The sequence below is a fragment of the Bubalus kerabau genome, chromosome 1, assembly GCF_029407905.1.
Source record: "Bubalus kerabau isolate K-KA32 ecotype Philippines breed swamp buffalo chromosome 1, PCC_UOA_SB_1v2, whole genome shotgun sequence".
NCBI lineage: Eukaryota > Metazoa > Chordata > Mammalia > Artiodactyla > Bovidae > Bubalus > Bubalus kerabau.
The window spans coordinates 84,775,028-85,017,572 of record NC_073624.1 but is presented as its reverse complement, the minus strand read 5'-3'; the positions used below and the strand labels follow the sequence as shown (position 1 = coordinate 85,017,572).

The following is a 242,545-nucleotide window of genomic DNA, read 5'->3' as shown; positions in this document are numbered from 1 at the left end:
GTGAAGAAGGCTGAGTGCCAAAGAACTGATGCTTTTGAACTGTGGTGTTGGAGAAGACTCTTGAGAGTCCCTTGGTCTGCAAGGAGATCCAACCAGTCCATTCTGAAGGAGATCAGCCCTGGGATTTCTTTGGAAGGAATGATGCTAAAGCTGAAACTCCAGTACTTTGGCCACCTCATGTGAAGAGTTGACTCATTGGAAAAGACTCTGATGCTGGGAGGGATTGGGGGCAGGAGGAAGAGGGGACAACAGAGAATGAGATGGCTGGATGGCATCACTGACTCGATGGACATGAGTCTGGGTGAACTCCGGGAGTTGGTGATGGACAGGGAGGCCTGGCATGTTGCGATTCATGGGGTCACAAAGAGTCAGACATGACTGAGCGACTGAACTGAACTGACTGATATATAATTAAATGTATGAATTATAAAATAAACATAAAGTCTTTAGAATGATCATCATTTAACTTAACAGTGCCTCGTCTGAGGAATTTATTAAGCAAATAATCTGCTACATGCTGAAAAAATATGTACATAGATATTCATCAAAGAATTATTCTCAACAACAAAAAACGCAAATAATCTAATTTTCCAGTTATATGAAATAGATTAAATTGCTTATGATATACCCAAATGATAGAATAATACTGGGATATTAAAAGTCATGGTATTAAATGATATAGAATGTAATACATAAAACAGTATATAGCCTTTAAATTAAATTTGTAAACATAATTCCACTCATAAATAAGTGATATTTTCAAAATAAAAAGTGGTTATCTATGGATTGTAAGATCATGAGACTTTTGTATTTCTTCATATTTTATGTTGTTCACAGTCTCCAAAATTTATATAATAATTAATATGTTACTTTTGTAGTCAGAAATATATTATCATTATTATCAAAGACTGATAATTTGTGTTTTTCAAAATATTTACCTAAAGTTTAGTATGCATTAATATTGCCTAAGATGCTGTGTATCTTAAAACTGATTTTCTTGATCATTATTCAACACAGAAGTGGTTTAATATCCTTATTCAGCTTTTCTTGATGTTTAAAGATATTCAAACCAATACAATATTGTCAAGTTAAACAAAATAAAAAAAAAAAAATAAAAGATCTAATTGGTCACTTTTGTAGACTTAGAAATGCTGACTGTTGAAAAAGAAAATTAAAAAAAAAGATATTCAATGAAGTTTCCTAACACTTATACATTATTAGTGCATTTTTGGGACTAGATTAGCAACTTAGTGAATATCTTTGGTGACTTAGCATTTGGCAGACTGCTATTGCCAAAAAAATGTCTATCACTATGACTTCTCTGAAACGCTAAAGTAACAAAAATATACATTTATGGATGGAGTTGATTTATATTAAATTCTATTCCCTACACACTGTATTAATATTTGCATTTTTAGGGTATTGTTTGCTGTTGTTTATTTGCTAACTCATGTCTGACTCTTTGCAGCCCCATGGACTGTCACCTGTCAGGCTCCTCTGTTCAAGAATACTGGAATGGGTTGCCATTTCCATAAAATTTTGTAGCAAGACCTTTAAGTATTCTGTTGCTAACATCATTAAATAGTACCTGATTAGATTATGTTGAATGTAATTTATTAAACTGATTATCTGAAATTACTTATTTCTTTAATTCAATAGATGAATGTTAAAATTTATTCCAACCCTGAGACTCTGTGATTGCATGAATTATGATATTTGGCACATGATAAATCTCCTTTTAACCAGAATATTCATACAATAGAAATCTTTCTGTATAAATCTATTTTTATTGAATATATATATGAGCACAGTTCCAGAAATCACAGTAATCACAATAATTTACAGAGGCAAATTGTGAAGATTTGATTTTAAAAAGTTCAAAAATACCTCAAACAGATCTATTCATTATCAAATCATTCGTCCAATGTAGTTTAAAATGTTTGTCATTGAGGCTTTCCCCACACATTTTTTTAAAGTCTAAAACTTAACAGAATTAGCATAATTCTTAGGAATTTTAGAATTGATGTTTTGTGAAATACTAAATCTCCCATTCAAGAGATGGGAATACCAGACCACCTGACCTGCCTCTTGAGAAATCTGTAATTCTTGAGAAATGCTAAAGTAGGTCAGAAAGCAACAGTTAGAACTGGACATGGAACAACAGACTTGTTCCAAATAGGAAAAGGAGTCCGTCAAGGCTGTATATTGTCACTGTGCTTATTTAACTAATATACAGAGTACATCATGAGAAATGCTGGACTGGATGAAGCACAAGCTGGAATCAAGATAGCCAGGAGAAGTATCAATAACCTCAGATATGCAGATGACACCACCCTTATAGCAGAAAGTGAAGAACTGAAGAGCCTCTTGATGAAAGTGAAAGAGGAGAGTGAAAAAGTTGGCTTAAAGCTCAATATTCAGAAAACAAAGACCATGGCATCTGGTCCCATTGCTGCTGCTGCTGCTGCTAAGTCAGACGGCAGCCCACCAGGCCCCGCCGTCCCATTACTTCACGGCAAATAAATGGAGAAACAGTGGAAACAGTGTCAGACTTTATTTTTGGGGGCTCCAAAATCACTGCAGATGATGACTGCAGCCATGAAATTAAGCCACTTGCTCCTTGGAAGAAAAACTATGACCAACCTAGACAGCATATTAAAAAGCAGAGACATTACTTAGCCATCAAAGGTCCGTCTAGTCAAGGCTATGGTTTTTCCAGTAGTCATGTATGGATGTGAGAGTTGGACTGTGAAGAAAGCTGAGGGCAGAAGAATTGATGCTTTTGAACTGTGATGTTGGAGAAGACTCTTGAGAGTCCCTCGGACTGCAAGGAGATCCAACAAAGGACTGATGTTGAAGCTGAAACTCCAATACTTTGGCCACCTGATGCCAAGAGCTGACTCATTTGGAAAGACCCTGATGCTGCGAAAGATTGAAGGCAAAAGGAGAAGGGGACGACAGAGGATAAGATGGTTGGGTGGCATCATCGACTCAAAGAATATGAGTTTGAGTAAACTCCGGGAGTTGGTGATGGACAGGGAGGCCTGGCGTGCTGCAGTCCATGGGTCACAAAGAGTCAGACACGATTGAGCGACCTAACTAAACTGAACTGAAATACTAAATATCTTCATTGTTAAGCCAGGGTTCAGTTAGATATGCAGTCACTTAAATCTAAAATTATCTTAACTGACACACTAGACATATTTAGCAAATTCAGTGTTTTCTTGGTTGATTTAGAAGAGTTTGTGTTTGAGAACATGTTTGTTTATGTTTTATTACCAACTCACACCTAAATAACCTACAAAACTGCAATGGGAAATTGTTCATGTTTAATTACATTTTAACCAGTCATTCTCTTGCCACTGAAATTCATGAAACTGGCACTAAACCAAGTGATTTGATGTGAGTCCAGAAACATTAAGAGCATTGGATGAAATTGCCTGAATTACAGAGCTAGTGCTTAAATCAGTGGCTCAGCATTTAGACAATTTAATTAGATTCCTCTTGCATTAATGTGGAAATCAGAACAATTAGCACTTATAGGTTTTTCCCATTCTACTCTAAAAGCACTATGACAAACACCTGCATAAAACTTAAGTTTAATGAATCACTGTTTTTAATTTTATCTACAAAATATCAAAACTCTAAAATATTGAAAGTTTCAAAATGTTAAATGCTATGTACTCAACTATCAGGTGATGATTGATTTCATCAGTATTTATCTAGATGTTTTGGTGACATCATGAGCAGGATTATCTCCTACTGAATATCATCTTACCTAGAAACAAACTGTGACTATAAAATATTGCTATATGTCCCATTATCATTTTTTGTAGCTCATTCAGAGTGATAAAGAGTTAAATGTCAATATCATTTTAACCAGTTTGATTCAAAATATTTCCAGGTTAATATGCTAACAACCTAAAAATGTATTCATCTAATTATTTACAAATATGGCATTAATACATTATAAGAATAATGATTACAGTAAAATATTATGTCCCAAGATTTATGGCAATTAAAGTTGAAGGAATTAAATTAAGGAAATAATAATGAGTTATATAATCCAATTATCACTTGATCACATATCAGCTTTGTCTGGGTCAGTTAAGGAAACTGAAACACCACATGTGTTCAAAATAAAGTGACAAATAATGTAAGAATTAGGTCTTGTGAATGTGGGAAGAACTGGGCAGCAAACACCTGAAAGTCTGCAACTAGAACATCAGGGCGGAGAAGGCGATGGCACCCCACTCCAGTACTCTTGCCTGGAAAACCCCAGGGACGGGGAAGCCTGGTGGGCTGCTGTCTATGGGGTCACACAGAGTCGGACATGACTTAAGTGACTTAGCAGCAGCAGCAGAACATCAGGGAAGCAATTACTCATGATTTCAGCCCACAGTACTGGAGAAGGTGGCCAAGCCAGAGTCACCAAGAAGGTCAAGAAGCCACCACATCTGACTGCCATGACTGTGGAGGAAGGGCTCATGGAAAGATCTGTGATGCTACCATGTCTGGCTGTGAAATGAGACTCCCAGAGAGCTACCACATCTGCCTCAACATGCTCCCACTACATCCTCCCAAGACTAGTGACTTTGTTTTTATTTCCAAATTCCAAATCTCCCAGTAGTTCTTCTAACTGGCAAACTCTAAGGCCACAACCATACAGGGAAGCAAATTCTTAGAAATATATTTATCATTGTTAAAAGTTTTGATGAATGGGTCAACTCAGCATCCATAAACACCTCTTTCAGTTCAGTTCAGTTCAGTTGCTCAGTTGTGTCCAACTCTTTGTGACCCCATGAATCGCAACACACCAGGACTCCCTGTCTATCACCAACTCCCGGAGTTCACTCAAACTCACGTCCATTGAGTCAGTGATGCCATCCAGCCATCTCATCCTCTGTCATCCCCTTCTCCTCCTGCCCCCAATCCCTCCCAGCATCAGAGTCCCTCCCAATGAGTCAACTCTTCACATGAGGTAGCCAAAGTACTGGAGTTTCAGCTTTAGCATCATTCCTTCCAAAGAAATCCCAGGGCTGATCTCCTTCAGAATGGACTGGTTGGATCTCCTTGCAGTCCAAGGGACTCTCAAGAGTCTTCTCCAACACCACAGTTCAAAAGCATCAATTCTTAGGTGCTCTGCTTTCTTTACAGTCCAACTCTCACATCCATACATGACCACTGGAAAAACCATAGCCTTGACTAGATGAACCTTTGTTGGCAAAGTAATGTCTCTGCTTTTCAATGCTACCTAGGTTGGTCATAACTTTCCTTCCAAGGAGTAAGCATATTTTAACTTCATGGCTGCAGTCACCATCTGCAGTGATTTTGGAGCCCCAAAAAATAGTCTGACACTGTTTCCACTATTTCCCCATCTATTTCCCATGAAGTGATGGGACCAGATGCCATGATCTTCGTTTTCTGAATGTTGAGCTTTAAGCCAACTTTTTCACTCTCCTCATTCACTTTCATCGAGGCCTTTTAGTTCCTCTTCACTTTCTGCCATAAGGGTGGTGTCATCTGCATATCTGAGGTTATTGATATTTCTCCCAGCAATCTTGATTCCAGCTTGTGCTTCTTCCAGTCCAGTGTTTCTCATGATGTACTCTGCATAGAAGTTAAATAAGCAGGGTGACATTATACAGCCTTGACGTACTCCTTTTCCTATATGGAACCAGTCTGTTGTTCCATGTCCAGTTCTAACTGTTGCTTCCTGACCTGCATATTGGTTTCTCAAGAGGCAGGTTTGTGAAAGTGCTGCACTCAATATGCCAGCAAATTTGGAAAGCTCAGGAGTGGCCACAGGATGGGAAAAGGTCAGTTTTCATTCCAATCCCAAAGAAAGGCAATGCCAAAGAATGCTCAAACTACCACACAATTGCACTCATCTCACACACTAGTAAAGTAATGCTCAAAATTCTCCAAGCCAGGATTCAGCAATACATGAACCGTGAACTTCCAGATGTTCAAGCTGGATTTAGAAAAGGCAGATGAACCAGAGATAAAATTGCCAACATCCACTGGATCATTGAAAAAGCAATAGAGTTCCAGAAAAACATCTATTTCTGCTTTATTGACTATGCCAAAGCCTCTGACTGTGTGGATCACAATAAACTGTGGAAACATCTCTTTACCCACATTTAATTTCTAAATAAAGACAAAAACGTATTTCCACCTGATATATTGCAACTATTCTTCATTCAATTGAAGACAAGCTTACCTCCAGAAAAGATGAAACATAAAGTCCCATATCATTTTATGCTTCTCTGGGTGATTTTTATTTCTTTCCTTATAATTCACAATCCCTTTTTGATACTATGTAGTTTCATATTGAGATTAATCATTGCAACATACCTTAGATTATAAGAGAATTGAGCAGAGGAAAAGACTCATGTAAAGAAATATATTAATAGCAAAGCAAGGAAAAAATACACATGACTTCTGCAGCTCTTGTTTGTGAAAACACTCATGGGGGTGCAGTTGGTATTTGTAATGTCCTTCTTCCATTACTGCTCTAAATTTTCTCCAGCCTCATCAAGCACCTGATTTGTCTTGGTTCTTTTCCTGATGTGGTAATTCATATCTTTGTTCCTGGAGTGTTTGTGTCGTTAGCAGTTATGCCTATATCATTTTACCACTGAACATGGAAAAACTGAGTGGCACATTGAGAGAATCATCAAGTTCCAAGCAGATTCATCTTCAGTGCCACTGTGTCAGATCAGCTCCATTTCCCCATAATAATCAGGATTAATTTTCTGTCAAAAGATATCCATTTCTTCTTGTGGTTTCAGGGTCATGAGGTACCTTAAGTGGCCTGGTGGCAGTCTCAAATTCTAGTTCAATGGAACTATTGCAGTGTCCCCTGGTGGGACTATCCCTCTCTTGTGAGCTAAAATCTGGAAACAGGTGGAGATAAAGAACAGGAAAAGTGCTTTGATAATAGATCAGTAAGATACACATTAAGGGGAGTCACTCTCATTTTCCCTACATTTTGTTCTTTTGGGTTATTAACACATTCACCTTGGCAATGCCTCCAACCCCATGGTGAGAGTATATTTCTCTGGATGGGCTCCTCCCAACTGAGGGACTTCATGCAGGACTTGGACTGCTTCCGTTTAGTTCCACCACTGCCAGCTGCACACCGCTCTGACTCCATGTAAAGTGCTGGTGAACCAATGGCATCTTTCCCATTGACCCTTCTGCTCCACTATGCTTTATTTTACTTTTGATTTCAAATTTTAAAATGGAAAACTAACCAAGTCAGCAGCAGCAAAATAACAAACCATTGATTCAGTTCAGTTGCTCAGTCGTGTCTGACTCTTTGTGACCCCATGGACTGCAGCACGCCAGGCTTCCCTGTCCATCACCAACTCCCGGGGCCTACTCAAACTCATGTTCATTGAGTCGGTGATGCCAACCAGCCATCTCATCCTCTGTCATCCCCTTCTTCTCTCATCTTCAATCTTTCCCAGCATCAGGGTCTTTTCAGATGAGTCGATTCTTCCCATCAAGTGGCCAAAGTATTGGAGTTTCAGCTTCAGCATCAGTCCTTCCAATGAACATTCAGGACTGATTTCCTTTAGGATGGACTGGTTGGATCTCCTTGTAGTTCAAGGGACTATCAAGAGTCTTCTCCAACACCACGGTTCAAAAGCATGAATTCTTTGGTGCTCAGCTTTCTTTATAGTCCAGCTCTCACATTCATACATGACTACTGGTAAAACCAAACTTTGACTAGACAGACCTTTGTTGGTAAAGTAATGTTTCTGCTTTTAATATGCTGTCTAGGTTGGTATTAGCTTTCCTTCCAAGGACCAAGTGTCTTTTAATTTCATGACTGCAGTCACCATCTGCAGTGATTTTGGAGCCCAAAAAAATAAAGTCTGACACTGTTTCCATTGTTTCCGCATCTATTTGTGATGAAGTGATGGGACAAGATGGCATGATCTTAGTTTTCTGAATGTTGAGGTTTAAGCCAACTTTTTCATTCTCCTCTTCCACTTTCATCAAGAGGCTCTTTAGTTCTTCACTTTCTGCCATAAACGGCTTGTCAGTGCGTATCTGAGGTTATTGATATTTCTCCCGGCAATCTTGATTCCAGCTTGTGCTTCATCCAGCCTGGCATTTCACATGATGTACTCTGCATATAAGCTAAATAAGCAGGGTGACAATAAACAGCTTTGACGTACTCCTTTTCCTATTTGGAACCATTCTGTTGTTCCATGTCCAGTTCTAACTGTTGCTTCTTGACCTGCATACAGATTTCTCAGGAGGCTGCTCAGGTGGTCTGGTTTTCCCATCTCTTTCAGAATTTTCCACAGTTTGTTGTGATCCACACAGTCAAAGGCTTTGGCATAGTCAATAAAGCAAAAGTAGATGTTTTTCTGGAACTCTCTTGCTTTTTTGGTGATCCAACAGATATTGGCAATTTGATCTCTGGTTCCTCTGCCTTTTCTAAAACCAGCTTGAACATCTGGAAGTTCACGGTTCACATACTGTTGAAGCCTGGCTTGGAGAATTTTGAGCATTACTTTACTAGCGTGTGAGATGAGTGCAATTGTGCAGTAGTTTGAGCATTCTTTGGCATTGCCTTTCTCTGGGATTGGAATGAAAGCTGACCTTTTCCCATCCTGTGGCCACTGCTGAGTTTTCCAGATTTGCTGACACATTGAGTGCAGCACTTTAACAGCATCATCTTTTAGGATTTGAAAAAGCTCAATTGGAATTGCATGACCTTCACTGGTTTTGTTCACAGTGATGTTTCCTAAGGCAGACTTGACTTCACATTCCAGGATATCTAGCTCTAGGCGAGTGATCACACCATCATGATTAACTGGATCATGAAGATCTTTTTTGTATAGTTCTTCTGTGTATTCTTGCCACCTCTTCTTAATATCTTCTGCTTCTGTTAGGTCCATACCACTTCTGTCATTCTCTTGGAGTCTAGTCTAAGCAAGAAAATACCTACTAACTTTAGAGGAGGTTTTTCTAAAATAATAGCAACATCACTCTATCTTTAATCAGAACTGTTGTATACTTAAAGAATAATGTATTGGATGAAAATTCATGTGAATGAATTTCAGGAGATAGCAGTGAATAAGAAGAGAAGAGTTAAAGAGAAGTTGAAGGCCTATAACATTACTTAGTCTAAGGAAGAAAAAGTTATTGGGTGACAATAATCTTCCAGTATCTAAAGTAATTAATGAGGAAAATTTAGCTTGGCAAACGGGAAAAAAGACTCCATGAGTAAAAAGATCAAAGGGCTGGACTGGATTATGAAAGGAGACTTCATGAATCTTGCCTGTGGTTCTAGAAAAGCAGTCCAATGTTAGGAGAGGGATGAAATAAAGTGACCATAAGGTCCTCATAAATTCTAGGTTTTTCATATTGTATCTTATTTACAAAGAGGAAATGTGGCCCAGAAAGTCTGGCAATACAGTGTAAATGTAGCAGAACCAGGGATAACAACAATTATGTCACGTCCATTTCAGGGATAGGAGGAGGGTTTGGGAAGGTTGTCTGGCAAGTTTGTATTTTACAAAGTACTATCTCCCAAACAAACTTCTCTTAGCCCCTTAGCAGCACTAGGAGATTTGTATCATTAAATACATGCTCTGAAGTGGCTTTTTAAGGTTATACAACTGGAAGAGAAAGTAGAGGGTATATGGAATATTTATTGACCTCTTATGAGTAAGCTCCTATGAATAAATATTGTCCTATATACTTTAATCAATATTAAAACAATTTGACAAATAGACACTTGCACAAGTATAAGTCTTAAATAAAGACAGTTGTGATTACTAAAAGAAGTATCTCCAAAATCAATATTTGCTGTTTGATTTTCTCAAAAGTTCTCACTAGAGGAAAAGTATTATAATGAGGACAAAGAGTTTGTGCTTTGGTGCTTGTTTTGAATCTTGATAGGCAAGAACTGGAATAGTTTTGGAAAAGTTACCTAACTTCTCTGAGCTACTGATTCTTCTTCTATGAAAACAGAGAAAATAACATACATCCACATAGGTGTTTTGAGTAAAAATTCCCCAATACAGTGTTTATTTTCCTTTCTTTTATTCCCATCTGTCTTTATTTGTTCATCTTCTATCTAATTTGGTCCCTTCAGCTTTTATAAAGACCAAGAAGAAGTCAGCTGGCACGAGCATAAATTATAAATATAAATAAAGATAAAATTATATAACAATCAGTTCCCATGAACAGTCAATTTATATATAACAACCAAAGGGTGTTCAACAAAGTAATCCAGAATTACCAAAGGCTTTGAACCTAGGAGAATCTGTGAGAAGAGCGGCAACCTTGTGGAGCAGCACATTCTGATACAACTACAATAGGAGCCACATAAGTAATCTACATTATCTGTAGCCACATTAGAATAAGTCAAAAAGAAGCCAGTGAAATCAATTTTATATTATCATTTCAAAATATAATAAATATAGAAATATTGAGATGCTTTCATTGTTTTTTATACTAAGCCTCTGAAATCTGGTGTGTGTTTTACTTTCACAGCACATGTCAATTGTAGCCACGTTTCAAGTGCTTAGCAGCCACATGTGGCTTGTGGCTCCCACATTGAACAGAGCAGCCCTAGCCCTCAGTCTTCTGGGAAATACTGAACATACAAAACAGAAGCCACTGGAAGGAAGCCAACTCGCTACTCTTGTAGGTAATGACAGGTTGCTAAGAGTCACTCCAGCCCTGATCTCAGGTCTGCACTGAGTTTCTGGGCCAGAAACCAAATGCTTTTTGGGCAGCCTCTGACCTCTTCATGAGCTTTTTTGTAACCTTTTAGAGGTATGGGTCATTGGCTGTGAAACAAACAAATAAAAAAAATGTTAGTCTTGGGACAAACAGGATATGGTCCCAAATACCCAAAGCTCTGATGGGAACAAAGGGACTTGCTGAATATCCTTAGGGCTGCTAAAGTATTTTATGGTCCAGCTGTGAGGTCTTAAGCTTTGAGTTGGCTGGGAACACCAAAATCAGTCCTATAACCTAGCTTTGATAAAAGGGCATTTGGGGCAATTTATTGTCTTTTATTTGTTTGCAAAAATCCGTGGAGCCTCATTAAGGAAAGGAAGGGGTTGTTCTTTCCGTTAGCTCATTTGATCTTTGTTGTTGTTTGAACAGGTGTGAAGCCTAGAATTATCTGATGTATTTATATAATTTTTTTACTTGTACAAACCATTGTAAATTTGGTCATCAAACTTTAAAACCTAACCACTCAACAGGGAGAAGCTTAAATTTGGGGACTATTAAAAATCACACATTTCACATTTTATTTCTCACCTACTGAAGGTTTTAAAATGCTTGAACCCTGACTTTTCCAGAGTTGATACCCCAAGTCAAGACCTCACTGTACCTCACTCCAACCTCTTGCCTAATAAGCTCCAGTTTGTTTTTTGAGTTTCAACTTGACTCCTTTCCCTAAGTATTCTACCCCTTTTGCCCCCACCCTGGCCTGTTGTCAGACTGCACAAGAGTCTTCCTGAGGTGCAGCTCTAATCACATCCTAGCTGAGACTAATAATTACTTTCAATTGCTACGTTTCAGGCATATGCACTTTGCCATTTAAAGCCTCACAGCAACTCTTAAAAGTAATGACTCCTACACAGATTTTGCTATTAAGGACATTAAGGTTTAGATAAAGCCCAATATCAAACAATTTATAAGTGTTTCGAACTGAGATTTAAATCACAGTAGACTTGAGTCTCATTGCATAAACAAGAAACTATCTCAAAAATATTTGGTGGCTCCCTATCCTCATGAATCTAAAGTAAGGCTTTTCACCATCCCACATCCTAATTTTCATAAATCCATGCTTTTATTTAACATCATTTCTACTGTCAGAAACTTCAAACCCTTGTACTTTAAACCATTTTCAAGGCTCATGTTATTTTCCCCAGATAAAACTGGTACCTTCATTTCATAAATTAGAACTGGTCTTTTTTTTTTTAAGGATCCCCATCCCTGTAAAAACCCTTTACAGCATTATTAATTTATTTGAGACATTGCGCTTGGTGCCTCCAACTTGAACTAAGAAATCAAGGACTTTCTTAAACAAAAAACTTGGCTTTACCAGAGAGGGATTTGTGGGCCAGTAAGAGTGCCCCAGGATGTATTCTCTTAGCTTCACACATAACATACATGCTCCTGATCATTTTCTTATTCCTTTCAATATAATTATACGAAACAAATATAATTTTGAAAACAAATACAATTAATACTTATTGCTAGTCTTCCCTTGTGGCTCAGAGAGTAAAGAATCTGCCTGCCAATGCAGGACACCGGGATTTGATCCTTGGATCAGAAAGATCCCCTGGAGAAGGGAATGGCTACCCACTCTAGTATTCCTGGCTGGAGAATCCCATGAACAGAAGAGCTGGGCAGGCTACAGGTCATGGGGTCACAAAGAATTGGACACAACTAAACGACTAAGCACACAACTACCTATTGCTGGTATAGTCTTCTGTTTCTTATATATTCTTCTTTTGCTCATAAGATTTTATAAGGTTGAGAAAAAAGCAAGATGCAAATGAAATGCCCACCTACTGAAGAAGCTCAATTGATCCCCTGACCCAGACTTTACAGAAAGAATCAAAAAGGAAATTTGGGCTTAATATACAGCATCAAAATCTCATTTCTGATTCCCTAAATAAATAAAACAAAAACAGGATGATTGGAAGCAGTTAATGCCTTCAATTTATATAATGCATTTTTTTCCTAAAGTGCTTAATTTTTGGTACAGATTTCAAATGTTTCTCTATAAATGAAAAGTGAGACTAATAAATAAAATCTGCATTTGACCAGCTTTAATATTTTCTAGAGGTTTGCACAATTGATCTGTCACTGATCTGTGAGGTAGCTACTTCCTCTACAGATATAAAATTGGCAATAGAGTGTATAAATGGTTCCTTTTAAGGGATAGTGCAAATTTGCAAGTGAAATATAGATTCCACATATCTTGTCTTTCAGATTCTTTTGATTTAACTGTTCTGCTTTCCTTGACATTTTAATCTATTCATTGGGGTTTCATGACAAGTTCAATAACACTAAAAGAAAAGATACTGTAGTCACTAAGATTGACTCTTTGAAAAAAAACCTCAAAGATAAAAGGAGCCCAAGTCACAGTCTACACAATTTGTGCTTATTACATGCTTCCGATAAAAGAACTGAACTGATCAGTGAAAGAGAAAAAAAACTACTCTATATTATCTGGATTTAACCTGTTCATTTTATGGGACTATTTTGCTTGGTTGTCATAAAAATGGATGCATGCATTCAGTTCAGTTCAGTCGCTCAGTCATGTTCGACTCTTTGCAACCCCATGAATCACAGCATGCCAGGCCTCCCTGTCCATCACCAACTCCCAGGCAGAGATAATTTTTAAAAGAAAAGTAGAAAAAATATTAAACCAGAATATAAATTTTATAATTGAATGGTATTGACCTAAAACAAACAAACACCAACTATTTCTCCAGCAAAAATGAGTTTATTCAGCATCAGCAGCAAATTGCAATTTGGGGTCTATTATGCAATCATGATGAGCCAAATGCAAGTCCCCACATAGAAGAGAAGAATTCATTTATTGAAAGGAAAAGAAAGTTGAGAGGGTAATAGTAAACAAAGAGTCTGTGGCTGAACATTGCCTGAGTTGTTGCCAAAAAAGAAGAGAGTTCTTCTTTGTTCCCTTAGAGACCAGATAGATAGGAAGGGCATGAAAGCTTCCCTTTCTGGTCACCTGACTCTAATATTTAATTGATATTTCTGTTTATTAATCTTTTTGACAGTTTCCCCTTCAGATCAAGACCTTTCTCTGAAATCATTGATCAAGAGTCACATTAACCACTTTTGAGGGACTGTTTCCCCTCAGTTCCAAGAAGGATCAGTGTCCCACATTGGAAAGAAAATGTACAGATTGGAAACCTATTGATATTATTGCCTCCCTGGTGGCTCAGACAGTGAAAATATTGGCCTACAATGTGGGAGACCAAGGTTCAATCCCTGGGTTGGGAAGATCCCCTGGAGAAGGAAATGATAACCCACTCCAGTACTCTTGCCTTAAATATCCCATGGATGGAGGAGCCTGGTAGGCTACAGGCCATGGGGAGGCAAACAGTCGGACACAACTGAGCAACTTCACTTTAACTTTCAAGTAACAAGGAGGAGCAGAAGGGAGAACTCTGAGACACATTATAAAGTCAATATGTTATCAAGGTCGTAGACAATGGAGTTCATTTGAAGTGTTGTTCAGCAGTACGTGTACCGTGAACTTCCAGATGTTGAAGCTGGTTTTAGAAAAGGCAGAGGAACCAGAGATCAAATTGCCAACATCTGCTGGATCATGGAAAAAGCAAGAGAGTCCCAGAAAAACATCTATTTCTGCTTTATTGACTATGCCAAAGCCTTTGACTGTGTGGATCACAACAAACTGGAAAATTCTGAAAGAGATGGGAATACCAGACCACCTGACCTGCCTCTTGAGAAATCTGTATGCAGGTCAGGAAGCAACAGTTAGAACTGGACATGGAACAACAGACTGGTTCCAAATAGGAAAAGGTAGTACATCAAGGCTGTATATTGTCATCCTGCTTATTTAACATCTATCCAGAGTACATCATGAGAAACGCTGGACTGGAAGAAGCACAAGCTGGAATCAAGATTTCTGGGAGAAATATCAATAACCTCAGATATGCAGATGAGACGACCCTTATGGCAGAAAGTGAAGAGGAACTCAAAAGCCTCTTGATGAAAGTGAAAGAGGAGAGTGAAAAAGTTGGCTTAAAGCTCAACATTCAGAAAACAAATATCATGGCATCTGGTCCCATCACTTCATGGGAAATAGATGGGGAAACAGTGGAAACAGTGTCAGACTTTATTTTTTATTTTTTTGGACTCCAAAGTCACTGCAGATGGTGATTGCAGCTGTGAAATTAAAAGACACTTACTCCTTGGAAGGAAAGTTATGACCAACCTAGATAGCATATTGAAAAACAGAGACATTACTTTGCCAACAAAGGTCCATCTAGTCAAGGCTATGGTTTTTCCTGTGGTCATGTATGGATGTGAGAGTTGGACTGTGAAGAAAGCTGAGTGCTGTAGAATTGATGCTTTTGAACTGTGGTGTTGGAGAAGACTCTTGAGAGTCCCTTGGACTTCAAGGAGATCCAACCAGTCCATTCTAAAGGAGATCAGTCCTGGGTGTTCATTGGAAGGACTGATGCTGAATCTGAAACTCCAGTACTTTGGCCACCTCATGCGAAAAGTTGACTCATTGGAAAAGACCCTGATGCTGGGAGGGATTGGGGGCAGGAGGAGAAGGGGACGACAGAGGATGAGATGGCTAGATAGCATTACCGGCTAGATAGCATTACCGACTCAATGGACATGAGTTTAGGTAAACTCCGGGAGTTGGTGATGGACAAGGAGGCCTGGCATGCTGATTCATGGGGTTGCAAAGAGTCGGACATGACTGAGTGACTGAACTGAACTGAACTGAACTGACCATCATCAAAGATTTGAAGAGAAGCTTCCAACAGGTCTAACTGGGCTATCTTGGGAAATATGCTTCATCAGCTGTTTTCTGCTTCAATTTTGGGAAATTTTTACCTTTAGATCACCAGATGATATGCAGGTCCAGTCAGGTTTAGGTGTGTCATGTGGATCCAAGAATCAGTTCCCTGAAGTTTGGCAGCACAAGTGTTTATTAGCAGTACTTAATAGGGGCTTTTCCAGTGAGGTTGACAAGAGTTATTCTGGAGATGAATTTTCCAATAGATGAAATCTCAAGTTTTCAAGTTTTGATGCTTAAAATTTTTGTCTCCTAAGGGTGCTCTGTGAAAAGATTGTTCTACCAAAACATGGTTATTTTTAATTGAGGCCATTAGAGTTTTTCAATATTGCAGTATCTTTTCCTTTGTCTGCTCTGGTCAAACGAAACAGAAGCCAAGTACATTGGGTATCCTGTGACTATGTAAAAAGATGAGAGTTTATGAGTTCCTAACACAGTGGATCTATAATTTAGGACAAACAGCAATGCTTTTGCCCAAGGTATTTGGAGGGCCTTTGCAAATTTTAATTGAATTTTAATATTACTGTTAGTGCATTCAACTGAACAGAAAGACTGAGGGTGGCAAGCACGGTGAAATTTCTGTTGCTATTTTTCAGTCACTCAGTCAAGTCTGACTCTTTGCAACCCCATGGACTGCAGCACACCAGGTTTCTCTGTCAATCAACATCTCCTGGTATAATTTCTGTAAAACTGGCCAAACAAAGTATCTGACCAATAAAATGAGTTTATTAATTGCTGTGAAGTTTAAAAGGAGTTCTTCAAGTGTGGATACTCTTCTCTAAAAGGATTTTAGCCATATAAGAGACAGTAGTCTGTCAGTAATGAAAGGCTTCAGTCCAGTGTCAAAACATACATACCATGGCTAAAGCATATTTATACCATGATATGGAGGAAGTTGTAAGAAATCTAATTTCTAGATCTTACATGACCCATTAGGTAGTTTAAAATGCCCAGTAGCAGTACAAACAGGCTTCCCTGGGTTGTATTTCAAACAAGTGGGACAGTGAAGTAGGTACTTTTTACAGCTTTGCTACTGTTTCCCCCAATATTGATTCATTAATGGTATAATTTTTAAGAATGTTGCTGCTGCTGCTAAGTCGCTTCAGTCGCGTCTGACTCTGTGGGACTCCATAGATGGCAGCCCACTAGGCTCCCCAGTCCCTGGGATTCTCCAGGCAAGAACACTGGAGTGGGTTGCCATTTCCTTCTCCAATGCATGAAAGTGAAAAGTGAAAGTGAAGTCACTCAGTCATGTCTGACTCTTTGTGACCCCATGGACTGCAGCCTACCAGGCTCTTCTGTCCATGGGATTTTCCAGGCAAGAGTACTGCCAATAGTTTAATGCCTGTACTGTGGTGAGGAATGATGATTTTAGAACCTCCAGTAAGACTGGTTTGTGACTTGGTGCAAACTACAGTTCTCTCTTTATCAGGCCAATAATTATTGAATTTCCTGTCTCATTTTTCTTGTTTGAGGCTAATTGTTGGGCATCTCTGGCCAGCTTTTAAAAGTTGTCATCTGGGGAAATATCCTTTTGGACCTGACAGAGGTTTATCTGCTCTTAGCTTCTTTAAGGGCATCATTCTCTGTGGAAATGTCAGCAGGGTGATTTTCCTTAGATTTAGACAGTCAAGTTTAGAACACAGAGAAACCTTAATAACTAAAGTAACAGATAATAATTGCATCCAATAATTCTTAAACATAAAGCCATTTTTTAATTTTATTTCCATCAGAAGTAAGAAAGCCACATTGCTTCCAAGACGTTCCAAAAGCAAAACGGTATAAATATTGCCAGTTTTGCCCATGGCCAAAGTACAAACCTGTGTAGTAGTAGTAGTGTTAGTTGCTCAGTCACGTCTGACATTTTGCAACCCCGTGGACTATAGCCCACCAGGCCCCTCTGTCCATGGAATTGTCCAGGCAAGAATACTGGAGTGGGTAGCCCTTCCCTTCTCCAGGGGATCTTCCCAACCCAGGGATCAAACCCATGTTTCCCACACTGCATGCAGATTCTTTACCATCTGAGCCTGTGTAAGAGCATATACGGAGAAGGCAATGGCAACCCACTCCAGTACTCTTGCCTGGAAAATCCCATGGATGGAGGAGCCTGGAAGGCTGCAGTCCATGGGGTCACAAAGAGTCAGACATGACTGAGTGACTTCACTTTTCACTTTCATGCATTGGAGAAGGAAATGGCAACCCACTCCAGTGTGCTTGCCTGGATAATCTCAGGGACGGCAGAGCTTGATGGGCTGCCATCTATGGGGTCGCACAGAGTCGGACACGACTGAAGCGACTTAGCAGCAGCAGCAGCAAGAGCATATAATTCAGCCTGTTGAGCTGAAGTAGCCATAGGTAAACACCAACAACATCAAAAGGAGTTGCAATAAATTCAATATCAGAAAAAACAAAAAGTCCAATAAAAATGGGCAAAAAACCTAAACAGACATTTCTCTAAAGAATACATGCAGATGGCTAATAATAATGAAAAAATGCTCAACACTGCTTATTATCAGAGAAATGCAAATCAAAGCTACAATAAGATATCACCTACACTGATCAGAATGGTTGTGATCAGAAAAAATCTACAAATAATAAATGCTGGAGAGGATGTGGAAAAAAGGGAACCATCTTGCACTGTTGGGAATGTAAATTGATGCACCACTATGGAGATTAGTGTGGAGATTTCTTTAAAAACTAAGATTCCTTAAAAAACTGGAAATAGAACTGCCTTATGATCCAGCAATCCCACTGCTGGGCATACACACTGAGGAAACCAGAAGGGAAAGAGACACATGTACCCCAATGTTCATCGCAGCACTGTTTATAACAGCCAGGACATGGAAGCAACCTAGATGTCCATCAGCAGATGAATGGATAAGAAAGCTATGGTACATATACACAATGGAGTATTACTCAGTCATTAAAAAGAATACATTTGAATCAGTTCTAATGAGGTGGATGAAACTGGAGCCTATTATACAGAGTGAAGTAAGCCAGAAAGAAAAACACCAATACAGTATACTAACACATATATATGGAATTTAGAAAGATGGTAACAATAACACTGTATACGAGACAGCAAAAGAGACACTGATGTATAGAACAGTCTTTTGGACTCTGTGAGAGAGGGAGAGGGTGGGATTATTTGGGAGAATGGCATTGAAATATGTATAATAGCATATATGGGACAAGTCGCCAGTCCAGGTTCGATGCACGATACTGGATGCTTGGGGCTGGTGCACTGGGACGACCCAGAGGGATGGTATGGGGAGGGAGGAGGGAGGAGGGTTCACGATGGGGAACACATGTATACCTGTGGCGGATTCATTTCTATATTTGGCAAAACCAATGCAATATTGTAAAGTTTAAAAATAAAATAAAATAAAAAAAAATGTCAAGGGGTATAAAAAAATTAATTAATTAAAAAAATAAATAAAAACTAAGAATAAAACTACCATATGACAACAGTCCAACTAGTGGGCTATACCCTGAAGAAACCACAATTCTAAAAGACACATGTACTTCAATATTCATTACAGCACTATTTACAATAATCAGGACATGGAAGCAACGTAGATATCCATCAACATAGGGTACATATATACAATGGAATATTGTTGTTGTTCAGTCACCCAGTTGTGTCCGACTCTTTGAGACCCCATGGACTGTAGCGCTCAGCTATAAAAAGGAATGAATTTGAGTCGGTTATAGTGAGGTGGATGAGCCTGTTGTACAGAGTGAAGTAAGTCACAAAGAGAAAAGCAGATATCGTTAATGCATATACATGGAATTTAGAAAAATGATACTGATGAACCTATTTGTTGGGCAGCAATAGAGAGGCAGACATAGAGAAGAGACATGTGGACACAGTGGGGCAAGGAGAGGGTGGGACTGACTGAGAGTAGCACTGAAACATGTACATTACCATGTATAAAACAGATAACCACTGGGAACTTGCTGTATGTTGCAGGGAGCTCAACCCTGTACTTTGTGACAACCTAAAGGGATTGAATGGGGTGGAAAGTGGGAGGGAGGTTAAAGAAGGAGGGGACATACATATACCTATGACTAATTCAGGTTGATGTTTGACAAAAACCAACACAACACTGGAAAACAATTTTCTTCCAATTAATATTAAATAAATTTTAAAAAAGAAAAAAAGGGCTTGCAATAGCATTGTTGTTCTGTCACTCAGTCATGCCCATCTCTTGTTACCCCATGAACTGCATCACGCCAGGCTTCCCTGTCCTTCACTATTTCCCAGAGTTTGCTCAAACTCATGTCTATTGAGTCAGTGACAGCATCCAACCATCTTGCCCTCTGTCATCCCCATCTCCTCCTGCCTTCAATCTTTTCCAGCATCAGTGACTTTTCCAATGAGTCAGTTCTTCACATCAGGTGGCCAAAGTATTGGCGTTTCAGCTTCAGCATCAGTCCTTACAATAAATCTTCAGGGTTGATTTCCTTTAGGACTGACCGGTTTGATCTCCTTGCTGTCCAAGCGACTCTCAAGAGTCTTCTAAAGACTTCTCAAGAGTCTTCAACAGCACCACAGTTTGGCGACCTCCTCCAAAAGGACGTATGCCAGCACACTGCACCTCCCAGGACTGTTGTAATAGGTGCCCCTGACCCCATGGCAAGCCATGATCAACCCATGCCTCTGCCAGAGACTCCCAGACACACACAGGCAAGTCTGGCTCAGTCTCTTGTGGGGTCACTGCTCCTTTCTCCTGGGTCCTGGTGCACACACAGTTTTGTTTGTTCTCTCCCAGGGTCTGTTTCCCCAGTCCTGTGGAAGTTCTCTAATCAAATCCCACTGATCTATGAAGTCAGATTCCCTGGGGATACTTAGTCCTTTTGCTGGATGCCCAGGTTGGGAAGTCTTCTGTGGAGCCTAGAACTTTCACAGCTGTGTGAGAACTTCTTTGGTATAATTGTTTTCCAGTTTGTGATTCGCCTGCCTAGCAGCTCTATAGTGGGGCTAATGGTCACCTCCTTCAAGAGGACTTGTGCCACATGCTGCGCCTCCCAGGACTGCTACTGCCAGAGCTCCTAGCCTCCACAGCAGACTGTCAAACACTCAAAGGTAGGTCTGGCTCAGTCTCTTGTGGGGGCCGCTGCTCCTTTCCCTTGGTCTGGTGCCCACAAGGACCCTTTCTTTGTGCCCTCCAAGTGTCTCTGGTGGGTATGAGGTTTGATTTCTAAATGCAATAGCATGTCCAGCACAATATTTGCCATTGTCAGTTTTTAAATAAGAACCATCAGTGAGCCATGAGAAGTCAACATTACCTAAAAAAAATTTCCTGTAAATCATCATGAGGACTGAGTAAATGATCTGTCAGCACTAAGAAGTCATGAGGGAATCTATAAGGATGAGAAGAGTAGCAGGGCTCAGGTTATTATAATGTAAAAGAGTCATGTGAAGAGTAGTTAACAAAAAGATTTCATAGTATGTAAGGAGGCTGACTGAGAAATGTTGAGTGTGAGAATTCAGGACTGATTTTATTGCACAAGGTACAAAATGGTAAGGGGAGCCCACAGTTATTTTCTCAGTGGCTTTAACCAAAAAGTTACCATGTGTTTATGTGCCATGGAAACATTGTCACCCTACTTGCAGACTAATAGAAATTGGACAATTTAATCTACCTCTAAATTTGCATTCATTGTCTCTAATGGGCTAGGAAATTTACAGGGTTATTGTGAATACTAAATATCTCCCAAGTAACTAAGGTCATGCCAGGCACAGGACAGTCACTTGATCCATGGAGCTGCCTCCCCCAGGACCCAACTCAATGTCAGGCCCATGACAGGTATTCCTGGGTAGAATGGATTGTTCAGTTGATAGACTGGAGATGGTGGCAGTATAACCATAATTATTTTTTCAGTGTTTCCATATTAGAGAATAATATGATTGATGGAGGTTGACAAAGGGAAAGGAAATGAGCAGTAATTTGAGGGAAGTAGTAAGACAGATAGGACAATGTCACGCACAGAAATGCATGCATACAGTGACTGCCTTCTTAAAGAAACAGGATAATATAGACATTGCTTCCTGGTCACAATTATAGGCTCTGAAGGCTGAAAAGGAGTGCTGGAGACCCTAGACCTACTCTCTCATTGCAGAGGTAAGGCAATCAAGACCTAGGGAGAGGACTGTAGAGATAGGAATAAAATTGGGTTCTGGGAAGAGGCTATACAATCCCAGGAGCAGCAGGGGCCCCAAGTCTCACCTTAGTCCTGACTGCCCCTTTCCTTCCCAATGCCACTCTAGCCCAATTCCTGTCCTTGTAGATGGGAAAGATTACTTCACAGATTTTGAAGATTCAGTATGCAGATCAGCAATTTGCATATAATGCATTTCTTCTTTTTTTCTTTTTTATTCTCTCTTTCTTGTTCATAAGATTTTCTTTCTCTTTTTCTCTTTTTTATGATTCTCTTGCTGAAGGACTTGGTCTCATCCAAGCGGATGAGGCCATTGGATCTTAAATGTCCATAAATCCCTCTCCAGCCCTGCTCACCTATTTTCTTAGCATTGACCCAGTTTCTGACCCACTAGTTACAATGAAAGACTGAATATGCAAATGGACCATAGCTGACTGTGTGTAAAAATAAGATTCAGTATGTACCTGAAATATGTAGCAACCAACCCAGGAATCAACACATTATCTACAGTTTTCAGCCCAGAAAGCAGGCCTACCAAGTGTAAGTCAGACCTATTGGAAGTTTGACCATTGTATCTAGCAACCAGCTCAGGAATCTAAACAATAACCTGACAATAATTGGCCTAAAATAGCCATATTTATAACTAAGAGTTTTCCTAATTATTGTACTCTCTTCCAACTTAAGACCAACCAGAGAAAGCCAAATATGTACCCCTGACAATGACACAGGATATCCCACTTCTAGATAGATTCTTAGGGCTTCCTCATGCCTACACACTCTAACTGGGCCATACCTGAAGCCTTCCCTTCTCCCAGTGTAAAGATTCCCCACCCCTCTGCCTGATTTTGAGTCTCTGTCAGAATGCAAGTGATAGCGGCTCTAGACACCCCTGAATAATAGTCTTTGTTTGTTCTCATTTGGTTGGCCTTTGTTGGACAGTTAATTGTGGAGAATCCTCTGAGGCCCAGTATGATGAGCATCCTGTTGCTCCAGACCCCATCTGAAGCAGGCATGGTACCCAGAGAGGCCACTGCTTGGCTGCTTGCAGCTTGTAGAGTCCATGATGATGTGGTAAGTCCTCTGGGTCTGAACTTCACTCTTTTTGTGTGAGTTCCTGCTTATTCTCAGTTTGGTGCCCCTTTGTTTAGCTCCTTGGTGGAATCAAGCCATTCCTTTCCATCCCTTTGTGTTGTATTCTGTGGTACTGTTTTGTTTGGTGCTATATGAAAATATTGTGTCATAAGAAGGATACTCAAAGGATAAAACCAAGAATAGGTCTTATGAGTCTTCTTTGAGCCAGCCTTACAGAGTGAGTTTGACATTCCCACGGGACAAGGTATCATTCTGGAAGAATTTTCTGAAAGTCACCAATCATGCCAGATGAGGCTCTCTTTCTATCTGGATTTTGCTTCCTAAGAGAATCTTTTCTTTGGTTCTCCGCTGGCTGGCAGTACAAAATGTTCAGTGTGTGATCAGAGCACAAGCAGCGTATTTGTAGCAGCTGTCACCTTGGGATATTTAAGTCTACACCCGCTCTTCTACCAGGAAAAAAAAAGCTTGATTCTTGTATACACGCTCATTAAATCCTGATTCTGTTTCCCTTTCTAAATGGTACAACTTTAGCAAGAAAGATTTGGGTCTTCAGTCCTTACTCTGGAGAAGACTTAATTAGAACAAAATTGTTCATTCAAGATGAGCCTTAGAAAATGAAGGAAGTAAGGTGTCACAACTCAATGGGCTGCACTTTTTGATAGATATGATGAGGCCTCCAAAGAAAATTCTGAATTGAAAATTGCTTCCTAAATCTACTCAGTGTTCTGTGGTGACTAAATGGGAAGGAATCCAAAAAAGAGGGAATATATGTATACATATAGCTGACTCACTTTGCTGCACAGTAGAAATCAACACAACATTGTAAACCAACTCTATGCCAATAAAATTAACTTAAAAACACAAATTCCTGAATTTTGCCTAAAGAAGAGCAACAGCAGTCACCTTGTTTTTTTCTAGAATTCATTGTCTACAAAATGAAACACAAAAGCTATAGAAGTATTGTTTGTTCCTTTGCTACTAAATGCACTTTCTTTTAAAAATGTATTTATTTAATTTAATTGGAGGATAATTGTTTTACAATATTGTGATGGCTTTTGCCATATATCAACATGAATCCGCCATAGGTATACATGTGTCCCCCTTATCCTGAAACCCCATCCCACCTCCCTCCCTACCCAGTCCCTCTATGTTGTCCAAAAGCACCAGCTTTGGGTGCCCTGCTTCATGCATTGAACTCACACTGGTCATCTATTTTACATATGGCAATGTACATGATTCAGTGCTATTCTCTCAAATCATCCCACCCTTGCCTTCTCCCACTGAGTTCAAAAGTCTGTTCTTTGCGTCTGCATGTCCTTTGCTCCCCTGCGTGTTTTATCGCTGTTACCATCTTTCTGAATTCTGTATATATGCAATATATAGTATTTGTCTTTCTCTCTCTGGTTTACTTCACTCAGTATAATAGGCTCCAGGTTCATCTACCTCATTAGAACTGACTCAGATGCATTTTTTTTTTTAGAGGTAAATGTACTTTCAAGAGGGCTTCCCACATGGTGATAGTGGTAAAGAACACACCTGCCAATGCAGAAGATGTAAGAGACATCATATAGATCCCTGGGTCAGGAAGATCCCCTGGAGGAGGGTATGGCAACCCATTCCAGTATTCTTGCCTGGAGAATCCCATGGACAGAGGAGCCTGGCAGGCTATGGTCTATCAGGTTGCAAAGAGTTGGACAAGACTGAAGCAACTTCACACACATGTACTTTCAAGAATAAGTTTCTCACAAGTAAAAATAATATTAAACAAGTTATTTAACATCAAAAGAAAAGAAAATCGCTTCCTAAGAGAGGACCTCCTAAGGACTTCGTAAGAGAGGACCTGTAAAAACTGAATACAGAAACACAGTTGGAATATAGGGAGTGGCCATACCTGAAAGCCGTATCTGAAAGCCATACCTGAAACATTTCTAATAAAAAGTGATTGGATCATCATCAGTCATGGAAACAGAAAAAATTCCAGACAGACTAGAAAATACCTTCTGATAACATTTATGAATTAAAAAAAAAAAGAAAAGGACTGATTCAATAGCACCCCTTCCATCTCATTTTGTCAGTGGGGTCACATTGAAACTGAAGATCTAATTTGAAAATATAACTAAAATGGAAGATAGCCGCTTTAGCAGAAATACAAGACCTGGCAGGACATTGTGAAAGGGTTTAGAACAAAAAGGTGGCAGGATACAAAATTGGCCCCGCACATCAAACAGCTAGATGACCTATTCCCCAACCAATGTTCTACTGACAAGGACATTTGTAGGTATTGTAAATAGAAGGGACACTGGAAAAAAGATGATCTTTTCGAAAGGAAACCGTAGACCAAGCAAAATTCAGATAAATGAGGGTGCTCTGAAGGACAAAAGCAGCCAATATCTTGCCCTGCCCTTAAGGATTCAAGATGAATTAATCATAAATTTTGACATCATCTTCATCAAATCCTGGTATGTATTGATGCTACTCCTTCTACATTATATGTTACCACCTTTGCTCATCCTCTTCATTACAGTAAACATACCACACCCCATACATGTGATAGGTATGTCAAATAACCTTACGTTTTAACTGTCTCTCAGCCCCTGACCACAACTTTTGAGTCCTTGACTGAAAAGAAGTATCTTGGTTTTCTGTGGTACCATCCTGTAGATTTAATTGGAAGAAACTTATTTAGCAAATGAAATGGTAGTATTGAACGCACACTGAAGAAAGTATTTCTTGAGTATCCCAGAGGACTCTTCTATCATAACTAAGTTGTATCTTCTCTGGATAAACCTTTGCCTCTTTCATTAAATTTAATGCACACTCCACATAAGGATCTTGGTGCTGTACCTGATAGTCTATGAACTATTAATAAAAAATTCACTGACATAGGCAAAATAATTGAATCAGAACCCATAAAATTTCAGATAGAGCCTACTAAACCACTGTCTATACTTCCCCAATATCCCTTAGAAGCAAAGGAAAGAATCAAACCTGTAGATAAAAGCCTTATATCCCAAAGTCTTTACACACTCTCCACTAGCCCTGGTAACACTCCTATCTTGCCAGTGAAGACACCAGAGGGATGAGGGTTTTTTTTAAGACCTCAGCATCATCAACAAAATCATCAGCCCTTACTTCGTTGCAGTACTTAATCCAAATACCATCCTGTTAAAGCCACTTGCTTTACTGCAGTGGATCTTTGCTCTGCCTTCTCCAATGTGCCTCTAGACCAGGAAGGTCAATACAATTTTGCCTTCACTTGGATAGGAAAATAGTAAACCTGGACAATCATGCCCCTGGAAGTTCACTGAAGCCCCTCCACTTTTCCCAGGTGCTCCATCAAGACTTTAAAAAAATCTAAATTTCTCTTGCAATTCAGTTCTGACACAATATGTCAATTATCTCCTACTTTGTGCAAAGAACAAAAGCCTGTAGGAAGGATTCCATTTACTTGTTCTTAACTTTAGCTAAAAGAAAAAAGGAGCATAATGTTTCAAAAGAAATTACAATTTTGCCAGACACTGTTCATTATTTAAGTCATAACCTAGCAAAAGAGAGCAAAACACTCTCATCCTTAAAACTATCAAAACTTTCAAAAACCTCTGAGCTCTCTTGGTGTGAATACTCATGTCTTGCCTATCCTGTTCACGACGCCGATTGTCTCCCTGTGTCACACTGTCTGCACTGTTTGCTGAACCCAGAATAGGCAAGGCACAAGCTAAGAGGCTGGAAGGAGATGGGAGAAGCCATAGGAACTGCAGACACATTTATTCTCTCCTTTGATGCAGCAGCCGTAGCAGCAGCCATAGCATAACGTAACAACACAACGTCTCTCCTGGTTGGCACAGGGGCCATAATAGTATTCTCTCCTGGCTAATGCAGCAGCCATACCACAGTTCTCTCTTCTCATGGCTGACCCCATGGATGCAGCCGTGAGGCAGCAGTAATGCCCTTGCTTTCTTGGGTAGAGCTCAAATATGTGTATAGCACCAGGTAACTCGCGACCACGTGAGTATGAAGGCCATGTGCAGTGCTATACAGGATCTCAGCTGTTACACAGTCATTATTTACAAAAAGTGGGGTGAGAAAGCCTGAACACACCATCTTGGCTAATTTGCTCTCTCCTCATAACACACTAGCATTTATGACCATACAGTCAATTCCCTCAGGAACACGTAGGTTCTCTGTCTATATTAGTAGCTAGAAGACCCCCTACTGCATACAGATATCAAAATATTGCAAAGGACTCTTGTACTATATACCCAATCCTTTCACCCACAAGTTAAAACTGTCTTACTTCAACATCTCTTTAAAAGCCTCTTCATGATTTTGAACAGATTTTGACTACTGGGAGACACATCCAAGGAAAACTGCTCTTAAACCTCATTGAAAGAGGCCTTATCAGTTCAGTTCAGTTCAGTCACTCAGTCATGTCCGTCTCTTTGCAATCCCATGAACCGCAGCATGCCAGGCCTCCCTGTCCATCATCAACTCCCGGAACCTACCCAAACTCATGTCCATTGAGTTGGTGCTGCCATCCAACCATCTTATCCTCTGTTGTCCCCTACTCCTCCTGCCATCAATCTTTCCCAGCATCAGGGTCTTTTCCAATGAGTCACTTAGCATCAGGTGGCCAAAATATTGGAGTTTCAGCTTCAACATCAGTCCTTCCAAAGAACACCCAGGACTGGTCTCTTTTAGGGTGGATTGGTTGGATCTCCTTCCAGTCCAAGGGACTTTCGAGACTCTTCTCCAATACCACAATTAAAAAGCGTCAATTCTTTGGCGCTCAGCTTTCTTTATAGTCCAGCTCTCACATCCATATGACTACTGGAAAAACCATAGTCTTGACTAGACTGAACATTGTGGGCAAAGTAATGTGTTTGCTTTTTAATGTGCTCTCCTGGTTGGTCATAACTTTCCTTCCAAGGAGTAAGCGTCTTTTAATTTCATGGCTGCAGTCACCATCTACAGTGATTTTGGAGCCCAAAAAAATAAAGTCTGACACTGTTTCCACTGTTTCCCCATCTATTTGCCATGAAGTGATGGTATCAGGTGCCATGATCTTAGTTTACTGAATGTTGAGCTTTAAGCCAACTTTTTCACTCTCCTCTTTCACTTTCATCAAGAGGCTTTTGAGTTCCTTTTCACTTTCTGCCATAAGGGTGGTGTCATCTGCATATCTGAGGTTATTGATATTTCTCCAAGCAATCTTGATTCCAGCTTGTGCTTCTTCCAGCCCTGCATTTCTCATGCTGTACTCTGCCTATGAGTTAAACAAGCAGGGTGACAATATACAGCCTTGACGGACTCCTTTTCCTATTTGGAACCAGTCTGTTGTTCCATGTCCAGTTCTAACTGTTGCTTCCTGACCTGCATACAGATTTCTCAAGAGGCAGGTCAGGTGGTCTGGTATTCCCATGTCTTTCAGAATTGTTCACAGTTTATTGTGATCCACACAGCCAAAGGCTTTGGCATAGTCAATAAAGCAGAAAGTGAAGTTGCTCAGTTGTGTCTGACTCTTTGCTATCCCGTGGACTATAGCCTACCAGGTTCCACCGTCCATGGGATTTTCCAGGCAAGAATACTGGAGTGGGTTGCCATTTCCTTCTCTAGAACATCTTCCCAACCCAGGGAATGAACCTAGGTCTCCCACATTGTAGGCATTGTAGGCAGACCCTTTACCATCTGAGCCACCAGGGAAGTCTCAATAAAGCAGAAGTAGATGTTTTTCTGGAACTCTCTTGCTTTTTCCACGATCCAGCAGATGTTGGCAATTTGATCTCTGGTTCCTCTGCCTTTTCTAAAACCAGCTTGAACATCTGGAAGTTCACGGTTCACATATTGCTGAAGCCTGGCTTGGAGAATTTTGAGCATCACTTTACTAGCATGTGAGATGAGTGCAATTGTGCAGTAGCTGGAGCATTCTTTGGTATTGCCTTTCTTTGGGATTGAAATGAAAACTGACCTTTTCCAGTCCTGTGGTCACTGCTGAGATTTTCAAATTTGCTGGCATATTGAGTGCAGCACTTTCACAGCACCATCTTTCAGGATCTGAAATAACTCAACTGGAATTCCATCACCTCCACTAGCTTTGTTAGTAGTGATGCTTTCTAAGACCCATTTGAGTTCACATTCCAGGATGTCTGGCTCTAGGTGAGTGATCACACCATCGTGATTATCTGGGTCATGAAGATCCTTTTTGTACAGTTCTGTGTATTCTTGCCACCTCTTCTTAATATCTTCTGCTTCTGTCAGGTCCATACCATCTGCCCTTTATTGAGCCCATCTTTGCATGAAATGTTCCCTTGGTATCTCTAATTTTCTTGATGAGATCTCTAGTCTTTCCCATTCTATTGTTTTCCTCTATTTCTTTGCATTGATCACTGAGGAAGGCTTTCTTATCTCTCCTTGCTATTCTTTGGAACTCTGCATTCAGATGCTTATATCTTTCCTTTTTTCCTTTGCTTTTTGCTTCTTTTCACAGCTATTTGTAAGGCCTCCTCGGACAGCCATTTTGCTTTTTTGCATTTTTTTTGGGGGGGATGGTCTTGATCCCTACCTCCTGTACAATGTCATGAACCTCCATCCATAGTTCATCAGGCACTCTGTCTATCAGACCTAGTCCCTTAAATCTATTTCTCACTTCCACTGTATAGTCATAATGGATTTGATTTAGGTCATACCTGAGTGGTCTAGTGGTTTTCCACACTTTCTTCTATTTAAGTCTGAATTTGGCAATAAGGAGTTCATGATATGAGCCACAGTCAGCTCCTGATCTTGTTTTTGCTGACTGTATAGAGCTTCTCCACCATTGGCTGCAAAGAATATAATCCATCTGATTTTGGTGTTGACCATCTGGTGATGTCCATGTGTAGAGTCTTCTCTTGTATTGTTGGAAGAGGGTGTTTGCTATGACCAGTGTGTTCTCTTGGCAAAACTCTATTAGCCTTTGCCCTGCTTCATTCTGTACTCCAAGGCCAAATTTGCCTGTTACTCCAGGTGTTTCTTGATCCTACTTTTGCATTCCAGTCCCCTATAATGAAAATGACATCTTCTTTGATTGTTAGTTCTAAAAGTTCTTGTAGGTCTTCATAAAACTGTTCAACTTCAGCTTCTTCAGCATTACTGGTTGGGGCATAGACTTGAATTATCATGATATTGAATGGTTTGCCTTGGAAACAGAGATAATTCTGTCAGGTACTGTTAAAAAAAATGGTGAAACTCTTAGAAGTTAATCTTCAGGTTTGTATTTCATAACCAAAAAAAAAAAAATCAGTAAAAGTGAGAATGTTAGTCATTCAGTCAGGTTTGACACTTTGCGACCCCAATAAATTGCCTGGCTCCTCTGCCCATGGAATTCATCAGGCAAGAATACTGGCATGGGTAGTCATTCCCTTCTCCAGGAATCTTCCTGACCCAAGGATCTAAGCTGGGTCTCTCCCACATTGCAGGCAGATTCTTTACCTTCTGAGCCATCAGGGAAAAATTTCACACAGTTGGAAAGCTACTCAAATTTGGAGACTTCAAAAGGAGGGTTCTCCAAGATCATCCAGAAGCAACCAATCTTCAAAAGCAGACAGCTGACCCAACCTTCAGATCAAGAAAGTGATAATAGAGAATGGACAATTTCACTGATGAGTATTTGACTGAGACATCCAACTAATTCCTCTTTTTGTTTCATATCTGCTTACTTCTGAACATTCTTCTCATTTTCTATAGACTCCTTGTTGCCATCCACCTGTAGTGATCCTTTGGTTCGTTTCTTCCCTACTTATTATAATTGTTAGGTCAGAACATGCTCAAACAGTTGTCACTTCTCTCATTCTTACTGTCTGCTGGATAAGCCATGTATCAGTTTAGTTCAGTTCAGTTCATTTGCTCAGTCATGTATGACTCTTTGCAACTTCATGGACTGCAGCACACCAGGCTTCGCTGTCCATCACCAACTCCCAGAGCTTGCTCAAACTCATGTTCATCGAGTCAGTGATACCTTCCAACCATCTCATCCTCTGACCTCCCCTTCTCCTTCTGCCTTCAATATTTCCCAGCATCAGCATCTTTTCCAATGAGTCACTTCACATCAGGTGGCCAAAGTATTGGAGTTTCAGCTTCAGCATCAGACCTTCCAATGAATATTCAGGGTTGATTTCCTTTAGGTTTGACTGGTTTGATCTCCTTGCAGTCTGAGGGACTCTCAAGAGTCTTCTCCAACACCACAGCTCAAAAGCATCAATTTTTTGGCACTCAGCTTTCTTTATCTATCATCTATCAACAGAATCTATAATAAAAAGCCTTTGGGAAATTATGATTTCATCAAATAAGACCATAGGGAATCACAGACAACAGCATTTCCACTTTCATTTACATGTTCAGTTGACTGTAAACAAGTCAATCTATGACTTTTCTACTGTTGCCCTGTCCCAGAAAAAAACAGCCAATTATCACAACCTATTGATAAGATTTTAGGTAATTATAAATTTAAATTCAACTGTCTTTGTTGGGCAATGGGTGAAATGCTTAGCACCAAAGATAGACTAATAGAGATCCAAATATATGACCCAGCTATTATAGGTCCTTGTTTTTAGCCTTGTTTGGTAAACAGCTTCTTTCCCCTCAAGATCTCCACATGTGCCTAGTGGGTGTTACTTCTACTGTGGCCAGGGTGATTGGTCCTGCTCACCTGCAGCTAACACTCCAGCAGTTTGGGAATAGTGTTCTTCTGATTTATCCCCTAATTTTGTACTTAAGTAAAATAAATATATCTGATTTTATTCATTTTAGGAACAGTGACTTTTGTAACCTTTTAATATTGAAATACACTAAATTCATTACATTAGTGGGTAGGCTATCCCTTCTCCAGGGGATCTTCCCGACTCAGGCAGCGAACCAGGGTTTTCTGCACTGTAGGCAGATTCTTTACCAACTGAGGTATGAGAGAAGCCCCTTAATTTATTACTAGGGCATTATACATACACACACACACATATGTATACATATACATATATATATATATATATATATATTTTATTTAAAGGCATAAGCAAAAGTTGGTGTTGGTACTAGGAAAAAAGAGAGATTATTAAAGAGCAAATGAAAGTGCTCCAGGAGGCTGTCCAGTTTCAACATGAAAATCTCATGGCTTGATTTTATTGAGGGTAGGGGTCAAAGCTATGGCTTTTCCAGTAGTTATGTATGGATGTGAGATTTGGCCTACAAAGAAAGCTGAGCACAGAATTGATGCTTTTTAACTGTGGTGTTGAAGAAGACTCTTGAGAGTCCCTTGGACTGCAAGGAGATCAAACCAGTCAATCCTAAAGGAAATCAACCCTGACTATTCATTGAAAGGACTAATGCTAAAGCTGAAGCTCCAATACTTTGGCCACCTAATACAAAGAACTGACTCTTTAGAAACGCCCCTGATGCTGGGAAATATTGAAGGCAGGAGGAGAAGGGGAGGACAGGGGATGAAATGGTTGGATGGCATCACTGACTCGATGGACATGAATCTGAGCAAGCTCTGGGAGTTGGTGATGGACAAAGAAGCCTGGTGTGCCGCAGTCCATGGGGTCTCAAAGAGTCAGACATGACTGAGTGCCTGAACTGAACTGAAGGGTAGAAGAGCATGGACATCACTTCCACTTCTGTGTCATCAGACATCCTGCACCCCACAGGGCACAGGGGTCTGGGACTGCCTTTTTCATCCTGCAGTGCTAGAGCTTCTCCTCTCCTGCACATTAGTGTCACTATCTGAGGACCAGCTACCTGAAAGATGCCTTGCTAAATGCCCAAATTAAATTGCTTTGCTGGGACAGTTGTAAACACACTTAATAGGTAGCAGTCATCCTCTGCAGAGAGTAGCAAAATGTCCTCAGTGCACTGCAAACCTGACCCCCATGGCCACTTCTGCAGGGCCTGAGGGGCCTCCTGGATTCTGTGAACTCCTACCATCGGATCACCTCCTCTACCTCTCTCTCCTTCTCCCAAGTGATTCCAGCACCTGTGTTTATGTGGAAGATTCTAGCATGGAAGCCTCAAACTGAGTCTCAGAGGGGGTTGAGTTGGCAATGTCCAGAAGCTTAAATTAAGCCAAGGAACAGGATCCTCTTCATTGCTCCTCCTCTCCCAAATCAGTTTATTTAGTGCTAGTTAATTAATTTCTGAATTGTACAGATTCAGAATTAAAATTAGATCTTTGATTTACATTTATTGTTGAAGGTTTTTACATAAATCAGTTTATCTACTATGTCTCATTTTAAAAATATTTTATGTAAAATAAAACCCATAAATAGAAAAGCATCCCATAGATCTTGCTGAATTATTATAGACAATAACCCTAATGGTCACCAGCAAGGTCACTACTTCTCTTATGTAACTTTCACTGAGTCTCAAATGCAAAAATGTTTAGTACTTACATCAATATCTTTCTAAGAATTGTATTTTCTGAATTTTTTTCTTCCCTCTGGAAAAGGATCATGGGAAGTGTATTATCCGAGGTCTTGCTTGATGACTTAAAGGTCAGTGCAATTTATCCCTGCAAGTTACTTTTGCTGAGTATGAAATTCATGGCTCACACTGCTTTCTGTCAATAATGTACTCACTTGCTTTTTTTCCTAGGTGACCAAACAATTTTGCTTTCTTGAAAGCCTAGTAATTTCAGCAGTATATGCTCTGTCATTGGAGGTTCGAAGTTCAACATTCATTCTTTTAATATGCCGTTTGGAAGCATTTTTTTTAATTTCCAGAAATAATTGCGAGGCATATTGGACAGCTTCCAAATTCCCTGCATCTGAGAGATTATTCTTATTTATTTCCTCACTGAGTTCCCTGTTGAGAGACATTTAGTCTATTTCCCAACACTTCTTATTTAGGCAAAGGTGCGATTATGCAAGATCTTAGAACTCAAGGGCCAGTGAATCTACAGGAAACAGATCAGTAAGCCCAGGGGAGTTTGTAGATTCACTGTTAGTAACAGGTGAAAAGTCAGGAGGCCCAGCGAAACAAATTTGGTAATATACTGATAACTGCTGAAGCTGGGTAATATGTAGTATGGACTTATTATGCAGTTATTTCTACTTTGTGTATGCTTGAAATTTCTCATAAATAAAAAGATTTTTTAAGGGTGTGCTCTGTATGACTAAAACATTACAAGAAAAAGGCTAATTTACTCTCAAGAAAATGACAATTTAGTAGAAAGGGTGAAATATATTTAAAAGAAATAACTCCAGTACAAAATAGAGACTCCTAGAAAAAAGAACCTTGAAAATGGAAAGAAAGCAGGATAAAATCTTCCTCGTATACATGACATTTAAATTCAGTCTTGGCAAGAGGATAACATTGATGCTAGCCTGGATTGGAGATTTATGTCGAAGGACAGAAGGTGGAAATTTTGAGAGCACAGGTGAGGGCTGCAGAGTGAGTTTTAACTGTATATTATGATGCTTAGAAATAACAAGAATAAGGTCAGTTCAGTAACTCTACACGTATTTCCTAAAAATGGGTGATGTCCAGGTACGGCCTTACTGGGGAAGTAACTGTGAAAACAACAGCAACACCTTCTGCAGTTTTTATTCAACTGAAAGGATTCAATCAGATAGTAAACAAATAAATCAATAAGTATTACTGCAATTTAGGAGGAAAATAAATCAGGGAAGGAGATCAGGGTGAAGGGAAGGGTTTCCACATGAAATAGGCTTTATTTCTTGAGAAGGTGACATTTTTACAAAGAAGTGAGGACATGAGCCAGATATATCTAGGAAAGAGAATTCCAGGTAGAGGAACAGCATGTGCAAAGCCTGAGAGTGGGGACATGCCTGGAATGTCTGAGCAGAAACCAGGAGGTCATGTGCTATGCAGGAGTGAAGTGAGAGGGAGAAGAATGATAGAAGAGTCTGATGAAGTGGGGCTCAACAGTGTAGGGCCTCAGTGGACACTGTGTGAGATGCCCTCCTTTGGAGGGTCCTCAGTAGAAAAGTGTCATGATCTGATAAAAGTTATCGAGGAGTCACTGAGGTAGCTGTGCTGAGAGTAGCCTTTCTAGGGTGGGGAGGGGAAACAAGAGCTGGTGAAGGGGGCTAGTTAGAAGAATATTGCAATAATTCAAGCAAGAAATAAGGAGGCTTGAGACCAGACTGGACGTGGTGTTAAGAATTATGATGCTGGACATATTTTGATGAAAGAACTGATGAAGTTTGCCAACAGTTTGGATGTGGTGTGTGAAACAACTGGTCAACCAGCAGGATTCCAAGGTAACTGTCCTGTCAGAAAGGATGGAGTTGCTAGTAGCAGACAGAGAAAAAAATGCAGATGGAGCATATGTGAGTAGATTTGAAAAGATCAGATTTTCAGCTTTAGAAATGTTAGGACTAGGCTTTCTAGTGGACAGCCTTGTGATAATGTTAAAAATTTGGTGATCTGGATAAAGATTTGAGTTGGAGAAAGAAGTATAAGAGTTGAAATCGGGCCATACTAGACCAGAAAGATGGAAAACTATCAGCATAGAGGTTGCCTGAATTGGATAGAGGGAAAAATAGGATAGATTCAGTGACCCACTTCAAACTACCTTTCAAACCTTTGTTTCAAAGGGTGGAGGACACTGGGTTGAGTTTGAATCCTTGGCGTGCTTCCTAGGTGCACCCTCTATAGAAGTCACATGCTTCAAAGAAAAGTAGAAATGACTTCCTTGGAGAAGCAGTGTCTGGGTTCTATGGACAAAGGATTCTGGTTCTCTACTAGACACACAATTAACATACCCTAACATTACTTTTCTGCCTTGGCCCCTGAAACCCTCACAACAAATCAGTGTCCAATGCACTTTAATAAGCCTCTCTCTTTGAAATACCTTGAGTGATTTCAAATAGTCTCATCAGTCACAAATGAGTAGCACTAATGGATAAATTATGCTGAGAAAACTGATGAATTATCATGTAAATTATAGCTAGATCTCAGTGTAATAGGTCATCATAACATTGATTATAATATCACTTTCTTTTCTCCATTCTAGTTAATCCTTTTATTTTAAGGACTTCCTTCAGTCTATATATCTAAAAATGAGACATGGAACCTCATTACTGTCTCATCTTTCAACTCTCTCACCCTATCCAACCACTCAGATTTTTTCTCTTCCAACCTCTCCACATTGCTCTGTCCTTGACACCTCTTCTCAATAGTTTTATTGTATTTCACATAAACTCTGAAAACAATACTCTTGCTAGGCCCCCCTCTGACTCACTCTCCCATCTGCACCTCCAAATGTGCCCCACTGGGTCTCATCTGGCTATTCTCCTACTCAGATTTTTCAGAACTTGCTGTTGCCTGAAGTACACATGTATATTTCAGAAACTGAGCTGGAAAGACCCCGGTCTGGCCCATGTCCCCCTCTCCCAAGTTCAGTTCAGTCACTCAGTCGTGTCCTACTCTTTGCAACCCCATGGACGGCAGCACGCCAGGCTTCCCTGCCCATCACTGACTCCCAGAGCTTACTCAAACTCATGTCCATTGAGTCGGTGATGCCATCCAACCATCTTATCCTCTGTCATCCCCTTCTCTTCCTGCCTTCAATCTTTCCCAGCATCAGGGTCTTTTCCAATGAGTCAGTTCTTTGCATCAGGTGGCCCAAAGTATTGGAGTTTCGGCTTCAGCCTCAGTCCTTCCAATGAATATTCAGGACTGATTTCCTTTAAGACTGACGGGGTTTGATCTCCTTGCAGTCCAAGGGTCTCTCAAGAGTCTTCTCCAGCACCTAAAGGGAAGAGGAAATAGGGTACACATCCCCTACATCACACAATACACCCAACCAGGTTTGAGGCCAACTTTGCAATTCAAAAAAGTTGATATTCCTGTAGCAAAATGTTTAGAAATTCATGTCGAAGGAGAGTATAAAAAGTGTAAATGGATTCTGTTCAGTCGTGGTCATGTGTGCTGCCATTTCAGTTTTGGTGCCAATTTGAAGAAGAAAGCCTTTCACTGGCAAGAGCTTTATGGATTTAGTATTGCGAGGAATGTCTGTCAACTAGTGCCTGAAGAAAGTGATGTGCTATTTTCAGCATGACCCTATCAGACTTCAAGTGAGCCAAGAGCTGGTAGGAACAAACAGCCTTGACCTCCTTCATCACAGGGCTTCAAGGCTGAAAGGGGAAGTGACCATGATGCACATGGCACACAAATCCATGAATACTTACAAGTATTCTCTTTCTCATTGTTTTGAAAGACAGAAGAGCAGGGAGCGGTGGGGAATTTAAGTCACACACCTTGACTCAAAAATGGAGGAAAGGGCTCCTTGGTAGAGCAACATTTAAGGCAGATACTATGTTTTATTATCCCATAACTGTTCTATAAGAGTCCCTCAATGTTTTTGTTTATTGTCAAATAGCTCAGGTTGGTATGGTGAAGGCAGGAGTCCAGGCCACATTTACCTTGAGCTTGGCTCTATTCCAAAAGGCAATATTTCCTGCCTATGTATGTTGGAGTTATATCCCTGTGACAGAGTATTTTTAAAACTGGTCTATGCATGTGGAAATTTTAGAACCTGCAATTTTTTGGACATTCCTCCCATTGAGCAGGGGTGTCTAGCGCCCTCCGTGTGACTAAAGCTGACATGGTGCTTACTTGTCACTGACAGATGTCCTGGAAATAACACTGGGTAGTGTCCAAGGTTATGGTAGAAAAGGCCATAGTCTCTGCCTGGACACTTGGGTTGCTCCCTTGTAGCATCTTCTGGTGCTGTGGAAGAGAGCTGCATGCCCTGGGCCTGCCCTGCTTCAAGGAAGCCTGGCCACATGGGGAGGTCTTATGGAGCCAAACCCAGCTTCAACTGAAGACGTGGGAGTAAAGTCACCCAGAGGATTCCAGTCCCTGGATGTGGAGTCAGCCCCAGTCCATGAGTCTTCTCTGCTGAGGCCCTGCCACCATAGAGCAGATGTGCTCTGTCTGAGTTCCTCACCCTGTGACCATGAGCCAAGTAAAGTGGGTATCTAATGCTACTGTTATGGGGTGTTCATTTTTTAAAATAAATTTTATAGTAAGAACAACAAGAATGACACACTTGTACAAAATTCAAAAAGAGGAACAGAATGCACATTAGTATCTGGATTTTCTTCACTCTCTGTTCTGCAGTTTTCCAGGTTCTGTTTCCAGAAGGAACCATTGCTGAGTTTCTGTGTTCCTTCCAGATTTATTCCTTGAACTTTCATATGACACTGATACTGTTACAAGCATTTTTTTAAGGGCTTTACTTATATTTACTCATTCTTTCTTATTTACCATGGACATTCAGGTGACAGCAGGAAGAGAAGTCCTGTGCTTCATTCTCACTGTTCTTCATAAATGGGGCTGTAAATTGCTCTTTGTTATGGGCTTTTGAAAGCTGCTCCTCCAATCTGATGGCTATATTTTTATTATTATATCCCCTAATTCTTTTCTCCCCCAATTTCTATGTCTACACATATATACTTTTTCTATCAAGTTGGGAATCATAGCAATTCTTTACCAATGCCGCTGCTGCTGCTGCTGCTAAGTCGCTTCAGTCGTGTCCGACTCTGTGTGACCCCATAGACGGCAGCCCACCAGGCTTCCCCGTCCCTGGGATTCTCCAGGCAAGAACACTGGAGTGGGTTGCCATTTCCTTCTCCAATGCATGAAAGTGAAAAGTGAAAGTGAAGTCATTCAGTCGTGTCCAACTCGTAGCAACCCCATGGACTGCAGCCTACCAGGCTCCTCCATCCATGGATTTTCCAGGCAAGAGTACTGGAGTGGGGTGCCATTGCCTTCTCCATCTTTACCAATAGCGATGTAATATTACCGGATTTTTTCCACCCTCACTTCATCACTCCTTTCATCCTTAGAGAAAATATGTCATCATTCATATTTTTATGCCTTATCAATAATCCACTTGATATATTAGTTCTAGATATTTGGAGTGAATGAGCAGTGATAGAAATAGGTACCATAGCATTCCATACCTTGAAGGGTACCTACATGATTTTAAGTATGGCAACTCTCTCATCTTTCTCCTAAAATTTCACTATTCATGTTTTGGGGGCCTAATTACTTACCTTTCAATAGCTAGCTTTATAACATTATCATAAAAATGAGAGTAATTAGGTGTTAAATTATGAACCAGAACATGCATTTAATCCCAGAGTTTGGGGTTATCTAAACATCTTCACTTAGAAAAGTGTTGATTATATGTTTTCACCCAACCCACTGGTGATTCTCTTTTCTTAATTGCTTAGTGAATAGCCAATCTTTTACATAAACAATGATAGGGAAAATGTTCAATGAATTCACAGAGGTTGAGAAATAATTAAGTATACACATTTAGTCACATACAGAGAAAAAGGAAGTAACTTACACAGAGAATAGTGGTAGTCACTCAGTCGTGTCCAACTCTTTGTGACCTCATGGACTGTAGCCCACCAAGCTCCTCTGTCCATGGAATTCTCCAGGCAGGAATATTGGAGTGAGTTGCCATTGCCTTCTCCAAGGGATCTTTCCAACCCAAGGATCGAACCTGGGTCTCCTGCATTAGCAGGCAGATTCTTAGCAGTCTGAGCCACCAGGGAAGCCCACTTTAGGTCATGGTGGTTTAGTCGATAAGTTGTGTCCGACTCTTGTGACCCCATGGACAGTAGCCTGCCAGGCTCTTCTTTCCATGGGATTCTCTAGGCAAGAATACTGGGATGGGTTGCCATTTACTTCTCCACACAGAGAACGAGAAAAGGATTTACGTAATTTGATAAGTATATGGTTAGAGAGAGAAAGATGACTTTTCAAAACTGAATTTCTATTGATATTCCTTTCTATTTCATGTGGAACAGACACTGATGTATAGAACAGTCTTGTGGACTCTGTGAGAGAGGGAGAGGGTGGGAAGATTTGGGAGAATGGCATTGAAACATGTAAAATATCATGTATGAAACGAGTTGCCAGTCCAGGTTCGATGCACGATACTGGATGCTAGGGGCTGGTGCACTGGGACGACCCAGAGGGATGGAATGGGGAGGGAGGAGGGAGGAGGGTTCAAGATGGGGAACACATGTATACCTGTGGCGGATTCTTTTTGATATTTGGCAAAACTAATACAGTTATGTAAAGTTTAAAAATAAAATAAAATTAAAAAAAATAAAAATTAAAAAAAAAAGTAAAAAACAAACAAAAAAAACAGTTTGGTCTAGAATATCTGGTGACTCAGGAATAGTAGCAATAGGTGGAGATGGGATTTTGGTCAAGAGTGAAACCTCTTTATTGTTCAACATGTTAGTTCTGTTCCTCTCTACTCAGAAATTTTCACTATAAACTATATTTGGAGGCAGGCCATTTTTCTCCTACTATTTGTTTTCATTAAAAGAGAGTAATGTATGGGGCCAGGGTTCAATTTTTGGACCAAAACCTGTGTTCTGAAATGCTGCATTCATCCATGGAAACACACACCTGTCTAGACAGCAGCAGTCCGACCCATAGTGTGCCGAGTCCTGTTTACTCGGAAAGGTCTATGATGATTCATTGCCATGGCAATTTGATGATGCACATCTTTCCTTCTGTTCCAACTAATGCTGTGAGCTGAGAGATTTAAACTTGGTAACAAGTGAGAAGCTCACAGCTTCACACCTCAAGTATTTGAAAATGGGAAGTTGGAATTGTTATTCTGGAGGTGTGTTCATATGGATCTTCTGAATGCTGTTCCTTAAAATGGGCTGGTTGACTTTTGCTGAAAATGTCTTCCTCATTTCTTTTCATTCCCACTACTCTAATTTGTCTACAGAGTTATACATGTATTTTACAGTTTTCTGTATTACTTGTTAATCTTTTTTATTCTTCTATCAAGCTGACTCACAAATATTTTTTAAATATAGAAAATGTACTGTTTTTAATGCCAGTTTTCACATACTGTTACAGAGAGCAGACACAGGGAACATACCCACACTGCTTTCAGGGGATCAGTAGACTCTTCATGCCACCCCACCAATAGACATTACAGGTAAGGGGAATTACAGCTCAACTCTTCTGAATGTAGATGTCAAAACCTGAAACCAAATATTGGCAGTTTAAATCCAGAGACTTCTTTTCTTTCATTTTGGCCATGCTGCCCAGCTTCTGGGACCTTAGTTCCCTGACAAGGGATTGAACCCAGGCTCTCAGCTCTGAGAGCACAGAATCTTAACCACCAGACCTCCAGGGAATTCCCAGAGATTTTTTTTCAAGAGGAAAAACCTGAGATTTCCTGGTGGGATTTCCACGGTCTGATGTGGACAGGACTGGTTGTTTCCTGAGAGTGTGGTGAGAAGGATCAGTGCCATCAGGTTAGTGGAATGAACATTTTATGACAGAGGGAAGGAGGGTCCATCTAGTGGTCCTCGTGGAGGGTCCTGGGATGGAGTCTCTAGGCTGGGGGTATGGAGTGGACCCTCAAAGAAGAGACAGGATTATGTCCCCTCCTGTTACAGAGTCTAGAGAAGAATGAGAAGTAGTGACTGCTGCTGCCTATTCTCAGTCATGCTTTGCTACCAGCTCTCAAAAAGTTTTCCAGTTCAATAGTGAATAAGACACAGAGCATCACAAAGTCAATTTATTAAGCCACTGAAGCCACCAGCCCAGATGGTTATTTTCCCAGTAAACTCATACTAACTGCTCAACCAGTGTTGGTCAGTAGAAGGGAAGCGAATTCTCAGCAGGATGGTCATATGACCTGGTTTACAAGGTTGGCTTTACAAAGTTATGAGCTCTAAGTCAACCCAGGAGTCAAACACACCACTGGTCACTCAGTGGTCAATTAGTCGTCAGGAGGGCTGATGACACTGAGACAGCTGACAGTGTGAGGATGGCACAGGAAGCTGGCCGCAAATGGACTTCCCCTGGTCCTTCAGACGGGCTTTGTAGGAAACTATTGCATTTTGGGTCAGGAATCAAAACATAGAGGCAAAGGCTAGGTTAGGATTTGGACTCTTCTCTTGGCTCAGACACCTCCAGGGCATCAACGTGCTTCTTCTGAATGAGATTTGAAGCCAGGCTATCAGACATGGTCACTGTGCTTTGTTTTATTTGTTTCTGTAGTGTCTGAGCTGATTAAAAGTAATTACCTACAATACCTATCTGTTAGGTGTTTTAAGCACACACCAAACTAAGATCTTCCTAAGTCCAACTTTAATTCAGGAGTCTCTTCTAGGCCAATGGTAAATAAGGAGATCAAAAGATTAAACTTGAATTAATTATTACTGATTTCCCTAGTGTCTTCTGCCAGGAAAATGCCAGAAGTTCTCTCTATTGTCATGAATGTCCCAGGAACTTGTTTCAAAGATAAGAAAAGTTCATCTGAGATCAAGAACATCAACTGCTGGCTCCAAGCAATAGGTTAGAAGAATCCGTGTCTGGAGACCAAGACCCAGTCAGTGGGAGATCTGTGGAAATGTACTCATTAAGTTGATTCAAGAATAATGATACTAGTTTATTCAGTGTCCCATATATAAGAAAAAAATTATAAAAGTGCTAAGCCATATTCTTCTTTTATTTCATGCATGTAAATTTTTTCATTTGTTTTAATTGGAAGATAATTACTTTAAAATCTTGTGATGATTTTGCCATGCATTAACATGAATTGGCCACAGGTATACACATATTTCCCTCACCCCCATCCTGAAACCCCACCCACCTCCCTCCCCACCACATCCCTCTGGGATATCCCAGAGCACTGGCTTCAGGTGCCCCGCTTCTTGCATCAAACTTGCACTGTTCATCTATTTTACATATGGTAACATACATATTTCAATGCTATTCTCAAATTTAAATTTATTAAATCAGCAGTGCTATAATTACAGAAGTAAAGGTGCATTTACAACTCAAAACTTGTTTAATAGTGAACAATGTAGAGACGTTAGCTGTTTTTTGAACAATAGCTAAAATAGATGGCTCCCTGAAACAGTGTTTCCTATTTTTATAAAATTATTAGGTATTATTTAGAATAGCTTTAAATTAACATATATGTTGGACAGATAATAAATGAAGTTCCCATATTCCCCTTTTCAGTTTTTCCTATTAATAATATCTTACACTAGTATGGTACATTTTTCACAATTAGGAAAATAATCGATACATTTTTATTCATTAAAATCCATAGTTTACATTAAAAAAAAACTGTGTTGTGGCATTCTATGAGTTTTGGCAACTGCATAATGGCATGTACTATGTATACAGTATCATACAGAAGTTTGTGCCAATGTTCATAGTAGTATTATCTCCAGTAGCCAAGAGATGGAAACAACCCCAATATTCATCAAGTGATGAATGGATAAATAAAGTGTAATATATACACACAGTGGAATACTATTCAACCATAAATAGGAATTAATATTTGAAATATGCTACAACATGGATGGACCATAATAATAAAAATGTTATTATTAGTGACATAAATCATGCACACAAAGACAAATATTGTGTTATCTTACTTATATAGGATTCTCAGAATATCCAAATTCATAGAAGCAAAAAGCAGAAATTAACAAGGAAGGGTTGGATATGGGGGGAAAATTAAGTTATTCCTTAATGGGTAAAGAGGTTATTTGGATATGATGAAAAAGATTTGGGTCTAGACCCCACTCCAGTACTCTTGCCTGGAAAATCCCATGGATGGAGGAGCCTGGTAGGCTGCAGTCCATGGGGTCACGAAGAGTTGGACACGACTGAGCTACTTCACTTTCACTTTTCACTTTCATGCATTAGAGAAGGAAATGGCAACCCACTCCAGTGTTCTTGCCTGGAGAATCCCAGGGACGGTGGAGCCTGTTGGGCTGCCGTCTATGGGGTCGCACAGAGTCGGACAGGACTGAAGCGACTTAGCAGCAGTAGCAGCAGCAATTGTGAGCACACAGCATTGAGAATATAATTAATGCCACTGAACTGTATACATATAAATTATTAAAAGGATAATGAATATATATATATTTCATTACAATCAGTCAGTTCAGTTCAGTCGCTCAGTCATGTCTGACTTTTTGTGACCCCATGAATTGCAGCACACCAGGCCTCCCAGTTCATCACCAACTCCCAGAGTTCACCCAAACTCATGTCCATCGAGTCAGTGATGCCATCCAGCCATCTCATCATCTGTCAGTCCCTTCTCCTCTTGCCCCCAGTCCCTCCCAGCATCACGGTCTTTTCCAATGAGTCAACTCTTCACATGAGGTGGCCAGAGTATTGGAGTTTCAGCTTTAGCATCAGTCCTTCCAATGAACACCCAGGACTGATCTTTAGAATGGACTGGTTGGATCTCCTTGCAGTCCAAGGGACTCTCAAGAGTCTTCTCCAATGCCACAGTTCAAAAGCATCAATTCTTCAGCACTCAGCTTTCTTCACAGTCCAACTCTCACATCCATACATGACTACTGGAAAAACCATAGCCTTGACTAGACAGACCTTTGTTGGCAAAGTAATGTCTCTGCTTTTCAATATACTATCTAGGTTGGTCATAACTTTCCTTCCAAGGAGTAAGCGTCTTTTAATTTCATGGCTGCAGTCACCATCTGCAGTGATTTTGGAGCCCAAAAAAATAAAGTCTGACACTGTTTCCACTGTTTCCCCATCTATTTCCCATAAAGTGATGGGGCCAGATGCCATGATCTTCATTTTCTGAATGTTGAGCTTTAAGCCAACTTTTTCACTCTCCTCTTTCACTTTCATCAAGAGGCTTTTTAGTTCCTCTTCACTTTCTGCCATAAGGGTGGTGTCATCTGCATATCTGAGGTGATATTTCATCACAATAGAAAGTTTAAATCCAATAGAATAGATGACGGATACAGTAGCAACATATACACCTGCATGGAAACTGAAATGGTCTTTTAACATTTCAAAGTGGGAATTTGGCCGAGTTTGAAAACAGCATGGAGGAGTCATGGGACTCTGTCATTGAAATAGGATGCATATCACTGTTTACCCTGTTTCAGACTGACTATTTCCTACCTTTAGATTCTTCTTAACTAGAAAACTAAAGGCTCAGTTTCTTGTTTCTTTCCTGATCATCTCCTTTGCCTTCTTTCATACACCAAGGAGGATAGCCCAGCAGCATTTCAGTCCATACTTATTAACCACATGCATCCATGCACTCTTGCCTCGAATCCACCTCAGGCAAAGTTCCCTGAATAATTCCTGAGCTCACCACCATGTCCTGACAGTTACTCTGTATCACCCTAGCTCTTGCCAAGGACCTATTGGAAGACCTTCCTAGTATCAGGGCAGAGGAAGAGGCCCCATTTACCCCCAAGGTAAGCTCACCTTTCTTTATCTAAAATAAAAATGTTGCTTCATTTAGTCTTTTTCTATTGAATTCAGATATGAAAATCTGGCAATGTACATTTTGGTTTTGTTTGTTTTTATTTTTTTACTTTACAATATTGTATTGGTTTTGCCATACATCAACATGAATCTGCCATGGGTGTACACGTGTTCCCAATCCTGAACCCCTCTCCCACCTCCCTCCCCATACCATCCCTCTGGGTCATCCCAGTGCACCAGCCCCTAGCTTCCTGTATCCTGCATCGAACCTGGACTGGTGATTTGTTTCTTATATGATATTATACATGTTTTAATGGCATTCTCCCAAATCATACCCCCCCACCCCCACAGAGTCCAAAAGACTGTTCTATACATCTGTGTCTCTTTTGCTGTCTCACATACAGAGTTATCATTACCATCTTTCTAAATTCCATATATATGTGTTAGTATACTGTATTGGTGTTTTTCTTTCTGGCTTACTTCACTCTGTATAATAGGCTCCAGTTTCATCCACCTCATTAGAACTGATTCAAATGTATTCTTTTTAATGGCTGAGTAATACTGTATTGTGTATATGTACCACAGCTTTCTTATCCATTCATCTGCTGATGGACATCTAGGTTGCTTTGCCACCATCACCCTAATACCAAAACATGACAAAGATGCCAGAAAAAAAGGAAACTACAGGCCAATATCACTGATGAACATAGATATAAAAATCCTTAACAAAACTCTAGCAATCAGAATCCAACAACACATTAAAAAGATCATACACCATGACCAAGTGGGCTTTATCCCAGGGATGCAAGGATTTTTCAATATCCACAAATCAATCAATGTAATACACCACATTAACAAATTGAAAAAATAAAAGCCATATGATTATCTCAATAGATGCAGAGAAAGCCTTTGACAAAATTCAACATCCATTTATGATAAAAACTCTCCAGAAAGCAGGAATAGAAGGAACATACCTCAACATAATAAAAGCTATATATGACAAACCCACAGCAAACATTATCCTCAATGATGAAAAATTGAAAGCATTTCCCCTAAAGTCAGGAACAAGACAAGGGTGCCCACTCTCACCATTACTATTCAACATAGTTTTGGAAGTTTTGGCCACAGCAATCAGAGCAGAAAAAGAAATAAAAGGAATCCAAATTGGAAAAGAAGAAGTAAAACTCTCACTATTTGCAGATGACATGATCCTCTACATAGAAAACCCCAAAGACTCCACCAGAAAATTACTAGAACTAATCAATGATTATAGTAAAGTTGCAGGATATAAAATCAACACACAGAAATCCCTTGCATTCCTATACACTAATAATGAGAAAACAGAAAGAGAAATTAAGGAAACAATTCCATTCACCATCGCAACGGAAAGAATAAAATACTTAGGAATATATCTACCTAAAGAAAGTAAAGACCTATATATAGAAAACTATAAAACACTGGTGAAAGAAATCAAAGAGGACACTAATAGATGGAGAAATATACCATGTTCATGGATTGGAAGATTCAATATAGTGAAAATGAGTACACTACCCAAAGCAATTTATAGATTCAATGCATTCCCATCAAGCTACCAATGGTATTCTTCACAGAGCTAGAACAAATAATTTCAGAATTTGTATGGAAGTACAAAAAACCTCGAATAGCCAAAGCTATCTTGAGAAAGAAGAATGGAACTGGAGAAATCAACCTACCTGACTTCAGGCTCTACTACAAAGCCACAGTTATCAAGACAGTATGGTACTGGCACAAAGACAGAAATATTGATCAATGGAACAAAACAGAAAGCCCAGAGATAAATCCACACACATATGGACACCTTATCTTTGACAAAGGAGGCAAGAATATACAATGGATTAAAGACAATCTCTTTAACAAGTGGTGCTGGGAAATCTGGTCAACCACTTGTAAAAGAATGAAACTAGACCACTTTCTAACACCATACACAAAAATAAACTCAAAATGGATTAAAGATCTCAACATAAGACCAGAAACTATAAAACTCCTAGAGGAGAACATAGGCAAAACACTCTCCGACAGACGTCACAGCAGGATCCTGTATGACCCACCTCCCAGGATATTGGAAATAAAAGCAAAAATAAAAAAATGGGACCTAATTAACCTTAAAAGCTTCTGCACATCAAAGAAAACTATTAGCAAGGTGAAAAGGCAGCCTTCAGAATGGGAGAGAATAATAGCAAATGAAGCAACTGACAAACAACTAATCTCAAAAATATACAAGCAACTCCTACAGCTCAACTCCAGAAAAATAAATGACCTAATCAAAAAATGGGCCAAAGAACTAAATAGACATTTCTCCAAAGAAGACATACAGATGGCTAACAAACACATGAAAAGATGCTCAACATCACTCATTATCAGAGAAATGCAAATCAAAACCACTATGAGGTACCATTTCACACCAGTCAGAACCCTGTGTACAAGACAGCAAAAGAGACACTGATGTATAGAACAGTCTTATGGACTCTGTTGGAGAGGGAGAGGGTGGGAAGATTTGGGAGAATGGCATTGAAACATGTGTAATATCATGTATGAAATGAGTTGCCAGTCCAGGTTCGATGCACGATACTGGATGCTTGGGGCTGGTGCACTGGGACGACCCAGAGGGATGATATGGGGAGGGAGGAGGGAGCAGGGTTCAGGATGGGGAACACATGTATACCTGTGGCGGATTCATTTCAATATTTGGCAAAACCAATACAATATTGTAAAGTTTAAAAATAAAATAAAATTTAAAAAAAAAGAATTGGCAATGTACATTTTGGATGATAATTATGATTTCTTTAGTTGGGGGAAATATTGAATGAAAGTCTATTATCACCTGACACTTAATTGAAGGAGGCATTTTAAAATGAAAGCATCAGTTATAAACTAGGGCAGTGAGCATTTTCCTCAGCAGAAAAATTTCCTTCCTGAAAAAACAACTTTGTATTGGCCAGTCAAAATGGACCTGAGAGATCTCCTATGAACCGCTGGAGCCTTTGACATTAACGTCCTCTGTGTTTTCTTTGGGGGTCATTGACTCAATCACTCTTTCCCAACTGTTTCCTAAATTTGCCAAGAGAACAAAAAAGCTGTGCCACCCCAGTGTCTCACCACACGTGATGATTTCCTGTAGATGCTTCCTGCTGACTTGGGGGATTGGGAGACAGGACTGGGTCTTGTGGAGGGACCTGTTGAACCCTTCCAGTGATATTCTTTACAAAGCACACAGTGTGAACTGTCCCTCTTGGTGTCAAGCACATGGTGGCCCTCCAGGCTCCTCCCAGCCTCTCCTCCAAACCTAAGATCTAATGGAAGACAGCCTAGCAGCCTCAGAGGGTTGTAAGAAACGGTATCTGTCCCTAGGAAGCTGTGCTCAGGGCATCCTCCACTGGCCTGCATGTATTATTACCATACTCTTATCTCTATCTTTGTGGTCTTATGCAATAGCAGCTGCCCCACTGTTTTTGCTGCTTTTGCTTAAATGTCAACAAGTAAGTTGGTGATGTGATGGAGAAACATGAGTACTTGTCTACCTTATCTTCTCATCCTTATCCCTTCACATTAACCTTTTCTTTTCCAGGTCATATTCAGCCCAAATGGCTTCTCCTACTCTTCTCTTGGAGAGACTTTTCTATACAGTTAGAGGGAAAGGAACAATCAAATTGTGGGTGTCCAGAGCCACCCAGGGCAGGAGAACACCCATGTGGGAAGCCTTAAGGAAGAACCATGCTTTGTTAAGTAGGGAACACTATAGGATCCCAGTCTGACTAAGAGTTGCCCAAACCCTTGGGTTCCCTCAGCCACTGTGAAGCCCTGGGAAGGGCCAGGGTCACCTCATAGCTTGGCTTCTCAACTTGAAACTCGAGATTCTATAGACTCTTTTGTATGTATGTCAAATTCAAACAGAACAAACACCTGAAGGCAGTTCCATGCAATACTCACTTTGAATGAGTGCAGCAGGAGACCCGAGTTTGAGCCCTGGATCGGGAAGATCCCCTAGAGAAGGGAATGGCAACCCACTCCACTATTCTTGCTTGTTGAACTCCATGGACAGAGGAGCCTGGCGGGTTACAGTCCATGGAGTTACAAAGGGTCAGACACAAGTGAACAACTAACACTTTAACTTTTTCTTTCAGGATTCAAATTACTTATGTTCCTTTTATTTACTTTCCAATTTTGTCATGAAATAACATAAATATAACTGGTTTTAATAAATTTTATAATGAAGTGTCTTCTGCAAACTTTTCATGTTAGAATATACTGAAAAGATAAAATGTACTATTTTGTTACCACTGCATGATTTGTTTAAAGTGAAAAGTACAGGCAATTGGTTGAGATATTAGAAAGAAAAATGATTATTACAGAGAAAAGGGGGCACACCAGGTCTCTGTCCATTTCTATTGTGTGGGTCTCAGAATGGGTCACAGTGAGTGTGGCAGTGAGTGGAGTAGCAGGGTCACCATTCTCACCTGGGCCATCAGACTTCCTGCTCCTTGTAGTCCCAGGTGAGAAGGACTTGGCCATTTCATCTAGGAGTCTCAGAGCCTCCCCTGTCCACTGTCCAGGGACCAGTCACTTAAAGGCTGCCTGGCCAAATGCCCAGGTAAATAGCTCCTGTAGGACATTTATAAACACTCTCTGCTAACAGACAGCACCATCAGCAAAGAGCTTCAAACAGATCCCAGTGCCCTGGGGACCTGACCCCTGGGAATGTCAGGTCCCAAGCTTACTTCCTACAACTAACATACCTCCCCAGGGAGCCCTTCTCCCACTGTCTCTGCACCTCCCCAGTGATTACAGCACCTGTATTTGTGTTTTAAGTTCTGGTTTAAAAGCTATGAGGGTCATGACATGGATGCCTCAGTCTGAGACTCAAAGGGGATAGAGTTTAAACAGTGTCAGGAGGCTCTCTCTGGAAGAATAAGATGAGACTCACTGGTCATCTCCCAAGAAGACACCTAATTCAGTACAAATTTAGTTTCCCTGTGGCCAGACATCCTGGAATGAGAAGTCAGGTGGGCCTTAGGAAACATCACTACAAACAAAGTCAATGGAGGTGATTGAATTCCAGTTGAGCTACTTCAAATTCTAAAAGATGTTGAGCATCTTTTCATGTGTTTGTTAGCCATCTGAATGTCTTCTTTGGAGAAATGTCTGTTTAGTTCTTTGGCCCATTTTTAGATTGGGTCGTTTATTTTTCAGGAATTGAGCTGCAGGAGTTGCTTGTTTAGTTGTTGGTCAGTTGCTTCATTTGCTATTATTTTCTCCCATTCTGAAGGCTTATAGTTTATAGTTTCCTTTGCTTATAGTTTCCTTTGTGGTGCAGAAGCTTTTAAGTTTAATTAGGTCCCATTTGTTTATTTTTGCTTTTATTTCCAATATTCTGGGAGATGGGTCATAGAGGATCCTGCTGTGATGTATGTCGGAGAGTGTTTTGTCTATGTTCTCCTCTAGGAGTTTTATAGTTTCTGGTCTTACATTTAGATCTTTAATCCATTTAGAGTTTATTTTTGTGTGTGGTGTTAGAAAGTGTCCTAGTTTCATTCTTTTACAAGTGGTTGACCAGTTTTCCCAGCCCCACTTGTTAAAGAGGTTGTCTTTTCTCCATTGTATATTCTTGCCTCCTTTGTCAAAGATAAGGTGTCCATAGGTGTGTGGGTTTATCTCTGGGCTTTCTATTTTGTTCCATTGATCTATATTTCTGTCTTTGTGCCAGTACCATACTGTCTTGATGACTGTGGCTTTGTAGTAGAGCCTGAAGTCAGGCAGGTTGATTCCTCCAGTTCCATTCTTCTTTCTCAAGATCGCTTTGGCTATTCGAGGTTTTTTTGTATTTCCATACAAATTGTGAAATTGTTCTAGCTCTGTGAAAAATACTGTTGATAGGGATTGTATTGAATCTATAGATTGCTTTGGGTAGTATACTCATTTTTACTGTATTGATTCTTCCGATCCATGAACACGGTATATTTCTCCATCTGTTAGTGTCCTCTTTGATTTCTTTCACCAGTGTTTTATAGTTTTCTATATATAGGTCTTTTGTCTTTAGGTAGATATATTTTTAAGTATTTTATTCTATTAATTGTAATGGTGAATGGAATTGTTTCCTTAATTTCTCTTTTTATTTTCTCATTATTAGTGTATAGGAATGCAACTGATTTCTGTGTGTTGATTTTATATCCTACAACTTTACTATATTCATTGATTAGCTCTAGTAATTTTCTGGTGGATCACTCATTATCAGAGAAATACAAATCAAAACCACAATGAGGTACCATTTCACTCCAGTCAGAATGGCTGCTATCCAAAAGTCTACAAGCAATAAATGCTGGAAAGGATATGGAGAAAAGGGAACCCTCTTACACTGTTGGTGGGAATGCAAACTAGTATAGCCACTATGGAGAACAGTGTGGAGATGCCTTAAAAAAACTGAAAGTAGAACTGCCATATGATCCAGCAATCCCACTGCTGGGCATACACCCTGAGGAAACCAGAAGGGAAAGAGACACGTGTACCCCAATGTTCATCGCAGCACTGTTTATAATAGCCAGGACATGGAAGCAACCTAGATGTCCATCAGCAGATGAATGGATAAGAAAGCTGTGGTACATATACACAATGGAGTATTACTCAGCCATTAAAAAGAAGACATTTGAATCAGTTCTAATGAGGTAGATGAAACTGGAGCCTATTATACAGAGTGAAGTAAGCCAGAAAGAAGAACACCAATACAGTATACTAACGCATATATATGGAATTTAGAAAGACAGTAACGATAACCCTGTATGGGAGACAGCAAAAAAGACACAGATGTATAGAACAGTCTTGTGGACTCTGTGGGAGAGGGGAGGGTATGATTTGGGAGAATGGCATTGAAACATGTATAATATCATATGTGAAATGAATCGCCAGTACAGATTCGATGCATGATAGAGGATGCTTGGGGCTGGTACACTGGGATGACCCAGAGGGATGGTATGGGTAAGGAGGTGGGAGGGGGGTTCAGGATGGGGAACATGTGTACACCCGTGGCGGATTCATGTTGATGTATAGCAAAACCAACACAATATTGTTAAGTAAAAAAAATAAATAAATAAAAATAAAAGCTTTGCAGAGTGCTGAGCACAGTAAATGAAAAAAATAAATAAATAAAAGCATTATTTTTAATAGAAAAAAATTTAAAAAATAAAAACTATATCAATGAAGCCTCATAAAAATATTTGCCCAAGGAAAAAAATAATAATAAATAAATAAAAGATGATGCTGTTAAAGTGCTTCACTCAATATGCCAGCAAATTTGGAAAATTCAGCAGTGGTCACAGGGCTGGAAAAGGTCAGTTTTCATTCCAATCCCAAAGAAAGGCAATGCCAAAGAATGCTCAAACTACCTCACAATTGCACTCATCTCACACACTAGCAAAGTAATACTCAAAATTCTCCAAGACAGGCTTCAACAGTATGTGAACCGTGAACGTCCAGATGTTCAAGCTGGATTTAGAAAAGGCAGGGAACCAGAGATCAAATTGCCAACATCCACTGCATAATGAAAAAAGTGAGAGAGTTTGAGAAAAACATCTACTTCTGCTTTATTGAATATGCCGAAGCCTTTTACTGTGTGGATCACAACAAACTGAGGAAAATTCTTCAAGAGATGGGAATACCAGATCGCCTGACGTGCCTCCTCGGAAATCTGTATGCAGGTCAAGAAGCAACAGTTAGAACTGGACATGGAACAACAGACTGGTTCCAAATTGGGAAAGGAGTACGTCAAGGCTGTACATTGTCATCATGCTTATTTAACTTATATGCAGAGTACATCATGAGAAACACTGGACTGGATGAAGCACAAGCTGAAATCAAGATTACTGGGAGAAATCAATAACTTCAGATATGCAGATGACATCACCCTTATGGCAGAAAGTGAAGAGAAACTAAAAAGCCGCCTGATTACAGTGAAAGAGAAGAGTGAAAAAGTTGGCTTAAAGCTCAACATTCAGAAAACTAAGATCATGGCGTTTGGTCCCATCACTTCATGGCATATAGATAGGGAAACAATGCAAATAGTGAGAGACTATTTTGGGGAGCTCCAAAGTCACTGTAGATGGTGACTGCAGCCATGAAATTAAAAGACGCTTGCTCCTTGGAAGAAAAGCTATGACCAACCTAGACAGCACACCAAAAAGCAAAGATATTACTTTGCCAGCAAAGGTCCATCTAGTCAAAGCTATGGTTTTTCCAGTAGTCATGTATGGATGTGAGAGCTGGACCATCAAGAAAGCTGAGCGTTGAAGAATTGATGCTTTTGAACTGTGGTGTTTGGAGAAGACTCTTGAGAGTCCCTCAGACAGCAAGGAGATCCAATCAGTCCATCCTAAAGGAAATCAGCCCTGAATATTCATTGGAAGGACTAACGCTGAAGCTGAAGTACCAATACTTTGGTCACATGATGCAAAGAACTGACTCTTTGGAAAAGACCCTGATGCTGGGAAAGATTGCAGGTAGGAAGAGAACGGGACAGCAGATGATGAAATAGTTGGATGGCATCACTGACTCAATGGACATGAGTTTGAGTAAGCTCTGGGAGTTGGTGGTGGACAGGGAAGCCTGTCATGCTGCGGTCCATGGGGTCACAAAGAGTCAGACACAACTGAGTGACTGAACTGAACTGAATGCATGGATTTAATATTAATTATAAATATATGATCTATATTTAATATGGAAGGTTATATTAAACGATATTTATCCACCTCTAAAATATTTTTAATAAACTGACTTTGTAAATCAACTATACTTCAATAGAAAAGAAGAGGAAAGACATGTATAGAAAAGCATCTTAAACAGAGATAGAACGTAACGAATGACAGCCACCCTAGTCACCACCATCAAGATCACTTCCTGTCTCATATGACACTCTTTTAGTCTTAGCAAATTAGCCGCAAACAGTATTCAGCATCTGTACTTGTGTCAGTGTCTTTCTAAGGATCATTTTGTTTATAGTCTCTTCATCCCATTATTCCTGGAAAAGCATTATCCTAAACCTTTCATGATAACTTGGATGTCCAGGGCCTTTGCCATCTAAGTAAGTTGGCTACTATAAAATCCGTGACTCATCATTTCTATCATTCTCTGTCTTGACTACATTGCTCTGGCACAGAGTATTTCTCTTAAAAAAGAAAAAGTTGGTAAAATTCTAAATTTTGTTCTCCTTTATGTCTTTTTCTCTCTTATTCTAGATGCCCAAAAGATTTTTCTTTTTCTTTAAAGCCCAGTATCTTTACTACAATATCACTTACTCATAGTCATTCCAAGTGAATGCTCAATGTTCTCTTTTAAAAGCAATATCAAAGCTTTTGATTTCCAGGAAAAAATAAATCATGTTTCATATTTTCTTTGTATCTTTGCTTTGATTTTTCTCTTTCAAGCATCATTTACATATCAGATATCTCATGATTATTTTTCACTTACATCAAATATTTTACAATCTCTTCCTTAATTTCTTTCTTAAGAGTTGCTTCAAAAGTTTTCAAGAGTTTCCCCCTTCTCACCTGATTCTTAGAAGTCATTATTTGTCATCATATTTCTCTATCTCTAATTTTATTTATGAAGTGATTGCTCAGTTTTTTTTATCCTCTTTTACTGAGTTCTGTCCCTTCATTTTTGAGTTTTTCTAATTTGATTTATGATTTGCTTTCATATTTTTATTACTTTCTTAATGACTTTGACCTCGTTCTTGAAAATGCACCTTTATATAGTTGGTAAAATATTCTTCATGTTTTTCAGTGGCATCACTCTATACTTGCTCTTTTCCCCCACTGCAGTAAGTAACTTTGTTTTAATATTGGTATATCAATAGTTTTCAGTTAGTCTTTTATATGACATTTGTGATCTTGAAATTATAGTCAGCAGCATGATCCCAGAAAAGCTTTTTCAACTTAACAAAGCCTCTCTTTGATATTTCTGGAATATGCTCACAAATATGGCACCCCATTTCCTGATACTTCCTGGATCTTTTCTCTCCCAGTCTCCCCTATTGGTCCTCCTTCCCATTATCTCTATTGCACTTGACCTTCTGTATTCTGATTATTCTTCCACATTGTAAGACTTGTCTTGAAAGGGAACAACTGCCACCATGCTCCCAAATCTACAGTGAGTCATGTTTTTTAAATGATTGTGTATTTTCAGGATTATTCGAATGATAGAATCATTTTCCATTACATATTTTAAAACATTTCCTTTTGGAACTATTTAACTTATCTGTATCAGCATTTTATTCTTAAAATTATTAATTAGCTTCTTCTGGTTTATTTCAGTCATTGCATTTCTTTGTGTTTTTTTGGCATTTTATTAAAGTAATTTGATTTTAGAGGTATCATTTTTCAGTATATTTATATTTAGATGGATCCATTTTCAGAACAACGTGGTTTTGGCTATGATGCTTATTTTTCAGTTAGTAAACAGCCTTTATTTCTAGTTTTTACATCCCAGATGTGTGCATGCAGGTTCATTTCTCACTAGGCCACAGTTCTACCTGCAAATAGCTTTTGCTATTTACTGGCATGTATAGCAGGCTTGCCATGGTGACTACTGTATGTCACAGGATCCCTGAGGAGGGTCCTTAAATACCCCATGTTATATTTAAAGCACTGTTTTAAAAATAACTTCTCAAAAGAATCTTTTTTCTAATTTTTTTGCTGAATTTTAAAATGTTTCAAGTCCACACATAAAAACATGCCAGCCATTATGTGAATCTTATCAATTTGGAAACATATACATATACAAACTAAGGATTGTTTTGCCTGAAAACAAAATGTTTTTGTCCCCTACAAACAGGGTCACATTTCAGGATTCTAGAAATGCACTTTAGGCTTCCTATACCCAAGGGACAGTCTGCTGCCCACTAGCATGGACTGTCATTGACACAAGTCATTGAACTGTAATCAAGGGCACATCTGAAACATACTCTTGTAGCACCTCTCTTTAACAAAAGGCAAAAGTCTTTGAAACCTGTAGCTCTGTACAGGCTACTAATCCCTGAATGGTAAAGACTAGCTCAATGCATGGATGATGTGGTATATACCTGTGGCATCAAATGTGTAGGCACAGCAGGCAGTAAGCAGCATGCCGCTGAGGAGTTGGCCTGGCTGTCAGGTGCACATGTGCATGGTGGGGTCAGTCAGTCCAAGGTGCCCAAGCGATAATAGCAGCAGAGGCAGCAGCAGTTACAGCCTTAGGCAGAGGAGGGTGCCTCTGCTGTTGCACTAAGACTCATGGAAGCAAGCTGGGCTGGTCTGTTTGTACTTGGAGCCTGTCCCTACAACATTTGCACAAATTCAGAGGTCTAGCTTAAATGTTAGGATGTAAACTGCAGAACTCAGGCAGCAAACCTGATCAGAAAATTCCTGCAAAAATAACAGGATGTATGGACATTTCAGTAAGTCATATCTCAGGGAGAATTGAAAAGCAATAAATTCTTCAAAGAATTCAATATTTCTGGCTTGAAAGCATGATGCATGTGGGTATTATGAAATGAATACCCACAAACTTAGAATGGCAAATTAAATGTAAAGATCACTACAGTCCACAGAGGAACCAGAGATCAAATTGCCAACATCCGCTGGATCATCAAAAAAGCAAGAGAGTCCCAGAAAAACATCTATTTCTGCTTTATTGACTATGCCAAAGCCTTTGACCGTGTGGATCACAATAAACTGTGGGAAATTCTGAAAGAGATGAGAATACTAGACCACCTGACCTGCCTCTTGAGAAATCTGTAATTCTTGAGAAATGCTAAAGTAGGTCAGAAAGCAACAGTTAGAACTGGACATGGAACAACAGACTGGTTCCAAATAGGAAAAGGAGTACGTCAAGGCTGTATATTGTCACCCTACTTATTTAATTTATATGCAGAGTACGTCATGAGAAATGCTGGACTGGAAGAAACACAAGCTGGAATCAAGATTGCCAGGAGAAATATCAATAACCTCAGATATGCAGATGACACCACCCTTATGGCAGAAAGTGAAGAGGAACTCAAAAGCCTCTTGATGAAAGTGAAAGAGGAGAGTGAAAAAGTGGGCTTAAAGCTCAACATTCAGAAAACGAAGATCATGGCATCCGGTCCCATCACTTCATGGGAAATAGATGGGGAAACAGTGGAAACAGTGTCAGACTTTATTTTTTTGGGCTCCAAAATCACTGCAGACGGTGACTGCAGCCATGAAATGAAAAGATGCTTACTTCTTGGAAGGAAAGTATGTCCAACCTAGATAGCATATTCAAAAGCAGAGACATTACTTTGCCAACAAAGGTTCGTCTAGTCAAGGCTATGGTTTTTCCTGTGCTCATGTATGGATCTGAGAGTTGGACTGTGAAGAAAGCTGAGTGCCGAAGAATTGATGCTTTTGAACTGTGGTGTTGGAGAAGACTCTTGAGAGTCCCTTGGACTGCAAGGAGATCCAACCAGTCCATTCTGAAGGAGATCAGCCCTGGGATTTCTTTGGAAGGAATGATGCTAAAGCTGAAACTCAAGTACTTTGGCCACCTCATGTGAAGAGTTGACTCATTGGGAGAGACTCTGATGCTGGGAGGGAGTGGGACAGGAAGAGAAGGGGACGACAGAGGATGAGATGGCTGGATGGCATCACTGTCTCGATGGACATGAGTTTGAGTGAACTCCAAGAGTTGGTGATGGACAGGGAGGCCTGGCGTGCTGCGATTCATGGGGTCGCAAAGAGTCGGACATGACTTAGCGACTGAACTGAACTGAACTGAACAGTCCACAGAACAGAACACTGTTTTTTCAAATGAAGCCCCTGAGGAACCATGTGTTAATAAAGAAGACAATTTTAAAATTAATATTCCATTAGTTAAAGATACAGTGGTAGCAAACTCATGATCAGTGCAGGCCCCATCCAGCAGTGAGGAAGGTCCACTATCCACACAGAACTTCTCTTCTTATAGCCCTGGAGTTTGGGGTGGAGGGCAGGTGGAGAGGTGGGTAATTGTAGAAGATGCCTTTTATACCTCTTATGCAAGAGAAGTCCTAGTGTTTAAGTAGGATATTTTTCTGTCATTAGCAGAAATAAAATCTCAAAATACAAGTTACTTGAATTTTTTGGAAAATGAATGAAGACATGTTTGCATTGCTAGTTTTGTGGCACAGGTAGCACATGCCTAATATAATGTTTCTAACTGTGCTTCTTGGCTCCATGGGGTCTTGTGGGAGGCAAGGTAGCCCTGGAGAAATGAGGGAAGAAAAATTCTAAATGTTTTATTAATAAAAGGTTTATAGTCTAGAAAGATGTAAAATGAGAACTTAAGCCTCCCCTGTCCATCCCCACTGAAAGTAACTTCTAAAAGCATTTACTTGGGCATAATTCCATAAATCCTATCAATGTTAGTAATATAATAGTCAGCAAAAGTGAGTTTATCAAGGAATAGCAGAAGAAGTGCAATTCAGCAAATGCAAGCTATAGTGGGCCACAGGGAAATCCAAAGAACAAGGAAGGGGAACTTCCTTTTATAAGGAAAAGAGAAGAGCTGAAGGGGCTTTGATAACCAGAGTCCACTGGAGGAAGCTGGGAGTCCATAGCATGGAGTCTTTTTAGTGATTGGGATGCTACTATGTCTGATTGGCTTATTTGTTATGGAATGAAGAGAAGTCTTCTTTCTCCAGCTGGATAGTAGAGGTACTCTCTCACTGGACAAGTAGGGTGTAGACTGTCTCTTCCTGTTCGGAGTAATTGATGATACATGGAAAGTTCTGGGAGCTCTCACTACAGGCGTGTCCCAAATCTAACTTTGGTTGGGGTTTCTTTAGTTAATTCCACATTTTCTTCTTTTGATCAAGGTCTTTCCTGGAACTCATCAGTTCAACATTTCTATATGGAGCCGTTCATCCTTCAGTGTCAGGAAGGATCTCCTATGGCTGTCATGTTCCATGTTGGAGGGAAAGTACACAAATCAGGAACTTCATGAGACTGCATTGACCCATATGTAGAAATTATCAGGCAAAGCAGCTATTATAACCATGCCCAATGTAGCAATAGCAAATATTTTGGAAATTAATGGAAGGAAACAAGTTCTTAGCAGAGACATACAAACAATGAAAAAGAAGCCAATGAAAAATTTAAAACTTAGCATTCAATATCCAGAATTAAAATTCACTGCATGGATATAATGATAGTATGGAAAGAACAGATAATTAGAAATGGCACAATCTGAAGAACATCCAAAAAAAAAAAGATTCAACAAAATGTAATAGGGCCTCAGAGAGGTGGAGAACTTATTAAAAGTTCTAATTTTGAAGAGAGAACAAGATGGCAGAGGAGTAGGTGGACGTGGAGTACATCTCTCTCCACTGATACATCAGGAATACACTTTCAGACACAGAACTGCATGCAGAACACCAGCTGAGAGCAGACAGGAGTACCTGACTAGTGGAAAAGAATATATAGAACCAGGCAAAACTCAGTAGGACAAAGGAACTAGGGGGAGAAACAGGAATGTTAGTAAGATTGGACCTTCCCTCGACTGGTGGGGGAACTGAAGCCCGGGCCTGATCCCCACATCAGGGCAATTGTCTGAGTCAGAGAAGAAACATTTAAGGCTGAGAGTGAAACAACTGATGTGTGGCAGCCTAAATGGAATGAGAATCAGTCCTTGCTGCAGCCATACATACACCAGACAGGTACGCAGGTCCCCTGGAAGGCATAGTGGCTGGGAGCTGGAGTTTAGGGGTTGTGGAGCAATCCCAGGGTGAGGGCTGCTGTTGATTGAGGAGAGACAGATCAAGGGGATGTGAGGTAGAAGATTGTGGTGGGAAATGCCTGTGGAGGAAAGCCAGGCAGCCATGGAAGCAAGGAGATACTGCTGAGTCATGCATAGGGGGTGGGGCCATCACTGTAGCCTCTCTCTCCCCACATGCCAGCATCGGCAGCTGAACAAAAGAGAGGCTGGTTCATCAAACGCCTGTTGCACTGAACTACAGAGTAGGACCCCACCCAGGGTGCTCCTTTACGTGCCTAACGCACTGATCTACGGAGTAGGACCCCAGCCAGGGGGCCCGTCTTTGTGCTTGACTCACTGAACAACAGAGAAGGACCTCAGGCAAGGATCCCAGGCCTGAATGGGCAGAGTTACGGAGAAAGACTGGCCCAAGAGGTCTTCTGATGGCCTGCTACAAGAGGCTCAAAAAAAGACTCTGACAGGGCTGTAACTCCAGGATGCACAGGCAGTCCATGGCCCTGCACACTTGGCACTGCCAGGGTCCCCACAAGCCAAGCAGCTGAACCACCTTCACACTCAACTCTCACTGGGGCAGAGCTGCCACAGGCAAATAAGTCTTGCATCTATGCACACAGGGTCACTTCATTAGTGTCCTACAATCTTTGTGACCCTGTAGACTGTGTCCTGCCAGGCTTCTCTGTCAGGGAGGGGGGTTCTCCAGCCAAGAATACTAGAGCATACTGGTCAATAGTGGTTGCCATACCCTTCTAAAGTGCTGTATTTCCTGCTGCCCTAGCTGCCAACTCCCCTGAGTACCTGGTGCTGCCAGAACCCCTGCAACCCAAGCAGCTGCACCACCTCCACACCTGGCCCTCACTGGATGAGACCGAAGGCCTCCAAGGCAGCCTCGGGAACAAACACCAGTGGATGATCCACATGCAGAGGTGGAAATAAAACCACAGTTGAAACCCAGGGGGCAGTGTGGCTAAGGAAGAAGACCCAAAACCTTCCCACCAGCTGTACAAGCTGCAGATTAAATCCACATGATCAACTAGGCAGACATTTTGTCTATGGAATATATAAAAGGACACTGAAAGCTCCCACAAAAGAAAACACAGTAGTTCTGATAGCTGTGGACATTGGAGACAAGTACATACAGGGGTAGGACCAGATTAAAATATAGCTTTTCTTCCAAGTAACAAGTGTCTTTTATTTTCATGGCTGCAGTCACCATCTCCAGTGATTTTGGAGCCAAAAAAAATAAAGTCTGACACTGTTTCCACTGTTTCCCCATCTTTTTGCCATGAAATGATGGGACCAGATGCCATAATCTTAGTTTTCTGAATGTTGAGCTTTAAGCCAAACTTTTTCACTCTCCTCTTTCACTTTCATAAAGAGGTTCTTTAGTTCTTCTTTGCTTTCTGCCATGAGGCTGGTGTCATCTGCATATCTGAGGTTATTGATATTTTTCCCAGTAGTCTTGATTCCAGCTTGTGCCTCATCCAGCCCAGCATTTCTCATGATGTACTCTGCATATATGTTAAATAAACAGGTGACAATATACAGCCTTGACATACTCATTTCCCAATTTGGAACCAGTCTGTTGTTCCACGTCCAGTTTTAACTGTTGCTTCCTGACCTGCATACAGATTTCTCAAGAGGCAGGTCAGTTGGTCTGGTATTCTCATCTCTTGAAGAATTTTCCAGAGTTTGTTCTGGTCCACACACTTAATGCCATAACAAACCACTTGTGGATCTTCATTCCTGACCCGAGATCAAGCCCTGAGCCACTGGAGTGGGAGCACTGACTCCAAGACCCTAGACTACCAGAGAATTAACCCTAAGGAGTATTAAATAGTGAGAACTTACACAAAGGAAACTATTTGAATACAAGATCTGGCATTACCCAACCAACAGTAGCACCCTGTGCAGGATGCCTCATCTAAACAACAAACAAAACAAATACAAGCCCAATCCTCAGCAGTCAGGATTACCTCACTCAGCCTTGCCCATCAGAGGAAAAACAAACAACCAACCAAAAACTCAGCACAAATATCACCCTATATGAAGCTTACACAAACCACTGGACCAACCTTAGCAGGGCAGAAACAAAAAGGAAAAAAGAATTCAACCCTGAAGCCTGGGAAAAGGAGACCTCAAACCCAATAAGTTAAAAAAAAAAAAAATAGTGAAAAGGCGGAGAAATACTACACAAATAAAGGAACAAACTAGAAACACAGAAGTCCAAACAAATGAAGAGGAAATAGGCAAACTACCTGAAAAAAGAATTAAGAATAATGATAGTAAAGATAATAAAAAACCTTGAAAACAAAAAGAAGAAAATGAAAGAACCAATTAACAAAGACCTGGAAGAATTAAAGATAAATATAGAGAGACAAACAACACAATTAAATTAAACAACACTGAAATTAAAAATACTCCAGAAGGAATCAATAGCAGAATATCTGAAGCAGAAGAATGAATCAGTGAGCTGGAAGATAAAATGATGGAAATAACTTCTGAAGAGCAGAATAAAGTAAAAAGAATGAAAAGAACTGATGATAGTCTCAGAGACTTCTGGGACAATATCAAAGGCAGCAACATTTGAATTATAGGGGTCCCAGAAGAAGAAGAGGAAAAGAAAGGGTATGAGAAAATTTTTGAAGAGATTATAGTTGGAAATTTCCCCAACATGGAAAAGGGAATAGTCAATCAAGTCCAAGAGGCACAAAGAGTCCTATACAGGGTAAACCCAAGGAGAAACACACCAAGACACATACTAATCAAACTAATAAAGAATAAACACAAAGAAAGAATATTAAAAGCAGCAAGGGAGAAGCAACAAGTAACATACAAGGGAAACCCCATATGCTTAACAGCTGTTCTCTCAGCAGAAACTCTACTGGCCAGAAGGAAATAGCAGGATATATTTAAAGTATTGAAAGGGAAAAATCTACAATCAAGATTGCTGTAAGCAGCAAGGATTTTTTTTTAATTTAATTTTATTTTTATAACTTTACATAATTGTATTAGTTTTGACACTGATGTATAGAACAGTCTTTTGGACTCTGTGGGAGAGGGAGAGGGTGGGATGATTTGGGAGAATGGCATTAAAACATGTAAAATATCATGTATGAAACGAGTTGCCAGTCCAGGTTCGATGCACGATACTGGATGCTTGGGGCTGGTGCACTGGGACGACCCAGAGGGATGCTATGGGGAGGGAGGAGGGAGGAGGGTTCAGGATGGGGAACACATGTATACCTGTGGCGGATTCATTTTGATATTTGGCAAAACTAATACAATTATGTAAACTTAAAAAATAAAATTAAAAATAAAATAAAATTGATATAGAAATAAAAAGCTTTTCAGACAAGCAAAAGTTAAGAGAATTCAGTACAACCAAACCAGCTTTACAACAAATGTTAAAGGGACTTATAGTCCAGAAATACAAGAGAAGAAAAAGGATCTACAAAATCTACCAGAAACAATTAAGAAAACAATAGGAACATATATATCAATAATTACTCTAAATGTAAATGGATTAAATGCTCCAACCAAAAGACACAGACTGGCTAAATGGATACAAAAACAAGACCCATATATATGCAGTCTACAAGAAACCCACTTCAGACCTAAAGACACATATAGATGAATATGAGATGATGGAAAAATATATTCCATGCAAATAGGAAGCAAGAGAAAGCTGGAAAGGCAATCCTCATATCAGACAAAATAGAACTTAAAACAACAAAGATTACAAAAGATAAGGAAGGACACTACATAATGATTGAGGAATCAATCCAAGAAGACAACAATTTTAAGTATCTATTCACCCAACATAGGAGCACCTCAATACATAAGACAAACACTAGCAGATATAAAAGGAGAATTTGACCTTAACACAATAATAGTAGGAGACTTTAACACCCCACTTACACCAATGGACAGATCATCAAAATGGAAAATTAATAAAGAAACACAAGTCTTAAATGATATATTAGATGAGATGGATCTCATTGATATCTTCAGGACATTTCATGTAAATGCAGAAGAATACACCTTCTCAAGTGCATATGAAACATTCCCCAGGATAGACCACACCTTGTGTCACAAATCAAACCTCAGTAAATATAAGAAAATTGAGATCATATCAAGCATCTTCTCTGACCACAATGCTATGAGACTAGATATCAACGATAAGAAAAAAACTGTAAGAAACACAAACACATGGAGATTAAACAGCATGTTTCTAAATAACCAAAAGGTTACTGAAGAAATCAAAAGGAAAATAAAAAAAAGTTCTAGAAACAAATGACAATGAAAACATGACAACTCAAATGGGATGCAGCAAAAGCAGTTCTAAGAAGAAAGTTTATAGCAATACAATCTTACCACAGAAATACAACGGATTATGAGACTATTATGAACAACTATATGGCAATAAAATGGATAACCTGGAAGAAATGGACAGATTCTTAGAAAAGTTCAATCTTCCAAGACTGAACCAGGAAGAAATAGAAATTATGAACAATCCAATTACAAGCACTGAAATTGAAGGTTTGATAAAAAATCTCCCAAAACACAAAAGCCAGATGACTTCACAGAATTCTATCAAACATTTAGAGAAGAGCTAATGCCTATCCTTCTAAAAAATTGCAAAGGAAGGAATATTTCCTAACTCATTCTATGAGGCCACCATCACCCTGATACCAAAACCAGAAAAAGACAACACAGAAAGGAAAACTACAAGCCAATATCACTGATGAACATAGATGCAAAAATCTTCAACAAAATTTTATCAAACAGAATTCAGCAACACATCTAAAAGCTCATACACCATGATGAAGTTGAGTTTAATCCAGGAATGTGAGGATTCTTCAGTATACACAAATCAATCAATGTGATACACCATATGAACAAATTGAAATGCAAAAATCATATGATAATCTCAATAGATGCAGAAAAAGCATTTGACAAAATTCAGCACTCATTTATGATTAAAGCTCTTCAAAAAATGGCCATGGAAAGAGCCTACCTCAACATAGTATAGGCCATATATGATAAACCTACAGCAAACATTATTCTCAATGGTGAAAAACTGAAAGCATTCCCCCTAAGATAAAGAATGAGACAAGGGTGTCCACTTTCACCACTATTATTCAACATAGTTCTGGAAGTCCTAGCTACAGCAATCAAAGAAAAAAAAGAAATAAAAGGAATCCCAATCAGAACAGAAGTAAAGCTCTCATTGTTCGCAAATGACATGATACTGTACATAGAAAACGTTAAAGATAGTATCAGAAAATTATTAGAGCTAATCAGTGAACTTAGCAAAGTTGCAGGATACAAAATCAATACACAGAAATCACTTGCATTTCTATATACTAACAATGAAAAATTAGAAAGAGAAATTAAGGAATCAATCCCATTCTCCATCACAACAAAAAGAATTAAATATCTAGGGATAAACTTACCTAAGGAGACAAAAAAACTGTACACAGAAAATTATCAGACACTAGTGAAAGAAATCAAAGATGCATAAACAGATGGAGAGATATTCCATATTCCTGGGTAGGAAGAATCAATATTGTGAAAATGACTATACTGCCAAACACAATCTACAGATTAAGTGCAATCCCTATCAAATTACCAAGGGCTACATCAATAATTCTACACAGAAGTTCCTTTAAATCTTAGCACAGTAAAGTGTTTTTCAGTTTATTTTGTTTCTAATTTTGCTAATTATTCTTCTGCAGTATTATAGCATGTCTTTCTCATCTTTTTTCTTTTGTTTTTCTTGAGATGAACTTTAATATACCTCTATGTGGATTTTTCATTTATTCACACATTATGGTTTTCATCCTGTTTCCTAAAACTGGGAATTCTTATATTTTATCAAATCTATAGACATGCTCAGCTGTATTACTTCAGATGTTTTCTGTCTTCCAATCTTTTAATTTTCTCCTTGGAATAAACTGAGACAATTTTCAGACATTCTCATTTTGTGCTTCTTAATATTTAACCTCTTATTTGAGTATTACATATCTTTGAATACCTGAGTTTTGAAAATATGCCAGATTTAACTTCTATTTCTATGTTTCTTTTTTATCTATTTCTTGTATTCTAGAATAGTCCATTAAGTGAGTTTTAAATTTTACTTTTTGTGTTTTTTCTTTCCTAGTAGTTCCATGATCCTTGACCATGTTTTTAGTTCTACATTTACTTTTTTACATATTTTAAGACACATGATTCTGACAGCTATAGAGTTTCAAGCCCCCAGATATCTAAATTGGTGGAAAAATATAGGCAAATTTCTAATTATCTGAAAATTCACAGGTCTATCCTCTCCAGTTATCTGGATCTTACATTTAGTTGTTTCTAATTCTCCTCTCTTCCCTTTTATTACTTTTGTGTTGTAAACTAGCATGAAATTTTAAATGTTTGTGTGTTTGATTGCTCATATTTGGATATATTTATATAGAAAAGAAAAACAAAGAAGCTATTTGCTCTTGATATCATAAGCAGACTAAATTAACCAGAACCCTTAATCAACTTAGTCATGTGTCAGTTCTTATTTTAGATGAGCATATCATTGACCTAAAATAAATTGGGATCAGGATCTTCTAATTAGGGAAGAAGGGGGAATAGAGGAAGGGTAAGCAATCTGTATAATCTCCATCACCACATGATTGACTCCTCATTCTCTGTATGCATGAGATTTCCTAAAAAATGCAGTATGCATTTTTGCAAACAATATGCTCAATAAAAGTGGGTTAAATCATGGAAAATTAAAATCTAACAGGTGGATAAGGAGAGTTCATAAAGAAATAGAATTCACTGTGTGTGAGTGTGTGTGTGTGTGTATGTATATATATATATATATATTTTTTTTTTTTTAAGCCACAAGATTGATGTGCTCTGCATGTGTAGGAGACTCTCCCTCCTGTATCCAAAGTTCATGCACAGATGAGTGATAGACAGTGCTGCTATGGGGTGGTTCTGGCTGTGATGTTAAATGAGTGTCTATGTTCCAGGCTCCTGCTGCAATCCAGGACCTTTTGCTACTGCCAAATACTTACTCTAAATGTCCCCAGGTAATTGTTGCCATTGGGCTGAGAGGTGTGATTTGGGGTTTGTGATATTAAATTATTCAAAATACCCTGTCTGCAACTATGTATGACTGCTGAGATTTTCATAACATGTTTGAAATATTATTATTTTTTTACTTTTAATTGAAACATTACATATATACTGAAAAACCTTTCATATTGTGGTTGTATATATAACACAATGAATTTTAGCAAACTGTATATCATTCTCTAGATTAAAAAACAAAGACAAAGTATTTAAAACTTCAGTGGAACCCAGCACCCAAAAAGTCATCTAGGCTTCTTTTCCATCATGAACCTCTCTCCAAGGGTCACTACTGTCAACCACTTGCAAATAAAGGCAATCACAATTCCTCTTGTGTCTGGCTTCATTCAATCTATATTTTGTAAGATTCACTCATAGAACTGTGTATCTTTGAGGATCATTCTTTTTCATGAAGATAAAGCATACAGTTGTTGGAATATATGGGAATGTGTTGACATGTTCTACTCTTATGAGGGTTTCAGTAGAGTACAACTATGGACAATTGAGAACAATGCTGCTATGTGCATTCCTGTAAATGTCTTCTGGAGAGCACATGCAGGCATTTTTGTCAAGTATTTCTCAACCAGAAGAATCACTGGGACATGGGGGATGTCTCTATTTGCCTTTAGTGGATATGACCAAGTGTTTCACATATAGAGTGTGCACTTGATGGTCACACCCTATATGGAAGAGTTTGGTTGCTGCCTAACATCACCCACAATTGGTTCAGTTCAGTTCAGTAGCTCAGCTGTGACACTTTGCAACCCCATGGATTGCAGCATGCCATACCTCCCTGTACATCACCAACTTCCAGAGTTTACTCAAACTCATGTGCATTGAATCGGTGGTGCCATCCAACCATCTCATCCTCTGTCATCCCCTTCTCTTACCACCTTCAATCTTGCCCAGCATCAGGGTCTTTTCAAATGAGTCAGTTCTTCTCATCAGGTGGCCAAAGTATTGGAATATCACCTTCAGCATCAGTCCTTCCAATGAATATTCAGAATTGATTTACTTTAGGATGGACTGGTTGGATCACCTTGCTGTCGAAGGGACTCTCATGAGTCTTCTCCAACACCACAGCTGGAACATCAATTCTTCAGTGCTCAGCTTTCTTTATAGTCCAACTCTCACATCCATACTTGACTGCTGGAAAAACCATAGCCTTGACTAGATAGACCTTTGTTGTTAAATTAATGTCTCTGCTTTTTAATATGCTGTCTTGGTTGGTAATAACTTTTCTTCCAAGGAAGTAAGTGTCTTTTAATTTCATGGCTGCAGTCACCATCTGCAGTGATTTTGAAGCCCCCTCAAAAAAAAGTCTGCCACTGTTTCCACTGTGCCTCATCTATTTGCCATGAAGTTATGGGACTGGATGTCATGATCTTAGTTTTCTGAATGTTGAGCTTTAAGCCAGCTTTTTCACTCTCCTCTTTCAATTTCATCAAGAGGCTCTTTAGTTCTTCTTCATTATCTGCCATAAAGGTGGTGTCATCTGCATTTCTGAGGTTATTGATATTTCTCCCAGCAATCTTGGTTCTAGCTTGTGCTTCATCCAGTCCAGCATTTCTCATGATGCACTCTGCATATAAGTTAAATAAGCAGGGTGACAATATACAGCCTTTTCCTATTTGGAACCAGTCTGTTGTTCCATGTCCAGTTCTAACTGTTTCTTCCTGATCTGCATACAGAGTTTTCAAGAAGCAGGTCAGGTGGTCTGGTATTCCTATCTCTTTCAGAATTTTCCACAGTTTGTGGTGATCCACACAGTCAAAGGCTTTGGCATAGTCAATAAAGCAGAATTAGATGTATTTTGGAACTCTCTCACTTTTTTGATGATCCAACAGATGTTAGAAATTTGATCTCCGGCTTTTCTGCCTTTTCTAAAACTAGCTTGAACATCTGGAATTTCACGGTTCATGTACTGTTGAAACCTGGCTTGGAGAATTTTGAGCATTACTTTACTAGCGTGTAACATGAGTGCAATTGTGCAGTAGTTTGAGCACTCTTTGGCATTGCCTTTCTTTGGGCTTGGAATGAAAAGTGACCTTTTCCAGTCCTGTGGCCACTGCTGAGTTTTCCAAATTTGCTGGCATACTAAGAGCAGCATTTTCACAGCATTATCTTTCAGGATTTGAAAAAGCTCAACTGGAATTCCATCACCTCCACTAGCTTTGTTCATAGTGATGCTTCCTAAGGCCTGGCTCTAGGTCAGTGATCACACCATCATGATTATCTGGGTGGTGAAGATCTCCTTTGAAGTTTTTCTGTTTATTCTTGCCACCTCTTAATATCTTCTGCTTCTGTTAGGTCCATACCATTTCTGTCCTTTATTGAGCCCTTCTTTGCATGAAATGTTCCCTTGGTATCTCTAATTTTCTTGAAGAAATCTCTAGTCTTTCCCTTTCTATCGTTTTCCTATATTTCTTTGCACTGATCACTCAGGAAGGCTTTCTTATCTCCTCTTGCTATTCTTTGGAACTCTGCATTCAAACAGGCATATTTTTCCTTTTCTCTTTTGCTTTTTGCTTCTCTTCCTTTTACAGCCATTTTTAAGGCCTCCTCAGACAACCATTTTGAATTTTTGCATTTCTTTCTCCTGGTGATGGTCTTGATTTCTGTCTCTTGTACCATGTCATGAACCTCCATCTATAGTTCATCAGACACTCTGTCTATCAGATCTAGTCGCTTGAATCTATTTCTCACTTCCACTGTATAATCATAAGGGATTTGATTTAGGTCATACATGAATGGTCTAGTGGTTTTCCCTACTTTCTTCAATTTAAATCTGAATTTGACAATAAAGAGTTCATGATCTGAGCCATAGTCAGCTCCTGGTCTTGTTTTTGTTAACTGTATAGAGCTTCTCCACCTTTGGCTGCAAAGAATATAATCAATCTGATTTTGGTGTTGACCATCTGGTGATGTCCATGTATAGAGACTTCTCTTGTGTTGTCGGAAGAGGGTGTTTCCTTTGACCAGTGCTTTCTCTTGGCAAAACTCTATTAGCCTTTGCCCTGCTTCATTCTGTACTCCAAGGCCAAATTTGCTTGTTACTCCAGGTGTTTCTTGACTTCCTACTTTTGCATTCCTGTCCCCTCTAATGAAAAGGACATCTTTTTGGGGTGTTAGTTCTAGAAGGTCTTGTAGGTCTTCATAGAACTGTTCAACTTCAGCTTCTTCAGCGTTACTGGTCAGGGCATAGACTTGAACTACCGTGATATTGAATGGTTTGCCTTGGAAATGAACAGAGATCATTTTGTTGTTTTTGAGATTGCATCAAAGTACTACATTTCAGACTCTTTTGTTGACCATTATGCCTACTCCATTTCTTCTAAGGGATTCTTGCCCACAGTAGTAGATATAATGGTCATCTGAGTTAAATTCACCCATTCCAGTCCATTTTAGTTCACTAATTCCTAAAATATCAACGTTCACTCTTGCCATCTCATTTGTCCACTTCCAATTTGCCTTGATTCATGGGACCTATCGTTCCAGGTTCCTATGCAATATTGCTCTTTACAGCATCAGACCTTCCTTCTATCACTAATCACATCCACAACTGGGTGTTGTTTTTGCTTTGGCTCTGTCTGTTCATTGTTTCTGGACTTATTTCTCCACTGATCTCCAGTAGCATATTGGGCACCTACTGACCTGGGGAGTTCATCTTTCAATGTCCTATCTTTTTGCCTTTTCCCACTGTTCATGAGATTCTCAATGCAAGAAACTGAAGTGGTTTTCTATTCCCTTCTCCAGTGGACCACATCTTGTCAGTTTAGCCATTTTGAGACATGTGTAAAAGGCACATAGAATGATCAGGTGCTTCTGATCAGCTGGCAGATTCTAAGAGTTTGGAGGCAAGAAGAAGGGTAACCTAGTCAATTTCTGACATGGTTTGGATTATTCCTTAGAATTGACCTAACAAACAAGAACAGAGGAGACATTTTAGTGGTATTTGATATCACAACCCTAGAAATAGTCAAATTCTAGAAGAGTCATAACTTAGGGACAGAAACAAATAAGAGCTCATAGTACCAGTTGGTTATTAGCTTGGTGGTGTCCAATACTGTTTTTGCAATATTCATACATAACTGGATTAGAGAAATGCATAAGGAGTCCTAGCAATGTTCTTAAACATTCATCTACATCCCCTAGTCCTCCAGACAACCTGTTGGCAGGGTAGATGAGCAAGCCCATCTAACACCAAGTTAAGATGGTCTTTGAGATAGAAATATTGCTTTCTTGATATTTTTCTTAGTCTAGTTCAGGTATGAAAACTTATCATGTACATTATAGAGGTTAGTTACTGTTTCCATGGAGGGCTGGAAGGATAATCACTGATCAACTGTTGGCTGATTCAAGAGGCACTCAAGTACAGGAGCATCAGGTTATAAACTGTTGGTAGGTGACATTTCTTCAGCACAGATTTTTCCTCTTCGATTAAGAGGAAAAATTATAGTTTCGAACCAAGATAGACTTAAGAGACACATTCTTCAAGGGAAGGTCATGTCTTTGGTATATGCAGGTGTTCTCTGCTCTTGCTTATAGGTTATTTTGTCATGACCACTGTTTCCCATGCAGCTTTATAAAGTCAACAAGAGAACAAAAGATCTATGCAAACAGGACAAAGAATGACCTGATCTTTATAGTGTTTTCTTTTCTGTAACTGCAGATGGCCTCGTGAGAAAGAAAAATCTGTGTTTATTCTGTGTCAGTCACTTCCTGGGAGTGTGGGGAAAACAGATGATAAGAAAGGTGGGCCATCTGGTATGGAGATTCCTTAAAAAACTATGAATAAAATCACCATATGACCCAGCAGTCTCACTCCTAGGCATATACCCTGAGGAAACCAAAACTGAAAAAGACATGTACCCCGATGTTTATTGCAGGACTACTTAACAATAGCTAGAACATGGAAGCAACATAGATGTCCATCGACAGATGAATGGATAAAGAAGCTGTGGTACATATACGCAGTGGAATATTACTCAGCTGTAAAAAGGAATGCATTTGAGACAGTTCTAATGAGGTGGATGAACCTAGAGCCTATATGGAGAGTTAAATAAGTCAGAGAGAGAAAAATAAATATCATATACTAATGCATATATATGGAATCTAGAAAGATGGTAAGAATGAATATACTTGCAGGGCAACAGGGGAGAAACAGACATAAAGAACAGAATTATGGACACGAAGGGGTAGAGAGGAGAGAGGGTGAGATGTATGGAGAGAGTAACATGGAAACTTACATTACCATATGCAAAATATTAACCAATGAGAATTTGCTCTGTGACTCAGGGAACTCAAACAGGGGATCTATATCAATCTAGAGGGGTGATCAGTGCAAAGAAATATAGGAAAACAATAGAATGGGAAAGACTAGAGATCTCTTCAAGAAAATGAGAGATACCAAAGGAAGATTTCATGCAAAGATGGGCACAATCAAGGACAGAAATGGTATGGACCTAACAGAAGTAGAAGATATTAAGAAGAGGTGGAAAGACTACACAGAAGAACTATATAAAAAAGATCTTCATGACAGTCACTCACCTAAAGCCAGACATCCTGGAATGCAAAGTTAAGAGTGGGCCTTAGGAAGCATCACTATGAATAAGGCTATTGGAGGTGATGGAATTCCAGTTGAGCTATTTCAAATTCTAAAAGATGATGCTGTGAAAATGCTACACTCAATATGCCAGCAAATTTTGAAAACTTGGCAGTGGCCACAAGACTGGAAAAGGTCAGTTTTCATTCCAATCCCAAAGAAAGGCAATGCCAAAGAATGCTCAAACTACTGCACAGTTGCATTCATGTCACATGCTAGTAAAGTAACGCTTAAAATTCTCTAAACCAGGCTTCAACAGTATGTGAACCATGAACTTCCAGATGTTCAAGCTGGTTTTAGAAAAGGCAGAGGAACTGGAGATCAAATTGCCAACATCTGTCAGATCATCAAAAAAGCAAGAGAGTTCCAGAAAAACATCTAATTCTGCTTTATTGACTATGCCAAAGCCTTTGACTGAGTGGATCACAATAAACTGTGGAAAATTCTGAAAGAGATGGGAATACCAGACCACCTGACCTGCCTCTTAAGAAATCTGTAGGCAGGTCAAGAAGCAACAGTTAGAACTGGACATGGAACAACAGACTGGTTCCAAATAGGAAAAGGAGTATGTCACGGCTGTATATTGTCACCCTGCTTATTTAACTTATATGCAGAGTACATCATGATAAACACTGGGCTGGATGAAGCACAAGCTGGAATTGAGATGCTGGGGAGAATATCAATAACCTCAGAAATCCAGATGACACCACCTTTATGGCAGAAAGCCAAGAAGAACTAAAGAGCCTCTTGATGACAGTGAAAGAGAATGAAAAAGCTGGCTTAAAACTCAACATTCAGAAAACTATGATCACGGCATCTGGTCCCATCACCTCAAGTCAAATATATGGAAACAGTGGAAACAGTGACAAACATTTTTGGGGGGCTCCAAAATCACTGCTTCCCTGGTGGCTCAGAGGTTAAAGCATCTGCCTGAAATGCAGAAGACCCAGGTTCGATCCCTGGGTTGGGAAGATCCCCTGGAGAAGGAAATGGCAACCCACTCCAGTACTTTTGCCTGGAGAATCCCATGGAGGGAAGAGCCTTGTAGGCTACAGTCCATGGGGTCGCAAAGAGTCGGACACAACTGAGCGACTTCACACACCACCAAAATCACTGCAGATGGTGACTTCAGCTATGAAATTAAAAGAAGCTTACTCCTTGGAAAAAGCTATGGCCATCCTAGACAGCATACTAAAAAGCAGAGATGTTACTTTGCCAACAAAGTTCCGCCTAGTCAAAGCTGTGGTTTTTCCAGTAGTCATGTATGGATGTGGGAGTTGGACTACAAAGAAAGCTGAGCACTGAAGAATTGATGCCTTTGAAGTGTGGTGTTGGAGAACACTCTTGAGAGTCCCTTGGACAGCAAGAAGATCCAAGCAGTTCATCCTAAAGGAAAGCAGTCATGAATATTCATTGGAAGGTACTGATCCTGAAGCTGATAGTCCAATACTTTCACCACCTGATGTGAAGAGGTGACTCATTTGAAAAGACCCTGATGCTGGGAAAGATTGAAGGCAGGAGAAGAAGGGGACAACAGAGGATGAGATGATTGGATGGCATCACTGACTCAATGAACATGAATTTGAATAAACTCTGGGACTTGGTGATGGACAGGGAGGCCTGGCGTGCTGCAGTCCATGGGGTTGCAAAGAGTCGGACATGACTGAGCAACTGAGCTGAACTGAGAGGGGTGGGATGGAGAGCGAGTTGGAAGGGAAGTTCAAGAGGGAGGGGACATATGTATACCTATGGCTGATTCATGTTGATGTTTAACAGAAAACAACAAAATTCTGTAAAGCAATTATCCTTCAATTAAAAAAATAAATAATTTTTTTTAATGTGGGTCTTCTTTGATGGCTTTTGTTTAGAGAATTAACGTGATTCTCGCTTTCTGCTGGGAATGAGGATTGAGGGTGGTGAGAAAGAAAATTATTTTCTAGGTAAAAAACCATGGCTTTGTTCCCATAAGCAGTTGTATTCCTTGGAGATGTATGGATATATGCCATGGGGGTTGAGGTATGCCTATATGTGAGTTTTGTGGTAAATAATGTGGGCATGTCTGTGTCTTTCCCTTGGAATTCTACCTGCCTTGTACAGCAAACTGCAAGAGTCAACTTTTACGTTTCTCATCAAAAAAATCCCACTTTACCATTGCTTCCTGGGTATATGCGTGTCCTCTGTCCACCTTAGTTGGATGTACTACAATGCCATTCTGACACTAAGCACCCAGAGTTACTGTCAGATCCCAAAGTTAAGGACAAAATCTTCCATAAGCTGCCTTATTTCTCAGACACCAGCCACTGGCCAGGGTTCTCCAGGACACCCACACTTTCGAAAAACTGGCTATATATTCAAGGGTTACTGTGACCCCTCAGGTTTGATATGGTTCACTTGAAATGAGTCACAGAACTCAGAAATGTACTATACTTATTATTACATTTTCATTATGAAAAATACACATAGAGCAGGATCTGAGAGGGTCCTGGAAGCAGAGCTCCTAATATTTGGAGGAGCAAGTGTGGAGTAAAGATGATACCTCAAATGTATTTCCCTAATTCACTATCAAATTTAATATCATATATTTACCAACAATGCCAGTGTTAGACTGTATTGCAATATAAGAGATGTAATCTGCAAGTAAATATTAGAAGGTACTGGCACTGTACTGAGTTCCTGTCAAGCATTTAAAATTAGTCCAACACATCATCAAATTTTATGAGCAAAATGTTTCCCGGGGCAAGGTCACACAGGTTTGCAGACTTCTTCTTGAAGTTGTCAGGTTCTAAAAGAAGGAGTGGTCTCAGCTGTACATGGTTTCACCCTTTCAAACATCTGACATAATTGAACTAAGAGTTTTTTCTTGAAGGATACTGAATTTCCCTCATTGTATAACCCATGTGTTTATTCCTTTAACCTCAACTATTATTTCCCCATCTCTCCATGTGTACAGAGCTAAGGGACTATTTTTACCAGTAAGCAATACAGGCACATTCACTGTTAACCCCCTTTGGCCAGGTAGAGTGAAAGCGTTTTTGGGCATCCTTCAAACAGATGAGTTTCCCTTTGCCCTCCTGCCTGACCATATGGCCAGGTCACCATCCATGCATCAGTAAAAACCTAAACATAGGATCAGAAAGCATGCAAGTTAGCCCATTGAGCTAATTTATGTTTACCTTCCTTAATCAGAGTGGTAGACTTCCAAATAGTTCACTTTGGAACTGATAACCAAAAGTTGAACAGCTCTGTGTTGGTCAATCAAGAGCTAATAATAGGGCACTGTCCGAGTGGCAATAAAATCAGGCAGCTCCTTGTGTGTTCCAAAGTCAGATCTAGGGGGAAATAATGTACCTACTTACGATTATGCTGAGAAGTTCTTTGCATTACCTTCATAGCACACTCCTGACAAAACTATTTCCATTTTATTATGGAACTCATCTGGGCATTGCCTTCCACATTAGAGTGTCTCTCTACAATCACCCAAGGTATTATGGGTTTCAGTATTATTTTATGTCCTTCAGTCACAGGGACAGGGTGAATTAATGTCTAAAAGCAAGGTAGTAGTTTCTTCTCAAATGGAAATTTTCTAGTCCATGATCCCAGCAGTTGTCACTGGGAGAAAAGCTCATAGGATTTTGCCACAAACCCGAGTCTACACTCTATACAAAGTTATTGCACAGAGAATTGGGTTTGTACCAACATTCCACTTCTATTTTGTATTGTATGGGCTCTGGCATTCCTATGCATTCCCATATATCGTGTCCAATATTGTTGAATGGTGGTGTTAAGTGCGCCTTCTGTTTTATAATGAAACATAGAGGAAATACTCCTCAGCCAGACACAATATCCATCTCTATAATAAATTTGGTAAAACAGATTCAACCATTTTACACTGGGCATATGTAAAAATTCCAAGATTCCATCCAAAGTTTTCACCTTAATCCTGTCAACTCTTGAATTTCTATGATTTTTCAATTTAATTGTAGGCTCCATTAAGTTCTCACCAACAGATTCTGGTACTAAACAGTTCGTGAGGTTCCCTTGTCAAGAAGTCTGAGAAATTTCTCTTCTCCACTTCCTAGTCATTCCACTCAGTCATAAGCATAAGGCTTCAGGTCCCCAAGCAGAGGGTTGAGCCAAGATACACTGGACATTTTGTCAATATTTAGCTTGATAAATCTGCTTGAAATCCACTTGGCCGTGGTCCAAAGTAATTCAGGTTGTGTTTCTCAATGTAGTCTTTGTCTTCTGACTTTTTAATATTCCTCCAAAATGAGTCACATAGGGTGGACAGACATATTTAAGGACCTTTAGTGTTGAGGATCCCAAAGAGATATCACTGGTCTACTCATCCTTTGATAGTGCTCCACGAGGACCTTTGCTCCAACCCTATTAATGTCTACTTTACTCACCCCATTCCTTAAACACCATGTAAAGATTTCCATTCTATCAGGATGAGTCCCTTGCATATCTCTTCTGCTTTTTCTCATTTTTTGTGTTAATTAATCTATTTCTATTAGCATCTATAAGACCCATAATGGGAAACTGAGACAGAAAAATCCAGTAAGTCATTTTGTACAGCTGTTCAATTTTGCAGCAGCGAGGTTATATGGTGTCCCAGACCAAAAGAGTATTTTAATTACAGCACTTACCATGACTTGGAAAAGGGGCATGTTTCATGGATTAGTATCTTGATCATCTTAAAGTCAACTTTCTAGGTGACTCAGCAGTAAAGAATCTGCTTACCAATGCAAGAGATGTGGGTTTGATTCTTGGGTTGGGAAGATTCCCTGGAGAAGGAAATGGCAACCCACTCCAGTATTCTTGCCTGGGAAACCCTTTGAACAGAGGAACCTGGTGGGCTACAGTTCATGGGCTTGCAAAGAGTTGGACTCTACTTAATGACTAAGTATACATGCATGCACCATAAGGCCAGTTTAGCATGACTTGCATGCAAAGCATATTAGCTACTTCTTCTGAGATGTACCACTTGGCATTTATGTACGGGGAGACAGACAGTTCCCCTTCTTAGAGTAAACAAACTCTATAATGCCTTTTACCTAGTCCACTAGGATAGATGTTAACTTGAGGATAACCTGCAATGTGTCTGAATTATTCATTGTTTTTGTTGTTTAGTCACTCTGCTGTGTCCAATTCTGCATCCCCATGGACTGCAGCACGCCAGGCTTCCCTATCCTTCACTATCTCATGGAGTCTGCTCAGACTCATGTCCATTGAGTCAATGATGCCATCCAACCATCTCATCCTCTGTTGACCCCTTCTCCTCCTGCCCTCAATCTTTCCCAGAATCAGAGTCTTTTCCAATGAGTTGGCTCTTCACATAAGGTAGCCAAAATATTGGAGCTTCAGCTTCAGTGTCAGTCCTTCCAATGAATAGTCAGAGTTGATTTCATTTAGGATTGACTGATTTGATCTCCTTGCTGTCCAAGGGATTCTTAAGAGTCTTCTCTGGCACCACAGTTCAAAATCATCAATCCTTCAGTGCTCAACCTTCTTTATGGCACTCACATCCATACATGACTACTGGAAAATTATAGCTTTGACTATATGGACCTTTGTTTATTCATAGCCATCTGTGATTGTTCTATAATGCCCAAACATACTCTTTCACTCTATAATATTTAAAACCAAAGACACGGTCCCCAAATTAGACCCTCACACATTGCATTTCAGTAAAAGTTCTTTAGGAAGTTGATGATACCAATCCAAAAAAATGAGAAAAGTCCTTCATACTGTAACTCCTGGTTTTGGTAATTTAATGGTCTTCCCATGTTCCCAGTTTGGATGACCTTTTTGATGACCAGAGATCTCAGAAGTACTCTCTATTGTCTAAACATAACTCTTCCCTTTGGGGAAAGCTTTGAGGCCAGTGACCTAGCTCAGATTGACCATATTCTGAACTTGGTCAGCACCAAGATCTGACTCAGTACTGTTTTAATTTCACTTTAGCTGTTAAAGATAACAATAACCATGGAATTTAATATTTAACCTTTTTCTTATTATTTTACTTATGCATCCAGTGAGCCAGCTCCTCAGGAGTTGGGTGAATCATCTCTAAATTCTATTAACTTTTAATTTGAGTAAATGATAGGAGCACAGCTGCTATTTCATACCACAGGTAATATTTTGGCCACCCAGGAATCAAAAGATTCTTATCCCCTACCCTTTTATCCTCTCTCTTTCCAAATCATATGTCTCAGTGAGTCAGGGTCCTTCTAATGAATCCCATCTTTCTGACACCAAATGCTCTGTCTCCCTCCTAACTAAGAGTACAGCAGAAGCATTCTGCTAACCACTCAAGTTGGCATCATACCCTACAAGTTAGGACAAAGTCACCCACAAAACTGTCAGACAGGAGACACAGTTAGGGGATCTCTAGGCCTCCCACACTTTTCACAGTCTGGCCCTCAGGCTCAGTAATTCCCTGGAAACAATTAATACAACTAAGGAAACACTATACCTACAGTTACAGTTTTATTACAAAGGATACACCTAGGTGAAGCCTACAAGAGTTCTAGGGGCAGAGCTTCCATATCCTCACCCTGTGGAGTCCTGGACAGATTTTCTACATCACCTTCCTGGCACATCAATGTGCTCACCAACCTGGAAGTTCTACTGAGCACCAGTGTCCAAAATTTTTATTGAGGTTTCATTGTGCAGGCATGATTAAATCACTGGCCAAGTGACTGAAGTCAGTCTCCAGCCCCTTCCCCTCCCTGGAGTTTGGTTCAAGGTTACAACCATCTGACCAGGCAATTGGTCTTTCACTACCCCCCTGAAGCTACTTAAGATCCCTCAACACCCACATCATGGCATAACAAAGGCAATATTACCACTCAGGAAATTTTAAAGATTTTTGAAGCTCTATGCCAAGGACCAGAGACAGAGACCAGATATAATTTTTATTATATTGTAGTATTCATGCCAAAATTTATCAAATCGTAGGCCTTAAATATGTGCAGAATGCTATATACTAACTATACCTCAATAAGGCAGGAAAAAATCACCTTTGACATTCAGGAAAATTTTCAATGGAGTTCTAAGTGGACAAAACTTGGTTTCACAATCCCTATTACTGGGATAATAATCACTTCATTTAATAATAAACCTTCAATTCTGAGTAGGTCTTTACTTTCAGCTCATGACATTTTGATTGATTATACACAAGAAAAGAATCTACAACTGTATTTATTTAACTTATGAGAAAAAAGAGGGGAATAAATTATGCAGAATTGCACAACCAGCAAATGGGGAACCAGGCACTGTAGATTAACCCTTCAGTTCCAAACATAATGCCCTTCCTCTCACACCCCACCTCCTGGAGAGACTCTAAACTTCTACTATGAGTTTGGCATCAATTATGATTTTAATCCTTTTTCCTGATCCTCCTGTGTAGGCCACTTGCCAGGCCTGAGATTTCAGTAACCCCAGCCCTTGTTCCCTCAGAAACATCAGCATTAAAGGGGTTCTTTCTCAAATGTAGCTTCCTTCCTGTCCTCCACATATCCGAAGCGCTTTCATTGTAGGGGCCTTAGATTCAATCCTTCCCCCATCTTAGCTGGAGTGCTGAGGCAAAGCACCTTGCTTTTGTTGGTAGGCCCTGGTGGATCTACGTGCTTCAGCCAATACTGAAGGAATCTGAGAGAGAAGGAGCCTCCAGGCAGAGTTGGGACAATTTCACTCCAAGGTTCACCAACTGAGGCCTAATGTTTTGCTTCAGAAAATATTGCCAAGAATAGGATTGTCTTTGTCTTGTGGAAAGTCTGTTTCCCACCAGTTATGACAGTCCCAGTTTCTGTGTGCTGGGCAAAAAACCCTGTACAAAATGAAGAGAGCAGCTAGAGGTCTTCTTTAGGGTGAGCATTAAACATCAGGGTAGGCACTAAGCTCCCTTTTTATTAGGATGAAGTGGAGGTTGTGTGTTGCAAAGTGGGGGAAAAAGAAACTTGGCAGTGTGACCAGGAGCATGCCCACTTGTGTCATGTGGAACCTGCCAGAGGAAATAGGACCTTAGTTTCTTCTACCAGCTTCCCCAAGTAACAAATCAAAGAAGTTGCTTTAAGTCAGTATAAATATAAAAATGCAGCAAATTATGGCTTGAGGATCCTTTTGGATCTTGAATCCTAAATACACGTATCTCAATTGAATTTGACTGCCTCATAGGTGTTGATATTTTTTTCCCACAAGACAAAAATGAGACTGCTTATTTAAAAAGATCTCTTCTCTCCCATAGAAACAAGCTTCATAAAACAGGATTGTTCTAGAAATTCTTTGTCCGTAGGTCACAGTTTCCCAGTGAGATTTGAAGGAATCCTAGCTGTGTGCAACTGAATGCCAAAATGAGTGTACCAGGAGCAAGGGCACTAGAAATCCACAGAGAGCAGTGGCGGATTCCATGGGAAAAAGCAGGACCAAGAGCCTTGGACAAGGCATTAATAGGGAAAAGGTATAGAGAAGCAGAAGGAAGAAACAAAAGGTAACCAGGCCATGGGAAGGTAGAGGAATGATGGATTCCTAAGTCTTAAGATGAGGAGAACCAGTACAGCATCACCACCTGCATCCAACCATGGCCATCTGTACAATAAAAATCTATGCTCCTTCTAAGTGGATGCAAGCATAAAGGCTTGAGTGAGAATGGCATTGACACTGTTCTAAATGTCCACAGAGAGTAACTTTCTTCGTTTGGTTGCCATCTCCATCTATTGTGACACACCAGGCACTTTCCTTCATGAAAACTGGTGAGAGACAGAGAACAGGAATCAAGTCAGACATGGGTCAGTGGGAACTGCCTTGGATCCCATAAATGTCTGATAAATACACCTCTGGGCTGAGATCTAGTTCAGATGTGGAAACTAGCTGATCCAGGCCTTGTTGGGTCCTCCACTAATGTAGGTGCCTTTCAGGCTCTAATCTGGATCAGGAGTGAGAATGGTGAGCTCATGAAGATGGTGTTTCTCCCTTCACTCTATCTCTGCTGCTCTGATGATGTCTAGCACATGTGTACCAGGCCAAGCTCTTCACCTCTTTTTACAAGTGAATCCCACACTGGGAATTCTCCAGGACCTGGATGTTGATCATACTGTGTGAGTGTCCCCAGGGCCTCATGCAGTCTCTGGCACATGCGTATGAGCCCAGGAAGAATCTACAAGTAAATCATCAGATGAGGCCACCAAGCCACTCTGCAAGGAACAAGCAGAGAGGGGAGCCTACAAATGGATAAGTGCAGAGGAGCTAAGGAGGAAAGGGTATATATCTCTCAAAGGGCCTAACAAAATGGAACAGGTTCAGAGATAGGATTTCATGAGAAAGCCCCTCTATTTGAACTGTTTTAGTGATCTGAGGCAGAGGCTATTTTACTGCAGTGGAGTTGGGCACCTTGAGTGTGGCACTGTTGTCAATTAGGACTAGAATTCATCCCCAATCTGGAGGGATTTTTCTCCAATTAAGAAGGAGGATCTGGAAGAGCCTCTGTAGTTCCTTAGCGCCTCATCATTAAGAAATGGGAAGATGCTGGAAAGGTTGGTTAGAGATCTGAAGGCACCTGGAGTGCTTGAATTTGTAATAATCTTTCTTCCAATGTCCTGGCTATTTGCATAATAGCAAGGAGTAGAAGGTTTCATTTATAAACCTCCAACTGCTACAGTTTAAGACTGACAATTTTAGTGGTCTTCCTTTCAGGTGACTCACCTAGAGTACAGGAAAGCTGGATTGCTAGATTGATTAAATCTGGATTAGACATAGTTTCCTATTCCATCCTGGTCATTTTTACTACAAAGTAAAGGTCCCAGTTCAGCTCATTAATAAACATAGGGTTAAAAGTCTACTCAGGTGGAATCAACATCTGAAGGAAGACAAGAATTTTCTCTAAAAATAATCTGAAGTCAACTGTAATAGTCATGAATAGGTTCATTAGAATTTTTTTACAAGTTGGAATTTTGCTCCAATTCAACGGGCTTTGGGAAAGCCTTAGTAATTTCTTGATGAGGTAACCTAGAAATTACAGAATCCTGATCATATAAACCTAAAAATAGCAGGATGGTCTCCCAGCTGTAATTCTAAAATCCTCTTAGAATTTTCCCAACTAGCCATTTTTATCCAAAGCTGGGCCTAGTCTTCATTGACAAACCTATGAGCCAGCTGATATAAGTCAGAAAAATGAAGCTGATCATTTGAATGATTATATTAAATTTTTCAGCTAATCTGGGATGACCTTTTATTACTTTGGGAAAATCTTTGACTATGCTTGCAGTTCGGCTTTCTCCAAGGAATATAAAAAATAAGGGTTTAACCCTGTAGATCCTCAGAAGGCTTAAGTTTAAATGGACAGTTTCTCAGAAGTTCAAGACAAAGGGGGTGGAGAGAATTTTAGAGAAGAATGAAGGTTCAGTGACAGAATTAGTATGGGGGAGTTGAGGGTACAGTGGAGATATAGGAGACATTGAAGGGAAAAAGGAGGATGGCACCAGAGGCAGAGCCTGAGAAAAAATGCCAAGGAAGAAGAGCCTGAAGATTCAGAATCTATTTCTTTGTTTGTTTGCCTCAGTTCAGCTTAAAACATTATTTTAGAAAAGCAATTTTAGGCTCCTGATAACATTTGGAAGCCTAAAATTACCAATTGAAATAGTCATTTTATTCAGTTCTGAAATTTTTGAGCTATGGTGGTTCAAATCAATTTTAAGAAGACTAAGTTCGGGGGTTTCAAAAGTTCCCCATAATTGCCATTGATATTCTAAATTGCCTTTGGTCAAAAGGACTATGGGTTTTAAATATAAAATCAGCCAGAGTTCCTGTGAGTGGGTGAGTGGTGCCCTCATAATATTTAAATAACTGGGATCCTATTTCTCAGAGGTTTTTCTCTAAAATAAGAGAATAATTTTCAAATAGCCTAAACCAATTACACCTCAAACATCCTACAACACACACAGTTAAAACAATCTGTAAACTTAATACCAACCAGTAGTAGGGGGACAAATTTGTCATGGAGGAGCCAGGCCAAGGGCTTTTAAGGCAATTCCCATAGAACAGCCCCTATTCTTAAGGAATAGACCAATGACTGAAAAGAGCACAGTTTCAATGAAACAGCCCCTATTTCTGAGGGAATGGGTCAAAATCTAACCAATTTCAGCTGAAACAGTCTAATCTCAAAATCAGCCCCAAATGCCTTAACCAGAAAGGGCAAAACCTTAACGTAGACCCAAACACAGCCAGGAGAGCTTCGGACACAAAGAGGGTGGAAGCTCAGATTCAAGAGAAAGATAAGACTTCAAACTCTAGGATCTGTGAGAACAGCAGTAAGCAACTACGGCTCAATTGTGAGTAGCTCATCTTTTCGCTCACCATCCCTGGAGCCATCAGAAGTCTTCTCTCATCCCTTATGGGCCACAAAATGTTGATCTAAAACAAATAGACTGCCAATTAGTTATTTCTCCAGCAAAAGAATGGGTTTATTCAGAACTAGCAGAGAATTGAAATTTGAGGTCAGCAACTATGGTGAACTTATATGCAAGTTCCCACAAGGCCAGGGAAGAACACTTTTTCAGAGGGAAAAAGGAAGTTGAGAGGGCTACAAAAACAGAATCTGTGGCTTTTCATTAGTTGAGTTGTTGCCAGGGAAGAAGGAGGTCTTTTCCCTGTTGGCGTCTGCCAAGGTCACAGGGCATGAGAGCTCCCCCTGCTGGTTTGTAAACTCTATTTAATTTGAGTTTTATGTTTGTTAATTTTTTACAATACTATTTCTAAATCGTGCAATTATAAAGAATGGAGCAGTTGGAAAGAATTCCACAGCCTAAGTCTTCATTCCCAAGCTTAATATATCTCTTTAAATAAGTTATAGTGTTATGTAGAAGCAAGTAATAAAAAGAAATATACTGATGTCTTTGTTATTCAGTTATAATGATTACATTTGCATATACTCTGACTTTTTTTAACTACACTGCTAGTTTTACCAGAATTGTGTAAATCTTATTATCCCAAATGAGTTGTCTGTCCTTGAAACAGATCTCTTGGTCATGGTAGGTATTTAAATGAGAAATAGCCAATTTAACAGGGACTCTAAATACTAGAAATAATTTAGTCATGTTTAATGACAAATTTTTGGAAACTTAATTTTTTCTTTTAATATATAAACAGCTCTGCTGCTGCTAAGTCGCTTCAGTCGTGTCCGACTCTGCGACCCCATAGACGGCAGTCCACCAGGCTCCACCGTCCCTGGGATTCTCCAGGCAAGAACACTGGAGTGGGTATAAACAGCTCAAGATAGTCAATAAAGAATAACAAGCATAGAAATTTAAAAACTAAACACAATTAGAAAAAATAACACCAAAAACTACAAGTGACTAATAAATATGTTGAAAGACTTTTCAATCTCATGAGCAAGCTTATATAATCTCACATAAGGGAACATGAGATAGCAGCACAGCCTAACTCTTCTAATTACGAGTGAATAAGCAGAAAAAAATCAACATAAAGATGAATAAATTCTTCAGCATAAGTTGGTGGGGGAGGGGCAATATCCTAAAAGTTAAGTGGAAAAGTTTTCCTCTAAATTAGATTTACATGGGAAAAATGAAATCAAACAGAATCCCTGTTCTGTGTTTGGCAGGAAAAAAAAAAAAAAAAAAAAAAAGCACACTATCAAGGACAAAAGAGGTGCTCTGATCACAACCTGTTAGTGTTGTTATCAACACACTTCCAAGCCTGTTAGCATAATTGGAGCCCCTCCCCTCTCCTCCTTCCCTCACCAGCTTGGCTTCCCACCATCCTTCCCCACCATTCTCTTCCACCCCAACACAGCTGCACACTCCCTGTCTCAGCAATTTTTATCCATTTGAAGTTCACCACAAAAAAAAAAAAAAAAAATGAAGTTCACCACATACTCTGTGCTATTACATTGTCCATATGTGGAAGATGCTTTACTCTTTGCATTACCTCAATTGTTCAGTTTCTTAAATCATTTTGTTCACTTATTCAAAAACACTTATTTTTATTAACTACCAGCTTAGTAACTGGCACTCTGCTAGGCACTGGGTTTGAAAAGATAAATAGAACATAGTTCCTGTTCTCTAGAAGCCTGCATTCTAATCAGGAAGAATTGGACGAAACAGTTGTTAAGCTTTGTAGCCAAGATAGGGCTTCCCTGGTGGTTCAGATGGTAAAGAATCCACCTGCAATGTGGAAGACCTGGGTTCAATCCCTGGGTTGAGAAGATCTCCTGGAGGAGAGTATGGCAACCCACTCCAGTATTTTTTTGCCTGAAGAATCCCCATGGACAGAGCCTGTCAGTCCATGGGGTCACAAAGAGTTGGACACGACTCAGTGACCAAGCACAGCCGACACAGCACATAACTGAGATAAGCATGAGATTTACTAGAGCAGGGGGCACCCAGAGAAGATGATGCCTCCATGGAATACAATATCACCTGTGGGAGTGAGCCTGACAAGGAGTGGGTGATGGGACATTCTGGAAAGATCAACTGGTGGAAAAAAAAAGTGAATGATAACACATGATCCCAAAACATGAGTACAAAATAAGCTGCAATTATCCACACCCTCCCTCAAAAAAAAAAAAAAAAAAACCACAAACCACAGACTCTTCTATTTCAATGAAAGGTAATTTTGTTCATCCAGACACTCAACAGGAAACCTTAGACATATCTTCAAGTTTCTCATTCTCTCACATTACACATGCAATCAATAGTCAGATTTTATCATCCCTACCTTTGGTAAATATCCAGAATGCAATATAGTCTTGGAGGATTCATGTATGCCTACTTTAGGACTTTATATAGGATTTTTGTCTACCTGGAACATGTTTCCCCTGTAAGCTGAGTGACTCTCTCTCTTTCTCCTTTGGAGTTGCTGTTCAAATATCAGCTTCTCAGGGAGTAATGTTCTGACCACACCCAAAATAGAATAGTGACCCAGAACCCCACTCTGACAATCCTTGCTCCCATTTTGCCTCCAGAACATTCATCAGTATGTAACATATGTAACATTTGCAACCTCTGTCTCCACTTTCTACAACATAAACTGTACCAACAGAAGGGTTTTGTGTGTTTCATACATTGCTTTCTTCCTATGCCTAACTCAGTAACTGGAACATAGCAGTCACTCTGTAAGTACTTATTGAATCAATTAATTAAGTAACAAACTACCAGTTTACTGGCTGAGGAATAGGTTTTGTCTCAAAAAATGAGAATGGGAAATGAAGTCAGACAGCCTTATTTTGGCAAAGACTGGTTAACCTTTTACCAAAGCTGTTTCCTGACATGTTGGGGGAAAGATGGTAACTCAAGTGGCTGTTGGCAGGAATCGGTTCCTCATGGACTGTTGGACTGAGGGCCTCAGTTTCTTGATGACTGCTGGCTCAATTTTTGCCACTGAGCATATCCAAGGGAAGCTTATATGACAGCTGGCTTCCCCCAGAGCCAGCCAGCCAGAGTATAGAATAGAAGTAACATGGCATCAAAAATGGCTCCCAAAGATTTGTATTCATTAGAAGCAAGTCAGTAGTCCAGCCCATCCTCAAAGGATTATTCTACGGCATGAAACCAGGAGGTAAGGAATCATTGGCACCCATCTCAAAGTTTCCTATCATTAAACAAATTAACACAAGTAAATATAAATGTATAAATTACCATGAAAGGAAATACAGATGGAGAGTGTGAAGCATATAGTACACAATGGCATTAGGAAAGGCTTCTCTGAGGAAGTGACAGATGACCTGAGAACTGCAGGTAGAAGAAAGCATGAGTTTCATGAAGCATATAGGAAGAACATTCCAGGTAGAGGGCACAGTGTGGAAGAATCCTATGAAAGAACTCAGGTTATTGAAGAAACTAAAAGGAGATCATGAAAGCAAAATTAAATATGGTACAAGATAACAAAATGGGGAAGACTGAAGATCTCTTCAAGAAAATTGGAGCTATCAAGGGAATATTTCATGCAAGGATGCATATGATGAAGGACAGAAATGGAAAAGATGTAAAAGAAGCAGAAGAGATTAAGAAAAGATGGAAAGGATACACAGAAAAACTACACAAAAAACAAAAACAAAAAAACTTAATGATCCAGATAACCACAAGGCATGGTCACTCACCTAGAACTGGACATCATGGAGTTTGAAGTCATGTGAGCTTTAGGAAGCTACAACCAAAGCTAGTGGAGATGATAGAATTCCAGCTGGGCTATTTAAAATCAACAATAACACAATAATAGTGGGAGACTTTAATACCCCACTCACACCTATGGATAGATCAACTAAACAGAAAATTAACAAGGAAACACAAACTTTAAACGATACAATAGACCAGTTAGACCTAATTGATATCTATAGGACATTTCATCCCAAAACAATGAATTTCACCTTTTTCTCAAGCGCATATGGAACCTTCTCCAGGATAGATCACATCCTGGGCCATAAATCTAGCCTTGGTAAATTCAAAAAAATTGAAATCATTCCAAGCATCTTTTTGACCACAATGCAGTAAGATTAGATCTCAATTACAGGAGAAAAACTATTAAAAATTCCAACATATAGAGGCTGAACAACACGCTGCTGAATAACCAACAAATCACAGAAGAAATCAAAAAAGAAATCAAAATTTGCATAGAAACGAATGAAAATGAAAACACAACAACCCAAAACCTGTGGGACACTGTAAAGCAGTCCTAAGGGGAAAGTTCATAGCAATACAGGCATACCTCAAGAAACAAGAAAAAAGTCAAATAAATAACCTAACTCTACACCTAAAGCAACTAGATAAGGAAGAAATGAAGAACCCCAGGGTTACTAGAAGGAAAGAAATCTTAAAAATTAGAGCAGAAATAAATGCAAAAGAAACAAAAGAGACCATAGCAAAAATCAACAAAACCAAAAGCTGGTTCTTTGAAAGGGTAAATAAAATTGACAAACCATTAGCCAGACTCATCAAGAAACAAAGGGAGAAAAATCAAATCAATAAAATTAGAAATGAAAATGGAGATATCACAACAGACAACACAGAAATACAAAGGATCATAAGCGACTACTATCAACAATTATATGCCAAAAAAATGGACAATGTGGAAGAAATGGACAAATTCTTAAAAAGTACAACTTTCCAAAACTGGACCAGGAAGAAATAGAAAATCTTAACAGACACATCACAAGCATGGAAATTGAAACTGTAACCAAAAATCTTCCAGCAAACAAAAGCCCAGGTCCAGACGGCTTCACAGCTGAATTCTACCAAAAATTTAGAGAAGAGCTAACACCTATCCTGCTCAAACTCTTCCAGAAAATTGCAGAGGAAGGTAAACTTCGAAACTCATTCTATGAGGCCACCATCACCCTAATACCAAAACCTGACAAAGATCCCACAAAAAAAGAAAACTACAGGCCAATATCACTGATGAACATAGATGCAAAAATCCTTAACAAAATTCTAGCAATCAGAATCCAACAACACATTAAAAAGATCATACACCATGACCAAGTGGGCTTTATCCCAGGGATGCAAGGATTCTTCAATATCTGCAAATCAATCAATGTAATACACCACATTAACAAATTGAAAAATAAAAACCATATGATTATCTCAATAGATGCAGAGAAAGCCTTTGACAAAATTCAACATCCATTTATGATAAAAACTCTCCAGAAAGCAGGAATAGAAGGAACATACCTCAACATAATAAAAGCTATATATGACAAACCCACAGCAAACATTATCCTCAATGGTGAAAAATTGAAAGCATTTCCTCTAAAGTCAGGAACAAGACAAGGGTGCCCACTTTCACCATTACTATTCAACATAGTTTTGGAAGTTTTGGCCACAGCAATCAGAGCAGAAAAAGAAATAAAAGGAATCCAAATTGGAAAAGAAGAAGTAAAACTCTCACTATTTGCAGATGACATGATCCTCTGCATAGAAAACCCTAAAGACTCCCCCAGAAAATTACTAGAACTAATCAATGACTATAGTAAAGTTGCAGGATATAAAATCAACACACAGAAATCCCTTGCATTCCTATACACTAATAATGAGAAAACAGAAAGAGAAATTAAGGAAACAATTCCATTCACCATTGCAACGGAAAGAATAAAATACTTAGGAATATATCTACCTAAAGAAACTAAAGACCTATATATAGAAAACTATAAAACACTGGTGAAAGAAATCAAAGAGGACACTAATAGATGGAGAAATATACCATGTTCATGGATTGGAAGAATCAATATAGTGAAAATGAGTACACTACCCAAAGCAATTTATAGATTCAATGCAATCCCTATCAAGCTACCAACAGTATTCTTCACAGAGCTAGAACAAATAATTTCACAGTTTGTATGGAAATACAAAAAACCTCGAATAGCCAAAGCGATCTTGAGAAAGAAGAATGGAACTGGAGGAATCAACCTGCCTGACTTCAGGCTCTACTACAAAGCCACAGTTATCAAGACAGTATGGTACTGGCACAAAGACAGAAATATAGATCAATGGAACAAAATAGAAAGCCCAGAGATAAATCCACGCACATATGGACACCTTATCTTTGACAAAGGAGGCAAGAATATACAATGGATTAAAGACAATCTCTTTAACAAGTGGTGCTGGGAAATCTGGTCAACCACTTGTAAAAGAATGAAACTAGACCACTTTCTAACACCATACACAAAAATAAACTCAAAATGGAATAAAGATCTAAACCTAAGACCAGGAACTATAAAACTCCTAGAGGAGAACATAGGCAAAACACTCTCTGACATACATCACAGCAGGATCCTCTATGACCCACCTCCCAGAATATTGGAAATAAAAGCAAAAATAAACAAATGGGACCTAATTAAACTTAAAAGCTTCTGCACATCAAAGGAAACTATTAGCAAGGTGAAAAGGCAGCCTTCAGAATGGGAGAGAATAATAGCAAATGAAGCAACTGACAAACAACTAATCTCAAAAATGTACAAGCAACTCCTAAAGCTCAACTCCAGAAAAATAAATGACCCAATCAAAAAATGGGCCAAAGAACTAAATAGACATTTCTCCAAAGAAGACATACAGATGGCTAACAAACACATGAAAAGGTGCTCAACATCACTCATTATCAGAGAAATGCAAATCAAAACCACTATGAGGTACCATTTCACACCAGTCAGAACCCTGTGTACAAGACAGCAAAAGAGACACTGATGTATAGAACAGTCTTATGGACTCTGTTGGAGAGGGAGAGGGTGGGAAGATTTGGGAGAATGGCATTGAAACATGTGTAATATCATGTATGAAATGAGTCGCCAGTCCAGGTTCGATGCACGATACTGGATGCTTGGGGCTGGTGCACTGGGACGACCTAGAGGGATGGTGTGGGGAGGGAGGAGGGAGGAGGGTTCAGGAGCTCATGTATACCTGTGGTGGATTCGTTTTGATGTTTGGCAAAACTAATACAGTGTTTGAGGTTTAAAAATAAAATAAAATTAAAAAAAAAAAGTCTACAAGTAATAAATGCTGGAGAGGATGTGGAGAAAAGGGAACCCTCTTACACTGTTGGTGGGAATGCAAACTAGTACAGCCACTATGGAGAACAGTGTGGAGATTCCTTAAAAAACTGGAAATAGAACTGCCTTATGATCCAGCAATCCCACTGCTGGGCATACACACTAAGGAAACCAGAAGGGAAAGAGACACGTGTACCCCAATGTTCATCGCAGCACTGTTTATAATAGCCAGGACATGGAAGCAACCTAGATGTCCATCAGCAGATGAATGGATAAGCAAGCTATGGTACATATACACAATGGAGTATTACTCAGCCATTAAAAAGAATACATTTGAATCAGTTCTAATGAGGTGGATGAAACTGGAGCCTATTATACAGAGTGAAGTAAGCCAGAAAGAAAAACACCAATACAGTATACTAATGCATATGTATAGAATTTAGAAAGATGGTAACAATAAGCCTGCGTACAAGACAGCAAAAGAGACACTGATGTATAGAACAGTCTTATGGACTCTGCGGGAGAGGGAGAGGGTGGGAAGATTTGGGAGAATGGCATTGAAACATGTATAATATCATGTATGAAACAAGTTGCCAGTCCAGGTTCAATGCACGATGCTGGATGCTTGGAGCTAGTGCACTGGGACAACCCAGAGGGATGATATGGGGAGGGAGGAGGGAGGAGGGTTCAGGATGGGGGACACATGTATACCTGTGGCAGATTCATTTTGATATTTGGCAAAACTAATACAATTTTGTAAAGTTTAAAAATAAAATAAAATTTAAAAAAAAAAAAATAAAATAAAATAAAATCCTAAAAGGTGATGTTGTGAAAGTGTTGCACTCAATATGCCAGCAAATTTGGAAAATGCAGCAGTGGCCACAGGACTGGGAAAGGTCAGTTTTCATTCCAATCTCAAAGAAAAGCAATGCCAAAGAATGTTCAAACTACTGCACAATGGCACTCATCTCATGCACTAGCTAAGTAATGCTCAAAATTCTCTAAACTAGGTTTCAATAGTACGTGAACCTAGAACTTCCAGATGTTCAAGCTAGATTTAGAAAAGGCAGAAGAGTTCAAATTGCCAACATCCATTGGATAATAGAAAAAGCAAGAGAATTCCAGAAAAACATCTACTTCTGCTTTATTGACCAAAATAAGCCAAAGCCTTTGACTGTGTGGATCACAACAAACTGTGGAAAATTCTTAAAAAGATGTTTACCAGACCACTTTACCTTCCTCCTGAGAAATCTGTATGCAAGAGGAAATGAGGTATGAAGAAATCCTCTTGGACTTCCTGAGATGATTTAGAAATGACTACATATAAATGTTATTTGATGGCACAAGATGGGATGAAATCATTGCCGCACAATTTGTGAGACTAACTCCTACCTACATTTCAGATCTCAACTCATCTGTCACTTCTTACAGAGGAAGGATCTCAGACTGAGCCCTTAAGAACTCCACTTGCTCCAAGGTTCTGGAGAGGGGAAGATGCTGGCAAAGGAAACTCAGAAGAAATGAAACTAGGGGTAGAAAATTGCCCAGTGATGAGCACGCAACTAGCTAGGCAAGCAGTTTTATCTTACTTGTAAATGATCATGAATTAAATGTTAAAATGTTTCTGAACTGAATGTTAAAGTTCTTCTATTTTCATGTTCAAGGGCCAAAGTTTTATGAATCACAAATACACTAAAATAGTTAAAAACTAATGCTATCTGTTTTGTAAATTTTTGAAGATAAAAGTCAATAAAACACATTCTGTATATTAAAGGATAGATACAAGGCGAAAGAAATGTAAAGACAGACAGGTTGAAAGTTAAAGGATTAGCAAACATAAGAGAATGTGTAAAATACATATAAAAAAAGCAAGAGTGGCTGGAGAAATACTAGATAAGGAAGCACTTATAGGGGGAAAATGTTAAATGAGATAAAATCATTATAGAGAGGTAGAATGTACAAAAAAAGCATATCAAAGGAGAATGGTAAAGTACCAATAATATGTCAAACATGCTTGAAAGACAATAAGGAACTGACAAATCAAAACTGTAGACAGTTCAGCTTGTTATTAGTAGATTTATGGTAGAATAAGAGACAAAATCAATGACTTAAAGATATACAAAATGTTTAAAATTTATTTAATCTAAAATTTGATGTACCAAATGTAGCAAAGATTATCAATTTAATTTAAAAAAATCCATCATCTTCAACATTTAAAATCAAGCTTATATTTATGAAGAACTAGAATTCCAAAAATGAGAAATATTTGCTCTGTAATTTTTTGGACCACAACACAAGGAAAACTCAAAATTATAAATAAAAATTCAAGCCAATAATAACAAAAGTGTCAATCAAAACTATGGAAAAGATTTAATTAATCATTGATCAAGTAAGAAATAAAAAATGAAATAGCACACAACTTAGAGAACAATTAAAATACAAAAATAATCTTTTATCTCAAAAGAGATAAAGAAAGAATAAATGGAATAAGCATTTAACTCAAGCTGTTGGTATTAACAGTCCTAAGGAGAACAGATAAAAATAAGTGACAGTGTATAAAATAGAAATTACTGCACTGAAACAAGCAAATGTGGAATAAATAAAATAAGTCAATAAGTTTTTTTCAAATAATATGTTAGCAAATTTAATGGATAAAGTTAAAAAGTAAGTAAATAAGATTTAAATATATATATAAAGCAGACTCTAATGCTGGGAAAGATTGAAGGCAGGAGAAGGGGATGACAGGATGAGATGGTTGGATGGCATCACCAACTCAATGGACATGAGTCTGAGCAAGCTCCGGGAGATGGTAAAGGACAGGGAAGCCTGGAATGCTTCCATGCATCCATGGGGTCACAAAGAGTCAGACACGACTGAGTGATTGAAGAACAACAATAGAGCAGACAACAATTAAAACATTAAGCATGTGAAACTTTTATATAAATAATTTATTTAATGAATTTTAAGAAAACTAAAGCTCAGCTGGTAAAGAATCCGCCTGCAATGCGAGAGACCTGGGTTCAATCCCTGGGTTGGGAAGATCCCCTGGAGAAGGGAAAGGCTATCCACTCCAGTACTCTGGCCTGGAGAATTCCATAGACTGTATAGTCCATGGGGTCGCAAAAAGTCAGACATTACTGAGCAAATAGAAAAAGAAAGAAGAAAACTAAACTGTGATTTTGGGGAAAAAATAAATCACAAAGAAAAACAGAAAATATAAAGTATGCAGAGAGCAATAGGGCTTCCCCTGTGGCTTAGCTGGTAAAGAATCTGCCTGCAATGTGGGAAACCTGGGTTCAGTCCCTGGGTTGGGAAGATCCCTCGGAGAAGGAAAGAGCTACCCACTTCAGTATTCTGGCCTGGAGAATTCCATGGACTGTATAGTCCATGGGATCGCAAAGAGTCAGACAGGACTGAGCAACTTTCACTTTCACTTTCTTTCAGAGAGCAATAACATATAGAAATTGAAAACAACATAAAAAAAAAAAAAATACTTGCCACAAATGGCTTCAGGTCAAGATGTTTTTGAGAATAAAATTGTTTCAAGTTGTCAGAGAAAAGTTCTATGCCACATAAATATTTCCTGGAAACACAAAGATGAAATGCTTTCCCCTAAATTTTCTAAGCAAATCTTTTTCTGAAATCAAATCTCTGCCAAAAATAAACACCAAATAAAAGTATAAACCAAGCCCTTATTAATAAGATGTGAAAAATTCTCAGCAAAATATTCAGTATACGGTTTATAGTCTGTCAAAGCCAAGAAATATTTATTTTAGGAATTCATAAGTGAATGAAAACCAGGGTGAATAAGACATACCTTCACATCTGTAGGTCATTCTGAAACATTTATAAAAATTATCTGATAAAACTTCAAATCTAAACTTAACTCAAAAATTCTTTTTAAAAAATCAGGAGGGTTCAGGATGGGGAACACATGTATACCTGTGGCGGATTCATTTTGATATTTGTCAAAACTAATACAATTTTGTAAAGTTTAAAAATTAAATAAAATTTTTAAAAATCAGGATATTTTATTTTAATGATAAGCAATATTTAATGTAACCAATAGTTAATAAAATACTGGTAACAAAATCTAGTCCATTTTACTAAAATTAGAAACAAAGTAATGTTAAATATGATTGCCATTTTTAATACAATATGCCTAAAAATGCTATTAGATGCAAAGAAAAGAAAAGAAAAGACAAAATTAAATGCTCTGAGGACATTAGGTTAAAAATCTAGAAATATATATATACAGATTTTCACTTTACTTCATATACTAGAATAAAATCCCATATGTTATCTGTGAAAATATTAAACCATAAGATCTTAGAAGATAATATGGAATTGTACAACACTAAATGCTTGGGTGAGTGGAGGAGCAGACCAAGAGTGAGAAGTATATTTAAAATTTAATGAAAGTACAAATTGAAAATATAAACAGACTTAACTACATTAAAAATTTTAAATCATAGGTAAAACATGTATAATATAAATTATCAAAGGAAAAACAAATTTGCAGCAAATATGACAGTTAACTTCTTTATTAAATAACAAGCTATAAGAAATTTAAGCACAAAATCCCAAATACATTAATGATTAAAGGACATGAAGAGAAATTCGCAGCAAAAACACACAATATAAACATTTGGAAAAAGGTTAAGCTTCTCTAGGAATAAAAAAAAATAGTTTCATAATTGATGTATGAAATTAGGGAGAAAATTCAAATGTATAAGCACTGCCTGGCAAGAATGAACGCAATGGCCACCCTCACATCCCCAGTTACACTAAATTGCTACATGTTTGGAAAACAATGGAGCAAATGAACTAGGATCTTTGGTGATATTTACTCATGTTTAACCAGTAATTTCACTTTGGGATGTAAATCTTAAGGGAAGAGATCTAAATAGAGACAAGATGTTAGATGCACAGAGGTTCTTCTCAGGGTTTTCTTTCTTCCATGTGCTTAAATCACATGTATTCAGTTATTTTTCACAGTGACAATGAAATCAACTTAACCGTGTAAGCTGAGGAGAATAATTATTTTCTGGGATATCCACTTAGTGAAATATTATGCAAAATAGACTTTACCAGTGCTAAGTGAAAATCAAAAATATAAAATGATATGCACGAAAAGAATAATTGTGTCAAAATTAACTTTTTACACATGAATAAAAAGACTGAAAGGAATTATATCAAAATCGTAATGGCAGTGGTGATTGGTTGGTGAAACTACGTGCTGTGAGGTTTTTCTTTTTCTCTAATTTCCTCTACTTCTGTCAATTTTCTCTATTGTCAATTTTCTCTATTTTTGATGAAACAAAATAAAACAACAAAAAAAGCCAAGACAACTAACTTGCTTCTCTGACCAGGATGAGGTCAGCTGTTTCCCAAGGCCCCAGGGAGAGGGGCAGCCCCACCCCCCAACCCGGGCAGCATGGAGCCAGGCCCCCACTTCTCCCAGCACAGCCACTCCTGTGAGAAGCAGGCAAGGCGCTGCTCTGATGCTCTGAGGCAGGAGTGCTTTAGGAATGAAAGAATTAGGAACAGCTGTGGCAGATTCAGACCCATGACAGGCCTGCCCCTTCAAAGGCAGCTCAAAGGCAGGCAAGGTGAGCGAAAGTTCAGAGCAGAGTCGGAGCTTGCAAATGGGTGGATTAAGCTAAAAATGCACAGGAGGCTTTTCCAGGGCACTACTAGTGTTGGGAGAGAGCAAAGCGCAGTATATGGCATTTGACACCTGTGGACTAACCAGCAGCTGAGTGCAAGCTGAAGGAGAAGAGTTCAAAGCTACAAATGTGACAGTATTAGCCCATGAAAAGGCAGAGAAAGCAAGGCCATGGTTAGAAGAAAAAAAACCATATAAAACCAGTAGCAAGGGATAGTGTTCACAACTAAGCCTTTCTTGGTTTTTGTCATTTGTAATTCTATGCATTATAATTTACAAGTGATATTGTCTAACAATTATGATTTAATTTTATGTAATGCAAGTTGTTTCCTTTTTTTTTAAGGGAATATAAAAGAATGGAAAAGACATTAGAAAAGTAAGTCCCTGGTTTGCATTTGCTTGGCCAAATGGGTTAATTACTGTGAGCCTTGGTTTTCTTTTTATGTGGACTGGGTTATTCATTTAGGTATTATTTGTTGCCCCTCTCTACTCCAGACACTTTAGTTGGCACTGGAGATCCATGGTAAATAAGATGTATGAGCTCCTCAAATTTCAGAGGACCACTAGGGAAAACAGAATTACCAGGCAGTGGGATGAGTATCATGGGGTGCAAAGAAGGCTTCCTGGGATGAGTGTCCAGAGGGTGCATAGCACACATGAAGGGCTAAAGATAGGGTTTTCTGTTTGGCCTGAGCATAGAGGAGCCTGTCAAGCTGAGCCTCGCTGCCCATTCTGGACTTCATCCTGCAATGTTTGGGAAGACATTGCAAGCTTTAAAGCAAGAGAGTCACACAAGCAAATTTATGTTTCCAAGTACACTCGAGGGCATCTGAACGAGGAAATGAGCTCGTGTACTCCGGCAGAAAGTCAGGGTGGAGATGCCAGCACACGGGTCTAGAGCTTTGTCTATGAGGACTAATAGGCTATATTCAGGCTGTGAGAGGAAGGATGAAGGATGACTCCCAGGCTTCTGACTTTATTAACTGTGAGAAAGATGATGCTGTGATCTTGGGAAAGAGGAGGAGGAGATCCGAAAGAGAAAAAATGATTTTCTGTTTTGATCATCCTGATTTCGTAGGACCTGTGATGCAAGTAACTTGAGAAGTCTCACTTAAATTATGGGGCTGATAACAAGTCTGAAACTGAGGAGAGAGATCTGGCCTGAAGACAGACTTGGTAAACATGAGCGAATAGATACATGTGAATGAAACTTTCAGAGTACATAGATGGAGAAGCAGATCCAGGGCAGAATCCTGACAAATACTAACATTTAAGGGACAACAAAAAAGAAAGTGAAAAAGTAGCTCAGTCGTGGCCAACTCTTTGGGACCCCATGAACTATACAGTCCATGGAATCCTCTTGGCCAGAATAATGGAGTAGCCTTTCCCTTCTCCAGGGGATCTTTCCAACCCAGGGATCAAACCCAAGTCTCCCGCATTGCGGGCAGATTCTTTACCAGCTGAGCCACAAGAGAAGCCCAACAAAAACAAGAGGAACTCAAATAATAACTGAAACAGAGTGGCCACAAAAATAATGAGAAAATTTTGTGGATGCAGTCAACAAATTCAGGGAGGAAATGGTAAAAGGAAATAATGAATAATGAAATAATGCAAAAGCTGAGAAGTATATGGCCACAAGGGGCTCTTGATAAATCTGGTGAAAGCAATTTCTGTGAAATGATGAGGAGGGTAGACCCCAGACTGCAGTGGATATGGTGTGAATGTCACTCAATTAAAAAAAAAACAAAAACACAGCAATTGTAGGCGATTCCTTCAATAAATTCAACTGTGAAGTGGAGAAGATGGGGAAAAGTTTGGGAGGTTGTGTTTGTTTTCTAGGCTGCCATAACAAATTACTTCAAACTAGATGACTTAAAACAGTAACCAATTATTCTCTCACAATTCTGGAGGCCAGAAGTCTGAAATCGGGTGTCATTAAGGCCAGTGACCCTCTGACGTATCTAGAAGAGAATTTCTCCTTGGTTTGAGCTTCTGAGGGTTCCTGGCAATAATGAGTGTTCTTAGCTTGTGGCTGAAGCACTTGATCTCCATCTTTACATGGCCTTCTTCCCTCTATATCTGTGTCTCTATGTCTGGATCTTTTTTTTTTTTTCCTTTCTTTTCTAAAAACACCAGTCATTGGATTTAGGACCCACCCTAATCCAGTAAGTATCTTACTCAGCTCAGGCTACATGTAAATTGGGTGGCCTAAACAACAGAACTGAATTTCTCACAGTTCTGGAGGCTAGACATCTGGGATCAGGGTGCCAGTATGGTCGGGTCCTGGTAAGAGCCCTCTTCCAGATTGCAGGACAACTTCTTAAAGGAGGGCAAAGAAAGTAGGAAAAAAGGGCAAGCTAGCTCTTTGGATTCTTCTTCATCCTATTCATGAGGGCTCACAGTTCTGGAGGCTAGACATCTGAGATCAGGGTGCCAGCATGGTTGAGTCCTGGTAAGTGATTTTTATTTTTGTTGATTTTAATACCCATGTTCTCTAAAGATGACAATTATTTCATAAGAGATTCTTATAAAATTTTATGAGATTTTACACCAGATCTGAGACTCACAGAGAAAATTGTCCCTGAAGGGTAAAAATGGTAAGGTCATAATAACTTAGTATAGTTTCTTATGGGTCTCAACAACTGTTTTAAATCTTCTGAAATTATAGTAGTATAGACAAGACATCTGGCATAGAATAGAATAAGATTTGTATTTTATTCCCTACTAGATTTTTTCTAGGATGGTGTGATTTTAGAGTAATCCATTTCCATGAGGAATATTTTGGCTACTTGTTTACAAATCACCAAAAAAAAAAAAATCTTGTTTATATTCTGTTTAAGTAAATTGGCCAGTTGAGAAGCATATCATATAATTACAGTCTGTTATCATTTTATTTGGATTAAAATAATTAACTTATATACCTTGTTTCCTCATGGCATGACTAAAGAAAATAAACAGAACAAAACCAGATCCCTTACCTTGAAAAAGAAAACAGACAAAATTTCAAGGCCAGTGACACAAAAGCTGTTTGAAATGCTGGGGTCCATTCTCTCTTTACTGTTTCTGTTAGAAGAATTAGAATTCTGAATTCAATTGGTGACAGCTATTCAGATAACTAAAAAATGCAGAAAGGATAATTCTCATGTCATATTTTCATTCCTGCATTCATCCTTATTGTTTCAACTGAATTTCAGCAATCTAGAAATACATACATGTTATTCTGGTACCAGTGGAATAACCATATTTTTGTTAACTTTTAGTTTCTTCCTAAGGCGGGGGTGTGGAGAAGACAATGGCACCCCACTCCAGTACTCTTGCCTGGAAAATCCCATGGACGAAGGAGCCTGGTAGGATACAACTAAGAGTCGGACACAACTGAGCGACTTCACTGTCACTTTTCACTTTCATGCATTGGAGAAGGAAATGGCAACCCACTCCAGTGTTCTTGCCTAGAGAATCCCAGGGATGGGGGAGCCTGGTAGGCTGCCACCTATGGGGTCATGCAGAGTCAGACACGACAGAAGCGACTTAGCAGCAGCAGCAGTAAGGCGGCGGTGGGGAACAAATTCTGAAAGGAAACACCTGCAGACTCCAGCCTTTAGCCTTTGACTTTTTTGGTGATAGGATCCATAAACTGGTGCATGGACATTCTATATGCTTCATTTCAGGTTGGAACAAGAAATAATTGTGAAGTGTTTATAAATGATCATCTGCTCTTTTACCCTCGTGACAAAAACTCAGCATCCCAGCACATACCAGCACATGCTTTCTCAAAGCCTGCTCTGAAGGCTCTGCACGGGCCTCTCAGGGTCGCATGTGGGGCCCACCATCACCTTTCTGTGATGGTCAGTAGAACTGGGAGCTGAATACTGCCCACTTTGCCCAAGCTTGTCATCATCATACTCTAGCCACTGCTCTTGTCCATCATTCATTGATCTTCTGAACTACAAGAAAGAAACAATAATAGTTATAAATAACAGTCAATTTTCCAAAGATCTCAGAAAAAAATCTACTTCTAACTCCAAGGACATTCTAGGCTGAATGTTATATAGGTTTAAAGTCTTCTTTTTTCACAGGGTTAAATTATTTTGGTGCCTTCCCTAACAAGCTCATAAATTTATGAATTTATATGTCTATAGAGACTTGTAGTCTCTAAAATAAAGACCACTTGTGGTCTCTAAACTAATTAACTAATTTTAAGTTAACTAAAATTAACTCATTTTTCTTTTGCATGAGTTAGAAACCAGCACAGAAATAGTCTCTCCATTGGTTCAACAAGTAACATACCAATTATGTACCAGGCACTATGATTAGCATTAGGTACAGAATGATCAGCAGAAAAGCAACGGGTTCTGGCCCCATGGAGCTTGCAGTTTGGTGAGGAAGACACATAATAAGTAAATGAGTTCATAAATAGAGAGTTGTAAATTCTGGCAAATTCTGCAAAGGTAAATAACAGGGATTTTTAAGAGCATAGAATACTGTAGACAACATGTAGTTTCCATGAGACTATGATGGTAGAGATGAAATCTGATGGCAGAGTAGAAATCTTCAGTAAAGTGCAGACGGAAAAGTATTTCAGGCAGGAGGATGGGTACATGCGAAAGTGAGAAGAGAACATAATACATTCAAAGTAATTAACAAGTTTAATATTTGCATCACAGGAAGGGTAAGAAGGTGGTGAGAGAGTGTCAGGAGAAGAGATTTTATTCTAATAACATTGGGAAGTCATTCAAAGGCTTTGAGCAGGATATTGATGTGATAAAATGTACATTTTTTAATGTATTTGGGTGGCAATGAAAATATCCAAAGACTGAATGTTTGGAATATTTTTTAGGAGGCAACAGCATTAGTCAGAGCAAGTGGTGAAGATAGCTTTGACCACAGTGATAACAGTAAGGAGAACAGAGAATTAGATCTGGTCAAGAATTATGCCTAGATTTCTAGCTTTTGAACTTCTGTGAATGATGACACCATTTATTATGGTAGGGGTTACTGAAGGAGGTTGCAGGTACCATCATGAGCTGGGTTTGGGACATGTCATCTTGGAGTCTTTGTGAGACCTCCTAGTATCAAGCAGGCCAAATACATAGATCTGAGACTCTGGAGAGACTCATTCAAACTGAAAATATGAATTTGAGAGTCAGTGACACATAGATGATCAGTCTAACAATGAGTCTGAATATCGGATGAGAAGAGAAAGAATTCCAGAAACAAGCCTTAAGGAACTTCAATATTTAAAGATTGGGTAGAGTAAAATGAGCTAGCAAAAGAAGTCTGAAAAGGGCAAGAGGGAAAAAGACCCCAGGAGAATGGCTTTGTTTCAGAAGACAAGGAAAAGGATTGTTTTAAGGACAGAATGATTTGCTGTTGTGAAATCAGCTGAGGAATCAAGTAAAATGAAGGCTGAACAGTATCCTTTAAATTCCATGTCCTAAGGATGATTGGTGGCCTTAGCAAGAGCTATTTCAGGAATGATGGGGGTGGAAGCCAGATCGAAGGGAGTGAGGAGTGTGTAGGAAGTGTGTTGTTCAACAAAAATTTGCTATTTTATGAGCCTTTCATATGTATGCTATTATCTAACAGGATGTGGCAATTATGTATGAATAATATTCAGTTGCCTGGTTATTCTGTAGGTTTGTTGTTGATGAAAGAAAGAGAAAAAAGAGGAAGGAAGAAGGAAAGAAGGGAGGGAGAGAAAGACAAACATTAAATTAAGTCAGTTTTACTAAGTAATAACTGCAAATGAGATGCTGGCCAGTGATCTAAATGTACCAGCATCACCTTCTGTTTAAGACTCAGGGGTAAGATTTCACCTAAAACACTGGTAACATGAAATATTTTACTACATTTGAAGAGCAGACATTTACCTGACATTAATTGTATCTAGTGAAACATTTTGTGGCTTGTTTAATATTCTGTTCCAAGATCTCTCTTCTCAGCATGGCCAATTGAAGAAAAGAAGAAAAGGCCTCTTACAATTAAAAGATATACTTGCCTCCAGAATTCTTTTGCTTTTATTACATTGACTGAACAAACATTATACTAGACTTACTGTCACCTAGGAAAAGGCTTTTATGAGTAGAATTTTACTTATTTATATTCATTGCACAGAAGTTCAGCATGTGATTTAAAAGAAAATATTCACATTTTTAAAAACTTATATTGTGTCCATTATAATTTCTCCTTCAATTCATGTTCCAAGTTGCATCAGTCCTTCCAGCCATGCCTCATGTCCTCCTACTCAATCCCCTCCACTGACTTAACCCTGCTTTCAATCACTAGGTCTTCTGCTACTCTTGAGGTTTGTCCAATATCATTTTCCTCTGGGACACTCTCCAACTCTCAGAAGTCTCCATTTCCTGTCTCCTCCTCCACCAGTTGGAGGAATGATCCACACTTTCCAAACACCTTGAAGCCCTAGAGTGGAGAGTGGAAATTTTAGTTATATGTTTTATGGGAGAAAGGAGTGGAACACTGGTGCCAGGAAGATCAGTGACAAGAACGTGTCCTGAATGTCCCACACACAGCCTAATATCTTCAGGTTACTCAATTGGTCTACAAATACGTAACTTTCATTCATCTCCGCCCACTTTCTATTCGAATTTCTCTTTTATACCTTTTAAATATTCTTATAAAGGCCCACTTGAGCAGAGGTCCATCAGATTAAAATATACAAGTTAGTGCCAAAGGAGGAACTGAGTTTCCATGGTCTAGACCGTTATAAATTTTAGACTTTTTGAACTTCTCACAAGGAAGAGAAACGACTTTCAGAAGACAGTTCCTCTTTCACCAGTAGTGTTAAGAGATAGTAGTGCTGGGAGATTACCTGAAGGAGAAGGGAAACAAAACAGAAAGAGTCAGAAGGGACTGCAGTGTCTGCTCCAGTTCGCCTGCCTCCTAGCCCCACTGCTCTTCATTGAAACAGAAGAACCAAAAAAGGTTGAAACAACTAGATTGTTTCTAAAGGTAAAAATAAGAACATTCTAAATTTTATTTGAGCATTTACTATTTTCTCAATCCCAAACTATTGTGTATTAGATGTGTTGCATTTGCTCACATACAAAAATTTCAATTCATCTATAGACCACTCTTTGGAGCCAATTTAAGGAAAAAATAAAATCTGTGACTCATCACCAAGATTCTCGTTAGTCTTCTTTCAGCTACAAGGACCCAGCTCCTATAAATAATCTTTTCCCTTATCCTGAGGACCCCCTGCTGCTTAACATTATAAATATGTGGTACTTTATGTAGTAATTATTCTCAACTTTTCCATGCTCCAACCCTTATTTTTCAGCACCAGATCTTTAACTTAAATGAACTCATCTTGCTGATGTACATATTTTTGTGCCTTCATTTCCCCCTATTATTCAGATCAAAATCTTACCATATACTGTGATTCGTCCTTTTCTCTCAGTTTCCCAAATCCAACCAGTTATCAAGTCTTCTACTAACAGTAACTATCTTGTGACCTCTGTTTTATATCAATACTGACTGTCTGCTCAGATGTTTTCTGTGGCCCCTCCATGGGTGTCTGGGACATTCTGGTTCCAGCTCACAGCACACAGAAATCAAAAATAGCTCAGAAATTGTCAACTCTGGCTTTCCTTCTACCTAAACAGGCTACAAAGATGGAGGTACTTGGCTGCCCATTGTTAGAGCTTGAAGTTGAAGCCACTGGCTGGTGAACTCACAAGTGTAGGTAGGGTGCTATGTGAGGGGCAGGCTTTTCACTAACACCACAAGGGTCTCTGGCCCAAGTGGAGTTTGATAGTACCATTTGCTACAAAAGAAAAGAGAAAAAAATATGGAGTTACTTTGACTGAGCACCACCTATCCTCTTAGACTCCACAGAATCAATCATGCATTCAGAGGAGAGAAGTCCACCCAAGTGTCCCCTCCCTTGGCCCTCCTGCTTCTCTGCATTTTCCTCTTCTCAAAGCTCTGGAACTGCAGAGATCAAGTCTCCTCCCCACTTTTCTTCCTGGGTGTATAGGGCATCCCTTGTGGAAATCTCCAATTCAGCTATGCCTGCCTCTTGATTTGTTAATATGGAAATTCAACAAATATTTTACCTCCCCAGCACCAAATCATTCTCTATAAATACAGTTTTACTACAAAATGTTATTTTAGATATCAGATTTTGGAGTAATACTTGCTTTTGCTTTCATTCCTGCTATAAGTATCTGTCCCTACCCACATACACTGGCACGTGCATGCACACACACACACACACACACACACACACACACCACACACACACACACACACACAGAAAATGCATGATATGAACTGTCTAAAGAGGCTATCAGATGCTAAAAAATATACAAAGGACAGGCACATTTGTATTTGTATTTTTTGAATTGTAGTTGCTGCTACTTGATCTTTTCCCTCTAGTCTCTAACCCTAAATCTATCACCATGGATGCCATGTCTCTTAAATGACTCCCTGGTTACTTTCCCTGCAGCTCAGTCCCAGATATGGCAGTTATCTGCTCAAAACACTTTTACTGCCTCCCTCCCTGCAAAATAAATTCAGAACTTTTAGCAATGTGTGGAAGATGGTTTGCAAAAAATGGTCACAACTTTTCCCATCCCTGTATGCATAATCTGTGCCATATGACTTTGCTACTCCTGCCAACAAGAGATGGAATCTATTTTTCCACCCTTGGAATCTGGCCTTGGTCATATGACTTGCTTTGGTCAATGGAGCATTATAAAAATGTGACATATCTGAGACTTACAGAGTGTTTGTGCATTGGGACTTGCCTTCTCTTGCTACCTTTGGTCTCCTGAGTCAACCCATGTGAAGAAGCCCATGCTTCCATCCTGGAGAATGAGGCCTACTAGAGAGTGGAGCAGAGCCATGGCGTCTAGAACCAAGGTCAGCAAACTCCAGTCACAGACCAAATTCAACCTGCCCTGTGTTTTGGTACAGCCTGAGCTAAGAATGTTTTTATAGAAAAACATTAACAATTGATTTGATGATAAGGAGTTCTACCTTTGAACCTAATTATGATATTACCCCTTCCCCCCCAAAAGTTCAATTCTCCTTATTAGAAGACCTGTATCACAAAAGAAATTACTCAATTTTTATTTTACTTTTAATTTGTCCATTAAAAACATCTATGGAGATAGTTTCATCTCTTATTATATATGTACATATGTAATATCATCAATATTTTATTTTGACCTGAAAAGCTGACCTTTTTACTACCTGATCCCATATAGAAGAATTTTGCTGACCCTGCTCTGGAACACCCAGCCTACCAACTACCAGTCCTTTATGAAAGCCATTCTAGAACCCCGCCCAGCCATACTGCTGATGTGCTGCAGGAATCAGCTGACTCTGCCCAAACAAGCCAACCTACAGAGCCATGAGAAGTAACCGATTCTTGCTATTTGAGATACTAAACTTAGGGGTGGATTGTTATACAGCAAAACCTAACTAATTCATAACATATGCAGAGGATGAGGTGGTTAGATAGAATCACCGACTCAATGGACATGAATTTGAGCAAACTCCATGAGATAATGAAGAACAGGGAAGTCTGGCATGCTGCAGTCCATGGGGTTGCAAAGAGCTGGACATGAATTAGCGACTGAACAACAACATGCAAACTGCTTTATGATCTAACTTAGGACCCTGTATCCATGTCACCTCACCTCTAAACTAGATTCAGAAACCTCAGTTCTATTCAGTTTCACAAACCTACCCTGTCTGCTTAACCTCCAGCCCTCCTTCAGTCTAGAATGTGCTCTTCCCCCAACCACTTCTTCTGGACTCTTACTCATAAATGGTGACCTTCACAGGTCTCCTGGTCACACTCAATTTCATGCTGCTCTGATATCTAGAGCAATTTTTCCTACATGATAGGTTCCATGTTGTTTTCATCATTGTGTCCCATCTACTTGACCATAAAAAATGTGTCGTTGCTCAGTCATGTCCCACTCTTTGTGACCCCATGGACTGTAGCCTACGAGGCTCCTCCATCCATGGGATTTTCCAGGCAAGAGTACTGGAGTGGGTCGCCATTTCCTTCTCCAGAGGATCTTCCTGACCCAGGAATTAAACCTGGGTCTCCTGCATTGCAGGCAGACGCTTTACCCTCTAAGCCATATTTGTTAAATCATGTCTCCATTCTATTTACACAACTTTCTTGCCCATTAGCCCTGACATACACATACTTGAACCACTCTTGAAGATATCTTTGATTTTTGCTAACCCTCCAAAAATTACAGTGATACCTTGACATTATTCTTCAGGAGAAGATATTCTTACCAATTTACTTGATAAATTTCTGGTTTGAGTCTATCAAAGGAAATAGATTTGACTTATGCACTATATTTTGATGAACACAAAGCATATTGTTTGTAAGTGGGAGAAAGAGGCAGATTTTACTCTTCAGTCTTTTGTGCTCATTGTACTATTTCCTTATGTCCCCCAAAATTCTTAATTTTAACTTTTATTTTGGCCTGAAGATGTGTCTCTATGCTATTTATTTTTAAATGTGGTTTTAGTACAGAGTAACCATGAGTCACAAAGAGGTTTCCTGCCAAGAATGGATCACCTGACTCTCTACCACCTTCCAACGAATGACTCTTCATACTCTATCCCACTAATACTCCAACTATCTCATCCTCTCTTCTTCCTTTGTCAGGTACAATAACCTCCTTCCTTACATTGAATTTTATATCCCAAAGTAAAAAAATTAGAGTTAACTGGTATATTTTTATATCTGTGAAAATGTTTTTGGATATTTCAGTATAAGATGAAGTTCATCACAATTTTTCCATAAAATTTAAAAAAAATCATATTTATTTTAATGGTTTTTTACTTAGTTACAGTTTTGAGGGGAAATATGTTCTATCCTTTCATCTTTTTTCCTCTTTCTTTCTTCTCAACCTTTCCTTTCTTCTTAATTTTTAACAAACATTTAGGATTGACTAATGTATATACTCATTGGAAAAGACTGATGCTGGGAGGGGGATTGGGGGCAGGAGGAAAAGGGGACGACAGAGGATGAGATGGCTGGATGGCATCACTGACTCGATGGACATGAGTCGGAGTGAACTCCGGGAGTTGGTGATGGACAGGGAGGCCTGGCCTGCTGCAATTCATGCGGTTGCAGAGTCGGACATGACTGAGCGACTGAACTGAACTGAACTGAATGTATATACAGTGACAAAGACCCTTCTCTAAGGCTCTCTCTTGCTTTAATGCAGTGGAACTTAGGTGAACAATTTCTACCACCATCCCCAGGGCACCTGACAAACTCTGGAAATAGTTCGGTTGTCACAATTCAGGAGTGTAGGGGTGGGAGTACTATTGGCAATATAATGGGTAGGGCATAGGGATGTTGCTAAATTTTCTATAGTGCACAGGGTAGCCCCCAAACAATAAGGAACTATCTGCCCCCAAATATCAATAGGGTTGAGGTTGAAAAAGCTTGCTCTAAGGTATCCAATGTTTTTTTTTGTCACAAGATCATTGTTCACAGTAGAATAATTTCCCTTTTTCATTCCTCTTGACTTCCATCTCAAACATTGAGAATTCTAAATTCCCATTTTTTTTAAAGCTATGGGAATTACCACTCTCTTTATGATGTCTTTTTTATTCCTACTACTGAATGTAATATCTCCTTTCTCTTAAATCTCACAGTATTTTGTCTATATCTTTCTCATTGATGATGTCAAGCAACTGAGCACTGATCATGTTACTTTTTCTATGAAACTAGCGATCTTTATTGGAAACTTGGGAAATCTCTCAATCTCATTGGACCTCAACTTTGTCACCTGCATAATAAAGGTGACGGTGTGATACCTCTAATACTCTTTCCAGCTCCTCTCTTTTGATTCTCTCCTTGTCAATCATATGTGATCCTTGTCCCCACATACCAGTATGCAAATGAAGTCATACCTCCGAAGGACTCTTGTTCTAACTTGTCACACTAGCACCCACCATCATCCATTAAAATTCTTTTCAGACTAATTATAGAGCTCTGGCTCAGTTTTGGGGGGGAATTGAAAAACACTCAAAGCAATGACTAAGAAGTTATTGATAGACACATAGAGATTACAGTGATTTAAATATGAAATATCCCAAGTGGTTACAAATATCAAGAGAAGAGGGCTACATCTCTATTTCATCCTATGTTTTTAGTCCCTTAATCCAAGTGGAATTTAAAACACTGTCCTACCACTTATCCCTATAATCTGTCTTCTCAGAATGGTTTTCTGAACCTTGGAAACAACCTACATATTATGTAAATAATGAGGTGTCATATCATAAAAAGTGAGATAATTATATACTATTTTAAAGACATAACTAAATTGTTTACATTTTTTTAATCAAAGTAGCAACATATTTCAGTTCTATGTTTAGTCAAAACACAGATTTGGGAAATAGGGGCTTTTTATAGCTTGTCAGTCTATTTTTATTTTTTTAATAAATCATTCCATGATTAACCATATAGTCTGTTTCAATTAACTTCACCTCACAGTGTTCTTTAGAAACTCTAATTACACCTTAGATTACCATTCAGAACACCTGCTCTTGTGGGTTTCGGTAATTTCAGCCTTGAATACTTTGACACAAAGAGCTATAATCATTGAGAATTTTATGGTTTTTTAAAAGTATTCTGTGCCCCACCTTACTAGCTAACTACAACCTACTTTATATGCCATGACTTTTTGCTTACTGAAGCTACTGTCTTTTATCTTTCATCTTGAGTCACTAATTTAGGGAAATGTGGATACTTAGCATGAAAACCATGAACGTCTAGTGTCCCCACTCTCCGCTTATATGACGTATAACAGATCACTGCTGTTGCTGCTGCTGCTAAGTCGCTTCAGTCATGTCCGACTCTGTGCAACCCCAGAGACGGCAGCCCACCAGGCTTCCCCGTCCCTGGGATTCTCCAGGCAAGAACACTGGAGTGGGTTGCCATTTCCTTCTCCAACGCATGAAAGTGAAAAGTGAAAGCGAAGTTTTCAGTTGTGTCCAACTCTTTGCAACACCATGGACTGCAGCCTACCAGGCTCCTCCATCCATGGGATTTTCCAGGCAAGAGTACTGGAGTGGGGTGCCCTGCCTTCTCCATATTGGAAAACAAAAAAGAGAGATCTGAGCATTAAATTCCTAGAGAGCCCATTCTCTTATCTAATGACATCATTAGGCAAGATGTGTCAAGCTTTCAATAAGATAAAGAATACCACACACACAATGACGTTTTTATTCCAATGTAAGTAATTTAAATGTCTATAGTTTGCACACACAGCCTAATGGCCAATGGTAACAATCAGGAGTTAACTGCACATACAATTCTCTATTATGATTAAATTTCCCCTATCAAATCTCTTTCATAACTGACATATGCTAAGCTTCACATTTTTAACTCTCATTGTTAGCATGTGGAAGACAAATTAGAAATGTGGGATATGGCAGTATTAATTTCCTTTGGTGGCTCGGAACAAGTTTGGTGGGCATATATCTTGCTGTGCTGTGCTTAGTTGTTCAATCATGTCCAACTCTTTGTGACCCTATGCACTGTAGTCTACCAGGCTCCCCCATCAATGGGGATTCTCCAGGCAAGAATACTGGAATGGGTTGTCATGCCCTCCTCCAGAGGATCTTCCCAAGCTAGAGATCAAACCCAGGTCTCCCACACTGCAGCCAGATTCCTTAGCATCTGAGCCACCAGAGAAGCCCAGGAACACTGGAGTGGAGCCTATCCCTTCTTTGGGGTTTATTTCCAGCCCAGGGTTTATTCCCAACCAAGGAATTGAATTGGGGTCTCCTACATTGAGGGCAGATTCTTTACCAAGGAAGATACCAGGGCATATTCCCTGAGCTACCAGGGAAGCCTGGACATATATCTTAAGCCATCTTATTTCACCTGGAAAGCTATACTCACCATTCTGGGCTCTAAGAAAATAGGCCTAACTTCAAACGGACAAGGTGTTTATCAGAATTGATAATTTATTGCTCTTTTTGTAATTAATCAGATGTGAATATATTTTAACATCACTCCTACCTATCCCACCAATACTCCAACTTTCTTGTCCCCAATTATTTTTATTATAAAGTCCAATATATATCTAACCACTACAAATTCCAGTTGATAAACTAGGATATTTGCTTATGCTAGTCTTAAAACTGAAATTATGCAAGTAGTATAATTAAAAGAAAAGGTTTTGAATTTTATGTCCAAGTGCAATATGAAAACAGCCAACACTAAAAGTGATATCAGATGGGAAATTATGCAGGCACTGTAGGGCATGAATCCAAAACTTGAAATTTCCATTACAGCAACTTCTATATCAGTAGATTACGTCTTGTAAAACTACTTGGTATGATCTAATAGCACATTAGAAGTATGTGCTACCACTTGACCTAGATTTTACTACTGAGGGCAGCAAATGTTAAATGAAATGCCTTCTCTTCTCTGCATTCTCTCTCCTCCCCTGCCACAGACAGCATCAAAACAGACTGTTTTTATTTTACTTCTCTTTGACTAGGTCTACATCTTTTTGGCCTAACTAGTAAACATTTACTTTATTTTTATTTTTTGATATACAAGCTGTATTTCAACCCAGAGGCCATCCATTTCAGTGCCAAAAGCAGCATTAACGGCAATTAAATCCCAATAGTACTCAAGCTTTGAATTAAGATGCTACCCTTGACCTTTGGGAGAGATGATTTGCCATTAGGTTTATTAGAGTAGCTCTGAAGCATGTTAGAAAGCTGTTTTTTCTTAAATGCAAGATGGATGGAAGTTCAGATGTAATCAAGGGTAGGTTCATTTAGCCCAGCTGTACCACTGAGATTTTGACCCAAGACTGAAGAGTCAGAGATTCATCCAATTTAAGAGCCAGAACAAACGTTGAGAGGATCTCCTCCTCACTGAAAAATAAATAAATAAATTCCATAAAGATGAAGCAGATGCAAGAATTGATTGCTATAAGGAAACTCATCCTACACCCCAAAAGCCAACAATGTTTGGTATTAACAAAAGGGGATCAGAGAGAAAACGATACAAACCACTGCTTTCTGTGCTGCCTCCATCTTTGTCAAAGGCAATAATCTCAAGAGAGAAACTGTGCCTAGGAGATACTTTCCGGGAAAAATAAATTTCTCTAGTGTTTCAGTTTCAAGATTTCTTTATTACTCACTCACATCCCCCACCACAATAGTCATTTCTCAGGGGAGGACTAAGTAATAAAGTAAAGCCTCCTTTAGGCTGCTGTCAGAACCAGAATGGTGTTTGTATCACTTTGCAGAAACAAGTGGAATAATCACCAGGTTTTGAACCATTTGAAGGGAGCCTTCCTAGGAGATGGTGAAAATAACATAGTAACTAACTGTCCATGTCTATTACTGCTGGTGGGCACATGCTCCAGTCCAATAACAGTGAAAATGATCTATATCCTTGAAGACATAACCTCAATAACACCCTTTTCTCCCCACCTTTCCTTCTCTTCCATGTACACTCAAAAATGGAGTCACTTTCACATCTTCCACTGATAAAACGTTTTCATTTTTCATGCTCAGTCGCTCAGTCATGTCTGACTCTTTGCGACCCTTTGGACTGTAGCCTACCAGACTCTTCTGTCTATGGGATTTTCTAGGCAAGAATATTGGAGTGGGTTGCCATTTCCTCCTCCAGGGGATTTTCCTGACCCAGGGATTGACTGATGACTAGACTAGAGTTAATATTTGGATTGGTAGGGAAGGGAAAGAAAACAGATAGCTTGCATTATCTCCCAGATTAGCTGCAAATGGGCTGGACATCTGAAAGTAGGGGATGGATTTTTTTTTTTTTTTTAACAAACCAGAGAAAGGTGGACCCCTATGGTCTTAGTTCTATTGTCCTATCACAAGTCAAAAATTACCAGAGTTTTGGGGACCAAGTCCACTTTTTGTTCATATGCTTATTTTAAATTTCAAAATGAAAAGATTGCTAAAGAAAAAATGTCTATGTAATCTTTTAATTCTTTCAAAATATGAAGTCAACTTAGTATATTTCATCACACATCTGTTCAGGACAAACAATGGGCAAAGAGATAAGATGTTGTGGTTGAAAGGGCATAAGACTTGTAAACAGCAAGCTGTGAACTTTATTCCCAGGTTAGCCAATTGCTGGCTATTTATACTTGGGTTCTCACATATAGTTTGGAGTTTCTCTTTCATTATCTTTGAAATGAAAACAAGTCTTCCCTGGTGGCTCAGAGGTAAAGAATCAGCCTGCAAAGAAGGAGACCCAGGTTCAATCCCTGGGTCAGGATGATCCCCTGGAGAAGGAAATGGCAACCCACCACAGTACTGTTGCCTGGAAAATTCCGTGGACAGAGGAGCCTGGTGGGCTACAGTCCATGGGGTCACAAAGAGTCAGATATGACTGAGCAACTTCACTTTCATACTTGGGTTCTCATATATACCTTGGAGCATCTGTTTCATTACCTTTAAAAAGAAAACAGTGACCTGGATTATGGAATTGTTGTAAACATCAAATGAGGTGAATATGTGCAGAGATCCCAAGAATGTCAGTTATGACCATTTTACTCACAATTATATCTTCTCACCCCACCCAAGAGCAATACTGAATTGGGGAGGTACAGATTGATTGAGAAGCATTTTAAATGAGCACCATTCCCTAATGATTTCAGAGAAAGGGATATGTGAAGATGTTTTCTTAAGTTAGCCCCCACATTCTCCAGTAAGCCTTCACTTTATTTCAAGTGTTTTTTAATCTTTAATCCTCTTATATAGGCAACTGGTGTTCCAACCATGGATAGGGATAGGGCCTTATGAATTTTTCCTGACCTGGAATGAAAACATGCATTAAGGAGAAAAAATTCCAACCAGTATATCATGTTTATGATTTAATTTGCCAGGGAAAACATAGAATGATTTGTATTTTCTCAGTGGATCCAACTTCTTCTTGTTACTCACTATTAATTTTTTTATGAGTAGGAAGCTGACATTTAGATACATTCAGAACATTGGCTGACATTATTCAAGAGTTATTATTCAACAGACTAAAACCTTCTCCTTTGCTTAATTATATGCTTATCTTATTACTCTCAAACCTATTTCTAGATGATAAGTTGTCCTGAAACCATTGTTGTTATGGGGGAGGAGGTTAGTGGCAGTTGGGAGGTGGGGCAGGGGATGTGATTAAGAAAATAGAGCTACCAAACAGGTATTGGTCCTGAGCACGTGGAACAGCATGCCTAGTCTTGTAAATAACAACTTTTTGAGTTCAGAGACTTGACTGGGAATCTCTTTTATCTTTAAAGACAAAGATTGCAGGTTCTATGTCTATTTTGCGTCTCCATTGGATCATTGGCTTAGTTCAATTTGTTTTTGTTTTCACATCTTTTACTGTAGTGAACACAAGACCAGGAGTGACTGTGGCTCAGACCATGAACTCCTTATTGTCAAATTCAGACTTAAACTGAAGAAAGTAGGGAAAACCACTAGACCATTCAGGTATGACCTAAATCAAATCCCTTACGATTATACAGTGGAAATGAGACATAGATTCAAGGGATTAGATTTGGTAGACAGAGTGCCTGAAGAACTATGGACTGAAGTTTGTGACATTGTATAGGAAATAGGGATCAAGACCATTCCCAATAAAAAGAAATGCAAAAACATAAATGGTTATCTGAGGAGGCCTTACAAATAGCTGAGAAAAGAAAAGATGCAAAAGGCAAAGGAAAAAAGGAAAGATATACCCGTTCGAATGCAGAGTTTCAAAGAATAGCAAGGAGAGAGAAGAAAGCAATAGAATGGGAAAGACTAAAGATCTCTTCAAAAAAGTTAGAGATACCAAGGTAATATTTCACGAAAAGATGGGCTCAATAAAGGAGAGAAATAGTATGGATCTAACAGAAGCAGAAGATATTAAGAAGAGGTGGCAAGAATACACAGAACTATGCAAAAAAGATCTTCATGACCCAGATAACCATGATGGTGTGATCATTCACCTAGAGCCAGACATCCTAGAATGATGAGTCAAGTGTGGACCTTAGGAAGCATCACTACGAACAAAGTCAGTGGAGGTGATGGAATTCCAGTTGAGCTATTCCAAATCCTAAAAGATGATGCTGTGAAAATGCTGCAGTCAATGTGCCAGCAAATTCGGAAAACTCATCAGTGGCCACAGGACTGGAAAAGGTCAGTTTTTGTTCCAATTCCAAAGAAAGGCAATGCCAAAGAATGCTCAAACTACCACACAATTTCACTCATCTCACACGCTAACAAAGTAATGCTAAAATTCTCCAAGCCAGGAGATCCATGAACTTCCAAATGTTCAAGCTGGATTTACAACAGGCAGGGGAACCAGAGATCAAATTGCCAACATCCATTGGATCATCAAAAAAGCAGTGAGCTCCAGAAAAATATGCTTCTGCTTCATTGACTATGCCAAAGCCTTTGACTGTGTGGATTACAACAAACTGTGGAAATTTCTTCAAGACATGGGAATACCAGACCACTTGACCTGCCTCCTGAGAAATCTGTATGCAGGTCAAGAAGCAACAGTTAGAACTGGACATGGAAAACCAGACTGGTTCCAAATCGGGAAAGCAGTACATCAAGCTGTATACTGTCACCCTCCTTATTTAACTTACATGCAGAGTTCATCATGAGAAATGCTGGGCTGGATGAAGTACAAGCTGGAATCATGATTCCCGGGAGAAATATCAATAACCTCAGATATGCAGATGACACCACCCTTATGGCAGAAAAGTGAAGAAGAACTAAAGAGCTTCCTGATCAAAGTGAAAGAGGAGAGTGAAAAAGTTGGCTTAAAACTCAACATTCAGAAAACTAAGATTATGGCATCCAGTCCCATCACTTCATGGCAAATAGATGGGGAAACAGTGGAAACAGTGGCTGACTTTATTTATTTGGGCTCCAAAATCACTGCAGATTGTGACTGCAGCCATGAAATTAAAAGATGCTTACTCCTTAGAAGAAAAGTTATGACCAACCTAGATAGCATGTTAAAAAGCAGAGACATTACTTTGCCAAGAAAGGTCCATCTAGTCAAAGTTATGGATTTTCCAGTAATCAAGTATGGATGTGAGAGTTGGACTATATAGAAAACTGAGCACTGAAGAATTGATGCTTTTGAACTGTGGTGTTGGAGAAGACTCTTGAGAGTCCCTTGGACTGCAAGGAGATCCAATTAGTCCATCCTAAAGGAAATCAGTCTTGAATATTCATGGGAGGGACTGATGCCGAAGCTGAAACTCCAATACTTTGGCCACCTGATGCAAAGAACTGACTCATTTGAAAAGACCCTAATTCTGGGAAAGATTGAAGGCAGGAGGAGAAGGAGACGACATAGGATGAGATAATTGAATGGCATCACTGACTCAATGGACATGAGTTTGAGTAAGCTCCAGAAATTGGTAATGGACAGGGAAGCCTGGTGTGCTGCAGTCCATGGGGTCGCAAAGAGTCAGACGTGACTGAGCAACTGAACTGAACTGTAGTGAAATACAAGAGTAAATCTTTGGGAACTTAATCATTAATTCTTATTGTAAAATATTCTTAAAAGAAAAGTAATTCTAAAAAGGTGTTTGCCTTGATATCTGCTATGCATATCCTAAAGCTATTTCCACAGCTTCATTTCTCCTTGCTGCTATAGGTTTTAAATGGGAACTGTATTGAGTCTATTCCCTACTGACTATATTCTGGTGTATTAATTAAAAAACAGAGGGTGTATTAATCATATTTTTTAAATGTTTATATATTTTATAATGCTTTGACATCTTGGTGGTTTATGGACTTGGGGAGGAACTGACCCTACAAAGGTCAGCTGATTCCTAGAGATAGCAAACAACTTACCTTGAGCAAGACCTTGATGCACTTAACCATCAAAGTGATGGACAGGAAGGCCTGGCGGGTTGCAGTTCATGGGGTCGCAAAGAGTTGGAGACGACTGAGCAACTGAACTGACTGACTGACACACCCTAATCTTGTCAGCAACTGTTACTGCCTTGATCCTTATCCCATACCTCCCCCCTTCTGCCTATCTATCCCCCAGGGAGGGGGGCAAGTTCTTGAAACTTGACCTACTGTGTTCCCCTTTTGCCTGGCAAAGAAATGAAGCCACTCTTTCCTTTTCCATAACTCTGTCTCCGTATTTTTGTTTAGCCTCAGTGCACAGAGAGCCAATATTTTGGCAACAAATTGAAATGTGTGTGTGTGCTTAGTCTCTCAGTCATGTCCGATATTTGTGACCCAGGGACTGCAGCCCACTAGGCTCCTCTGTCCATGGAATTCTCCAAGCAAAAAGACTGGAAAGAAAGTGAAGTTGCTCAGTCGTGTCCAACTCTTTGCAACCCCATGGACTGTAGCCTACCAGGCTTCTCCCTCCATGGGATTTTCCAGGCCAGAGTACTGGAGTGTGTTGTCATTTCCTTCTCCAGGGGATCTTCCCCTCCCAGGGATCGAACCCTGGTCTCCCACATTGTAGGCAGACGTTTTACCCTCTGAGCCACCAAAGGAACCCTTAAGTGAATAAATTACAAACTAAATCAGCTATATATTCTGACCTATATATAAAAAAGAGGAGGAGGATGGAAGCAACACAAATTACTGTAAGTGAGTGGCCCTTCACTGTGTGGATACCACACAAGTTCTCCAGTTGACTCCACCATTAGACTTGGCTGCAGACACCATCTGGGAACCAGAGCTGCTCTTTCCATCACACCAGGAGGGAACCTTCTTTGTCACTGGGGCATGGAGAGAACCCAAGTCTGTGCCTTCAGGCACCTCTTCTGCCAGGCTCAAAGCAGAGGGCTTAGCCTGAGTTGTGTTCTTCATCTTCTTCTCCTTCAGGTTAATGGTGGTAAGATGAGGCAAAGGAAGAGCCTAGAACTTGGGCACCTCCGCTTTCTGTAGTTGTTTTATTTTCTTCTCCTTCTGTAAGTGACTTTTTTTAATCCAAAGAGAAAGGGCCTATTTCCACAGCTCTCCTCAGTGGGATTTGGGGCTTAAAAGGTTTTCCATCATGGGGCAGTTGTTGAGCTCTTATCACTCCTGACTGCTCCTCATCCTCACCCTCCTGGGTGGGTTTTGAGTTCTCTTCTTCCAAACAAAGGCAGGAGGATTCAGGAGGGAAAGAGCTCCATGTGGAAAATGTAGGTCATCCAGAGGACCCAAGACGTGGTGGCTACGAATAGATTCTTCCCACAGTGCTTCTTCATAAATGTGGACTCCTACAAGGGCAGAGAACATCACAACTTCCCTTGAACTTGATCTGGGTTCTTCTTCCCATATACAGAAGATCCTAAAAAGTGCTGAGAAGCAAGAGTCAGGAAATGCAGCAAGAGGTGTTGGAAACGAATGCAAAATCCAAGAAATGTAATCCTATAGATGCAGGGCTCTACAAATTTAAAGCATGGAAACTGGATTCTTGAATTCTTTACAGTGGATGCATTTTGCCTAAGAAACTGCCAGAGAAGCCACCCACTGTGCCTATTGGCTTTGATTTTGAAATGGAGAAAAGAATCAAACAGTGAGAAGCAAAGAGGGTATTGGAAGATAAACACTTTAAATTTATGGAAAGCCTTGCTCTTATCGTATCTTGTTAGGTGTTGTGGGTGTCCCCCCCCAAAAAAAAATAGAATACTGAGAATACTGGAGTGGGTTGTGATTTCCTTCTTCAACTTGAAATATGAAGGTCCAATTTCCCCATCTTTAAATAAAGAAAATTAGTGCAATCACATCTGCACTGCCCAGTCACTGTGAAGACTGAGTAAGATCACTTACGCAAGCAACAAGTACAGTGTCTGAAATATAAAGTATAAAACCATGTGATTTTCTCTTCTATTTCTATCAATATCTCTCAGTTGAGTTCAGTTCAGTCAGTCATGTCTGACTCTTTGCGACCCCATGGACTGCAGCACGACAGGCTTCCCTGTACATCACCAACTTATGGAGCATACTCAAACTCATGTCCATTGAGCCAGTGATGTCATCCAACCATCTCATCCTCTGTCGTCCCCTTCTCCTCCTCCCCTCAATCTTTCCCAGAATCAGGGTCTTTTCAAATGAGTCAGTTCTTCGCATCAGGTGGCCAAAGTATTGGAGTTTCAGCTTCAGCATCAGTCCTTCCAATGACTATTCAGGGCCGATTTCCTTTAGGATGGACTGGTTGGATCTCCTTGCAGGCCAAGAGACTCTCAAGAGTCTTCTCCAACACCAAAGTTCAAAAGCATCAATTCTTCAGTGTTCAGCTTTCTTTATAGTCCAAGTCTCACATCCATACATGACTACTGGAAAATCCATAGCTTTGACTAGACGGACCTTTCTTGGCAAAGTAATGTCTCTGCTTTTTAACATGCTGTCTACGTTGGTCATAACTTTTCTTCTAAGGAGTAAGCATCTTTTAATTTCATGGCTGCAGTCACCATATGCAGTGATTTTGGAGTCCCCCAAAATAGTCTTTCACTGTTTCCATTGTTTTCCCATCTATTTTCCATGAGGTGATTGGACTGGATCCCATAATCTTAGTTTTCTGAATGTTGAGTTTTAAGCCAACTTTTTCACTCTCGTCTTTCACTTTCATCAAGAGACTCTTTAGTTCTTCTTCCTATTTTGCCATAAGGGTGGTGTCATCTGCATATCAGATTCAGGGAGAATATTGATATTTCTCCCAGCAATCTGATTCCAGCTTGTGCTTCATCCAGCCCAGCGTTTCTCATGATGAACTCTGCATGTAAGTTAAATAAGCAGCGTGACAATATAGACTTGACATATGCTTTTCCCGATTTGGAACCAGTCTGTTGTTCCATGTTCTAACTGTCCAGTTCTAACTGTTGCTTCCTGACCTGCATAGAGGTTTCTCAAGAGGCACATCAGGTGGTCTGGTATTCCCATCTCTTGAAGAATTTTCCACAGTTTGTTTTGATCCACACAGTCAAAGCCTTTGGCATAGTCAATAAAGCAGAATTAGATATTTTTTTCTGGAACTCTCTTACTTTTTTGATGATCCAATGGACATTGGCAATTTGATCTCTGGTTCCTCTGCCTTTTCTAAATCCAGCTTGAACATCTGGAAGTTCATGGATTATGTACTATTGATGCCTGGCTTAAAGACTTTTGAGCATTACTTTACTAGCATGTGAGATGAGTACAATTTTTCAGTAATTTGAGCATTCTTTGGAATTGCCTTTCTTTGGAACTGGGACAAAAACTGATCTTTTTCAGTCCTGTGGCCACTGCTGAGTTTTCCAAATTTGCTGGCATATTGAGTGAAGCACTTTTGCAGCATCATCTTCTAGGATTTGAAATAGCTCGACTGGAATTTAATCATCTCTACTAGCTTTGTTCATAGTGATGCTTCCTAAGGCCCACTTGACTTCACATTTCATAATGTCTGGCTCTAAGTGTGTCATCACACCATCATGGGTATCTGGGTCATGAAGATCTTTTTTGTACAGTTCTTCTATGTATTCTTGCCATCTCTTCTTAATATCCTTTGCTTCTGTTAGGTCTATACCATTTCTATTCTTTATTGTCCTATCTTTGCATGAAATATTACCTTGGTATCTCTAATTTTCTTGAAGAGATCTTTAATCTTTCCCATTCTATTGTTTTCTCTATTTCTTTGTATTGATCGCTGAGGAAGTCTTTCTTATCTCTCCTTGCTATTCTTTGAAACTCTGCATTCTAACGGGTGTATCTTTCCATTTCTCCTTTGCTTTTTGCTTCTTTTCTTTTCTCAGCTATTTGTAAGGCCTCCTCAGACAACCGTTTCGCATTTTTGCATTTCTTTTTCTTGCTGATGGTCTTAATCACTGCACCTTGTACAATGTCATGAACCTCGGTCCATAGTTCATCAGGCACTCTGTCTATCAGATCTAATCCCTTGAATGTATTTCTCACTTCCACTGTATAATCGTAAGGGATTTGATTCAGGTCATAACTGAATGGTCTAGTGGTTTTCCCTACTTTCTTCAATTTAAGTCTGAATTTGGCAATAAGGAGTTCATGATTTGAGCCACAGTCAGCTCCTGGTCTTATTTTTGCTGACTGTATAGAGCTTCTCCACCTTTGGCTGCAAAGATAAAATCAATCTGGTTTCACTGTTGACCATCTGGTGATGTCCATGTGTAGAGTATTCTCTTGTGTTGTTGGAAGAGGGTGTTTGCTATGACCAGTGCTTTCTCTTGGCAAAACTCTATTAGGCTTTGCCCTATTTCATTCTGTACTCCAAGGCCAAATTTGCCTGTTACTACAGGTGTTTCTTGATCCTACTTTTGCATTGCAGTCCCCTATAATGAAAAGGATATCTTTGTAGGTCTTCATAGAACCGTTCAACTTCAGCTTCTTCAGCGTTACTGGTCAGAGCATAGACTTGGATTACCATGAAATTGCCTGGTTTGCCTTAGAAACAAACAGAGATCATTGTTGTTTTTGAGATTGCATCTAAGTACTGCATCGGATTCTTTTTGACTATGATGGCGACTCCATTTTTTCTAAGGGATTCTTGCCCACAGTAGTAGATATTATGGTCTTCTGAGTTGAATTCACCCATTGCAGTCCATTTTAGTTCACTGATTCCTAAAATGTCAATGTTCAAGCTTGCCATCTCCTGTTGACCACTTCCAGTTTACCTTGATTAATGGATCTAACATTTCAGGTTCCTAGGCAATACTGCTCTTTACCACATCAGACTTTACGTCCATCACCAGTCAGATCCACAACTGGGTGTTGATTTTGCTTTGGCTCTGTTTGTTCAGTCTTGCTGGAGTTATTTCTCCACTGGTCTCCAGTAGCATATTGGGCACCTACTGACCTGGGGATTCCATCTTTTAGGGTTCTATCTTTATGCCTTTTCATACTGTTCACTAAATTAAGTGTATCATGTAAAAGGGACTTCTATGTCATTCAGTAGTAAGGTGATAAGAGGATACTGAAGGATTTTCAAGGAAACAGATTATATCTTCTCTATCAGTAGTGAATATCAGGATTAATTTTAGAGTCTCATCAAAAAGATCTTAGAGATTATAAATTACAAGGCTGGATTGTCATAGGTACTACATATTTTTTTCAAAAGATTTACAATTGATTCTTATATGAATGTTTGTTAAGAATCCTTGAAGTACTTTTTTTAGCAGGTATATTTGTTGTATGAGATTATGATGCTGCCATATTTCTAATTCTTCTCTTTTTTTTGTACATTCAATGAAATTTTATTTCATTCAAGATGCCGTGAACTAAGGGGCTTCCCTGGTGGCTCAGTGGTAAAGAATCTGACTGACAAATGCAGGAGATGTGGATTTGATCCCTGGGTAGGGAATATCCCCTGAAGAAGGAAATGGCAACCAACTCCAGTATTCTTGCCTTGGACATCCCATGGACAGAGGATCCTAGTGGGCTACAATCCAGGAGTCACAAAAGAGTCAGACAGAATTTAGTGACTAAACAACCATGAACTGAGCCAGGCACCAAAGAAACAAAAAAAAAAAAAAAAAAATGAGCTGCAATTCATGATCTCAGAGATGTCTTTAGTGAAAGACATGTATGTCAAAAAAAATAACTATTAGGAGATAGAGATGCTGTTATATTAGCATATTTACTATTCAATAGTAGCTCAAAGGAAGGAACTCTGCCATGACCCGTCTCTGGCTTCAATTGTAGCTAGTTTTTTTACTGCCAAACATAAGGAGCATTTTGGTACAAGCTATGAATCCTTTGCTTTCAAGCAGCTGATCTGTACTAGCAGTTCCCAGGTCCTAATAGGTCCCAGTGCATAATACCATTGCCAAGAGGCCTGGTACAAATCTCTGAGCAGAGCCTCTCAGCCTGGAGGATGTCTGAGTTCTAATTATGAATTCTCCTTTACCCTTAGTTACACTGTCCCCAGTGGGCAGTTACTTAATACTTAATACCCATGACCTACTTCCCCAGTCTATAAAACTGGCACAATAATACTTATCTGCTTTTTATGATTTGGCATTCAGCAGTTAGATAGCATTTTTATTTTAAAGGAATCTTATAGTCATTAGCTAATTTTTTTCTAACTAGCAGTGCCTGCCTCACAAGGGATGGCATGAAGGTGAATGAGTTAACATTGGCTAATGCTTTGAAGTTAAGAAGACATTTCCACCATTGTACAAGAGCTGACTTTGGCATCATGAAGTTTCCCAAGCTTGCTTGCGGCCAGGGTCAGGGCTTGGGGTGGGGGTGGGGGTGGTGTGCAATGCTCTCTTCCCTCCCCTCTCTTAAACAGTTCACCAGCAGAATCCAGCATTGATTCAGAGACAACATTTTAAACATATTTATGTCATGTAAGAACATTCCTTCCAGTGATAAGTACAAACTAGATGGGCAAAGCAGAACTACACTCCCAGGTATCCAAATGTTTCACCTCCAAGTTCTTCCTAACAACAGTAAAATGGCTGGTTGGAGCCAAGGGAGTTCAATACTCACCGAGTCAACAGATAACACAGAATTAAAGGGTTTGTATTACAACATGGGAAAAGTACATTTTCCTAATTATGTAGCTGGTGAAAATATCTATCTCATTTGATTTATGCATTCACATATTAAGTAAATTGGTACTTTTTAGAAGATATGTTCTATACAGCAGTTTGGGGTTTTGTTTTTTTTAAACACAATCAAACCTTTGACTAAGATTGTAATTTTGTGGTATCCATCCTAGGGAAATAATAAAAAATTGGACATTATTACTTATGATTTTGAAAAAAGGAGTGGCATAAATATCCAATTAGAGAATAATTGTTAAAATTATAAAAAATGCATAAAAGGAAACATTTTAGGCACTTAAAATTATTTTTTAAAGATGTTTACTTGAAAAAGAGAAATTTTCCAGATAAGTAAAAAAATACAAGAGAGAATATGCGTTATGATCTCATTTATATGCATCAAAATTGGTTAGCTCTGGATGGTAGGATTATCAGTGAGTTTCAATTTCCTCATTTGATATTTTGACCTTGCTCAATTTTGCAATTTTACATAATAAGCAGTCCTGCTTAACTAATCAGAAAAATTATGGTAGTTTAATGCCAATTCTGAGACAAGCACTCTTTCATTCAGCTCCTCTCCTACTTCTAATGGCATTATTATGAAGACTTGCTATTATTTATAATGGTTACCATTTACTTAGCATTGGGTTGTATGATTACAGGTATCATCTCATTTTTGTAAGGCTTTAAAAGTGCCCATTCCACCACAATGTATCCATATGAACCTTGAAAAAGTTACTTGATTATAGCACCTACCAACACTCAGCTTGTATTACATCTGTTTTCAGAAATATTTTCTTTCTTAATTTGATTTCTATATTTTTAGGAGCAAATACTAAGTTCTGTACATCTAGTATACCATATTTCCTAGTACTAAATAAACATTACTACAAAGAATTGTTCCCATATAGTGTCATCTTATCTAACTGCACCTGAATCCTCCTATTTTATGCCTATATCTACCCAAAATGCCAAAATGAACTTCTTGTTAACTGGTAGTCTTAAAATCAACTTATCTTCTCTCCCATTAATTCATTTATCCAACAAATTCTCGGTGATCACCTACTACATGCCAGGCACATTTCTAGGCACTGTATAAAGAGCAATGGAAAAAAAAAAAAAAGCATAACCTCTCTTTAATGGAACTTACACTCTTATAAGAAAAACTGATAATATACAAGACAAGGTATGTGCATGGTCAATGGTAGTAAGATCAGGGGAAAAACCTAAAGCAGAGAAGAAGTACAAGAGAGTCAGGAGAGAGGATTGAATTTCAGTATGGCCAGCAAAGGTCTCACTGAGAAAATGGGACTTTCAGTAAAACCTGAAGGTAGTGCAGGAACAAATTATCTGGGGAAAACATTCCAAACAGAGACTAACCAGTGCAAAGGCCTTGAGGTAGGTCTGTGACTGGTATGTTTGAGAGCAAGGCCAATCTGGCTAAAAGTAAAGGGTCAAACTGTAAAAGATACAGTCAAACATTGGCAAAGGGCCAAGTTGTTTAGGGCCTTGCTGGCCATGGTATGGAGTTTGGTTTTTATTCTGAAAGAAAAGAAGAGTAGCTGGTATATTATGAGCAAAGGAGTGACATGAATTGTGTTATCAGTAAAACTTTAACTTCTGTGCTACAAGCAGACAGGCAGGGAAAGGAGAGGAGCACTGGAACTCTTACACTCCAGGTGAGAAATGATGGTTTACACAAGAGTGAGAATCATGTAGGTGCTAAGAATTGGATTTTGCAGAGAACTTGCTGATATATTACATATTATTTACAATAAGAGGAACCTGAATATTTCTAAAGTTTGGACATAAGCAACTCAAATGATACAGTTACCATTGACTGAGATGAGAAAGATTATGAGTGGAGAAGGTTTGGGGGAAACATCATGAGATCAGATTTGCTGTTATTCAGTCATTAGGTCATGTCCAACTCTTTGTGACCTATGGACTGCAGCATGCCAGGCTCCTCTGTCCTCCACTATCCCCTGGAATTTGCTCAAATTCATATCCATTGAGTCAGGGATGCTATCTAACCATCAAATCCTCTGCTTTCCTCTTCTTCTTTTACCTTCAATCTTCCCCAGCATCGGGGTCTTTTCTAATGAGTCAACTCTTCACATAAAGTGGCCAAAGTATTGAAGCTAAAGCTTCAGCATCAAGCCTTCCAATGAATCTTCAGGGTCCATTTCCTTTAGGATTGACTGGTTTGATCTCCCTGCTGTCCAAGGGACTCTCTCAAGAGTCTTCTATAGCACCACAGTTCAAAAGCATCAATTCTTTGGCTTTCAGCCTTCTTTATTGGTCCAACTCTCACATCCATATGTGACTACTAGAAAAACCATAGCTTTCACTATGTGGACTTCTGTTGGTAAAGTGATGTCTCTTCTTTTTAATACACTGTCTAGGTCTGTCATAGCTTTCCTTCCAAGGAGCAAGCATCCTTTGGTTTAATGGCTGCAGTCATTGTCTCCAGTGACTTTGAAGCCAGAGTTCAAGTTGGGTTGTGTTAAGTATAAAATGAGACTTCCAAGTGAAAATGTTGAATTGATGGTTAGATATGTTAAGTTCATGGGTCAGGTATAAGTTCTCGAATGGACAAAGAAAAGTAAGGATCAACAGTGTATAGATATTGCCTGAAGTCATGAGATCATCCAGCATTGCCAATCATACTTAGAAGCTTATGAAATAATAAGTAAAATGTTGTAAGAAGGCCCTCTTCCCTAAAGGTAGAAAGAAATAATGGTCACGCTTCTATTTACAGCAGGAGGTTCACCACCCTAAAATCCTAGGAACACCAGTGTTCTCCAGATTTCCAGCTGGATCTTTCACCACTAATACAGTTAGAATTCTTATTTATTCCCCACTACTCTGGCCTCATCACTGATGGCAGAAAGTAGTAAAGTTAAAAGTAGATTTGGCCTGTATCAGCTAGTTCACAAGATCACAAACTTTGCCACCAGTAAGAGCTTACTAGAAACATAAAATCCCAGGCCTATTCTAGACTTACTTCTTAAGTATATTAAAGCTTGAGAAGTGCTGTACTAAAGAACATTAGGACATAGGAAGTTTATAGGAGCCACTGAGAGGCCTAGAAAATCATCTTGGAGACTCTGCATGCAAAAATTATCTAAGTATCAAGATGCTCGTGGGTGTGAGATACTGTGGGAACAGGCAGCACACCTCTCAGAACAGAACACACCCACAGAAAGTTCTGCTATCGCTGCATCCAAAATGTTAATACCAATCTGAGGCCATGAAGGTGAGCTTGATTTGCAGAACTTGGATCACTGGAGGCAGGGAAAATGAGATGCAGCTTATGTTTTTTGATGGAAGAACTCATAACGTTCAAGAGATGCTGGTGGCCACAAATGTAATAAATGTTCTAAAGACTGCTGGGAAAATGTAGATAAAATAAGAAAGCCAAGTATCCTAAAGACTGAAGTTAGATACTCAGAAAATATACATTAAAATAAGAAAGCCCAATATTTTTGGTGAAATCAGAGATAAGGACATACCAAATTCAGATACTTGGTATGGACAAAGAGTAGATCTAACTAAGCCTAATAACAATAGTAGGGGGAAAAAAGTAGTAGACAAGTCTGAGCAAGAATGAATGAGAAAATCTAAGTCTAAAGATAGATTACAAGTCAGCAAATAGGGCCAAGAACAAGAAGGTGTGGTGGTTTTGTTTTGCATCAGCTTGGCAAAGCTAGAACTTTGTTTCCCAGAACCTTCTTTCCTATGGGGTTCTAGGTGGGAACTGGCCAAAAGAGAAACTGGCAAGATACAAGGGTCAGAAATGACGCAGGGGTGATTACTCTCTGAGAGTCAGTGGTTGGATGCAGTAAGAGACGATGCACAGGTGCTGTGGGGTTCAGCTTGTGGCCCCTTTCTCCCACTCCAGATCCAGCTCTTCCTGCTGAGAGCTGGTCTGATGATGCTGGAGACTGCAGGTCCATGCCCATATGAAGAGTCTTCCCTATTCTTCCCACCAGCTCTCCTGTGTGTTCACACCTAGCAGTGAATGAACCTGGCTTTAGGAGAGCTGCTTAACAAAAATACTCTCTGATCTTCCAACTCCCCTTTCCAGACTCTATGTCTCTAGCTTCTCCTACAAAACATACACTAAATTCTAGTCCCTGTTTCATAATACTTATATTGCTTCTGCTTCCCCAGTTGAATCCCAACCAACAGTTACTGCCACCAGAATTAGCTCCAGAGAACAGATATTCATGTAACAGTGGGAATCTCAGGAACTACTGCTCTGATAAAGCTGGACTTAAAGGCATCAGTGACCCTGTGCTCATTAGTCAAGAGGACATTGGTTGGCCCTGGCATGCTACTGCAAGACAGTTATTTAAACATCATATATTATCACATAATCAGATAATTATAGTACATAAGGTTTCAAGTGAACAAGAAATTGCAACCAGATAATATTAATATTTTAGTGAAAATTAAAAAATACACTGGTTGGTTTGCCACTCAGTGCACTGCAGAGCATGGACAAAGAAAATCATGAACACAAGCCTATTAACTCCCAACTCCAGGTCTGGGGAGGGGACTATATAACTCTTGGATTTATGTCTTCTTGGCTAAGTAATAATTATGTTTCTCAGCAGGGGGGAGTTGATGCATCAGAGGAAATCCACTCGTTAGCTCTCCTGAAGCAAGGTGCAGGTGGCCAAGCTGGAGTCTGCAGGTAAATCTGGGGCTCTAGGCTGCCCAGCTACCGGAGTGGACCCATAAAGGGAAGCTGGTGCAGAAACCCAAGGAAAACTGTTGCCTCGGCACTGCCACTGTTTCTGAAGCCTCAGAACCAAAACTCAAACTCAAAGTTTAATCCCCCAGGTGGCTGAATTACAGTGCAAATGGAAATTCACAGTCTCGCAGGGTCTGTCTTATAAGTATATATCAATAGAAAGATGGATGGGAAGAAATCAAGTCATATCCTTAGGAATAGGAATCTTTTTTTTTTTCATTTTTAAAACTTCCAAGGGTAATTGTAATAATAGAGTAATAATAATATACTCAGTCAAATAAAACTGCAATGAATAAATGCAATTTACTTAAAGGAATGGCAAGCTTGGATTGGATTTCAAACTTGTCATTTGCTTTTGTGTTAACAAATTGGCTGATTCACTGTATTTCTCACATTTTATAGAATCATGAAATTTTACAGTGGAGAGACTGTAAAGTTCTCTATTTTTTAGCCATATACATAGTTTCCATGTATTTTTATTCTACTCTTCCATGTGCGTTGACTTAGGTTGCTAAATTTGTTCTGAAGGTTTAGCATGCTAGAATATAAAGTCACAGTAGAAATGATCAGCATTGAGTTTTGGACAATCATTATCTGTGGGTTAGGTGTAAAAGTGGAGAAGGCACAGAGGATGTTTCCACTCCTTTTATAATGTTTCATTTCTTAACTAAGTGCTAGAAACAGTTATTTGTTCTCTTTATACCATAATTTTGTATGACTGAAACCTTTTGCCAAAATAAGATGGTAAAAATAGATTTCGTTTGGGCCTCATAAATAGATTTTTCTTTATTTTATCTTTGGTACAAAGATTTTAATGAAAGCCATTTTATGTTGGATGAAAGGCTTCTTCACAGCCAGCCAATGAATTATAGAAAGCAACTGTCAGGAAATCTGGTTTCTGCTGAAATGCCTTTTCAAAATTTGCATTAAGTTTTATAGATAGAAAATGTTGAAAAAGATATTATTTGAACAGATTCAAAATAAAGACTTCTTCTGGATGCAAGCAATGCATGAAATTGTCTGCCTTTTCCTACCCACTCCAGAGAAGAAACAACAGTGAGTTTGAGTGATAAGAACTGGATTCTTGCCAGAACTCTGGCCTCTGCAAACTGGAAGGCCCAGCTCAGGGAGGGCTCTGAAAGGCTTCTGCTGACTCCAGAAGTGCCAAAGGGGAGGGGAGGAGCCTGGCACTAACACAAAAGAAAAAAAAATCAAAGTCACTATTGTTCCCTCTTATCATGAAGTATCCTTAAGGAAGAGAGAATGAGAGAGAAAAATTGTTCTCAGGAATAGTGAGAGCATCTTTATATATATATATAGTTCTAGTTTTCAGAAATGATGATATTTGGGTCACTTTTTAGCTCTGCCTTTAGAAACTTCCAAAGACAGCATCTCCTAAGCATGTCTCAAATAGCTTGCTCGATACACATGGCTTTTGTTTATTCTTATTCACCTTGGTTTTCACATTTTTCTACATGGCCTCCAGGAATGACTTTGATGCTGAATTTTTCTGGGAAAAAAATAAATAAGTAAATACAGAAGTCATATACACACGAAATGCAAAAGTAGAAATCAATGGGATCAAGTGTTTTTTCAGAAACCTATGTTCCCTGATAATTTTTCAAGCAAGATTCTATTTCTATAGCAGTTTCATGTCTCTTGACTACTGATGTATGCTAATTTCTGGACTCATGAATTAGTCAGGTGTTGGTTACATTGTGAAATGCTAGAACTATAGAGACAAAATAACTAAGAGTTGCAAAGCCATTTTAATAGCATTCTATCTTTTCCCAGGAGAATATGACAGAGTCTGTATCAATTCTGTGGCACATCTTTCTCAAGATGGCTAATTCATTACCTGTCACCCTGGAAAATTCACTTGTCCAAAAGACCTTTGTTCTGTTTTACTCTTGACTAGGCAGCTTTCTTTCTTTTTTTTTTTTTACTTCCCAAATTTTTCTAGTTCTTCAAGGAAATTTTTTATAGATCGAATAAATTCATTAAATGGGGGAACTGAAAATGTCAGAATGCAGACAAAGGGCAATGATATATTACTTTTAGGTGAATAAATTCAGTTCACATCAGAACCTTTTGAGCCACCATTATTTCTACATTTTTCGGATGAAGAAACTGAGGCTCCAATGTGCAAGGTCACGCAGCTCGTACGTGAAACAAGAATTCAACCCAGTCTGGGGTCTTCAATGCCATACTCCAGAGTGTGTTCATGGAACTCTTACTTATAAGAAAAATAGATCAGAAATAGTAGCAAAATAGTTACATGGTATGCTGCTGCTGCTGCTAAGTCACTTCAGTCATGTCCAACTCTGTGCGACCCCATAGACGGCAGCCCATGAGGCTCCCCCATCCCTGGGATTCTCCAGGCAAGAACACTGGAGTGGGTTGCCATTTCCTTCTCCAATGCAGGAAAGTGAAAAGTGAGAGTGAAGTCGTTCAGTTGTGTCCAACTTTTAGCAACCCCATGGACTGCAGCCTACCAGGCTCCTCCATCCATGGGATTTTCCAGGCAAGAGTACTGGAGTGGGGTGCCATTGCCTTCTCCAGTTACATGATCTACTGTTCATCTACTCAAGGTATGTGGTAATTGAAATGGACAGACAACATTTTATCTTACAGATGGGAAAATAAATATATACAACCATTCCTGAAAGCTATTTCACAATATGAATAAAGTGTCTTTTCAAAGTTCATACTCTTGGGCCCATACTCCTGGACCCATTGACTAGGACCTTATCTTAAGGTAATAAGTAAAACTTCTGAAAAACGCTATTTGAAAAAGAACTTATTGAAATAGTACTTAATTTTTTAAAACTGAAAGGCATTTTTCTCTGACTTTTTTCTTTTGCTTGGACCACTTGTACACCATGGTGGGTGGCCACTGGGTTTCAAAATATTCTTTTCAAGAAATATATATATATATATACACACACATACACACACACACACACACACACACACACACATGTATACATGGTTTAAAGCAGGATTTCACTTAGCTGCCAAGCTTAAAGAAAGTTGTAAGCAATGACTGAATAAATACTCTTCATATAATTTATGGTCATCAGGTGTTACTCTAATGAATATATCATGTATTCTAAACATTTAGAAAATTTTCTAACAGAAAGGACTATAATAAATGCAGGATGAATTCTGTCCTGACACTTCTTCCCTCCTTTCCCTTATGCTTAGCAACTTTTCCCTTAAACTCCCCCAGTAAGACTTTCACCAAACAAAATGCTGATTCAGATTTACCAAAATTTACAGTGTTTGTGGGTAAAATATATGTCTCATAAAATAGTGCTGACAAAATAAAAACAATTTTAAGTTTCAAACTCTTTTTAAGCTAGATCTTCATATTAATAAGAATCATTAAGAATACTAAAGATTTCGATGTACAAAGAGAGAGGTGTGAGGGCAGAAATTGTTACCAAGTCAAACAGGTTTAGTCTGAGAAACATCTGCTTCTCCTCCTGCCTTTTCCCCAGAACCAGTGCACTTTTCTGATCTACAGTTTGGCTGCAATTCCTTAGCCACTAGCACATATTCAGCAAGAAATCTAGTAAACACTCTTTTAATCTCTTTGAAGGAAATTTTTCAGCTGAGAAATGAGAAATGGAGCAGTGTATGGAAAGGAAAGTAGTTTAAGTGTTTTGTTCTGTTTTAGCTGACAGACATTACAGCGTGTTTGTATCTTTATGAAATTGTGTAACCATAGAAGGCAAAGTTTATAGATTCCAGGAAAGAGGGGGAATTGCTGCAGTGGAGTCCTTAGGAAAAGGGAAAGAGAAGGTATCTAGTGCACAATCAGAAAAATTAGGCAAGAGGAGTGTGGATATTTCTTCCACAGTAATAGGTAGACACAAAAGCCTATGGATACAGGTGCTAGTAGGTTGGTAGATATGGTGGTGAGAATATACAATACAATTTTAGGGATGCAGAGAGTAATCAATTGAGGGTAGAGATGTAGAAAGAGCTTTTAGAGACTTAAGGAGAAAAGGAATGAGATAACCATTTAGAAGAACCACAGAATCAGGGACAGGAGGTGGGATTGCCTGGCATCTCTGAGAACCCACCTTAGGGTGGCAGTCATGAATTGAAAAGGAGACTGGGTAGTATGGTAGGGTTTTTTCTCTGGCCACATTCAGCTATGTGGATGCAGGGTTGAATTTGTGCACGGTTAGGATTTTCCAGATAAGCAAGATGAAGAGAAAGTGGAGTAAGGTGATGGAGGTAGTGACTGTTAGGATAATGATAACGGTGATGGTGAAGAAAGACCATGGAGTGGAAGTTGGGAAAAGAGCAAAATAAAGACCAGAGGGAATGGGAAACAATGAAACAGTAGGGGAATCAAATAGGGTTAGGGTTAGGATGTGGACTGTTCCTCCCAGTTGGTCCAGAGAACAGTTTGAGCCAAGTTCTAGAAGGATTAAGTTGGAAAGAAAGGAGGAAGGAGTCCGAAAGTGTGACACTTAAAATTACTATGATAAAGGAGATGCCATTATTGATAAAGAGCCTGTGTATGGTATGCATGACGATAGAAATCAATAATGTAAGTGGGATGCAGGACAAGAAAATTAGAAGAGAGAAAATTTGAGGACAGGTTATTATTAATACAAGGATTATCTATGTGAATAGTGAAATACCCATGAGTTTTGAATGGAGAGCCACTAAACAAGAGTCATAAGTCATGAGGGAGCATGGCCAGAGTTCTCAGGCTGACTTCTACAAGAAGAATATGTAGGTGGTAGTACAGGGTTACAAGCCAAATATGTGAAGGAGTAGGGAATGGAAAAACAGTGACAGTGAGAACACGGACTTTAGCCCCAACCCCCTGGCATAATGGGTTTAGAGAGGGAGAAAAAGAGTTAGAAAATTGAGACTCTTCCTTGAATTTCTAGAATTTTTACATTCACGTTGCTAATATGACCTGATATGTGAATTTTTATCATTGTTTTCTTTTTCCACGTTTAATATTTTCTTCCTTTTTCCTTAATTGTGTGATGTTTACAATTGCATCATCTCCCAATACTCATTAGATTATGAGAGCTGGGGGTGGGGAATCCAAGACCTGAATCAACCAACAAATTCACATGATCAACATTGAGATTTTTGTGTTTGGTTCTTGTTTTTTTTTTTTTTAATTGCTTTAACTTTCAGTATTTTTGGCACCAAGGGGTGGCTTGGATATGGGGAGGAGACTTGAGTCCCACACACAAAGGCAATCTATCAATTGCCTTAAGAAAAATGAAATAATATTTTCCAAAATAGTCGCTTGACATGTCTCACTGTTAATAAGGTGTGAACAAAGGCATCTGGAAGTAGAAGACTGCTGTTTTGATTGATTTGCAACATAAAAATCATTTTAGAAACAAAGCAAATTTATTTAGAAAAATGTGCTTGCCATGCAAATGCAGCTCCCCACCACAAGCTCCAGCTTTCCAGACCAAATCCACTATACAGAACTCTGTAGTCACTGTTCACTGTTACATGCTTTCACTAGTAGGTGGCATGGGTGTAGACACAGCTCACATTTGGGGTATAACAATTCAATTTGTGACTATAAACTTGATCTATCTTGAAATTCATCCAAGTAAATTTAGTTACAAAATGTACTGGAAGATTTTGTGTTTGCATTTGTGTGACTTGAACCCTAAAATGATGTTATAATGAGATTTCAGAACACTGTGTGTTTTAATAAATATTGCAAAGTGAGTCCTTTTGAAACATCTTTTCTTCACTAAAGCCTTGTGTAATAAGCTTAGACCAAATGCAACATAAATCCTATTCTCAGAATCCAGGGGGTCAACAGGATCAGCAAAGTCTCTCTAAAACTGAAGTTCATGATACTCCTTATAAGACCCAGGATAGTCCAAAGCAAGCGAAAATGCACTGTCCTAAAATGTATTTGACTTGGCTTTGGAAACAGGAATTTAGAAAAACTCCTGGCCATCCTACTCCTAGCTGCTTAATAGGAGGGAGGGGTGATGGCAGGTGTGGGAGAAATGTGGTAGAGGGGATTGAGATAGAAACAAACAGGGGGATAAAGGTGGGAGGGAAAACTAACTCCACGGGACACCCACCCACGGTGCACAGCAATGTCAACCTTCCCAAGCCCCAGGTCTGAGGATTCGTTCAAGCGTGTGTTTGGAAAATGGCAGCTCAGACACAGACAACACGTAGACTTCCCTGGTGAGTGAATATGATAGACTGCCCTGGGAGTTTCATTTAGGAATTTAGAGAAGGAAGTCATTTGATTTCTTTGTAGATCATTAGGTGGGTCATTAAGTCATTTATGGCTTAATTTCCATGTCAGACCCTCAATTTTACTCACACACACACACACACGTGCGCGTGCACGCACAAAGATTACAGAACAGATTTAATTTCTCACAGGTGTTTTGGCCAAAAACCTCCTAAGTGGTTAAACCATCGAGAACATATGTAAACTCTGCTTTAGAATATATTGTGAGGGTAAAGAATTGATTTTTAATTCATTTTGTGGGTCTCAGAAGTCGAGTATGTAACACAAAGGGAATATAAATAACATACCATAGCATACCACCAACAAGGTAATGACTAAATGCTGAACTAATTTAACAAAATCTAATATTGAAATATATATATTGCATGTAAATTCCATATTTATGATCACAATAAATTTATAATAAAATCCCAGGGCATGCCTGAAGTCTCATTATTATTTCATTTCCATTTCCAACTGCCTACTTTTAGAAATATGTAATATTACCTTGAGCCATTCGGTTTTTATGTGGCAACTGCATTTACCTTAACTCTCCCCTGGAGAAAGATTCAAGTATTTATTTCACTCTGAAGGAAATGGATTTTTGCATCAGAATGAAATAAAAATGATTAAATGTGAATTGAATCACTTAATCCTTTTTCTTGGGTCAAAGGGCATAATTATCAACCCTACTAAGTGCTTTATGTGCAATCATGCACCAGAACTTAAACTTATAAAGGGCTATAAAGTGATGCATTGTGAGAAAAGAGTGGCAAGACCCCAAATATATAACCAGAGCAAGGACTTCAGGTGGTAAGTTAGAGGTAAGATCACCAAACCTGTGTTGGTTAACAACATATTTGAGGGTGGGCTCAAATCCAACATGATGAGTCTTCATAAAAATGAGACATTTGAACACAAACAGGCAGAGAATGGACCATGGATGTGCAGACCCAAGGAGAAGGCAGCCACCCACAAGCCCAGGAGAGAGGCCTGGGGCAACTCCTTCCCGCCCAGCCTGCAGAAACCCAACCCTGCCAACACCTTGATTGTAGATCTTGAGTCTCCACAACTGTGGGAAAATTAATGTTCCGCTTTTTGAGCTCCCTGGTGCATGGTACCTACCCTGAGACACTAGCCCTGGCAAACGAACTCAGGATCCAAGGCAGGGAATGTAGCTCACACCCTCTTTTGGTTCCTGAGCTTCCATTCCCAGAAAAATACCACTCCCTCCCAGACTCTGAAACCATGATGCTTTCTACTGACAATCCTCTAGGCCAGTTGCCTGTAGCCATGTCTCATGGGAACTCTGGAGAGGGAACTTTAAAACTCGCACTATGAATAATGACACAAATGCTCAATTAGCAATGACGACAAATATCAGAGTTGAGGTTCCAGTCCCTGAAAACACCTCAGGATCACCCCTCAAACTGCCTGGGAGTTATAAATTATTAACACATTTATCTAGAAAGCATAACAACTCGCTATTATAAGGAAACTGTGTCCATGGAATTTATCGGTCATTTGGAGGCCTGATAATTTACTCTTTGTTCTCTAAAGTAAATATATGCAAGTTACATAAATCAAACCCAGTTTGAGAGCAATATTTTTCCTCAAAGAAAAAGCAGCACGTTTCTCCCAGCACCCCACTCTGTCTCCCTCATATATTTCCACACAGACACAAAGACACTAGAGCCAAAAATTTAGTTTTTGTATACATTTTGTAAAATTTTATCTTCTACGTTTTGGTTAAATTTTAGGTCATGGCAGTGTACATCTATGTACAGAAACAAACAGAGCATTTGTCATTTACACTTTTCCCTTGGAAATAAAATCTCTTAATATTGTATTTAATATATCATAAATGCTTCAGCAAGTTGGATTTAATTTCTGTCAGAGAGTCTGTAGTCAGATACATTGGAAAGTTTTGAAACAAAGAATGTGGTTGAAACAAGCTTGATTTTTCCCTCTCACAATTTATCTGCCACATATTGTTAACACTTTCAGATAATCTACCGGTAGGTGGCTGTAAAATTGGGAAGTTTGGTTCCTTTCTTCCCAAAGCATTTAACTACGCCATTATTGCCTAAACAGTACATTACCTAAATTTAGAAAGTCTAAATTCATGTTTATATCATATTTTCAACTTGATCCAATGTAGACCAAAAAAAAAAAAAAAAAATCCCTAAGAAGGGAAAAATGACTTCTATTGTGTGGGAGTGGGACTTTCTCATTTCTCAAATGTGAACATATATTTATTCCAGTTAAAATAATCCCTTATAATTTGCTAATTACCATAGCATGTTAAACCTAGTTCTATTAAACACAATTTTCCCCTTTTCCCATATAATCTAATATAAAAATGTCATATAATGGAAGGAGTGTGGGCTTTGGAGTAACACAGAACTGGGTACAATCCTGGCTTTATCACTGTGTGGCCTGAGGCAAGTCTCCAAGCTTCCTTGGGCCTCAGTTTCTTTAGCTCAGAAATTAGGGTAATGTTTACCTTGCAGGGTGGCTGAGAGCACTGGAGACCATGTGTGGAGACAGAACGTGGGCTGAACTAATAAGGAGCAACACTGTGAAGTGCTGTCTGTGGCTGGCGGTGCTTTCCCAGCAGGACACACCGTTAACCCCTTTCCTACAGTGTGACCAGGAAGCTCCTCCATCAAGAGTGGGACTCCTTCCTCTCCTCTTGAATTCGCCTGGCCTTGTGGCTCCCTTGTAACACACAGGGTGCAGCAACAGTGAGGCTGCCTGCCCTCTCAGACCAAAGTCCTGCAGCCCCTCTGGTTCTTGTGAAACACTCCCTCTCCTGACCCTTTAGGACACCTCCTCTCTGACCCCAGCTATTGTGTTATGAGGAAGCCCAAGACCCCTGGGGAGGTGACAAGTAGGTGTTCAGGTGAACAATCTCAACTGAGCCTGCTCTGAGTAATTTTAGTCCAGGTTCCAGGCATGTGACTGCAGACATATCCAGGAGATTCGAGTCCCAGTCCTGTGGGTCACCCTCAGTCATTAGTGTCTTCCCAGCTGAAGCCCCACATGTCATGGAGCTGTGCCCTTTGTGACTCTCACCAATAGAATCATGTCCCCTATATACTGCTGCTGCTGCTGCTAAGTTGCTTCAGTCATATCCGACTCTGTGCGACCCCATAGACGGCAGCCCACCAGGCTCCCTCATCCCTGGGATACTCCAGGCAAGAACACTGGAGTGGGTTGCCATTTCCTTCTCCAGTGCATGAAAGTGAAAAGTGAAAGTGAAGACGCTCAGTTGTGTCCGACTTTTCACGACCCCACAGACTGCAGCCTACCAGGATCCTCTGTCCATGGGATTTTCCAGGCAAGAGTACTGGAGCGGGGTGCCATTGCCTTCTCCCCTGCTATATACAGATGAATTCCATTCTGAGAGGGTGTTTGTAAGTCCAGTTTGGTCATATGTCCAACAAAGTTAGCCTGGGTACCCAACTAACACGATTGGCTGTATAGTACTGTATTGTAATAGGTCATAATACTTTTCACACAAATGATACATAAAAAAAACACACACACACAAAAAAAACTAAATAAAACCTTTTTAATCTCCCAGTACAGTACCTTGAAAAGTACAGTAATAAGTACAACAGCTGGTATACAGAAACTGGTGTCAAGTGAACAGGCAAGAAGAGTTACTGACTGGAGGAGGGAGAGGAGGTGGTAGATGGTAGAGTTGAAGGATCCTCCACAACAGGAGACAGAGGGCAAGTTGCAATTTCACTTATGCCTGACACTGACCTGAGGGAATGCACATTTGCAACTTAAAGGTTCATTTGTAGGGAACTTACTGTATTGTAAAATGGTTGCTGTTTTACACCTCCTAGTTTGCAGCATTTTATGTAGTAATAGGTGACTGGAACAGAGCTGGTAATGTTCTTAGAACTGTGCTGCAAGAGAATTCAAAGAGGACCCCACTTGGTGGGAGCCTAAATTTCTAATGTTTGTGATACACTGGCAACAGATACTCTCTCACTGAACAGCAGCTCTTTCTTCTGAGCTCCTGGACAAGTCTGGACAAGTCAGAGATAGTGGCAGCTAAAACATCCATTTCTCCAAAGCTGACTCCACCCATGGTAGTCCTTGGAAAGAAGAGCAGGCAAGCAGCTCCCAACCCAGAACTACGTTCCCTGTGCTGTCACCCAGCACCACACCAGTTTCATGGTCACCAGATCACTGTGTGTTTGTCTTTAAAATGCAATACCTTCCAGAGGTGCCCTGAGACTCATTCACTGCTGGGCAGGAATGGTCAAGATCATTTCCTTAGAGAAAGGTAGTTTTGATTTGTAGTACAAGGGAAGGCATTCTGGAGACCCCTGGTAGCATGATAATAGGGGTTATACCAAAGTAAGAAGTGGGGGAGGAGGCTTCAGGAAAGTAGCTGGGAGAGGAACCCTGAAATTTTCCTGCCTACACATTGCTTAAATCAGCAGAGATGGATGCCTTCCACGCACTGGAATTTCACCCATTTCCTGGCCTGCAAAAAAATGTTGCAGGTTTCCCTATGTCCAGATCACCTCTAAGCCACTGAAGCTTCCATCAGAATTTGAACTGTTCCCAAACCACCTGACCTGCCTCCTGAGAAATCTGTATGCAGGTCAAGAAGCAACAGTTAGAACTGGACATGAAACAACAGACTGGTTCCAAATTGGGAAAGGAGTACGTCAAACCTGTATATTGTCACCCTGCTTATTTAACTTATATTTCTCTTATCATGAGAAATGCAGGACTGGATAAAGCACAAGCTGGAATGAAGATTGCGGGAGAAATATCAATAACCTCAGATATGCAGGTAACACCACCCTTATGGCAGAAAGTGAAGAGGAACTAAAGAGCTTCTTGATGAAAATGAAAGATAAGAGTGAAAAAGTTGGCTTAAAACTCAACATTCAGAAAACGAAGATCATGGCATCTAGTCCCATCTCTTCATGGCAAATAGATGGGGAAACAATGGAAACAGTGACAGACTTTATTTTTTTTTGGCTCCAAAATCACTGCAGATGGTGACTGCAGCTGTGAAATTAAAAGATGCTTGTTCCTTGGAAGAAAAGTTATGACCAACCTAGACAGCATATTAAAAAGCAGAGACATTACTTTGCCAAGAAAGGTCCATCTAATCAAAGCTATGGTTTTTCCAGTAGCCATGTACAGATGTGAGAGCTGGACTATGAAGAAAGCTGAGCACCGAAGAATTGATGCTTTTGAACTGTGGTGTTGGAGGAGACTCTTGAGAGTTCCTTGGACTGCAAGGAGATCCAACCAGTCCATCCTAAAGGAAATCGGTCCTGAATATTCATTGGAAGGACTGATGCTGAAGCTGAAACTCCAATACTTTGGCCACCTGATGCAAAGAACTGACTCATTTGAAAAGACCCTGATGCTGGGAGGGATTGGGGGCAGGAGGAAAAGGGGACAACAGAGGATGAGATGTTTGGATGGCATCACTGACTCAGTGGAGATGAGTTTGAGTAAGCTCCGGAAGTTGGTGATGGACAGGGAAGCCTGGCATGCTACAGTCCATGGGGTTGCAAAGAGTCAGACATGACTGAGCAACTGAACTTAACTGAACTGAAACTACCCGTGACTCTTGAGTTTGAATTTCCTCATTCAGTTTGTCAGTGGGAAAAAGGAGGAAAAGAAATATGAGGAAGAGAAGAGAAGTGAAAATACCTAAGTCTTCTACCTGCTTTCTATCCCTCAGAATGAAAACCTCTTAATTATAGGGCTGGGTCTTAGACCAGCATAATTAATACACATAACTGATGGCTAATAAATTGTTGATTAAGTGGGATTGGACAAAATCAGTGCAATATTTTGCAGAATCTCATATCCACAAGAATTTTTAGAATATTGCACAAGAATGCCAAGGGTGGGATAAGGAAGACTCACTTTCAACCCACGTAAGTTTGCACTACTAACGTACCTTTTAAATGTTCACTTAGAAATATTCATATATGTTGTACAAGTAAAATCCTTCAAAAAGAGACGGAAAATCCCTAATGTTGGAGTAAAAATAAAATAAAGCAAAATTCTAACTGGTCACCAATGTCACTTTCAAGGCCATATGAAGCTATTTCCCCTTCCTCAAATCTACCCACCCACCATGTAGCCCCCAGGATTCAAAATCTACATTATTTCAATTGGATCCCATTGTGGAATAATTCTCAAGATGGCAATTATCATAGACTGGTAGATTCTCAGCATTGCACATAACAAGTCCCACAAAGCATGGGCAATGGCCAGTTTCTCATCTAAGAGGGACGCCTCCTCCCCAGGGGAGCTTCAACCCACTTTGGGGGCCTCTTCCACTTTTCAAGGCTACTGCTCCCACCTTTGAAGAGCTCTCTATTTTTAAACATTCTTTGAGCTGAAATCTCTCTTCCTTTTGTCTTGAATACTTTATGAAACTATTACTAATGGAATCATTCAACATTTGATTTATTTCAACAGAAATTTATTGTAGAAGTAGAGATATTGAGTAAAAATCAATCTTGATTTATATTGTTTATGTAAGTTCTATAGGTGCTAGACACTATGACTTTTTAAAGAAAGAGGAAGAGTATAGGGAGGATTTAACCATTAGTGAATGGTCTTATTAAATTGGCAGTTATAAGCTATGTAAGTTACAGTAATGAAATAGGATAACTATAAAGAAAAGTCCCCAAAAGGTACAATAACACTGATACAATGAAACATGAAACATATCTAATAAATGGAAACATTAATATAAATTTTTATAAAAACATAATTCTAAGCACAAAACTTTGATATACATACAAGTACAAAACTAAAAATCTTCCAAACAAGTCTATGTAAACTTTTACAATGAAAGTTTTTATAAAAATGAATTTGCAAATAAAAATCTCAGAACAAAGAAATATTCTTTGTATTCTGTTAGTAATACTGAATAAAGAGGCCATTTTTATACTCTGAGCATGTTTAGAGGTTAAGTTTAATTTATAAATAATTTTGAAACGTTAAAAGAGACGTGGGGGGAATTTGTTCTGTAAGTTAAACAGCAATTTGATCTCAACATCATTAAAAATAAACTTTCACCTGTTACTAATTTTCTTCTTAGTTACAAAGGCATTGTTTGTTTGAATGAAAGGCAAAAAGCATCTTGATGCTGTTTATACAGTCCAAATAAGAGAACAAATTGCAAAGGCCCGTGAATGCTAAAAAGCAAATAAAGGAACTTTTCCAAGAATATGTGGAAAACACAGCCAGGGCTACAGACAATTATAAGTACTGGATGGTGAACCTCAAACAGCACCCCAGATACTGCATATTTGAGTTGCAAACAGTACTGCAATCCTACATCTGAGAATACTTCTTTTGTGTGTACTATCTTTAATTGTTGACTTGTAATAAACTCTGAAAATTGAGCCCAGTATCACAAAAAGCCTTCCACAACCTCTGCCAGCAAAGCAAAAGAGTATTTTGTGTGATGTCTTTGGTTTCAGTTTTATTATTATAGGGGGTGTGTCGGTTTGTGTATCTATAATTGTGTGTTTGTTTATACTTTATGAATATGCATGTAATTTTGGCATTGGCTTCCATTTTCAAAAGCAGCTCAAGTCCATGCCAAGAGACAAGCAGAAATAACCCTTAAAAAGGACAAAATAACTCGATGGGTCCATTCTAATCTGAGCCATTCACATGAATAAATGAATAAGTTATAGCAATACTTCAACAGTAAGATTTTATACATTGGAACCAAAAGTCTGTTTCCAAACTGGCAGACCAGGTACAGTCCAGGGACACTCCAAACAATAAATGATAAGAAATCATAGGAAAAATATCTGCAAAAACACACCTGGGGCCTTGGCAAAAGCAGAGTTCAGGTAAACACTCCATAGTCAATAGATAATCTGACATCTCCTATTTACTAAGCCCTCTTTTCCAAGCTCTATTGGAAAGAATCAGAAAAACTGTCCAATGATTCCAGAATATTTCCAAATGCTCCATCAATTTTCTCTCTGTTCCTGCCTCCCTCCCTCCCCCTCATCTCCTTCCATTTCCCCCCTCTTTCTCTTTCTCCTCCTCCTTCCATCCTTCCATTCATAACAGGAAACACAAGCCAGTCCCACCCATAAGATTGTTCCCAATTCCTTTAGCTCTCAGTCAAGGCACTATACATCTTTTTGCGCTTAACCTCCAAACTTCCAGAATTAGTGAATTGTAGCACTGCTTCAGTTTTAACACTGTGCACTCCCTCCAGTGTCTCTCATGAACTTTTCATTGATTGAGTATTATCTCATCTTGTATCTTCACCTTCCTACCTCATTACAGGCTGTGAACACTCACTTCTCAAAATCCTCTCCCATGGTTTCCATAATACATGCTCCTCACCCTCTATGTCTCTGATCATCTTTCCTCCACATTTTCTCCACTTAATTATCTTCATAAATTTAGGTGCTCCTAAATTCCCTGTTCATTTGACTCTGACTCACTTGGTGCCTGGCTCAATTTTATAGTCTCAATCAACAGCTCTATAAAAATGGCTTCCAAATATTTTCCTTATCCTGCTTTCTCTCCCAAGTTTTGCTCTCACAACTCCAACTCTACATCAGTTAGACCTGGCTATTCCTTCAGCACCTAAAACCCTCCTTCGGTGATGTCTCCCATGTGCACCTGCTTGTTCCACCCTCATTATCACACCTTGGTTCAAATGCTCATGGCTTTTTGCTTGGGCCCTGGAAAGGGCTCCCTAGCTGCCTCTAGCCCCAGTTTCCTGGAATTTATCTCCTCTCCTGCTGCCTACTGCATTTTTTCAGAAGTTCAACCTTAGCCACATCTCTCCTTTTCAAAAACTCTGTGTCTCTCCATCCTGCAGAATAAAGCCCAAATTCATTTCTATGGTATTTATACTCCTTTCTGGGATCAATCCAACCAATTTATCCTGACTGACATTCCCCACCTTACCTCCCATGATCCTCCACCATATAGCTTTCACTTTAGCTAAAATTAACTACTCAAGTTCCCTACACTTTCTCAAATATCCTCATTCGTGCATTTTGGGGGGCCTGGAATAGTTTTTTCTCCATCCCTGCCATTCCCAAACCCCACCCCATCCTACAGAGCCTAAATAGACTAAAACTGATCTTATGGACTCTTCCTTTATCAGCCCCACTTCCCAACCACAAGGAAGGCTCCATCCACCCTGTAAACTCATTGAATATGATCTCCTCTGATGCCATTTTCTCCCTTGTGTTTGGTTATTTATGAATATGTCCTAAATCTTGCAATAAACCTTTTGAAAGTTGGAGCTTTCATGTCCAGCATAGTGCCTGGTATGTAAGAGTTTCCTTTCTATTTCTTTCACTTAATAAATATTTATGAGGTACTATCCTGCCCTGTGCATTAGGAATTCAATGGTGAATGAAACCCAGTCCTTGCCTTTATGGGATTTATATTTTAGATTCAAAAGAAACGTTTATTGCAAAAAAACTCTTACGAAAAATATTTTAAGTAAACATTTAGTTCTCTAAATGTCAATATTTCATAGAAGCAAAGTTCTTATGCATAAAAGTTCTATGCACATCCAAAGCATTATTATTCTGTCACAGAAGGCAAGTTGACTTCTCCTCAAGAAGGAGAGAAGAAAGGCATCAGTGTGGCTTCCCTGGCATCCTGCCCTGTGATCCCCTCTGTGACCTTTCTTCGCTTCCAACTTTGACCTTGATACTTCCCATTTTTGACCTTATTCCCATTCTGTCTAGCATGTAACCTAGCATTCTAAGACCTGACTTTGTCCTCCTAGCCCTGACCCTAATTCCCTTATAACTAGGCTGTTCGTCTGGACTAGATATAAGTCCTAACCATTTTATGAGCTTGATTATGCTTTGTTTCTAAACAATAGATAAATGGATGACCCTGGTGAACCGAATGACACAAAGGAACTCTGTGAGCACCTGGTCAGAGACCTTGGACTCCCATATTGGCTTAATCAACAATGTCAAAAAATAAATAGATAAGCAAACTGCAACACTGAGTGTAACATAATGACAGTCTCTGCAATACTGTGCAGGACTCTGCCCTGCGCTGGGGTCTGGCTGCTGCCTTAAGAGCCAAGGAAATCATGCCTCCAGTTTAAGGCTCCTTCTTTTTGCTTCTTTCCTCTGAATAAATGTCACTTCCCTGGAAACAAGAACTTTATTCATCAACTGAGAATTGTGGTCATTCCTCAGTCTAACAGAGTCTCTTTTTCTCTGGTTCTCCATTTCTCCTTTCTCAAAATACTTCTTTGCTTCTCAAGTTCATTTAGGGACTACCAAATGGCTAGGCTTATAGGCTATCAGCAATATTCCTAGGTGCTAATTAAGAACATCTGCCTTTTGCCATGAATTTTTACATCACGTCTCAATAAAGAAAAGCAGAAGCATCTTCCAGGAATTCTGAAATGCAGAATATGGATGGTGTGTCTTGATTTCATTTGTTCTCTAAGATCAACAGAAAGCTCTTATACCTATTTTGAGTAAACTGTCTTTGGAACCTCAGATATAATTTAGTCAATGATGCTGCAGACAGCAAGAATCTGCTTTGAATAACTAACCCTGTTACCTTTTGTTTCCTGTGCAGATTCCTCCATGAAGGACAAAAGCAGGGCTTCTTGTTGCTTTTAAGGAAATGGAGTTTTTAAAAAGCTTACAAGCTCAAGATGGAATTCAAAGTCAGCAGTCTTAGAAGTATTATATCAGACTATAGATGGTAAGCTAAATGGGTGCTAAATTCAGGGCCTAATTAAATAATTTTATAATGTCTTCAAATCTTTTACCACAGAGATGGTTTTATTGTGTTTGTAAACTAAATTTGGAGATAACTTCTCTTGAGACTATGTCATTTCCTAGGACTATATCAAGAATCTGGGGAAGTTATATTAACTCTTTCTGACTATATTGGGGCCCCTTTGCATGCATGAGTGCTCAGTCATTCAGTCATATTTGACTCTTTGCAACCCTACAGACTGAGCCCGCCAGGTTCCTCTCTCCATGGAATTCTCCAGGCAAGAATACTGGAGTGGGCTGCCATGCCCTCCTCCAGGGGTGGGGCCCCTTTAAGATTTGGAAAAACTTTTTTACTTAACGATCCTTGAAAGAGACAAAAATAGTTTCCAAGACCACTCATCTTATTATCCTAGGAATCATCTCCCATGATAGAAATCTCAGCAAATATATAAGTAGGTTCTTTTCATTCTCTTGATCCATCCTACCCAGGGTAAATATGAGATGAGAAAGAAACACTGAGGGCCAGGTTAGCTTCTACCTTGAAAATCGCTGTCCCTCAACTCACTTCCCTCCTACCTAACTCAGAATAATCTTGAAAAAGTCTCACAAGCATTCACAAATAATGGGTCTTTTGGTCTCATACAACATGCTGGTTAACATTTTATATAACATGATTTGTATGTTGGCAAATGCACAGCTCCATGCAACTTCTAATAGCCATTCATTTGACAGCTTTTTTATATATATAACTATGGGTCAAGCAAATTTCTGAGTACTGAGGATTAAGAGAATGAGCAAGGAAGACTTGGTGTCTGACCCTTGAGACTTTTGTAGTCTTGACTCTGTTGCTATCCTCTCTCCTTGCTTGTGAAAGCCCAGTGGCTCCTTTGCAAACCCCAGTGACCTCATCAGTTTGAGAGGAAAGTGGGTAGTCTCACCCACTACCTCCTGGGTTCTTTGTTCTTCACTTGGCCCTCGGGGTGCCATGTGGCCCATTGAGTACTGGGTCTTGTTCTTTCAACCTGGCTCAGGTTCCCCTGAGATGGACCTCAGTTCCAGGGACATTACATTAAACTGCACTCAAAATTATTCCTTCCCCAGAAATAGTGACTTCAGACCAATTATGTGTACTTTGTTTGCTCTCAGGATGACCTGGAGTTCAATATCTGCTTAATCTGTTTGATAAAACATCCAAGGAAATCAGAACATCATGTCTCCTATTTGCCACTGGTATTTTAAATAAATTAATTAATTGCCCCCAACATTTCTTTAATTCATCCTTGTTTTAAAATGCACTAAAATGATAGGGAGAAAATTAAGGACCTTTAGTCCAATGGTGGAGAAGGAAATGGCAGCCCACTCCAGTGTTCTTGCCTGGAGAATCCCAGGGACAGGGGAGCCTGGTGGGCTGCCATCTATGGGGTCGCACAGAGTCGGACACGACTGAAGTGACTTAGCAGCAGCAGCAACAGCACAGTCCAATGATCAGTTTTTCCTATCATTTTATCCTATCACTAAACTCTATGCTGTTAAAATGACATGTCATTAATTAACCACAATGTCAAATACAAAACTCATTCCTTTTTCTTTAATGTCATCTTTAACCACTTCAAACAGAATACAATGTTTACAAAGCCAAATGCCAAATGATTAGTGAAAATTGCTAATTAAATCAATGATTTATGTAATAGTCTCTGGAGAGGATAAAAATGATTTCCTATCTCTGCTCTGAGAGCATCAGTATAAAATATTTGGAAGACTATGGTCTGTGCAGTCATACACACCTGAATCAAAATCCCCTCCCTCCCCCTTATCACCTCTGGGACTCCACCAGGCCCCTTCAGCTCTCTGGGCCTCATTTTTAAAATGAGTTTCTTCATTTAAAAAATGAGGACCATAATGCCTAGATTATAAATCTCTCACCAGGATTAAAAGAGATTAGATACAAACAGTGATTAAAACACTACCTGCCACTTAACGGATTTTCTCTCCACTAAGTAATTATAAATCCAATAGAAGAACTAAGATAAATACAAAAATAACTGCACTAGAATGGTATAGGGAGTAAATGTTATGTGGTGTTACAATCAATCCACAGGGATTTCAGAAGGAGAAATCAGTCCTTGTCAAGGTGATCAGCAAAAATGTCAGGAAACAACATTGAGCTAAGCTAATTGGAATGGTCAAGGTTTGGCTAAGCAGAGCTGGAGGAATATTGAGACAGAGAAAACGCAAGCACCCTGTCTTAGAGGCAGAAAACGTGGAGGCAGAGTCCTGGTGGATTTGTCCAATCAGGTGTGCAGGGAGCAAGAGGAAGTCGGTGCTGTGGACACAGATTATGATCTTTCCATAGCCCATAAGAAGAATTGTAAGAAACAAGTCCAAACTACCATTTTTTTGGGCCACAAAACACTCTTTTCCTAAACTGGTTCCACCCCAGCAATCTGCTTCTGAAAACAAAACTATTGAATTAAATCTATGTCAGCCCCCTTTTCACATTCCTGTTTCTTGTGACCAATACAGACACCTGTATGACATGTAAAACCTCTGCTACCACCAAGAAGCTGGGGTCTGTCTCTATGACTTAGACATTGCAGGAATCTTCCTGCAATGCGGGAGATGTGGGTTCCATCCCTGAGTTGAGAAGATCCCCTGGAGAAGGGAATGGCTACCCACCCCAGTATTCTTGCCTGGAGAATTCCAACGACAGAGGAGCCTGATGGGTTACAGTTCATGGGATCACAAAGAGTCAGACATGACCGAGTGGCTAACACACACACACACTCCTGCTATAAGCAATTAAGCTTTCACTTTTCTCACCTATTTTTCAGAGGCCTTATTCTAGAATACTCAACACTATTACAGAGAAGGCAATGGCACCCCACTCCAGTACTCTTGCCTGGAAAATCCCATGGATGGAGGAGCCTGGTAGGCTGCAGTCCATGGGGTTGCAAAGAGTCGGACATGACTGAGCAACTTCACTTTCACTTTCCACTTTCATGCATTGGAGAAGGAAATGGCAACCCACTCCAGTGTTCTTGCCTGGAGAATCCCAGGGACGGGGGAGCCTGGTGGGCTGCCGTCTATGAGGTTGCACAGAGTCCGACACTACTGAAGTGACTTAGCAGCAGCAGCAGCAACACTATTAAGAAAAAAGGAATTGTTCCATGACATGGTTCCTTTGCTGAAAGCATTTGCAAGGTCCTGGATGAAGAGGAGACTTTTTTTCCCCAGCTATCTCCTTCAAAAGTTACTGTTGCTCCTTCTTCACTTTGACTTCTTAACTGTTTCAGGTAACGGTCGCAGAGGAAAGCCCTAAACTGGGTTCACATTGTGAACCCAAGCATTTCATGGGTGACATTTATTTTCACAGAGGTTCCAGGCACCTCATGGGGAGGACTCAGGAAGTGTTACTCAGAAATGTTTTCAACAACTTGAGAATGGGAAAAGGTGGTCAGGAACCAATGGGTCTCAAAGAACAGGATCAGTCATTTAACTGGTTCCAGAGAAAGAGAGACCTTCACAGCAAAGGTGGGTCGGCAAACGAGGGCAGAATGTGCAAAAGGAGGCCAAAAGATAGTGCCCTGAAAAAGGCAGAACCAGGCCACATATGTATGGAAGACCTACTTGCAAACTGTTCTCCACTCTAAACCTGCCACTGCAGTCATGGTGAATGTAAAACAAATTCAGACAAATCATTAAAACCGTTGCAGTACTAAAGAACACGTGAAATGGTTTACTGCAGGTCCCTATTTAAATTGCTTTGTACAAAATAAGTCTTTTGCTGGCACACTGGAACAGTAAGGAGTTATTGTGATCATCTTTTATTAAAAAGGAGGACCATTTTGTTTATATATATATATATATATATATATATATACACACACACATACATCTATATATTCTTATAGAAGAAATGGACTTAAATTGCAGAAAGATAAGTTTATTAAAATTCATTGCAATTCCCACACTATTATATTTTTTAATAACCATCTTGCTTTCTGCCGTGGGCCCCCTGCCAATACACAGATGCATTTGGCTTCACCCAGGTCAAAAGTGATGCTTCAGTGCATCCTTTGGGATTAGGTCTGTACTCAAACACAATTCATCTTCAGCGTAAAATTTGATTGAACCATGTGAGTAAAACTACATTAGAATTTTTGTATGTAAGATCTAACCTTTGAGCTCATTCCTGAATTATCACTAAAATGTGAAAGAAAGTGAAAGTGTTAGTCGCTCAGTTTCCGTCCAACTCTTTGCAAGCCCATGGATTGTAGCCCACCAGTCTCCTCTCTCCATGGGATTCTCCAGGCAAGAATACTGGAGTGGGTTGCCATGCCCTCCTTCAGGGAATCTTCCCAACCCAGGGATCAAACCCAGGTCTCCCGCATTGCAGGCAGATTCTTTACTGTCTGAGCCACCAGGGAAGCCCAAATGACTAAAATAGATAAGGTCAAAAAAGAGAAGCTGCTGCTGCTGCTAAGTCGCTTCAGTTGTGTCCAACTCTGTGCGACCCCATAGATGGCAGCCCACTAGGCTCCTCTGTCCCTGGGATTCTCCAGGCAAGAATACTAGAGTGGGTTGCCATTTCCTTCTCCAATGCATGAAAGTGAAAAGTGAAAGTGAAGTCACTGAAAAAGAGAAGAGGAACCCAAAAACATGAAAAGATGGGTGAATGATGGTCCAACTGGAGGTGCCCTGAAATGTAATGTCCTCCTCTGTCCCTGGGGCAGGACTTTAACTCTGTAGATACCAGTTCAGTCTGTGTTTAGAAAGAAAGATTATTTCTGATGGCACGATAACCAAGTTTTTAAAAAAATAATAGAGTAATAAAAATTTAAATAAAGGTAAAATTATTCCCATAGTTTGATAACACTTTTCTTGTGAGAGTTTAAAGTAATAGTATAAAAATACTCTTATAGGATAAAGTATAAAGTAATACTATATATATTTATATTTATTTATATTTCTTTTAGGAATGTTTTAAATCAAATTATGTCTAAGTTAAATAGATCAGATGAGTTATTGTTTTATCCTACATATCATAATTTTTTCATCAAATCTGTCATTTCCAACTTTCAAAAAATATTCCTTCCCTCTTGGTTGATTCTACAGATTGAGGGACAATAAGACTGTGAACAGCTAAAACATGCTCTTAGTATTTATTTTAATTTACAAGATTTTTGGTGTTTTTCAGCAGTTTTTAAAACCATATATTGGATGATCAAAGTTCTTAAATCTGCCTGTATTAAGAAATGCCAAGAACATAAGGATTTGAATTGATTGTTCTTGGGATAGCATTTTAGAAATGAAATGCAACATTATCCTCAAGCTTTTGTGATCAATTTTCTAGCCTAGAAAAACAGGTGGTTTAAAAAACTTCTGGAACTTTCTTACTACCAGGTGTTGACATCCAGGCAAGAACACACCGTATTTTCACTCTGTTTAAATCTGAATTAAATCATTAAATACTAAATTGTGAATACCAAAAATCTTTGAAAAAGGCATTAAAAAGCCAATCAGTTTTACACAAAGAAAGCTATGTACTTTACCTAAAATTAGGAGTTTGGAATTAACATATACACACTACTATATATAAAATATACAATCAACAAGGACCTACTGTATAGCACTGGGAACATAGTCAACATTTTGTAAAAACCTGTAAGTGAAAAGAATCTGAAAAAGGATATAATATATATATATATACACACACACACACACACACACACAACTGAATCACTTTGCTGTATACCTAAAAATAACACAACATTGTAAATCAACTAAACGTCAGTAAAATAAATAAATAAATACATAAATTTTTTAAAGTGTCATACAGAGGAGAAAAAAACCTGCCTTTTAAAAAAATTATCATGACTTGTAGCAGTGGACAACATAACCCAGATGGAGAAAGCAAACTTCCAGCACTCAGCTGGCTTTTCCTAAACTCCATTTTATACACGCACCTTATTAAATCTCCCTAATGTGGCAGTTGTCTGGAGCCTGGGCTATAACCAAGTCAAACCTAGGGTGATGGAGGTAACAGTAACCGCTGGCACCAGCCTTCTGAGGAGTTATCGTGTTTGAGAAAGAAAACATTGTCGGGGTGGTAGCATAACCCCAAGAGTAATAAAGTGGCCAGACACCTGGAAGCAATTACGTGCATGGTCGAGATTATCCATCATGCTTTGCTCACTGTCTCTCTTGCAAAGACCTTTGTTTTTACACTCACAGTAGCTAACTTCTGGGCTGAAAAGCCTGTTTCACAAACGATGTTTTCCACCGAGGCCCTTCCACTTACTGCCATTCCCACATGATGTCGATCATTTGTTTGCACAGCCCAGCGACAAACCTCAGAGCTGCTGTAATAATAAGTTGGTTAGCAGGCTTGCAGGAGCAGCTGCATCAATCACGCTCCTGCCACAGCCCAAAGAAATGCCCTTTGCCCACCAACACTGCTTAGCAGAATGTAGTCTGGGTCTCTCAGATGGAACTGTTCAAGCACCATTTTCCATTTAGGCCTAATTTAATATTTTTCTAAATCAGATTATTGCTTGTAGGTCATTATCATTAAGTTCCTTCTGACATGTATTTATCGCTCAGATACCATTATTCATTAGGCTATCGTGCTGCTGGCTATGAAGTTAGCCTAAGACCTGGGATCAGATGCTTTTTTCTTTCAGGTCAGGGGGTATCAGGACTATAGAAAATTATTGGATCTTCCACTACTGTTCTGGTGCCTTGAAAACTGTGTCAGCTTTCCAGATATTCCTCAAACACTTGCTTAATTGTGTTGAATAGAGTTCTTGTGATTAATAAAAATCCATGTGATTTAGAGTCACATCCTTTGCCATAGCCCATACATGTATCCTGTGAGAGAATTTAAATGCTAGTTAAACTGGCTTTGTTAATGTGATGTTTATAACTGACCATTTTATATATTAACTCTGTGTAAACACCCAGCAAAAGAAAACCTAGGTTCATTTAGATAAAGTGTTTTCCAGCTTGGTACTAGCATATCTAAGAAGTTTCTCAGAAACCCACCAGATTCTCTTCTGAGAAATCTTATAAATTAGAATGTTTTTAAAGCACAGATTTAGGGAGATAAATAAAATTTGAAGCTTGCTGGGCCATAGGGGGCTGTGGGGGCACCACCTCCCACCAGTGCTCACTGCATTGGGAAATATACATGAAAGCATTTAAATGAAACATTCCTTGTTCCTTTAGGATCTTACATTTGAAAGTTGACAGTATTAAAAAGCAAACAAACAAGCATCCATAATTTGGAGAGGAGGGGAAGGGGATAAGGGTTCAGTTCAGTCGCTCAGTGGTGTCCGACTGTTTTCGACCCCGTGAATCACAGCACGCCAGGCCTCCCTGTCCATCACCAACTCCCAGAGTTCACTCAAACTCATGTCCATCGAGTCGGTGATGCCATCCAGCCATCTCATCCTCTGTCGTCCCCTTCTCCTCCTGCCCCCAATCCCTCCCAGCATCAGAGTCTTTTAGCAGGGTTCAAATTAGGGCTAATTTGGTCCCTAATTTGGAATCTGTCCTGGCCCAGCTGCTCTCTATCTCTTCATCACCACTAATCTCTTCAGTCAATGACACAACTTTAACGGGACTTGGAGATCACTGAGCAGGGCTCTGGTCCTTCTGCTACTGCAAACTAAGGCTTCCCAGCAGTTTGATCCTCACCATTTAGAAAACCAGTTTCAGTTACTTCCTACCCAGTTTCTGCAGGAGATACAATGGTTCTCCAGCTATGAGATCTGTGGGCCACTTCTGATGAGGAGAACTTTACATAATATAAGTCAGGCTCCTTTCTGCTGGTCTGAAGTTCCCAAGGGGATTTTTGTAACTAAGAAATCAAGATTTGTACACCTACCCTTTCTAAAACAAAAATTTTACAATTCTAATGTCAACTTGGTTATTATATTCTTAAAGTGGGACATGAGCTCGAGCTTGCACTATTGTTCCAACAGGCTCACAAAACCTGGGTGCAACAGAACCATCCTATCCCTATAAAAATCTGTTCTGCTCAAGCTTTATCAGGCTATGCAGTGATTTTTTTTTTTAACTGGAGTATAGCTGCTTTACAATATTGTGTTAGTCTCTGCCTCACAGGAAAGTGAATCAGTCATAAATATATATACATATATATATATATATCATCTCTTTTTGTATTTGCTTCCCACTTAGGTCATCACAGAGCATTAAGTAAACTCCCCTGTGCTATTAATAGATTCTCATTGGGTTATCTATTTTATATATATTTTATAATAGCAGTGTATATATGTCAATCCCAGTCTCCCAATCCATCCCACTTCCCCCCTTCCCACTTGGTGTCCACACGTTTTATCCTCTACATCTGTTTCTTTATTTCTACACAGTGATATTTAACCCTTGTTTCCTCCCAAATTTCTCAGCTTCTTCCTACCCCTCTCCCACCATCCTCATACACACCCCTGGAAGTTCATTCTGCAAGTTCATTCTGCCAATCTCAAGTAACTACTTAAACACTTAAATAGTCAGTACTCTGTTGCAGTCTTTCTCAAGGCAGAGTCACCACAGACAGCACAACACAATAATCCTGAAAATAACTTAGCAACTAGATCAATGCTTTCCCTTGTTCGTCCACACATCTGCCCACAGATCGGATAGCCAGTTTTCATCAACTTCACTTCTTTCCTCTGTCAGCCTTGTACCTCAGAGTAACTTCTGAATTAAAGTTCATTTCTGAACTTTCATACAAAAAAAGAGTCATAAAAATATATATGCTTCCATTTGCCACTGGGGCTATTAACAAAGTATTTCTGATTCTCAATAAAAAATTCCAACTTTGATAAAACAATTTTTAAGTACAATTCTGATCCAATGAAAATAGTCTTCATCAAACCTCAATTTTGAATCCTCCATGAGTCTCTCCCTTCATGTCAGGTGGCCTTTTTGTCCTTAAAAATGCTATTCTCATTCCATTCATGTCTTCTCTCCTCTAGGATAGTTGTCCCCAAACCTGTCAGGGCATCAGAATCAGCTGGTGCCCCAGAATCATGGGGCAGATTTTTCAAAAAACAGACAACCAGGTCCTGCCCCACCACCACTGCTTCAAGATTCTTATTGCTCAGGGCTAGAGTGGGGCCTAGATATTTATATTTTGATAAAGCTCTCCAGGTGATCCTGGAAACCTGAGATTTTAGGAAACATTGACTTACCAAAGCAGTGGTTCTTGATCAGCAGGACACTGGCTAATCACATGGCCAGACTTCACCAGCCTTACTCTCTCTGACCATAGGACCAAGAATCCAGTTCGGCCATACTGAAGTTGCTTTGCAAAAATGATCCAGATGACTCATTAGTTGCAAACCTAAATATAGAGATTTAATCAGAAATAAATAACCCCTAAATAAAGCATTGCATATTTTTAACTCTATAATCTAGCCTGCCTCTCTACACGTATCAGTTGTTTGGAAGTGAACCAAAGAGACAAAATCATGAAACAAGCACTAAGAGACCATTTTTTTTCTTCACCTATCTTCACACACAAATGTTTAATAAACTAGTCCCCAGACAGTAGTTAGTTTCCAGTTTAAGTTGAAAACCCCGAAGGCACATAAACTCTCATTAGGATAAGGAAGGTACATAAACTCTCTTAGGCCTCCAGTGTGGGATATTACAACCGTGTTTCCTAGATGTCCTTTCCTCAGAATCACAAAGTGTATCCTTCCTATTGCCCACTAGGTCTTCCTCACCCACCCTCAGCAGAGATGGAGAAGAACAGATGGTGGCAAAGGCAGGAATCTGGTAATGGATGTATGATCCGTTTGCATCTTGTATGGCTGTGATCAACGCCACCACTAAATCCCCTTTTTGCCCTCTATGGTAAGATCAGAATGACAGCCCAATTTATCATCTGTGGATATTGGTGTAAACAACTTCAAGGCCGGGGTATTTTTCATACCCCCTTGCAAACTGTCATCAGTTCTGTAGAATAGTAAGGAAACCACTGATCCATTTAAGAAACTGTCAGCAGGTGTACGAAGAAGTGAAAGATGGATGCTTTCAAAGGGTCTTAGGAAAGAAGGCTCCAGCTGCCAGAACACATGACTTCTGATGCATAGTCTAGACTGGCCACAGAGCAAGGGAAATTGTGGGGCAGAGTGTGACTCTCAACACCACAGTTATCAGCAGAAAGAACAATTCACTTCAGAAGAAATTTCCAGACATGCATTCCTTAGTTAGGAAGTACCTGAGTCATAGCAATGTCTCTGCCACAGTTCTCCCGAGTGCCAACTCTGGAATTATAAACCTATGCCTCAGAGATTCTAAATGGAATCTCTCCCACCCTATGCAGCAACCACCACCACTTACTGAAAATAATTAAAATCCACTTCTTGGAAGCAAATACTGAGTTTAAATCTTGAAAATTTCTTTTTCAAAAAATCGTATTTTTATATATTAATATATATATATACACACATATAACTGAATCACTTTGCTGAATACCAGAAATTAATACAACATTGTAAATCAACTGCTTCAATAAAAAGTGAACAACCAAAGTTAATTTTAAGAAATCGTAGATCGTCATGATGTCCATCTTAAAAATTAGCAGATTATCTGGAGTTTCAAACTTCACATATGTCATTTACCATCAGTTCAGTCACTCAGTCATGTCCGACTCTTTTCGACCCCATGACCATGCAGCACGCCAGGCCTCCCTGTCCATCACCATCCCCCAGAGTTCACTCAGACTCACATCCATTGAGTCAGTGATGCCATCCAGCCATCTCATCCTCTGTTGTCCCCTTCTCCTCCTGCCCCTAATCCCTCCCAGCATCAGAGTCTTTTCCAATGAGTCAACTCTTCACATGAGGTGGCCAAGCTACTGGAGTTTCAGCTTTAGCATCATTCCTTCCAAAGAACACCCAGGACTGATCTCCTTTAGAGTGGACTGGTTGGATCTCCTTGCAGTCCAAGGGACTCTCAAGAGTCTTTTCCAACACCACAGTTCAAAAGCATCAATTCTTCAGTGCTCAGCTTTCTTCACAGTCCAACTCTCGCATCCATACATAACCACTGGAAAAACCATAGCCTTGACTAGATGGACCTTTGTTGGCAAAGTAATGTCTCTGCTTTTCAATATGCTATCTAGGTTGGTCATAACTGTCCTTCCAAGGAGTAAGCGTCTTTTAATTTTATGGCTGCAATCACCATCTGCAGTGATTTTGGAGCCCCCCCAAAATAAAGTCTGACACTGTTTCCACTGTTTCCCCATCTATTTCCCATGAAGTGATGGGACCAGATGCCATGATCTTAGTTTTCTGAATGTTGAGCTTTAAGCCAACTTTTTCACTCTCCACTTTCACTTTCATCAAGAGGCTTTTTAGTTCCTCTTCACTTTCTGCCATGAGGGTGGTGTCATCTGCATATCTGAGGTTATTGATATTTCTCCTGGCAATCTTAATTCCAGCTTGTCATATACTGAAAAAAAACCTTTTTTTCCTTTTAAGTCTAGCTTTTCTTTTGTATACAAAGTGATTTTGGTAATCTAGTGGTTTTACTTTAATATATTCTGTTCAGTCTCTAGGTTGTATCCAATTCTTTGTGATCCCTATGGACTGTAGCATGCCAGGCTTCCCTGTCCTTCACTATCTCCCAGAGTTTGCTCAAATTCATGTCCATTGAGTCAGTGATGCTTTCTAACCATCTCATCCTCTGTCATCCCCTTCTCCTCCTGCCCTCAATCTTTCCCAACATCAGGGTCTTTTCCAATGAGCTGAGTCTTCACATCAGGTGTCCAAAATATTGGAGCTCCAGAATCAGTCTTTCCAATGAATATTCAGGGTTGATTTCCTTTAAGATTGACTGGTTTGATTGCAGTCCAAAGGGATCTCAAGAATCTTCTCCAGCACAATTTGAAAGGATTATTTCTTCAGCACTCAGTCTTCTTTACGGTCCAGTTCTCACATCTGTACTTAACTACTTGAAAAACTGTAGCTTTGATTATACAGACTTTTGTCAGCAAAGTGATGTCTCTGCTTTTAAACTTGCTTTCTAGGTTTGCCACAGATTTCCTTCAAAGGAGCAAGCATCTTTTAATTTCATGGCTGCAGTCACCATCCACAGTGATTTTGGAGCTCAAGAAAAGAAAATCTGTCACTGTTTCCACTTTTCCCCATCTATCTGCCCTGAAGTGATGGGACTGGATACCATGAGCTTAGTTTTTTTAATGTCAAGTTTCAAGCCAGCTTTTTCACTCTCCTCTTTCATCTTCATCAAGGGGGTCTTTAGTTCCTCTTTGCTTTCTGCCATTAGAGTACCTATCTGAGGTTGTTGATATTTCTCCCAGCAATCTTGATTCCAGCTTGTGCTTCATCCAGCCCAGCATTTCCCATGATGGACTCTGTATTTAAGTTAAATAAGCAGGGTGACAACATATAGTCTTGTTATACTCCTTTTCCAATTTTGAATCAGTCCATTTTTCCATGTCTGGTTCTAACTGTTGCTTCTTGATCTGCATACAGGTTTCTCAGGAGACAGGTAAAGTGGTCTGCTATTCCCATCTCTTTAAGAATTTTCCCCAATTTCTTGTGATCTACACAGTCAAAAAATTTACTGTAGTCAATGAAGCAGAAGTAAATATTTTCCTGGAATTCCCTTCCTTTCTATATGATCGAGAGAACATTGGCAATTTGATCCCTGGCTCCTCTGCCTTTTATAAACCCAGCTTGTATATCTGGAAGTTCTCTGTTCATGTATTGCTAAAGCCTATATTGAAGGATTTTGAGCATAACCTTGCTAGTATATGAAATGAGCACATTTGTACAGTAGTTTGAACATCCTTTGGCATAGCCCTTATTTGGGGTCAGAATGAAAACTGTCCTTTTCCAGTCCCATGGCCACTGTGAGTTTTCCAAATTTGCTTTAATAGCACCATCTTTTAGGATTTGCAAAAGCTCAGCTGGAATTCTATCACCTCCACTAGCTCTGTTTATAGTAATGCTTCCTAAGGCCCACTTCACTTCTACTGCAAGGGACCTGGGTTCCAACTCTGGTTGGGGAACTAAGATCTTGCATGCCTCAGAGTCAAAAATGAACAAATTAATTAAACAGTAAACTTTGGGGAAAAAACAAACAGACAACACACACCATGAGCAATTCAATAGTACTCTCAAAATGTGCATTCAATTACATCAAGTTTATGAAAACTATTCTTTTTTTACATCACTTTGACTAATATAACACAAACTTACATTAACAACAAATTTAGGATTTCCTGATAAATGGTAGTTTCCATGAGAATAAAACAAAAGGAATAAAGCAAAAAGAGGGAGGGAAAGTATGTGAAATTACTATTAGATCCCAAACCCAAGTTTCTTGAGTGTAGTCTTTATTTATCCAAGTGTGCAGAACACTACTCAGTTCCACAACTGCACTGAAAGAGCCCTAAATCCTTGGAAATTGATTTGATAGTTGGATCTGAACAGTCTACTCAAATGTCTTGGCCAACTGGTCCACCATAGACTCAAGCTCATTATGCTGAAATGGAATCCTGGCTTGATTCAGTGCTGTTTCAGATGGGTTCATTTATCTGCACACAAACAGTAGGCTTCCTAAGACATCTCATACATGTTCTGATTTTGTTATTTTATGGGTGATTCCATGGTTTGTTTATTTATTTGGGGCTAGTCATTGCCACTGCACAAGCAACAAATAATATGTTAAACAGTGCCCCACTTATCTGTTAAAAAAAAAATTTTTTTTTAAACCTCTCCTAATTTAAATCACAGCATATTATCAACAAGAATAGCTTCTTTTCAACCTTTAGGGTCAGAACATAAACGAGAGTTAGCCCAGCATGTTCTGTTTGCCTTTCCTTCACTTAACTTAGAGAGAGAGATTAATACATCAACATTAAGAATGTGCAAAGAACCACTTTGAAAACTTCCTGAATGGAGAAGTGTTGCCACGTGTTATTTGCTGAAACCTAAAATTTCTGGGTTCCCCTGGTGGCTCAGATGGTAAAGAATCCACCTGCAATATAGGTGAGTCAGGTTCCATCCCTGGCTCAGGAAGATCCCGTGGAGAGGGAAATGGCTACCCACTCTAGTATTCTTGCCTGGAGAATTCCATGGACAGAGAAGCTTGGCAGGCTACAGTTCATGAGGTCACAAAGAGTCAGACACAACCAAGAGACTAACACTGAAAAAATTATACTTGTTCTTACAGTCTGTGGGATTATTTTTAAAGGACAGATTACAGTTTTTATAATAAAATACCCATTTTGAAAATTACTTATTTAATTACTCATGCTAAAGACCTTATGTCAGGAAAAGAAAATATTGTTGCATGTTACAGATGGTCAAGACTGCAATATTCATTAGCTGTAGACAAGGAAGGAAATAGCCAGTCCACCAAAGCCCCAGTGTGATCATCACAATGATCCAGCATTTCTGCCAAAGCCCTTAAAATTGTCTGTGATAGTTTCTTCAAACAGACCTAGGAAGATGCAGAAAGAAGATTAACTTCCTTTTCTTAATTAGCAATGAATCTTCAGCCTATCCCATTGTATTTTCCTAAAGCAGTTATCAACATCACTTTGTTGATCTTTAAAACAATTTAGATAGGAAATGAGAAAACCAAAGTGAATCAGCTTTAATCTCAAATCTCCACCTATCTGAGGGATCTAATTTAGAAGAACTTTCAAAATGAAGTTATTTCTCAATTGCTAGTTCATAAGCCAAATCAGCATTAAAAAAAGTGCGTCTTGCTTGAAATCTAGGCCAGAGATCTGAGCAGACTTCTAGCCTCCATACTATAGAACATGGTCTCTTTTTAGTGGATGCTCCAGTTCTCCAACTAAAACATGTTTTTACGTAATAGAGACAAGTCTGTGTAGAATAAGAATTTGCTTAGCACTAGTGGTAAAGAACCCACCTGCCAATGCAGGCAGATGTTAAGAGGCAAGGGTTAGATCCCTGGGTTAGGAAGATGCCCTGGAAGAGGGCATTGTAAGCAATTCCAGTATTCTTGCCTGGAGAATCCAGTGGACAGAGGAGCCTGAAGGGCTACAGTCCTTAGGGTCACACAGAATCAGACACAACTGAAGTGACTTAGCAGTTGGCATACACGTAATTTTGTGTAACTGGCTCGCTGCACCAGTGTCTAACAGTTTTTTGAACCCAGTTAAGTGGAGTTCCAGCAGTAGTTTGTCCAGCAGTCATGTATGGATGTGAGAGTTGGACTATAAAAAAGCTGAGCACAGAAGAATTGATACTTTTGTACTGTGGTGTTAGAGAAGACTCTTGAGAGTCCCTTGGACTGCAAGGAGATCCAACCAGTCCATCCTAAAGGAAACCAGTCCTGAAGTCATTGGAAGGACTGATTCTGAAGCTGACACTCCAATACTTTGGCCACCTGATGCAAAGAACTGACTCCTTGGAAAAGACCCTGATGCTGGGAAAGATTGAAGGCAGGAGGAGAAGGGAAGACAGAGGATGAGATGGTTGGATGGCATCACCAACTTGATGGACATGAGTTTGAGAAAGCTTTTGTAGTTGATGATAGACAGGGAGGCCTGGCATGCTTCGATTCATGGGGTCGCAAAGAGTCAGACATGACTGAACGACTGAACTGAACTGAACTGAAGTGGAGTTCTATCCATCATGCTTCAGTTTCCCTCTTGAGAAAAATTCAATCTGTAGCAACTAATATCATTAAGTTAAAATATACAAGGGGAAATATAAGAACATATGCTATTTTTTAAAGAGAGAATAAGAAGGGCAGGAACAATAAATATTGGAAATGTTTCACTTCAAATTCCTTGCCCAAAGTCAACCCCAGTGAGGCAAAATTTTAGTAGACAACCTGCCCTGCATTCTGCAGGCACCAGGGATGTCCCCTGCAGACCCCGAGTCAGCTCTGACAGAATGTCACTGTTTCAGAGTGGCTCTCTCTCAAAGTCACGCTCTGTGCAACTGCAGGGGGCACCTTCTTGGTTGAAGGGCTGCTCCAGGAAACCCTTGAGCTCCATGTGCAGTTCCAAGTGCTGGCTTGCTTAACTCACAGTCCTAGAAGGAAAAGGGCAGTTGGGGCAAAAGCCAAAGTCATCGCTAAGATTAAGCTCAGGGGCCTTCTTCAGGTTCACTCTGAGGATTGAGATGGATGTAGGGATTGGACAGGGGATCAAAGTGAAGTGTCTTTCCAGTTTAATTATGAAATGGTAAATGCCTCTCTTTGTGGTCTCATATTTTTTTTTTCAGGTGTCTCATTGCCTTTTGGTTTTGCCACAGCTGTGACTTAGAAAGAATCATTCATACCTTTGGCTTCCAGAGACCCAAGTTACCTGAATATAGACCAGTCTTCACCATCTTATGTGGTTTATGCTGTGTTTTTTGCCATAGCTAACTAACTATTGAAATTGTTACTACATAACCTTAATCTTTTGGGCTTCCCTGATGACTCAGGTGGTAAAGAATCCAGCTGCAATGGGTTCGATCCCTGGGTTGGGAAGATTCCCCAGAGAAGGGAATGGCAACGCACTCCAGTATTCTTGCCTGGAAAATTCCATGAAGAGAGGAGCCTGGCAGGCTACAGTTCATGGGGTCGCAAAGAGTTGGACACAACCGTGTGACTAATACTTTCACTTCACTTTCAACCTTAATCTTTAACACTTGATTCCATCATCTAAGGAAAATCAAAATCAGATGGCAAGGCTTCTATAACTATTCCAGTTCCAATAGTATGACCTAGGATACTCTCCTGTGTTTCTTCTGCTATAAACTTAGCACGTTTATTTTCAGGCAAAGGTATTTTGTGTTTGCATTCTATGGGGATTGTTTTTTCCCACTTTCTCTTTTTCTTTTTCTCTTTTCCCTAGAGTAAAATACCATATGGTAGACATGCATCTACACTGTTTGGTAGATTAACGAATTCCCACTGAGATCACATATTCCCCTCCTCTGGGGGTTTTTCTGCCTGTATTCCTCATTTCAGATTTTATACAGCTCTTTCTTGATAATATGGCTCACAAAACACATGTTTACATATCTCTGTAGATTGTGTGCAACAGAGATCCTTGAAGTCCATGCTGACAGCATCTACTATGAAAATCATTCAATACCATTATCAGCACCCCCCTCCATACTCTAACCCAACAAACAAGCAAGACCTATGTACAGCCTGTTGTAAAAGTTGGGATAACACTAAATCTGTTTGAGTCATGGCTCACATTTTTATTTCTCAACATAAATATTTTTTATATGAATGAACCGACATTTTTTTCCCTAGGTACAAAGGGCTATTTTTTAATCCCCATTTAAAGGGGTTGGGGGGCAGTTAACGCATGTAGACAGTGGTAACAGAACCACAGCCCCGCTGCATTTGCAGACTCATTGACCTTTTAGCCTTCTGGAGTTTAACCATTTCCTGATGTCCTTTAACAGTAATTTTCTTGTTGGAAAAGCCCTCTCTAAACTGATAGCATCTAAACAAGCTTCTACCTTAATTGGAAAAATTCTCCCATAAATATTTATGCTGCAGTGATTAGGGCAGTTACTGAACTCAACTGCCCATTATGGGTTAAAACAGGGAGCATTGTTTAGGGTTGCCTAAAGCCTGACATGGTTTATTGAAAGGGACTTGAAGCTGTAATTTATTTAATCAAGCCTCTGACCCCAGCCCTCTGGAGTAGCCAGTAATTGTGAAGGAGAACTAACCACATTGACTAGAATCAGTTTTCAGGGTTGTAAATTCTGAAAGTCTAATTCAGAAGGAAAAAAAAAAAATAGAGTAAAGTTGGTAGACATGTCTTTGTACATTATACTGTGGTAAAGATAGGTAATAGATAGGTAGACAGAAAGCTAGATCAAATTTTGAAAAGAAAAAAACTTCAAAGCAGAGAAGAACCATTTATCCCCCTGCTGGTTCAGTGTTCCTCTGTGGCTTCTGCCCTCTTTTAGTTTTGAGAATCTGCCACATAAGAACTCACATGGCATTGAATTTAACTCCTACTTTTGGAAATGTATCAGATTTGGGGTGTGAATAGGAGTGAGGAAAGCCTTTTGTATTGAAATCTGTTTAGAAGACTCCAACTTAAGCACAAATTCTAGGTGAACTGAGCCCAAAGTAGAAATAGGAATGCTGGATTTTCTTCCCACTTTTCAACCCACTATTGCTTCTACTTTTCAGATTATGATTTTCAAGAACTAGCTGGTGAGTATCAGAACATATTTATACTGTGTGTGTGTTTATACAAATAAATAAATTAAAACATTTTTTTCCTTTTATTTCCTTTTCCAGCTGCAAGTTTTCTTCCAATTCCATTTTTGAGTCATGATTAATTCACATGTTTACAATAAAAAAGAGCCTCTTCTCCACTGGCCTTTTGACCTCCCAGCTGCAGACCCAAACATCCATTCCTTATTTCCAGGCATGATTTAAAAGAGATACTGAAGCCAAAAACATATTTTCTTCTTTAAAGTCTACTACCACTACTTGGCTACTGCTTTCCAGATTTCTAGTTCAAAAAGAAATTTTACAGTAAAAAATTATAATCATTTATTAAACTATGCATCATCTTTCCTCTTCATTTCAACTTGCATTTCATAGAGGCCCCACATTTTCCTTAACACCTCTGGAGCTTGGCAATACCAATATTTAGGACTTTGTCTATCCTATTTTCCATTAAGAAACACCAGCAAACACTGTTGGTATATAAGAAAAACACATCACAAGACTGGTTTCTGCCCCATCCTAACTTTAAGAGCATGCAGTGCTGGAGTCTCATCAGAGTTAGTTTCTGAACCTCATGTAAGGAATCGAAGCAGCTTGGTTTTCCAATCAATAAGAGTCAAGGTTGATGTGACCACAGAGAGTTCTAGAATCCAGCTCTATGTGTGAAAGACATTTTTAAAAACTAGACTGGTAGACAAGTTGTTTCACTAACCATTCAGAGGACTTTGCATACAAGAACATCTTGCATGGATGATCTTTTATATATATATGTTTTTGTTTTTCAGTCGCTCAGTTGTGTCCAACTCTGTGACCCCATGGACAGTAGCCTGCCAGATTCCTCTGTCCATGGGATTCTCCAGGCAAAAATACTGGATTGGGTTGCCTCTTTCCTGTTCCAGGAGATACTCCTGACTCAGGGATCAACCCCACATCTGTGTCTGTTGCACTGGCAGGGAGATTCTTCACCACTGAGCCACCTGGGAAAAGCTAATACCTGATTGTTTTAACTTCACTCTTATAAGATATGAACAATCCTCCAAGAAGTTCTGCACACAAAAGAAAGGGTTCATTTATTCTACACCAAACAGATTATCTCACCTTCCATTCAGAAAAATCTTTTTAAAGAAGCTTATATTGAGATTCCAATTTTTCCTGTTAAATTATTCATTCCTTGGGTGCCATTATCTCTGTCACCGTGGTGGTTGTTACAGAAACAGTCATCAGGTTGCAAACTATACAGATCTTTTTTTTTTTTTTTTTTAAGTTAAAACTATGACCAAAAAACAAACAATAGGTGCAATTGTACAGGTCTCCCTGTAAGGGTAATCCAGGAGCTGGGAATAGACTTCCTCTATAGGGAGGAAAAAACCTCCAGAAAAAAAGAGTGGGGAAGAGCTCTGTCTGTCGCCATGGTGGTGAAGAAAAGATGCCAGCAGATAGGAACATTTCCCAGTCGTACTGATCACGGGGTTTCCAAGCTGACAGGCACAGACTAAACCCTTCATCCCACCCAGGGTCATTCCCTTGACAGAGCACAGTGTGTGCTCCACTGCTACAGATGGCCCTTTTAATCCCAACCAGCAAACTCCAAAGTACCCAGCATTGATTAAAAGCAGACTAGACAATGAAACTAGAACCAGCTCCACCCCAAAAGCTCAGTCAATGAGCCTTATCGCATTTTCATAATAAAATAACAACTCACTTATCAAGCATTTTCTGAGAGCTCATCAGAGTTTACCATGTGTTGCTCACATATGCCTCTCAGTAGCCACTTTGACTCTCCTTTCACAAATGGGAAAACTGAGGGACAGAGAGGTTAGTCCTCTTGACCAAGGCCACACAGCTGGTCAGCAGAAGAGCCAGCAATTGATTTTAGAAGATATGGTTCAACCCCCGTGCTCTTGGTTCCAGATCTAATGGAACCACCTGTGGTGCTGCTGTTCTTCAAAATAAAGAGGTTCTTATGACGCTCAGAGAAACATCCTAAGCACGCAGTTCAAATCAGACTTTTGGACCAGAAGCATTCTCTTGTCTTTGACTACCCCAAGTTTGTGAAAGGCAGTCCTGAGGAAGGAAGGCTCCAGGTCAGAGAGGATGGTCTCCAGACGCTATCTCTGACCTCCCCTGAAGATCACTAAAGCATGCCACCCAAATATGACACTTAATTGTTAATTAAGCATATTAGTTATTTTGAACTGAAGGCAATTGAGAAATAGCAGGTGCAGGGTCCTGTGCCCTCTCCCTTTGTACCTAAAAGCAGGGCATAAGAGTTCCAGTGAAAAAGTTTCTTTCCTTGTACCAGGAAGAAGAGAACATTCTTATCACCAGAGACAGGGAGTGGATGCCAACATGAGGCTGAAAATAACCTATGTATTAAAATAACGCTTATCAACATTTAACTTCCCCCATCTATTTCCTAGTCACTTTCCCACACTTTACTGGCTCCGGCCCAAACTTCTTTTTCTTTTGTCTTATCACATCTCCACAATTTATTGCTCTTTATTAAATAGGAAAGACCCCAGGTCTAAATGCTTCTTTAGGGTTCTCATTTCTTCCTATGAAACCCCAGTGCCACATAAAATATTAATATCAAATAAAATTTGTAATTTTTCTTTTCTGTTAACCTGTCTTTTGTAACTCAAAATGTGGGCCCCAGGCACGGAACCTAAGAAATTAGAGGAAAAGTCTTTCTTCCCCTACACCATCACCTCCCAAACTTTAATTCTTTTCTTTTCTCATCCTGATTGATCTTGCATTTAAAACTCATTGTGACTTTCAGTTCCTGATTCTCTTTTCATTTCTCTGAGTGTATCAGCTTCTCCCACTTCTCTGTAAACATCCAAGGTAGTCTCCTAAGGCAACTATTTTCAATACTTTCTCCTATCAGTGCTTTGGTGCCATTCACTTCAGTTCAGTCACTCGGTCGTGTCCGACTCTTTGCAACCCCATGAACTGCAGCACACCAGGCCTCCCTGTCTATCATCAACTGCCGGAGTTTACCCAAACTCATGTCCATTGAGTCGGTGATGCCATCCAACCATTTCATCCTATGTCATCTCCTTCTCCTCCTGCCTTCAATCTTTCCCAGCATCAGGGTCTTTTCAAATGAGTCAGCTCTTCGCATCACATGGCCAAAGTATTGAAGTTTCAGCTTCAACATCAGTCCTTCCAATGAACACCCAGGACTGATCGCCTTTAGAATGGACTGGCTGGATCTCCTTGCAGTCCAAGGGACTCTCAAGAGTCTTCTCCAACACCACAGTTCAAAAGCATCAATTCTTCAGCGCTCAGCTTTCTTTATAGTCCAACTCTCACATCCATACATGACTACTGGAAAAACCATAGCCTTGACTAGATGGACCTTTGTTGGCAAAGTAATGTCTCTGCTTTTCAATATGCTGTCTAGGTTGGTCATAACTTTCCTTCCAAGGAGTAAGCAAATTTTAATTTCATGGCTGCAATCACCATCTGCAGTAATTTTGGAGCCCAAAAAAATAAAGTTAGCCACTGTTTCCCCATCTATTTCTCATGAAGTTATGGGACCAGATGCCATGATCTTCGTTTTCTGAATGTTGAGCTTTAAACCAACTTTTTCACCCTCTTCTTTCACTTTCATCAAAAAGGCTTTTTAGTTCCTCTTCACTTTCTGTCATAAGGGTGAGGTCATCTGCATATCTGAGGTTATTGATGTTTCTCCCAGCAATCTTGATTCCAGCTTGTGCTTCTTCCAGCCCAGCGTTTCTCATGACGTACTCTGCATAGAAGTTAAATAAGCAGGGTGACAATATACAGCCTTGACCAACTCCTTTTCCTATTTGGAACCAGTCTGTTGTTCCATGTTCAGTTCTAACTGTTACTTCCTGACCTGCATACAGGTTTCTCAAGAGGCAGGTGAGGTGGTCTGGTATTCCCATCTCTTGAAGAATTTTCCACAGTTTATTGTGATCCACACAGTCAAAGGCTTTGGCACAGTCAATAAAGCAGAAATAGATGTTTTTCTGGAACTCTCTTGCTTTTTCCATGACCCAGTAGATGTTTTCAATTTGATCTCTGGTTCCTCTGCCTTTTCTAAAACCAGCTTGAACATCTGGAAGTTCACGGTTCATGTATTGCTGAAGCCTGTCTTGGAGAATTTTGAGCATTTCTTTACTAGCATGTAAGATGAGTGCAATTGTGCAGTAGTTTGAGCATTCTTTGGCATTGCCTTTCTTTGGGATTGGAATGAAAACTGACCTTTTCCAGTCCTGTGGCCACTGCTGAGTTTTCCAAATTTGCTGGCGTGTTGAATGAAGCACTTTCACAACATTGTCTTTCAGGATTTGAAATAGCTCAACTGGAATTCCATCACCTCCACTAGCTTTGTTCATAGTGATGCTTTCTAAGGCCCACTTGACTTCACATTCCAGGATGTCTGGCTCTAGGTTAGTGGTCATGCCATTGTGATTATCTGGGTTGTGAAGATCTTTTTTGTACAGTTCTTCTGTGTATTCTTGCCACCTCTTCTTAATATCTTCTGCTTCTGTTAGGTCCCTACCATTTCTGTCCTTTATTGAGCCCATATTTGCATGAAATGTTCCCTTGGTATCTCTAATTTTCTTGAAGAGATCTCTAGTCTTTCCCATTCTATTGTTTTCCTCTATTATTTTGCATTGATCACTGAGGAAGGCTTTCTTATCTCTCCTTGGTATTCTTTGGAACTCTGCATTCAAATGGGTATATCTTTCCTTGGTGCCATTACTCTTGACCTTACATGGGGGTGTCCAACAAAGCATTAACACTGATCCTCAATTCTGGGTAAACTCAACCATGTGCTTTCTCATTTAGGTTCCATCCTCCTTTACTTGTCCACACCAGTTGATTTTACTGTTTAGCTTTATGTTTTCTCATTCTCTGTTCATGAGCATCTAATCTATGCCAGGTCCCAAGCTAATCAATTTTACAAAAAAAAGAAACTGAGAATGAAAAAATCTGGTAAAGGAGTTTTAAACATCTGCTAACGTTGCTCACTATCACACAGCTAACAGGTCAGACCAGGATTCACACCCTGGTCTATGTACACAGGCTCTCCTTGTAACCCCTCCATGCACAGTACAGTCTTATCCTGCATGGATTTTTTTTTTTTTTTTTTTTTTTTTTTGGTCATCCAAAGAGCCAGTGAAAGCCAACTCATTTTTCTGGGGCTCATGCAAAGAAATAACCATCTGTTTCATCTCTAGGGGCAAAGCCTGCTCTGTCAGACTTCCTGAGACAGGACAGTGTGCACAAAACTGTATGTACTGTACTTTACAAGAGACTTCAGGAATCTTTCAAAAGTAACTTTGATTACATGTGATTTTTACTGTATATACTGACATTAGACCTCATGTAATGTGCTTCTCACTGCACTGCCACTGTTTCAGCGTCTCTGGCCTCCAGTTGCTTGAAACCAGAGCTACTGCTCAGTGCCACGAAGCTACCCTGGTCTCCCTTTACCTCAACAGATGATTTCCAGAACTAAACCATGAGACCAAATCACCCAAAATGGACCCCCATGATTTCCTGCCACCCACATGCCAATATCTCCATCCCCCTTCCTTTCCTCTAGTCCCAAAGGAAAACATTTTTGATACCCCTACCTCTGCTCTTAGTTCATCCAAGCACTTGCCCTTTTCTGCTGGACCTTGACCTCTTTTTCCACAATCCTTCTCCTCATTCCACTCCCTTGATTCTACCAGCATGCTGAAATACCATCTACTGTTGAAAACCCTGCTGTGTTTTCATTATCATGTTTAAAAAGTATATTCTGGTCATTCTGACTTTGCATAAATACTGACGTTACCACTCAGCTGTGTGGTCCCAGTCTCTCTGTGTCTCAGTTCTCTCATCTGTGAAATGCAGGTACTCATCTCAGAGTTTCAAGGGTTCATTTAGATGGTTTACCATTTTCTCCTTCCCTTTCTCTCACCACCCAGCTTCTTAAAAGATCAGCAGACACTGGATGTCTGCATGTCCCCATTACTTCTCTCCTCTAGCCTTTTCCATCTGGGATTAGATATCCCTCCTCTGAGGAAATGTCTCTCAGTAGCTGCCCACGTTGCATCATCACCACAGAGAATGATGCCCAAGCCTGCATCTCTAGCCCTTCCTTTCCTGCTGATTTTGTTTCCTAATCCAGCCCACATTTCCAGCATCAGCAATGGACGTCTATGTATTTCCATCTCATAGATGCCTTAGAGTCAGTACATTCAACCTAGGACTCCATCTTCCCCATATACTAGTCCTTCATTCTCATTCCTTATCTTGGTTCATGATGTCATCCTCTTCCCAAATGCAGAAATTTCAAATCACTCTTTACATCTAATCATGTATCAAGTATCAACTCTGCTCAGAAAAGCACCTTCCTCTTCTATGTCTCTTCTATCCAAACTGCTCTGGCTCAGGTCCTTTCTAATTTCTGCTGAAATACCTTGCTTGCCTCATGCTCTAAATGTTCCTCCTCCATGAAAACAGACAGATTCTCCTAAAATACAGATTATGTCATTTCTCTGTCCATAAACTTCAGTACCACCCTAGTACACACAGAATTATTCCAATTTATCATTCAGAGTTTGCTCTATTTCCCTTCCCAGATACTTTTTCATCTTTGTCACAAATATTTCCCAAAGTCTACTGTACATGATCATATGTTCCCCCCCAAACCTACCTTGCATCTCCAGGCTTCTCCCTCTTTGCTGTTCCCAGCCAGCTTAGCCAAGTGGTTAAAGACAATCTCTGGAGTCAAATGGCCTGGGTTTGGATACTATCTCCACCACTTTCCAACTGTGTGATTTGGGGCAAGTTAGTTGGTTTCCTTAAGGGGAAAATAAAATGTATTAATGGTGTCATTATCTATGTATTCTTTTGTGTATTTCTTTTTTAGTTCAATATGATAACATTTGCTATTTTGCATGGCTGTTTCCTTCATTTTCTTGCTGCATAGTATTCCATTTTATGAATATACCACATTTATTCATTGTTTTAATCAGGGACATTTAGGTTTTTTCTAATTTAGGATATTACAAGCAGTGCTGTTGCAAACATTCTTGTGCATGTATCCAGCAGCATATAAACATCCTTAGTACTCACATCCTTGCCAAATATGAATTTTTTAGTTTTTTATATCTGGAGGCTTCCATTATTTATATTCCTTTGATAGCAGGAGTTTGAATATTTCTGTATGTCTGTTGCTCTGTTCTTTCACTTCCAACTTTTCCAAATTCTCTTGTTTTAGGTGTGTCTCTTGAATTCAATGTATATCTGAATTTTGTTTCTTCCTCAGCCTGGCAATTTTGTTCTTTCAAGAAAATTTAGCCATTATGCATTTGTTATGACTATTGATATATTTCCATTCATCTTTAGTTTCTTATTTTGTGCTTTCTAAATTTTCTAGTTGTTTTTTTTTTTTTCCTGTATCTTTTAACCTTCTTTTACAATTTTGTGTAATTTTTTTGTCATTCTTGTTTCTGCCCCAAATTCACTTGGAATTACAAATTCTTCCTTTTTCTTTTAATTATTAACCTAGAATTTTAACATCTGTACTTAATCAAAGAAGTTCTAATTACCATATAATCTTGATTTTATCACTGTTCTACCCACAATATTAGGTATATTATTACAGCAGTGCTATTGTTTATATAATTTTTCATGTTCATTTGCCCTTCTTGCATATATAGGGTGTATTATCAATCCCCAAAGTTCTCTATGTTGTTTATCTGAAAAATCTTTCATGTTATTCTCAAGTTTGAAAGATAATTTTACTAAGTACACAACTCTTGGTTGACAAGTATTTTCTCTACACTGTGAAGATGGTTGTCGATTTTTTTTTTTAGTTTAATTGTTGTTTCTAAGAAGTTAGATGTCAACTTTTTTTACTATAGGTAATCTGATTTTTCTCTTTGGCTGTTTTTAAGAGGTTGTTTTTGTTTTGTTTGTTTTTGGTATTCTGAAAGTCCACTACAAAATGTCTTAAAGTGGATTTCTCTTTACTTACCTTGCTTGGAACTTTCTAGACTCCATGCTTCCAAGGATTCATGGTTCTTTTATCATTTCTGGGTAATTCTCAGACTTTATCACTACAAATAGTGCCTCTGCATTATCTTTGTTTTTCTTCTGCAAGTCCAATCAGACATTTGTTAAATTGTCTCACTACATCTATGTTTCTTAAGTCTTGGATTTCTTAAGATATCTTCCTATTTATTGATTCTTTCTTCAGCTTTGTTTAATGCATTGGTTAACCTATTCCTTATGCTTTTCCTTTGAAGTATATGAAGAATAGTTGTTATTAATAACTATATTTCATATCAATAATAATATAGTTATTATTATTCTTCAATTTCTATTTGAATCTTTTCAACTGTGCCTATTCATTTTTTAAAAATCTCTTGTTCTGTACTCATACTTTGAGTACTCTTTTTATTTAGACACATTAAATATAGTAATTCAATAATTACAGTATGTAATAGTTTTGTGCATCTGAGGCTGCTGTCTTAAATTTTTAATTTGTTTGGCTTTTTGTTTCTTTGGGGTTTTTTTTTTTCTGATTCATGCTCTTTATTGCTTCTTTCCTTGAATTTTATAGTTTTGTTATCATAAGCGTATGTTCCATAAACCTCATCAGTGGGAATTTTTGAGGCCTAGAGTTAAAAGGTGCATTCCTCCAGGAAGAATTTATATTTGCTTCTTCCAGGCATCTTGGGATACTGCCAACATGGGGTCACTTTATAATAAATTCTCAGCTTAAGGTATCTCAAACACAAAAATATCAAGAATGTGGGCCCCAAAATCCTTTGATTACTAAGTCAGTGGAGAATTTTTTCCTCCCACACAGAGTCAAGCATAAAGAAGGAATTTTTCTAGTTGATCATTTCACTGACTGTAATTTTGGATGTCTGGGTTTTTTAAATCTCTAATGTGATATCCCTTATGGTATGGTTGCCATCTTTTTTCATGATTCACATTTTAGCAACAGAACCAAAACTTTGAGTCATGGGAAATGGTAGCTGGAACAGCTAATTTTTATGACTGGCTTTCCTTTATAGATTTCTACTTTTGCTTTTATTTTTCAACCTCTTAGAATTCTTTTTTCCTTGTTTCCAGCTCAGCAATGCATTTTAAAATATACATTAAAATATCTTGCTGAGCATTTTTTGTTATGGGAGAATTTTAGGCTTTCTATATCATTTGCCATAATGTGTGAAATGGGCATATTCCCGGACACAGAGTACTTTTTCACAGTTAAAGAACTTATAACAAATTTCATTATATGTAATTTGAGCTACTTATCTGTGTTTGCCTCTCATAGGACCAGGTGGAGTTCCTGGAGGAAAAGAGACTTCTTTCTCAGTGTTTATCCTCCTCAGCTATAGGACAAGGCTTTGCCTTAAGTGGACTCTCCACAAATTAATTATTTAATAGTCTTACTCTCTCTTGCACTTCCATAGAAAGTATGCTCATCATGGAGTACTCATCACACTGCAACAAATTGTTGACATTTCTCCCTACTCACTAGAGGTTCTCATAGGAAATGATCTTGTTTTATTGTCTTTGCATTCTTAGAGTTTGGCCTATAACAAACACTAAGTAAATATTGACTCAAAGGAGTCATAGCCCGAGACTGGCATGTCAGTCAAGAGAAAGCAACTGTAATCATTTTAAGAATGACACTGAATCTGGTAATTCAGATGAGCGAATACAAGCTTTCCAAAGCTGAGACAGAAGAAACTGAGGAGTTAGGCTTGATAGTCTCTATTGTCATCTCGTCTGAAAGTTATTACTTTAGGGACCACAGACCAAGGGAGAATTAAAATAGAAAAAAAAAGAAAAACTTTTCTTAAACAGAAATCAGAGTCTTTTTCTTCCTGCTATAAACTTTGATGAGTTTCCCAAAAAGAAGATCTAATCCTTCTGCCTTCCACTCATTTTACAGAAAACAGATGTTAAAGACTTCAGCATCTTTGGTTATTTTAAGTGACTTACATGAGCTTAGGTTGGAAAGATTGAAATATTAAAATATGTGGTAGAATGATGTGCTAAGTCACTACAGTCATGTCCCACTTTTTGCAATCCCATGGATTGTATCCTGCCAGGTTCCCGTGTTCATGGGATTTTCCAGGCAAGAATACTGGAGTGAGTTGCCATTTCCTTCTCAGGTGATCTTCCCCGTTCAGGGATTGAAACTGTGTCTCTTCTGCCTCCGGCACTGGCACTGGCAGGCAGGTTCTTTACCTACAGCACCACCTGGGAAGTGTCTCCTACAAAGTTCCAACAATAGGCATTCAAACTGAAATCTTCAGTATTTTCTGAGAAAAAAAAAAAAAAGAAAACATTTCTAAGTGAAGACCGTGAGCACCTTGCAACTCTTCAGACTCTGCGTCTCATTTTAACCTACTGGAGGTTATTTCAGTCCACAGAATCAAGGCTAAGGCCCACCAAGGCTGAAACATCCTGATTCCTAATGAGGCCTTAGTGAGTTTCACTTGGGGGGGTCAGACTGCTAGAATGTGGACCGCTCCCTTTTCCTACATGCCATTTGTGGGCAGATCAGTTCCAGCAGATAGTCTATGGCTGCCAAATGTGTAATATACTGGGAATTCAGTAGTAGTCTCCTTGACCTGTAGGCTTTAAAGTTTGTTTTGTTGCTTTCTGACTTTCAGCCCTTCATCACATAGCCTGATTTAACTTAAGATTTTTGTTAAGTAATTCTCTACCTCCCATATAGTCAAAGTTATGGTTTCTCCAATAGTCATGTACAGATGTGAGAGTTGGACTGTAAATAAAGCTGAGAACTGAAGATTTGGTGTTTTTGAATTGTGGTGCTGGAGAAGATTCTTGAGAGTCCTTTGGACAGCAAGGAGATCAAACCAGTTACTAAAGAAAATCAACCCTGAATATTCACTGGAAGGACTGATGCTGAAACTGAAGCTCCAATACTTTGGCCACCTGATGCAAAGACCTGACTCACTGGAAAAGCCCCTGATGCTGGGAAAGATTGAGGGCAGGAGGAGAAGGGGGCAACAGAGAATGAGATGGTTGGAAGGCATCATCAACTCAATGGACATGAGTTTAAACAAATTCCAGGAGATAGTGAAGGACAGGGAAGTCTGGTGTACTGAGGTTCGATGGGGTCACAAAGAGTTGGATACATCTGAGCAACTGCACAACAACAACATGAATTACAAATTATGACAAGTTTTGTGTAGAAAACAATAGGCAGCTAGGAAAGAAGTGAATGGAACTGATGTATACTTCAATATCAGAAAAGACATTTGGGCTGAAATCTCAGAGATAAGTCATAATCAGCATGGTGAATTGGGATGTTAGATCATCTGAGTCACGAACCCCAGCATGTGCTGAGGTCCTGAGGCAGAGGAAGCCTGGTGCACAACCAGGACCTATAGGAAGTGTGGCTGACATGAATGGTGTGAGGAAGAGGGTGGGAAATATGACTTTGATGAGAGATTCTGCTGGAACTTAACACAATGCTAAAGAGTTTCTATTTTATTCTAAGTAATTTCATCATAGATATATCTCATCAAGTCTTCACAGTACTTTTGAAATAAATACTACTACCAACTTCACTTTGCAGATGAAGAACTTGCGGCTCTGAGAGACAAAGTAATTATACATCTAGTGAGGGACATAAGTGGATTAAAAAATTTAAATACAGACTTCAAAATCCAAGTTTAAGCTGTTAAAATGGCACTTATCTGGTTCCCTATATTGTTGGAAGACCTGTGCAAATCATCATGATAGCACTTACATCACAATATTCCAGCACTTGCATCCCCCAATAACACTATATTTTAACTGATGGTTTACATGTTCATTTTATGGTTGACTAAAAAAGATCTTCATGACCCAGATAATAACCATGGTGTGATCACTCACCTAGAGCCAGACATCCTGGAATGTGAAGTCAAGTGGGCCTTAGAAAGCATCACTACGAACAAAGCTAGTGGAGGTGATGGAATTCCAGTTGAGCTATTTCAAATCCTGAAAGATGATGCTGTGAAAGTGCTGCACTCAATATGCCAGCAAATTTGGAAAGCTCAGCAGTGGCCACAGGACTGGAAAAGGTCAGTTTTCATTCCAATCCCAAAGAAAGGCAGTGACAAAGAATGCTCAAACTACTGCACAATTGCACTTATCTCACACATTAGTAGAGTAATGCTCAAAATTCTCCAAGCCAGGCTTCAGCAGTACGTGAACCGTGAACTTCCAGATGTTCAAGCTGGTTTTAGAAAAGGCAGAGGAACCAGAGATCAAATTGCCAACATCCACTGGATCATGGAAAAAGCAAGAGAGTTCCAGAAAAACATCTATTTCTGCCTTATTGACTATGCCAAAGTCTTTGACTGTGTGGATCACAATAAACTGTGGAAAATTCTTCAAGAGATGGGAATACCAGACCACCTGACCTGCCTCTTGAGAAACCTGTATGCAGATCAGGAAGCGACAGTTAGAACTGAACGTGGAACAACAAATTGGTTCCAAATAGGAAAAGGAGTAAGTCAAGGCTGTATATTGTCACCCTGTTTATTTAACTTCTATGCAGAGTACATCATGAGAAACGCTGGGCTGGAAGAAACACAAGCTGGACTCAAGATTGCCAGGAGAAATGTCAATAACCTCAGATATGCAGATAACACCGCCCTTATGGCAGAAAGTGAAGAGGAACTAAAAAGCCTCCTGATGAAAGTGAAAGAGGAGAGTGAAAAAGTTGGCTTAAAGCTCAACATTCAGAAAACTAAGATCATGGAATCTGGTCCCATCACTTCATGGGAAGCAGATAGGGAAACAGTGGAAACAGTGTCAGACTTTATTTTGGGGGGGCTCCAAAATCACTGCAAATGGTGACTGCAGCCATGAAATTAAAAGACGCTTACTTCTTGGAAGGAAAGTTTTGACCAACCTAGATAGCATATTCAAAAGCAGAGACATTACTTTGCCAACAAAGGTTCGTCTAGTCAAGGCTATGGTTTTTCCAGTAGTCATGTATGGATGTGAGAGTTGGACTGTGAAGAAAGCTGAGCACCAAAGAATTGATGCTTTTTTTTTCTATATTTTTTTAATTTTATTTTATTTTTAAACTTTACAATATTGTATTAGTTTTGCCAAATATCGAAATGAATCTGCCACAGGTATACCAGTGTTCCCCATCCTGAACCCTCTTCCTTCCTCCCTCCCCATACCATCCCTCTGGGTTGTCCCAGTGCACCAGCCCCAAGCATCCAGTATCGTGCATCGAACCTGGACTGGTGATTCATTTCTTACATGATATTATACATGTTTCAATGCCATTCTCCCAAATCTCCCCACCCTCTCCCTCTCCCACAGAGTCCATAAGACTGATCTATACATCAGTGTCTCTTTTGCTGTCTCGTACACAGGGTTATTGTTACCATCTTTCTAAATTCCATATATATGTGTTAGTATACTGTATTGGTGTTTTTCTTTCTGGCTTACTTCACTCTGTATAATAGGCTCCAGTTTCATCCACCTCATTAGAACTGATTCAAATGTATTCTTTTTAATGGCTGAGTAATACTCCATTGTGAATTGATGCTTTGGAACTGTGGTGTTGGAGAAGACTCTTGAGAGTCCCTTGGACTGCAAGGAGATCCAACCAGTCCATTCTGAAGGCGATCAGTCCTGGGTGTTCATTGGAAGGACTGATGCTGAAGCTGAAACTCCAATACTTTAGCCACCTCATGGGAAGAGTTGACTCATTGGAAAAAACTCTGATGCTGGGAGGGATTGGGGGCAGGAGGAAAAGGGGATGACAGAGGATGAGATGGTTGGATGGCATCACCAACTCAATGGACATGAGTTTGAGTGAACTCCAAGAGTTGGTGATGGACAGGGAGGCCTGGCATGCTGCATGGGGTTGCAAAGAGTCGGACACAACTGAGCGACTGATCTGAACTGAACTGAACTGAAAGCTCCTTGAGGGTAGGAATCAGATCTTATTTGACTGATTGCTTTGAACATCATTGTTGAATGAATGATCAGTACCATCAGATATACAAAGATGGAAACACTTTGAGCTCATCAAACAAAAGCTATTTGTGGGAAAAAAAAAAAAAAAGAAGAAAGTCTAAATTAAAAATGATCTCCAACCATATCAATTTAATTTGTTTGGGGGAATTCTTTGGTCGGACAAGGAATGATTTTATCTTCATAAATTGCAGATTTGAGCAAAGTGATATGATTCCAAGCATTTTAACAGGAAATCAATATATTTTAAAGCAACCGTTGCTGTTATTTCTCCAAAGTACTTTTTCACTGCATGGTCCATTCATGGCAGTTGCAACTAAATAGTAGAAAATAAAAACTCAAATTGTACATTTACAAGCTAGTTTTTGTAGTACTATCAATAGATAAATAAGTAAACATACTATAAGTATATTGCCATTTACTGGAGCCACCTCAAAACTATCTAGATTCATTCATTTAATTGAATTAAAAATTTTAATTATATTTTCATAGATTGCTTACTATGTTTCAGGTACCCTTAGCCCTAACCTAAACACAACTAACAAGAACTTATACCCACAAGATGTCATGTTGTCCTCTATTAAGCTGTAGGATCTAGTCCATAGGCCATTCATTTTCAAGTCACAAAGGCCTATAAAATGGGCTCTGAGTATCTTAGAATGGAAACGTTCCAGAAAGTTTGTGCCACAAGCAACTCTATGGTTCTCAGCCAGTGTCTCAGGAGATGTTTTTCTAAGACTTCAGCCTTGGCTCTGTGTTCTGTTACTATTTGTCTTCCCCAGTGACCTGGCTCAGCAAGGGCTGTGGAACTAAGCCCGGGGAGGTGGTGAGGGTGGAGAATTTATTTTATTATATGTCATGAAATGTAAGTATACAGATTCATTACTCAGTTCAACTTGGAACAACGTATTACTAGCTATTATATTTCCTTTCTAATCCTGACTTCCTTCCTGTCCCACATATGAACTGGAGATTTCTCTCTCCCTCTTGATTGTTCTCTCTCTTCTGTCCTGACAGTGAGGAGGTCAAGTCATTTCTTTTCAGTTTCCTCCATCTGTTGACCTCAAGGTTAGGTGACTGCCCCCTTACGCAGTCAGTTTTCTAACTTCTTGAGTGAAAGCACCCTCCAGATCTCCTACTTATAGACGTTTCTTTCCTGTACAATCTCTCCACCTAGTGAGTTTCCTTCCGTAGCTATCCCTTTGATCACGTGTCTTAGCTGATTTGCCTCTTCTCTGCGCTCATATTCCTTTATGAAGCCTGTTTCAGTGACTTCAATATGCAACAAATCATTTTGTTTTTGTGATATTTTTTTGCTTTTTTCCCAGCCCTGAATCACAGCCACCAATTCACTGGGCTGAAACATCATATTCACATCCCTGACCTCCATATATATACTAAGGTTCACTGCTACTTATGATAAGTAGCTGTTTTCTTCACAATAAAATGTATGTTTGAATATATATGATTGTGTTGGAGGGATATACTCACATATATATATATATATAATCAGATCAGTTGCTCAGTCATGTCCAACTCTTTGTGACCCCATGGACTGCAGCAAGCCAGGCTTCCCTGTCCATCACCAACTTCCGGAGCTGCTCAAACTCATGCCCATCAAGTCGGTGATGCCATCCAAGCATCTTATCCTCTGTCGTCCCCTTTTCCTCCTGCCTTCAATCTTTCCAAGCATCAGGCTCTTTTCCAAGGAGTCAGCTCTTCACATCAGATGGCCTTTCCCTTCTCCAGGGGTTCTTCGCAATCCAGGGGTGGAACCCAGGTCTCCCACATTGCAGGCAGATTCTTTACCAGCTGAGCCACAGGAAAGCCAGGCAGATTCTTTACCAACTGAGCTATGAGGGAAGCCCACATATATACGTGTGTGTGTCTGTGTCTGTGTGCACACACGTGCACATGCTAAGTCACTTTAGTCATGTGAGACTCTTTATAACCCCATGGACTATATCCTGCCAGGCTCTTCTGTCCATGGGATTCTCCAAGCAAGAACACTGGGTTCCCTACTATCTTCCTTCCTGCTATTTGACTACCTGAAGCACAGATAGTAATATAACCAAACACTCATTCTGTGACCATGAGCATGGAAGCCTTCTACCAAGGGTTTTGGGAAGGACAGAAAGACAGAAAGAGTGGGAGCCCTGGTAGCCTCATGGGACAACCACGAGGGCCCTGGACTTCTTATCACAGGACACTGTTACTTATTCAAGTCAATGTAGTCAAGGTTTAAATGAAATTCCTGACTTCCTGACTGGTGTGTGTGTGTGTGTGTATGTCTGTGTGTGAGAGACACATTCCTAACTGATACATATATGTGCTCATACACACACACACACGATATACACACATATGTACTACTATATGGTCTAAGCATTTTGCATACATTATAAGTATTATATCAAAAAATCAAGGTAGAACATTTAACACAGAATGTGACACAGAGCAAACAAGCAGTCTATAAATGTTAAGTATTATTTCCTTTTTTTCTCTTGTGAGGTTGGTTTATTTCTCTCCCTCAGTTCTTGTCTTGTAGATACAAAGATTTGAAACAATGGACTAATTACAGCTCAAGCAGGCAGGATTTCTCAATTATTGTCATAACAATGGTTTGAAACAATAGACTAGTTACAGCTCAAGCAAGCAAAACTTTATTAAATAGACAACAGATAGTATTGACTGACCCTGAAGGAGTGACCTTGATCCCTCTTGGCTTCCCTTTTTGCTCTCTCCTCCTCTGGTTCAACATTATCCAAAATAGGGCTGGTACCTGCCACCAAGCAGGGAAGGAATGAAAATGGTCATACGCTCAAGGGCAACCAGAGAAGGGGGTGTGTTTTCCTGACAAAGGTTCTCACTCTGGTCCTCTGCTTCTTTCTTCTCTCTGTTTGTCCCCTTTCCCCTGCATGATGTTTCTAGTCACTGCTTTCTTTAGCCACCATCTTGGACTCCTTTTTCTATTCTATCTACCTAATGCTCTCAACAAATACAGAAGGCCTGAAATACAAACCACTTGTTAACAAATGAGGAGACTGGGCCTTAAAGAAAGTAAGCAATGGAACTTGAATTACACAGACAGCAAGTGGCAGGGCTGAGGTTTGGACCCAGGTCTACCTAATTTCAGAACACAAAGCCTCATCCAGCATGGCATGGAATCCCCTGCTTGGAAAGAAGCCAAGCAGTCTCTCTGTGTGCCATTAAAGAGTTTCCCTTCCATTACCTGGATTCAAAGGAGGGGACCTAAGCTGAGCCTGAGGGCTCCCACAGCAGAGACCCAGACCTGCCACTTCTGGCTTTGTGACTTTGTATAAGTCAATCCTGCTCCCTAGAACACACTTCCTTCATCCTTACAGTAAAGGTTTTTTGACTTGATTACCTCTGTGCTTTTTTTAGCTCTAAAAATGCTATGATTTTCAAAAGTTAGTGATTCTTTTTGTCTAGTTTATTTGAAGAGAACAGAAAAACCAAACTTGGCTGCAAGGTTTGAATGATATATTTTGGTCTCTCTACTTTCTGTCTTTCATTTAGCTATCTTTTGTGTTCCCTTTGTCTTGCAGATTTTGGTGAGCACTTAGAAAGAATGACCCATTTTAGTACATAGTGGGAATAAGCAGTACAGAAAACAAAGGAAGCAAAGGGTAGAGAGGTAAGAAGAAAGGGAAAAAGAGAAGGTAGAAAGGGCTTCACCTTCAGGGGGTGGAGTTAAAAGAGAAAAGCAGCATATTGCTAGAGAATTGCCCAGGGTTTCTGGGTCTTGGTTTCCATCCCTACTGTCTTCTCTATGAATTCTACACTCTCCCAGGACAGACCTAAAAGAGGAGTCCTCGACTGAAGTAAACCAGATGGGATTTTGAATTAGAGAGACTCACATGCCTGTCATTTGCTAGCTCAGTGACCTTAGACTTGGGGCATCTATTTGCTACATGACTTTAAATGAATTATTCAGCTTCCATTCCTCCTCTACATGAGGTTAGCAATAATCCTCCCCTCTCAGGACTGTTATCTGGAGTAAGAGGTGATATAGATAGAAGCTTAGCCTAATAGTGTACAAAGATTTAAATTATATGAGTATACGTCCTATTTGGTGGTTGAGCAATTCCACAGATTACAGGTTTTAAGAATTTGCTGTTGTATTTTATGTGTCCACAGGAGACTTTGCAAACATTTCATACATGCTCTTTACTGAATTAATTATAACTTCTTCCATGAGTAACAAGAGGTCCAGAGATTTGTAGAGTCTAGTCTTGTAGTAGATTTGTGGTTCTTTTTAACGATTGTTTTAGTAGTATCTTGTTGTTTGCTTTGTTCTTAAAAGTAAGCTCTCTCAAAAACTCAAATTTTTAGACCATTCAAATTTATTTTAATGTGATTTGTAGGCAGACATGAGTTGGGAATTTGTCAAAGAATTCGTATTCTGGGCAGTGGCACTTCACTTGGAAAACATTAAACAGGAGCCAATAAACCAGCTGGCCTCAAGTTCAAATTGTAACCAACTTTTTTTTTTTTTGCTTTTGTAGCCTTTAAATATCTAAATATTTAGATTAAATACATTAGGATTATCATAAACACAAAACATTGATACATCATGCTACACGGAAAAATTGTTGTCATTCCTATATCTTTCTTGTTACGTAATTTAAATGTAATTAAAGATAAAGTTTTAGAAATTAGCCTTTTCATAAAGGAATATGCAGGAAAATTTCACCTAGGCTATTTCTCTTAATGTGCTACTGGGCAGCTGTTAGTTTCAAATAAACTCAACACTAAATTTGCAACAGATGTTCCTAAAACAGAACAAAGAAAAGAACTGCTGAATTCTTTGCAAAGAAAAATAAAACCTGAAAAAATAATTGAAATCTAGCAGGGCAGTCATCAACATGAGGAATGAAATTAAGCATGTTATAAGACAAATTCAAATGTGTCTTAAGTCAGGGGCAAGATGGGAGAGCTCTGTAGCCAAATTTGCTTTTCTTCATTCATCCATTCAATTGAATTTCATTTGGTGCTATTCCAATTTGCTGCCATCCTCTTAGATATATACCTCAGGATGTTAGAACTACAGATTTTCCCCCATAAATACTTTTTATTTTGTAAAATATCACTACGCCAGAGAAACATCACTGCAAATTTTCATAGACCAACAGCCACAGTTTCTTTAAATTTATCTTCTATTTGCATTAGTGGAGATTTTTTAATGCAAAATTTTAACTTTAATAGCAAAAGCTCAAGATAACTAGGTGTCTGTGCATAGAAAAGACTGAAATATCTCTTTGATTTCATCCAACTGTATTTACATTTCTTATTTACTTGTCTATAACTTTGACAAGGAGTACCTGTAGGCTGTGTACTGTCACCCTGTTTATTTAACTTACACGCAGAGTACATCATGCACAATGGCCTAGTGGATGAAGCATAAGCTGGAATCAAGATTGCCAGGAGAAATATCAATAAACCTCAGATTTGCAGATGACACCACCCTTATGGCAGAAAGTGAAGAGGAACTAAAGAGCCTCTTGATGAAAGTAAAAGAGGAGAGTTTAAAAGCTGGCTTAAAACTCAACATGAAAAAAATGAAGATGATGGCATCTGGTCCCATCACTTCATGACAAATAGATGGGGAAACAATGGAAACAGTGACAGACTTTATTTTCTTGAGCTCCAAAATCACTGCAGATGGTCACTGCAGCCATGAAACTAAAAGATACTTGCTCCTTGGAAGAAAATCTGTGACCAACCTAGACAGCATATTAAAAAGCAGAAACATTACTTTGTCAACAAGATCTGCCTAGTAAAAGCTATGATTATTCCAGTAGTCATGTATGGATATAAGAAATGGACCATAAAGAAAGCTTAGTGCCAAAGAATTGATGCTTTTCAATTGCGGTGTTAGACTCTTGAGAATCCCTTGGACTGCAAGGAGATCAAACCAGTCAATCCTAAAGGAAATCAACCCTGAATAGACACTGGAAGGACTGATGCTGAAGCTGAAGCTCCAATACTTTGGCCACCTGATGGGAAGAACTGACTCATTGGAAAAGACCCTGATGTGGGAAAGATTGAAGGCAGGAAGAGAAGGGGATGACAGAGATGAGATGGTTGGATGGCATCACCAACTCGATGGACATGAGTTTGAGCAAGCTCCAGGAGTTGGTGATGAACAGGGAAGCCTGGTGTGCTGCAGTCCCGGGGTTTGCAAAGAGTCAGACATGACTGAGTGACTGAACTGAATTGAACCTTGAACAGATTTTAAAGCCACATAGACCTTGTTCATCTTGTCTAATATTGTAATCCTGAATCCTAACATAAAAACTGCACATAAAAAATATTTAAAAGCAAAAGAAACTTTTGTTGAATATTACAGTTGAACAGGGGCTTCCCAGGTTGCCCAGTGGTAAAGAATCTGCCTATAATGCAAGGTGACATAGGAGACTCCAGTTCAATCCCTGGGTCAGGAAGACTCCCTGGAGGAGGAAATGACAACCCACACCAGTATTCTTGCTTAAAGAATCCCATGGACAGAGGTTCCTGGAGGGTTACAGTCCAGGGGGTCACAAAGATTGGACACAACAGAGTAACTGAGCACACACCCAAACACACACAGTTGAATAAGGTTAGATAAAAAGCAAGGAAATAAACTCTTTTTCTTCTTCAATCTTCTATCAAGTGAGAGATACCCAATGCACAAAAATTATTGGAAAGGATCTGAAGATTGCAGTTTAATTGAATTTAGTTATGTTCATAGCTGATATTATTCCCAATCTTTGTCTTAAACACAAAAAGAACACAACTTGATCTTACTAGCCACCTGTAAAACAGAAAACCAAAACTATTAATTCACAATGTAAATGTACAAAAAGACCTTGGTCTAATGAATATAGATAGGAGTTCATGAAATGTGTGTGTGTGTGCTCAGTCGTGTGTGTGTGTGCTAAGTTGTTTACCTCCTTTCAAATATCCAAGTGGACGACCCTATGTAGGCCATAGAGTTAGACATCTCAAGTGATTCATGAGATGCAGCACAGAGATTTAGAACACGGACTCAAGGCTAGGATCCTCCATGTTCCATCTGCATGACCTTATGCAAGGTGTGTTTCCCAGGTGGTTCAACTGGTAAAGAATCCTGACAATGCAAGAGACATGTGTCTGATTCCTGTGTTGGGAAGATTCCCTGGAGAAGGAAATGGCAACCCACTCCAGTTATTCTTGCCTGGGAAAATTCCATGGACAGAGGAGCTTGGCAGGCTACAGTCCATGGGATCACAAAGAGTTGGACATGACTTAGCAACTGAGCACAAACACACATGAACAATGTAAAATGGAGAAAATCATGCTACCTCTCTTGCAGAGTTGTGGTAAGCATAAAATGCCTAAAGCAAATACTTGAAGCTTGACCGATCAGAAGCACTGATATAAGTAGTTTGTCATCACCAACCTCATCATCATCGTTTCTTTACCTTCACTGATCCCACTGGCTATTCTGATTATACCCAACTCTACCTCTGGCCCTAGTAACGATATACCAACTCATGCCTCTCTGTGACACTTACTTTCAAGTTCTTGCATGAGGCCAATCCAGCTGATAAGGCTGCCTAGAGACAGAAGACAGAAGAGGCCTGACTTACTGTTGCTGTTTCAGAGGAAGACCAGGTCACATTTTCACATTTCCTATTCCCCAAGAATGACTCAGCTGTGGGGTGTGTGGTAGGGAAATGGGGAAGATGGTGCTGCAGAAAGTATAATAGAAAACCTGACAAAATTTAGTGTTCTAATGATATCAATGGATAGACAGCAGTACCTCATTCATTCACTGCAGGGACAGTTTTATGGGTAAAACATGAGCTAAAACTGAAAGGAATGAGGTAAAATCATATGCATTTATTTCACTTCCTTTCTCTATAGTTTCTAGACAGAACTTCCACTTTGAATAGGATGGTAAACTAGGTACATTGAAAAGCTCTTCATCAATACAAATCTAAATTCTAAATAAAAGACAATTGTTTTAAATGCATTGTTGAGAGTATACGAAAATAAGAAAAATTCCCTAGCCCTCACCCTCTCCCTCCCATGAAAAAAATAATAATAAATAAATAATGAAGAAGAAAACAAACAAAGTGTATCCCTGAAAAACAATGTCATCCCTAGACACCAGAGACAGGGTCCTCCTTGCTTGGCAATGCATTCCAAACTAGAGCCTATTTAGAGGCACAGATTAGGAAAGACATATCAGACTAACAAATGGCACAATGCACTAAAAAACTTTCACATGTTCTTTTTCTCCACAAGTCTCTCAATACTTGTTGCATCATTTAATACTCTGAAAGTTAAGAATATGTGTTGAGTAGATTAACTATTGGTACTCAGTTTAGTGGAATGCTTGAGGAATGATGGTGGTGACTACAGGTGTGGTTGAAGACAAGAAAACTTAGAGGTTAGGAACGCAGAATTCTTGGGAGCCCTTTTCTGCCAAGGAATGTGGGTGCAGTATGGAGAATTGCCAAGTTATACAACAGAAAGGTCTGAGGTTGACTTCTAGTTCGATGAGATAATATCCCTACAATAAAATCCCAAAGGCAAGTGTGAAGTTTTATTTACACTATTTGGAAATGCTTATGGATGACCAAATCACAAGCCACATCACCCTGGCACATCTTTACTTCTTAACAAAATGAAATGTCCATCCAATCGACATAGTTCTCTATATTTTAACAAAGTAAACAGCTTCATAAAATCTATTACTGTATTTTTAGTTTGTTTTTTTAATTTAATATTCTGGATTTGATTATTGGTTGAGTACAGATTTGATCTTATTCTCCTTGTTACCCTTTTACATCTAACTAATGATTTGCACATAAAAGGCAGTCAAAAAGAGTTATTGAACTAGAAAAAGACACTTTTGAAGTTATAGTTCAAGTCAACTCTCGTGGTCAAAATAACTGTAATCCAGAAATTTTCTTTACTATCTACCCACACTTGCATCACACTTTGAGTCACAAGCATTTCTTGATTGCATTGTGACCGCGAATGAACTAAATTGCATCCCAAGACAGAAAGTAAAGGATAAATAGCCAATAAAGTTTCAACAGTTTCTTGAGGCACAATGAGCCCAATTCAAGATTGAAGCTGTATAACTTAAAGACCTTGTTGGGCATAAAGTGTTCATTCAGGTGCCAAACCCTGGCCAAGGGAACAACCCCTTCTAGACAAGCACTCTAACCCCACAAGCTACTTTACTCACCCCAATTTGATGCAACTTTGGATAAGCTCCAATATACATGTTCCCACAAAGCATTAAGTCGAGTGATACATCTCAATCTTTTTTAGAATAAAGTGGTCTGACTCAGATTCATGGGTCTTTATTTTTGTGCATCAGCTCATAGCACCCTGCCCCGTGATTACTCACCAGTGCCTCACTTGGGGTAACCACCAAAGGGAGCCCCACTACTGCTTCCACACTACCTCCTGGATTACCTGCCAAAACTTATTTTTGGAGGTCCCAAAAGTCCTTATTTAATGTGTTGATGACATCACACTTGAGGGTGGTATGGCTGGCAGGACATTACATAAATTATATTTTATAAGGTGCCTAATGTGCTAATACCAGGAAAGCTAAATTGGGCTTTATGCCATCAAAGTTCCTATCTGGATCTCAGAAATGAACCAAGAACCTTAGAGAAAGCCCTTCCTTATAAATGTATCCAGCTTATTTCACCATGGTTCTTCATATAGAGAAAACAAGATTAGGCTACAAAAAATAATATTCATTACATATAAGACCATACACAAAAATATACATATCCCACTTTCTATAATATTAGTGAAAAGCAAGAAGCCTTCCTTTCTGAATTTAGGAACGAGAGACTGATATCTTCTATGTCCAGTCAGAAGATAGGAAGTATTATTGTGGCAAATACTACAGAAGTATTACATAGTAACAATAATTTGGTACAAACAACTTTAGTTTAATGTCACTAGTGATTTCATGCAGCTATCATGTTTCTTCTTAATATCATGTGATGAAAAGGTCATTTCACCTCTCTGGTATGATTTCCAAACCCCATGATCCCAGTACAATCATGAGAAAAACATCAGACAAATCTAGATTTGGGGACATTATACAGGAGAGTTTGCCAGTATTCCTCGAGGTCATGAAGAATAAGGAAAAAACTAGGAGACATAATGTACTCTGAATAGAAGTTAAATAAGTAGGTCTTTAGTTGGGACTGCCCCAAAACAATCAGAAATAAACAAGAGAGGCATACATATAAAATATTTAAGGGAGGAAATGCAATATTACTTTTATAATCCACTTCAGTGATCAGTTCACTTATCATGAGAAGCTCAGATGCTTTATCTACTTACTCATCTAGCCATTCATTCATTCATTTAACAAAATAAATACTGAGTATCTTCCATGAGCCAGACTCTTCTGCATCTTCCAACGATATGGTTATTCAGATCACATCAGATCAGATCAGTCGCTCAGTCGTATCCGACTCTTTGCGACCCCATGAATTGCAGCACACCAGGCCTCCCTGTCCATCACCAACTCCTGGAGTTCACTGAGATTCACGTCCATCGAGTCAGTGATGCCATCCAGCCATCTCATCCTCTGTCGTCCCCTTCTCCTCCTGCCCCCAATCCCTCCCAGCATCAGTCTTTTCCAATGAGTCAACTCTTCGCATGAGGTGGCCAAAGTACTGGAGTTTCAGCTTTCGCATCATTCCTTCCAAAGAAATCCCAGGGCTGATCTCCTTCAGAATGGACTGGTTGAATCTCCTTGCAGTCCAAGGGACTCTCAAGTGTCTTCTCCAGCACCACACTTCAAAAGCATCAATTCTTCGGCGCTCAGCCTTCTTCACAGTCCAACTCTCACATCCATACATGACCACAGGAAAAACCATAGCCTTGACTAGACGAACCTTTGTTGGCAAAGTAATGTCTCTGCTTTTGAATATGCTATCTAGAACAAATAAGATGCCTGCCCTCTTCTGTAGCCTGTCTCCTTTTTGCAGCTAATTTCTCTTCTTTTATTATCAGTACAAACAGGAATACTGTATTAGTCTTCTTGGGCTGCCATAGCAAAATAACATAAACTGGTAGTCCAAGATCAAGTTTTTGGCCTATTTAGTTTCTGAGAGATGCCCTCTTCCCAACTTGCAGGCAGCTGCCTGTGGCACTTTGTCTTCATGTGGCCTTTCCTTGGTGCATGGGCAGCTGGGAGAGAAGGTGGGAGTTGGGGGAAGCTCTCTGGTGTCTCTTCTTATAAGACACTAATTCTACTGGATCAAGGCTTCACTCCTTATGATCACATTTAAATTTAATCACTTCCTTACTCCAAGCACCACCATACTTGGGTGAGAGGGAAGTTAAGGCTTCAACATGTGACTCTGAGGGTAACACATACATTCAGTCCATAACAAATTTTAAAATATGATGAACTGTTGAACAAGCCAAGCCTCACATTAGGTGAGACCAGGGTAACTCAGAAAGCATAAGGCAGAAAATTTTAGATACCATCTTCCTTCTGGACTTTTTTTTTACGTCCTGGAGAGTTATAAGAAGTATAGCAAAATCTGTGTATCACACAATTTATAGGAACTTCTGTTCCTGCTATAGGCTGGAGCCAGAGAGCAGAATTGCATGAAAATAGAGGACACGAGACACCCAAGTATTTTTTAGTGCACAAAAATAATATTAAGTCAGAATAATCTTCTAACTTGAGGTTTGCTTCAATTGCCTCACTTTAAGCTACACACATATTTCATTTCTCAAAATTCATTTCTATTTCTGATGCTGCTTTAATTCACTGAGAAGAGATCTAAATGAGGATATGGCAAATGCAGCTTATAAAGATTTGGCTTATAAAAGGCTTTTAAAACCCATGTAAAAATTAAAAGGAAAACAGAAGTCAACAGGAGAAAATAGAAATATAAGCCTTAGCTCCAAATCCAAAATGGTCTCATGCTAAGATCTATAATATTGCTAGAAAATTATAAAGATTTTAAAAAATTTAGGAAGGCCAAGTGTGACAATGAAAAGCATTTATACTGCATTTGCCCTGAGGGGCCCTGGTACTTCCTGATAAATAATAGAATTTTAATATGAATTAGTGCTATAATCATAATAGTTCTAATTAGAACATTTTTTAATATAAAAACACTGTTTATTTGGAAGAGGGTTGCCATTTACCTCATTCTTTTACATTGCTCTCCTGTTAAAAAAGCAGGCACAGATAGCAAATTGTGGCAAATATTTTTTTTTCCAGTAGCATCTGGTGTTTTGGCAGAAAACTCATTGGAATAAGCTTAACTATGGTAAGTTTTACTTCCCAAATCTTTTTTTTTTTTTCTCCCTCAAACACTGGGAGAAGCTAAATTTTCATAATTTTCAGAACTGAGTAAAGAAATACTCAAGAAGCATTTTTAAAGATAATAACGGACTTAAACTCAGGAAAGATAGTCACTCAAGGGGAGAACACAGAAGAGAGTTCCATCTTCATTCTGGTTAAAACAAAAATCAGATTTTCCCAGAAGTACATCATATACACATGAATTCCAGTTTTCTATTTCTTTTCTTTCTCTTTCCCTCTTTCCATCTCTCCATCTCTCTCTTACTCTTTTTGTCCCACTCTCTTTGATTTCTCTGGGAACCAGAAACTGAAACAAATATCAATTAACTTTGCCTTTTAAAAATGGAATTAAGAATTCCTTTTTTTCTGAATTAATTCTAAATCTCATGATCAGACTCTGAACTTCAAAATACTTAACCTCCAGATATCTTGGGGTTTAGCATAAATAAGGCAGAAGATATTTGAATTTTAAGTACTAGCATAGAAGATCTCTAACTCATTTGAAAAAACAAACATTAAAGTCAGAGTTTACAAAGCCTTTTGAGAGTTTAATAATTTAAATGATAAGCACAGAAGGTTTTCATGCAATATAATTCCATGACCAAAATGGAGTTTTCAGATTAGTCTGGTTGCAGGGTGGGGAGAGTTGGAAGGGGAAAGTCTTAGGGCAGGAGCCAATTTAAATATCACTGGGGAGCTGCTGAAGGTCAAGGCTGGCAATGGCAGTGGGGATGGAACATGGACAGCAAGTGAGAGGGAATCTTTAAAAGATGGGGGAAGAGGGTGCTTCCCCAGGAAGTTTCCAGAAGCCAGACTAGCTCCTACTATGCCATCTTCTCCACAGCAGCCTGGGGTAAACAGCTTCTGCCCTCTGCTCTTCTACCCCAGGTCCAAAGACAGCCAATGCAGCCTCCACTCAGCCCCTTCCTCTCCCACAGGGAAGGCCAGGCTGCCCTGAGAATTTTCCTACATACTCCATTTCCTTTAAACAGCGGTTTTTGGTTTGGGGGTTTTGTTTGTTTGTTTGTTTGTTTTCTGCTAATTACTTTTTAAAAATAGTTCCCTTAATCCACTTTATTCTTCGAATTTAATTTGATTTTAATTTTTAAATTTTCATTCTTTTGCATTTTTAACTCTGATTTCCTGTTCCAAAACCTTAATCCCAAGGAATGGTCTGTTTTTAGTTTTTCATTTCACAGGCTTTAGCCTTCTAGCCTAAACCATTATAGCTTTTACTCATGTTTTAACCTTTTATCTCATTGGCTTATAGTATTTTATCTTTTATTTTTAAATCTCTTGTGTTTTATATTTTTAAACTCTTAACCTTTTATCCTTGTAGGGATTTTAAATCTTCTATTTTAGCTCCCACTTCATTCCCTTTTAGCTTAATATTCCTTACTTTAGTCTCTCTTTTCAAAATTTAACTTCTACCTAACCAATTGTCCCTTTTAATTTTTTGAAATTCCCATCATTTTTATTCTTCTATATTGTTTCTTGATTTTAGCATATTTTTATAATGAACATCAGGGGTAGTAGGTAAAGGTTCCAGACAACCATCATTAGGGAAGTTTGAGTACTCCTGTCCCACCTTTACCTGTCCCCTGACCTCCCACACCTGCAGCTATCCAAAGGTTGCCTTCCTGGTGACCCACATGCATCCTCTCATCTCTGTAAGACTGAAAACCATAAAAAATAACCATAATGAAAAGAGAAACTTTTTTCAAATCCATGATCTCTGACATATAGCCTATAAACTTTTATCAAAAAACATCAATATTATACAAGTCAAGGAGAAATGATAACAATGGGATCAACAAAAATTAACCTTTGTATAATGTACCTTGGCCAGGCTATCACGAGGAGGCAGATAACTTTGAAACTCCTCAAAAGAGTTTATCTTCCTCAGAAGAGAAAGCAAAGGTAGATGGCCATGCACAAAATTATTTCTACCACTTATAAACCAATATGCTTCTAATGTATTTAATTCCACATCAATCATTCTCCTTCTCAGTAGATTCAGAGAAGCATGTTCTTGGAGTAGCTTTTTTCCCTTACTGTAAAAGATGAGATAAGCTGGTCAAAGTGGACGTGATCAAAAAATTGGACTTTTAAAAATCCTATGAACAGGAAAAAGACAACATTACCTCCATATCATAATGGGCATAAGTTTCTCTCAGAAAGTCTTAGGAATATCAGAGATGTTCATTTCTCTAGTTTTTGTGTATTTTTTTTTTTCCTGTCTTCTTAAGGAAGAAAAGGAAAGAGTTGAGTGTTCAAAGAATGGTTCAGTCATAATGGCCATGCCCCACCACACGCACTGTCATCCCGTAGCGCTCCTATCAGGGCTTCACTTAAGAGGTTCTCTCTTTGAGAACCAATCTTGCCCTATTATTTTACAACTTGCTAGCCTATACCCACTCCAGTGTTCTTGCCTGGAGAATCCCAAGGGCAGCAGAGGCTGGTGGGCTGTCGTCTCTGGGGTCGCACAGAGTCAGACACGACTGAAGCGACTTAGCAGCAGCAGCCTATAACTCCTTCCCCACCTCAGGAAGTGATATGTCCTCCAATTCTTCCTGCTTATAGAATAAGACAGAAGTCACTCTCCTCACAATTTCACTTGAGAATATTCCTTCTTTTGCTGACTACCAAGTCTCAGACTACTATGCTGACCTACCTCAACAGCTGCAGGAACTGGCTAGTCACACTCTACCTCAAACAAGATACTTTTCAATAAGTACAACCGTGGTGACTCAGATGGTGAAGAATCTGCCAGCAATGCAGGAGGCCCAGGTTTGATCCCTGGGTCAGGAAGATCCTCTGGAGAAGGGAATGGCTACCCACTCCAGTGTTCTTGCCTGGAGAATTCCGTGGACAGAGGAGCCTGGCAGGCTACAGTCCATGGGGTTGCAAAGAGTTGGACATAGCTGAGAGACTAACACTTACTGATGGCATTTTAGCCATTCATTCCTTCAGAAAAATATACTGACACCATTGTGTGCCAGACACTGTCCTCAATACTTGCAAGATATGAATAAAACAATGTCCCAGCCCTCAGGGAGCTTACAACCTAAAGGAAAAATTAACAATAAGCAAACCAACAAAGGTATGTCAGCTGGTGAGCAGAAAAATAAAGCAGAGAAAAGAGACATAAGGAAACAAGAGCAGGAGCTATTTTATATGTCGTCATTGTCTGAGAAGACGACAACTAAAAAGAGGCCGGAATGAAGTGAGAGAGTGGGACAGGCAGCAACCCGGAAGAATCCTGTGATATGTGCTGCTGGGTTATGGTCAAATGTTATTGAAAACTTTCACAGTGCTCCCAGGAAGATGTCTGCTGAGTTGCCCTTCCAGGATATGCTTGTTCCTCTTAAACAACCAATTTGTTTTTATCTTAAGGACACTGTGAATCAAGTAAACAATTGTGAAAACATTTAATGTAGTGTAGGGAACCTTAGATGCAAATCTGTGGCCCAACTCTAGCAAATGTTCCAAATGAGATGTGACACTGTGTATTATCTCACCCACGATCTTCATAATCTTATCTGTCATCCCTTTGTTGGTTTTCCTCATCAGATTTTGTTTTTACATAATTTTGTTTTATTATAGACATGTGTTCCTTTCTAAAGCAGGACAGGACAGACAGAAAGAGAAAAGAGTAAAGGAGAAGAGACAGAGAGACCTACAGTAGAGAAGGAGAGAGAGAAAGAGAAGAGTGTGAAAGCAAGAGAATGAGAGAGAGGAATGTGTTTGAGTGCTGCAGACAATTCAGAGACAAAGAACTGAGCAAAGGCCATCAGATACTAAATCGTTAGTATTTGGCAGGGGTAGGTCACTTCTAATCTCACAGAAAGTAAATTTAGTTAAACACTAGAAGTGAAAGCCAGATTTCTGAATGTACAGTTAAAAACCACAGAAGTGGCTAGTGTGAACTTAGCTCTTACTAAGCTCAACTTAGCTCTCTGGCTACATGACTACATGCCCAAAGCAGCTCTCCTGCCCAGGAAGACACAAGTCTGCATGTGGCCCTCTGCTCCTAAGCCAGCAATGCTGCCTCTGGGTAGCTCATGAGTCTTTTCAGTACTAATTTCATGCCTGGGGAGCCAAATAAGACTGAGTCTGATGATAGATTGCCTGTGTCCAAATTCTGCCTCTCATTCTCACTAACTTTGTGATTTGGGCCAACACTCTTAACCTCTCTATGCCTCTTATTTTCTCAGTTGTAAAATAAATACAATGAGTTAGACCTATCTCAGAAAATGATCAAAACAATTATAAGAGATGAGAGAAAGAAAATAGGACCTGGAACAGTTATTTGTATAAAAAGCACAGGTAGGTGCATACCACATGATAGCTAGTAGATTACTACTAACTCTGCTTGGGAGAATGCATTGGTACAAAGAAAGGAAACTTAAGTATCAGAGTCCCCACCACCCATCAGACTTCATCCCTAGATTTTAGAGGTAGCTTTAAACCTTCATTTATCTTGAATCCTGAACAACAACACAGTGTAAGACTCAGATTGTCCAGAAGTTTTGCAAGAGAATTCTCAAGAATTCTCTTCAACCTTATATTACTTACCTGGCTTTCTTATGTGTATGCAAGTTCCACCAGCAGCCAACATCACAAATTCTTACTCAATTAAAAAACCTAAGCTCTTATTTAGAGCAGCTAGTTTTCTTTTTATAAAACCTTATGGGGTTCTGGTTCAAGATGGCAGAGTAAAAGGATATGCACCCATCTCCTCCTGTAAGAGCACCAAAATTGCAACTAGCTGTTGAACACTCATTGATAGGAGAACACCAGAACTCACCAAAAAAAGATACCCCACATCCAAAGACAAAGAAGTCACAGCAAGACAGTAGGAGGGGCACAATCATGATTAAATCAAACGCATACCCAGTGGGTGGGCGACCCACAGACTGGAGAACAATAATACCAAAGAAGTTCTCATACTATTGGAAAGGTTCTGAACCCCACATCAGGCTTCCCAGCCTGATGATCTGACAAAGGGACTGGGAATCCCCAGGCAATCTAGCCCTGAGGGCCAGCAGGATTTGATTATAGGACTTCCAGAGGACTGGGAGAAATAGAGACAATAGTCTTGGAGGGCACAAACAAAATTTTGTGTGCACCAAGGCCCAGAGGAGAGGAGCAATGACCCTATAGGAGACTGAACCAAAACTACCAGCTAGTGTTGGAGGACCTCTTATGGAGGCATGGGTTGTCAGGGGCTCACCATAGGGATGGGGGCAATGGAAGGTCCCCCTTGGTGTATACCCTCTTGGGAGTTCACCATTAACCCTTACATAGAGCCCTTAGACCCCAGGGCTGGGTCACCTCAGGCCAAACAGCTGCCAGGGAGGGAGAGCAACCCTACCCATCAGCAGATAATTGGATTAAAGCTTTACAGAGCAAGGCACTGCCCACCAGAGTAAGACCTAGTTTTTCCCATCACCAGTCCCTCCCATCGAGGCCTCTTAACCTTATCCATCAGAAGGCAAACAGAAGAAGCAAGATGAAGCACAGTCTCACTGTTGCTAACACAAAAACCATATTACAGAAAGTTAATCTCGATGAAAAGGCAGAAAGTTATATCCCAGATTAAGATGCAAGATAAAACCACAGAAAAACAACTAAATGAGGTGGATATAGGCAATCTTCCAGAAAAATAATTCAAAATAATGATAGTGAGGATGATCCAGGATCTTGGGGAAAGAATGGAGGCAAAGATTGAGAAGATGCAAGAAATGTTTACCAAAGACCTAGAAGAACTGAAGAGCAAACAAACAGAGATGGATAATACACTAGAAGGAATCAACTGCAGAATAACTGAGGCAGAAGAATGGATAAATGATCTGAAGGACAGAATGGTGGAAATCACTGCCACAGAACATAATGCAGGAAAAAAAAAAAAAAAGAATGAAAAGAAATGACAGTCTAAGAGACCTCTGGGACAACATTAGACACACCAACATTTGCATCATAGGGGTCCTAGAAGGAGAAGAGAGAAAGAAAGGACCTGAAAAAATATTTAAAGAGATAATACTTTAAAACTTCATGAACATGGAAAAGGAAATAGTCAACCAAGTTCAGGAAGCACAGAGAGTCCCAGGAAAGATAATCCCAAGTAGGAACGCACTGAGACACATAGTAATCAAACTGACAATAACCCTGTGTATGAGACAGCAAAAGAGACACTGATGTATAGATCAGTCTTATGGACTCTGTGGGAGAGGGAGAGGGTGGGGAGATTTGGAAGAATGGCATTAAAAACATGTATAATATCATGTATGAAACGAGTCTCCAGTCCAGGTTCGATGCACGATACTGGATGCTTGGGGCTGGTGCACTGGGACGACCCAGAGGGAGGGTATGGGGAGGGAGGAGGGAGGAGGGTTTAGGATGGGGAACACATGTATACCTGTGGTGGATTCATTTCGATATTTGGCAAAACTAATACAATATTGTAAAGTTTAAAAATAAAATAAAATTTAAAAAAACTGACAAAGATGAAAGACAGAGATAAAATATTAAAAGTAACAAGAGAAAAATGACAAATAATATAAAGGGAATTCCCATCAGGCTATCAGCTGATTTCTCAAGAGAAACTCTACAAGCCAGAATGGAATGGCATGGTACATTTAAAGTGATGAAAGGGAAGAAATTACAATGAAGAATACTCTATCCAGCAACCAGACAGGCAAAAGTTAAGAGAATTCAGCACCACTCAACCAGTTTTACAACAAATACTAAAGGAACTTCTCTAGGTAAGAAACACAGAGAAGGAAAGATCTACAGAAAATAAACCCAAAGCAACTAAGTAGATGGTAATAGGATCATCAGCTCAGTTCAGTTGCTCAGTCATGTCCAACTTTTTGCGACCCCGTGGACTGCAGCACGCCAGGTTTCCCTGTCCATCACCAACTCCCAGAGCTTACTCAAACTCATGTCCATTGAGTCAGTAATGTCATCCAACCATCACATCTTCTGTTATCCCTTCTCCTGCCTTCAATCTTTCCCAGAATCAGGGTCTTTTCAAATGAGTCATTTATTCACATCAGGTGGCCAAAGTATTGGAGTTTCAGCTTCAGCATCAGTCCTTCCAATGAATATTCAGGACTGATTTCCTTTAGGATGGACTAGTTAGATCTCCTTGCAGCCCAAGGGACTCTCAAGAGTCTTCTCCAACACCACAGTTCAAAAGCATCAATTCTTGGGTGCTCAGCTTTCTTTATAGTTCAACTCTCACATCCATACATGACTACTGGAAAAACCATAGCTTTGACTAAATGGACCTTTGTTGGCAAAGTAATGTCTCTGCTTTTTAATATGCTGTCTAGGTTGGTCATAACTTTTCTTCCAAGGAGCAAGCTTCTTTTAATTTCATGGTTGCAGTCACCGTCTGCCATGATTTTGGTGCCCAAAAAGTAAAGTCAGCCACTGTATCCCCATCTATTTGCCATGAAGTGATGGGACCAGATGCCATAATTTCGATTTCTGAATGTTGAGCTTTAAGCCAACTTTTTCACTCCCCTCTTTCACTTTCATCAAGAAGCTCTTTAGTTCTTTGCTTTCTGCCATAAGGGTGGTGTCATCTGCATATCTGAGGTTATTAATATTTCTCCCAGAAATCTTGATTCTAGCTTGTGCTTCATCCAGTCTACCATTTCTCACACATATAGATAATAACCTTCAATATAAATGAACTAAATGCACCAACAAACAGACTTACACTGGCTGGGTGGATGAACACATGTGCATGTATGCAGTTCCACTTACCACATTACTCTGCTTGATTTTTTCCCCCTACCCCTCGCAAGTTGTATGTAATTATTTTACATTGTTAATTATGTTTCCATTATGGCTTGCAATTGTAATTATCTATTTTTTGTCTGGCTATTGATTGTGAAAACTGATAAATATCTTTCACTATTGTGATTATATAACTATTCAGTTCAGTTCAATTCAGTTGCTCAGTTGTGTCCAACCCTTTGCGACCCCATGAATCGCAGCACGCCAGGCCTCCCTGTCCATCACCAACTCCCAGAGTTCACTCAAACTCACATCCATCGAGTCAGTGATGCCATCCAGCCATCTCATCCTCTGTCGTCCCCTTCTCCTCCTGCCCCCAATCCCTCCCAGCATCAGAGTCTTTTCCAATGAGTCAACTTTTCACATGAGTATTGGCAAAAGTATTGGAGTTTCAGCTTTAACTTCAGTCCTTCCAATGAACACCCAGGACGGATCTCCTTTAGGATGGACTGGTTGGATCTCCTTGCAGTCCAAGGGACTCCCATTCACCTAATACCATTGTATCATGACCAGTCAACAGAAAAAATAATATAAATCTTTATCACCAAAACTAGGATCTAATAGAAAAACCTGTAATTATTTTTTAAAATCCAGATGCATATCAGAATAATCTTGAAATTTTTTGAAAAATACAAATACTCAGATATTGCTTTTTTTTCTCCAGAATGTTTCTAATGAGCAGTCATGTATAAACTATATGATGGCCTATAGACTATATGATGGTCTTTTATCTAGCTTGTTTCCCTTTTTCTATTTCCTTTTCAGTGCTCCCATTTCATTTAGTTTATGTTCTCCAATTTCTCCATCTCTTTTTTTTTTTTATTCTTTCTCAGGCCTTTATCAAGTGTAGTAGAAAAGCTTTTGTATTCATATATAAATATGTATAATATATATATTTAGAAAACATTAATTTTTGCCTAATTGAAACAATTATGACCTTTTGATTCCACCTGCTTGAATTAGTATGCCTAGAATGCTAGATTTCTAATTAAAAACTGATAAGCAACAAGCAACAAAAGTTTACTGTATAGCATAGGGAACTATACTGAATATCTTGTAATAATCTATGATGGAAAATAATTTCAAAAATAATATATATGTATTTATATAACTGAATCACCTTGTTGTCCACCTGAAACATTTTAAGTTAACTATCAGTTCAGTTCAGTCGCTCAGTCATGTCTGACTCTTTGATACCCCATGAGTCGCAGCGGAGTTCACTCAGACTCACATCCATCGAGTCAGTGATGCCATCCAGCCATCTCATCCTCTGTCGTCCCCTTCTCCTCCTGCCCCCAATCCTTCCCAGCATCAGAGTCTTTTCCAATGAGTCAACTCTTTGCATGAGGTGGCCAAAGTACTGGAGTTTCAGCTTTAGCATCAGTCCTTCCAAAGAAATCCCAGGGCTGATCTCCTTCAGAATGGACTGGTTGGATCTCCTTGCAGTCCAAGGGACCCTCAAGAGTCTTCACCAACACCACAGTTCAAAAGCATCAATTCTTCGGTGCTTGGCTTTCTTCACAGTCCAACTCTCACATGCATACATGACCACTGGAAAAACCATAGCCTTGACTAGATGGACCTTTGTTGGCAAAGTAGTGTCTCTGCTTTTCAATATGCTATCTAGGTTGGTCATAACTTTCCTTCCAAGGAGTAAACATTTTTTAATTTCATGGCTGCAGTCACCATCTGCAGTGATTTTGAAGCCCAGAAAAATAAAGTCTGACACTGTTTCCACTGTTTCCCCATCTATTTCCCATGAAGTGATGGGACCAGATGCCATGATCTTCATTTTCTGAATGTTGAGCTTTAGGGTGAGGTAAACCAAAACCGGGTTTATTGCAAAGCAACAGGAATCCAAGTGATGTTAAAAGAAAAAAGATCAACACTATCAGAATTCCACCTCAGCCAAAATCAATTAAAGTAGAATAAAGATATTTTCAGATATTGAATATCTATGAAAATTTCATGTGGACAGTTTTTGAAAACTACTAGAGCAAATGTTCTTCCAAAACAAGAAAGTAAACCAAGAAAGGGCTACAAAGAATCCATGAAGTAGGAAAGAACCCAGGAAAAAAGTGAAAGGAATCCCCAGAATGTTGGTCCAAGAGGATTTAATGATAGCAACTGGGCAGCAGACCCAGAGAGTCAGAGGCTCAGACTAGGGCAGAATAGCAGAGTATTCCAAGAGACACATCTTCAAAAGACAAGAAACTGATAGAATTTCTGATGGATTTGGAGACGTTAAGAGAATACTAACACCTCTGACAAAGATTTTTTGAAAGAATTAACAATGAAAACATGAAAAAAGGAAGCAAGTATGAGACAATTGTATCTAGAAAGGACAAAAACTTTTCACAAAGAAATTAAACTTACTATAGAATTATACATGACATCTGTGAGTTGCATTTACATGAGTAAAATAATGTAAGTACTGAATATTGATCTAACCAAAAATGATGATTTAACTACACAATAGCAGGAATTCAATGGATCATTTCAAACGACGATCTAAGCCTATTATTTTAGAAGCATAACTGAAAACACGAAAATAAACAACTAAAATAGTTTAAAATGCTGCCCTGTGGAATAAGAATCTAGTACATGAAAGGAATCCAAATTGGAAAAGAAGTAAAGCTCTCACTATTTGCAGATGACATGATCCTCTACATAGAAAACCCTAAAGACTCCACCAGAAAATTACTAGAACTAATCAATGACTATAGTAAAGTTGCAGGATATAAAATCAACACACAGAAATCACTTGCATTCCTATACACTAATAATGAGAAAACAGAAAGAGAAATTAAGGAAACAATTCCATTCACCATTGCAACAGAAAGAATAAAATACTTAGGAATATATCTACCTAAAGAAACTAAAGACCTATATATAGAAAACTATAAAACACTGGTGAAAGAAATCAAAGAGGACACTAACAGATGGAGAAATATACCATGTTCATGGATTGGAAGAATCAATATAGTGAAAATGAGTATACTACCCAAAGCAATCTATAGATTCAATACAATCCCTATCAAGCTACCAACAGCATTCTTCACAGAGCTAGAACAAATAATTTCACAATTTGTATGGAAATACAAAAAACCTCGAATAGCCAAAGCGATCTTGAGAAAGAAGAATGGAACTGGAGGAATCAACCTACCTGACTTCAGGCTCTACTACAAAGCCACAGTTATCAAGACAGTATGGTACTGGCACAAAGATAGAAATATAGATCAATGGAACAAAATAGAAAGCCCAGAGATAAATCCACACACATATGGACACCTTATCTTTGACAAAGGAGGCAAGAATATACAATGGATTAAAGACAATCTCTTTAACAAGTGGTGCTGGGAAATCTGGTCAACCACTTGTAAAAGAATGAAACTAGAACACTTTCTAACACCATACACAAAAATAAACTCAAAATGGATTAAAGATCTAAATGTAAGACCAGAAACTATAAAACTCCTAGAGGAGAACATAGGCAAAACACTCTCTGACATACATCACAGCAGGATCCTCTATGACCCACCTCCCAGAATATTGGAAATAAAAGCAAAAATAAAAAAATGGGACCTAATTAACCTTAAAAGCTTCTGCACATCAAAGGAAACTATTAGCAAGGTGAAAAGACAGCCTTCAGAATGGGAGAAGATAATAGCAAATGAAGCAACTGACAAACAACTAATCTCGAGAATATACAAGCAACTCCTACAGCTCAACTCCAGAAAAATAAATGACCCAATCAAAAAATGGGCCAAAGAACTAAATAGACATTTCTCCAAAGAAGACATACAGATGGCTAACAAACACATGAAAAGATGCTCAACATCACTCATTATCAGAGAAATGCAAATCAAAACCACTATGAGGTACCATTTCACACCAGTCAGAATGGCTGTGATCCAAAAGTCTACAAGTAATAAATGCTGGAGAGGGTGTGGAGAAAAGGGAACCCTCTTACACTGTTGGTGGGAATGCAAACTAGTACAGCCACTATGGATAACAGTGTGGAGATTCCTTAAAAAACTGGAAATAGAACTGCCTTATGATCCAGCAATCCCACTGCTGGGCATACACACTGAGGAAACCAGAAGGGAAAGAGACACGTGTACCCCAATGTTCATCGCAGCACTGTTTATAATAGCCAGGACATGGAAGCAACCTAGATATCCATCAGCAGATGAATGGATAAGAAAGCTGTGGTACATATACACAATGGAGTATTACTCAGCCATTAAAAAGAATACATTTGAATCAGTTCTAATGAGGTGGATGAAACTGGAGCCTATTATACAGAGTGAAGTAAGCCAGAAAGAAAAACACCAATACAGTATACTAACGCATATATATGGAATTTAGAAAGATGGTAACAATAACCCTGTGTACGAGACAGCAAAAGAGACACTGATGTATAGAACAGTCTTATGGACTCTGTGGGAGAGGGAGAGGGTGGGAAGATTTGGGAGAATGGCATTGAAACATGTAAAATATCATGTATGAAACGAGTTGCCAGTTCAGGTTCGATGCACGATACTGGATGCTTGGGGCTGGTGCACTGGGACGACCCAGAGGGATGGAATGGGGAGGTAGGAGGGAGGAGGGTTCAGGATGGGGAACACATGTATACCTGTGGTGGATTCATTTTGATATTTGGCAAAACTAATACAATTATGTAAAGTTTAAAAATAAAAAAATAAAAAGAATCTAGTACATGATGTAGAGAGGGAAGGAAGTCTATTATTTTGTTTCAAATGAGGTAATAATGATATTTAGTGGAATATCTGGCATATAGGAAGAGCAGTCTTAGTGTTAGACAAATGAATGAATGAAATTTTGCAGAAAGTCTAGTAGAACTATTTCTCTTTTTAATTTGAATATGTGTATATATTTACATATAAAATTTTGATTGAATTAAACAGTTAATTGTAAAAAGTGTCTGAGAAATGAATACAATATGGTAATAATGTCTTGAAGCTATTATACAATGTTTTTCAAGATCTGAAAACAATCCACTTTTGTAGCTTCATCTTGTCAGTCCATCTGCAAACATCTTACTCTACTAACCCTACAAAACACCCACCCATTCCCTAACATCCTACTCACTTTTATATTTCTCTACTCTCCCCATACCATTTTTGATACCTAGAATGTTCTCCTCAAACCTCATCCCACACTCCAGTCTGTAATCTTTACCTTCAAAAGCCTGGAAAACTCCTGTAAGAAGTTTATACAAGTCAAAGGTCACATCAGCCTCCAGAACTTCCCCTCTCTCTTCCAAGTAGAATCAGTCCCTCTTCCCATCCTGTGAAACTGTAGTTAACTTCTTTAAGAGTTTCTACCGAATGAGTGAAGGCATTTTTCATAAGCAGCATCTCCATCTCAGGTGACTTTATACACCAGAGATTACCTGGCACTTCCTATGTGTTCAGTAAGTATTGAATGAATGAACTAGGAGCGCTAAACAAGTCATGGTATAAGTAAATTGATAGGAAATATACTGAAGAAATAACGAACCAAGCTGGCTGACAACAATTATCAAACCGATCAGTGATGTTTTCCTGGGATTTCCACCATCAAAGTCTCTTTTATCTGCTATCAAAACCTTGAAAATTTATGGGATTATAAACATTTTCCTACATTTTAAAAACTGACTTCTGTAAGTCAACTGTGGATATGAATTTTTTTCAAATACATTATTTAACTTTTTTGAACTTAAAAAAGTATCCATACAACAGACTGTTGAAGGTAATTCAACTCAATGTGTATGTGTGTGTGTATGTGTATCTGTATGTGTGTGTGTGTGTGTGTGTGTATGAGTGTGGTTTCTTCTTTACTAATCTTCCTGGTTTTTCCAGAGAAGTTTCATGAATTATACCTAGACTTGAAACTAAGCAAAGGCGATGAGAGTAGATAATGATCACTGACTTGCAACACCTTTGAATGAGGTCATCCATACAGGAATTGGAATATGTAAATTTTGTCCTCAGCAGTAACCTAAGGCAAGAAGGTTAGTAATATTTCTCTATCTGTGCAAACTTTTCTCAGACTTTTTATGATTTAAGGTCAAAATATTTCCTAATTAAATAATCTCCTTTGTCTTAAATGCATAATTTGCTCAAGCCATAAGAAGATATACAAAGTCTCTCCTATTTTCACTTCTTTACCATTATTTTAATTGGCAGTGACCAAGACAATACATGCCCTTCGTGTGTACCGTAAGGTCAAGCTACACACCCCAGACCCTTTCACTGCTAATTAGACTAGACTGACTTTTTCACCCTTCATAAGTAAACAGATAAAGATCTGAATGAAGTAGGTAAGTATTTTTAAATGCTCAAGGTATCTGAGTTCAAACAAATGTCAATACCGTATTAGTTAGGAAGAGTTCTGTCTGAGTAGATCTTCAGAGTAGTTACAAATTACCCAATGTATTTATGTAGCTATGTATTGACCATTATTTGTTTAGTCAACAAACATTTCTTGAGCAACTTCTGTGTCCAGACACTGTGTCAGAACCTAGGATTATAATCGTGAATAAGATCTAGCCTTGCACCAGTGGAAGTCACAGTCCAGTGAGAGAGATAAACACAAATTAGATCACCCCCAATGCTGGTGGTAAGAATCATAATAGATGTTTTTGTGGGTCACTTAGGAGGAGCAGTTGGCTTGGAGAATAAAGAAATTCTTCCAAAAGAGATCATGTTTAAGTTAAGGACTGAAAGATGAGTAGGAAGTTGAAGGTGGGAATGAGGAGGTAGGCGGGAGGTTCTAGAAAAAGAAAACATTATGTTCAAAAACCTGAAGGCAAAAAAATGTAACTTTGGGGGAAAAAAGCAAGTAATTCAGTATGGCTAAAGCACAGGGCTGGGGGGACTGGGCAGTGAGTGGAGCTCAGCTAGAGAAGGAAGCAGGCAAATCAGCAGGAAGGGTTGATTCTGACGGTGATGGAAAGACAGACAGCTTTATGCAGGGCCAATGCATGATCAGATTTGCTTTTCAGGAAAAAAAAAAAAAAAAAAATCCCAATTTGCATTGTAGAGAACAGATGATGGGAGGAGACAAAATAAACCAGAGTTGTTTTCAGTTATGGAGGAGAGCAAAATGGGGACCCCTGATGGGGAGCTATGATCCTGGAACAAAGAAGACAAATTTGCAACATTATAAATGAGGGAGAATTGGTGGGAGTTGGTGATTATTGAATGTGGGAGCAAAAGGGAGAGCAGCGTTCTGAATAATTTCCAGGTTGTTGCTTAGGCATCTAGGTACCATTCATTCTTTGCAAATGTGGGGAGGGGGAGGATCTGGGGGCCCTGGGACGTATGCAAGCAGCACATTTAATAGGTACTCTGGGTATGGTGTTTCCTCCAGAGAGCTCTCTGGGCAACAGTTAAAGTCTGGAATCATCTGCATATATTTAAGCCCCTGATCTCCTGAGCATCAGAGCTGAAAAATTGTGCCAAATCCAAGACATTTAGTTATGTTCATAAAGTAGATAATTTGTCAGGTTCCTTTCAGTAGCTCCCAGTCACGTTCAAATTCCTTCCCTAAAGACACACCACAGATAATAATACCTCTCCCCAAACACTGACAATAATTCCAGAAGATTTCAGGAGGCTTTCAGGAACACCATCAAAAAATTCTCATTAAGCACCTTTATGAGCAAAGCACTGTGCTGGTTTGAGAGCTACAGATATGAATATAACTTAGTCACTGCCTTGGAAGGATTCAGTGCAGCCAGGATGATATAAAAAATCACTAGAGCCATGTGATTAGGGTAATCAAGGTACTAAAAGAGCAAGGAGAAGGAAGCCCAGAACAATAAGTAAAGGCTTCATGAAAGTGGAGGCTTTTAAGCTGAGTCTTAGGAGCGAGTTCATAGGGCAGCTCAGATAAGAGACTTGAAGCAGAGAAGAGAAAAGCATTCAGGAACGCAAAACAGTCTTGTACATAACATTCAGCAAACAGCAGGTAGTTCAGCATGCCGGGGAGGAAGCAAGATATAAGAGGTCACATCATAGAGGAGCTCCTCTGCCATAGTAAGGAGCAGAAGACAGAAAGCCTATCAGGAAACTACAAAGTTCCACGTGAAAAATTCTAAGAGCCTGCACTAACATAGGGACAGAGAAAATAGATGCAAAATGAAGAATGATGAGACAGTAGAAGTGGAAAAATTAGATATAAGAATTTTAGATGTATACCAAAATTATAACTGCCCAGCAGTCAGGAAAAAAATGATTTACATTTATGTTCATTGCAGTAAATTTACTCTCATAAGAAGTTAGAAATGCTTAGAATGTGGTCAGACTTTTGAAATTGATGCCAACGAAGTCAACTGCCCTCTACTACCCAAACTCCCTTGACCTTTCTTCTGTAATAATGGAGCAAGTTGGAACTAATGTACAAAGATCTTACAATGCAGCGTGGTGGAGTAAAATTACCTAGGATCCTTGTGGCTGGAGGACCCGATCTTGAAAGCTGCCCCCACTATTGATTTTTGGACCTTAAACTCCTACAGCTGTGTTGATGATCTTTACTCATTGTGTATCACCAGGAAGAAGGAAAGGATGTGTATGTGTGTGTTGTGTGTGTGTGTGTGCATACATGATCATGTGTGTGTACATGTAAGCTGGTTAAATGCACGCAGAAGAGAGTTGATTTTATTTTTACAGGAACTATTACTATAGAGAACCCAATTCAAGAGTCCATAATTGGAAAATGACTTATAACTCCTTTCCCGTCATGCCCAGGTGCTTTGTGTTACTCAAAACCAATATCCTTAAGCACTTCATAGATGGTTTCAAACACTGGATGTTTTAATCACCTTAAAAATTGTGGGGGGGGGGGGCGGATATAGAATAGTTCCTTAACAAAAGAGAAACCAAAGTTGAGTGTAGTGGATGAAAATTGCCATGAGGAGAATTAAAAGAGCTTTTCTGAGTCTATGATTATGGCTGTACTCCCAAAGGAGGCAGTTGGGAAATCTCACTCAAGCTATCCACAGACCAGGTTTTACAGTTCTTTCTACAAATAGTATCAACTGCCTTTAAAAGTATTTGCATGTGTAATGTTATCTGATAGTCTTACCTTTCCCAAGAATGTAGTATCACCCTATCTTTAAGATTCTGAAAGTCACCAATGTTGAAAATACACACATTCACTCATGCACACATATATTCTTCCCAATTCAGAAACAGATGTGCCTCTTTCTTTTGCTGCTACCAGGAAGCTTCTCCTCCCAGGCTTTACGCTTTCTTGGCCTTTCATCACGGGAGGTGGTGTTTACCCTCGAGCTGACATTTCAACGTCAACCCACCAGGGGTCCACAGTCCTCTCTCCCATGACGCTCCTGTAGCAGATGGTGCAAATGGCCTGGCACACACATTCTGATTCATTGCAAAAACCAAACTGCCAGACTCTGACGAGTTTAGCAAGAAAAGGAGAAAGTTGCTGCTTAAAAAACTATTATGAATTATTCTTCATGTGGTGACTTTGGACTCCTCCCTGCTTAAAGATCATTAGTATTTTATTTAGCCAGATTAAATAAAAAGCTTGTAGAGAAGTTCCCTGTTTGCAAAGATGGCCATAGATGGTGGGAACTTGCCTATACAAAACAAGAGGCAAAAAATAGGAAGTCAAAACAAAATTTTAACAAGTGCAAAATGTGAAAAGAGTTTTTTAATTGACTGCTTTTTTTGTTGTTGCTTAGTCACTAAGTAGTGTCTGATTCTTTGCGACCCCATGGACTCTAACCTGCCAGGCTCCTCTGTCCATGGGATTTCCCAGGCAAGAATGCTGGTGTGGGTTGCCATTTCCTTCTCCAAGGGCAAGGGAACAGTAAAAGTTGTTTTCTGTTTGGGGGGAGGGGGCAGAATTGGTCTTTTTTACTTCCTGATACTATTGTAAAATGTCTAACAGAAAATTAATTTTTAATAACATTATTAGTCTATAACATTAAAAAATATTTTCTAAAAAAATTTTATAAGATAGTTATTTCATACAAAGTGTTTCTTTACTTTTTGCCTACTTGGAAAGGGCAACTTTGGAAATGTAATGGAATTCTACTAGGCAAACACACACACACACATACACACCCTAAATGATTAGTTTCCTGAGTTAATGCCTTAGAATATAATTTCCTTTATCACTTACATCATTTTTCTCTCATCTTACTCTGAGTTACTTTGAGGTCTGTCATCTCCCAGTCCTCCTGGTAGGAGGCATAGCTAATAAGATAGCAAATGATATAAAATGGAACCTTAAAAATTTTTAGTTAATTCAAAAGGCAGAAAAGAAAGACAAAGGAAACAAAGAACAAATGAGACAAGCGGCAAGAAAAAAGATTTAGACCTAATCATATTAATAATTGCATTAAATACAAATGGTCTCACTATCTCAATTAAAGGACAAAAACTATCAAATTAGATAAAAAGCAGGATGCAATTTTATGTCCATATAAGAAATGTACTTTCAATATAAAGACACATGCAGGTTAAAAATAAAAGATTGGAAAATGCTAACTCAAATCAAAAGAAAGATTTCAGAGCAAAGAATATTACTTGTAAAGAAGTTGCTTCATAATAAGCATTTAAACATCTAATAGCAGAGCTTCAGCATGAAACTGGAGAAGACGATGGCAACCCACTCCGGTACTCTTGCCTGGAAAATCCCATGGACGGAGGAGCCTGGCAGGCTGCAGTCCATGAGGTCGCGAAGAGTCGGACACAACTCAGCGACTTCCCTTTCACTTTTCACTTTCATGCACTGGAGAAGGAAATGGCAACCCACTCCAGTGTTCTTGCCTGGAGAATCCCAGGGATGGGGGAGCCTGGTGGGCTGCCGTCTATGGGGTCGCACAGAGTCGGACACGACTGAAGCAACTTAGCAGCAGCAGCAGCATGAAACAAAAACCGATAGAATTTCAGTGAGAAATAGATTGGTGATTGGAGAGATTTCAATACATATCTCTCAGTAATTGATAAAAACAAGTAGACAGAACAAATTTGATCTAATTGATGTTTACAAAAAATGAAGTCGCTCAGTCTTGTCCGACTCTTTGCGACCCCATGGACTGTAGCCTACCAGGCTCCTCCGTCCATGGGATTCTCCAGGCAAGAGTACTGGAGTGGGGTGCAATTTTCCTTCTCCAGGAGATCTTCCCAACCCAGGGATCGAACCCGGGTCTCCCGCATTCCAGGCAGATGTTTACAAAGCACTCCACAAAACATCAGTATATAAATTCTCTTTAAGTGCCTAGGAACATTTTCTAAGATAGATCATCTTCTGGACCATAAGATGTCTCAATCAATGAATAAATTTTAATTCATACAAAATGTATTCTCTGACCAGAATGGAACAAAATTTGAAATCAATAACAAAAAATATATGAAAAACTCTCAACTATTAAGAAACTAATACATTTCCAAATAGCCAGTAGATTATAGAAGAAATCAAAAGGGAAATCAAAAGTATTGTCAACTGAATGAAGATGAGGACATATCAATATTTGTGGCATGAAGCAGGATTCATAGGGAAATTTATAGCACTAAACATATAACATTAAAAGCACTTCTGTAAAATAAAATGTTGACAAATTCAACTTCATCAAAATTAAAGTCTGCTCTTTTAAAGATACTGTTAGGGAAATAAAAAACAAGCCACAGAATGGAAAAAATATTTGCAAATCATGCAAATAATTTATGCCAAGAATACACAAATAACTCTCAAAACCTGATGGTAAAAAAGGAATCCAATTTTTTAAAATAGGCACTATTTGAACAGACACTTCACAGGAGTTTTGTATATAGCAAATAAGCTCCTAAAAAGATGCTCTACTTTAAGAGTTACTAAGAAAATATAAAAATGCCATGATGAAACAGTACTACACATTGGGTAGAATGACTAAAATTAGTAAGTCTGACCATAGCAAGTGCTTAAAGGAGCAACTGCATCTCTCTCAACAGAGGAATGGCAACTCTCTCAATTGCCAGTTGGAAAGCAAAATTGTACAATCACTTTGACAGTTTCATAGAACATTAAACACACCCACCATATGACCCAACCATTCCATTCCAGGTATTTACCCAAGAGGAAAGAAAATATATCCCCATACAAAGACCTCCGCATGAATGTTTATAGCAGATTTATTTTAATATGCTATAAAATATTCATTTTAATAGCCAAAAACTGGAAATATTCAAGCTGTCCACCAAAATGAATGGATAAGTAAACTGGTATATTCATAAAATGGAATATCACTCAGCAACAAAAAAGGAACTACAAATAGACACTCCATGGATGAATCTTAACTATGCTGAGTGAAAGAAGCCAAGCATAAAAGAATATGTTTTCTATTAATCCAATTATATCAAACTTCAGCAATGCAAACTACCCAATGGTGGCAAAACCAGGTCAGTGGTTGCTTGGCAATGTGGCAAAGTATAGGTAGGCTCTCATGAAAGTCTTAAGGGTGACAGATGTGCTCATTATCTTGATTGTAGTGATGTTTTCATGTGTGTGATTATAGGTCAAGTGTCATCAAATTGCACACTTTAAATATTTGCAGTTTATTATCTGTTGATAATGCCTGAAACTTTTAGAAAATGAAATACCACGAAAGCTTTGATCAAGGTCTTTCCAGGCAATGCTAAAATCACTATTAGAGATCATCCAATTTAACTGTTTTCAAGCTGGACTCTGAGGAGTTTCCTTGGGGCCTGCAGCTGGATAGCTGTGACGCTGCACGTCTTCATCCTTTGTATTTTTTTAATCTAGAAATGAATCACTGGGACTCAGTGTATGTTCAACGTTAGGAGTTACTAGCAAGCTGCTTTCCCAAGTGGTTGCACTGATTATACCAATAATATGTACACCCAGTTGTGTTGGTATTACTAGATATTAAATTTGAGTATAAAGTTTGAGTATAATTGAGTTGAGTTGAGTTGGATTGAGTAATTTGAGTATAAAGTTTAAATTTGAGTTTTCCATTTGAGTATAAAGTTGTCCCTAGGTGAAATACTGATTTGTATTTCCTTGATCACTAATGATGCTGAGTATTTTCCTCAAGTCTTAAGGTCTAAAACATATTCACTTATATTTTCTACTAAGGATTTGAAAACTTTGTTTTTGACATTTAGGGTGATAATCTATCATTTTTCTCCACGTTAAGCTCTAAAGCAGGTTTACCTAGAATTTCTACTAAATATTTTAAAGTGTTTTTGGTTGGTTGGTTTGTTTTTGGACATTTAAATCTGTAATCTGGAGTTGATTTTTTTTTTCTTTTTGGTCATGGTCACTGTCATCCTTTCATCATATCAATGATCGTTTGTCAAACACCTGGTGCCAAACACTGCACTAAAATGCTTTTAATAGTTTAAAAGAATGACGCTAATAGCAGTTAACATCTATTGAGTCCTTATTATGTGTCAGGCACTGTCCTAATCATCTTACAAAAATCACCCTAATCATTCTTCACCATGTTGCTATGAAATAGAGCCTATTCTTAACCCTATTTTAAAGAGGAGAAAAGTGAGGTTTCGACAGGCCATTTACTCCCAAACTCACAGCTAGTGAGTAGCAGAGCTGGAGTGGGACCTCACTCTGACCCCAGAACCTGTATTGCTTCCTACATCAGGGATTTCTGTCTCTTCTTTTTTTTTTTTTTCCATTTTGGGAGCACTGTCTGCCATTGGCTATTTTTTGATCATTACTTTATAATCAAAGATGGAAGATATGATTTATGGCAGCCAACCTAAACACATTTTAATTTTTTTCCCTTTCTCAGTCATCAAAACCAGAAGTTTATATGAGGGATGGTTGGGAATCTACACACCATCCTTCTTTTTAAACCAAGCATCTTGTCCTTTACCTATCATATTGGACTTCCTTTTCACCTGTCATCAGAAGGAAGAAAGCTGTTGCTTCAAAAAGTTTGGAAATTACTGATCTAATATACCTCTCATTTCATGGAAAAGGATCTGTGGCCCACAAGGGCAAAGTGACTTGCTTAAAGGCACACAGAGCAAGAGCTTGACTAGACTCAGGGCTTCCAAATCACCTATTTCACATGCTTACATGTGCAATCCATTGCCTTTCTTTGGCACTCCCGTAGTAAGGTTAGCAAATGAAGGTGTTTCCAGCTAAACAACCTCAAAATGAGGCTCTTGACTCGTTTGTATAAGTAGAAACATTGTCTTGAACCAGCTCAAATGATGAAAGATTTCCAGTATGTCATAGAAAGTCCCTTTTACTAAATGAGGTATTAAAAAAGGGTTAGGGCTATGTTAAATTGTATTCCTTTGCTCATTTTTTCAACTCTACAGAATGTTAGATGAATGCTCCAGAATACTTCAAAAAATTTCTTTGACTTGTTTAAATAAATCATGAAAAATATGTATCAATATAAGTTAGTGGTTGAGTATAAGCATTGAAATTAATCAGGTCCAAATTCCAGCTCCTGTTTGTCAATGGACATTCATTTGAATTATCTTCGCCTCTTTGCTTATCTTCAAAGTGGAACTATAAGGCATTTCTTGCAGTGAGTTACTAGAAGAATTGGATAACACAGGATTGGTGTTGCATTTATTGTGGTGACTAGGACAAGATGAGAGAAAAAGAGGCATAAGATGAAGCTGGATATTAGATAGGGGAGCACATCTCTACTTCATTCAAAGTAGAGAGTTACTAATATTCTCTACCACAAAAGGAAAAAGTAAAGAATAAGAATAGGGACAGATATGTGTCTTAACTATAAGCACATAAAATAAAAACTGAAATGAAAATTTTGACTGGTATTTGGAATAATAGATATCTTAGGAATAAGAACCCTGCCAAGCTGAACACCTGACAAGTAACATCACACCTAAGATTTAGCAGATTTTTTTGTCGATGAACAAAGCATCTAGAGCTTAGAGTCCCTGTGAAATATGCCAATGTGATCATATGCTCACATCTCCCCTATCTACTACAGTTCTTCACCTGTTGTCCCACAACACCCCCAGATGCAGAGTGCCTAGCTCCAAATATTTTATTCCTTGTGCGTTCTCAGTCACTGCCCCATTATACAACTCAAAAATCCTGCTTCCCCTCATGTATTCTCTCCATCCTTTGTGGCTTCACTGTGGCGATGACTACTCTCCCATGACAGAAATATGGGGGTCATCCAGAACCCCCTCTCCACCCCCTCCACCTTCAACCATATCTCCAAATTCTTCCCGTTTCCCATCTGTCTCTGTCATCTCTGTTTCATCCTGTCTTCAATCTTCTTAGTTATGAAAGGTGTCTGAAATATGAGTGATAGCTTCCTAATTGGTCTCCCTCTGTCCAATCTTGTCCTCTTCTAAATCGCCTCTAAAAGTCTCACAAGTATCTCTCTAAATTATAAGGACAACCAAGTCACTCTTCTGATTAAATCCTTTAGTGCTTCCCTATTATCTGCAAGATAAACACAAGCTCCTTAATGGCCTAAAAACTGCTTCCCGATATGGCTTTTACTTGACTCTTCAGCCACTCAACTGTCCTACATTCACCTTCTCATCTTCATGCTCCAGAAACAATAAACTGTAAACTTCTATTACTGTAACATACTATACCTCTGTGCCTAGGACATGCAATTATTTCTGCCTAGAACGCCCCTTTCCACCTCCTTTCCTCCAGCCAAATGGAGTCTTCCATGACACACACCGTGTACTGGTCCCCACACAAAGGTAATTACCCTAGTGTTGATATGTATACTGCTGCTCATATCAGGCTGTACTATCATCATTTTCTGATAAGGACTTTTCACACACTTACTGACAACTCCTCAAGCTTAGGGGTAATGGTTTATTCATCTATACAGCCTCAGTCCCTAACCCAGTGCCTGGCATGTGGTAACAGCTTAATCTGTCTTAATCCAATGGGACTGTTTACTGACCCTTGATTCTCTTCATGTTTATAAAGAACATTTTTCAGGATCTATTCTGGGAATTTCTACACATTCTGGTTATAATGCCTAATGGAAATCAACTTTGAAATAAAATGCTATCTTTCATTTCAAAACAAAAGAATTGAGGGGCTGAGAATTTGGAAGGCAGGGCATTGCATCAAACATCAGTGTAAAAGCCCTCCAGGGCTGAAGGTGATGGGATGGAACAGGATGATGCCCATTCTGGCATTGTGAACGTGGCAGGCAGTGTGAGAGAATCCAGAATTCGTTGGTGTCAATGCTGTAGGGACTATAAATCAGTCTTTGGCACATCCTCTGCCAGGTGGTGCCCTTCATCATGAAAAGAGGCTCTGTCAGGATGAGTCAAATGTTTACTGCATTGAGTCAGCAGCACCAGCTCGTCCATGTCAGTACTCACTAAATGCTAACAACACATCATTAACAAACTGTACAACCCATGTGTCTTCTCGTGACATCCAGCACCAAACTGGAAAATGTTCAAAGCCCACTCTACTAAATCCAGAAGAATTGGAAAAGTCTCCCTAATCTGCTCCACCACACACCATGCCTATATGATTCTTTTAAGCATCCCCAAACTGAAGACCCTCATACAAACGTTAAGCATCACTTTTATGTCTGTTTTGCCTTTCATGTGAAGCTACTATTCTTCTCTCACTATTAATTCTAAAGGAGAAATAAAATGCCATTGTTTACCAACAAAAGAAAAAAAGCTAAAATTGACTAGCATAGAACTGTCCTTTATGGCAAAACAGCACCCAGCATGCCAAAGCACAATGCCCTGTGAATGGCAGGCAAATTCCTCACGTGATGAGGGCTGACTTCCAGAAATTTTCTTTCAATGGGAAGCTTTCTCTCTACCAAAAAATTCAGTGCATGTGTACAGAAAATCCAGTATGCTGTGGCTGAATAGTAAGTTCCGTCCTCACTACCAAACATATTCCAAATATTTAAAGAACCCAGTAGAAAGGGATTCCCCCGTGACAATGAGGAAATTCCCAGAATGGAGGACATACTCTGTAATGGAAAACTCAGTCCTGTTTTACCAAGAAAAATGATGTGGTCTAATTCATTCAACTATGACTGGGGCAGGTAGCTGTTTATTTAAGTCCATTTTTGTCCCACAATGCACAAACCACTACTGTTTCTTCCATTTCAGCAGAATGCTTTACTTGAAATTAAATACCTGCATCCAGACAATAGAATATTATTCAGCATTAAAAAGAAATGAGCTATCCAGCTGTGAAAAGACACAGAGAAACCATAAAAACCATATTTCTTAGTGAAAGAAGACACCCTAAAAAGACTATACATTGTATGATTCCAACTATATGACCTTATGGAAAAGCACTGTATGACTTATGGAGACAGTAAAAACATTGGTAGTTGAGGGGGGGTGGTAAGAGGGGGAGGAATGAAAAGGTAGAACACAGAGTATTTTCAGTTCAGTCACTCAGTTGTGTCTGACTCTTTGCAACCCTGTGGACTGTAGCACGTCAGGTTTCCCTGTCCATCACCAGCTCCCGGAGCTTGCTCAAACTCATGTCCATCAAGTCAGTGATGCCATCAACCATCTCATCCTCAGTCGTCCCCTTCTCCTCCTGCCTTCAATCTTTCCCAGCATCAGGGTCTTTTCCAATGAGTCAGTTCTTCGCATCAGGTGGCCAAAGTATTGGAGTATTTTAGGTCAGTAAAACCATTCTGTAGGATACTACAATAGTGGATTTATGTCATCATAGATTTGCCTAAACCCTCAGAATTTACAGCACCAAGAATGATCCCTAACACAAACTACGGACTTTGATTGATAATGATGGGTCAATGTGGGTTCAACCATTGTATCAGATGTACCCTCTGGCGAGGGACATTGATAGTGTGGGAGGCTGCATGTGTGTCAGGACAGGGATTGTATAGGAAACTCTCTGTACTTTCTGCTCAGTTTTGCAATAAAACTAAAACTGCTCTAAAAAATTGTTAAGTTAAAAATTTGAATATCTGAGGAAGAGGACTGTCCAGCACTTATGCAGAAGGATATCTTTTTTTTTCTTCTTCTGTTTTATTGGGTCATTCCAAAGGTCTGTCTGTACAGAAGTAGAGTCTTAAAATATTTCTTAAGATTTTATTTTTTTAATCACAATAATCTCTCTCATACCTGGTCCCAGGCAACTCAAATAAGAGCTAACACTGAACTAAGAATGGTATAGTCATCGTGTGCCTTGTATACCTTGCTTGATTTGCCCCCCTTAATCAGAGGATGCCGGATTTCCAAAGAGAATAAACCTAATGGGATCCGATTTTATTCAGTGTAATTGTTGCTGCCTTGGTACTGAACTGTTACATTTTATTCACAAATACCAATTTCATGGAAAATAAATTGCAGTGAATGAACACCACAATAAAGACACTCTTAGGCCACGGCACACCATGCGTTGGTTGCCATAGACAGCCCTACTTAGAGTATATGTGGTCCTCTCAAATCCAGACATGCTTCACATTAAGATGAAATTCGTAGACAAGACAGCGTCTTGCTTCCTTTCTGCCTCCAGCTTCCTGCAGTATGGTCAGCCAGATTGTTCCTTTCTCCAACACTCAATCTCAGCCTACGCTCCCTTGTATTATAAAACTTTAGACTTTTAATAAACTATAAAATTAACCAGAGAGCTTTTAGATAAATTGCTATTGAAAGCATGACATGGTTTAAAAATATAATAATCTTCCAAGCAGATCTGGGTAGAAGCAAAGGCAAGCCAAATTTTCAAGATTTTGAAAGAGTTTGCAAAATGTTTGCTTTTCCGGCACAGTGAACTCAATGCTGCTTGTCTCTCAGAACTGCAAGGGTGGGGTGCTGTCCATGAAAGATAGCAGGGAGCACCCATGCTGTTTCTGTGTTGTAGGCAAGATTTCCTAATGGTTTCTCCACTTGTCCTTTGCTTTTGCAGCTTTCATTTGCACAATGAGGGTGGAGCCTTGGCAGTGAGTTATACAGTTCTCAGGCAATAAAACCTTAGACCTCCCTGACTGAGGAGCCCCCTCTGCATTTGACAGCCCTCTCAGCTTTCCGCTCTTAATCAGTCCCACCTCTACTCCCCACCCTTTAGCACACACACGTACATCTTATATTACATGTTCTTTCTTGTAAAAACAGATGTAAAGTGCTGTCCTACAACGGATTAAACCAACCTGTCTCCTCCCTACCTCCATCCACAAAGATTCTCACAGCCTGGTACTCCATAAACAGAAAAACAGAAATGTTCAGAAGCAGACCCTTGTACATTAGCTTCAGGCTGAGTGCTTTGGTTTGAGCAGTTGTTTTATAATTAATTTGTTTCTCTGGCACTAACCCAAGTGCTTATGAAAAGTAAATTATATTAACATTTTATCTTCATGTTGCTATGCTATCTGCTGTGTGATTTGGCACCTTGGAGGAAGCCCACGCTGGTTTCATACTGACAGGAAGCTTTCTGAGCTGGTACCGTAGGTGGTCTCACACCTGCTTTTTGAGCCAGAGCACCAGCAGCTGCTATTCCAAGACCTGATTTCAGTAGGTCGAATTTTGTTGACAGATTTCATGGTGCCATTTATGAGGTAATGTTTGTGGCTTGAGACCATGAGAATGGCTGTGAACCTGATTGAAGAAATCAAAATTTCATAGCACCATCAAATAAATTTTTTTCACATAGAAACAGAAACACACACCCACAAGATCCTCCCACATTTAACTTCAGTCACAAAACTAAAGCCAAAGTATCAGTACATTAAAAATACCATGCACAGCCATGTCCTTGCCTCTGCCTCATATATTTTTAGCCTAAATATTCCTGGCAGTCAACAGCCTGTCTGTGCCAGCCCCCTTCCCTGCTCCCACCAAGCTGTTCACATGCCCTGGGTCTTTTACCTTCTAAGATGGCACATTTATCTGATATGCATGTAGCTAGGATAGAATAAATGGCCTCTCCAAAACCAAAATGATCCATAAATCAAAATCAATAAATCAAAAGTGCAACCATCCTGACTAATGTCTAAAGTAAATGCCTAGTATGAATGAATGTGTAATCATACAGAAGACTGACAAGGGTTCCCAAACAAGCAGTCAAAAGTCTCCCAATGCCAGATATTTTTAACCCAAGCTACATAATGGAGACTGCACTGTAAATTCTTTTATTTGTTTGCAAGCCACTTGTGGGCCCACCAAGGGTCCATAGATCTAAGACTTACTAAATCCTATGCATATGATATGAAAAATATATTGGTCAAAATGTGTGTTTCTCCAAAGCTCAGTAATCTTGATTATACTAAAAAATCCTAAGGACAAAACACCTTGGAACAGATCATAGGACATTTGTCATGGATCAAAGACTTTTCAACATAACATGAAATAAGTCATGACAAAGTGTTACTAAGAGCCATGTGTTTATTTAATATCTACACCAATTGGCTCTTACCATGGAAGTTTTTCAGTCCATAATGATTCCTCTTCCAGACCCTGGTAATTCAATTTCCTTGCATTGGTGTGCATTTTTATAAAGAATCAGTCCTCTCTTCTGTCTCCTTTCATCCTCCTCACTAGCATTATAGCACATGCACACATGGCTTATATTTTGTATTGTGCGTAAGAAAAAAGCAAGGGATTGCATGAACATGGAAACAGTTAATGGGACTAACAAAGACTACTGCTGCTGCTAAGTCACTTCAGTCGTGTCCGACTCTGTGTGACCCCATAGACGGCAGCCACCAGGCTCCCCCGTCCCTGGGATTCTCCAGGCAAGAACACTGGAGTGGGTTGCCATTTCCTCCTCCAATGCATGAAAGTGAAAAGTGAAAGTCAAGTAGCTCAGTCGTGTCCGACTCTTCGCGACCCCATGGACTGCAGCCTACCAGGCTCTTCCATCCATGGGATTTTCCAGGCAAAGTACTGGAGTGGAGTGCCATTGACTACTACATAGATACAATTACCCAAGTATAGATCCGATTGTCTTCATTTCAGGAAGGATTCTACTACTGACTAGCATTTTTGGTAAACCTTCCATTTTCAGCAAAGAAGGATGATTAAGACCTTGATCCACTACTTCTTTTAGGCTTCTCTGTGGGTAAATGTCCCACATTAGAAAACATAGAACCAAGTATTTGAAAAGTTTTTCTTTCTCTCGAGGACAGAGAAACAGCTTATAGAAACAACTTTGTTGTTGTTGTTGTTGTTTAGTCGCCCAGTCATGTCCAACTCTGCAACCCCATAGACTGCAGCATGCCCGGGCCCTCTGTCCCTCACGGTATAGTGGTATAGTCAGATGGTCTGGGTTTGAAACCTAGCTCCACCAATTACTAGCTATATGCTTGTAGATAAACTACTAACCTCTCAATACCTCTTTCTCCTCAACTGCAATAAGGGTTGTTGTGGGGGGTCATATGGGATAGACATGTAAGCACTTAGAACAGTATTTATCTCTTAGCAGCTGCTCATTTTTGTTGTTTGTGAACAATAAGAACTTTGTGACTGCCCCTGTTTACCTTCTCATTTTGACCACCAAGAAATTCAGGTCAAGTTTTCATCCCAATTACAGCAACTGATTATGCTTCGAAACCCTAGTGATATTTTGGACGTGAGTCTCAGTGAACTCCGGGAGTTGGTGACAGACAGGGAGGCCTGGCGTGCTGCGATTCATGGGGTCGCAAAAAGTCGGACACGACTGAGCGACTGATCTGATCTGACTTTTTCAAGTTTACATTTTTTGCCTGCTTGACTTTTTATGATTGTCTGTATTAACATAATTTAAATTCTTTATGTAAGAGTGAAGAGAAAAATAAGTAAAACTAACTCTAGAAATTGTCATTGTTTGTAGCTACAAATGTATATAGATTTGAAAGTTCCCAAGGCAATTCTGTGTAACTAGGATGATTATGTGCTTTAAAGGAAGAAATTGAGGCACTGCTTTGTGGCCTGACATATAAAAGCATTCAACAATAAAGTTACTTTACTCCTCTAAGCATAAACTCCGTCATCTGTGAATGCTGGTCTTAAATGATCTCTACCTCTCAATGTACTTTTGAAGATTAAAGGAGATAATATTTTTAAATTAAAGCATCAGATCAGATCAGTGGCTCAGTCATGTCCAACTCTTTGTGACCCCATGAATCACAGCACGCCAGTCCTCCCTGTCCATCACCAACTCCCGGAGTTCACTCAGACTCACGTCCATCGAGTCAGTGATGCCATCCAGCCATCTCATCCTCTGTCGTCCCCTTCTCCTCCTGCCCCCAATCCCTCCCAGCATCAGTCTTTTCCAATGAGTCAACTCTTCACATGAGGTGGCCAAAGTATTGGAGTTTCAGCTTTAGCATCATTCCTTCCAAAGAAATCCCAGGGCTGATCTCATCTCCTTCAGAATGGACTGGTTGGATCTCCTTGAAGTCCAAGGGACTCTGAAGAGTCTTCTCCAGCACCACAGTTCAAAAGCATCAATTCTTCGGCGCTCAGCCTTCTTCACAGTCCAACTCTCACATCCATACGTGACCACAGGAAAAACCATAGCCTTGACTAGACGAACCTTTGTTGGCAAAGTAATGTCTCTGCTTTTGAATATGCTATCTAGATTGGTCATAACTTTCTTTCCAAGGAGTAAGCATCTTTTAATTTCATGGCTGCAATCACCATCTGCAGTGATTTTGGAGCCCAAAAAAAATAAAGTCTGCCACTGTTTCCACTGTTTCCCCATCTATTTCCCATGAAGTGATGGGGCTGGATGCCATGATCTTCGTTTTCTGAATGTTGAGCTTTAAGCCAACTTTTTCACTCTCCTCTTTCACTTTCATCAAGAGGCTTTTTAGTTCCTCTTCACTCTGCCATAAGGGTGGTGTCATCTGCATATCTGAAGTTATCGATATTTCTCCCGGCAATCTTGATTCCAGCTTGTGTTTCTTCCAGTCCAGCATTTCTCATGATGTACTCTGCATATAAGTTAAATAAACAGGGTGACAATATACAGCCTTGACATATTCCTTTTCCTATTTGGAACCAGTCTGTTGTTCCATGTCCAGTTCTAACTGTTGCTTCCTGACCTGCATACAAATTTCTCAAGCATAGTTAGCTTAAAATGTGGTGATAGCTTCAGGTGTACATTCTGTTTATATAAATATATTCTTTTAAAATTTTTTCCTTTATAGGTTATTATAAAATATTGAGTATAGTTCCCTGTGCTATACGGTAAGTACTTGTCATTGTTGTTTAGTCACTAAGCTTTGTCCAACTCTTTGCAACCCCATGGACTGTAACCCATCAGGCTCCTCTGTCCATGGGATTTCCCAGGCAAGCATACTGGAGTGGGTTGCCATTTCCTTCTCCTATTTTCTCCTATACACACACATACATTAGTGTGTATATGTTAATTCCAAACTCCTAATTTATCCCTCCTTTATCCTACGTCTTTGGTAACTGTAAGTTTGTTTCTATGTTTGTGGGTCCACTTCTGTTATGTATATAAGATCATTTGTATCTCTTGTTTTAGATTTCACCTATAAGTGATAGCATCTGATACTTGTCTTTGGCTCATTTCTCTTAGTATGATAATCTCTAGTGGCATCCATGTTGCTGCAAATGATATTATATTTTTTTAAGCTGAGTAATATTCCATTGTACATATGAACCACATCTTTATCCATTCATCTGCCGATGGATATTTAGGTTCTGTCCGTGTCCTGGCTGTTGTACATAGTGCTGCAATGAACACTGGGGTATGTATATTTTTTTGCATCATGGTTTCCTCTGGATATACCCCCAGGGGTGGGATTGTAGGGCCATAATATAGCTGTGTTTTCAGTTTTTTAAGGAATCTCCATACCGTTCTTAAAGGAGATACTTTTTGTTAAAGTCTCAAACACAATATCCAGCACATCATAAATGCTTCTAATGATTATCGACTGTTTGTTTCTTTAGGTTCATTCTCAGCCCTTTCCTGTACTTCTGAGTGTCCAAGAGAATGACCTTGATGGAATATAAGCCTGGGCTCCTCAACTTTCCAGTTAAGTCAGCAGTTTGGAGACTGGGAGGAGAGAGAAGATGAGATATTTATTTCCTAAGTTTTTTCACCTCCTTCTCTCCACCTCCCCTATATCCAGCCCCCTCTCTGCTCGTTATTGTTGTTTACTCACTAAGTTGTGTCCAACTCTTTGCAACTTCATGGACTGCAACCCACCAGACTCCTCTGTCCATGAGATTCCCCAGCAAGAATACTGTAGTGGGTAGCCATTTTCTCCTCCAGGGGATCTTCCTGACCCAGGGATTGAACCCACATCTCCTGCATTGGCAGATGAATGCTTTACCACTGAGCTGCCAGAGAAGACCCACTCCCTCTCTGCTGCTGCTGCTGCTGCTGCTGCTAACTCTCTTCAGTCATGTCTGACTCTGTGCAACCCCATAGATGGCAGCCCACTAGGCTCCCCCATCCCTGGGGTTCTCCAGGCAAGAACACTGGAGTGGGTTGCCACCTCCTTCTCCAATGCATGAAAGTGAAAAGTGAAAGTGAAGTCGCTCAGTCGTGTCTGACTCTTCATGACCCCATGGACTGAAGCCTACAAGGCTCCTCCATCCATGGGATTTTCCAGGCAAGAGTACTGAGTGGGGTGCCATTGCCTTCTCCACTAGGCCCTGGCTAATCACTGGCTATTCTGCATCTGTGCTGCCACCCTGTCCCTGAACCACAGGTCTTGTCGGTTCCCTATAATAATTCCCTCCTCTAACTACAGTAATCAAGTTGTCTCAGTTTGCTGAAGGATTTTCCCTGCCTTATCACTAAAGTCATGTCCCAGGAACCCTTCCAGGCCTGAGCCAATAGGAAACAGTTGACTACCCTACCTCCCTTTGATCCCAAAGTAGAATAACTAACCTCTCTAGCCCTCCATCAGGTTATTTTCTAAAGTTACAGGCTTATGAACGATTTTACTTTTATGGGGAGATTTCTATATTTTCCAAAAGTAAATAAATCTGAGCAGAGCTCTGGAAGATGAAAATCTAGGCTGAACTCCAGTGATATGACCTTGGGCAAATGACCTAACCTTTCTGGTCTTCTGCTAGATCATTTGTAAACTAGATGATTTTGCCTGCTGAAGTACTGATGTTGCCTTCTTCTAGAGGGAAATATATTTCCCTCTATATACCCATCTCTATACCCTCTATACCCATCATTACCTGTAGATCTACTAAGTCATGAGCTGAACAAGCAGCTTGAAATTCCTCTCCTGGAATTGCTCTGATTCAAGTCATCAATAACTTTCTTATTGTCGATCTAATGTCCAATCTCCCTTCCTCTGACATTTGGTATGACTTCTGTAGTGAACTGTGTTTCACAGAAACCTGTATCCTAGTCCCAACCTCCAGTAGCTAGGAATGTAAACTTATTTGGAAATGGAGTCTTTGCAGATGCAATTAAATGAAAGATCTCAACATGAGAGCATCCTAGATTTAGAATGGGTTTTAATTCAGATTGGTGGTATCCTTATAATGAAAAGAAGAGGGCAATTGAGACACAGAAGCAAAAGGATGAAGGTCATGTGAAGAGAAAAGCTGAGGCTGGAGTTGTGCTGCCCAAGCCAAGAAACACCAGGAGCCACCACATGCTGGAAGAGGAAAGCAAAGATTCCCCTGCTTCAGTAAAAGTATGAGTCTACTAGGCTCTTGATTTCAGACTTCTCGTCTTCAGAACTGTGAGCAAATAAATTTTTGTTTTAAGGCAAGCTTGTGGTAATTTTTATGGCTGCCTTAGAAAGCTAGTACACCAGATCTTCCTTGATTTTCAAGAGAGCCTTCATTTTTGTTCTCCTCTGACCCATATATATATATGAGCCATTGGCTCGTTGGTGAAGCCAAACCTGCAAAGTTTTGTTCTTGGCTGTCTTCTGTATACTTTACACAATTGTCCTTCAATGGAGAGTTCCCCATCAAGGTATCAGACTTCACCATGGGTGATGATACCCAGTACTCTATATCTTGGAAGATTTCAGACACCTCTTTCTAGATTTCAAATCAAATATGACCAATTTCAACTCATTATCTTCTCTCAAAAACTTACTCCTACCCCCCACACCATATTCTCTAATTCAATCAATGACATCAACATCTACTGCTGCTGCTGCTAAGTTGCTTCAGTCATGTCTGACTCTGTGCGACCCCATAGACAGCAGCCCACCAGGCTCACCCGTCCCTGGGATTCTCCAGACAAGAACACTGGAGTGGGTTGCCATTTCCTTCTCCAAGTCATAGACTAGTAATTTCTATCTCAGAAAGATCTCTTAAAAACTGCCCGTCTCATTTTACCATCCCCAAAGCCACTAAGATCATGATTTCTACTGATTCTGGTCATGACTACTACCGCCAGCTCTCCAGAAAAAACATCTTTCCATTTCTTTCCCATTCTCAGCATCACCTTCAAAGTTATCCTGAGAAGTCAAAATCATGTTCTTACTGTTCTACTTCAAAGTCTCTGTTGGATTTCTACCATCCAAAGCATTGAGCTTCTTTTCTGCCACACACAGAACAGGTGTTCACATTCATCAGTGGTACCAGTTATACACGGTGGTCTAAATGCTTGTCACAGCTCTGCCCCTTTCCCTCCCAGTGAAGAAACACATCAAAATACAAGCAAGGATGGCTTATTTACCTGGATAATTTCAAATCCCAGTAGTTGAAAGCAAAACTAATTATTTTCGAAAACTTCAGCATTTTATTATTCATAGTAAATAACTTACAATGTATCTCACAGGCATATTGTATTGTGACAGAGAAATTGAGGACAAATTGCCCAGAGAAAGTCTAGTTCTCTAACATGCCATACAAAACCGTCACAGTGTTGCTCGTTTTTCTTATTGTTTCTCATTCCCCACATCACTCCCTGTGCTCCAGCTACACTGATGACATAGCATTTTCTGAAGACACATTTGTTAACGCTGAACTGCCTATAATGTCTTTTACCCCACTGAGCAACTGGTGAACTGATCTCCTTTCAAGACTCTGCTTAAGTGGTACATCTCTGAGAAGCCCTCCCTGAGCTTTTAGACACAACTGTTCTCTGATTCTTCTTCTAAACATATCTGTAATCATTTCCTAAGGCGGTCATAACAAATTAGCATACACGGGGTTGAAAACAACAGAAATGTATTCTCTCACAACTCTGGAGCCCAGAAGTCCAAAATCAAGAGTGCGCCAGGGTTGGCTCCCCGTGGAGGCTCTGAGACGTGATCCTTCCTCACCTTTTCCTGGCTTTTCCTGGCTGTTGGAAACCATGGCCCCCTTCAGCTGTGCTGTGCTTATCGTTCAGTCTTTCAACCCCACGAACTGTAGCCCGCCAGGCACCTCTGTCCCTGGAATTCTCCAGCAAGAATACTAGAATGGGTTGCCACGCCCTCCCCTAGGGGGTCTTCCCAGCCCAGGGATCGAACCCAGGTCTCCCACATTGCAAGTAGATCCTTCACCATCTGAGGCACCAGGGAAGCCCAAGAATACTGGAGTGGGTAGCCTATCCTTTCTCCAGGGGACCTTCCTGACCCAGGAATCAAATCGGGATCTCCTGCACTACAGGCACATTCTTTACCAATCTGAGCCACCAGGGAAGCCCCACCCTTGGGCTCATGTTGTTTAAATCCAATCTCTGCTTCAGCAATCACCTGGCATTCTCCCTGTGTGTCGGCATCTCAAGTCCTCCTCTCATTTCTCTTATAAGGACACCAGTCGATGATTCAGGGCCCAGTCTTGGTCCAGGGTGATCCTACCTCAAGACCTTTAACTTAGCTACATGTGCAAAGACTCTATTTCCAAATAAGTTTGCATTCCAGGCAGCAGGAGTGAGGGCTTGAACCTAGCTTTCTGTGGAACACAACTGAGTTCACTACAGTTCCTCTGCCAGAATCATATAATAATGATTCCTTCACATCTTATGCCTCCTCCATCACACTCTGGGCTCCTTGAAGGGCCATCACCTACTCTTTTTTTTTTTTTATTCCCACAGCTTATCACAGGTCCTAGTACCTAGTAGGTACTTAACAAATATGTTTTTGAAGAAGGAAAGGAAAAAGCAAGTGAAACTGACTCTCTTTTCTTCACTCACACCTTCTCTCAAGCCTTAGGTTTCCAAGAATCTTCCATGCCTAAGCCATTTACATTTATTTATTTATTTAAAAATTCTACAGTGCTTTACAATGTTCAAAAATTTCACACACGATTTCCTACAACCTCATAAGAACCTTTTCTTTTTTAAAATCCCTTGCCCCTATCTTGCCCACCCCCCTTTCTTCTCCCCACTGGGAGTCAATAGCTTTTTCTCTATGTTCTCTATATCTGTGAATCTGCTTCCTTTTCTTTTTATTCACTACTTTGTTGTACCTTTTTAGATTCCATATATAAATGATATTGTACAGTATTTGTTTTTCTCTGTCTGATTTACCTCACTTAGCATCAGATCAGATCAGATCAGTCGCTCAGTCATGTCTGACTCTTTGCAACCCCATCAATTGCAGCACGCAAGGCCTCCCTGTCCATCACCAACTCCCGGAGTTCACTCAGACTCACGTCCATCAAGTCAGCGATGCCATCCAGCCATCTCATCCTCTGTCGTCCCCTTCTCCTCCTGCCCCCAATCCCTCCCAGCATCAGAGTCTTTTCCAATGAGTCAACTCTTAGCATGAGGTGGCCAAAGTACTGGAGTTTCAGCTTTAGCATCATTCCTTCCAAAGAAATCCCAGGGCTGATCTCCTTCAGAATGGACTGGTTGGAACTCCTTGCACTTAGCACAGTGCCCTTCAAATCCATCCATGTTGCTGCAAATCATGCCTAAAACCCTTAAGGAATGTGACCAAGGACCAGCCCCAGAGGGCTAAGCAACACTGAGGGTTTTCCTGCCTCTTTACGGAACTGCAGATCTGAAAGCATTTGGAGTTCATTTGGTCTCTGCCTTGAGGCACATCTGCACAGTTGGATTGTCCTAGCATCTGATAAACTAGACTGAAGAGAATCAATCCTGTTTTTAAAACTCAACAGAGAGGTGCTTTTGAAAACCCTTTATGACACTGTTCCCACTTGTACTCAGTTAAAAAAAAAAAAAAAAACAAAGCAATGTAGTGTCTCCTTACAGGTCCTGTTGCATTTCCCAGGTTCCCCTCCCTCTGCCACCACATAGAAGCTCACATTTTGAGACCAGCAGAAACACTTTTCAAAAGCTTCCATACCCTTGAAAACTGAGCACAGCTCAAGAGCCAGAAAATCTAGAGCTCTTGGCCTAAGGAAGACTACTGAGACTTCCAAAGGCTCTTTGGTGTACCTAGAAAATTCAGATAAGCATCACAGTACCCCTTAGAAATAGAGTAGTGGATCATGCAATTAATTATTCCAAAAATCTCCATCTACAACTATACACTAATTATCCATTTCTTTCCCTCTTAACCCTGGGCTTTCAAGCTGCCTATAAAGCCAAGAATATTGTGTCTTGCTATTGCAAGATTAAGTTTCATATTTGCCCCAGAAAGAAGTCAAAGCAAAAAGGAAAGGGGGAGAAGGAAACACCTCTAAGCCATGCATAGTTAAGGATTTGGTTTCAGATCAACGTTAAAAAGCAGAGATAATTAGAAACATCATATGATTTGTGTACAACACAAGACCTGCATTGCTAACTAAAACCATAACTGACCTAATTTCACTGAATGTTCTAACAAAAATGACAGACATGTAAAGAAAGAAATATAATACAAGCAGTGGATGATCCATGTTTTCCTCTTGAGTTTCAAACACATTCCTTACCCAGCAGACAATACTGACGTGTTACTGACAAGAACACAGACCCTCGCACGGCCAGCAAAATGGTGTGTGAACATCCCCAAACCCACAAGATTACAGCTGCTTGACCCCAATAAGATTAAGGTGTTTTTCTTTTTTTTTAATTAAATTCCAGTGTACTCAGAGAATGGGACAGAAAGCTAATCAAAATGCAATCCATTACAAAATCTGTCTCTTTTTATCAAATCCATTAAGAAAATGTAAAGGAAACTATAATGGGAATTCATTTCTCTCTTTCAATATAGGACAAAATTAACAAAGTCTCTACCATCTCCTAAATGATTCAAGAGTCTCCAACTGCACCCAGGGGTATCCACAAGACACAACAAGGGACATCTCAAGGTCTAATCTCTCTTGCAGACAGTTTCCTCCCTTCTCACTGTAGCTCTTCCCGCACACAAGCATGCTTGGGAAAAGGTCACATTGTGTAAGTTATTTCTGGTCTTCTGGCAGAATTTAAGCTCTAAGCTGGCATTTTATTTGCCTCACTCTACTTGGAAATCCCTTGCATCAATTCTGCTTTCACAAAGAAATCGGGCGGTGCCACTTTCTCTTAAATGTTCTTTGCTGTATATTTCCTGTTGGGTAAATGTTTATGGAATGCACCCAATAAAGTGTCAAAGGGAGAACAATGTCAGCAAGAACAAGATTTAGGAGACTCAGGGAAAATTCTTGTCCATACTAAATATGGGTGAGAGCACCAGGAAATCAGAAAGTCCCATCTCTGGGACTTCTTATCCCAATCTGACCTGTGCTGCCTTGTCTAAGGCTGCTTATCTGTCTCCCTGCTTTTAAGTAAGCCTCCCTTTTGCATTCTCAACTCCCATAGCTTTAGCTGTAAAAGATAGGAGACTCTCCTGCAGAGGTGACTGTGTTCTCTCCACTACTTAGAGCAAGCTCCTCTATTAGACAGGTTTTCTCACAGCAACTACATACAATAATATTCGATCCCTGTTAACATGCTGATGTAGTACTATGTGTTGAAGATTCAGGTAAAGATAGCCCAGGCTTGTGGCTACACACTGGATGCTACCATTGCCAATATTCTCAAAATGGAATCAGTAGGGACTGCAGAATCTGGGCTTCTAAGTATGGCTAAGAGTTGTTCCCTTTCCCCTGGAAGGCAACAATCTGTTTCACATGAATACAGCCTTGTGCTGATTTTCTAGAAATTATTCTGCAGGCTGTTCACTCATTCAAGGGAGACTGATTGAGCTTGAGACAGTGCTTGATGCTCGAGAGCATCACAGTGAACAGAAAACTCTCCCTTGCAGTGTGGCACGTGGAGAACGACTCAAAAGGAGATCATCATAATCTACAAAGACTAAGGCTAGAATGGATACAGGGTTCTGCTGTGGAAAGAATCAGACAGAACCAGGGTCAGATTCCAATTCTTCAGTGTTTCCCTGTGGGATCTTCAATAATTTTGGGTAATTCCCAGCTCCAACCTCCTGGTCAATGTAATGAGAATATCTTTTTTATAAATTTGTTTTGAGAGATCAGTGAGAAAATGGATGTAAAAAGCCAAGTACTGTGCCTAATACATAGGAGATAGTCAACCAAAAGTGACTGCTATGAGTGCTTTGGACAGAGGAACATGGGAGAAGTTGGGGGAGATTAAATCTGTCCCCCAAATATGACACTTACTGCCCATGGTCTTTAAGGATATTGTTTCAGGAGTTTAGTACTATGTAACAAACTACACTAAAACCTACTGCCTTAAAGCACTCATCTTATTTTGCTCATGACTTTGCTGGTCAGGAATTCAAGAAGAGCTCAGGTGAGTGGTTCATCTCTGACCCATGGGTGTTAGTTGACACAGCTAGGGCAGAGCATCCACTACACGAGGCTCCCTCACTTGTCTCCCTGGTACCTCAGTGTCCCTTGGCCTCTCCCTTTCTTCACATGACATCTCACCCTTGATGGCCTCTCCACAGGGCATGGGCTTCTCACAGGCATGGCAGTCTCAGGGGAGCCAGACCTATCACATGACAGCTAGTTTCCTCCAGAGCCTGCATTCCAAGAGATAGAAAGTGGAAGCTGCCAGTCTCTGAGGCTTGGGATCATCACAGTCTATCAGTCAAGTAGTCACAGAGTCAAACCAGATTCAAAGTGAAGGGATACAGACTCCGTCTCTCAATGAGAGGATTAGCAGCCATCTTTAACCTATCACAGATGTGTGGGAAATCATCAGACAGAAAAGTAGAGGGAAGCATTTGCAGACCTAGAGAACAGGCTGAGTGGACAGAATCTGGAGGTGAGCCCTGCATTTATCTCCTCCCCGTCTAGAGTATCAGGCACATGGTTGGAACTGGAAGCAAGGTGGGGCTATTGCCTACTGTTGAATGTTTTAAATCCTGACTACAAGTTGCACCTGTGTGGAACTATGAACCATCATCACCTCACTGGAAACAATGGAACTGATTCTCTAATTCAGCATTTCTTATCTCTAATTTCAGCAGTATCTAGTGGTAATAGGAAAAGTCAAATATTCAGTGATTATAAGTCAAGTTACTCGGTGACCACACTCTCTCATCCTTCTGCCTTTACAACCAAATATTTTATGACCTATTGTCCCCTGGGTCACATATAAATTTAGGATTTATTGCCATATATTGACATCATAGACATTTTTCGCTCCAGAGACCCCCACTGAACCATAAGCATCTACGTTTGGACTTCCATCTACCCATCACCACCCTAGCACCATGCCTGATCCACTCTGAGCCATAGGCAGTTTGGGTTCTGGGAAAACATAAGATGTAATTTGTGTCCTCATGGGACTTTTCTTGTTGGGCAGTGAAAAGAAGACAGACCACCACAGTGTACTGTGACAAGCACAGACCTAGAGGAAATGAGATGTGCTTCAGACAGCAGGCAGACTTCTTTGGGGCCATTATAGGCTTCCAGGTGACTTTATAAAAAAATAAACACACACGTGCATGCACACATACATGCACACAGTCAAAGAATACCTAGGGATCAAATTTAGAACAGAAAAAACATTCTCTGAGTAGCATTTTAAGGAGAAGCATATGGGTGTGACATACATTGACCACACAAATGATATAACTAAATGTTTTGTTAATTCTGGAAATTTTTGCCTCAAATGACATTATGGGGCATTTGGGATTAGCAGTCATTTTTGTCTGTTTTTAACCACTGCCCCTCTGACCTAATGTCCCATTATTTTAACTATCACTTAAGAAACTTTGTCAACAAAGGTCCGTCTAAGCAAGGCTATGGTTTCTCCAATAGTCGTGTATGGATGTGAGAGTTGGACTATGAAGAAAGCTGAGCACAGAAGAATTGATGCTTTTGAACTGTTGTGTTGGAGAAGACTCCTGAGAGTCCCTTGGACTGCAAGGAGATCCAACCAGTCCTTCCTAAAGGAAATCAGTCCTGAATATTCATTGGAAGGACTGATGTTGAAGCTGAAACTCCAATACTTTGGCCACCTGATGTGAAGAGGTGACTGACTCTTTTCAAAAGACCTTGGTGCTGGGAAAGATTGAGGGCAGGAAGAGAAGGGGATGACAGGGGATGAGATGGTTGGATGGCATCACCAACTCAATGGACATGAGTTTGGGTGGACTCCGGGAGTTGGTGATGGGACAGGGAGGCCTGGCGTGCTGCAGTTCATGGGCTCGCAAAGAGTCAGACACAACTGAGCGACTGAACTGAACTAAAGAACTAATGAATTTCAGACTAAGCCTGTCATTTTCAACCAGTAAAACTCACCGCCTTCCTTTTCAACACACACCCAGACTTTCCTTGTGGTGTGAGAGCATTCAAGGTATCGTGGAGAAAGCTATCGGAAACAGAGGGAGGAATGAGAGCCAGGCTGCCAGCCACGAAGAGCCACCCTCACATCCTCCCACATGTTCTCCACTTTTTGGGTTTTCTTCCTCTGCTGTTTTGCTGCCTTTCTCTCTATCATTTGTTTCATAGAACCCAGCTTAATCAGCTTTTTACAATTTCTATATAATTTAAAGGGAAGTCAAAGAACATTCCATTTAATGTCTCACTTTGCAGGGAGAGAGCTGAAGCTCAAATATACTGACTTGCCCAGCATCACAGGGTCAGAGTTTCTCACTCCACTAAAGCCAGTTGCCTTTCAAGCCATGTCCAAGAAATAAAGAGAATGAAATTCATCATCTTTCCTACAAAGCATTGTGAACAAGGATTACAGGAAAGTTATTATTTCAAAAACATTATCTGTTCTGCCTATTTCATTACATATAGTTGAGAATGCCTCAAATTTAACCCAATTCAAGATAACATACTTTCTAAAGCAGGTCAAGACTTCTACTGCAGGTTAAGAAATTGTCAGAAATACATACTCCGTAAAAAAAACACACTATACATTCCAACGTCTTTTCTAACCGGAAAGAACCTTGGTTAATTATTTTGTATTGAAATTAGTTCTTAAGAAAAATTCACTCTAAGAATAAGGCAAGACTATGTTTTACTGCAAATGTAAAATTCTTACATTCCATAGAGAGGTAATGATAATGTTGAGTAAAATTTTGTGAGTATAAGATGATGGATGAATCTTGAATGATACAAATAGTGTTTTATTAATCAGTGACATTGTTAAACTGTATAAAACAGTCTCTTCTTTAACCAGAAGAAAGGAAATCGGTTTACATAATGGCAATTATATAATTAGGAGGAACTACAATAACATTTGGCTATCCTGACTTAATAACTGTGTTATGATAGAAACAAAATATTATTTATGTTATCCTCTCATTGAAGCCAATAAAAATTATAAGGCAGCTGATTTTATTTATGGATGTCTATTTATTACAGATTTCTTTTAGATTTAGCTACCACAAAAATGACTCTTTGGCAATGAATATGGATGATTGGATAATTTAATACCATACTATCTCAGCCAAATTAAATGAAAACATATTGGACTTTTATCTTCCACCCAAGTAATTTTTCTTTAACTGTCTTTTTTTCCAAATACACTTGGCATGTCTTGACTTGCTTATTGTCTAACTTTCAGTTAGTGACCACAGTCATCCACAAAGACAATGTGCAGAACATTTAGGAATCAATCTTGCAGACAGGTGTCAGTCCCATGCTGGGAAGTGGTTCTCTGCAGGATAATGAGCTACAGCGCAGATGGTCTGGAGCAGCAAGACTAGGGGAGGAGGGGAAAAAGTTAAAAGAAGATCCTTGTTGACCAGAGTTCAGAGATCAACTAGGTTGGCAGAAGTAGACTCTCTAATCCAGGAACACAGGGAATCACATTGTTTGTCAAGCAGGCACCTTTCAGCCTCTGCCTCCACAGGGAGGCCTGTGTGTTCATGTACAGAGTCCTGACCCTTCAGTTATGGTCAAGACTGCTGGAGACTATTGGTGGGAATATCCTGAGATGTGATAAGTAGTGAAACAAGCAAAGTTCCACCAGGAGTGGGATAGTGGAATTATCCCACCCAGGAGTCAATTTTTGAGATGGAGAAATGGATATAAATAAGTGAAATATGAAAAATAAGTGAATGATCTAGAGAACAAGGGAGAAGGCAATGTCACCCCACTCCAGTACTCTTGCCTGGAAAATCCCATGGACGGAGGAGCCTGGTAGGCTGCAGTCCATGGGGTCGCAAAGAGTCAGACATGACTGAGCGACTTCACTTTCACTTTTCACTTTCATGCACTGGAGAAGGAAATGGTAACCCACTCCAGTGTTCTTGCCTGGAGAATCCCCGGGACGGGGGAGCCTGGTGGGCTGCATCTATGGGGTCGCACAGAGTCGGACACGACTGAAGTGACTTAGCAGCAGCAGCAGCTAGAGAACAAAGAGCAATATACCTAAATACAAGGAATGGTAACTTCATGAGCCATTAAAGTGAGACATTGGGACTTCCCTGGTGGTTCAGTGGTTAAGAATATGCCTTCCAATGCAGGAGACATGAGTTCAATCCCTGCTCGGGGAACTAAGATCCCACATGCCACAAGGCAACTAAGTCTGCATGCCACAACTAAGGAAGCCTGTTCACCACAACAAAACCTAGCACAGCCAACAAATAAATATATGTGTGTGTGAAGTCGCTCAGTCGTGTCTGACTCTTTGTGACCCCGTGGACTGTAGCCTGCCAGGCTCCTCTGTCCATGGGATTCTCCAGGCAAGAATACTGGAGTGGGTTGCCATTTCCTTCTCCAGGGGATCTTCCCAACCCAGGGAAGATCCAGGTCTCCTGCTTTGCAGGCAAACGCTTTATCCTCTGAGCCACCAGGGAAGCCTCAAAACAGAGGGGATATATATATATACCTATGACTGATTCATGTTGAGATTTGACAGAAAACAACAAAATTCTGTAAAGCAATTATCCTTCAATAAAAAAATTAATTAAAAAAAGAAAATAAGAATATCATCAAGCATATAAGAACCCAGAAATTTTGTTCTTCTTCTTACTCCTTATATAAAAGGTAACTTCTTTGTGAGTTACTTGAGGAAATGAGATTTTAAAAAATTAAAATGAAGTGGAATATTGAAGCTCCTGACTAAAAGACATGGCTGGGTTTTTTTTCCATTGAAAGATCATTAAAATAACTAGATCAAGCTTTGGATCTCTTTTGGTCATTAGAACACACTTTTTCTAGATTTTACTTTCTTCCTATCTTCACAGTGTTAAGATGAATGCCAAGCTCATTTTCTATCCAGTATGGCTTAAAATAAGAATGTAAGTTGTGTGAGGACATGAAAAAAATATACTATTTCATATCTCACAAGATGGTTAACAAGGTACTGAGTGTTTAATTGGCTGTTTCTGATACCCAAATGTTTTAATCCCAAGAGGAAATGAAATGACTTATCTTAAACAAATTATTTTATATGTTATCATTCCAAGATAGCATTTACACATCAGTGCTTTTATTCAAGAGAGTGAGTAATGGGAATGTTTAGCACAATGGCTGATTGAGGTGGGAGTCAAGGACCGAGATGTTATGAGGCACAGAACTTTTGGAGAAAGCTTAAATCTCAAAAGAGAGGTGTGTGCCTCCTCCATGGCTCCTAAGGCCAGACATGGCTCTGTTTCCGGTATGAAACAGCCAAACCAAATATTTGGTTAAAATGATATGTTCACCATCAAAACAATTGCCTTTCTATTGCATAATGTCATTTCGTATCAAAAGATACAATAGTCCAAAAGCCATTATCCTAATAATGTTTAGTCAATATCAATCAAGATACAAAGATTATAAGAAGTTTCTGTGTAACAAAGGACTCTCCCAAAATTAATCCTGTTTTGTCTCTAATTGAAAGCATTTTCAAGCTATTCTGAGTTTTTACATTATCCCATTCCAGTGCAACATCGGAGTTGTCATACGAAGACTCTTCCTCCTCTGGGATAACAATCAACAAAGAGGGAAAAGAATTACTTTTGCTAGTAGGATACTGTTTTATATGATCCTATATTTAACTGCACATGTTATTACCTTTTTAATATTTACATGGATATGAATTTAAAAGACATTGAAATATTAAATACTTGTCAAGTGTATATTGTCTCCTTGATAATAGCTTCTTTGCTTTTTTTTTTTTTTTTGATGCATTATAGTCACTTGAATTGCTTTGAAACATTGAAAGATCCTGGTTGGAAAGATATATAGAGTTAGACGCTTTGTAGTCTAGTTTAAGTAATGAGATTCAGGGACTACAATAAAAAAAATTTTAGAAGTGCAGTTGTTCTTAGGATTTTATTCTTATACCATCAATTATGTGCCGGCCTTAGGAAAAAAAACTAGTGTTTTTACTATAACTTTCTATCTCTATTGCTGCCTAGTCCTTGATGGAAGTGCTAAATGCAAAGAAATGTCAAAAATAATAGAAAGAAGAAATCAGAAGTAGAGTGACAGATAATTCACAACCAGCTTCGGACTCAACTCAGTAGCTGAGTATCTGTAGCTGTGTCAAAGAACTAAGCTTTGGGGCCCCTAATAGTCTTGATAGTCTCAGTTTTTTAACTATTGTTTGACACAGAAGAAATTTTGACCTTGTTTGATTAATTGATGAATTAACTAATGATTCTACAGTCTGTTTATCTATAACTTGTCTCTCTTATTGAAACTGTCTCATTCCTAGCACAGGACTATTTCCAGTTCTCATATTCATTCACCTGGATTTTTTCCAGGTTGTCTGCAATTATTAGCCTACTATTTATTTTTCTCCTTTGCAAATTAATCATTATCTAGTCATTAGGCCCTCTTATCTTTTCATTCAGTTTATAGGAGCTTTGAACAATACCCATAGTTTTACTTACCTGTATGTAAATGACACAGAATACATCTTTCTAGCCCAGAACTCTCCCTGAATTCTAGCCATATATCCATCTCCCTTTGGACATCTAATAAACAGTCATGATTTGCCCCACCCCATGCCATATGCTTTTTCTAGTGTCCTTATCTCAGTAGATGACACTACTACCCATGCATAATTCTTGACAACTTTCACATCTTTGAATACACATTAAGTATCTTAAAACTACTTATTCTTTTCCTCTGCCTCTTCTAGTACCACCTAGCCTAAGCTGCCATCATCTTTCACCTTCACTACTAACTACTTTGTCATTACTACATCCACTGATACATTAAGAAAAGTCAAGATTAAGTGGAGCTATTTCCTGCAAGTTCAAGACCATGGCAATTGCTCAGTACTCCAGGATAGCAAGAGTAACAGGGAAAACCTTCAACATGCATGGCTCCCAGACTTTGCACCAATGTACATACAAATTACATACAAGGGGCTTCTCTTGTGGCTCAGCTGGTAAAGAATCTGCCTGCAATGCAGGAGACCTGGGTTCTATCCCTGGGTTTGGAAGATCTCCTGGAGAAGGGAAAGGCTACCCACTCTAGTAGTCTGGCCTGGAGAATTCCATGGCATGTATAGTTCACGGTGTTGCCAAGAGTCAGACATGACTGAGCGACTTTTACTTTCACATACAAATTAAGATCCACAAAACAGCACGTTTGCCGACTATGAAAGCTTTAGTACTTTTTAAATTAAATTATAGCTGATTAACAATATTGTGTTAATTTTGAGTAAACAAGGTGTTTTTGTACAAATAGATATGTATATATCTATATTCTTTTTTGTAATTTTTTCCCATTATAGTTTATTACAAGATATTGAATATAGTTCTCTGTGCTATACAGTAAATCCTTGTTGTTTATCTATCTTATGTATGGTAGTACTAAGTTCATACTCCTAATTTATCCCTCTTCTATTCCCTTTTGGTAACCATAAGTTTGTTTTCTATGTCTGTGAGTTTGCTTTGTAAATAAGTTTCTTTGTATCATTTTTTTTAGATTCCACATATAAGTTATCATACAATATCTATCTTTCTCTCTTACTTCACTTAGTATGATAGTCTCTAGGTCCATCCATGTTGCTGGAAATGGCAATACTTCATTCTTTTTTATTGCTGAGTATATATGTACACAACAATACCATATCTTCTTTATTTATTCATCTGCTAATGGACACAAGTTGCTTCAATGTCTTCCCTATTGTAAATAGTGAAGTTTCTATGTTTTCATTGTTTATTTTTCTTTCTGTTCTTATATACTGGTCTTGCAAACTTCCTAATACATATTTTAATCACAAGGTCAAGATCTACAGTTGCTTTATCTGATTGAGTACTCACTCAGATGAATGCCAGAGACTTTTAAAGCCCAGACCTGAGCTGATTTAGTCTGATGGTTGGGTATTAGATTTTCATCTTTATTTTCACTTTTTCAGAACAGGACTAAAATAATGAAATGCATCTGGTTAATCTACACATTGCAGTATTTTGGAAGACAAGCTGGTGTGGTGGACTTCAGCCTGCAGAAACCAGGGTCTGAGCCCAGCTCTACCACTTACTAGCTGGCTAATCTAGGGCAAGTACAATTCTATACAGTCCCAGTTAAACTCCTTTTAGACATTCAAGCATTGGGTTTAGAATCTGAAAAATTTGGCTTCAAGGCCAAGTCTTTCACTTACAAAAATTTAAGAAAGTTTCTTAACCTTCTCTGGGCCCCAATTTCATCATCTATAAAACAGAGATATTCTACTTACTTCACAGAGTTGTTTTCTTTTTTTCTTTTTTTGACCATACAGCATAGCTTGCAAGATCTTAGTTCCCCAAGCAAGGACCGGATCCAGCGCTTGGACGGTAGAAGTGTCGAGTCCTATCCACTGGACTACCAGGGAAGTCCCCCCTCACAGTGTTGGTTTAATGATCAAATTAGTTCAGGGACAAGTGCTTATGACAGCGACTGGCACCAGGAGCTGCAATGGGGAAAATAAACTAGAAGCAGGTGAGACACATGCTTAGCAGGTCCCTGACCAGGAAAAGGTGAGAGGTTCATGGGGCAGGTTGCCAGCAGCCAAGTCAAAAAGCAGAGAGAGAAGAGAAGAGTGAAATCAGAAAATGGAGTTATTGAGCATCAGGAATCTATCATCTGTTAGTAAAAAAAAAAAAAAAAAAAAAAAAACAGAGAGAGAAAGAGAGAATGAAGAAAACACTCAGAGTAAAGGGAATGGGAGAGCCTTAGTCCCAAAGAGAAAATATCAGTAGCTTCCTGACAATTTTCAATTCCTGAGGACCCAGCTAGAATTCACTTTTGTGAGGTTTCTCTGAATTATTTCAACAACAACAAAAATTTGTTATGAGTAATTTTAAAGAGGGGAAACCTGACAACATTACCTCTGCCAGGCAATCAAAGTCAACATCAACAGTGAAGAGTCATGCTGATAGCACATAACCTTGGCATGATGTGATAATGACAATGCTTTATGTCTGTGTTCCTCCTCCCCAAACATACAACCCCAGTCAAAGTATAAGAAAACCACTGGCAAGCCTTGGTTGAGGGACCATCTACAAAATACCTGACCAGTATGCCTGAAAACTGTCAAGGCCATCAAAAACAAGGGAAGTCTGTGAAACTATCACAGCTAAGATGAGCACCAGGAGACAAGATCACTAAATTTCATATAGTATCCTGGCTGGGATCCTGGAATACAAAAAAGACTCTGAATTAAAACCAAGGAAATCTGAATGAGCAATAGAGCTTAGTTCACAATAATGTGTAAATATGGACTTTTTCATTATGACAAAAACTATTCAATATGTTAACAATTATTTTTAATTATGACTAAGAAACTATACAATTATGTTAACAAGTGAAAGTAAGTGTTATGTATAAGGGAACTCTGTACTCGCCTCACAATTTTTTGTCTGACATATTCTAAAATAAATTAAAAAAATAATAATAAAGTAAAACGCTCTTTTGTTCTTTGAGCTAGACTGAGATAAGGGCTGACCCTGCAACCAAACCAAATTCTGGCTTAGGTACTAATCGAGACCTTGAACAAGTTACTTAAAATCACCAGCTTCTTTATTCCTCTGTAAAGCAGACGGAGTATGTTTAAAGTTTGCTGGAAGAATTAAAAGGCTAAATGTGTGGACAGACAATCACTTATTAAAAATACAATTATTTTTGCTATCATCATCCATCATTGCTGTTTTTGTGTGCTGTGCACGGTCATGTCTGACTCTTTGCAACCCCATGGACTGTAGCCCATCAGGCTCTTCTCTCCATGGAATTTTCCAGGCAAGAATACTGAAGTGGGTTGCCATTTCATACTCCAGGGAAACTTTCCAACCCAGGGATTGAACCCATGTCTCTGGTGTCTACTGCATTTCCTGCATTGGCAGGCAGATTCTTTACCACAGTGCCACTTGGGAAGACCCATCATTATTATTATTTAAGTAAGGTACATTACTTAAACATGGAAGGTACTCAGCAAATATCGTCTCCTTTATCCATTCCCCCTTGTTGATTCTTTATAAAACGTACACACACCACCCTAGAGCATCAATACATCTCAAATGTCTGTACAAACTCTTTATTAACACAAGCAAAATATATACAATTGACCACAGAAAATGTCACTCTAAACTAGAGTGATTCATCCACTGAAGGAATCTTCTGTGGAGAGCTTGTCCTATATCTGCTTGCTCTTGACCAGGGCCGCCAGGCTGACAGCGGGCCAGGGACTGGCCTTTGTCCCTTTAACCTTTTTCTCACTCTAGGCTGGCTGGCCTCAGCCTTGTCTACTCATAAAATATGCCAGTGTTTCCCACAGGGTCTGGCCCTCTATTCCACCACACAATATGGAGAATTTTTAAAAGGCAAACAGGGCAAACGGGCTATCAACCCTGTACAGGGAACTTGAATAATAATATAACATTTGATGAAGATTTTTTAAAAGACAACTTTCTAACACAGGTCATTAAGGTGGCCTGTGTGTTATTTAGGATCGTATAAGCATAGAAAAGGAAGAAAGTAATATTTCAGTCTTTTTGCTATTTTCCTAAGGAAACATACTTTCTTTTAAGCCTAAAACATAATGTAGTTAACTCATTTTTGATAATATAAAATAATCATATCATAGAAAATACACTATGAACAGAAGAGAAAATCTTCTCCAAGATTGAAAAGCAATTGTTACCCTATCTTAAGTCTGATATTTAAAATGTTCAGGATTTCTTTTGTTTCCTTTATCAGCAGACTGTTTTTCAGGCTTTCTCCCAACCCTGCCCTATCAGTTAACATGTAATTCAGTTTCCCTTAAAGCAAAAACATTTGGAGGATGTGGAGTATGTACTTGGCATGCTGTTAGGCCTTGTGAAGACACATTGGATAAAAGACACAATCCCTGCCTTCAGGTGGCTTATTATACAGCAGAGGAAATAAAACATGATAATAATTATAATATATGCTTGGCTAGAATCTTATGAAGCCTATAAAGGATGCCTATTCAAATCCCCATCAGAGGCAATCAAGGTGAGGGGAGCTATTTCCAACTAAGAGGGATCAAGAAACATATGAATAAGAATTGTCCCTGAAAAACAAGGACTATTTTGACTCCTGGAGAAAAGGCAGGAGGATCCAGAAATGAACCTCACATATATGAGGATGTTCATGGAGCCAGTAAAGTGGAGTTCACAATACAGTTTACTTTTAAGTAAGTAGTTAAATTCCATACCAACAGCAGTTTGTTGCTTATTAATGATAATACTCCACTTTCGTTGAGTTCACCAGACGTGATTCTTCTTTATCAGTCATTGTAACTGGGTGAAGTATTCAATTTTGCCCTAATTTCTGCAGAAACTTCCTTTCTGGGCCTCTCTCTAGCCTTTTATAGAAGAGACACATGATGTCACTGTGTTTGTCCCTATTATTCCATTTGTCAGGTTTTGTTTGTGTGAATAACTCAACATGACTCAGAAATCTGACTTTTAAAGAATCAGTACTATTGTGAAACAGGCAGCACATGCTCTCCAGAGTTATTTAGTATGACTCTTATAAACTGAAAAATATATAAAAAGAGACATCAACACAAATGTGGAACTCAGGAAAACTGGCCCTGTCTTTCTTGCCATCAAATGTCCTAATGTATTCCAGTTCATATATAGGTCCAACATCTTAGAATTGGAGAATGTTTCAATTGGACAATATATGACCTTAGGAAAATTTGTTTAAATCTCCCTGAACTTCAGTTTTTCATGGGTAAAATAAGTCTGAGATATCAATGTGGAATCAGAACATCAATGGATCAAAACTCTAGAATCTGCTGAGAAGTATGCTTGCTGCTAAGTCACATCAGTCATGTCCCACTCTGTGCGATCCCATACATGGAAGCCCACCAAGCTCCTCTGTCCCTGGGATTCTCCAGGCAAGAACACTGGAGTGGGTTGCCGTTTCCTTCCCCAATGCATGAAAGTGAAAAGTGAAAGTGAAGTCGTTCAGTCGTGTCCGACTCTTAGCGACCCCACGGACAGTAGCCTACCAGGCTTGAGGGTATAGTTAAAATCTGCTCATTTTAAGACCTGTGTCTTGAGACCTTCTTGTTGTTGTTTAGTTGCTAAGTCTTGTCTGACTCTGCAACTCCCTGAACTATAGCTCTCCAGGTTCTTCTGTCTGAGGGATTTCCTAGGCAAGAATACTGGAGTGGGTTGCCATGTCCTTCTCCAGGAGGTCTTCCTGACCCAGGGATCAAACCTGTATCTCCCACATTGGCATGCAGTTTCTTTACCACTGAGCCACCTAGAAGCCCGTCCTGAGACCTTCAGTCAGTTCAGTTCAGTTCAGTCGCTCAGTCGTGTCTGACTCTTTGCAAACCCATGAATCGCAGTACACCAGGCCTCCCTGTACATCACCAACTCTCAGAGTTCACTCAGACTCACATCCATCGAGTCAGTGATGCCATCCAGCCATCTCATCCTCTGTCGTCCCCTTCTCCTCCTGCACCCAATCCCTCCCAGCATCAGAGTCTTTTCCAATGAGTCAACTCTTCACATGAGGTGGCCAAAGTACTGGAGTTTCAGCTTTAGCATCATTCCTTCCAAAGAAATCCCAGGGCTGATCTCCTTCAGAATGGACTGGTTGGATCTCCTTGCAGTCCAAGGGACTCTCAAGAGTCTTCTCCAACACCACAGTTCAAAAGCATCAATTCTTTGGCGCTCAGCCTTCTTCACAATCCAACTCTCACATCCATACATGACCAGTGGAAAAACCATAGCCTTGACAAGACGGACCTTTAGCTAATTCTAAATTTCTCAGAACCACTTAATGAGACATGGATGGTGAAACAGCTCACCTAGGAGCTAACTGACTCTCTGTGAAGCAATGCTGTGGTCTTTAGGGTGGCCTAGAACAGGACTGTCACAGCTGAGAATGCCTGAGGTCTGCCCAGGGTGGGTCCTAAGGGCTCTCCTTTCCTTTCCTTTCTTGTCTAATTAGCTCCTCAGAATAGAAATGCTCTCCCCTAGACTGTGGTATCACCAAGAAAAATCCAACTGAATTTGTATAATTGTATTTTGGGGGTTGGATCACAGGGATCATGGTGCACTCAAATATTATACAATAAACCAATTAAATATCTTGATAATTATATTCAAGGTGCACATCACAGGAGGGAGAGCAAAGGGTTCAAGCTAAGTCTGGTAGGAATTATCAACATCCTCTACCTTAGTTGAGAAAGTCTTCCTAAAGAAACAGGATTCACTTTAATAACCACTGGGACTCCATCGGCACCTGGTGTTTCTGGTTAAACCCAGTCTGGCCAGGACTCACAATCAGACTCAAGTGGGCTGGGACACAGGAATTCCAAGCTTTGAGGGCTTGACATATGCCACCTCACCTAGAATTAGTTGTGCGCGTCTTGTTCCTCTACTGGAGTGCATGCTTCCTGAAGGCAAGAATCTTGACATTACTGAAACCTTTGTGAGCCCCTAGACA

At 39.4% G+C, this 242,545-nt stretch overlaps 1 long non-coding RNA gene and 2 other non-coding genes across 4 annotated transcripts; 2 read left to right on the top strand and 1 right to left on the bottom strand.

The window, feature by feature from the left end:
- Nucleotides 1-73,495: 73,495 nt before the first annotated feature.
- On the top strand, nt 73,496-73,567 carry TRNAF-GAA (transfer RNA phenylalanine (anticodon GAA)). The gene has a single exon. It is a non-coding gene; the product is annotated as a tRNA-Phe (tRNA).
- Nucleotides 73,568-102,785: 29,218 nt separating this feature from the next.
- On the bottom strand, nt 102,786-224,714 carry LOC129641671 (uncharacterized). 2 transcript variants are annotated; one of them, XR_008709389.1, is made up of 5 exons: nt 224,665-224,714; nt 169,974-170,120; nt 154,270-154,421; nt 153,954-154,070; nt 102,786-103,177 (listed from the first exon to the last, which is right to left on the bottom strand). It is a non-coding gene; the product is annotated as an uncharacterized LOC129641671 (long non-coding RNA). The 2 variants fall into 2 exon arrangements; XR_008709388.1 differs by lacking the exon at nt 102,786-103,177 and having other exon boundaries at nt 153,583-154,070.
- LOC129642576 (small nucleolar RNA SNORA62/SNORA6 family) lies at nt 104,402-104,548 on the top strand. The gene has a single exon (XR_008709830.1). It is a non-coding gene; the product is annotated as a small nucleolar RNA SNORA62/SNORA6 family (small nucleolar RNA).
- Nucleotides 224,715-242,545: the final 17,831 nt, after the last annotated feature.